Source organism: Choloepus didactylus, chromosome 7 (assembly GCF_015220235.1).
Source record: "Choloepus didactylus isolate mChoDid1 chromosome 7, mChoDid1.pri, whole genome shotgun sequence".
Lineage (NCBI taxonomy): Eukaryota > Metazoa > Chordata > Mammalia > Pilosa > Megalonychidae > Choloepus > Choloepus didactylus.
Window position 1 is genome coordinate 25,463,282 of NC_051313.1, and position 288,358 is coordinate 25,751,639.

Here is a 288,358-nt window from a genome sequence, read left to right on the forward strand (position 1 = left end):
AAGCTGTTTTTAGTGAAGCTAATTATGCACAGTCCTCTCGATGCACTATTACAGTCTGGTACTTAGGGCCAAGTTGCAAGAAATGGCACTATGTAAAAAGGGGGAGTTGACATGCAGCACTAACGTACCAGTCCATTTGCTTTAGGAATACGGTTCTAACAGGTCAAGACATAGGAGCTTAAACTTATTTGCTTTTAATGTTAAAAAAAGGTTGAAGCCACATGTAGACTGGATTATTAGGTCTGTTTAATCAAAGTTTTGGGAAAAAAAATAGAATTCTGTCAGATAATCCGAAAAAAGCATGGACCTTGTTACCGGTGAAAGAACTCGACACATCTGTACAAGTCTTAAAAGCCTCTTTGTGTTTTCATAGAACTTGAATAAGTTTTCTCAAGCACTCACTGCCTTTCTACAATGTATGGGTACATCTCTGTTTGATCCTCTACTGCCTGGAAATTTTGTCCTGCTTTCCTTATGTTCTCTCCTCTTTCCACATACCCATGCTTTGTACACCACAATGAAGTTTTTATTACTTTGACTCTTTGGCATATAAGGGATTCAATTGAAACTATTGAGTCTTATGTTTCCTTTGATATCTACTGTTTTTTACAGTATATTTGGCCAGTGCAAATTAGCTGTAAATGGTATTAAAAGATCTTAATATTCAATCTTTGGTCATTGCTATCAATTTCCATTTAATGTTGGATGTAACTCCTAATTGAATAGAGTAGTAATTCCCATGATCTTTCAAAAACTATTAACATTTGTAACAGAATTGTTCTCATGTCTATTGGGAGCTCATGTTAAGGCTGAAAAGCCACCAAGTTCAAAGTACCACAAAGTAGCTATTTATATTTATTCCACAAATGGGGCCCAATATATATGTTTTTCCTCTCCAAATCAAATGGGACCCCCTGTTCTATTAATATTACAGGTGATTTTAATAATTCTTAGCATAGGAGCCTTTTAATCAACCAAATGTTTGTCAGATCTTGGCTAACCTCTGACTCCAAAGTATCTGTTTTACTCAGCAGGAATTAACTCTTATCATTTTCCGGTGTCAACAGAACCCACAGCAATTAAGCAGGACAGTTTTAAGACTATTACCACAACACATTTATTGTAAATCACTAATATTCTCTATTTTGGCAAAGATGTGGAAGGAAGAAGGTAAGTGATCCTTTTAAAGTATATTATCCCTAAATTAATTTTAATATTCCATTATAAATGCACAATTTGTATGAAGTCAATATGGTAAATGAATTAATAAATACTGTATAACCTTTGATCTTTTTGAATAAATATGTAACTGATAGCCACTTAGTACTGTAATTGTAAATAACATTATAAGTGCTACCACCCAAATGTGAAGAAAAGAACTCTAGAGAGAAAGCCAGAATCCCAGCTGCAAAACTCAGCTCTGACACTAATCACTTTTTTTTTTAACTGGGCCTCTTAGAGCCTCTACTTCTGTACCTATAATTCTGGGGGATGAACTTAATGGTCTCTAAAGTCCCTCTCAGCTTTTACAACCAAAGTGATCAAGCTTATTTTCTCAGGCTAGTAGGTTGGCAATGAGCCACCTTAAGCACAGAGTGTAGACCCCATGGCTTTTCACAGTGGTGAAATAGCTACTATATTTGGTTAAGATATTGTCCTGGCCTCTACAGAGAAGTCAAATTTGTTGGGGAAACCAAGCACATCCCCATGTAATGGATAATACTATGAAGCATTATCTACTCATGTACAAAAGTGAGTTGTACAGATCATAAAGGCTTGGAGGAATATGAGATTTGAGAGAAGCAAGTCTATTCAGGGAAAACACTCAAGACTTGCATTGGATCATAAAGAATAAGTTGATAGGAATAGTATAGATAGAAGGAGAAAAGGGCATTATATGAAATTACTGTAAGATAATTTCTTACCACAGGATGCATCTGAGGACAGTGTTCTACAGGAGCTAGTAATGTTTTATTTACAATTCTATTAAACCAAGAATTTTATCACCTTAGCTCTTCAGTGAGGTATATTCTGAGAAGCAAATAACATAGAGTAATAAAATAGAAATTTGGCCGCAGTTCTTATTCTATTAACTCCATGACACAATAGATTTTATTGGACTTTGGGCCATATAATATTTTTCTTTGTTTTGTGGCAAAATAAACTCATGTATTTCAGTGATTTTTAATGGGATTGACCTTTAGTTATAAATTTTTATAAATTTGATGACCCAAACTAGTTTTAGTACCTATTTAACTTAGAAAGTTGCTAAGAGGACTAAATGAAAATAATGAATGTAGCAACTTAGCACATTTTCTAGCACAGTTAGGTACTCAAGCATTAGCTGCTAGTATTAGCTGCTAGTATTATTATTATCATTATCATTTTTATTTCAGAGAATATCTGTTATATGTATAATGTAATCATACATTATATTATGTATACATTAATTTTTGTGATAGCTTACATTGTTATCTACGGAAGACAATAAGGTAATTGCACTTATGATATTGGTCAGTATGCATGAAACACCAATATAATTTCTTTATATGGGGCTTCGACCATATCCTGAAGGGATTTTTGACATCTCTGTAGAGGCCAGGACAATATCTTAACCAAATATATTAGCTATTTCACCACTGTGCAAAGCCATGGGGTCTACACTCCATGCTTAAGGTGGCTCATTGCCACCCTACCAGCCTGTTAGTTTTTCTTTATAAAGCTTTTATTTGTGATTTATGCCATCTAAAACCTAAATGTTTCTTCTTATTACATACAGTTTTTTTTGCAATTCCAAATGACAATATTCTTCCCCTCTAGAACCAATTAGAAAGTAGCTATGTCTTTAAAGTCAGGTTTGCCTTAGGTAAATGGTTTAAAGAGTCTTTGTTCATATAGTAAAGACTGAGTGATGCTTTCTTCAATTAGGTGAAGATTTTGTGTAAGAACATTTTTAATCTACTAGAACAGACCTTATATTAAGATGGAAAAGTTGTGAAGATCTGTTATTAGTTTAGTATAATCCATAAAAGATGATGAAGTTAATTTAGTCCATCATTAAAATAAACCTGAATTCAATATATTAAAAAAATTACAGCTTGAAAAGCTGTACATTTTAATTGGACATTTGTTTCCTTTTAAAATTAATTTATATTATGAATATTTTTTAATTAAAAAGTCTCAATTGAGAATCAGACTTACACATTTGCCCAGTTTACCTGTAACTTTTGGTAATTTTAAAGCCAAATCATACTTGAAAATAACAGTACAGTCTTTCTAATTTAGTTTAGTAAATAAAGCTCTAAATTCTCAAGGGTCTATAATAAAAATAGCAGTATCTTTGAAATAGTACTTTAAAGTAATATGTATTTTGATTTTGAATCACAACCAACTCTTTCTCTAGACACAGATACTTTGTCACGAGAAGCAAAAGCTCAATTTTCTCATGTTTCTAGGCGTTCTTGACATTTTAAATGTAATGAAGCAATTTTACAATCTATTTCCAACTACAGACAATGTCAACCTGTTAGGAGAAAAAGCATAAAAATGAAAATAGGGAAGAGTAATCTTATGTAAATAACATGATGTTGAAAATGAAAAACACAAATTTAAAGAATTTTAAATTTGTGTTTTCCTTGTAGAGAGACACATTGGCAAAGTTTATAATAAAAGATCTTGTGAACATAGTGATTTTGTATAAAAGCAAAACTTTACAAAGATTGAAAAATTTTTCGAAAATCTCCACATGGAGCTGCAACAAAAAAATAAAAACAACGAAACAGAGTGAAATAAAAGCAATTGCATTTTGTGGAGTTATTCAAGAGACAAGTGCCTATGGATTGATAATTTCTCACCTCAGTACAGGTCAACAAACTTTAATTGAACACTTGCTATATGATGATGGAAAATAAGCTCTCTGATTACTTCTGGAAATGTGAAAGCACTGAATGAAAAAAATAAAAAATAAAGTCTCTCTTCTCTTTCACATCCACACAAACACAAACACTTTGCTCTTTCACTTCTAAATGTGAAAAAGAACATATGTGGCAACATTCATCAATATTCATCTATTAAAAACCAATCACTTATCTAAAAAGTTTGTCTCATTTTTGAAAGGTTTGGGGAAAAATCAACTTTATCAATTTAAAATTTCAAGTTAATTAAAATGGAAACTTTATCATATGAATTGGAATGCATCAAATCGTCTTTCTCTTTGTATTCTATTCTGCATACTAAATTTAGAAACTGTGGTGATGAGAGATCTGAAAGATAAGTTTGACAATCATGAGGTAGAACTTGGCACTTTTGTTCCATCCACACCTCTGTTAGTTTGCAAGGTTATAAGCAGGCTGAGTCTGCCTCAAATTCCATTTTCCATATTGCAGGGAGAAGACAGGGCTTGGGTTGTCTCTAAATCTGAATTCTTGTTCTGCCACTTACATGTTTTGTGCATTTGGGCTATTTACCCATCCTTCCTGAGACTGTTTCCTCACAGATTATAACATGTTTCTAATTTTACCTGGGGACCAAATATCCCTAATGAAAGAAAGAATTTGTGTTTTTTTTTTTTTCTATAAGTATTATTTCCCATCTCCTTGAAATTATTGTTGTTACCACCAAAACTGAATGCCTTTTTTTTTTTTTTTTGCTTGTTTTGGGCTTAGCTCTAGCCATATAAGATCATATATCATTGAGATTCCTTTTCTAATACCTTTTTGAGGCTTAAGATAGATAATACGGTACTCTGAAAAAGTTAGGATTTCGAATGATAAGACCTGGAGACCTTTGGTACATTTACTTCATGAATGGTATTATAATTAGAAAAGTTTACAGTTTATATCTTCAGGACATGAACAATCACTCTGCACCTAATTCTTTCAGGAGCATCGATAGTAACACTTGCCACACTCAGTCTGTAGTTGAGCCTCATGCACTACTTTAGACTCCGTTTGTGCATTACTTCCCCAGTTTCCCATGTTCACTCAGTCCTGGATTTGGTCCTCTCTGCTGGCTCCCTCAGACCCACCCTTAATCTCTCTCAAAGTCCTTAGTGTAATTGTGAACTTTCTTACTTCTTCATCTCTCACCTGGAGTTCCCAGAAGGAAACTTGTAAACGCCAGTCCTTAGCAAGGGGTTTGACGTAAGGTTAAACAAACATTTGTTGATTAAATGAATAAATGGTAGATATAAATGCCTCTGTGTAGTCATTGAAATGTGCTTTAGAATTGCTGGCTGTTGGTTGTTTGTTGTTAGTAACTGATGAGGAGCAAAGCTGACTTCTAAGAAAAATTCAGCCATCACCAAAGGAAAAGGCAAGGTAAAGACAATGGTTTCAGATCCCAAAAGGATTAGAAAGTGCTGCTCTCATAGTAAAGTGAGGCCCTCCTACCATATTTCTGTAATGTTCCATTACTTCGAGAATCCCAAATAAACTTTGGGGAACTTTTAGAAAAAAGAAAAGAAAAAAAATTGTACTGAATTCTTTAGCTGTCAGTCTACTTCCTTAAAATGTGGTCACAAAATCCAGTGGCATATTAAACACCATCCAGCAATTAATCTCATTTCTCTTGCTAATTTACTTTCTTGCCTGATTTTCACAAAAATGTCACCATTTATTCGCTCTTCAAAAAATTCAGAGCCTCCCATCTCCTCATTCTCTTCCTACTCTCTACATATGTATAGTTTATAAGGAAAATATGAGACCAGTCCAGAGCTCTTTCAGTTTTCCACCAGTCTGCAGGCTACCAAATCTCTCTCGTTTCCCTTCAATCAGGTATTGCGTGCTTTTATTATCTTGTGTCGAACCTCTTTCTTTTGGTTACTGTCTTTTTCTTTTTCAGCATTTATCTGTGTTCTGGGATCTAACATCCTAAAATGTCCTCTCTTTACTCCATAGCGCTCTTCAGCTATTGCTTTGTTGCTCTTCTCTTGATGACTAAGCTTCTTGAGAGAGTTATATACCAATATAGTTTTCAGTAATCATCTCCCATTCATTCTTTTGAAAAATTGAGATATAATTCACAAACCATAAAATTAACCCTTTTTAAGTGTGTAATTCAGTGTTTTTAGTATATTCACAAAGTTGTGTAACCATCAATCACCATAATTTAATTCCGGAACATTTTTGCCACTCCAGAAAAATAAAACAAAACAACCATATCCTTTAGCAGTCACCTACTCTTTCCTTCTCCCCAATCCCCTGCAAGCACTAATCCACTTTCTTTGTCTATGGATTTGCCTATTCTGAACATTTCGTACAAATGGAATCCTACAATATGTGGCCTTTGTGGTCTGGCTTCTTTCATTTAGAGTAGTTTTCAAGGTTCATCCATGTTGACACATATATCAATAATGCAATCCATTTTATGATTGAATAATATACTCCATTGCATGCATATACTACATTTGTTTATTCATTCATAAATTGATGGACATTTGGGTTGTTTCCACTTTTTGGTATTAAAAATAATGCTGTTATGAACATTTACATACAAGTTTTTGCATGGATATGTGTTTTCAATTTTCTTGAGCACCTACATAGAAGTAGAACTGCTGGGTTATATGGTAACTCTGTGTTTAACTTTTTGAGGATATGCCACAATGTTTTTCAAAGCAGCAACACAATTTTACATTCTCACCAGAAATATGTATGAGAGTTCTAATTTCTCCACATTATGGACAACAGTCATTATTGTCCATCTTTTTTTAATGATTGCCATCCTAATGGGTATGAAATAGTATGTCATTGTGGTTTTGATTTGCATTTCCCTAATAATTTGAGATGTTGAGCAAATTTTCATGTGCTTTTCTACCATTTATATATCTTATGTGGCAAAATGTCTATTCAGACCCTTTGCAAATTTTAAAATTGGTTGGTTGTCTTTTCTTGTTGAGTTTTAAGTGTTCTTTATATATTCTGCATACTAGATCATAGTCATATATGTAATTTGGAAATATTTTCTGTCATTCTGTGGCTTTGTATTTTCATTTTCTTGATGTCCATCAAAGCACAGAAGTTTTAAATTTCAATAAAATATGATTTATCCATTTATTCTTTTGTTGCTTGTGCTTTTGGTGTCCTATCTAATAAACCATTGCCAAGATTATGAAGTTTTATCCCTGTGTTTTCTTCTAAGAGTTTTATAGGTCTAGCTCTTACATATGGGTCTTTCACTCATATTGAGTTCGTTTTTGTATAGGATGTGAATATTTATTTTCACTCTTTTGCATGTGCTTATCAAGTTTTCCCAGCACTGTTTGTGGAAAAGTCTTCTTTTCTCAATGAATTATCTTGGCATCCTTGGCAAAAATCAATTGACATTAAATGTTTGGATGTATTTCTGGAATCCCAATTTTATTAATTGATCTACATGACTATTCTTATGCCAGTATCACACAGTATCCACCACTCCAAATAGGAACCCTTTATATTTTAACCCATTCCCTATCCCCACCCCATCTCCTGTTAGCTTATATTCTAGATTCTAACTGTAAGAATTTGCTTATTCAAATTATTTCAAATCAGTGAGATCATATAATATTTGTTCTTTTGTGTCTGGCTCATTTTACTAGTCGTGATGTCTTCAAGGTTCATCCATGTTGTTACATGTGTCAGTACTTCATTCCTTTTTGTGACTGGATACAGTTTTTAAATATAAATCCTGTATTCTGCAACCTTGCTGAACTTGTTTATTAACTCTAACAGATCGTGTGTGTGTGTGTGTGTGTTTTCCTTAGGTTTTTCTACATACCAGATCATGATATCTGTAAATAGAAATAGTTTCATTTCTTCCTTTACAATTTCTATGCTTTTTGTTTCTTTCTCTTCCATAATTGCCCTGGCTAGAACCTATAGTACAGTGTTGAATAGAAGTGGCAAGAGCAGATATCCTTGTCTTTTTCCTGATCGTTAGGAAGAAGTTTTCAATCTTTCACCATTTAATATTACATTACTTTCAGGTTTTCACAGATGCCTTTCATCAGGTTGAGGAGGTTCCCCTCTCATCTGGGTTTATTGAGTGTTTTTCGCCTGAAAAATATTGGATTTTTTTCAAATGATTTTTCTGTATTTATTGAGATGATCATGTGATTCTTTTTTCATTATATTGATATGGTGATTATATTAATTTATTTTCAGAAGTTAAAACAATCTTGCATTACTGGGAGAAATGCCAGGTGGTCATGCTGTATATATCTTTTTATATGTTGCTGGATTTAGTTTGCTAGTATTTTGATGAGGATGTCTGCATCAATATTCACAAGATATATTACTCTGTAGTTCTCTTTTCTTGTGATATCATTGCTTGGTTTTGGTATCAGTGTATAAGCAGCTTCATAGAATGAGTTGGAAAGTGTTTCCCTTCTGTTTTTTTTTTTGAAAAAAATTTTAAGAAGGATTGGTGTTAATTCTTCTTTAAATGCTTGGCCAAATTCACCAATGGAACCATCTGGTCTTGGGCTTTTCTTTGTGGAAAGTTTTTGATTACTAATTCAATCTATTATTATTATAGATCTGTTCAGGTTTTCTATTTCTTCTTGAGTCACTTTTGGCAGTTTCTGTCTTTCTAGAAATTTTTCCGTTTTATCTAGGTTGTCTGATTGGTATACAACTGTTCATAGTATTTCCTTTACAACTTTGTAAATATACTAAAACACCAAATTACACACTTTGAAAGGGTTAATTTTGTGGTTTGTGATTTATATCTTAATTTTTCAAAAGAATGAATGGGAGATGATTACTGAAAAGTATCTTGGTGTACAACTCTCTCAAACAAATGCTCCCCAAATTGCTGTGAGCCTTTGTTTAATTTCCAGAGTTTTGAAAATGTTGATTATGATAATGTTTGCTTTCCAGTGTTCTGGTATTTGAAGTAGGAAAATGTTTTTGAGGCCCTCACCCAACTATTCTTGCTGATGTTACCTTCCGTTCATTCTTTAACGCAAACCTGGCTTTTGTCCTTATAACTCCATCAGTATAGCTCTTGCTTATTGTATCTAATAACTTCCATGTTCCCATGACTTTTTCAGTTTTCCACTTACTTCATCTTTAGGCAACATTTAACAATTGATGACTCTCTCCTTTCAACATTTTACCTCTTGCTTTTGGAAACAGCTTTCTCCTAGTTTGCCCCCTGCCTTTCAAGACACTCATTCTCAGTCTTTATTATCAGCTTCTGCTCTTCTCCTGCTTGACCTCTAAATGCTGGAGTACTTCAAATATTGGTCTTGATCCCTCTTCTCTTCTCACTCTTAATTTTCTTCCTAAGCAATATCATCTATTTATTATGGCTTAAATATTACCTATTCTTGTAGTTAATGGCCCCTTACTTCCTATTACCAGGAATATGCCTCTTTTTATCATCTACAGCTAATATTTTCCGTAAGTGATAATTAAGGCTTTAACTTGGTCTAGCAAACTTTAAATACTATAGGAATAGTCATATGATTTAAGTTATAAATTTGGGTGGGATAATTCACTGGAGAAAATGGGGGCTTGTGATCAACTAGACAGTGAACACCTCATTCAGAACATTCACATGCCTTTTAGTTAACACTGTTTGGGCCAAACAAAACATTTGGATTTGGCCTGCTTTTAAATCTTTGCTGTGGTGCTTCTAAAACCTAGAAAGGTAGAGAAACTTTGTTCTAAGGTGGAGAATTCTTTAATTTTTTTGGTAGGACCATGTACCTTTAAAGCTTCTAATGTTTGGCTGATGATTTTGCTGCTTATTTTAATTGGAAGTTAGAAGCAATCAGAAGGTAACTTGTCACTTGTCCCACCCACATTTAGCACCCTGCTTGCATTCATATGCCTCCCAGAAGCTGCTGCCATTTCAAGGCATGTCAGTAATTTCATTCACAATCTTCATCCTCTGACTAGAGGTAAGTAGGGATTTTCATTACTTCCCATCACGGCTTCCAAATAGTTGCCTTCCCCTATTTTCTATGCCAGCACCTCCTTTGAAGCTCCAGTCTTCAGCAGATTCCACAGGGTACTCTCCCTTGTTGCAATCACCTGCAGACCCCCAGCGACTCTTCCTCATTACATGAATATTGTACCACCTAACAACTCACTGTCTCTCTCTCTCTCTTTCCAACAGCCATCTTGCCATAATTCTTGATGATTTTTATATCATTTACTTAATCTGGCCGGTCAGTTCCTTGACCTCTACTTTGACAAAGATGGTCTCCTCCACTTTGCTCAGTCACTGCTATGCTAATAGCCAAGGGCATAAATCCAGTCATTCTTATAACTGCCCATACCCATAATTCTACTCCCACCGTAATCTCTAATCTTTCCAGGCCATTCACTCTATCCCATAACTGTAATAATTCCTTTCCTTCAAAGTACTTCTAATTCCTTTACACTAATATTTGTTTATATTTCTCTATTAATATTTTACTAAGCTTAGCTGCAATAACTCTTCATTATAATCATTCACTTGAATGTACTGTCAACTTCTATCCATTTCCTCTATCACACTTATTTGACAAGATCCCAACCTTGGTTGCATCCTATTATCCCTATTCCATGGGTGAAGAACCTTAGTAGCTACAGAAAAACACACAATTTTGTTAACTGATGTCACCATAAATTCATGACCCTTAACTTCATATGGGCAGCCCATCTATCCCTTCAATTTACCCACTTAATTTATTCCTCCCTATCTCCTAGGGATTTGGCCTGCTTTTAAATCTTTGCTGTGGTGCTTCTAAAACCTAAAAAGGTAGAGAAACTTTGTTTCTTTTTTTCTTTCCTCAAACTTCCAACACTGTTTCTTCCCTCCTCAATTACAGCTAGTGACCTTGCTTCTTACTTTACTAAGAAATAGGAGTAATCACAAGAGACATTTCAGAAACTTCAAGTTATCTCCACTAATCAACCTAGATCCATGTCCATATACATTGTATCCCTCCTAATAGAATGGAGTATGATGCTAAGGTTAACATGTTTTTTTCAGTTGTGTAATGGATACAATTTCCTCTTACCTAAGCAAGAATATGATTCTGAAATTTCTTCCTTTCTCTGCCACATTATTAATTTTTCCCCTTTCTCCCAGTTCATCTCCATCCATACACAAACATGTAGTAATGTCTCTCATCCTAAAAAATAGATAAATAAATAAATGAAATCTCTTGACTCCACATTTCCCTGCAATCTATTCATGTCTTTGCTAAGCTTGTCAAAAGATTTATATAGTAACTACATGCTCTTCTTTTTCTCTGTTCTAAAACACTCTCCAATCATGATTTTTCTACCCTTCAACCAAAAACCTCAAGGTCATTGGCTGTAAAAGTCAATGATCGATTCTCAGCACTTACCTTTACCAATCTGTTAACAACTTTTGAGAAATTTTAATTTCCTCCTTTTTGAAACACTTTCTTCAATTGGCATTTAAGACCCCATCCTCACTTGGTTCTTTTTCTCAATCTCTTTTACTTGTTTCTTCTGTTCATGATCTCCAAAAATTGGCATGGAATGTCCCATTAATCTGTCTTGGAATCATCTATTCTTCAAATATACTCACTCCTTAGATTATCTCATCTAGTCTAGTAGATTTAAATACCAATAATATGCTTATCATCCCAAATATATATCGCCAGCCTGGAACTCTTCCCTGAACTCCAGACTTACATCTCATACTGCCCAATTACGTTTGCACTTATGCATCTTCAAGCAATGGGAAGTTAATATGTCTAAAAATTTAGTATTTTATTTTCCAACCTGCTCCTTCCCCAGTCTTTGAGAAATGGCAATTCCTTTCTTCTAGTCATTCCAACAGATGGGCATAGCTCTTTCTCGCCTACCTCATATCAACCCATCAGCAAATCCTATTAGCCCCTCCTTAGAACATACTCAGAGATGACCATTTCTCAATGCCTCAGCCACTGTTCACCATTACTTCTTGAATGGATTATTGGGATTACCTTCTGTTTGGTCTTCTGGCTTCAATCTTTGCTCCCTATAGTTTTATTTTGTGATAGCCAATGTGATCTTAAAACAAGGTTCAGAATTAGGTAATATCTCAGTTTAAACCCTCTCAGTCACCTCCTGTCTTACTCACAGTAAAGTGTAAAATCCATACCATGAACAACAAGGTCCTGCTACATCTCTAGCCTCATCTCCTACCATTCTCCTTGTTCTCTCTACTCCAGCTAATGGGTCCCCATAGCCTTTGTTTTTTTTTGTTTTCTTTTCCCACATACCTCAAGCAAGCTCCTGTTTCAGGATCTCTTGGAAGGTATTCTTCTTCTGCCTGAGAAATCTTCTCCCCAAAAGCCTAAAGCTTTTTTACTCTTTCAGGTATCTTCTCAAATTTACCCATTCAGGTATCAGATTTACCCTAGATCTACCTTAAAAAAAGCAGTGCCCCCCCATCATGCTCTAAACCTGTAAACCAAGCTCTAGTTATCCTTAAAACACTTATCACCATCTGATACATATTCATTCTTCTTAAGCCTTCAAAAAGAATTTTTATCTTTGTTTTAAATTTAAGTCAAATCAAAGCCAGAAAATATGTAACAATGATCTGCAGCTCCAAAGCTTTTTAAGTCATCTGTTACCAGCAAAACTAGGAAATATATGCATAATGATGTGTTGTAGGCAATCAATAAATATTTTGGGGGATAAAGGAATGGATAGATAAAGATAAAGAGATAAAGAGGGACTTAAGAACACTCTAGCCATTCCCCTGCCTTTCATGGTTGAAGACAGAGGTTTTATGACTTATCTACAGTTGTATAAACCAGAGACTGTGATTTATAGCAAACCTTAGATTCTGATCTACTTTTCTTTCATCCTTGGACAATAGTCTTTCATAATTATGATACTAATTCCTCTGTCTGTACAATTCTTTCAGAAGTTGTTCAATTTAAAATATTCCAGGCATAGCCTTCCTGCATACAGAAAAAATCGTGAATGTTTGTATTTACTGAAATAGTTCTGCTAATATCACACCTAGAAAAATTACTGAAGACTGTATATGGTCAGATTTGTATTGTTTATAAAATATAGTAATAGTTGTTCATTACCTAAAATTATTTTTTGGACAGTCACTTTGTGTCAGGCACTTTAGTTATCTCCATTTTTCACAACAAACCAGCAATGTAGGTTTTATTAGTCTTGTTTTTCAAATGAGGAAAATGACATTCAGTGTGTCAAACCATGTTGCTCAACATCACACAACCAGAAAGGGTCAGATGTGGAATTTAAATCAAAGTCACCGATGCCCAGCCTCGTGCTTTCTCCCATGCCCTATGGCCTGCTATAGATAACAATGGGAGAATGCTAATAATGGCTCATGTAATTGAACTTATCTGCTTTTGTGAAAGTTTCCATGACCATACTGTGAGCTGGGTTCCAAGCCAATCTCTGCCTCTTTAAAGAAACAAGGTGACAGTATGTTGAAATTCATTGTTATGAAAGAAACACGTCTTTATTTATTCGACTGGAACCAAAAATTTGTCAATCTTAGCCTTAAAGTTTTAGAAGATAAAAGACCCATCTGACATGTTGAATTTGGATAATCTCTACACTAAAAAGGCAAAGAGGGTGACACAAAACATGGCAAAAATGAAACATTTTACATTTGTTTCCTAGTTTTGCTAGGAACATACACCTTAAAAGCTTTACACTTGTAATTGATTATTGTGTGTTCTCTGGCTTTGAGATGGCATAAAACATTTAAAAGCAAGAGAAAAATCAACTGTAAGGACTTAGGAAGTGAAAAGTACATCATTTAATTTTTTTCATTTGATATTAATTTATGCTAAAACTAATAATATATTTGTGCCTCAGAACTACTTATTTTAGAGAAAATTTTTCTAAGTCCATCATTTCAGGAATTATGATAGTTTTTGCCAAAGAAAGGCAGTATACTGATAAGTTCACATCCTATGGACACTCTTAATTTCTAGCCCTCTGAAAACTGATGGTACTGAATGTTCTAAGTCTTCTCCAGAAATTGGAGGAGAGGATGAAGAGGACATTGGATATCTGGGTGTGAAGTCAGGCAGAAAGAGAAGAGCAGTTATTGTTAACTGTTGAAGGAGGAAAAACAAGTCAGAGGAAAGAGTTTTCAGAAAAGAAATGTGGGTTACTTTTATATCCAAGTAGGATATAATTAAGTTGTGTGTCTTATAAATGAAAAGCCTAATTCCACTGCTACCAAATCACCTATAGAATAGAGACAATAGTGCTTGAAGAAATACAGAATCTTCAGAAGCTGATGTTCTAAATGAAATTTTCCATAATAAAGTAAGTCCTGTAATGACAGCTTAAAGGTCTAATTCATAAAAAGGTTATTAAAGCACATTATTTATACTGGCTTTTTGTGGAATTCTGCTCTTATTCATGACTGTCTCAGTATATGGCTGTAATCACAGCCAATGTGTATAATGGAAACATTAATTCAGTCTGGACTAAGGCAAGAATACTGTCTCACCACAATAAAATCTCAGTTATATTAATTTAAGGGTTGAATTTATTGCATGAGAGCATTCTCTTAAACAAGAGAAAAGAAAAGAATGTCTTCCATTCTGTGGCCTCAAATATCTACTTTCATTCTGAAATTCAATGTAAGATTGACTAGTTGGCATGACTTTTAAATGGGATATTTAGTCATCGACACTATGAAATTTAGAGACTGGGATACAGAGTTGTGATCTTATTTTAGCTATGGTATTGATTTTGGTATGGGTTTAGAAATTACAAATAATCTGTGTTTTACTTAACCCCTTTTCTGGAGCATGGTATCAGAGTGATGTCTAGCATATGCATTTAGATAAAATGGAAAATGCCCTGCTACATAAAATTTCCCCTGGAAGCAGAATGTAATGATCCTTAATCACATGTATCCTTATTCAGAATTTAAAACATTATTTGCATATTTAATATGCATACACTATTAGGGAAAGGCAAAGTGAAATTCAATTGGCTTATTCCTGACATTGAAACTATCATAATTTGACTTCTTGACTTTCTACTTCTGTTTGGATGAGCTGTAATAGTACATTGAGACACTTTTAGACAAAGTGTTAATATATTTCTCTCTCTGATGCTAGATTATCTCTAGGACTCATGAAAAGGGGATCTTTATAAATTATACTTGTAACACTGAAAGAACACATTGACTTTGATCTGTATGTAAAAAAGCTCTGCACCTAGGGGAATGAATTAATTCCTATATTTAATTAGATGCAGTCATTAGTAGACAACTTAAGCATTCACACCAGGACTATTCATCGAATTTCTTCAGCATAGTAACAATTTTATAATAGTTCTTTGAATGTTTGACATCTGTACCTGAGATAAGAGATAAATAGCAAAGAGAGAGAGGTACTTGAAATATATGGTAAGTAGTGCTACTAATTCAAAGATGAAAACTGGTCAACTTCCAACTTTTGCTCTACTAATAGATGCCCAATTCCTAAAAGCACCAAACATTCCATTTCAACCAACTATGCACTTCTACATGACTTTGCTACTTGAAGTGACTCCACTTACCGGAAATGAGTTCAGGGATGTCCAGATGTTACAGGGGTGTGGCTGGGCAGCACTCGAGATTCTTGCTTTCCCCTCAGACCAGGACTTCCCCAGATCTCTGAAATGTGGGTATTTCATGAAGAGTTCTCCAGGCACCACCGACTGTTCTAGAAGGCATCCGGCCTTATTACAACCACTGGCAAAGATTGTCTGAGCACCCTCGTTGATACAATCACTTGGAAAGGGCAGTGGAGTTATGTCCCCACCACATTGCCAGACAAATGTCACCAGGCTCTAAATGCTGTTGACAAGAGGCAGATATGAAATACTGTCAAATCCAAATAGATATAATTAGTGGACTGGTCTATTACTTCTAATGAAAGTGAACATATGAAAAAGAAAGAAAAAGAATTATTTTAGCCCACTACTAGAGTATTTCCTAAGAAAATTATATTTTAATTTTATATATTAATATCTTACTTTAGGCATAGGACAGACAATCGTATGCTTTAGCAAGCTCAAACTAGCTTGTTCATTACTTGTAAACAATAATAGGAGTTTGCAGTTTATGCATTTGCTGTGAGCCAGGCACTGTGCTGAGTGCTTTGTAAACATTTTCTAACTCTGAGGGGGGTACTATGATTTTACAAACGAGGAAAATAAGACTTAGAGAAATCAAATCACTTGCTGAAAGCCAAAAATCTATCTGGAGACTGACCTACCTTAACACAAATCCTCATTCCAGCCTTGGGTTACCTTTTGTACTAAATTTCCCAATTTAAAATATTTTAAATTTCTTCTCTAGAAAAAGAAGAGGAAAAGAAGAAAACTGAGAAGAAAGTGATTTCTGAAACAAGAAAGAAAGGTAAGGAATTTGAATGCTATCTAAAACATTTATAATGCTACTGGGGAAGCTGTGTTTGTTAGAAAGAAATCCCTTTAATAATTCTATTATTATTAATGAACACTCTTGAATTTTCTAAATATTCCAAATTATGTGGAAATTGAGAAATTTTAAAAAAGAGTATACTGGCCTAAACCCTTCTAGTAATTATTACTGTTTGATTAATTTTTTCTTTTCTATGGGCTGCTGCTCAATTCACTACTTTGCTTCACTAGGTATGTGGATTTGAAAAAATTACTATTCAGCTCATTAGTTTAATAAAAATAGCCCATCAAAATAGCAAAGGGAAGAAATAGTTGATTGATTTGCTTTATTTTGTTATTTTTAGATGGTTATTTTTTAATTGTTCACTCCAAGCCCCAACTTTGCACCAGAGATTTCTTAACTTTAGACATGCTTCCATTGACCTGATAGCCCAAGAAATATTCGATATATTCCTTCCAATAACCTTTAAAAAATATTGAATTCTACCATAATTAATAATGCCACTTAACATTTTTAGTGGCAACAAAGAATTTTTGACCTTAGCAAAAATGTGTCCTTTCTGTAGAGAAAGCACAACTCAGCATTGGTTCTTCATTATTGAAGTGCCAGTCACTCATATTTGATATGACATATGACTCTGATTTAGGATTTCTTATACAAGATGATTTGGATACCCTAATGGCAGTCATGTGTGCCCCAAAATATACAAGAACTGATTTTTTTTTAATTTGTTGAGACTTAAAATTTTCTTGTTTTACTACCAGAAAAAGAAGATGTCAAGAAGAAAACAGAGAAGGAAACGACCATTGAAGTGACAAAAAAAGGTATTGCTTTTTTTCTCTTAGTCAGATTATGTTCAGGATGTTTGTTTCATGGAAGACTCTTGGGGAAATGTCCATAACTTGGATATGGATCCTTAAATCTGTCCATGTTTAGACAAAATGAAATTGAGGAGAGCTACAATTGTACTAAAGCACCACTTTGCAAAGGTAAGAACCTGAGAAAATAATATGTCCTATTAAAGAGGCATTCATATTTTTGTTTTAAATGTAAGGTTCTGTTTTATTCTTGTTCAAACATGAATATTGGCTTCCATTCAGGTTAGTTTTAAGTCTAGAAGAAATAAGATAGTTGTCTCAAGTATTAGGGTTTGCTAATAAGTATTATCAGTCCAAATATGTCCTTCAGCAGTATGACTGATGCTTGAAATTCCACCATTCCATTTATTTTTTGGGGTTATGATAGAATTAAAATGCAAATCTTGCAGAGCATTATCACTAATGCACTGTCACTAATGCATTATCACTGAACCCTTCCCTACCCAGCAAGTAATTTCTCAGGAGAGAAAAGGTGGCGGTCAGTAACACTGAAAAAAGAGAGCAGAGGCTGCCATGCTGACAGTGGTTACTCTTAGTAGTCAATAGAAATTACGGGAAATATATAATCATGCTGTAAATGGAGTCCAAAAAACACAAAATATGAAGAATTGTGCTTCTGTATAATTCATGAAATGATCAAGAAGAGGCAACTGGATATTTGATGGATCTGGGAGTTGATTAACAGTTGCTTTGTATCAAATTTTTATTGTTAAGGGATATAGTATTATAAGCTTCCATTGCATTGTTGAACGTTCATTCATTCATTTTGTTTATTTTAAAACTCACAAGTACTTCTCTGAAGAAATATATATATATAAAATCATAAGGCAGGCCAAACACTGAACACCATTCTGGCTATTTGAAGATACTGAGAAACTGGTTGCTTGGGTCAGTGGATTTGTGGCAATTACATGATTGGACACCAAAGATAAACAAGGTGCTCCTTCCTGGGTCATCAGTTTTACTAAAGGTTTTGGGGAAGAAAGTTTTTTAAGATTTTGTAATGCTCATAATTTTGATCTTAAAAACATTTGATATATGCATGCAAATGCAAAATCAGAAAAAACTGTTGGTAAAGCTCAACGTCTCTGTGTATGCATTTGTTGTTTGGCTTTAGCTTTTCTTTTGGGAAAGGCAAGCTGTGTTTATTTCCAATGAGCAATGGGAAAATTTATACTTCTGTGCTACTGGGAATCCTGGTATTATTAGATACAGGCATGTCAAAGTGAGGTTGTGAGCTGCTGGCGAAAGAACTGATTATGCTAACATCTCTTTCTGCAAGGCAGTGCTCATCCACCAAAGCAGAGACCAAACTGGGTGATTGCTCAGTACATCCGTGAAAGGCTGCTCAGCTAGTGTAGAAAAGCAAGTTTGTCCCTCTTGGAATCAGTTTTTGTTTGTCATTTTTATGGTTTTTTACGGCCAGTTCGACTCTCTGTTGGATTCAAAATTTAAATTATTTGCTTACAAGCACTTAACCCCCAAATACTCAAGACTTTGGAAGTGTGTGTGTGTCTGTGCACTCATGAGAGAGAGTGAGAGTGAGAGATTCTTTTAGTGTCATTGTCAACCCATGTTTCTTTTTACAGTTTAATAATTTCCAACTATATTTTAATGTGAGAATATTATGGTTTAAAAAACAGCTAGCTTAAACGTTATTATGAAATCCATAAACATTTATAGAGATAATGGGAGAAATTAAGAATAATCTGAAATCTTGAAGAGCTTGAAGCACGTATGTTGCTTCTTCCTAAAACTGGGGACTACAGCAGAGTGTATGATATCATTACACTAGCCACAAATAGTAGTGAATTGACAAGATATAAATATTCCTTGTTTATTTAATATGAGTTTTATCATATTTTGTTATGTTTATATTCACATCTATATTATTTGTATAATATAATATATAGATTTATTTATGTTTTATATTTTTTATTGCTTTTGTATTTTATTATTTTAGAGAGGCAAATGAACCTAAGGCTTCTGTTTTATTATATGTAAATGAGCCTTCATTACACTAATCTCATAAATCACACTTGACTAATAGGTGAGTTGGGGCAATGCAGCTGGGGATTTATATGAAACAAAATTACCAGCCCTTTAATTAATAAATGGTTGAAACTTGGCAATGGATACTTTGGAGTTCATATAATAACCTCTAGTTTTGTATATATTTGAAATTGTCTGTGGTAAAAAATTAACAAATAAATATCTGCCACTTAAAAAATCAATGTAAGATTAAAAAAAAAAACACAGGATATTTTTGCAACTTTATAAGTTAAGTTTTGACTTGAGGAAATACCACATGAAAACATAAACAAGAAAGGGAATAAAATTTTGGTTTAATGTCTCCCTAGGTTTGTATCAGACTTTTGTGCTGGGTATATAAACTACTCTATTTACTACAAACAGAAGGGATTTTATACAGAGATTAGGTACATAAAAATTATTAGAAGGACTGGACAAGTTGAAATCAAGGGCCTTCTCCTGGATTATTGAGCACCAGCGCACATCAATAGATCAGCAATTGGCTTCTTTCGTCACAACTGCCACAGCTGCCTCGCAGCATGAAGACTAGAGACTGGAGAGGTTGAGTTCAGACACAGAAACTTCCCCCAAACACCCACATTTATGTGGCCTTGTTTGCCAACTCACTTCTGTTTTTTCAGTCTCATGTAGGTGCATCTAACTGATGGAACTTAATTTGCCACTAGAACTCTAGCTGCAAGAGAACCTGGAAAGTGCAAATTTTCCAACTAAAAGGAGGGTAGAATGGAAGCTAGAAAAGGCTATCCATGGTATCTACAAAATAGATGCTATCAGAAATGTAGAAGATCAAATTCATATAATAAGAAATGGTTTTTGAAAGCCTGAATTGTACAGTGACTAAACCTATTTTTAAGTTCTCCCAAAGTTGAAAGATTGCTCAGTCAAGCAATATGATAAAATTGACAAGTTAAAGTGTTCACAAGATGCACTTAAATGTAGTTCACATGGTTAGTAACCGAAATTCCTGTAGATAAAAGAAGCATGAATTTTCTTCATCTCTTAAATTACACCAGGTGATTTTTGAATAAATGTGAATCTTCTAAGAGCTGGATGAAACTATGATGACTGAAAATGTACAAGTTTCTTAGTTTTATAATGAAACAATTATAATCTGGGGAAAACATATAGGCCAGCATAGAAACAATACCCAAAGTAATAAGATAGTCAATTAGGGGCATGGTAGCTTCATTAAGGATACCATGAATCTTTAATGAATAAATAATGCAACTTTTGCATTATTTACTGATATCTACTGTTTTTCTCAATATATTCACCAGGATGGCAAGTTTTGGTTACAAAAAACAAAAACAAAAAACAAAAAACAAACGAGTGAGAATTAGTGACTAGAATAATTGTATTTGTAGATAAATTTGTAATTGAACAGGAAATGATTTGGAAAGTGTGTTCAGCTACAGTACAAAGATATACCTGGCTTAGTGAGAGGAAAAGTATTCATGAGAAGTTTTTAACTCAGAGCTAACTTATTTCTTCATTTAGAGAAAACAGATACCAAGAAGCGGCAGAATTTGGATACATGATTATTTATTTTAATGATAATAATTTATGAATATTTATGAATACTGGCTTTTAAAAACTGCATGTAAGAACTGTGCATTTAAAATAAAAGTTGATATTTGAATATAGTCATGGGGACTATGAATTGTTTGAAACTTAGTTCATTGTATGGTATTATTTCTTTTCACTGTGAATGTGTATTGATAAATATTTTTCTGAGGCACCCAGTGGCTCACTCCAACATGTAAAAAAAAGTAGTTGTGCATTAAGCAAAAAATTAGAGCTCAGAAATTTTCACCAATGGTAGATTTGACCTTACCAAAGCACGATCGCTCATCTGACAGTGTCCCATGCAAATCAGAGAGAAAACAAACAAAAGATAAACAAAATTCAACCAAACCTGTGACATGTGTATCTCATCCTTTATGTGACTATGGATTTTGAGTTGGTACTATATTGAGACTTGCAGAAGAGACTGCCCACTTTCTTCAATTCTGCTTCTTTTTTGAAATTCATTCATTTAGCATTGTAGCATTAACCAATAAATCATGAAGAAAAGCTTCTATTTTGCTTTTCTGTGATAAGTAATTTAAATAATTATTTTCAAAAATATGTATTTGAAATAGACTAATTATCTTGATTTCCTAAGATTAAAATATAAGGTTTCAAAGAAATTTTCAGCATACTGCAAACCTTTTATTCCCAAAGTTCCCCTTAACTGAAATCCATCTTCTCTTTGGGTAGATATATTTTGGTGGACAACATTAAGAAATATCATTGATGATTCATTTCTCTCAAGATGGTCTTCTTGGAGTTATATTTATTACCAGCTTGTATGTTTACAAACCTAGTAATTATGGAGATAATTTTAATGTAACAGTTGAAAGAAGATAATGGCATAAAGTGATATTTCATGATTACGATTTGCAACATGATTTTTTTCCAAGAATTATCTGAATAGGAGAAGTATAAATGACAATGAAAGATTCTAAAAAAACAAAAAAAAACACCAAACATTCTTCTGAAATAAGCTGTAAGAAAAGGACAAAATCAGTAGTCCATTCATCCATTTATTTGTGCAGAAGACATTTATTAAGTGCCTATTATATGCCAAGGATTGTACTAAGCTCTAAATACACAGTGGTGGACAAACAGAAATGAGCCCTGCCCCCATGGAGCAAACAGTTCGATGAGGGAGAAGCACATTGAATAAGTAGGCAAAAAGCTGTAAGTACAACTTGGTGTAGGGGCTATGATGGAAACAAATTTGGAGCCATGATTTTGTTTTAATGCTGCTATCACAAATGCCACACAATGGGTTAGCTGAAATGACAAGAATTTATTGGCACATGTTTTGAGGCGAGAAGAAGTCCAAAATCAAGTTTGCTTTCTCCCCAGAGACTGTGGCCTTCTGGTGTTGGCTGCCAGTAATCCTTCAGGTTACTTGGTTTGTGTTTTGCCTCCTGTTGTATGGCATTGTCCTCTCCTTTCTGACTTCTATGACTTCTGGGTTTTCTTTATAAGGCCTCCAGTCATCCAGATCAAGGCCCAGCTTTGTTCAGTTTGCCTTAATTTAACTAAAAATAACGTCTTCAAAAGATCCTATTACAGTAGGTTCACACTCACAGGGATGTGGATTAAGATTAAGAACATGTTTTTGTCAGGGTTTATAATTCATTGTACCATAAAGAGAAAACAGTCGGGGGCCATTTGTATAATGTTTTTAGAGGAAGCCTCTCTGAGAGACAAAGTTTAAATCATGGTCTCAGATCTGATGTATGGGAAGGTCCAGCTATCAAGATGTGCGTCTTTGTGTGCTATGTGAGTATGGTATGTGTGAATGTGTGCGTGTGTGTGTGTATGTGTGTTTTGTGTGAGAGGAAGTACTACTGGCCAAAATATACAGGGGTAAACTTAGGTGTTTGGTTTCATTAATAGCTTAGTAGGAAATATTAGAGGGGTTAACAATAGAAAAGAAATTCAGATTTATGTTTAATACAAGATAATGGGCTAGAGGGAGATAAGGGAAGTAGAAAGCCAATAAGAATAAACAGTGTCCCTTTTTGAGATCCAGATGCCTACATGGAGAACATTTGTGGTGGAAACAATCTAGGGTTTCCTTTGGAATATGGGAAATTTCACACGTATGTGATGTAACATCCAAACTTTGTCTCAGGAACTCTTTTAAATGTTTTATAAAACATTCGTTCAATCTTTATACTGGAACAAGAAATATACTATCATAACCTTCATTATAAAATATAGTAAACTAGGACCCAGAGAGGTTAAGTAATCTGGCCAAGGTCACACAAGGTTAGTAAATGTCAGGGCCAGGATTTTAAGCCAGGCAGTCTGGCCTCACAGCTCTATACTCTGAATAGCCAGTTCAATATGTGGGTCTGGAACTCAGAGGAGATTCTGAGCCAAAGATAGTAGAATTTCTGAAGATTATGTTAAAGCCCTGGGAATAGCTAAGGTTACCCAGAGAGACGGGCTCAAAAGAAAAAAGTATATAAAATACAGAATTGAGATATGGGGAACTCCAACATCTAGAGATTAGATCATGGAAAATAAAACAAGAGAGGCTGAAAGGAATTTCCAGAGAGGTTAAAGAAAAAGCAAAAAAATTTGGTATTAGAGATGATTCAAGAAGTGTTTTAAGAAACAAGGAGTTATCAACTTTGTGAATGTTATTTAGATGTTGTGACGTGAGCACAGTAGAGATGAGAGCAGTTTCAGTGGAGGGAAGAAGAAAAGCACAACTGGAATGGGAGGTGAGAAAGTGGAAGAGAAAGTGTAGGAAAAAAATTTCTGAGAACTGCAACAGTATAAAGAGAAAAGAGCCTCTTTTTTTTTTGTCTCGTTTTGGAAGGAGCATTCATAGACAGATTGATGCTCAAAGGGATGGGGATAAGTGGAAATTAAAGAGAAAATTAAAAATTATTATTTGATGGCAGAAAAAATTCTGATTTTTTATAATTTAATATCACAGACAGTGTAATAATAAAGAGGTTTTGTTGTTTTCAGCTTAGGAACAAAGATCTATCCAGATCACCTTATAAAGAGAGGCATGCATTTGTAAGATATATGATATAATACTAGACATATGCAGTGATAAAATAAAACTCCAATAGTAAATACATTCTAACTTGAAAGCCTAAATTTCAGAAAAAGATGTATCCAAAGTGTCTGTTTGCTTACTGAATGGCAAAAGATAAGTTTGTAAAATGTGTTTTAGCAATCTTCTTTAAGAATCATTTATTTGGTTAAAATATCCTATTATAACTTTATATTAAAATATTTATATAAAAATAAGAAGACCAGATAAGAATAACCCAGTGTACAACTCATAAAGCTTGAGCTGTTTTAGGTATACAATGATATGTATTTCCATAGAGTATTTTCAATTACTGAATCAAAAATAAGAAACTCTGGAGTAAATACTATTAAATTCTGCACAAACTAAAGCTATTGGCTAGTTCATTTCTCTAGATGAGATTTGTTTTTTGCCATTGAGAAATTGCAAAGAAGCCTTTGGAAGCTTGTGGCTTTGACAATATCACTGAATTTTATGGATATCAGATTTGTGATATCTTCTGTTTCACTTTAGGAATCTTTTGTAACAGGATCTAGTTACTAGCTCTTAAAATAATTTGCATTTCAGTTTACATACTGCTAACACATGTTAAATTTTACTTTGTCCTTAATAAAATACTTTTACATGCTATTAAAAGTAACGTCCTTGAAATATTTACATGTGCAAATATAATTGGGCAAGATAATATACAGTCTCTTTAATATGTATTTACTGTAAAATTGCAATTGAAAAGAACACTTTCTATTTTCCAGATTTATATTTTGGGAAGATTATAGTTTTTCTGCTCATCCCATTTTTCTCTCTATTCACAAAGCATTTAGACAGTTGTTTTTTATTTGAATTTGTATTTTGCACATATATATTTGAGTGAATATTGACAAATGTATCAGATCAGTGTTATTTCTTAGTTACTTTGAAATCTGAATTATTTTTTTCAGGACTCAAGCTATGTTGTTGTAATTTACCAGTCAATCAAAATTATAGTATGTAGATACTTCCCACACTTTTAGGTGATATTAGGGCAGTATTTAAACGATGTTCCAGACTTAAAAAAATAAATTTGTTCAGACAGGTGAAGAGTTGTAAATCTGGCACAAATAAGAGCTGATCTAATTAATAATCCCCAGCTTTGATTTAGTGCTGCTCCTTGACTACATGACAGTAGTCGATTCCTTTCAAGCTAGCTTTTTGTTCACAGATTAGGTTCAGATAATGGCAGCTTGACTGTATTAAAAACATTTACAATGCTTAAATTGCTTTGAAGATGAGAATTATTTTTGATGTGTTTGGTAATCATAGAAATTTTGTAAGAGCATGGTTCTTTATTCTCTTGAGGGGCTTTGTAATAGAATCATGCAAGAAAATCTTCTGATTTGTTCCTTAATACTCGGATGCCACATGTGGATTTGCCAGATGTAAGCCCCACGACTTTGGAGAAGGTGATATGGAATTAACATCATGACATGCTGTGGTTCTGCTGAGATGATTGTCCCGTGTATTCCATGTTGGTTTGAACAATACAAAAGTATATTTGGGCCCAATGTACAAAGTGAGGTAAAGGCACTTTGGTTTGAAAAAGAGTTCTAAAATAAATTTTAAAATTCAGAAGGGGGAAAGTTTCATATTAAAAATTGTTTAGACTTGGAAATAAAAGGGCTAGCATAAAAGTGAAGGTCTTTAAGCATTTAGTGCTTATTATGCAGAATCAGCACTTCCCTCCCAGTAAGGATAAATACAGAAAATCATCCCTAAACTTGAGCATAAGAGAGTACTGTTATATTTTGTGAAGGACTTTCAAGAGGGAGGATTAATAAATGTACAAAGAAGTATCATGAGGTAGATTATGAATATTTCTTCTCTGTGTGTATTGATGTATCAATATTTTGAGTTTATCCTGCATCCATAATTGGTGAATTATTTTTAATCACAGTTTATATTTCAAAGAGATAATTTACCTGAAAAAAGTAAGAAACAAAATATTTAATTAAGTATTAAAGTAAAGTATTTGGTTTCTTGCAGATAGCACAAATTATATTTTCATTTGAAAGATCACACAGAGAGGTATAGAAAGTAAGATATCTTTTTGCACCAAGTTATTTTTTATCCCAATTTGAAATTATGGGGAGATTTTGATAAATATATTGGGGAACCATTTGACTTGAGTTTTCCTTGTTATCTGGGACACACATTTAAGAAAATAGGTGTGAAATACGCAGTCAAAATTTATTATTATATATCCCAAAAGTATATAACATTTTTTTACAGTGAAAATAAGGTTTAAGAAACACCAAAGTGATTGTTTTAGCTTCCTGAATGCCAAAGAAAATATCATGCAATAGCTTGGCTTAAAAAATGGGTCTTTATTGGCCCATGGTTTTGAAGTTAGGAGAAGTCCAAAATCAAGCCATCATTAAGGCAATGCATTTTCCCAGAAGATTTTGATGTCTTGGGGCTGGCTGCTGGTGATCCTTGATCCTTGGCTGTTCTGTCACGTGGCAATGCACATGGCTTCCTTTCCTGGCTTCTTCTTCTTCTTCCAGGTTCTGCTGACTTTCAGCTTCTGGCTGCTCCTTGGGGCTTTCTTTCTCTCTGTAACATTCCTCATAAGGCCTTGAGTAAGTAATCGGACTAAAACCGATCCTGATTCAGCAGGGCCACACCTTAACTGAAGCAGCCTCATCAACAGGGACTATTTACAAGGAATCACACCCACAGGAGAGGATTCAGTTTAAGAACATGTTTTTTGGGGGGTACATAGCTCCAAGCCACCACAGTGATATCTCTCTTAATTCCTCCCTCTTGAGGGACACCAAAAGTAGATTTTGAAAATAGCAGATTCTACCAATATGTATGCCTTTAATCAAGAGTATTTTCAAGTCATAACAAGAGCAAGAATTAAAATGTATTAAATGTTTTCTCATTTAATCCCAATAATAACTCTGTGAGACAGGCACTATAATCCCCATTTTATAGAAAGGGAAACCTAAGATTGGCTAACAATTAAGTGATGAAGCAAAATCAGTAGGAAGTTAAAACTCCAATGTTTTTGCAATTGCAAAATTTTGAGTGGTTTTTTTTTTTTTTTTTTTTAATGCTAGGGAATACTGGTTGTAGATTGCTTTAGTGCTGTTATCTTCTTTTTATTTCTAACTGCCTTTAGATCATATTTCAGATGTGCATAATCATGGAGGAAAGAAATAAGGATTTCTTATTAGTCTGGTTCTCATTTTTTAGAAATTATGCTTTCACATTCATTCATTCACTAAACAAACATTTAATGAGTGCATATTATAAGCAAGAAAATCTATTAAATATGGGAGGTATATCTGTGTAAAAGACATGGTACTATCTTCAAAGACCTTAGAAAACAGGCAAGAAAACAATCATAACATACTGTGAGCACTAACACAATAGGAGCAAATTCAAGAGTTCACAACTAAGATCAAGGCCTAAGTATAGAAATTGTGTTTCTTTGCTGGCAATTTAGAACAGAGATGCCACAGACTTAAGTAATAATGAATTTCCAAGACACATATGACATCATTTAAGCAGGATGGAGACTGGAAAACATAGAATTTTAACAGTGGTTCATCAATAAGGATTTTGTTCTTGAAAGTGGCAAAAAAATCAAATATGAGGAATTTATTGTTTCTGCAGCTGCAGTTCAAGAGTCAACTTGCTTCAAGTTCAGATCGACTCTGTGGTTGAATGAAATCATCAGATTGAGATTTATCTCCCTCCATTTTCAGTCTTATTGGCCCATGTTGTTGAGAAATGGTGTATTAGGTGCTGTTCTACATCCTCTCTTGTTCACATCCTGTGGAGTAAAGAATAGCTCTGCTTCCTGAGAGCTCAAGCATAAAATCTGAATTTAGTCACTGAGGTGGGTTAGAGTTATGTACCATGGGGTTGGGGGTTTGGGGAAACATGTTCTTAATCTTAATCCCTTCCTGTGAGTGTGAACCTTTTGTAAATAAGACCTTTTGATGAGGTTACTTCAGTTAAAATGTGGCCCAGCTGAAACAGAATGGGTCTTAATCCTATTCCTGGAGACCTTATAGGGAAGGCCACAGAGGAAGAAAGCCACAGGACAAGCAGGAAGCTGGAAATCAACAGAACCTGGAAGAGAAAGGAGAAGACTTTGCCATTGGACAGGAAAGCCAAGAACCCAAGGATCTCTGGCCACCAGTGGCAGAATGCCAGAGTCTTCTGGGAGAAAGCATCACCTCTGATTAAGGCTAATTTTGGACTTCTCCTAGCCTCAAAACAATGATCTAATAAATTCCTATTGTTAAAAGAACCCATTCCTAGTATGGTATTTATTTTAGTAGCTGGGAAATCAAAACAGTCATTGACCTTGATGGTGCATTCCTGAACTAATGATTGTGATGAGGGTGAACGATGGTCTTATTTATCTTACCTTAGGTCTTGGGTCTTATTTCTTGAGCAGAACAATTATATGAGCTTTGTCTAAGATATCTGGACTGAAATTGGGTGGGGAAGTCGATTTCCCAAAGCTAAATTGGGTAATAAAACCACAATAAAATGGAATAGCTACCACATGAAGGAAAAAAATGAGTTCCTTTCAAGCAGTTATTTCTATGTAGTGGGAATATGGGTGATTTTAGTTTTAGTTTTATTTACAGGATAGAATAGGAGAGAACTTTTTACCTGTTTTCTGTGGAGTGAATGCGTAAGAATTTTAGAAAATGTAGCACAACCCAGGACAACTTAGGGTGGCTGACAAAAGTAAATGAAATTACAGTTTACACCAATTAAAATATTATATCTATAGAAAACAGTGAAATCATTCCATTGCACTTTGTGGTGTTAGGTTCTCACCTGGAGAATGATCTTTAATTTTAGCGAAGATCTTTTGAAACAAATCAGATTGTATTCAGCGATAATAAGGTACTTAGGAATACTGATGTTTGCTTTGGAGAAGAGAAAAGAGGGATTATATCAAAGACATCTTCAGATCCTTGATGAACTCTTCTATTTGGGTGCATATTTACTCTTTATTACCCCTGAGGATTAGGATTCAATGGTAGAAGTTAGAAGAAGACAATGCAGGATGTACAAGATTATATAGTGATTCTTTGAAGTTAGTGAAGTCTTAATTTGAAGTGTTCAAACAGAGGAAGAGGCTATTTCTCTGAGAACTTGTGGAAGTAAATTCTGTAAGAAGTATGACTAAATTAAAGTTAAGGATACTTTAATACTAGTTTTTCCAAAATGAAACATCTGGCTAAATGAAATTGGTCTGTATATTACTTAACCTTGGAAATAAATGCTTTTATTATCATTGTTTTAAATTTGGTCATTTGTCAAATTCTCCTAGATTGTTAGTGAGGAAAAAAAATCTGCTGAAGAGTTGCTTAGTAGAAGTGATATTGACTGAATATAACCTGAATTCATAGCATTTCTCCTGACAGTCTGCTACATCACAGAACATTGCTGCAGATCTCAGATCATGTTTTGTTGATGCTTACATAAACCAAGGATTCTATGAAAAAATGAAATAATATATATTACATATATGGAATAAAGATTGTCTTTGGTGAAGAAATAGCTTAAGACACCTCAGGAGGAAAACCCCAATGACATTAAGCTTCAAATAGGAGGGACTGTACATGAATTGCTTTTGAAGCAAAAGACAGAAAAGAACTGCATTTAAACAAAGGATTTCAGGTTAGAAAATAAGAATTGTGAATATATTTTAGGAAGTTTGCCTGTTGTAAGTAATTGGAAAGCATGAAAGAATACATATAATATTTCTGTAATGAAAAGTGATTTTTTTTCCACAAAATAATTTTGTTGCAGGAAAAAATGTGCCAATTATGTTAATCACTTTCCTTGTCCTTTTAGCTGTATTAGTTCTAGGATACAAGGTCCAAAAAGTAAACCAATGAAGAGACTAATGCTAAAATGCATACAAAGTGTAGGCCGATAAAATAATTGTCATGAAAGACACTACGCTGACGTAGATGTAAGAACATAATCAGATTACACAAATCAAATGACAGAGAAAAAAAAATAAACCCATGGCATTGAGCATGTGAAACAAGTCCGTTAGTAGATACAATGAAATGCTTGGGCCCTCTTCCCATTAAAAAATATGCATGTACATCAAGTTCCTGGGAATGTATACTCTTTCTTATTATTTCCACAGTATTTCTCACATTCAGCAGGGGATCAGTGGACATATGTGGAGTAAATGCTAATTGAGTCTTTTGACATGATGCTGCCTGGGGACTCCATGACCTTTTCCTAATTAGTTCACTTTCCCTTCTCTGAGATGACTGCTTCCAAACTGTTCCCTTTTATTCACCTTCACCACCTTTCACCCCTCTTCTCTCTCAGCTGAATATCTTGATTCATGCTTCCCAAAGAAAATAAAATTAGAAGAGAGTGCCCATGGACTTCAACCACCAAAGCTATTAACATACCAAATCTGCACACTTGTATGCTCTGCCTTCTTGGCTGTTTCTGTAGTTAAAATGTCCATAACTATAGGAACAATCTTTCCATCCGAGCACAAAATGATACCCCATATGCTAACTCAGGAGCGTTGCTCCAACATTTCCTTCTTTTGCAAATTCAGTGTTGACTTCTACTGATCATTTCCTGCTGTGTACAAGATAAAACATCTCGTGTGTGTGTGTGTGTGTGTGTGTGTGTGTGTGTGTGTGAGAATACCCTTCTGTTGGCTGCATATCCCTCTTAGGTTGCTATTTGCTATCCCGTTTCCTAGATTTCCTTTAAATGGAAATTCTGGATTAGAGTTGTCTACACTCTTGCCGAGCTTTTCATGTTTCCCCTGACTGAGGCTCTTAGTCACTCCCTCAGTATCACTACTTCCACTCTTGCCCCCATATCAGTTAGGAGAGGCATACTTATTCTGTCACAACAAGAACAAGAGCAACAGAACTTTGACAGGTTCAGAAGCTTTTTAAAATGAAGAAGTTTATTTTTTATTCTTACTACATGTTAGAAAGGAAGCTCTACTCATCATAGCCCCTCAGATATACAGGCTGATGGAGATTCCACTGCCATCTGCATCCACCTTTACAAAGGCATCTCATTGCACTCAGTAAAATCTAAAGTCTCCACAGTGGTGCAAAAGGCTTTTCAAGAACTGATGGCAGAAGATAATGCCAGGGGAGCACTTTTCGTGCAGCAAGTTCATTAACTGAGGTTCTAATCACATATCGTTGACATTTCTAGTCATTTATTTGAACAAATTTTTGATAGAATCCATGGTTTCAGAGTTTGTTCAGAACTATGCACAAATTTCAATTTGCTTTTTCAAAGTGAAAGATAGCTTCACTCTGATATTACCAAAATGACAGCTGTGATCAATGTGTGAGGTCTTTAGCTAGCAAGTAGGTTTAATGAAATCATAAGCAGAAAGCTAATTAATTAATGCATTATTCTTCCCTGTTCATAGAGAGTCTGTAAAATATAATGCATATGAAAAATGTCATGATTTCAACTTTTTTCTAAAATGTTATTTATGAAAGGATTTAGCATTGGTAAGAAGGTATGCATGTGGAAAGTCAGCACAAAAGAAGAATTAGAACAGAAAACCAATTAGGAATGGAAAGGGGACGTGGAACAGGAAGGAGTTGAAGACTGCAGATTGGAAGACATTTTTCACTCAGCTTGATGCATTTGTTATCTAGATAGGTAGTAAATATGACCAATTAAAAGCTCTTATATTCTTGCCTAATGAAAGACTGTATCAGTAAAAACTAGTGTTCAAGAATTATAATTTTTCCTTCTGCTACTTTTCTTTTCTTCTTATCCTGCTCATTTGGTGAGTAGGTTTGCCCCTTTACTCCAACCACATGGTTCAAATGGTCTAGTCAGGGTTCTCAAGGAAACAGAGAATGTAAATACTATATGTTATAAGAATTGGCTCACATGGCTGTGACGATGGGCAAGTCCAAATTCCACAGAACAGGCGGCAAGCTGGGAACCCCAAAGAAGGTTTCTGATGAATTCCCCACAAGAAGCCGGCTGGCTGAAGTAGAGATGGAAATTCTCTCTTCTGACTGCTGAAATTATCAATTCTCCCTTTAAGGTCTTCAAATGATTGGATGAGACTTCTCTCATGTTGAAGGCCATCTCCTAAATTGATGATAGATGTAATCAGCCAAAGATTGAATCAACTTGCTGATGATTTAAATCCACAAAATATCTTCACAGTAACAATCAGGCCAGTGCTTGCTTAACCAAACAACTGGGCACTATAATCTAGCCAAGTTGACACATGAACTTAACCATCACAAATGAGGTTGACAATCGTCACCTCCAGTCCACCTGCCACTGTGGACACGTGACCCAAGTTGAGCCCCAGTACCTTCCCTGGATTTTTCTAAGGGGATAGAAGGAAGAAGGCCTGTTCTTCTAAGGTGGTGAGTCTACCCTTGTTGTGATAAGCAATCTTGAAAATAAAGCTGACACTTAGAAGCTGAGAAAAAGAAGAAGGGGACATTTAAAGGTACTTTAAATCTATAATGCAGGATCCCTGGAAACTGCCATCTCCTTTACCTCCTGCCATTAAATTACATGATTTAATTAATTCATCTGTTTGTCTATGCTAGTTTATATTAGAATTCTGTCATTTTCAGCCTAAGTGGTCTCTACCAAAACAAATCTCCATACAGGTTTAGGATAGTTATAACAATTTAAAAACTATTAAATCATAGGAGGTAGATTACAAGTTATATCAAGGAAAATTTTTGTTTGCCTTGCTAAATGACTTACTATAGGAAGAAAAATAATTTTCCTCTGATATTTGTTCATAGATGCTTGCTTATGTGGTAGAGAGTGAACAAATAGATATTTATTTAAGCAGATTTAGAAAGGAAATATATTTATCAATTCAGGACTTGCTTGTCAGAAAACATTATGTCAATGTAATTTTAAAACATTATGACTAAAATCAGGAGTGACTCTTGTTTGTTTTATTTTACAAATAAAGTTTAAAAAAAGCCCAAATCCAAATGATCCTTGCAATTTTATTCTAGGTTTAAACTTGCCTTTCCTTTTGACTTTCAATTTTAAAAGATGGCATTTTATTGCTGAAGTATAAAATTAACAACATGTTTACCTCTCCAAACTATTAATAAACACAGCGAGTCATCTCAAGACAAATTAGACATAACACAACATCCCACAATACTGTTACAGTTATTAGCTTTTCTAGTAATTGTAGATAGAAAGAACCCCGTGTCCTTTGTATTACATGACAATCCATAATTTATTCCTGTTACGCCTTTATGTTATTTCTTTTTCTAACTGCCCCTTGAAAACTCATGTTCTATTATAATTCTTCAGTATCTATTCAAGGTTATTTGATAATTTTTATTATTGAAATGAACAGAGCATAATCAGAGGGGCTTGTAATCTGGAATTTAGCTTTAAGTAGTAAGTACCGAATATATTAAATGCTTTCTAAAAATTATCTTCTTAAATCTAAATCTTGTTACATAGCCTTGCTCAATTTTATTCCAGTATTTATTCTAAATTACTCCTTGTGTAAACTATGGGCAATAATGGGAAGCAGTCTAGCTAAAATCTCATATAAATTCCCTACACCTTCTAGTATGGTGACTTCTGTAAGCTTCAGGCTTACACAGTCTTTAAAACACTAGATCCCAAGGAAAATCATGTAACAAAATTCTCAGGTAATGCTCTGAATGGCCAGCCTTGGGTCACATGCTAATAATGCAGGTAGAACTGAGTAATGAGTTCACATGGAATGAATTCACCACAAGGGTGATGAGTTTTCTTCTAAGAACAACAGGAAATGGTTGTTGGAGAATCCTGATATATCAGACCTGGATTCTGTTTTGAACAGCCTCATATTACTATTGTAATCGAAACTCTTACTAAAAATGTAGTTGAAAGGACACATATTTAAATGGGTATACATGGGATAGAAATTCAAAGAGGTAATATAGATTTTTTAAAATTGTATTAAAACTACTAAGAGAATTCTGTGAGGGAGGATGCCACAGAGAAGCAAATGAATGACGAAAGCTTTTTGGAAAAAGAAGCACTTTCACCAGATTTCATAGACAGGTAGGATATAAATATTTGGAGATGAAAGTTTAAATGAGCATATATGCAATTTGTATCTCAGTGCCTTTGCTTAAGTTCTTCCCTCTGCTTACGTCACCCTTTACTCTGTATTTGTCTGACAAAAATCTACTCCCTCTGGAAAAGAACTATGTCTTATTCATGTTAAATCCCCTCCACTAATGTTCTGGAACATGGGAAATACATGTAAATACAGGTATATAAATGCTTAGTAGTTACTGGATATAGGAATAACCAACTTAGGAGAGATGTCTGAGCTAGAAATGTAGAATTTTGTATCTTCAACATAAAGATAATAATTGAAAGGAAGAAGGTTGATTGGAGTCTTTGAAGAGTTGGTAGAATGAAAAATTAAAAGACAAAAAGACAAAACTCTGGTTAGCACCCATATTTGAGGAATACGTTAAGAAAGAACAGTAAAAGACAAAGAGACTGATGAAGGCAAACGCCAGATAACAAAGACACAATAAACCTGCAGTAGTACTCAGGAAGATGTTTTCATTCAGGGAGTTATCAGAGTAAAATCTGCAAAAACCAGCTAGAAAGAGGATGGCAGCAAGGCCAGGAAAAAGCTGGGGAGAAAGTAGCACAAGGAAGAGTGAGAGATGAAGTTAGCAAGACAGGTCTTTATTGTAAAGGATCATGGTTATGATTATGATCAAGGTTAGTGCTGAGGGCAAGCCTAGGTCACATCCACTTCAGTTGGAGCTATGAGGAGCCACTGAAGGGTTAAAAACAAGAGATTAATATAGTCATAGCTTAAGCATTTTTATGCTCAAGAAATTAATTTGCCAGTGTTTGGTCAGGGAGATTGCAGAGCAGAGGGACCAAGAGAAAAACTAGTTAAAAAGCCATTTTAATAAATAGTTTACAGTTCAAATCTATTAAAATAGTGCTGGTGTGAGGAGTGGCGGCTCTGATCCAGGGCATATTGGGCGGAGTTAGCTGAGTAAAATATTAGAGAGATCCTGACACAGGGTGGCAACCGCAGTTCAGAGCAAGGGAGAGAGAACTTAATATTAGTATTCAATTGAATATTCAATTGAATATTAGTATTCAATTAAGCTGTATTGTCACAGATAAAGTTCCCAAGAGTTTTTGGAGATCTCTGTTGTTTCCTCACATTATCATTATCATTATTATTTATTATAATTATTATTATATTATTTATCATTATCATTGCTGATAAATGAGTAAAAAAAAAATCAGAGGAAAATGGATTTCTGCCTGTCAGGCGACTTTTAAAACACACTAGCTTTGATGTCAGCATTTAAGTCGCACGGTTAAGTCTAGATTGTTAAAAAATATTTTGGGGAACTAAAAGAACATTTCTCTCTTCTCATTTGTCTAACAGTGACCCAAAGGAAAAAGTCATTAATTTTGCCATCCAAATTGTCTCTAGGCTAAATGTAGGAGATACCATACCTGTTTGTCCACCACTGAATACCTAGCACCTAGCACAGTGAGAGGTGTAAAGCAGGTACTGAATATGTTCGTTGAATAAAGGAAGCAACTTCAGTCAAAGGAGACGTGTGCTTTCCGTTTTACTTCCATTAAAAAAGGATTTGTCTCTTGTCTGTAAAGTTTCCACATTGACTTTTCGTTCTCTATTCCCTTTGCTTGCTGTGGTTATGTAGAGAAAAAGTAAATATTGTATTCCCAATCTCCTTTGCTGTATGTGGCTTCTTAATGAGCTTTTCAAATACATGGTAGATAAAACTTATTAATCCTCTGACCTTCACTGAATTCAAAAGTTTTTGTGTTAATTGTTTTGAGAAAATAATAGACAGTTTTGCTGTTATAAAAGTTGTGGCATCTCTTCCAGGAAAACATTAGAAACAGGATGAGGACTTGAAAGGATGCTTGTGTTAGAGCTGTCATCGTTTGCTATTATTACATGACAGAAGGAAAGGCACTTCTAAAGTTGTAGAAACCATTTGTTTTCTTACAATAGACTTAAATAGTCTTAAAATAGACTTTTAAAAATGAATTCTATCCCAAAGTGGTAAAGACAGAAATGAAGTCACTTGAGATAATTGTGATTTTGCTTATTAAAGTCATAAGGGGACCTGTTAGGTTTTAGCACTTTGCTCACTATATCTCCTTAAAACTTCAGGATTCCTCTTTAAGCGAGATTTGACCATTCACATCAACATTCATTTCTGCTTCCAATGTTTCAATAGTTAGATACTGAAGATAAACTGATAAAAATTATCACCCACCCACCTTTCACAGATGAGCAAACGGTTTTTTACTCTTGTTTTCAAGCTTATACAGCTTATATGGGAAGGAATCAATATTTGCACTCAGTTTGTTCTGACTCCCAAACCTGGGCCAACACTTCAGTGATCATCAGCAACTGGGAGGCTGGGGGTGCTTCAGGATCACTCAAGGTCAATGTGACGTACACACCAGTTTGTACCAGTTGTACTAGTATAATTAGTAATCACACTCCCTTTAGTTCCCAAAGGCGTCCCAGTATGGACAGTTGTTCTGCATCTAGGCAGCTTTAAAAACCATTTGAGAATTTATCTTCATCTCAGAGATTAAGATTCTTATGGGCTTCATATGGTCTCTAGAGATCTGCATTTAAACAATATTCCTCAGGTTAGTCTAATATTTGGAAACACTGATCCAGGTCCAGTCAAGGAAGTGGCCGTGAACAATGAGAAAGGAAAATCCTGGGCATCAGGGACCTGGACAGGGGTCTAATCCCCCAGTTTCTGCTTTTCCCTTACAAACTAAGTGGTGGCCGAGGATCAGAAAGTCTGTTGGGATTGGAGGTTGGGCCTGGAGCAGGAGTACTTTGGGAGAGGAAATTTTGTCAAACTACACGAGAGATTCCCCTGGGCACTTCCACGGAGGAGCAAGAAGAGCTATTTGTTTTGATAACCACTGCTTTTAGAGTGCCACTGATTTTGATGGAAGTATGTCCTTTTCATTGCTTACACTGGGAATTGGGAAAAGAAAGATAGAAAACTTGGATAGATGATTCTTAACTTCTCTATCTCTCTCCATACATATATATACATATATATACACATATATATATACACACACATATACACATACATATATATATTTATGATTGGATATAGCAGACTTCCTGATTGAATAACTTGTCTTTCAGCTGCTTAGTTTAACCACACGCATGTACAGTACATGTGAAACAACAGCTGAAGACATATTTGATGATGTGAGCACAAACTGATTTTTCAGTCTTTTTCTTCCTGAGTTGCTGGAGGACAATGGTGTGAACACCACCTTCTCTTGCCAGCTGGCTTGTGTTCCTAAGCCAGGGAAATAACTCTTACACTTGTCCTACCCATTATGACAAGCTGCCTCTGGTCAAAATTATTACCACATGTCCTTATTTGTGTCTGTATCCTGCTTCCATTTGTGCATTACACCTACCCAGTCTTGGATGAGCAATTTTCCTTGTGAAATCCAAATGAGCAAGATGTAGAATTAGCCCTGCACAAAAATAGCCTCCGCTGCAAATGTGATTGAAGGGTTGAAATTGTTCAGCTCATCATCCCTGGTGTCGTTGCTTAACAAAGGCAGCTAGGAGGGGCTATTGGTCTTGGAGGTGGAATATAGCTTTTGCTCTTTTGGAAGGAAAGAGCCCCTTTGGATTATTAGACTGCAGGGTGATGCTACAGTAGAGAAACAGGAGAGGTGGGATATGCAGTTGGCAGCTTGGCAGTGGAGGCATTAGGGCAGTGGTTTTCTCTTCCTGCCCCTTCCAGATGTCTTTTTGCTCAGGTTGAATGTAAGTGCTTTGCCTTTGACATTGTACATTTAAATGCCAGTTCATGCAATTTACAGTACAAAAGGGCAAAGATACATGGGGGAATGAGGAAAAAAAGTCTTCTTTCTCCTTATTGGTTGACCTTTTTGGTCCTGCTTTATATAGACATTAAAGAAACCCTGCTGAGCGTATTACAAATTCCTGATAATCAGAATCTTCAGAACAATAAAAAATAAATCCCCCATGCAAAGTTCTTTATATGCTGTTCTCCCATCATTCGTGCATTAGAATGTGGAGAATAATTTGCACCCCTGGGCTTGAACATTAAAAGCTATTTCTGTCACAGGTAGTTGAAGGTAAAATCAAACTGCATTCTGTAATTTTGGTGATAGGGAGGGGTTAGGAAAAAATTAATATCTGAAAGAATGTGTAAAAATAAAATGACCGTTTCATAAAGTGGAATTTAGGCTAACAATGCTTGAATCTGAAAAGTTTGTTTTTAGGGATTGTTCCGGTTTGCTAAGGCTGCCGAAATGCAATATATCAGAAATGGATTGGCTTTTAAAATGGGGGTTTATCTGTACACAAATTTACAATTCTAAGGTGATGAAAATGTTCAAATTAAGGCATTAAGAGGTAGATACCTTCTCTGAGGAAAGGCTGATGGCATCTGGGGTTCCTCTGTCACATGGGAAGGTACATGGCTGTCTCTGCTGAACCGTCTTTCCAAGGTTTATCTTCTGGTTTCAGTGGCTTTCTCCACAGCATCTCTGGGCTTCTGTTTCAGGTTCTGTGGGTCCTTGCTTACTTCTCCTGGGGACAAACTCGGGATTACATATTTTAGCTTCTCTGCAAACTCTCTCCAAAATGTCTCTGCCTTTCATCCTCTCATAAAGGACTCCAGTAAAGATAATTAAGACCCATCTTGAATGGGCAGGGTCACATCTCCATGGAAACAGCCTAATCAAAAGTTCCCACCAGCAAGAAGTCTGCCTCTACAAGATTGTATTAAAGAACATGGCTTTTATGAAGTACATAATAGATTCAAGCCAGCACAGGAACTGAATCATGTCCCCCACAAAAGGCATGTTCAGGTCCCAACCCCTGGGCCTGTAGGTGTGAACCCATTTGTAAATAGGACCTTTGAAGATGTTATTAGTTAAGGTGTGCCCAAACTGAATGAGGGTGAGTTTTAATCCAATATGGTTGAAGTCCTTAAAAGCAGAGGAAATTGGACATGGAAAGAGAAGCTATGGGATAAGCAAAAAGCCAGTGGGAGCAGCTTGAAGCTGGAAATGGACAGAACCCGGAAGAGAAAGAAGACTCCACCATGTGCAATGCCATGTGATAGAAAAACCAAGGAACCTCCAAGATTGCCTTCCAGCCAGAAGATACTGACTCATATTAAAAGCAAGCTTTCTTTGCCTCTGAAACCATGATTCAAGCATGTGCTGTGGTTAAGCTAACCCAGTATATGGTGTTTGTTTTAGCAGCCAAGAAACTATAACATATGTTTAAAATACTTATCTCAAATTAATTTTGAACATTTCAAATTTTAAGAGATCATAATATAATAATCTCATGAAACAGATAGAAAAGGAAATGCACAACAAAATGGTTTTGGTGGTATGCAAATCCACAGTCTTGACAAATGATTTGTGCTGATTTAATGATTCATTCTCCTTAGATGTGCTTTCATTCACTCATTCAGTTATTGAATGAATGCATGTCTCTAGTTGCTAAGGAAAAATGGTAACCAAGATAAAGTTCTTGCCTTTATAGAACTTATGGACTAGTAAAGGAAAGACCCAGTAAAGAGTTTGTGATATCATATCTGGTAGTGATAAGGGCTATGAAGAATTAGGAGGGTAAAGAAATGGAGAGTGAGGAGGATGCTGTTTTCCACAGGATGGTCTGGGAAGGCCTCTCTGAGCAGACTTCAGTGAAGTGAGGCCATGAGCTGTGCACATATCTGTGAAAAGGATCCTAAAAAAAGGAAAGAATGAGGGCAAATGACCCAAAGATTCAAAGAGCAATAAAAAGAGCAGTGTGGCTGAAATGGCACAAGAAAGGGAGGGAGAGTTAAGAGGTGAGGTCATAGAGTTTCTTGATCTGTATCTGAAAGGGTTTTATCCCAAGTGGGATGGGGATTCTTCAGAAGGTCTTAGTATGACTCATTTTAAGCAATTAAAAAAATGAAAAAAGTAAAAGTAATAACATAAATATTTCTCATGTCCTTTGTGGCTAGAGAAGTTTGGTTTGTTTTTTAATTTGCCTCTGACTCTGTCCCCTTACATCTAGTGACACTGTAGGTATCGATTAAGCTGCTAAAATTCTTCTCGTCATAAAAAGAAAGGCTAGTGCCATCTTGTGGCTGAACTTGTGAACCTCATTCTCCGTCTTTCAGAATATTCACAAAGATGAAGTCTTTAGGCCTGATGCTAAAGAAGTTTTCAATAATATTTATCATTCTAAGTAAATACGTCCAAGTACAAAGGAAAAGTGAATGCATTTAGAAACTCTGCTAACACACTGATTGATGCTGTTCTGTGCTTTGAGCAATCTTTTAGTTTAGTCCAACACATAGTTAATTTTGTTTATAAGCACAATGCCATTTGTATAGTTGGTATTAAAGAAATACTTGTTCAGTTGAAATGATTAGAATGTTCAGCACTGAGGTGCCATTTGCTTTGCTTAATTATGATACTATTCTGAGACTAAACTATGTTTTAATGTTACATAGATGTTTATCGCAAATGCTATGGACACTGACCGCCCTGCTTTGAGTCTTGGCTCCTTTGCCAATGAGCTGTGTGGCTGCACCTCAGTTTCCTCATCTGGAGACACTAACAATCCTAACCTTGTGAGTGCTGAGGGGTTGTGAAGACCAAATGAGAACATGTGTAGGTGTGATGCTCGGCACAGCCCATAGCACGTACAAGAGTCAATAAATGCCAACTATTATTATCATTATCATGTGCTTTGGATAAACTTATTTAAATACACTGAAGCTCAAATCATGTCGCTTGGAAAAATTACACCTGCAAAAATAAGTATCTTATGAGAATGTTTTAGTCTGATCATCCAATAAGCATTTTATTGAATATCTTCCTTACAGTAAGCACAGTTCTGGCATATCCAGCAAACATTTATATTACTAAACGATATGGAAAGCTCCACAAGTTCAAACCCCTTGGAGTTCATTGCCTTTCCAGAGCCAAGAGCTGCATCTGGCATGGTGTGGGTGCAGAATAAACACTTGTTAAATAAATGAATGAATGAAAATGATCTGTAAGTATAAAAATTATCCACAAAGCCATGTACTTGTTTTTAATGGAACTTGATACGATTTAAAATATCTGTATGGAGATGTATGCAAAACTGGAGTGATATTCAAAATTATATTATTATCCATACATTTTTACCTAAAATAATGCTGTCAATAATACTGCTATCTTAAGGAACTAATTTCTCAGCAATACTCAAAGGATTTTGTATTACTGATTGTGAGCAAGATCCTTAAAGGGAGGAATTTTGGTAGAATTATCATGAAATAATTAAATTTGACATAATTACTGTAAATGAAAAAGTGTCACTACCCAAAGCAGGAAATGATCAACTTTGAAAATAATCTAAAATGATCAACTTTGAAAATAATCTTATATATACATAAAACTGCAAATCCAGAATATATATTTTTAGTCTTGTGATAAGATCTATATTATCAAACTTTTAAGGCATAAGTATTAAATTTTTTCTTCTCAGGATTGTGTGTGTGTGGTGTGGTGGTGGTGATGGTGGTAGTAGGGTGTGCATGTGTGTGTGTTCATGTACGTGGTGTAGCAATAAAGCAGTTGGTTTAATTTTCATCTACCTTAAGAGTAAATTTATCCCACATGAAAACATTAATAAGGCAGATGGGTGTCTTCTGGGGAAGGCAGGCTCTCCATGCAGACAGATCTTTGAAGTAGTTAGTCCTTGCTGTCATCATCAGGTTCTAGGATCCCATCCTCCATTTGATTGAGATTACAAAGGTGATTGATTCACAAAGTCTTGATTCATTCCAACTATAATACAACAGAAATCCCATTTGCAAATTAGCATCAATGACATATATCCATTTAACAGACCAGATGTTCATGTGCATAGATCTGCAGGGTTCTTTGGAAGCTAAATTATAATCAGAAGGTAGGTAGGGAGCATGAGATCAGAGAAGAGGCAATGAGGCTGAACTTCACATCCAGTCACCAAACCATGATTGTCTGATGCCTACATGTCTGCTGTAAGGACAGATCTGGTCTACTTTTCAGAGTCTGTGTTTAGGGTCTTAGGGTGCCTTGTCCTCTAGAAGAAGGAAACACAAAGTTGATCACTGGGATTCATTGTTTTTTCCAAGCTTTATTTTATCCCTTTTGCAATTGGCACAATCATTCATTCATTTAGCAAATGTTAACCAAACTCATACTCAGTGCCAGACACTGCTCTATGGGCTCAGGTCTCAAAAGTTAACAATGCAGATATGTTCCATGTTCTTGTGGGGCTTGCAATCTAGTGGGAAGAGAGAAGATGCAAAAGTGAAGAAATAAGTAAACAATAGAATTGAAGATAGTGAAAAATGCTACATAGAAAATAAAAAAAGGCTAACTGCAAACATGAGTGGTTGAAGATGAGTATAGCATTACTTTTTATTGGGAACACCTCTGTGAGGACAGAACATTTGAGATAAATCCTCAAAGATGAGAAGAATTCAAATATGCAAAGACGGATGGAGAGCTTTCCAGGCAGAGGGAACAGCAAGCATGCAGCCCCAGAGGGAGCCAGTCTGATGTGGCTGAGGTTTGAGAAACTGAGGTCTGGTGCTGATAAAGTATGGAGTGAGAAGAAATGGGTATTAGATGAATCCAAAAGGTAGCCACAGGCTGTCACATCAGGTGGGGCCTTGTAGAGCTTTGTAAAAAGGCTGGAACTTTATGACAGAAAACTATTAGATGGTTTAAAGTAGTAGTTAGACATGGTCAGACTTACCTTCCTTAAAATATATCACTGCTGCATTAGGGAGCATGTGTTGTCAGCAGGGCAAGAGTGGTGGCAGAAGAGCCCCCAATTAGGAACCACAGAAGTAATCTGGGTATGAGACTATGGTGGATTGCTAGAGTCACAGCAATTATTGGGAGGCAATTTGCCATGTATGTCTCATGTTCCTGCATATTTTGTGAGCATACTGCCTTTATTCCAGAATATCTTTTCAATAATATTAACACGGCAAACAGCTTTGGAAAATAGAGATGCTGTTTCCCTTTGGAGCAAAGGTAGGTTTGCTTATGGATTTGGAAGATAGAAATATTTGTTTTCTCTCAAGCAAAACAGTAGGCTTACCTCCGAGAATAATAATGTCTTCCTGCTCACTATAAAAGATTCAGGTGATCTAAGCAGTGTTACTCTCCTGTTATGAAACTTGCTGCATGTGTAGGTATCACCTGACCCTTTTCACATCACCTTGTGGGAATTCGACTTCAGGCAACAGACCTAAGAAAATGCTGTTACTCTGGATACCACTACTGCTTTGTCTCTGACCCAGGAGTCTCTAGTCTTTGGATAGCATCCAGGAAACAGTAACAGGCTAACACTTTCGTTTGCAAATATGATAAAGTATCAGACCCTACATGGATCTTGGAGTGTTTCTATTTTTTAACGGTGGAGATTATATCTATATGTCTATGTCTATATCTATATCTATATATCTATATCTATATCTTTCTATCTATATCCATATCCAGATATATATATATAATCTATCTAGTTACATCACCTATGTATCTATGGTATCTATTGTATCTATCTATCTATCTATCTATCTGTCTCTATATTTACATAACTCATTTTTCCCCTAATATGTAGTGTTTGTTTCAAAATTTAACTCTCAGAAGAGCGAGTTTATTATTTTATTTCTAAGTTCTTGGTTGGGAGCTCTTTATTTCTTCCCACATATACTTCCCTATTTCCTATTAAGCAAAAACTCTCCCCACAAGATACAGACTTAAGCATTTAATTTTCCGTGAGTTGAAGGGAACCTGGTGCTTGTATATATACATTTAGTGTCTATGAAATGAACTCAAGGACAATGTCAATTGCTTGCTAATATTCGATATATATCCATGGAAGCCCTCCCTCAAACAATACATTTCAGAATGTCAGGGAAAGGTGGTAAACCACGTTCTCTTTAACTCACACTTTTTCTCCAACCATACTCTATACTTCTTGCATAGTAAATTCTTACTAAGCATAAGGTAATGCTTATTCTATGTTTTAATAATATTTCAGTGGCCTCTAGAATTTTTCACTGTAAATAAAAAGGATTTTGTAGCCTTAATGTTGTCTTTGATCAAAATTTCAGCAAGTACTATTAAAGTATTATTTATTGGTACCTAGAAGAAATGCTAATCATAAAGACCCAGCATGAATTTGCCAAAATCAAATAAGTCACATGAAATTAACTTAATTCTTTATTACAGAGTCAACTGGAAGATCAGAGAAATTGTAAAGAGTTGGCATATGAGTAGCAAAGGTTTTGAAAATGTGCCTTGTGAAATGTGGCTAAAAGGGGAAAGAATGGACTGAATGCGAGGGGTAACTAGTATTCCCTCAAACCACTCTATCTATCAACACTTAATAATGTACAAGTCTCAGTGTGACAGAAGTGTCTAAAGGTACGTGGAGGGCTTCAACATTTACTGAGAGGCTCTGGATTTATCCATCCCAGAAAAGAATTACCTGTGGCACTATTGAATATTTCTTTATTTGTGGTCCATTCATGATTCATTAATGGTTTGTGACATCTGTGATCATAATAGGCAAGCACATCTTCAAAGCGTATTCCATTTATAACACTTTTATGTGGAAAAACACATCAAGAGTGCTTGCAGTGCCCTATATTCACTTGCCAACTGATTACGTTAAACACCACTCTTTCAGTTGTTGAGAGCTTTTCCCCACAATGTCCTGGTTGTTCCTTCTGAATTCTTTTTTTTTTTTTTTTTTTTTTTTTAAGGCTCTTAAGGTATCCATTCAGTCTCACCAGGAAGAATTAATGCTTCTCCCTGAGTGCTTAAGTTACAAATTTGAGCCATAGTCCTATACTCTAAAAAATACTCCTTAATTTTTTAATGACTAGAATTGTCTGAGATTTCAACTAATTGTGATTTGATGTCAGAAAATCTGGGCATATGCAGGTCTCTACACTTGATGAATTTTTGAGCATCCCTTTGGGAGCAACCACAGGATGATATGTTCAAACCTCTGCTCAAGACGTTGCACTCTTCTCAGCTAGAAGTCCGCCTTCCTAAGAGGCCTCTTAGTTGGGATGCTGATGCTGAAGTAATTGGCATTACTGTCGCCATGGCCCCTGACACTGAGAATTTGTTGAAAACCATGTAGTGTAACCTTTTAAGTAATGTCTTCACAGATCCTCATTGCACAGGTTTTTAATTTTCTGAAGGTTTTATTTTTTAATTCAATTTCTACCACGAGATACTATTCTCTCTTAATTTCTTGTTTCTCTTTTTTCTAAGTTGTATTTTATATAATGTGATTACATTACATTCCCTATTTCCTACCCAAGTAAGCAAATTTGATGCTATGTTTGAACACAGATAATTATTGAAAATTGTGTACATTTATTTTCATTTCATCCTACTGGAGACTGTCAAATTCTAAAATAGCTAGGTACTAATTTCCCAATCTTTCTCCTTATTTATTTTTCTTGATATTTTTCCACTTGAGATGAGTTATTTTCTTCTTTGTCTGATTTATTATTATTTTAAAAATAACCAATTTTGTTTTCTTTAACATTAAAAAATTACTTCAAAATATATTCATGAAAATTATTAAAAGTTATGTGTCTTAGTTTGGCAGAGCTTGTCTGAGCCTTCCTAAGACCTGCATACAATCTTGTGTAAAGAGATTTAATCCATAATTATCAGGCATATTGCTTAAAGAATATTAAGAAGAGACCAAGAAGGATACTCATTAGGTGGCTAAACCATAGTAACAGGGGTCTCTGAAATCAGAAAGGAAAACAAAATGTTTTCCTAAAATTAGAAGGCTTACTAGCATTGTCCACTACAACTTTCTCTGTTGGTGGAAATGTTCCTTATGTATGGTGCCCAAGATGGTAACCACTCACCGTAAGTGGTTCTTTGGCTCTTGAGGTATGACTTGTGCTATTGAGGAACAGCATTTTTAGTTTTATTTTATTTTACATTTATATGACCAAATGTGACTAGTGGCTACCCTATGGGACTGTGTAGCCTACACTTTACATTCACCACATCCTCCCCTTGCTCCCACCCAACTCCCTTGTTTATCTAAGAACATAGGCTCAGGTTTAGTTAATGCAGAGTTCAGTTAGAGTTCCTGAACTCCCTAAGAGCTCTCTGAGAGCTGGCTAAGATCCCATGGTATGGTGGTAATCTGGCTGTCAGGGGACAACATATAACAATGAGTTATTGCATTTGCTGATTTCCAAGGTGTAAATCATCTCACCATCACTGGTTTTACACAACCAACTTGAAATTGATAAAATTTCTGAAAATTTAACTATTGGCTCTCCTGAGCAGGTACAAGCTAGCTGTAACACACCAAATGCCTTGTGAGATTCCAAAGCCCTTCCCACATTTTCTGTAGTCACAGATGTTTATATGCCTAATATGATCCTTGGCTGTGAATGCTACCCTTATTTTACTTGTTCATTTACTAGACAGGCTTGTTAATCCTCATCATGCTATCCTTTTGTCTCATACCAATACTTTTTTTTTTTACTATACACAAAATCCATTCATACAAACCATTGGTATGAAGAGTCAAATTTTAAAGTGGCATCTGTGGATGGCAGGATTGTGCGTTGGAGCGCTCGCTGTGCAGCATTGCTAGCCAATGCAGATTAAATGTTGGGCTTCTCTGCTCTTTAATGTCCTCTGGCATCTCCACCACTGCCTTTTCCCAGGTAGCCTCCAGCTGCATGTCATCTCTCAGAACCTTCCTGCTTTTCTCCTCCCATCACTTGTCCTCACCCTCTCACTTTTGGATTGCCCCAGCAACTCCAACATTTTTCACTAAGACATTAAAAGCAAGTCATTTCTCTCCAATTCCTACCCCCAGACTCACCTTGATGCTTCAACACCCTCTGTTTACCAGCATCAGCCTTCCTTAAGTTATTCATAAATTCAGCAATATTTATTGAATAGCAACTATGTGCCAAGCACTATTCTGGTTGTAAATATCAAATTTCGCCCATCATTGTATTAGTATTGAGTGTAATAATTGTTAAAATGCCTAGCACAGTGCTGAAATATGTTTGCAGCCAATAGAGGTCAATTTATTACACATTTTAGCAGCAAAATTTAGAAATGTGTTAACATATTAGAAGAAAGGATGTGACCTTCGGAAAGATTAAACTTTTCATCTTTTTTAAAATCTATTCCTGTTAATTACATGTCCTATTCAACCCCCAAAATGGCCTCTTCAATCTTGATATTTATACCCTCAGATATGTGTGAACAATGATATAATCCACTATCAAGTCAGCAAAATTATTCATAAATCATTGTATTTATGATTAACACAAGCAAATCTTTCCATTGACCCTGCAAATTTTTATTGCTGTCATAAATTCCTTAGCTGTATATGGTGGGTACACAGTAAACAAGCACTTAAAACACTTTTTGATACCAGTGACTGAACAGAAAATAAAATGAGTGTTATAGTTGTGGGTAAAGATATATTTTGGACCATTTTGTTTCATTGCTGATCATCCCTTTAGTTTTTCCTGTAAATTCATTGGTCATATTTGTGAGTACATTGTGGAAGGTTTTCCTGCCCTGGGGTGAAGTGCTTGGGGTAGAATGGTGAATACCTGGTCTTCTCTCTTATTTTCCACACTTGGACATAGAGTTATGTCTTCTCCATTCTACCTCTCCTACCTGCCTGCTGCTCTTTTTCTCTATGGCCACTGTTCTTTCCAAACCACCACTATCTCTAATCTGGGACACTGACATAGCCTAACAATGTGGTTCTCCACAATCCTTATTTTGTACCATGTGTTTCAGACCTTGTGGTTTCATAGAATGCATATCTGATTTTTATTTTTCCAAAGTAAAGTATACATCCTCTCTAATGGCACATAATACACTATATGAAGTATTTAATGTTCTGTATCATTAGACCCTGAGATTGCTGTTTTCATCACCTCTGTTTCAACTGCCAGAGCTAGGTACAATGCATAGTGAGTATTAGTGCTATGTTCAAAATTAAAGTGAATTAATGAATGCTATGCATAACTTGGAGAATTTGTTTCTCTGCTGGCATTCAAAAATTATTGGGGAAAGTGCATACATTTGCGAGTACCGATTATGTTCAAAGCAATATGCTTGGTACTTTGCATTTGTCACCTCATTTAATCCTCACAGCAATTTGAAACTTTGAAAAGCTAAGTGTGCTAAAGGATATAAAATAGTAAGTGGCAAAGCTAGGATTCAAAGCTTAGCCTTTTTTACTGTAACATTTGTGTTCTTTTCCCCAATGTACATGGCTTTCAAGAGTCTATGAAAGCTGTATTACTGACTGCTATCAATCTTAATTGGTTGAACTGAAAAATATGTATCAAAGAGCCTTGTAAACTGTAAACATTCTACATAGGTTCAGTTAAATATATAGGCACTGAATTCATATCTATTGATTGAAGAGCTAAGTGACTAATTTACTATTTTTACTGCAACTAATATTAGATAGAAGAGAAGAATACTTATTTTTTTCACCCATAGGTGTAACATTACACAGTGTGTATTTTTTATTGATGGATGTTATATTAAAGGAGGATTCGCTTATCGACTATGTTTAGTAAATAATGAGTTAACTTGGATTGGGTAGCAGAGATTAGAGTCAGAAAAATGTTTCTTGATTGGCCCAAGAGTAACCTGGGGTCGGTGCCATCTGTTTGTGTCAAATATCCAAAAATGATCTCTCTTGGAGCACTGCTTTGGATTCTTGGCAATCCCTGGACTGGGGGAACCCGACTGCTGTTCCCCGGTTGTGTGAGGCCTCTTGTAGCAGGTGGCGTAAGAAACCCTCAGCCTCATCAGCTCTCCTTTGCGGCTATGTACCACTCAGAGGACAAGTTCTCACTGTAGACTCTTCCGGGTATGAGACAAGTATCAGCACAGGAATCCCTTCCCTAATTTTGGGAGTCATATGTTCAGTTTTCTGGTGGCTTCTTTGACTCTCTCCAACTCTCCATGTAACATAAAAGAGAAATGTCACCCTCCTTTCTCTCTCGTTCCCTTCCTCCCCGCCCTCACCTCCCTGTATTAGTGTGTAAGAAAAATGAGAACTCCAAACAAATGCTGTCATATTTCTGGTGAAGGCTTCATTTATAACACTGACTTGGGTGATAGTCGCATGACTGTGTAGTGGTAAATATGGTACTGTAGAATCTTGAATGCAGTGCCTAGGAATGTCATAAGTCCATATATAAGCAATATGGTATGTGTTATATATACTTGTTCATGCTATTAATCATAGTGTCACCTCTGATCAGGATGGCACATTTCTTGAACATGAACCCATCTACTGTGACCACCTAATATCTACATGTTTCTCATGCAAATCTGCTTTTGAATGTGTATCCCTGCTATCTTATCTATTAAGATTTATAAATATAAATTATATATTTTTATACCAAAACTTGAGTTTTTAAAATAAATACTTGTTATGGAACATGTAATAATGTAAAGTCATCAAGGAAAAGAAAATTTACTAAAATAATACTGAATTATCTTAATGACTAAAATCTATAAATTGATAAATCTATAGATCACTTCTTGCCTGCTAGATTAAAATAATGAAAAGTTAAGAGTCTATTTACTGTGTATCCTATAATAAACCATTTTTTATATCATTAGCCTGTCTTATTTAATTAAAAATGCATATATTCTTGACTTATTTGTTATTAATTAGGTATATAAAAAGTTACATGCATTAATTTTGTGCTCATTTCTTTAGTGAAGGAGCTGCATACCCTTCTGTCTAAATAGGTTACATATTGTACTTCAAATATGTTAGTGAGTTTGAAATTATATTGTTATCTATAAATTTAGAAAATTTAGACAAATTAGAAATTCTTATGTGAATTATAAAAATGGGTTGTTTCATTATTTTCACTTTTGTTTATTTAAATTATGTATTAGAAGATCTCTTACAATTTTATCTCTGCCCAAAATTCTAAATTTGGCTTATTTGGAAAAATAAAAGCTCTAGTTCACTTCTCAATGGAACAAAGAAAGTAAAAAAGGGAGGAAAAAGGTATAAATTATTACTTTACATAGTATATTTGAGCTTCTCAGTAAGCCAAGATTTTGTACTTTGATCCCAGAGTAATTGTAGAAAGTTACCCTTGGATTTCACATTGATAATACCACTGTCCTTTATTTAGTGTATGTAAGTAAAACAGCAGGAGAATGTACATCCGGGGCAGTAGAACATTAAGAGTGGTAGTAGTAGCAGTGGTAATAGTAGTAGTAGCAGTACTAGTAGTAGTTGTTGTTATATTTGTAGTAGTAGTAATAGATTTTGGCCCTAGGTTCCAATTTCTGGAACTGAGACATTATTGATTTTAATCATTAGAATCACAATACCTCTATGTAGATCACTTTGTATTTTTTCAAAATGCCATCAAGTACATTACATATTCATATGTGAAAATTTAAATATTTGGTTTGCACACTAACAATGAGTGATACAGTTGAGAATTTATCCAGTTAATTAAGGAATTCCAACTCTGTGACTCTTGGTGTAAATTTTCCAGGTAATTGCAACAAAGCATTTCGTTTTTTTAAATATTTATTTTTCATTTCATTTTTTATGTATAAAGGAGTATAGGGATTTTAGCTTTAGGGGTAATCAAGGACACAGGGGTTCACTTATTCAAACCTATCATGTAACAGAATTTGTAGAGAAGAATGCCAATGCCTGTTTGAATGGGATTGGAGTACACCACAGTTTAAATCCTCCAAACATCGAATATTTAAATTACTACCTTTATGTCTGTTTAATATCTAAACTACATGCTTCTTTAAGCTCTTAATTTAAAGTCAATTATATGTCCCTGATTGTAGGGCAACTTGTGAATATTTGAGTGCCTATCCTGCTGTGTTTTCCTTAAGTTTCTTTGTTACTTGCCATTCATTGGATTAAAAGATATCATTTTCCTTATCAGTCCATGAGAGAAACCTATGCTCTCATTTCAGGTATGTCTTAAACATTAGACCTCAGGAGATTCTAAAAGATTGTGCACCAGTGCTTGAGCCTGGCAAGTTCCTTTTAGCTGAGAAAGTGGTTTGTAACACCGAATGTCATTTACGTGAAATGATTTCCTTAGACCAAATTGGTTTGTGAAACTACTCTGACAATATTCTAACATGTATTAAAACAAAATCAAGAATTTTTTGCCATTTTCCTTTAATGATACAATTCCAAAATTTCCAAAATATGTTATAGACTTTAAAGGATAATCTGTTTTTCTTGTAAAAATTTAAAAATCAAATTCATCTAAAAGCAGCCAAACGCAATAAAAGTAAACAAGTTAGAATGTGTTCAGTTAATTAAAGGAAGAGTAGATCTAGATTTTTCTCTATTTTTGCTTAATACACTCGTTGATGTTATTTGCATATTATTACCAGTGATAATATTTCAAACATTTAAAGAACTTTTTGACAAGTATATTTCTCCTGTATTAATGTCATGGTTTTTAATATATAATTAATATTATTTTCAATAGAACACAACTAATTTATGATGATACTGTGATATTAGTGCTACTTCTATGCCTAATGAAATAAGTATTTAAAGGTAAGATTACACATAAATTATGAGGCAACTATGCACTTCCTTTATTGAATTTTTTAGTTTCAAAAGGTGTTTGCAACAATTTGAGGATATGATGATGCATCTCTATTTTGGAATTCTTCAATTCATTCACTAGTTCAGCAAACGTAAAATGAATTTTCTCAATGTGCTGTGTACAATAGATGTAACAGTCAACAAGCCCCAGAACTTGTTCTTTAGCAGCTAAAGTTCTGCTTTAGGGAACCAAAAAGTAAACAGGCACTACAATCAGAGAGATAAGGGGTATCATACGGAAAACCTAAGGAGTTAGGCAAGCATGGAAAGAAACATCTATCTTAGGTCTTGGAGGTCCTGAAAAGCTTTCTAGAAGTGGTGACATCAAAGCAAGGTACTTTATTTTCTGATGATGACTAGGTTGATAAGAGTTGGCAGCACACATAAAGGTAGAGAGGTCAGATTCTGGACCCAGGCTGTTACCTACTAGTTGTGTGACTGCATTAGTTATTTAAATTCTCTTTTCTCCATTTTCCACATTTGTAAAATATGGATAATAATAGTGGCCATGATGGTTGCTTCCCTAACATGCTGTTAGAAGGATCTAAGGAAAGTTTTCCTCCAAATTAAAAACAAACAAAAAAACAGATGTCCCACTTCTTCCTCTGACTGTTTCCATGTTTGATGATGTTGCCTGGAATTGCTGCAAATAGCTGCAGCCATGAAGGAAAAGCCGATTCTTTGCAGTTGTAGGGCAGAAAGTTGGAAAGAACTGGGGACCCTGGAAGATAGTGTTTGTCCATGAAATCAATCAGTCTTGGGACCCTTCTCCCTTGGACTTTTTGTTATGCAAAATACTATATTTCCATCTTCTTTAAGTCAAACAATATGGGGTTTTCTATAAATTTTCTGTAGAGAAATTAACTGTTATTATTACCATTGTTATTTTTTTAAGCCATTTATGTTAGAAAATCTGCCTTTTTTATAAATTGCTGTCAAAATGATTCCCAGAAAGTCTGTTAGAAATGATATCTGTTGTTCATTATGTATCTATATAATATAATAAAATTAATATGTTCTATAACATAATGTTTTAGACTTTATATTAAAATTTTTGGTTTAAAACTGTAAGAAAAAAATGCCGTTAGTTTGAAAAGAGGCTTACTAAATTAGAAACATACTGGAGCAGGAGTCAGAATACTTGTGGTTTAGCCCAGGTCTGGTGGCCCATCTTATCAGGTTATGATTGAAATCAAGTAAAATAATTGATACAAAAGGATATTGGAAACTGTTGATGCATAAAAATTTAAAATTTTATGCAAAGACAGAATATTTTAGAGTAAGCCTTTCGGTATATTGGAGAATCCTTTCTAGAAGTTAATGTGCTATATAAACATGATGTTTTTGTGGGATCCATTTTTGCTGAATGTAATATTCAGAATCTTCATTGGTTTTCATTGTTTTTCAACCCTATGTTGTTCTGCTTGGGCATTTTAAATTGGATTAAAATATTTGTGATTAAACTTCTAATCTGTATATTGGTGTTTGGTTTTCTAGAGAATTCAGTAAGTGAAGGGTGAGAAATCACAGCAGTTGTCTTTAGAAATTGATTGGTGAGAGTCAATTTTGCTTTCAAGATAAATCAAATATGAACTATAAAACATTTCAGTACAAAATACTGAGGGATAGATATCACATTTCTGCTTACTTTTCAGGTGGTGAGATATCCTTCTTGGTATAAGTAATCTATTGAATGCTTTCTAGAGGTAGTGTTCAAAATTCTGGAGATCATATGAGGATCACAATTAGTATGGAGCCACTGGTGAAAAGTGTATTTCTATTATGATGACGAGTGTTTTACAGTTTGCCTGTCACAGATGAGATTTTACATCTTCTGAGCATGGTTGAGAGATACAGAATGATTTTTAAGACTTCAGTCTGAGGATTTATCATGGTTATTCTCACTGCATCCTTGCCTTCAGCCTTCTCTAGCTCTGACACACAGAATGGAAACTCTTTTTGCTTTTTAGATTTATTGTCAATGATAAATAAAATTCACAAAAATATTTCACAATCCACAGGAGAGTCGATCGTAACATTATATTCCTAACAGGAATTTTCAAAACTCTTCTTTAATTTCGAAATGGAGATATATAGTTCACATTTGTAAAATTTCCACCACCTTCAAATGGATCATTTGGCACCCAGATTATCTGTGAGAGGCTGGGACTGGGCTACTTGGCAGCCTCATAGAGTAGTAGATTTCAGTTAAGCCATTTGTCAAAAGAAGACTAAAACCTAGCCTTCTACCAAAGTATGTGGGAAATTGTTTTCATGCATTAGCATTCATTCACTCACTCTCAGAAGCTTCTGTGCACATTGCTCCTGTAATTGAATGTTAACTCCCTTATTTGTGCTTATAAGCGTGCATTTGGAATATTCAAAATTAGAGGCCGGTTGTTAAAATAACCCATTATGCTTCATTGGATGGTCCTCCAGGGAAAGTGGTACATTGGCTGCAATATGTGAAAATGTGGACTCCAGAAGCAATGCCAATACTCAGTAACCTCAGCTTGTCACTTTGATATTAAGAGAACCATGAGGCTGCCAGTTAAATACCAAGTTAAGTTTAAATCCGCTTCCCTGACATTGCACGCTGCTGCTTGAGACAGGAATACACAATACCCGCTGACCTGATGGAAAGGAGGGAAGGAAGTGATGAGAAGCCCTTACAGGGCAACCAGTGTTGTGAAGCCCATTTATTTATCTAGTTCATTAGTGTGTGTGCTGGCATTTAGATCTGAGCTCTCAGAGCCACGGCACAAATATGTGCCAAAAAATAGAGTTCTTTACCCACTTTTAAAAGTCTGCCATCTCTAAAATTAAGAATATATATAGACTGTTATCTGAATGACTCAGTCACTTAAAGGCATTTCATCTTAAATGCAAAGTGCATATTTCCCCACATATTCCCAGACCCAGAGATAATGTATAAACTTGCCTCCATATTTAAAGAATTTATTAATTGCATACTTTATATATTAAGTTGGAGGAAGAACCTCAAATATGTGTCATTTAGCAGAGCACATAGCTGCAAAAATTAGTTGTCATTTCATCTAAGTAATTTGCTTTGAAAGAGTGTTGACCGAAGGAGAAGATTGAGATTCAGATATCAGCAAGAAGGAAATAATCAGATATTCCTTTTATGTCGTTGCTAGAGATTTGTTAACTATTTGCCAAATGGTCCTCTTTAGTTTGAAACAGTAAGACTGACTTATAACCCTCATGTATTAGAATATCCACAGGTACTACAATGTTATGTATTACAAAACCTGAATCATTTAGTAATAATTTGAAGGACACTTTTTCCCATTTTTCTCTCAACTACCATTTTTATCTATTTTCTGCTTTTATTTCATACATTTTCCATTTCCTTTTATCTCCAGTATTTTATTCTCTTTTTCACTTTCTCAAGATTTTCCTTGATTTAGTAAAATATCAGATTAATCTAAATTGAATGTATTTTTGATTTGGACCTCTTTCTTGTGTCTGCATATTGGGTCATCATACATCATAATACTGTTCTTACAGGAAATAGCTACATATTCCTAATGCTTCAATCAAGGAAATTTTCATTTCCATAGGAAGAAGTGCCTTTTTCCTATTTCCAAGCAAATCCCTCCACCTGAGCACTCTTTCCTATTCTCTCCCATATATTCTGGGGTCTTACTATCTTAATTGCTTCTCTACTCCCCCAACTTTTCAATGTTTTCCACTCTGATAGGTACTTCTTTACTCCTTCAAACAAAACAGGTGTCCTATTTTGAAATGCACTTTTGCTTGATGTTCCTGCTCCCTCACACCACTTAGTTTTAAATTTATTTTCTGAGTGCTTTCTGAGTGCCACACTTACCAAGTGAGTGTACTTCCATTTTATCATCACTTACCATAAATCAATAAAAATAGATTTCCTTCTCTTCTCTTCCCCATTCCAAAACCATGTTCCCAAAGGTTGCCAGGGTACTCTAGATATCAAATCAAATTCTCCTTTCAGTTAATCCTGAGGATTCAACCTGCAGTAGGTTGAATTATGTATACCAGGAAATAAAAAACATTCTTAACTTATACCATTCCTGTGGGTGTGAACCCATTGTAAATAGGACTTTTTAAGGTATTATTTTGGGCAAGATGTGGCCAAAGAAATTGGGTTGGGTCTTAATCCTATTACTGGTGAGTTTATAAGAGAGGAAGTCATAGGAAATATCTGGAAGCAGGAAGCCAGCAGTCAACAGAATCTGAAGAGAAAGGAGAGGCATTGCCATGTGACCTGAGGCACGAATACAAGCCAAGGAAACCCAAGGATCCCCAGCTGCTAGCAACAGAATATTGCAGACTTTGGAGAGTAAACATTGCCTTGCTATAACCTCGATTTTGGATTTCTCCTAGACTCAATCCATGAGCCAATAATTCCCATTGTTTAAGTCAATCCATGGTATGGCTTGGAAACTAAGACACTACCATTCTTTTATAAACTTCTTTCTTGATCTTGTTGAAACCAACCTACCTGGAGAGTCCTTGTATCTTATTATCCAATACTTTTTCTCAATGGAATGGCAACTTGAGGCTTTCTGTTTCCTTGACCCTTGGAAGCATTGCTCATCTCAAACCTCCATGTGGATGACTTTCCAATTTCCATGTCTTTTCAAGTACCATCCTTCTCTCCAAATGTCTACTCAACATTTTCACTTGAAATTCCATCATTGTCTCAAACTCAACATGTCATGTAAAATTCAGTTAAATTAGGTTAAAACCAAGTCTGCTTAAACATTTCCAACACTTTAAGCCAAAGGTCCACAATCTGTCTTTTTAGAATAAATACCTTTCTTCTCTCCTCTGTACATGCTAAATCAATCTCCATATTTTGTTATTTTCCTCATTTAAATGTCTAATTTGCTATTTTCTATTCATTTCCATCAATGGTTTCCCAGTCCAAAGCATGGTTATCCTACATTCGAGTATTGCAATGGTGCTTTACCTGGTTTCTCTGCTACCAGGATAAGTCTTTTCCCCTGACAATCATTGAAAGTGTTATTTTTTTCAAGACTTTGTTCTGTATATGCAACTCTTCTGCTCAAAAAGGCAGTGGTTTTCAAAGTCCCAAAGACTAAAACGAAACAAAATTCTTCTGCCTCAGCCAGATTGATCCATAATCCCATGAGGAGAATATTTTATCAGGAATCTTCTGCAGCTTTCTTTCCCTCATCCCTTTGTGGCTCCACAATGTATCGCATCCCCAAAGCTTATCTATATCTTATTACTTTAAAAAATGCCAACCTCTAAAACTCAGATTACTATGCCCTTTATTTGGCATTTTTCATGTACTTCCTCTAACTATATTGAGGTCAGAACTGGTTTTTATATTTAGGTAATGTGGTACCTTGTTCCAGTAAGCACACATGTGGAGAAAAGACTGAGTGATGGACCACAATAATTATTTGGAAAACTATTTTCTTATTTAACACCAAATTGCATGTCTTCAATTCCTATACTCTCTGTTCAGTCTGAGGACTTAGTTTAGCAGGAATTGTTTGCTTAAAAAACACCTCTAAATGTGTCCTCAGATTTATTTTTTAATATATATGTTTTTATATAAAATACCTTATTTTCTCATATAAATTCTTGACCCCAAATCAGCCTTTGCCAAAGAAAGATATCACTCTTGGGTGTAGTGTGATAATTTTCCCAAACATAATATTTATTTCACTAAAAGAGTTAAATTTTACTTGTGCCCTGATTGAAATAGGAAGTATATCCTCCTCCTAAGAAATTCAGTCCATTTTGCTGGTAGGAATGTTCACTTTTAAAATATTATTAACGGAAAGGGAAAAATTATTTTATGATAAGGGAAGACTACCAAGGTAATCCCAATAATAAAAAAATCAACAAGAAATTTGCCATCAAAGTAAAATATAGGTAAATTCTTCAAATAGTTTTCTCTGTGTTCTTTGCCATTGATTTTTAAAAGTTGCTAGCAAAAAAATAAAAAGGGACCTTGGATGACCAGCTGGTGCTGGTGATTGGCTTTAGGCAGATGCATCTAGGAACCCTGTAGGAAAAACACATATTTCTCTGTCTGCCATCTCCAGGGATGGACCTCATTTTTCCTCAAGGTGTTGCCTTCCATTGCTTTCATATCCAAATGAAATCATAGTCCAAATAAAAGGCAAAATGATGTGCATCTTATTCATCACTTCACTTTTTATTTTTAAGTTTCCTTCTTTTAATCATTTAAATAAATTGATACCCTAGTCCTTGACTCTACATTCTAAATTGTTAAATGCTTAAGAAACCTGCCATTCTTACACATTCTATCCAAAGGGCTGGATAATGCCCTTAGGGGGAAATTTATTCCAATTATGAATATTCTCATCGATGTTCCCAATCCTTTTCTGTTGTCCTATGTGTAATTATTTCCAACTAATAGAAGAAATGACTGATTCCATTTATAGAAACTATGGGTAGAATTAACTTACATTTAATTAAAAGATCAGAATGTTTATTTTTTTTCAACCTAAGCAATCCTTAGAATATTGTTTTTCTTAAGGTTAAGAAAAAATAGAGAATATTTTAGCAGATGTTGAATTTTTCTGAATTAAATTCTATGATGCTAAGATTAAATTAAAGCCTACTTGGATTCTAAAGTACAATGCTTTGCTTGATGAGATGGAGATTTTCTGGAATAAAAAGACTAGCTAAATGGTGCTGTCTATTGTAAATGATGCTGCCATCTTATTTAGATTTTTTTAACCTCTAGCAATAACAGATTATTTTGATACATTATTCAAATTTCTGCATTGTACACCTTTTGCAATTTGCATATCTGGCAGCAAATAGTCTCTCCTCCCCGGCTTCAGTTTCCTTGGTCAGACAGGATGGCCATAGGCTGCTTCATGATTAATTTCATATCAATAGGGTAATTATCATCCTGAAATGAAGGAATGCCCCTGAAATATGCTTTCTTGGAGCTATAAGTACAAGAGACTTAGCTTAAGAGCATTAAAGCATATAGTAACTTTAAGCTTAAATGTTACCTTTTCTCTATTTTGGGAATATCTATATCTGAATATAATTGTGTTTGAATAAATAGCAATAATTTACAGCTTAAATTAGTAGCTCATTGCATTGCCAGATAATCTTTTCTTAGCTTCTTGTATTCTTACTCAAAGAAGAGTGTATACATTTTGGGGAATCAAAGAAGTTTTAGATCTCTGTTCAAATTTATTGGCTGAACCAATAAACATGAATTTCTTTCCTGATTTTTGAAAACGTCATTCAACTTTTAAGTTAATTTTCTCACTTAAGAATAGTGTAAACATTTTGCAGTAACGCAGAATGAGTAGGAGTTGACCTATCAAAATGTTTCTTCATCTTTTCTGGAAAATTAATAGAAGATGTTTGATTCATATTTGGATCTTGAAGGAATGTTAAGTTTGTGGCATGCCTTTAAATAGAATTCCTATATATTCTAACTCATGAAAATGAATTGGAATTTTGTTTGAAATAATGAAATTCTCCAAAGATCCTAAATGCCATCTGGGTCACCATATAATTCTACTGAAAATCAAGTTCTGATAATTAAAATTAAACTCTTTCTGAATAATACATAACCAATGATCAAAGAGGAAAATATAGTTCAAATGACTTTTGTATGATTTAAAAATGAAAGAGATTCCTGAATTTAATGTCTCGTCTCAAACTGGCAATTGGATTTTTTTTCCCACTTATATAATGTGATTTTTTTAATGCAGTGCTTTCCTTACATATTTATTAACAATTTTCCCAGCATTTTGTTAGATGCTAGGGTTACAGTGTTGGGAATTGATAGGCTAAGGGGAAGGGGGACTTGCTTAAGTAAATAATTAAAATATGATCACACATTTAGCTAGAAATCTGTACTGTGGCTAGGTATTGATAAATGACTTAGATGAAGACTGGGCCATCAGAACCTGTTACCTGCTTTAGCACCTGCTGTTACTCAGTCTCCTGCCCCTGTCAGGTTGCTCCTCTCTCTAATGAGCAGCTGCTTTAATTCAACTGGGGAGCATCCTTATTTTTTATTTTCCTGTTATTTGCTGAAGTGAAAGTGCTTATATGTTATTCAGGGATTGCTCATCTTTGTTTTTTAAAGAGAAAATGGTCTTTCTTAACTTTACTCTAAAAAAAATAAAGACATAAATGTAATGAGTCACCCCCCCACACACACACACACACACCCTGCTCAGGAGAGATTGTTTAGAAAATATTTCAGTTGTATACATGATCCTCAAAAATATTATTTTTTTATCTGCTGTCCATCACTTAAAGACCAATACTGGGGACTCAAAGTATAGCAGTCCAAGCTATGTGAGATGTACATTTGAAAACGCAATGGATTTACACATTGCATTAAATAAAGTCACAGTATAAACAGTGTCCTATAGAGGAAAAGTTTATACTTATTTTAGTTTCCTGGTTGTGATCACAAATACCACAGTATGGGTTGGCTTATATAATGGTAATTTATTGGCCTGCAGTTTTGAGCTAAAAGTCCACTCCACAACTGAGGTGTCAGCAAGTCAATGCTTTCTCCCAAAGACTGAAGCGTTCTGGGGCGGGCTGCTGGAAATAATTGGTCCTTGGCTTTTCTGTCACGTGGCAATGCACATGGCAATGTCTTCTTTTTCTTCCGAGTTCTATTGACTTCCAGCTGCTTCTCCTTTATGTGGCTTTGTTTTTGTAAAGTCTCCAGTAATAGGATTAAAGTCCAACTTCATTCAGTTGGGTCACACCTTAACTAAAAGTAGCATCTTCAAAAGATCCTGTTTACAAGGGGTTCACACCCACAGGAATAGATAAAGAGTAAGAACATATCTTTTTCTGGGGTACATAATTCAACCTACCACAATATTAAAATAATACTTAAAACTGTATGCAGAAATTGATTCCTTAATAAAATTTTGGCAGACTTAAACAATGTTTTCCAAATTTTGTAAATCAGAGCATTCCATGCTCATGGAATTAGAAGAGTCTGAAACATTGGCTTATCTGACTCAAACAATTTGTTTATATAAATGTAGTTGGTTTCAGGACTCTAGGAATACTAACTCCTCTGATAAATTCCTATTAAAACACCCTCAAGTCATTTTAATCTAGTTTTAACCTGTCTCTGATTTTGTAGTCCAGAGAATTATTATTAATTTTAGACTTACTATAATCTTTAGCTGAATTTTCTTATTGTCATGTGCTTTCATTTAAGTCACTGTACTTTATTTCAAAAATGTAACTATAAATTATTTTATAAAGATAGGAAAAAGATAAAAATAATTTGATATATTAAAAATTTTTATTTGAGTTATGTATAGTGGGGTTCATGAAGAACACTAATGAAACAAGACAATCTATTGATAATTGTTGAAATAGGGGATTGGGACATCATGGTTTATTCTGCTATTTTCTTTGTATTTGTATATGTTATACAATTTTACATTTTCCCTGATAAAAATTAGTTTCATTTGCATTTGGCAAAAATTAAAAAGGAGACCAATGAAGTATGTATAATGAAAAATATGTCAGTTTTGGATTTGGTGTGTTATCACATATAATTTTCAGTGTGGCCTTCTTAACATTGTGCATTTATGGTCCCTGAGTTGAATCCACCCTAAAGCCTTGCAGTTTTGAAAACTTAAGTGCTGTACATAAGCAGATGTTGAGTCTGATCGTCTCTGATTAGTCTCTGGTAGTTTTGAGCCTGATATTGTTGGGTGGATGCAGGTTGGCAGATTTATTGAAAAGACATTTGGTTTGAAACTGTTAATTTAAACTGAGATATATACTTTGCATAATTATTTGTGAATTAATGTAAATTGACTTAAAGACTTGAGATCAGAGATGGGATAGATGTAATTATGAGAGACAAACAACATCTTAGCTGCAATGATTAGTTTACTTCCCATACAGTCATTTCTTTAGGGATTGGACATTGACTGTAAAAAGTCCCCTTTAGCTGGAACAGAAACCTCAATGCATCAGAGTGCATTAGTGGATTCATTCTGAGATTTGAGGGATTGTGGGTAGAGATACTTAAAGGATAGCAGAATGAAGAGCCCATAAGATGTGATTATTGAGGATGTGACGTTGTTGAGGGATGACCAGCCTGAGAGAGGGACACTTGTGCTGAGCAGTCTGGACTATGATCTGAAAGTGGGTGGCAGGGAAGCCTAATAGTCAATGGGAGATGCAACAAGTAAGGCCTGAAGGAAAGCTCTCCATAATTTACGATTGTGTATACCAGGTGGTCCGATAGAATCTTACAAAGGTGGGATTGTTTAGGATAAATGATCTAAGAGGACATAAAGAAAGAAAAGAGAAGAGGAAAATCAGCTGTAAAAATTGCAGGTTATTTCACTGACAAAGATTTTAGAATACATATTTTTTATTCTTATTATCAGAAACCGCTCTACTCTTCTTGGAAGCATTAGGATCTCTCTGGAGCAAAACACCTGAGAAGTCTAGATTTCTTTGGTGACTCTTTGAATGTATTTCTTTCATCCTTTCATCTATTTATTCACTCACCAATTATTTATTAAGGGCCCACTAAAAGCCAATTACATAGGTGTAAGGCTAGAGCAATAGTTTAGAAATATATTGGTTAAGACGTCAATAGGTATGTGGTTAATTGGGGCCATGTAATCTAGATGCACAGGTAGTAACAGCATGCTACTTGGCATGGACTTTTCCTCTACACACATAAAAATAAAATTAATTATGAAGAGTCCATGTATAGAATGGAGTCTGAATTAAATCTTGGCAAAAAGGTATTATTCCTGAAGAAATCAATAATGGGATTCTCATATAAATCAAACTACTTTTCTTTTGTATAATGGAATAATGAAAATTAGCATTTGATAATTGTGATATGATATAAATGATTAATAATCTCGCTGATTAGAGGTCAAGTGTAGATTCAAAATTGAAATTCTTTTGTGTGCCCATTGAAACTTTTCTTACAATTCTTTGCCAAAAGTCTGACATAATCTAATCTTGATATTTTTATAACTCTTACTAGAGTTGCAGTATTAAACAAACTGTAATCAATTTTTGATGGTAATTAAATGAAAAAATGAAGACTTACATCTATCAACTACTGAATTTTAACCTAGATTAGCACCTACACATTATAGGTACTGAAATTTGATGAATGAATGAAGAAAGATGAATATCTAAAAGAAATGACCAAATCCTCCTTCCCCATACCTTTACATGACAAGTCAATTATTTAAAATGTATTCAAGACAATCATGGGGCATGCTTAGTGAAATGTGAAATGAGCCACTGGCTATTTTGAAATATTTATTTCTCCTTTATTGTTAATGCTAATTAATTAAGTAATACACTTAAACGTTTAGCATATAAATTTTCTTTTTTAAATCCCGTTTCTTTAAAGAGAAATTCTGAAAAAAGGAAAAAAAATAACCACACCTAAGACAAGGGGGAAACGTTCAAAATGAAATTTGCTCCTTCTCTCACAGCATATATGGTTGCCCAGGGCCACATTAACAGTGATGGACACCACACAGGTGGCCTAGGACACGGCACCTTAGAGACAAAGGCTGGAGCCCGAAGCAGGTTGTATTGGGTTCTATTCTCTTCAGAGCTGCTCAGTGAACTTCAGGGAGCCACTTTCTTTGTGAAGGAGTGCCTCATTTATTTCAAAGTTGATAATACAGAAATGATTTTAAATAATTCTGAGATTTTCAAATTCACATGCTAAACAAATGCTAGGTATTATTCCATGATCGGTTAATATTGAGCCAAAACAGATTTTGGAATCTTTATTTTATGCATTTATTTGGTTCATTTCTTTCTTTCTTTCTTTTTTTTTTTTTTTTTGCTTAGCAAAACTAATCCCCAGCAATTTCCCTAATAAATGTGTTTGTTTCTTAACAAAAATTCCGGGGGGCCAAAGACAATGTTTTTTGTTATTTTCCTTCTCTTTGCAATATACTTTTTTTGTGAAATAGTACTTAATGGTAATTTGTGTATTTTTCTTTTTAAGAGCCAAGGAAAGCTCCTGAACCTAAACAAGAGACTGTAAAAGTTGCAGCACAAGGTAAGCTATAAAACACTTTAAAAATGCCATTCCTTTTTTTCCCCCAGTGCATAGCATTTTATTGACAAAAGTCAAATCTGTTTATTGCAAAATAGCACCATCTGCTGGGTTATTGCAGAAGATGTTATGTTGTTCCATTAAGATATAAGTATCAAGTGTTTATTTAGTAATTGTAGAAAATATGACTGAGAGTAATGCCACATTTACAGAGGAACCCAAGAATTAGCATGTTGGCCCCATGTTTTGGTCACTGAAGTTTTTCATATCTTTCCAGAAATATGCTGTAGACAGATAGATGGTAGATGATAGACAATATATAAAATAGATAGAACATACTAGTTTTTCAGTGTTTTCATTTATACCATGCAATTTACTGTTGTATAAAAAAATCAGTCAATTGGAATGCTATTAAATTAATATGAGTTCATCAGTATGAAGACTGAACGAAGTAGGTTACAGATGTGACTAAAAGACTATTAGTTTTTTTATGACCCACCTAAGAAAAATCTGTTTTATCACTTCCTCATGGCTTTGGGGCATATTCTTTAACAGACATTAAGAAAAAAATATTTATTCTTCAAGGCAGTTTGGGAAACAATTTTCCCGTGAAGTTATTTTTTAGCCACGATCTCAAATTACATCCTTTGAGAGAGCTATTCTACACCAGTAGGCTAAAGTCGACAGGATGGAATATAATGAGTTATTGTATTGTACCTGTATTCTCAAACCATGAGGAGTAATCTGATGAAAGTACAAGAGAAGGACACAAGTGTTCTGCCTTTGTCATCTATGAAAACTTCACAGAACACACTTAAAAAGAAAAGTTTAAATTTTTTACTGGAGAAAAACTTTATGTTCTCCACTAGCTAGATCACACAATATCAAGCAATAAAGGTGATCCAGGTAGGTGGTGGTGCATTTGTTTCTGGACAGAAGGCCCTTACAGCAGATTCCTCAGCAGATGGCCTGATACAGGAGTGAATGCTCTGTATCTATCCAAAAAAATTCTGTCATATTTTTCTCATTGTATTTAACTCAACTGGATGCAGAATCATCCTAAGAAATATTGGTAAAATGGGTTGACTAAATGCTGTTCGATGCAACCTTCTTTGTTTATAAATAGTATATGCTAAAATGATTAAGAGCTATGATACCAGTTTTTAGTTTTCATGTTGAGTATCTGGTTGTTCAATAAAATTGGTTCTAATTTTGGAAAATTCGGATAGGGAATATAGTAAATATTGTGGGAGGTACTGAGGCAGGGACAATATTATTAGTAATTTGTCTTTTTAAATATGAAAATGCAGCTTAGAGTGAGGTCCTCAAATGGCTACTAGTTCAAGGAACCATTGTTGTTAATAGTTGCTCTTACAACCACACCCACCCCCCCCTCCTATACCCTCCTTCTAGGACCATTCTGTTTTGACTAAGGCATCTGAGGTCAGTGCTGTAGATTTAGAACTACCACTTGCAGAAGCATTTAGTGTTGCTTCAGCCTCATATTAGAGGAATTCAAGAGGAGAAAAGTGATATTTCTGGGAACTTGCTTCAAATTTGAGCTTGGGGATATGGGTTCTTTGTTTTTACATTCCAATCACATTGGACAAGGCAGCCTTAGAATTAAGTATTTGGAATTAAGTATTTATTGTTGAGTGAATAGTAACCTAGAGTTTCAGTCTTGTTAATATTATCCTTCTAAGGAAATTAGCTGAAAGTGCCCAGTATACAAGGCAAGAGTAAGGCACTGTATGTACATATCCACTAAAATGGTAATAACATGCCAAAGCAGGGATGACTGTCAGTTATGGCTTACAGATCCTCCATAGATCTTTGTAGAAACTTTTTATAACACAACAGGCCTAGAATTCAATTCTGCATAGTAATACTAAATACTGGCCAGTGCTTAATGTGGAGATGGAACTTAAACATGATTGGCAATAATGCTATAGTGGAGAATGAAATTTTGTGGTATAAATTAGCAAAATTGAAGATGTTTGCAGTGTGGTAGAAGGCTATAGTATATATGTTCACTTTTTTTTTAGTTTGATAACAAAGGAAATGCTTAAACCATGGTTTTATATAAATATATAATATATGATAATTATAATTATTAGAAGGGAATAACATTTCTTTGACAGTGGATATGTTAATTTATTTTAACAAAGAGTTTTGAAGCACTAGGAGACTGTAAAGGAAATATCTGAACATTGCAGGAGAGTACCATTTGGAGATACAAGAAATTTAAAGAATAATATAAATAAAATACCATATAATATTAAAGTAAATTGTAGTATAATGAATGACATACAAGTTGAGACAAAGTGGCATGTGTCAGAGCTGGCAGTTGAAAGATAACCCATGGATGAGGGGTGACTCAAAGGGCTTGGGTCATGACTGGGATATGGAATGACAGAGGAAACAAGCATTACCAGTGTGGAAATGGGTAAAGAAAGAGCATTAGAGACAACGAGGAAAAAGCTGTCATTATTATTAAAACATTAGACAAGTGTATTAGTCAGGGTTCTCTAGGGAAATAGAACCAACAAGAGATATTCATAAATATAAGATTTTATAAAAGTGTCTCATGCAACTATGGGGATGTATGAGTCCAAATTCCGTAGGGCAGCAAACTAGCAACTCTGATGAAGGTGTTTGGTGAACACCTCAGGAGACACTAGCTAGCCGGAAGAAGTGAAGGTCCTCTCTTTCTCCCTTAAAAGTCTTCAACTGATTGGATTAAATCCAGCTGACTGAATTCTCATTGTGGAAGACTCACCCTTCTTTGATGTCATCAGTCACTGGTGCAGTCAATTGACTGATGATTTAATAAACCAGCCTTCTGGTTTATTAACCAGCCACAAATGTCCTTGCAGTAATGATTAGACCAGTGCTTCCTTGATCAGACACCTGGGCACCATCACCTGGCCAAGTTGACACATGAACCTAACCATCACACAAGGTGTCAATGACCTGAAAAAAAGTGCAAATATGAGAAACATTTTGAAATAATACTTTGTGGAATATATGGAATAAAACAGAGGAAAGTAAAAATGGTACTGAGCTCTTCAGCCTGGATGAATAGGATGATGGTAATTTGCATAGATAGTAAATCCCTGGAGAAGGAACTAGTTTAAAGAAAGAGATGACTCATTTGGGGGCAGGTTGGTGTTGAGCAGATGGAGAGCCATCCAGGAATTGACTTTTCTGTACCAAGTAAGAACTTAGATGGGATATCAATGTACTTCATATGCATTATGTAATAAAATGTTTGGAAGAAATAGAATATAGACCAAGTTGGGGAAGGAGAAAGAGAAATAAGAAGTTATTTTTGAATAGTTAAGAGCAATGGCTGGGCCGATGCCTACTGAGATTGAAATGACCAAGAAAAAACAGAAGCCATAATGAAACTTGGAATCTCAAAAACATTGGTCCACATGTATTCTGTGTTAGTGTATTTCCACTGACTTTTTTTTTCTGGATTCCCAAAGAAAACGTTTTTTAAAACCTCCCCATACAAATACAGAAATAAGACAAAAACAGAACAGAATAATTAATAATCTTGCCATTGCAGGCTTGTTAGAACGTGTAAATGGGGGGCCCAGTAATTGAGATCCATGTCTGCTCAACAGATTGACAAATCACCCACCCACATAAATCGAACATAATCTGTGTGAATATTTGTTGAATAATGTGTCGAGTATAAAGAGCTGGGTGGCCAAAAGTTACCAAATCATTCTGCAAAGAGTTGAACCCTGAAACCCTGGTTTTCACTAGTTTTGGGAATGGAATCCAGCTTGATGGACCACATGCTCTCCAGATGGCAGTTAATAAAAGCAATCCCCCTTCAAGAGACTCAGGGCCACAGGCAAAGCTGGAATTGGTCATCCCCTTAATGGAGCTCTCCTCCTTTGCTGTAAAGTTGAAAATGAAAAGTATTGAAGAATATAATCTTGGGAAAGAAGAAGATATGTGTATGTACATGCACACCTACTCCTGCACCTGCATAATTGCACATTTCTACTCTTGATTATTTTAGAAATGAAAAAAATAGATATAACTGCAAAATATTTTGCCAATCCTTGCAGTGATTTAAGTTTCAGTCTTTCTTCTCTGAAGGATTTGTAACAGATAATGGTTTTTCAAAACTTATTCACATTGACAGTCTTTTTTGTGGCATTGGTCAGGGCTTTAATGACAATGCCCTTCAGGAGGAGTGGGTTTACCATAAAGCTAATGAAGCTTAGGCTTCAGGGCCACTGGCTTGGCGGGACCCTTTCAGGTCCCTGGGAGGAGGCACAGCAACCTCTGATTTGTAATTTTGAGTTGCTTTATTTTGTTTTCCTTTAAAGTTCCCCACCCCCATCCCCACCAAGATCCTCCAATCCAACATGTAATTGTGGGGATAATTACATGAAAACAAACAAACAAGCAAACACACAAAGCAAACCACTTTTTCCCCTTCAGTATCTAAAAGGTCAGTACCATTTGTGGTAGGTTTAATTAAGTACCCTGGGAAACAAAAAGCATGTTCTTAATTTTAATCCTTTCCTGTGGGCAAGAATCCACTGTAAATGGGACCTTTTGATGATGCTCTTTTTAGTTAAAGTGTGGCCCAACTGAATGAGGTTGGGCCTTAAACCTATTACTGGAGGTTTTATGAAAAGAAATCCACATAGAGGAGAAGCTAAAAGTCAAAGAAACCCAGAAGAGAAAGGAGAAGACATTGCCATGTGACAGGAGAGCCAAGGAACCCAAGGATACCCAAAATGTTGGGTATATCCGCTACAAAAAAAATGTTCAGGTCCCAAACTGAGGTCCTTGTAGTTATGAACCCATTTGTAAAGAGGATTTTTGAAGTTGTATTTAATTAAGTTGTGCCCAAACTGAATGAGCAAAGGAAAGTCCTTCTGAGCAAAGGAAATTGGATGTGGAAGGGAAACCATGGGAAAAGTAAGTCACAGGGAATAGTCAAAAGCTTGAAGCCAACAGAACTTATAAGAGAAAGGTGAAGATGCCACCATGAACATTGCCATGTGACATCAAAACCAAGAAACCCCAAAGATTGCCTGCCAGCCAGAAATGCTTACCCTTGGACGAAACAAGTCGTCTAGACTCTGAAACCAAATTCTTGATGTTAAGCAGGCCTATTATATGGATTTGTTTAGCATCTAGGAAACTAATACAAAAAGTAATAGGATACTAATAACATTTGGAAAACAAAATAAGAAACTACCTTTAATAAATTAAAATAAAATGTTTAAATATATTCCCTTTCAATCATTTGCTCCTGGTTTTTAGACCCAGTTCTGCCACTTTTTCTGTGTGAGCATGTGTGAATCATTTAGTTTCTCTGAGGCGTAGTTTCTTGCTCTGGGCTGCATTTCTTATAAGGCTGATGTGAAAATCAAATGAGGGAATGTACTGGTAAGTGCTTTTGAAAGTTCTTGCACAGAGTAAACACCCAAAGCAGTCCCGGGTATTGGTTCTAAGTGATCCCCATAGTTCTAATCCACTACGGTGGAGTTACCGTAAGGGGAGGTGCAATATCTCAGATTGAACTAAAGTTGCCCAAGACTTCCCTGAATGGGTTTGTCTCCTGAATGAACTTTACACAGACTTGAGAGCCATGTGTCTTGGAACAAACCCAAACTATCTGAGCACCTCTCCTAAATGCTTCTAATGATACAAAAAAGCTACAACCTCAATGCAGATTTAGATTCATGATCTACTTGTGCTCTACATGGATCCCATAACAGTGGAAGTCAGAATTCAAAGGTATTTCAAGTGTCCTGTGCTTTTTCCCTGTATAAATGATGATATATATATTCTAAAAGGAGGGTAGTACATTCATTCCCACTTACTGAAATGTGACATTTTATATGCTGTCATTATAATTGTAAATGTAGACTGCATACCAGCTTATAATTCCTCAGTTACTAGGCACAGATACATTTTTACGGCCTGTCACCTGCATTTTTATACCTGGAAATGGTCATAGTCTGTGTTTTAATGCCATTCTAGAAGTGATTCTGGTTTTCTTAGATAAAACAATATAACACCTAAAATGGAATTATACTGGACTCATATTTAATAAATTTTGACTTTTTGTCAATGTAACAATATGTATTGTGTTTATTTTCTTACTATATGATTATTTCTGGGTTTTAAAATATTCATATGAAGTAATATCAGTTTATATTGTTATTATTTATTTGGTGGATTAATTAGTGGATTGCTGTCCTCTGAATTTATGAATACGTGGAATACATTCTCATTTTCTGAGAAGTTGTCTGAGGAATGGTCATTTATTATGTTTTAACACATCTTTTTCCCCCCTTATTTCAGCAGCAACTAAAAAGGATGAAAAGAAAGAAGGTATGCTTTATGTAAAATCCCACCACGCCTCTTGTAAGAACAATTTATCAATATTCAGAGTTGTTTTTAAAATATTTTATTGTAGTAGCATGTATTATAGTAACACATATAACAGTAACATATATACAACTCAAACCACCTTGCCCTGTATATTTCTGACACTGACAAGCAACTGATGTTATTTTGCTCTATTAAGCTGCAAATAATTTATAGTTCATCCCCTACACACCATCTCCCTTTGTCAGGATGGTCTAATACGTGAAGTAAAATATCCCCTGCTTCTCTTTAGAGAGATGTTTCTTTGGCAAAATTTGACAACACTTGGACAGGATCTCTAGGTACTTCCACTGTCAATTAATCTAAGCTTATTTTCTCAGTAGAAAATAGCATGTGAATAGAAGAAATAACTTCTTATTTTGAAAATGACAACTATATTCTTAGTGTTTATATGATTTGAGGAAACTTAACAAAACAAGTATTCTATTTTATATTTAATATTGTCATAAAGTACACAAAATTGTAATAGCTTCAGAGTCACAGTCTGCTTCTTTTAAGCAGGAAAATAAAAGTCAGTAGATAGATATAATATTTTAATTGGTTATTATTTGTTCAGAGAAATCCAATCCATAGTATAATAATAAAGACAATTAAGACACTTTAATAGGTTTCTTATTAAGAGATGGAAATCGGTACTAAATGCATGTGCAAATACACATAGCAAATCTTTTCAATATTTTAGAAATTAAACCATTTATATTATCAGTGATGTGGTGAGTAGAAAGAGATGTTACAAGAATAAGGTGGTAAGTTTCTAACACAGTTTCTGACAGTCCACCACTCCTTCTTAGTAAATTTATCATTAGATTTAAATAAAGGAGTGATGTGAACCATCATTTTTCCATTCACTGGTATTCAAACCAAAGTGTTAAAAGAATTTTGGTTATATGAAACAACAGCTAAATTACAATTACACAGCTTTAAGCTTTATATCTTTTTTCCCTATTGCTATGTTCCATGTGTTCTTTTGTTCTATTTTTCCTGGCTGATGTTCCCCATTTCATTTTTTCTATTTTTTGAGAAATTTTCCATATCAATATACATTATTTGAAAAATTCAGGCAGAGCTTTGCCCACTGAAATTCCAGTGATCCAGTGTAAAACTTATAAAACATGTACAGCGACTATTTGGCAAATTTTTTGAAATTGCAATTACGATATTGAAGAAAAAAGATAGCTATCTAAAATGATTGTCTTTGTTCCAAATTTGCAATAAAAGAATAGACTTGATATCCAGCTTATATCCTAGGCAACCGTTTGATTTTAGGATTCATGAGTTTCTGTTTCTGTATTTTTTGCCAATCAGAGCAGAGAGGTAAACAGATATAAACTCGTTCCTTATTTTCTATGACCTTTTAAATCATGGAAATCTTTTTAATAGGCATAGAAAGCATATGCTACTTCAAATGAGGCAAGTTTAACACAAGTCACCAATGGCCACCCATTTCTGGATTTTCATCCTTTTATTTTACACAAAATTTATTTCTGTTCTTATCCAAACTTTTTGGGCATAGTTCAAAGATACTAAATGTTGACAACTTTACTGGAGAAAAAGAATCAACATTAATTAGAATTCCTTTGAGAGGTTCTTTCTTTTTTTGGTGAAGTTTAAAATACAGAAACAAAAGTCTGTACTAGTCTTCCTTATTATGAAAGATGATCTGTGCCTCAGGGTTCAAAGGGCTTCTTGCATTAGTGAACTCTGAAGATTTGCTGTTCGTATTTTGATCTGACCATTTCAGTGCATCCCATCACATCTTCTCCAGGGACCTGAACAGGGGTGACTCTAGTTTCCACTGAGCTTTGCCCATCAGTCTTGCTCTACCTGGGAGTGTCAACCTCAGAGGAACCATATCCTAGACTAAGTGGATTAATTTCTTTGAGTTAACAGTTCAACTGAGGTCCTACTTTGACAAATCTCTTTTACTGAAAGTTTCCATGTATCCCACTCTCTTTCCCCCAAAGGCACTTTGCTTCATGATCTATTAATACATACTCTCTCATTTTCTACAAGCTTCTCAAAGTCAAATTCTCAACCAAATTATATTTTTCTCTAGAAAATGTAGTTATTTTCTTATTTCCTCTTATGTATTTTCCTCACTACCCTCCCAAGCATCAAGACTGCAAATCACTATAGTTCAACCCATCCTTTTTCTTCATCCTCAACTTTTAGCACTCCAGAAATGATAATTTGACTGAATGCCCTTTTGCTTAATCTAATCTAAAATAATTAGGAAAACTAATCTTCACTCAGCCTCCAGTCCTCAGTCTGTGATCTCATGTTGGTTTTACTAACTGGTGAAATCAGATGTTCTCAACATGTGGCCAAGAGATCCTGGAGGTCCCAGATCTCCTTTCAGGGGGACTGCCAAGTCGAAAATATGAAGACACTACCTACCTTTTTGACTCTCTTTCTTTCATGTGTGTACACTGGAGTTTCTCAGAGACTGAGAAACTGTATGATACTGCAACAGATTGAGTATCTAGGCAGGTATGTGAATCCAACTGTCTTCTAATTAAGCCAGACATTAACAAGATTCATAAAAGTCTAAAATAAAATTACTCATCTCCCAATTTTTTTGAAAATGTATTTGTTATAAAAATATTTATGCTAATATATGACAGTTTATTAACTATAATGAATAAATAAATACATATTTTAATTTTTTCATTTAAACTTTTAAAATCATAAACATCAAGAGATAGATCCCACATAAACAAAAGCTGTTTGGGATCCTCAGTAATTTTTAAGAGTTTAAAGAGGCCATGAGATGAAGAAGTTGAGAACCTCTGATCTAAGTAATTATTCTGCCTAAATTCATTTTTTTTCCAAAATATCCAATTGACTTAATAAAACTTTTCATATCATTATCTGTTTAAAAATATTCAGAGACTCCATACTGACCCCAGAATATAGTCCATAGTGCTTACACATCCTGTTTTTGACTTATGTTTCCTGACTGGCCGTCAAGCACCCAGCAAGGCAAGGTCAAGATCAAGACCTGACAAATTCAAGGTCAAGATCAAGGCCTGGCAAATTCACCCAGTAAAAATGCAAACCTTTTTCAGATTTAAACAATTTATTACTTACATAAATTGCAAAAGTAGGAGTAGCTAAACATGTCAGCTTTCCAGGATCAATTCAATTGCAGTCATGGTCCACCCCATTGCTGAGGAGCCAATTCTCGACTGCAGCTAAGCAGACTCTATTCTGAGTGGTGCTGTGCAGGAAGCCTCCAACCTCATCAGATCCCAGGAGGCTGTGAGAAACTGCCTCACAATAGCCTCCCAGGGGAGACAGGGAGGATAGTGGGACATGGCCATGCAGCAGCTCCTCTTATGTTCTGGGGGGATCATACTGTACTCTGCCGAGACTCAGATTAGCTGTGGTGCAAATCTCTGCCTGCGTGGCTGTTTGGATTGCTGAAGCTGCTGGAAATGGAACATACCAAAAATTGACTGACTTTTTATAAAGGGGATTTATTAGGTTACAAATTTACATTTCTAAGGCCACAAAAAGTGTCCAAACTAAGGCATCAACAAGAGGATACCTTCACTGAAGAAAGGTCAATGGCATCTTGAATACATCTTTCAGCTGGGAAGGCACATGGCTGGCATCTGCTGGTCCTTTGCTCCCGGGTTGCATTTCAAAATGGCTTTCTCCAAAATGTCTCTAGGCTTCTGACTCTCTTAACTTCTCTCACCTCTCTACTTGGTTCCCCTGGGGTGTTTCTCTCTAAGCATCTGGGATTCCTCTCTTAGCTTTTCTGGGGCAAACTCTGGGCTTCATCTCTTAGCTTAGCATCTCCAAACATCTTTCTGTCTGCATCTCCAATCGTCTCTTAGTGTCTGGGTCTGTGTGGGCACTCAGTTCTCTTAAGGACTCCAGTGATCTAATTAAGACCCACCTTGAATGGGTGGGATCACATCTCCATGAAAATAATACAATCAAAAGGTCCCATCTACAATTGGGTGGGTCACATCTCCATGGAAACAATCTAATCTAAAGGTCCCTCCACATTGGGCCTGCCCCTACAAGACTGGATTAAAAGAACATGGCTTTTTGGGGGTCCATAACAGCTCCAAACCAGCACAATGGCCTTTGAGAATATGTATCAGGTCACCAGGGCACCATGAGGGAGCCGTTACTTTATACCTCCCACCCACTTCCTTCCTTTATGCATCATATACTTCATCTATGCTAGGCCACTCTCTATTTTATATATGTACTGTGCCATCTTGCCTTGATCCTGATGTTATCCTAACAGCGGTGCCCTTTTCCCTTATTTTCCTCCTAGGAATATTCTTTTTTAGTTCTTTTTTTTTTTTTTTTTTTTTTTTTTTTTTGTTTAGGGCTCAGGATAAACTCTCCTTCCTTCAAGAAATCTGTCTGATCCTCGCAATTAAAAATACTTTCTCTCTCATTTATAATCTTCCCTCAAACTTTAGCTGTATCTTCCTACTACAATTATTTTTGCCGCTTTGTTTTTTTTTTTTTGTTTGTTTTTTTTTTAACTTTAAAGAAATTTTTATTACGCAAAGCTTTGTCACATAATTGGGTATTTCTCTTTGTACACAATTATTCTTACTCTCCTCAGAAAGGCTACTTCTTAACTTCTCATCTAGTGATGGCAAGCACTAAAATCCTGATTTTAACAGAATCAGTAAAAATGCCTCAGTGATTTAAGTGGAAAGCAGTACACCGGTACATGGCTCTTGTACCCAGTTATCAGGAATGTACAAATGTCTTTTTATTCAAAAATACAAAATAAATTATCTGTCGGCATGGAGAATGACAGCAGTAAACCATTATATATTGTCAACTGAAACCAGTAACTGATGGTTATAGTGATTTTCTTACACTGGCCAGCCTTCCGCCATTTTCTTCAAATGACTAAGTTATTGTTGAGAAACACTGCCTTGAGCTTCCCACAGTTCATTAATTATGGTAACCACTATTCTAGGAATTAGAACATGCCACCTCCCATACCACCCATTCCACCCATTCCACCCATTCGCCCCATTGCAGGGTCCTTCTCTTCTTTAGGAATTTCTGTGACTACAACTTCTGCTGTGGTTAACAGAGAGGCCACCCCAGCAGCATCCAATAAAGCAGTTCTTACAACCTTAGTTGGATCAATAATTCCCTTTTCTACCATATTCACAAAATCTCCAAGCATAGCATCATAGCCAACTTCTGAAGAACTCTGCATAATTTTCTCAACTATCAACGATCCTTCAACACCTGCATTCTTAGCAATGGTCATTGCAGGAATTTTGAGTGTTCTTTTAATAATTTCTATACCAATTTTTTGATCTTCATTAGCTGGAGTTAGTGAGTCCAAGGCTGGAATGCATCGAAGCAGAGCACAACCACCTCCAAGAACAATGCCTTCTTCAACAGCAGCTCGTGTAGCATTGAGTGCATCTGTAACTCTGTCTTTCTTTTCATTCACTTCCATATCACTTGTTCCACCAACCTTCAGCACAGCTACTCCATCTGAAAGTTTTGCTAGACGTTCATTTAGTTTTTCCTTTTCATATTCACTAGTTGTGACATCTAACTGCTCAATGATTTCTTGAATACGTTTTTCAATTTGAGTCTTGTCACCTTTTCCTTTCAAGAGCATGGCATCATCTTTGGTCACTATGACCTCTCCAACTTTTCCCAAATCATGAGACTGAACATCTTCAAGGTTTAGAGTCAATCCTTCTTCTCCAAACACTGCCCCACCAGTAGCAATAGCCATGTCTTTAAGCTGGTTCTTTCTATTGTCACCAAAACCTGGAGCTTTGACTGCTACAACCTGAAGACCAACTTTCAGCCTATTCAAAACAAGTGTACTTAGAGCTTCTCCATCAACATCTTCAGCAATTATCACCAAGGGCTTTCGGTGAGCATTGGCAATTTCAAAAGCAGGTACAATGGATTGGACGCTAGAAATTTTCTTTTCACTCAACAGAACATAGGCATCCTGGAATTCACATTTCTGACCTTTTGATGTATTAATAAAATATGGAGAAATATAACCCCGATCAAACTTCATGCCTTCAATAATTTCTAATTCATCATTCAATGTTTTTCCATCCTTTACTGTGATGACACCCTTTCTTCCAACCTTTTTCATTGCATCAGATATGATGTTGCCAATTTCTTTATCTCCGTTTGCAGAAATTGTAGCAACCTGAGCAATTTCTTCAGGGGTTGTCACAGGTTTCGACTGTTTCTTAAGTTCAGCAATTACAGCATCAACAGCTAACATCACACCTCTCCTGATTTCCACTGGATTAGCACCTTTGCTAATCTTCTCAAACCCTTCCTTGGCAATAGAGCGTGCCAGTACAGTAGCAGTGGTGGTACCATCCCCAGCCTCTTCATTTGTGTTATTGGCAACATCTTGAACAAGTTTAGCGCCAATATTCTTATATTTATCCTTCAAGTCAATTGATTTTGCAACAGTCACACCATCTTTTGTTACTTTGGGACTTCCCCAACTCTGTTCAATAATCACTGTTCTTCCCTTTGGCCCCATAGTAACGGCTACAGCATCGGCTAAGAGGTCTACACCTTGAAGCATTAAGGCTCGGGCATCTGCACCGAATTTTACATCTTTGGCATAAGCCCGAGTGAGATGAGGTGCCAATGCCCTGGACACTGGCCTCATCTGCCGAAGGACTGTGGGTAATCGAAGCATTTCTGCGGCGGCCGAGCGTGCGGACGAAGAGGCAAGCCGTCAGCGGCGAGTGAGGGACACCTTACAGGGCGCACACGGCAATCCGCTTTGTTTTTTGTATTCATTTCCTTTCTGCTCCAGTTAACTTTAAGGCTTTTGACAGAAGAGACTGTGACCAATTCACTTTTATCTCCTACAAAGCCTAACACATTTCCTTAATTTGCACATTGCTCAATTAGTAATTATTCAGTGACTGAATCAGTAATATCTATGTTTGTTATGATAAACATAGTGGTCACAAGAAATATTAGTAGACCCCATTTTGCAAAATGTCAGGCAAGGAAGAATTCTTTATAATTGGGAGACATACTTGAATGAGTTCAGTATGTCTAGGGAAGTCAGAGCCAACAATTGACTATTTTGTCTTTGATGTGTATGGATCACTAGCTGTTTCTTGGGTGGCACCATCAGACCTATTTAGATATTGTGGCACCATTAGATCTACTAGATCTAAACTGGACTCAAGTGATGAGATTTTAGGGGTTGGAAAGTCTGTGGCCTTTCCAGGCCAGGTTATCTTCTGAAGGGTGGAATTCTACAGAGGACTAGCCGTAGGAGAATTACTGTTTCCTCTAAAAAGGGAATAGAATTAAATGTATGTGAAAATTAGTCCCAAGTTCTAGGGACTTCAGAATTGAGATCTGAAGAGAAATCATATTGAGAAACAAAGCAAAATGTCATCTGGCATGTAATTGAGTGAAGATGTTAACCAGGCAGTTTCCACAAGGAAATGGGGAATTAATTACCTGTATTAGTAGACTACAACAGAGTTAATTTTTCTGTTTTATAGACTTGGTATTTCATTTTCCTCTGGCATCAGTTATGAACATAATAGGCCATACCTGATGATGAATGAGTGATGGATTGGACAGATTGTGAACACATCACTGCTTTTAAATCACAGCTGCTTTGGGCCTCAGTGTTCTTAATAAAAGACTTTTTCAGTTTGCTGAGCAGATGGTATTTAGTAAAGTATATAAGCTGAATAAGACTTTAATAATGTATTTTTAAACCATGTCAGCAAATAGTACTGAGAGGGCATAATGAAGTTTAATAGTGTGCGTATTAATGGCTGGTACTAACAGCTCTTCATGGTCAGTATGTGATCTTTCAATTCTTAGCATTATATTTTTCCATTGCTCAGATACTTAAGTTGTGTAATTTTGTGCTCTGTTGACTCCCAACCAAAAGACAAGATTTTATGATGACATTTTAAGTAAATTTCTCTATAGATTTTAGCTCTAATAACAAATATATTGAATTTTTAAAAGACCTACTTGGTTGGATAGTGGCTTGTTACATTTCACATTTCTATCTGTATTAGTTTTCTAGGGCTTCAATAACAAATTATCCCAAACTTGGTGGCTGAAAACCACAGAAATTTATTCTCTCACAATTCTAAGGAACAGATTCTACAGTTAAAGTATAGGAGAGTTTGTTCCTTCTGGAGGCTCTGAGAAAATAATTATCCCCTCCTCTCTCCTAGTTTCTGGTAGCTACTGGCAACATTTGGAGTTCCTAGGCTTTGGAGACGTATCTCCAGCCTTTCCTTCCATCTTCATGTGTCCTTCTCTGTGTGTCTCAGGGTCTCATCTCCTCTTCTGTCTCTTATAAGGACACTTGTCTTTGGAATTGGTGCCCCCCCCCCTCCAGGATTCTCTCATCTTGAGACCCTTACCTTAATTACATTTTCAAATATGCCAATCCAAATAAGTTCATATTTTGAGGTTTCTGATAGACACATCTTTCGGAGGGCCATTCTTCAACCCACTACATTCATGAAATGTAGCCAAAACATTAAAAAATGTTTTACTTTGTCTCAATAAGGGCTGTCATTTATCTGACTCTGGACTTCATATTAAGCTTTATTCTTTTATTTCAGTTCAAATACTATTTACAACATATTATTAATTCTTCTTACTAAAGGAGCAGGAAAGCAGATTGAAAACAACAGGCACTTCACAGATATACATATTGTATTTATCTTTCCTTGCTTACCCCATGCCAGCATCTGGTCAGTAGGATGGGGGTTGGAAATGATCTTGTTCTAATCTGCCCCATTCTACTCTGTTCCAGCATTCTTCCCCAAATTTATCCTCAGTTGTATTCCTGAATGACCAGGTGCTCTCCATAATCTTCCTTTGCTTTCCATGTTGGTTGTATTATGGACTCAACAGATTGCTCAGTGAAGGTGACATAACCCCTTGGGCGGGCAGAAATTCTCTCCAGGCTCTGTCCTACGGTGAAACTAATTGATAACTTGTAACAACTATTGAACTGTCCATGTTATACTTTTGTGTGTCTTCTTTATACTTTTGTCTATCCATCAGTCTTCAAATAGAAATGACCACTTTATATTAGTAACGTATAGTGAGACATATGACAAAGATGATAATTATAGTGTTCCTATATGAATCTGTTTTATACAGTATTTTTCTACATGTTTGATATTGCTAGCTTACCTGATTAGAAGAATTTCTCCTGAAGGAAATTAATGAGAAATTACTTGCAAAACACTTATGATTTAGGTATCAAGTTTAGGCTACTCAAGTTACAGCTCCTGATGGAAAACTGAATAGCAAGAAAAAGATTCTTAGATCAGTGTTGGAGGGACAATGTTAATAAATATCTAGTTTTAAATTATTTTTATTTATCCATGCAGGAACACAATTGTGTTTAATACATATTTACTGAGTGTTCTGGATTGCTGATGCTGCCGTTTCGCAAAACACCAGAAATGGATTGGCTTTTAATAAGGGGGGTTATTTGGTTACAAACTTACAGTCTTAAGGCCATAAAGTGTCCAAGGTAAGGCATCAACAACAGGTCCCTTCACTGAAGGATGGCCACTGGCGTCTGGCAAACCTCTGTTAGCTTGGAAGGCACGTGACTGGTGTCTGCTTGTTCCAGGGTTGTGTTTCAAAATGGCATTCTCCAAAATGTTGCTCTTAGGGTGTTTTGTTCTCTTAGCTGCAGCTGCTCTCCAAAATGTCACTCTCACTTGCTCTGCTCTTTCTGTTGTCAGCTCATTTATATGGCTCCAGTGTTTTAATTCAGACCCACCCTGAATGGGTGGGGTAACACCTCCATGGAAATTACCCAATCAAAGTCATCACCCAGTTGTGTGGGTCATATCTCCATGGAAACATCCAATCAAAAGGTTTCAACCCAATCAACACTAATACATCGGCCCCCACAAGACTGCATCAGTAGTGGTGTTTTGGGGGACATAATACACCCAAATCGGCACACTGAGTAAACAAATATTTTGTTCCAGGAACATTTTATTTTTAAAATCAAGGATTCCCCCCCCCCTTATACATGAGTCATATCCATATAACAGAAAAATTACAAAATTTAGAAAAGGAGGAATTGAAGCCTCATCCAATTTCTCAATCTGCATGCAAATACTATTATCATACTGGCCTATCTTCTTCTACTCTTTGTTCACATATATACACACATGCATACAAATAAGTCATTTTTGTTATGTTATGCTCATAGTTTTGTTTTATTCAGTTTATATTGAATAGCTAACAATTTCCCAGATTATGACATACTTTTCAAATTATAATTACATGATTGTAATGGCTGTTCTACTATTAAATAGATATATCATGAATTCTTTAGCAGTTCCCCTGCTGTTGAGAGAAGACTGTTTAATACTTCCACTAGTTAGAAGTATAACAGCCATGAAGAGAAAATTCCTTCACATATTTTTATCACAATTTCACATTTTTCTTTTAGAATTTCTAGAAATGAATTACTAGATCAGAGTATGTTCACTTTTAAGAGTTTCTAGACACTTTCTCAAGTTATTTTCCTAAAGTTACACTCCTTTCGAGTGGTTCACCATACTCATACCAACATTGGTTATCATTTTTGCATAAAATAGTGTAATTTTCTTTTGTGTAATAGATTCCCACACATTCTCAACCTTACACATTTTAAGGCCATTGCTTCATTTTGGAAGCAACATTGTATTCTGTCTCTGTAAGACACGCAGTTTATTAACTTGTAAATTATTCGTGAATATCTATTGTTCTAGGTTCCTAGCCAGATAATTGTCAGCCAGAAAATAGTATATCCACTTTTTACAGGTATCAATTTATAGTTCAGTATTATGATTCTAATTTCCATAATATTTAGAGAATTTCAAAATGTGTTACAAAAGAGATAAAAGAAAGAACACAGCAGGTAAGAAAAAAAAGCATTCTAAGCAAAAGTTAATATTCCTCCATCCTAAAATGAAAGAGGTAAAAAACCTCTCGATTTTATTTTCAAGTGATAGAAACAGACAATTTCATGACTTAAATACTGGTGAATAATAAATGTCTTGATCTAGGCTGAATGCTCAAAAGACCCAAAATAAAATAGTCTGTTGATCACTGAATACACATTACTACATGGCAGTTACTAAGTATAATGAGGTGGTCATCAGTAATCCATAAACTGGCATTGGCCTGTTTCATTTCCATTACAATAGAATGTATTGTTTTGGAAATATATTGATTGTTCAAAGGAAGGACAATGCAGTTGACCTGGACTGCTTTAGATTGAACAAAAGAAGAAACTACATGCCAAATTCATGAACTCCAACCCATCTTTACAGAAACAGACCATACATTTGCTCAGTTTGACTTTCTATTAAAAGGTGATTAGCTTTCATAGGCACAATGTAATCTCTATGCAAATTATATGTAGATATTTTCTTTTATATTATTTCTATATTTTACACTTCAAAAAGTTTCTTACCTCCTGCTGCACTCTACTACTGACCCTCTCAGAACAATTTCTCCTTTAGCCCCATATTCTAGAAATATATCATGCATTCAATCTGTTTTGCTGAAAGTTACTTTAGTTGTTCATGGACATTTTGTTATAACCTAATCAGTCACTGATTTATCATATCTGTTTAAAATAATTTATCTTTGTGTTTTCAGAGATGAAGAAAACAAAAAAACCCACAGAAGGTACTGGAAGTGTTTCCTTTTCTTTTTTATGTTTGTTGAACTCTAAAGTAGCATTCTTTCTTTTTAAAGGATTAATATAACAAAAAAATGTATATGTGGGAGAGAGGAGAGAGAAAATTATTGAAAGACAGAGAGAGAATCAAACCCTTTCTTACTTGTTGCTGTTATGAGATATATTTTTCAGTAATAAACAAATAAATACTGCCTATATTTAACTTTCACATGAATTATTGTCAAAGAAATATTTGCTTGGAGAGAAAATATGCACTATTCCCTTTCAAGCATTTACTTTGCTATGAAGCAAAAATTCAATTAATTTTGTACATACTACCATCAATTAAGACCTGAATTGTCCCTTTAAATCTTGAATAGAGTCATAGCTCATTTGGCAGGTATACCTATGTCTTCAGTATTTGCTCATATGTGGAGATTTAAAAGGATTTAAAAGGATTTATGTGTGGATTTCAAAGGACCACAAGGTGTAAATCATCAAAAATTGTTAAATAGTGTAATCTTAGTGCAATTCATTGTCAAGTAATGTTTCTCTCAATCAAATTACGGAAAGATCTACCCTAATTGGCAATGCCTGAAGACAACATTCACTGTGAAATTTCAGAGAAAGAGCAGGGAGAATTGGAAAAATTACAGTCTAATCAATATTTTAGGGTAGTAAATTTTATCTTAAAAGGTTTTAAGGACAATGATTTTGTTTATATTTCTTTCAACAGAACAAACCAAGGGAAAAAGTAAGGAAATGCACGTGAATTGTATATGTATGCATTTTTCCTCTCTACTACTATCACTGACCTGCTGGTATATTTTATATTTGTGATTTTCTGTCTGTCCTCTCTATATCTTATACATGTGAACTTCATTTGTTTTTCATTGTCAGAAAGAAAGAATAAACAGCTTGTGGGGGGCAGGCAGAATTATTGAATACAGTCGCTAGACAGATAAACATGGCATCGGTCTTAGATTCCTTTGTTCAAATTCATGCAGTTAACCAATAAAGCTATCCACAGACTCATAACCAAAGATAGAACTGCATTCCGTTAACTAAAACTGGTTTACGTTTGTGTAAATTTAGTTCCTATAATCTGGTTAGTTCTCAGTCACTAGAAAAGATGGAATTAAAATTCTCCTCTAGGCTAGTTTCAGAACTTCTTTCCTATTTTTCTTTTACTCCATAACTATTTTGGCAGGTCCACATATATGTGACATTTTGTACCCAGTGGATAACTTCCCCCCTTAGGCACTAGGAGCCCCATGCAATAACATTGCTTTACATCCATTGTCTTAGGCATCATCTGTTGTTGCTTTACCACATAGTATTACATTATTAAAACTATTTGCTAACAATTCAGTAAGACCCCCTGCCCTGAGGTTGCCTTTTGCAAGTATATTCTCTCCTCTGAAAAACGTAAGATCTATGTAACAAAAGGCAATAAAACAAAATAAGACTATTAAAGTGTACTCAATTAGCCATTAAAAATCAGTACATTTTCTGGAATGTAGAATCTTTAAGATCTTAGTAATATTTAAAACATCTGTTTTTAAATTTCTACTACTTGGGAAAAAAAAAATATATATATATATGTTTGCCCTGAAAAAATTAGGACTCTGAGACATTCTATGTTATAAAAATGCCATAAAATGTTCTGTGGGAGAATTAAGGAATTATACTACAACTCAGCCAGAGGGTGCAATCTATCTGTCGAGAAGTGTGTGTTTGTTCGGTTCCAGATTTGTGTGGATACAGCTACTGATGAGTGTTGGCATGCAAACAAAGATCCTGCTCTATAAACCACTGCACCAGCAAGAAAATGGAGGAGAACTGGAGATTTAAAAAATAGTATCACATATTATGTAAAACCTTAAGGCTTTTACTCTATTGCTGTCTATATGATATAAAAGTTTCTGCAGAGGCACTGCAGATCCTTGCCAATCTTCCAGCCATGAGTACATTTAATAAGTAAGCATGCTTTCCTAAGCATGCATCTATATTCCAACTCCTTTCCTCTTTAGAAAAACCTGTGCATTATGACTTCGCAGTAACAGGGAGGGGAAATATAGTTTTCTTCTAAATGACTATTAATTCCCTTTAAAGTAACTTATTTGCCTTGGTTTATGGTTTACAATTGCTTTTATTGTTGCTATTGTTGTTTCCTTGAATCTGTTTGATCTTTTTTTTTTATCCTCACGCTTCTTTCATTTTGAATAGTGATCTTTCTTTGTCTTCCACTACACATATTCAACTCAACATTCTTATTTGCTTCTCATCTTATAGTTGCCACAACTTAAAATATTGTTCTTTTCTCAGTTTAAAAATAAATCATGGTGGGAGAAACAGGATGAAGGGTACATATGACCTTCTTGTACATTTTTTTTTACAAGTTCCTGTGAATCTATAGTTATTTAAAAATAGAAATAAAAAAAAACTCAAAAATTAATCATGGACGTGAGTTATGGAAGGTGCTCTAGATTTGAAGGGAAAATTATTTTATATTTGGGAAGGATAATTCAAAAATTATATCCTGAACTATCCCAATAAAATAAACATTCTTGACAACCTTGTCTCGCATATTGTTCAAATTTAGCACAGAAACATTTCCACTTACATGATAGCTCTCTGACAAGATTGGAAGGACAATATTTTAATTTTGAAATCTCAGATGTAGCTTGTGTTCAAATGTGCTGCTTGCCAAAATTTGCTTCTAGTATTTCTCTGACTTTCTTCACTTTATAAATTTCTTAAAAAATATTTTTGTAATTGGGACTTCAGTTCAGCAATAAATTAACAATATGTTTAATTATACTAAGTTTTCCAAACAACTTTTGGTAATGTTCTGACTGTGTTTAATTTTGGCTAAGCTTCATCTAAGCTTTTTCCTTGTAACCTGTAACAGTCAGGCAATTTGTTTTATCTGTTTTATTGCCTGTGTGTTATCTTGGGGGTGGGTAGGATATTCCTTATACTTACTAAACTCAAGCCTGATAGGCAAAATTGTATACCTGAGAGACTGATGAGATGGCCATAGAAAATTCTATGATATTCTGTGTTTCTAAAGCTTTAAGAAATCCCTCCATTGTTTATCTTATAAAAGTCAGGTAATAATGTGTCTATATTAAAGCGGTTATTAAAAATCTTTTAAATTAATTGGACAAGTGTATCAAGGCAAACAAAATAATAATAGGCAGGTAGACAACAGCACTTCATATAAAATTTGTGGTTACTATAATGTAAATGTCAGCTTAATCTTGAGGCCAAAATAATACTTTGTCTCTTACAATATTGATGAAAATGTGGTCTTAAGGACTCCAAAAGAAGTATTTGTCCTAAAAAGCAAGGGAAGCATGTTTTGCTTCCCCATGAACTTTTTTTAGTCCATTTTAGTATCTTAAATCTACTGCAGAAAAATCTTTGTCTTAGCTGAATAAACATCTCCTTAATATTGGAAGACAATTTGACAATTTCATTTCAGAAGAGGAAGCCCCTGTGAAAACTGTCTCTACCTTTCTGAAAATTATTTTACAACAATTGCAATAGTTATCCTTTGTGCTTATTTTTATCCCTAATTTATTTGATGTTGATCTAATATGATAGCAAATTTAAAGTTTTTCCAACCTTATGGGCCGTATTTTATTTTTCTAATTTTCTACTGATGAATAATTTGAATTAGCCTAATAGAATTTAGGGGTTTAATTTTCAGAATATTTTGATGCTATTTGTGAGGGAACTCCTAGGAGAAATGAGAGGGAAGTGTTGTTTTGTGTACCCAATCTTAGTCTTTTCATGGCAGTTACTATTCAATGCTGCAATCCAGCATTATTATGTAATATTTCTTCCTGTTAAAATAATTAAGTTGTGACAAATTAAGCTTTGACAAATCATACTGTGCTATTAATAACAATATTAATGTGTTTCAGAAGAGGAAAAGAAAGAGAAACATGTGGAACCAGGTATCTGATTTTAAATCCCTCTCTTCTCTTATTTCACAATTTTATTTAATTTTAATTGCCTGCTGAATTGCATTTGAATGACACTGAATGTTAAATTTTTCTTTTCTTGTTGGAAACAGCAAAGGCACCAAAGAAGGAACATGCAGGTAAGACTGATGTTGCTGGGCTCTTTGTAACTAATGTCCGATGTTTGTCAACGTTGCAGCCTCGGGTAGGTGATAGGACTGGAAACTCTCCCATCTCTCTAGTCTCTTGTCCAAGTTCCTGACATAGAATTAACACCTTTTAGAAAATGAACGTCAAATAATGTGTTACACCCTTGCTACTCAAAGAGAGGTTTGGCAACTACCAGCATCAGCATCATCTGAAAGGTTGTCAAAAATGCAAAATCTCAGGACCCTTCTCAGACCCGTTGAATCAGAATCTGCAATTTCACAAGATTCCCCAGTGTTTTCATCTGCACAGTGTTTGACAATCACTTTTTTACAGTGAAGTATAAAATAACAAAAGCAAAACAAGAATAAAACACATTCTGTAAATGCACCTTCAATTGCTTTGCTTTTAAAATGCGCAGTCTTCACTTCCAGCAAGTATTCTCTCCCTAGCTATAATGTTACGCGATGACATTTCTTGAGTACTAAAGAGGAGTTGCAATGAAGGTACATTTTGTCCTCAATATGCTTGTATTTCTTACATGGGAAAAAAAAACTGAATTGAGAATCAGATGGACAAATAAAGCTACCCAATTTTTCATTTCAAAAAATAAAACAAATGAAAAAGTTTTCCCCAGACTTTTCCTCATTAACCTCCTTTTAAAGCATTGTCTATTTTGCGTACTTAACGGGCTTCATTGAGGGTGTTTGTGTTTGTAAATGATGGGGAGGAGATTCTGGCCTCATTTAATATCCATGAGGCCCTCCTTTCATCTCACTGATTTGAATGGAAATAGCATTCACTCAATTTTACGTACAGAAGCGTGCAAACAGAGCCCAGTGATACTCCTCTCCCTACAAACCTCAGAACCAAAGGCACTTCTCTTATTTTTCCAAGTTTCTCAAACATCCTTAGGCCACCCCAGTCACATTAGATGTCTCCAACAAGTTCCCACACTATCATTTCTTTCCTTTATAACAGCACGTAATATATTGTTACCAACATCTTACCTTTTCTTTTTTTTTTCTTTAAAGAGTCAGAAACTAGAGGATGGAGATCATGTCTTTTAAATCTTTATACCCATAGTACCCATGACAATGCCAGGCCCACATTGAAAATATTTTACTGGATGAAAGGTGAAACACCAAATAGAATAACCACATTTAAAAAACTTTTATATCTGAATAATTTACAAGATGAAATAATTGTACACGTCACCACTTCACAATAACAGTGCTGTTATTTATTGTTTGAGAAGAAATGTTTTCTCTACTTTACAAAAAACAGCCTGTTTGTTCATGGGTGTATTTCCACATGTGGCCATAACACATATTCTCATTTATGCACATGTGCAGAAAGGTAAATAGAGCATATGTCATGGAAACATAGGAGTACAGAATGACTATCGATAGAACTACTTGTAAGAGTTTTAATAGATAAATATTATTGCCTAATATTGAACATGACAAAATATAGTAATTTAGAATTTTTTTACTTTTTATGTTCATTTCAGGGTGTGATTACATATAGAAATTTAGTAGCAGTTAGCTGTATTTTTAAATGGAATCTATTAATTTATCAAGTCATTTCACTTTTTAAATACCATTTTATACAATTTTAGGAATTTTATTGGACTGTAAAAACAATCAGATCATCAGATTATTTGAAATGGAAAACAAAATTGAATGAGTTCATGAATGAGCATTCTGTGTTGGGAAAAGATATATGAAAAATAGCAAAGAAAAATCTCTACCTCATGGCATATATATAAAGGATATTAGAGAAAATGGCACTGAGTTGTAGTTTCCATTTATCAGATTTTTTTCTTCAGTTTCCAAAGTTATAAGTATAGTTTTATAAACAATTAAAATAATACAATTAATGCAGTCCTTATTATTTCTATATCCTTATCAGCTCCAAGTGAAAAACAAGTAAAAGCAAGTATGTTGAATAAAACTCATTTTTTTTAATGAGCATATTTTAGCAGCTTACTTACTGAAGTTTTATGTGTTGGATGACACTAATGCTGATTTTTGAGGCTGGCTTACCAAATGTTTCTCATTGTGATTTGTTGTTGTTGTGTTTTAATAATGTGCAAAATTACTCATTTTGTCTTCTCTATGAATACACTCATTAAAATTATCTAAAGAGCTTTCATTTGTAAAAAGTTAATTTGTTTAAATCATAAACCCTTTTTAGTTGTTTGTATTTTGTTCCCTGTTTTGAAGAATGATAAGCAGTATCTTCAGTTTCTTAAAATCATCAAACTTAATTTTCCTAATGCTTAACCACTTAATCAAACCATTAGGCAACATAATATGTTCACCTTAAAGGTCACTGTGAATTTTACAAAATGGAGTTCCCAACAATTTTATTAGCTATCATTCTTATAATGTTATAATTTCCTGTTACAGTTTATAGCCTCAGGTTATGAAATATTGATTTATAACTAGAGCATACCATAGGATTGGAATTAATAGTAGCTTTGACAATATGCTGAGGGAAAAATGCTGATTTCTCTGTTAGAATTTCCCGAGTCGTTGAATTAACTGACACACTGCCATAAATGAAAATTATTTTAGGCATAATGGCAAGAATTTGACTTTAGGAAAAAAACAAACATACTTTTTACTTCTCTAAGCTTTGCATATTAGATTTATGGTCAAATCTCAGTTCTATTCATGATGTAAATATGTTTATATTTTTCTTTGAGATTAGAGCTACATAAGTATTAATTACAGTACTAATGCATAAAACAAATGCATGTTGAATTTAGTTCCTGCTTTTTGAGACAGAGTATATCATTGCTGGATATATTAGAGAATTATCAGAAAATAAAATACTGAGAAACTTAGTGGGAATGTCTTTTCTTTAAAAACATTACTGTTAGATGTGTTCACACTGATGTTGTAGACTTTGAAAGAGAGGTTTAACATGTATGTAAAATTGTGTACATATTTTCCTGAGAATTTTTAGTTGAATGTAAAGCTGATTGGAACTCTATATTATGAAGTTTCAGTATGCTAATCCTTAGAATGTAGAAGTGCATGATCAAGAAAATATACAAAACAAAACTTAATTTTGCAACATTGCTAGAGAACTTTAGATTAAAGATCAGTCTGAAAATGAACATTTTCCTCTGAGAAAAATGTAACATATGGATAAAAATATTCATTTGTAATAACAATCTGTAAGTTCTGCTATCTATGAAACCCACCATCCAATTAGGTTTTGAAGAGATCAGCATCTTTTCCAGGAAATTAGCTAGCAAATTAGGTTGCCAAATCTTAAACCCAAGAAGAAAGTTTCAGAGTTAAAATTCAACTCCCTATATGGTTAAGTGATTTGGACTTGGCATGGACATTATTCTTCAACAAAAAATGCTAAAGATAATTAGTTGGCAAAACTATGTGACCGGCCATTTTCCCAACTAAGAAATCAGACAACAGAACTTCTACACAGCTGCTATATATTGTGGGCTACTTGTGACGTTAATGCCAAAGGTGAAAACTGCGTATCTTTACAAAACTCTTGAAATTCCCATAAGTTTTCCATGTAGTGCAGCTAGTTTTGTATACATAATCCACACATTCAGGATATGATTTTTATCTTAAATTATGAGTGCAAATGAGAGATTTACAGGTGAATATACATAAGTTAAATGTAGTCGTGCTGCAATTCCATGGTATTGAATTTAAAAGGTGATTTATCATTAGCACTGAATGAAGGAAATAACTAGAAGGTGGGTTGAGCTGGTGGCTTGGAACTGTTTACTCTAGGTCCTAAGGAAACAGCCGAAGTCATTGTAGGAAAAATGCTAGAGGTACATCAGTTCAGGAAGGGAACAATTCAGTTCTCAAGGTATCCATGAACTTGATGAAAAGGAAGGCCTTTCAAGCTCAATGATGTACTGCCAAGAAGGGGCACTTAATGCCTCTACATTTAAAGTTATAGCAGCCTGGAGGGAGGAAGAGTACCCTGGACCAAATAGGGTTGTCAAACCCAGATTTACAATTTCTGCATCTGCACACAGATTCCTTTTCCTATCATGGTACACGCAAAAATTTCTCTGACTTCTCAGTTTCCATCCCTACAGTCCTGGCACCTTCATCCCTGCATATTGGGGGGAGACATAGGGGCTGCCATTATGATTAGCCATTTCCAAGCAGGAAGAGGACAAAATGAGTCTCTTGGTGAGGCAAGGCAAAAATTCCACACCTTCAGGTATTGGGGTTTCTAAGCTGTTCCTTTAGACGAACATTTTCCAAATTTTATTAGTTCTAACAGCAAGAAAAATTCTTTGGCCAAATAAGATTGAGACATTATAATATACAAAGTTCACTATCTTCTCCTAGACTGTAGGCCACTTCATGGTGACTCTTCAGAAGCGGGTATAGTAGGCAATGTTCACCAAATGTATTTGACTACATCACCCTCCTTTTTTTTTTTTTTAAAGAAGATTTCAAGGACTAGTGTGCCTCAAGACCTTGGGAAGCACTGCTGTAGATCACTACACTCCACATCAAAAACCGCAGGGCTCTGATCATGTATTCTATGAGCATGTTCAGCCAGTCGGTGGTCAGTTTGGAGTTTGAACAGTAAAGTCAACTGGAGACTAGCTCAGGGCCAAAGTTTAGTGACTCTAAATCTATATGAAATGGCAATAATTAGGCATTTTTCATCCCTTGGTTTTAGCACTGCATTATATTTTGTGATATACTCAGCCATCAAGCCTGTTCTTCCCTACAATTAAAAAGAATATGTTTATGACCTTAAACACATCTCAGTGTCTAAATGTGTAGGTCAGATGCCAATCAGCTGATCTACTAATACACATGAGGATTATTTAGGAGAAGCTTGCATGAAGAATTTCAAAATAAATCTCTTTGAATTTATGTAGATAGATAACAACAGAAATATATTTGGGGACAACTTGCACATGTTAGCTTTTTGGTTTCAATCTAAGCACTCTGGCAGGGAAATTATTGGGAGAAGATGTCTATGAGCCTGAACTAGCATAACTGATATCAAATGGGGTGTGCCTGGCTCCAAACAGCATGCCGGGTAACACTGTGAGTCTTCATGGGTTAGTACTGTCTTGGGTTATACATGTTATCCCAGAATAATTATTACTAGGACCTCCTTTCACTCTCTGTTTGGATAATAAAGTGTATGATCACTGCCCAAGCCATAGGGGATGCTGTCGGAATGCACTCAAAGCAGTACTGATTTAGTCACAAGGTAATGGTTTCGGGAGATTTAAGAACTAGGATTTAAAACTAGGATATGAGAGACCTGGTACAGCTTTAAGCAGTAGAGGAAAAACTTGTTTCATGTTTAATCCTGTTTGTGATCCAAATTCTGGGCATCAACCCCATATTGGAAAACATGTTCACAGTTCAGAGTCCGAGAATGTTTATCAGGCTAGGTTAAAAAAGATCCAAGCTAGATTGATGCATGCTAGCAGAAGTAAAGTCTGAGTTCAATTTAGATAAAGGAACCAGGAGGGAGGGATAGAGGATTTCAAGTGGGAAACCAGGAATAAGTCTCAGTTTTAGGAAAGCATGACATTGAGCATAGCAAAATAACCCTATGAAGTATAATTTTGAGACCAATACTATGTGCCTCAAGCCTTAATAAAACAGCCTCTTGATATCTTGTTATAAGGGGTAGTGTGGTACTAGTGCCTATCCATACAAATTTGGTAACTGAAAGAACAAAGAGACATAAAACAAATCCTACTTGCACAGAAATATGATATAAGAAAGAACAGTCATTTCAGAAGGTAGAAAATGGACCAGTTTTTCAAAAATGTTGCTGATTTAGTTGATGATCCATTATGAAAACATGTGCATCCTTACCTCATACAGTTCTAAAATATCAATTCCAGATGGTTCAGGGACTTAAATAGCAAAGGCAAAAGTTGACATTTTTTCAATAGAAAACATATGAAAATGTATTTATATGTTTCCTTGAAGGATGGAAAGATTTTAAAATCTATATATGGAAAATGGAAGCCATAAATTAAAAGTTTGTACATTTTATTATATTAAAATCAAGAACTTCAGTTTATAAATAGACATCATAGGCTTAAAAGACAAGTCACAAACTTGAAAAAGGTGTTTGAAACACATAGAAGTAACAAGAGATTAGTAGTAAGAATTATAGCTATAAGTCTAAAAATCAAAAAGAACAAGATGAAGAATTTGATAGAACAGTAGGCAGAGAAATTGGGCAAAAAATATAAGCAAGCATTAAAAATAAAAGAAAATGCAGATGGCCTATAAACATATCAGTCTTTCAGTAATAATGGAATTGTATTTAAAACCACAATAAAAAAGTATTTTACACCCACCAGATTGACAAAAAATGGGGAAAAATGGTCATACTGATGGCGGTGGTGAAATGGAGCAAAGGAATTTGGTATGAATATAAAAGTTTTGGGAAAGCAATGAGATATTACTTAAAGAAGTTCAACATGAACATAGGCTGTGCCCCAGCAATTTCAGTTCTAAGAAAATTCTTGCATGTGTACTCCAGGAGACATGTACAAGAATGTACATAGCAGCATTAATTATGATAGCACAAAATTGGACATAGTCCAGTGCCCCTTAGCAGTAGAATGGATACACAATGCATGGGATGTTTATAGAGTAGAATACTAGACAGCAGTTAAAATTAATCAACTAAAGCCTTGCTTCTCAAAAACATAATATTTGAAAAGAAGCAAATTACAAGAATATAAAAAATATAATTCAATTTATATAAAATTCTGTTTAGAGATAAGTACATTGTTGAAAAACTGTAAAGAAAAAATAAGGAAATGATTAATATAAGATTCAGGATAACAACTCTGAATGAATGGAAAGCCATGCAACACAGTAGGACACGTAAGAGGTTTCAGAGGCCTTGCTGATATTCTATTTCTTGAATTTGCAGGGAATTACACAGGTGTGCATTTTTTATCATTCATTAAAATGTACAGGGGGTGGGGGCAAGATGGCAGGGGGTGGGGGCATGATAGTGGGGGTGGGGGCAAGACAGGGGGTCAGGGTAAGATGGCAGCATAGAGATGTGTGGAATTTAGTTAGTCCTCTAGAGCAACTAGTAAATAGTCAGGAGCAACTAGTAAAGAGTCTAGAACAACTGTGGGGGGGGCAGCCATGACTGAACAAACATCATACAATGGGTGGAACAACTGAGATTGCAGCATATAACTGGAAATATGATACTAATTACACCTTCTCCCTGAGATCTGGGCCCATCTGGTCTGGGAAAATCTGATTGGGGTAATCAAGGAAGCCAGATACCTAGACAACAAAAAATTATGTTTCACATTAGGAAAAACAAAGATATGGTCAAGTCAAAGGAACAAACTTACACTTCAACTGAGATACAGGAATTAAAATGACTAATTATTAATCAAGCAAATCTCCTAAATCAATCCAAAAATCAAATCAATGAGTGGAGGGAAGCTATGGCAAAAGAGATAAAAGATATAAAGAAGACATTGGGCAAACATAAGGAAGAACTTGGAAGTTTGAAAAAACAATTGGCAGAATTTATGGGAATGAAAGGCACAATACAAGAGATGAAGACACAACGGAGACATACAACAGCAGATTTGAAGAGGCATAAGAAAAGATTCATGAACTGGAGGACAGGGCATCTGAAATCATATATAAAGAAGAAAAGATAGGGAAAAGAATGGAAAAATATGAGCAGCAACTTGGGGAAATGAATGACAACATGAAGCACAGGAATGTATGTGTCATGGGTGTCCCAGAAGGAGAAGAGAAGGAAAAAGGGGCAGAAAGAATAATGGAGGAAATAATCACTGAAAATTTCCCATCTCTTACGAAAGACATAAAATTACAGGTCCAAGAAGCACAGCATAGCCCAAACAGAATAGATCCAAATAGATCAACTCTAAAACACTTAATAATCAGATTTTCAAATGTCAAAAATAAAGAGAGAATTCTGAAAGCAGCAAGAGAAAAGTGATCTATCACATACAAGGGAAACTTGAAAAGACTATGTGTGAATTTCTCAGTAGAAACCATGGAGGAGAGTAAGCAATGGTGTGATATATTTAAGACATTGAAAGAGAAAAACTGCCAACCAAGAATTCTATATCTGGCAAAACTGCCCTTCAAAAAATGAGGGAGATTTTAAAATATTCGTAGACAAACAGACACTGAGAGAGTTTGTGAACAAGAGACCTGCTCTACAGGAAATACTAAAGGGAGCACTATAGACAGATAGGAAAAGACAGGAAAGAGAGGTTTGGAGCACCATATTGGGTGACGGTAGCATAATAATGTAAGTACACAGAACAAAGATGACTGTGAGTGCAGTTGAAAGAGGAAGATTAGGAGCATGTAGGACACCAGAAGGAAAGATAGAAGATAAAGACTGGGACTGTATAACTTAGTGAAACCTAGTGTGATCAAGGATTGTGATTAAATGTACAAATATGTTTTTACATGAGGGAGAACAAATGAATGTCTACTTTTCAAGCTGTTATAAATGGGGTGGTATTGGAGAAAATACCATCAATGCAAACTAGAGTCTATAGTTAATGTGTTTCCATTAATTGTAACAAAGGCAATATTCTAAAACTGGATGTGTATAAGAGGAGGATATAAGGGAAAGGTATGGGATTCTTGGCATTGGTGGTGGTGTCTGACTTTTTTATTGTATTTTATTTTAATCTTTTTTCTTTTGTTGATTTTTAGTTTTCATTTTTTTTTCTTTTTCTTTTGTCTTTTTACTTTTTTTTTTTTGCCTTTTCCTCTTTCATTGTGAAAGAAATTGAAATGTCTTTATATAGATAGTGTTGGCAAATGCATAACTATGTGATTATACAGGGAACCACTGATTTTTTACTTAGGATGGAATGTATGGTGTGTGAATAAAACCATCTAAAACATAAACAGAGGGATACAAGTGCTGGAGAAGATGTGGAGAAAGGGATTTACCTAATCACTGTTGGTGGGGAAGTAGAATGGTGTAGCCCATCTGGAGGGCAGTGTGGTGGTTACACAGGAAGATAAGCATGGAGTTGCCATGCTCCTGCAAATTGGTTATTGGGTATATACTTGGAAGAACTGGGATTAAGAAAGCCTTCTTGGACCAAAAAGGGAATAAAAATGAAACAAAATAAAGTTTCAGTGGCTGAGAGATCACAAATAGAGTTAAGAGGCATTCTGGGGGCTATTCTTATGCATTATATAGATATCCCTTTTTAGTTTAGCATATTGGAATAGCTAGAAGGAAATACCTGAAACTGCTGAACTGCAATCCAGTAGCTTTGATTCTTGAAGACGATTGTATAACTGTATAGCTTACACTGTGTGACTGTGTGATTGTGAAAACCTTGTGGCTCCCACTTCCTTTATCCGGTATATTGACAGATGGATAGAAAAATGAGGACAAAAATAAATGAATAATAGGGAGGGATTGGGGTGTGTGGGATGTTTTGGACATTCTTTTTTACTTTAACTTTTATTCTTATTCATTTTTGTGTGTGGTAATGAAAATGTTCAAAACTTGATTGTGGTGATGAACGCACAACTATATAATGTGAACAACTGATTGTACATTGTGGATGATTGTATGGTATGTGAATAAATCTCAATAAAATTGAATTTAAAATAAAGTACATGTATACTAGCTATTTATATGCTTTTTATAATTTTTAAAAGCAAAGAATGGGAAGATTGGAAATGGTGACACTGAGTGTAGCATCTCTTTGGAGGCTTTGAGGAGACACAGAAAGACAAGGTAGTGGGGGTGGGTTTAGAATTCAGATATGTGGCTGTCTGCAGTTATAAAGAGTGACATACCATATTTCTGCATTGATGTGAATGCATCTGTACAGGTGAAATTGGCAATTTAACAGAGATAAGAAATGATTCCAAGAATAGGCCTTGAATAGGCAAAAGGTGTTGGGATCCAAGGACTGATGGTTCTTTGGACCTGAAAGGAAGGAGATGGTGTGGGATGTGCAGGTAGGTGATGGAAAGATCAGGTAGTCTAATCTGCTTCTATTTTCTCTATAATTTCTCAATATCAGCTTGCCTATTTGTTGTGGGATGTTGGAAGATTGAGGAGGGAACAGAATACATGGATCAGTTGTCTAGAAGAATGGGAAAATGTCATTGGCTTGTGAGAGTATTTCTGTCCAGCACTGAGTGTTCTCTTACATATCGTGAAAGGAAAATGAAAGAGAGATCTGTAATAAGGTTGGGACCTTCCTCCAGTTCTGATGGCTGCTCAGGTGCAGGCATAAAGTAGGTTTGGTGTTTGGGCAACTGACTGTGAAATTGGGACAGAAGGAAAGGTTTTACCTATGGCCCATGAAGCATAAGCTTGGTTAGCAGAGAAGGCAGGACAGGATAAGAATTTTGAACAGTGAGAAAGTGGTAAGATCAAAATAATGGAAGTATTGATCAGGTTAGAGACTATTTAGAAGATAACTAATGTGAACTGGAAAGAGAGCAAATGGTGCCAGAGAATGGGATTTTTGAAATCAAAGTGTTGGTAGTAAAGGAAAAGTCTAATGGTATGTTGGTAGTTATCAAAGAGGTGGACGTCTCTGGTTTTCATAAATGAGGAAGTCAAGGAAATGAGAAATCACACAGTGGTATGGATTGTGTATAACTGTGACTGCCAATCCTGGTTAAATATTAGAATCTCTTGGGAAGCTTACACATCTACTAATGCTAATAATGGCCAGGCCTCACCCCAGACTCAACTCAGAATATCAAAGGCCAACTCTAGATATCTGAATCCCATAGCCTTATTAAAAAAACTCCCCCACTTGTTCTAATGTGCAGTCAGGGTTGAGATCAGTTCTTGATGTAATATCACAGTGGTAGTGGAGAGGATGACAATTAGATGCAAAAATATTCAATGACTGATGAGGCCCGAGCAAGGGTTGGTTGATGACAACAATAAAGAGGGATGGGCTCTCATGTGAGCTCTTGAAACAAACAAGAATTTGGAGGAAGCAAGGACATAAATGATCTGTGAGAAGTAATAAGGAGCAAAGAGGACATATGCATCACTTCTAGACCCTCTGCTATGAACTGGATAGAAGAACAAACAGCCTCCATTTTAGAAGGCTGCCTGTAGATTATACGGTATCCCAGGGAGCTAGAGGTTAAAGGAAAAAAGTAAAGTGAATGTTCTGAGAAGAGACTAAGGATATAAAGACATGTACTGTTAATGCACAGGAACACAGTGAAAGAGTTTTGGAGAGGGGTCGGTTTTTCAGGGAAATGCAGAGCCATGTAGACTCTGGTTTTATGGAAGGCTAGACTCACAGTACTAACCAGAGGTGGTGGTGGTCGGGGGGAGGGGGACAGAGATAGGGATCATGATGTGGTTAGTTTCACTTGGCTCTTAGGGGAAGTTAGGCAGTTTCCAAAGTGTGGGTCCAGACCAGCAGCAGAAGCAACACCTGGGAACTAGTTAGAAATGCAAATTCTCAGAACCCACCTCAGACCTACTGAATCTGTTGCACTGGGGATGGGTGATTCTGTTGTATGCTAACGTTAAGTCTGAAATCTTTAGGTCTTTACCTGGAAAGAGTAAAGTATAAAGCCTGCAGGGCTCTATTGAGATCTGGAGCACAGGCAAGAGGATACATACATCGCATCTTGCCTGGCCTCAGGTTGTGAAGCCTCTAAATCTAAATCTGCAATTCCAAAACCTAAAAGTGATGTGTAGGCCTCCTGCTGAAGTCTGATCTCCCCCACAGTCCAAGGTCCTGTTGTCCTGTGAGCACATGGGGATGTGAAGGCGTCCATTGTCTGCTTAGTCTCAGAGTCTCAGCTGCTGAGTGTATGTGGTTAAGGGGAGATGTGTACAAATGCCAATAAATAAGAATACCAGTACACATGACAAAGGGCATACCCTTGACTAATAAAAGAAATTAATAAAAGAAGTAAATAAAGCTTTGCAAAAACTCACCAGCTTGTTATTTTTCTTATTTTCCCATGGGCTAGAGAAAACTTCAATTTTTAACTAGTCTTGATTTGAGGTCCAATATTTTGTACTAGGACCAGCATTTCAGATTATGTCCTCAGGGCAGCTCTCTTATCTTCTATGCTAGATATCAAGAGAAACTCTAAGAAGCCACTTTTGGGGGACTGTCTTATTCTCTATCCCTCTCTCTTGAAGCAACATTCAAATGGAATTTTGTGTAATATTATGGGTAATCTTTTACTAATCAAAGCTAATTGAGCAAAGTCAAATACTGTTTTTCAATCCCCATAATACAGGCTAACAAATCAAGGAAAGCCTTTCAGGTCCTATTCCTGATTATTGATATATCATTAAGATTTTACTGTAAAGTAATTAATTAGCATTCCAATGTATTTTCTGGAATAAGTGCCCTTCCCTATGATCATAATGTTTATAAATGTATAATTTTAAGATCACAGAATTATATCTTGAATGCAAATGTCTGTATTGTTTTTAAAGAAAGATCATTAGTTAAAAAAAAGAAAGAAAGAGGATGAGCACTTTATAGCTTGCTTGTTTGTTTTCCTGTTGCTTGCTTTGCTCTCAGAAGCCACATATATTTGTCTTTTGGGCAGTTTTAGTCCAGATGGACTTACAATACTAAAAGATATTGATCTGGCATCTCTGATAACCATTTCTCATTTCTTTTAAAATCTGAATTTGCAGAGACTGAACCAGCCAAAGATGAGGTTGGTACTGCCTCAACTAAGAAAGGTAAGTGCAGCTTAAAGAAAAAGTTGTGATGACTTTAACTTATTTCTGCTAAGGTTTCTAACTTAATGTATTGTTTAGTGCTTACAGAAGAGCTCTTATCTATCGATTTTGTTATTTCATTCAGTATGGAAACAAAACTACTTTGCAAAAGATTTATTCCGCCTATGTTAATAAATCTTTGCCTTTACTGTTTTAATACCAATGGTTTTATTCCATTAGGGCCATAAATTAAAACTAGAAATTATAGTCAAATTGCAAACTTGTTTTTGAAAAATTGAAAGAATACAGCTCAATAGGATCCTGACCATCTGTAGAGCCTTCAAATTCAAGATACAGCCTTAGGAGGTTATGACCTGAACAAATGAGACTTTGATTAATAGAACTTACATAAATAATGCTCACCTTATGCAAGAATAATATCCACTTAGAAAAAGGACTCCATAAAATGCTGCCTTGGGGACATTTTGCTTTAAGAAGCATATTGGCAAGTCTGGACATTACGTTTCTAAGCTATTTCTCTTCTCATGTCTAGTCAGAAGCAACTACTTATGTGAATATTGATTCCTTTTAGGAGACATTTTTAAGAATATTTTTAAAAATACTAATATGTGTTAAAAACAATCATCTTGATAGAAAGTTTTAAATATTACCCATTTGAAATAAAATTGTATGATTCTGATATTTGTGATCCTTTTTACAGAGAGACAGAAATGAAATCAGTAATATATCCAAAGTCTTCTGAAGAATCTCAGGAGAAATTTTAACAATCATATTGTCAACACACATACTGACATAATCTTACACGTATACTCCACTAACAGCAAATAACATTTCCCCTAAGAAACATTTTTATTTCATATGCTGTATAAGGAGAACATATTAGGATGGTCAGTAGACTGAAAAAAATGTGACATAGGTCCACATTCTCAATTCCAAACAATCTATGTATATTTCTATATAAATGAATATTTTAATATGAAGGAATATCTAATATAAAACAATATATTAATTTATTATTTAGTATATAAATTATAATATTTATCAATGTATAAATTAATATGCAAACATACTATAAATTGATATAAATGTATAAATTAATATGTAAACATACTATAAATTGGTTGGAGGATACTTGAAGAAAAAATATAAACTTTTGTAGGATAATTTTTAATTTGCAGTGCTTGAGTTATAGAAGTTAATACATGCCCTCTCACATGCAGCTCTATTATTCTGAATTTACAGCAAACAGGAATAAACCTGTTTCCTATTCAGTCCTTTTCCTAACAATCTAAATTTGTGATGCTGCCTTTTGCTATGTGATCACAGCATCATGTTTCATGGATACCTTTTGCTGGATGCAAATGAGACATAAGTGGCAGAGTCATAAAGTCTATATTAAAATAATGCATTCTTTTTTGATATGTTATTCTGAAATTGACCTTGCTTGTTGGTGTTAAGTTGATGGTGGGTAAAACTGCTGCTTCAGGTTGGGTAATATTATGCAGACTGAATATAGATTCAGAGAAATTCATTAGTCTCAGGATGGATACAAGGGATAAGTAGATGTAAGAGATTAACATGTGTTAAAAGCAAAAGAGGAACAAAAAAGGGGCAAGTTGTGTTCACAATCTATAGTCAAGGGTGAGCTCAGTGGGAGTCCAATAGCTATAGATGGGTTTCATCTGGTACTAGATTTCAGGTTCTCAGCCTTAGAGAGTCCATGATTGTGGAAGACAGTCTGGAGAGAGAGAGTCAAAAGGAAAAATTCAGTTCCTGGTAGATGAATCATGCACAGACCCTGAATCACTTGGAGTCAGGGAATTTAGGATACAATCCATGCACTCATCATATGGGTCTATCAGGTCAAAAATGGAGTAAGCAGAGTGACTGTATTAAAATCAAATCATCATTACTGAACTAGTCAGGGTGTTCAACAAAGAATGGTCCCTGAGTTTAGAGCAAGGCCACACATTTTGGTTGGGGTTAAATATACTTGCTTTCAAGTCTTAGAATGAAATGAAGAGAGAGAAAGAATCTGTTTATAAAAACCAACTATTTTGCTTCTAGTTGATTTTAAACTCTTATCTCAATTCAAGCATGATTCTGAGCATTGAGTTTTCCTACAAATGTAGTATGAACAGAAGGACAGTGTTCTGACCAAAATTATAAATATTTTGAAACTCAGGGAGGGTTTTGTTAATTTCACAAATTAAACAAAATTAAAGGAGCCTTTTGTCATTTGTCAGGTAATTTGTACTTCCTCTGCTTCCCTATTGACAGTCAACCACACATGCAAATATATATTGCCTTCATCTTGTATTTTATAGCCCCCAAACGTCACAGCACATGTTTTGCAACATGACCAACTCCTAGTCTTTCGCAAGTGAAAGAAAAGAAAAGAAAGAGATTTTGGAGTTATTTTGTTTTTAAAACATTTGAAAATTATTCTCTAAATTGAGGCTTGAACTGGGAACTTGTACAGTTTTAAGTGGAAATTACTGATCTTGTGATTGTTCTAAATTTTTCAGAGTTAAAGCTTAATTTTGTCATTTAAGTTAATTAGAATGTATCAATTTATATCTAGTATAAATATTTTAATCTTAAAAATGCTTTTAATACACATTTTCTTGAGATATATATAGTATTTAATCATCCATATATCATCTTACTAATATATATTATATATATTTATTTTGCATTTTGCAGCTTTCCTTCATTTTCACTTTCATTCAAAATATATTTATGAACCATATACTGTGTGCAAAATTAAGGAAAAATTTAGATAGTAATGTTGCTCTCGAGCACTTTAAAATACTGAAAGGGTTGTCTGGCCCTCAATTTTCTCCATAATGAGAATTTTCCTTATAAACATAGTTCAAGGTGAAAGCAGTCAGGGTAAAGAGAGAGATAAGAAAAGTACCATCCTATAATTTCCAAAAATTATTCTTACCTATGAAAATCAAAAAGGTTTACTATGCAAAGTAGCTTTAGAGTTAGGCCTTAAATAATAGGAAGGATTGTGTTAGGTAGCAATGAATTGGAAAGACATTTGGGCATAAGTAACAAGATTAAGGCAAGACAGTGGGAAATTGTTGGAGGTGTATGAAGAACTGCAAGTCTCTGTTTCATAGGAACACTGTAGGAGTTAACATGAGTTCTGCCAATAATGCTGTAAAAGGTACCTGATCAGATATTGTACTCTATTCTATGGGCAGTATGGAGCCAAGGAAATTTTTCCCAAATTTTTCCTTTGGAGCCAAGGAAAATTCTAAGTATAGGAACAACTTTTAGTCCCTTTTAAGGAAGATCAGTCCCAGATGCAATGACTAAAAGAGATTAGAGCTGGAAGGATGAGAAACAGATAGGCTAGTTAGGAAGCTTTTGTAACAAATCAATTGACAAGCATGAAGACCTGGATTTGGGTATTAGCTATGAGTTTGGAAGGGAGGGAACTTATGTGTGGACTATGATAGAAGTAAATTCAACAGGATTTAACAACTCATCAGCTTTGGGATGGCAAAAGAGAAGATGGATTTAATGACATAAATTGTTCAGACTGAGTGCTAAAATAATGTTGCTTATATTGTTAATAAAATTTAAGGCAATAGGTGAAAAACAGTTCAGAGAGATTAATTCTGGAAATATTTAAGTTACAGTGCTAGTATCACATGTGGTGATATTGCGTAGGTGGCTGTGAATGTAAAACTAGAGCTCCAGATGGTGGAGATTTACATGTGGGAGCTATCTGCCTGGTGGGAATAGTAAGAGTCAATGAGCTTGCAACTAGTAGATGGCCTGAAAAAGACAGGCTGGGGTTGAATGCTAGGAGTGTCACAGGAAAAAAGGCAGAGAAAAATTGACCAGACAAATACGGCATTAAAATCGTTTAAAAAATTATATGGTTTCCTATGTCATAGTAGAAAAAGAAAACATTTCATTGACAAGTTGGTGGTCATTAGCTCAGTGTCTTTATCAACTAGTTAATTATAGACCCTTTTCAGAAGAGAATTTTCAGGGGAATTGCAGAAGTCAAATTTAAATGGTAACAAATTGAAGGAGAGGGAAGTGAAACGTGGGTGATGATGCCTAAGAAAGTTGTCTGGGAGCAAAAGGAGAAGGGATAATAGCTTAGAGTGGTGGATTGAATTGTGTAACCCAGTTTGGACATGTTCTTGGTCTTGGTTCATATTCTGGTGAGTGTGGACCCATTGTATATAAGATCTCTTCAATGATGTTACTTCAGTTAAGGTGTGGACCAGCTGACTACAATTGGGCTTTAACCCAGAATACTGGAGTCCTTTATAAAGAGAGTGAAAATAAGATGTAGAGAGGAGCCACAGGGAGCAGCCAGAAATCAAAAGTCATTGGAACCCAGAGGAGAAAGGAGAAGACAACTCCATGTGCATTACTATGTGATGGAAAAGCCAAGGAACTCCAGAGATTGCTGACCAGCAACAAGATACTGACCCTAGGAGGAAGCAAGCCTTTTAGACTCAAAAATTGTGAGGCAATAAATTCCTGTTGCTAAGCCAACCAATTGTATGGTACTTTGTTTTTTAACAGATGAGAAACTAAAATAGTATTTAGTATCAGAAAGTGTGGTGCTACTATGACAAATACCTAAAAATGTGGAAACAGCTTTGGAATTTGGCAATGTATAGAGGCTAGAAGAATTGTGAGATGTTTGATAGTAAAACCTTTGATTGCTTTGAACAGACTGTTGGTAGAAATGTGGACATTAAAGCTACCTGTGATTATGCCTTAGAAGGAAATGAGGAAGAAAGGTGATCCTTGCTTTAAAGCAGCAGAGAACTTGGTGAAATTGTGTTCTGATGTTGGATGGTAGGCAGAATTTGAAAGTGATGAACTTGGATATTTAGCCAAACCAAGGAGTTTTCCAAACTAAGTGTAAAAGGTGCAACCTGGTTTCTCCTTACAGCTTACCGTAAAATGCTAGAGGAAAGGTATATGCCTGGGATTAAACTTTTAAACACAAAGGAACCAGAAATTGATGATTTTGAAAATTAGCCTATCCAGGTAGTATGCTGATACTATGACCGGTAGCAACTGTAGCAGGGACCTCCCTGAACTTTCAGGCAGAGAGTCCCCAGAGAGCAGGGTTCCAGGTGAGGGTTTAACTGAACAGCCCTTTGCTAAAGAAGGTGTGGCTGCATGTTGCATTGGAAGTCAGGATTAGAAATGCAGTTATCCAGGAGAATCTGTTGTGTAAGTTCTAGTGTCTGATGGTTTGGACCCTGTGAACTGCACATAAAGCTGACATGCTTTTTTTTTTTTGAGATTCCTGGATCCAATTCACTTTTTTTTTTTTTATTAAATTAAGTTTTATTGAAGTACATTCACACACCATACAATCATCCATGGTATACAATCCACTGTCCACAGTATAATAACATAGTTATGCGTTCATCACCACAATCTATTTCTGAACATTTTCCTTACATCAGAAAGAACCAGAGCAAGAATAAAAAATAAAAGTGAAAAAAGAACACCCAAACACCCAAATCATCCCCACATCCCACCCCATTTGTCCTTTAGTTTTTATCCCCATTCCTCCACTCATCCATACACTAGATAAAGGGGGTGTGATCTACAAGGTCTTCACAATCACACTGTCACCCCTTGTAATCTACATTATTATATAATTGTCTTCAGGAGTCCAGACTGCTGGGTTGGAGTTTGGTAGTTTTAGGTATTTACTTCTAGCTATTCCAGTACATTAAAACCTAAGAGGCGTTATCTATATAGTGCATAAGAATGTCCACCAGAGTGACCTCTCGACTCCATTTGAAATCTCAAAGCTGACATGCTTTTTTGCAAACTTTGTATCAGGAGAACCACTGGCAGCCTGAACTGAGAGGCTCAGAGAAGGGATGAACTGCAGGAAGAATGGCTTCAAAGGCAGAACCATGAAAGCAAATGTCTGGACCATAAAGGTCTCCTTGGGCCAAGGGAGGGGACCCACCTATGTGTATGGAAAGGGCTGGTCTGTACTTGGAGGTGATGGGCCTTGAGCTCCATTACTCAGGGAGAGTGCTACCAGCCCAATGCTCAGAGAGTGGCGAGCCTATGCCCCAGTATCCATTGTGAGCATGACCACAGGGCAAGCACTTGGAAAGGGTGGAGCTGCTGTGCCAGCAAACCCAGAGGACAAAATATAGATCCACAGGTAACTGCTAGACCTTGAAATCTAATTGAGTTAGCCCTGCTGGATTTGGGGCTTGCTTGGAAACTATGACCCATTTCTCTTCCAATTTCTCCTTTTTGGGATGGAAATGCTTGCCCTATGCCTGTCCACCACTGTATATTGGAAGCAGATAACTTATTTTTTAGGTTTCACAGGTCCATCAGAGGAATTTTCCCTAGGATAGCCCACACCCAAAGCTAATTTTGATAAGACTTAGTAATTAGCATTGTTTTAAAATGACTTAAGGCTTTGGGGATGACTGTAATGTAATGAAGGTATTTTGCAAGTTAGAAGAACATGTCTTTGGGGGGACCTGTGGTGGATGTGTTAGATTGAATTGTGCACCCCAGTTTGGACATGTTCTTGTCTTGGTTCATTTCTGGTGGGTATGTACCCATTATAAGTAAGATCTCTTCAAGATGTTACTTCGCTTAAGATGTGGACCAGATGGATAAGGTTGGGATTTAATCCAGATTACTAGAGTCCTTTATAAACAGCCTGAATATTATATGGAGAGAAAAGCCACATGGAATACCCAGAAGCTGAAAGTCAATGGGACTCAGAGGAGAAAGATAAAGACATTGCCAGGTGTATTGTCATGTGATAGAAAAGTCAAAGAACTCCAGAGATTGCTGGCCAGCCAGAAGACACAGACCCAGAAGGAAACAAGCCTTTTAGCCACTGATATCATAAGTCTATAAATTTCTGTTGCTAAAACAACCCACTTGTGCCAGTTTGGATATATTATGTCCCCCAAAACCTCATGTTCTTCAATACAATCTGTGGAGGCAACGTTTAGTCTTGGTTAGGTTGGAACCTTTGGATTGGGTTATTTCCATGGAAATGTGATCCACCCAACTGTAGGTGATAACTCCGAATGGATTATTTCCATGGAGGTGTGGCCTCATCCATTCAGCATGGGTCTCAATTAAATCACTGGAGCCCTATAAGAGCTCAGACAGAAGGAGCTCGGTGCTGCAGCCAAGAGAGATATTTTGAAGATGGCCATTGAAAGTAGACTTTTGCTACTCCAGAGTTTGCCTGGGAGAAACTGAAAGAATACCCCCAGATACCTAGAGAGAAACATCCTGGGAGAAAGCCATTTTGAAATGCAGCCTGGGAGCAAGCAGACACCAGCCACATGCCTTCTCAACTAACAGAGGTTTTCCGGATGCCAATGGCCTTTCTCCAGTGAGGGTACCCTATTGTTGATGCCTCACCTTGGACACTTTATGGCCTTAAGACTGTAGCTTTATAAACAAATAAACCCCCTTTATAGAAGCCAATCCATTTCTGGTATTTTTACATAACAGCAGCACTAGCAAACCGGAACTCCATTGTATGGCATTTATTTTAGCAGGTGGGAAACTAAAACAGTGCTCTTTTTTAAGCTCTCTTTCAATCTAAGAGGTAAGGTTTCTCCTTTTCAAGACCAGTGACTTCATTTTCTGGAGTCCTCCATTTTCTGTTTTGGGATAGCATCTTCTTTCTCAATACTTTCTTTGTTCATCATCTGGGAGGTAATCTCTCCCAGCTCAGAACTATATTTTCTTGACAACTGTCTCTCTCTCAACCATTTTATCTCCTCTCATTTCTTGGTCAGGCTTCTGGATAAAGCCAGTAATCTGTGCTAACACCACTTCTAACCTTCTCCTCTGCTGTGGCTTCTGTCCTTATCACAGAACAGATGCTCTAGCTAACACTCAAGACATTATTGTTGTTAAACCAGGGGAACCATTCCAGGCCTCACATTTTTAGATTTCTCAGATGCATTTAACACTTAGTCTCTCCTCTAAAATTCTCTTCTGTTGAGTAACCATGACAGCACAGTGCCATTATATGGAGAGAAAACCACATGGAATAGCCAGAAGTATTACTGTGGTCATTACCATATTCTCTGATTCTCTGACCTTATTTCTCTCTGCTTTCTTTTTGTTTTGTTTAGTTTTTTTAAATCCTTTGCTGCCGTTTAATTGTTGGTGTTCTCCAGAGTCGATTCCTTTCAAGTTCTCATTACATGCCCTCTCCTTGTGAGATAATTCCATTCAAGAATGAAACTCTGGCCCATGTGTTGAAGATATCTAATTCCATGTCTGTATTGCAGAGTTATTTTCTATACATTTCAGGCTTGTATGTTCAATGCCCAGGAAAAACCTTTATCTGAAAGCCATTTCAAATTCAATCTGTTTTAACCTAAACTGCTTATTCTCTCCCCAGCCGGCTTTTCTTTATCGCTGGTTAAACCACCATCCACCCTCTGCCTCTTTAGAAATCTAGAGGTGATCTTCACTCTTTTCTCTCTCTCTTCTCCATCTTCTTTGAGTTCTGCTGATTACATCCCTTAAATAGTTCTTGAATATATTTTTCCAATTCATAACTGTGACTGCTATCTTAGTTCAAGCTTTTATTATCTCACAGTTGAACCACTGCAGTGACTTCACTATTGTCTCCTTTATTGGTCCCCCTGTCTTTATTTTTATCCCCCTTATATTAGTCCACCATCAACCTCCCAATAGCAATAGTGAACTATCAAAGTCATAAAACTGAATAAACCACTCTTAATTTTAAACTCACTTTCCCAATTGCCCATAAGGAAAAGTCCAAGCTCATTTAAATGGCATATAGTGTCCCCCAATATCACTTTCCCACTTCATCTTCTGACATGCCTTTTTTTTTTTTAAGTTACAGCAATACCATAGTGTCTATAGTTTCAACTGTATAATAAAGAGGATTCAGGAAAATGGCAGCAAGAAAGGAAAGGCTGTGAACAGACTGAGTAGTCAGCATGATCTGAGAAGTGATGAGTTGCCTCCTTTCCCTGCCTCTCCACCATAATATATCCATGGACCCAACAGACATAAGCTCCCCCCACCCCACACACACACCTTTAGTGATTTGACAGTAACTGACAACTCCAGTACCTTTGAAATCTGAATAACCCTTGGGTAGGTAAAATTAAATTCTTAGATTCTGGGAAAGAATAGTCTGTTGTGCCAAGACTGTAGGTTTACATGCCAGAAGTAACAAGCATCATATGGGAAACTTTTGAAACTGCACAATACTTGCTTAGCACTCAACACTTCCTTGCCAGGATTACAACATACCCTACCTCCAAGTAAGCTTCACTCCGCCAGGGGTCAGCCCCTGCTGCTAATGGATATGCATCAGAGCCTGCAAGGATGATAAGAGGCAGTGGAGGAAAGATGAGAATTGTATGGAAGAACTAGGTCCCTACAGAAAGTAAAGGGAAGAAGAGTGCGATAAAAGCCTGAAACGACAAAAAAACACACAAACAAACAAAAACAACTTTTATCCACCTAACAGTTTAGCTCAGGCCTAGCCCTAACCACATCATACAATTCTAATGGTGGTAGCTGCTTTATTTCCTTTGTCTTAGTCAGGGTCTCTGAAGAAGGGCAATCCAAATCTACATTTTTTTTGGTAAATTAAACCCTTACCAATATAGGAAAAAGATGATTTCTTCTCTCAGCAACAAAATGGGGTTCAGATACCTGGTGGTATAGAAGAAGAAACTGATGAAGTTCTTCAGATTCCAGGCAGTTAGGAAATTCTCTTATTTGGATGAGCTGTTTATTCCTAAAGTTTACTCCTATGGAATAAAGCTTAATGAATTTTACATCAGAACCAGAAATGAAAGGATCACCACCTCATGCAAAATGTCATCTCTTCCAGGTAGACAGTTACATTCTCAGTAATCCTTTCTGAGTAACAAGAAAAACAACAAAAGTCTGCTTTAGGGGACCAGCTTTCTCTATTTAATATAAGTGCTAGGAATTCTGCTAAAGCCATCTGTTGAAAAGAAAACTTAGTCTTTGTTTGCTAGTCACATCCCCAATTGTTTTCTGAGACATTTACTCTTCAGAGGATTAAAAAGTAATTAAAAAATGTGTATTTCCTACATTTATATTGAGCCTGCATTTATATTTATAATTAGCCTTCTGAACAAAATAATGAATAAGAATCTAAACCCATGCGGCCTTATTGCAATTACAATTTGTCAGTGTTCTAGTCCCATGTTGATTTGAGAGAAAGCATTCATAGAAGAGAGTAATGTATGCACATCATGCTAGTTACTTATAATATAAACAATAAAGTCTAACAACCTAGTTTGGCACTTAAGGCCTTCGGCAATTGGCACCATGTTTTGTTTTTAGGCTATCCCATATCACCATTGTGGGAAACCTCTGCTCCAGCTAGACCATTACACACCTGTTATCAAGATAAACAATAAGTAGGTAGTAGTCAAGTAAGAGGAAGCACCTTTGTCACCATTTATCCTATAGGAGTTAGGATCTTATCCTCCCAGGAAACTGGGATGCTGATTACATTTTTTTTAAGCCCTTTTTATCTCAAAAAGGCAGAGGAAAAATGCACAATTTCAACTTTTCTAAAGAAAATGCTCTAATAAAATGGAAGGGAGCCTCTTTCCCATTTTTGTGCAAAAAAATTAATATTTTTAAATTTGTGTCTACTTTCATGCATACACACATTGAGCATAAATTCTACCAAGGGAGATGTTCATTAAAATAATCAGAAAAAGTACAATAAATGCTGTAAAGAAAAGGTTCTTATGAAAGAGAAAAATTGCAGGGTTTAGATTGGGGAGAGGGGTGTCATATAGGATTTTTTATGAAGAAGTGATAGTAGTAAAGAATTCCATACAACTTTCTTACTTATGTCTTATAATATTCCATTCATTTTGTTCTAGTCCCCAAAATGACAAGTATTAACAAATTTCAGAGGATGAAACTTATATAAGTACTCTGATCATAATGGAATTAAACTAGAAATAAAGAATATAAAGACAATTTTTAAAATCCCAAATATAAACATATTTCTAAATATCCCATGGATCAAAGAAGTCACAGAGAATTTTCAAAATATGTTGAATTAATTTATGATCTTATCCTCCCAGGGCAGCCTATGAACAGATTGAGTAGTTAGTTTGATCTGAGAAGTAACGAGTTTCCTCCTTTCCCTGCCTCTCTACCACATCCATGGACCCAAGACACAATCCACCCCAACCCCCCTTAGTGATTTGACAGTAACTGACAGCTCCAGTAGCTTTAAAATCTTAATAATCCTTGGGTAGGTAACATTAAATTCTTAGATTCTTGGAAAGTATGATATTCAAACTTGGGATGAAGATAAACAGTGTTTAGAAGGAAATTTATACTTTTAGAAATATTTATTAGAAAAGAAAAATATCTGAAAATCAAATATCTGACTTTACTTCAAGAAGATAAGATATAAAAAACAAACTAATTCCAAAGAATGAAAAGGAAGGGAATAAAAAAATACAAGAGCAGAAGCTTATGATGTACAAAACAATTTGTATAACAAAGAAAACAAAGTAAAATTTTATTCTCTAAAAAATAATAAAATTGATAGACCCTTATGAAGACTTATTTTAAAAAAGAGAGAAGATACAAACTGCCAGTATCAGAAAAGGAAAATGGGACATCATTGCAAATTCCTCAGATAATAAGAGAACATTATAAATTTTTCCCAGTAAAATTCAAAACTTAATAAAATGAAAATTTTAAATACAAGATTGTAATTCTTCATACAAAAAAATTCTAGACAGAGGCCTTCACTGGTGTATACTTCCAAACATTTAGGAAGAAATGACACCGATCTTCAACCATACATTCCAGAGAATAGGAAAAGAGGAAATACTCATTTTATGTAGATAGGATAACTTTGATACCAAAATCTGATAAGAACCTAACAAGAAAGCACAGATACAAGCCAACCTCTCTCATGGACATAGAGCACAGACATAAACATAATATTAGCAAATGGAATCTGATAATATAGATGAAAGATAAAATGCTATTGTTTCTTTATTTCAAGAATGCAAGTTCATACAAACATTAAAAAATAAACTAGTGTAATTGATGAGATTAATATAATAATTAATGCAACAGTAGAGGCATTTTATGTAATTCACTAATAAAAGTAGAAGGAAAATTCCTTAGTCTCATAAGCATATACAAAAACCATTAGTAAACATCATATTCAATGGACAAATATTAGAAGCTTTCTCCCCGAGAATCGGAACAAGGCAAGGATGTCTGCTAACAACACTGGTATCACACAAATTAATGGGGAGCCTAGCCAACACAATAAAGCAAGACAAAGAAATGATAGATGCAAGAATAGAAAATAAGAAAGAAAATTCATTATTTTCAAATGACATGATTATCCCTTGCAAAATTAAAAAGACTCTGCAGATGAAGTATATAGTTAAGAAGTGAATTTAGCAAATTTCTTGTATAAAAAGGTCAATATAAAAAGTAGTTTTATTTTAGAAAGAAACAACAAATCTTTAGAAATAAAGTGAAAGATTAATAAAATAATGTTCTAATTTCAATACCATCTAAATCTATAAAGTAAATCCAGGAATAAGAAATCATAGAAATAAACCCAACAAAAGTTTTACACAAGCATCCTAAACAGTACACACCAACATATTGGTGAAATAAACTAAAGAATAGTTAAATAAATGGAATGATATTAAATGTTTACCTATCAGAAGATTCAACTGTGTAAAGATAATCTCCTCCAATTATTCTGTAGATTCATTATAAATTAAATCCTTATAATTAATCCAGATAAAAATCATAACAGGATATTTGTTTTTGCTGTGGGACTAAATTGATAAGCTGATCTAATTTTATGTAAAATCAAATGCCCAAGAGTATCCAAGACAATCTTCACTGGGATCAAACTGAATGGTTCATACTACCAGATATTAATAATTATTTTAAAGCTACAGAAATTAAAATGATGTGGTATTGACCAAAGGTAGATAAGTAGACCAATAAATTAAAGAGAAATTTGAGCAGACCCACTAATGTACAGTGTTCTGATTTATGACAAGGAATGCAGTGAAGAAATCATGCTCTCTTCAATAAACAGTACAAGATCAATTGATAGCTATATGGGAAAAAGAAACTTTATAACCTATCTCACACCATACATAAATATTAATTCAAATTGGAGTGTGTATACTTACATTTAAAAGGATAAGTTATATAATGCTACTTGAAAAAAATGTAGATAATATCTTTATACTCTTGAAATAGGCAAATATTTCTTAAAAAGAGCATAAACAAAATTAACCTAAAGGAAAATACTGATAAACTGGATTGCATTAAAATAAAAAACTTTTGTTAATTATAACACATTACAAAGAGAGTAAAATTGTAAGTGGAAAGAGATATTTGCAATACATGTATCTTTACAAATACTCATATTCAGAATATATTATGAATGCATACAAATCAATGAAATAAAATAGAGCACATAAAGAAATGAGGTGAAAGCTTTGAACATGGACTTCATGGAAGAGGATATTCAAAAGCCAAGAGCATATGAAAATGCATGTAACATCATTAAATATCACAAATTCAAATAAAATCCACAATGTGACACTAATATACACCTATGAGTAAGAATAATGGTTTTCAATAATATTATGATTTGTGCCCTTTGATATGGAAAAGTTTATTTTAATTTTTTGTTACAATGTGAAGGAGAGATCTGGTTTTATATTTTTAAATCTGGATATTCAATTATTTAATCAGTCCATCCTTTCCATATTTAGGATTTCTCATGCTTCCTGAATTAAAAATTAGTGTCCTGAATTCTAGAAAAGTTTTAATCTCTTAAAACATTGCTTCTCCCTCATACTTTCTATTCTTTTATTTTAAAACTCCAATTAGATTTATGTTCAACTTTTTTATTCTATCCTCTATGTCTGTTAAACTCTTACTTATTTTCCACCTTTCTGTCTTTCTGGGTTGAATCCCTAGTTATTTTTTCAAATATATTTTCCAGTTTACTACTTTGGCTGTATCTAACTCATCCAGTGAAATATCCAAATGCAATCTATTATTTTCTAAATATTCTTTTTTACTTTTAAAATTTAATCTTTTAAATGTGTTTAGTTCCTAAATTAAAATTGAAAAAAATATACAGGAGTATAAATAAGATTCTCCAGAGAAACATATATAATCAAATATCAATTCACCACATCTCCTTCCTTCCCTCCCTCCCTTCTTCCCTCCTTCCTTTCCTTTATTCTCTCTCTTCCTTTCTTCTTTTCTTCCTTTCTTTATTTGCTTCTTGTTCATGACACTGACTTTTGGAAAGATCAGGCCTGTTACCTTGTAAACATTTTAAATTGGTCTGATTGTTTCTTTGGAATATTGTTTAATATGTTCTCTATCCCCTGTTTTGTTTAAACCAAAAGCTAAATCTATGGCTTGATTGGATTCCACTTGGATGTGCTTTCACAAGATTAGTTCAGCAGTGATACTGTATGCATCATATTGCATCCCATCAGGAGGCACAAAATGTCTGGATGTCCCAGTATGAATGGCTCTTAGTCATATCATTGGGTTAAGGTGGTGACTTAATTCTTCACCTCAAAGTCACATTTCACCCTTGCAATTCTCTGTGGGATGACATTTTGATGTGATAGCAATATCCAGTTCCCCATCAACCTTTCATCTAATGTTTTTTTTTTTTCTTTTTTTTTTTCTTGTGTCCCCACTATGTCCCTTTGAGCCTCCTCTCCTCCATCCTCAGATCCCATCCAGGATCATCCTTGGCATTTAATTGTCATTGCCTGTTTAGACTGTCTTTTTCTTTTCTTTTTTTTCCTCAATTGTGGAAACATTTATACAGCCAATCCCTCCCTAGCATTCTGTTAGTGGGATTAATCACATTTAAAATGTTGTAATGTTATCACCTTCCCACCATCCGCTACTAGAAATTTCCCTGCACCCCAAACAGCAACCCTATACTCATTTCTTAACTCCCCATTGCCCCTTCCCCCACTTCTCATAACCCATACTCTACTTTTCATCTCTATGGTCATAATCTCTGATACTTTCTTTGTGTTTACTGTGAGGCTTAAATTTAACCTCTTAAATCTATAACAATCTTGTTTTTCTTTGATACCAACTTAACTTCAATAGGGCATGTAAACTATGTTCCTATACTCCTCCATTCCCCCACCTTTATGTAGTTCTTGTCAGAAATTACATGTTATACATTGAGTCCAAAGCCACTGATTTGTCATTCAAGTTTATGTATTTTATATCCTGTAGGAAATAAATAGTGGAGTTACATATCAAAAATTATTGACTTCTGTTTGTATTCCATTGTGGTCAGAGAATGTGCTTTGAATATATTCAATTTTTTTTTTTTTTTTTTTTTAATTTATTGAGGCTTGTTTTATGTCCCAGCATATGGTCTATTCTGGAGAAAGATCCGTGATCACTAGAGAAAAATGTGTGTCCTGGTGATTTGGGATGTAATGTTCTATATATGTCTGTTAAATTTTTCTATATCCCTCTCTCCTTTGTTTCTCTGTTGGTAGGGCTCCCTTTAGTCTCTGAAGTTGGGCAGGTCTTTTATTAGCAAGATCTCTCAAGCACTTGTTTGTCTGTGAAAAATTTAAGCTCTCCCTCAAATTTGAAGGAGAGTTTTGCTGGATAAAGTCTTCTTCGTTGGAAATTTTTCTCTCTCAGAATTTTAAATATGTCATGCCACTGCCTTCTTGCCTCCATGGTGGCCGCTGAGTAGTCACTACTAAGTCTTATGTTGTTTCCTTTGTATGTGGTGAATTGCTTTTCTCTTGCTGCTTTCAGGACTTGCTCCTTCTCTTCAGTATTTGCCAGTCTGATCAGAAAATGTCTTGGAGTAGGTTTATTTGGATTTATTCTATTTGGAGTTTGCTGGGCATATTTCAATTTTTTCAATTTTTTTCCCCATTCTTTCTTTTGTTCTTTCATTTTCCATTCTGTGGTCATCGAGGATGCTGAGTCATTGTTCAGCTTCCTCTACTCTTGTATTATGAGTATCCAGAGTCTTTTTAATTTGTCCAACAGTTTCTTTTATTTCCATAAGATCTTCTATTTTTTTATTTACTCTTGCAATTTCTTCTTTATGCTCTTCTAGGGTCTTCTTTATGTCCTTTATATCCTGTGCCATCCTCTTCTTCATGTCCTTTATGTCCTGTGCCATGCTCTCATTGTTTGATTTTAGGTCTTTGATTAATTGTGCCAAGTACTGTGTCTCTTCTGATCTTTTGATTTGGGTGTTTGGGTTTGGGTTCTCCATATCATCTGGTTTTATCATAAGCTTTAAGATTTTCTGTTGTTTTTGGCCTCTAGGCATTTGCTTTACTTGATAGGGTGCTTTCTGGATATAATACCAATATCTAATTTTTCAGATCTACAGCTTGGTGGCATATACTTTCTCTAACTAGCCAGCAGTTGGCGTCCGTGAGTCACTTATTCCCCTCAAGTCAGTTCTCCCTGACTTTGTGTTTGTAGTGTGTGGGGATCTGATTCTTGTGGGGTTCAATTGGTGCACTAAGTTTGGGTATGTTGTTGGTGCTGTCTGCCCTGAATGTGGGACATGTGTCTGGGTGGTTAGAGAGGTAGAGCAGCTTTAATAATCAAACCTCCCAGTTGTTCCCGGAGACTTAAGGCTGTTACAAGAGTCTAAGCCTTCATTTCAGTCTTGCCACAGATTGTCTCTGCCACTGACCCACAAGCCCACAAGTATTGGTGTAGGGTCCCCGGGACTTCTGAGCGGGTCCCCCTTCTCAGCTGTGCTCTTTCAGGACCTCTGCTGAGGGAAGGCTGTGCCACGTCACAAGTGCACGCTGGCCTCCAGGGAAGCCCTGGGCCACTGGGTCGTGCAGGGATGTTCCCAGCCTGCTTTAAAGATGGTTGAATGGGGCCTGTTAATTTCCCCCTTTTCGCACAGCTTTGCCTTCCAAGCTCCGGGACAATTAGCTGTGTGTGCACTAAAGGCCACTGTCCATTGCTGATATTGTGGTGTGTGTGTGGCACTGTGGGAAACACTCTTGGTGCGGCTCTGGGCTATGGCTCCATCCTCAGGCAGGAGTGTCTCCAGTCCACCGGGGAGATGTCTGCAACCTGCATGGTTTCTTTCTCCTTTTGGCTCCCCTCTTTCCCCTGGCCCTGAGACAATCAGTAGTGGGTGTGGGGAAGGCTATCCTCCACGCCAGACACCGAGGCTTTGCCTACAGTCTGCTCCTGCCGTGCTTCACTGCGCAGTTCTCACTGCTATATCTGCAGCTGCTCCTGGGTTTTTTGTTTTTTGTTTTTAAAAGAACTAGTCCATCTCCAAATGCCAACCTGCGGTTTCTCCACACCACAGCCCGGCTGCTGGACATTCAGCCAGCTTACTCACTCGTTTCAGAATGCAGACTCCCGGTTTCACCAAATGCAAGGTCCCTGTGGACTTAGCAGACCTTGTCCGGCTGGTGCATCGCTGGAACTGGTTCTCTGGGTCACTTTCTGGCTTTTATCTAGTATTTTTCACGGAGGTATTTTTTTTGCCCTGTCTCACCTAGCTGCCATCTTAGGTTCCTCTAATGCTTTTTTTTGCATACTCCAATGATCCTTACTTGAATCAATTATTTCATTGAAGTGTACTCAATATTTGTGCATAAGTTTTATTGTTTAGATGTACCAATAGGTAAACAAGAACTACTCCACCGAGAGCAATAAATCTTAGAGAAAACAGTGCAGGGGATGTAGCACTGGAACGATACTTATTCCTCTTTTGGTTACTTGTGATATGGGATGACTTCATTTAATATTTAAATGGTGCTCAAGCATGACTACACTATCCTTTCAACTGGTTAAGCTATGATAAGCTTGAATTTAAAGGAGCATCTAGTTGACATTTTCCAGCTATGAAGGGGCTCTAGCAGTAACTTGGAATGTAAGTCAGTTAATCATAGTCTTGTCAAATGGAGTTGTTTGTAGGGCTTATTTATCAATGCAGAATATAAAAGAATAAAGCAGAAAAGAGTGTGGAAAAATTACTCAGAAGAAGCCTAATTCTTTAAGATTAGATTTAAAATTATTTTCATTAGGCTTTTTGAGCAGAAGTTGCATTTCTGTGTGGAACTCTATTACTTAAACCTTATCTTTGCTTTGCAGCTGTACCTGGAAAGAAGGAAGAGAAAACAACCAAGGCAGTGGAGCAAGGTAAAAAAAAATGAAGGAGATTGACATTATCTTCTTTAGAAAGAACTCAACCTGAGGAGGAGAGCATGGAGTCAGACAGGCGGAAGAAAATAACCTTTAATCTATTGCTCCATATCACTGCCCCTGCATGTTTTCCTGTACCAGGGAGAATATGAGGTGGGAATCCGGGTCTGTTTTTCTTTTGTGTAACCAAAACTTTGTGTGTAAGTTCAGAACATGAACCAGACTGCTCAATTGGGAGAACTGCTGAAGATTGTGGAGAATGAGGGAATGATCTTGAGCAACTGGCAGGCATGTTTGTTTGATATGAGTTTTAACACCACCTGACTAAACATAATTTGAATAGTAAAATTGACCCAATCCTATTTACACAAAACAATCTCTTTTGCTGGGAAAATATATAAAAGTTAAAACAAAGGACAGGAACAACAAAAATAAGTTATTTGAGATTATATTGTGACTTCAGCTATTGACATTCCCAAGAGGTCTGAAATTTCAACATTATAAATCAAAATACTACAAAATAATCACGTATTTTATTTTTGTTTGTGTAGTTATATAGCAAATATAACACTCCAAAATATACTTGAATAAATGCTACAGTACACTAGACATAAAACCATTGTCATGATGTTAAACCACTGGTCAAAGTTCAGAGTGGTAAAATTTTAATTTCTGTCTTCCCCCAAACTCTTTGCTTTTATTTATTATAAGGTGGGGAAAATCAGAACTACCAATAATTTTGGCAAGAATAAATTCAAAATAATTTATTCTCCTAAATTTGAGATGCATTAAACTCCTGTATGAGAAATATAGAATTTATGATATAAATATATCAAAATCCTTCAATGCCTCATATTTCAGCTAAATATAGTAAAATTAAAGATTCAGGTAAAGAGATAAAGGATTTCTTTGCTTGATATTTTCAAAATAAATTCACATTATAACCATATTGATAAATTTTGTAAATTGATTTTGATTCAGTGTACTACCTGAAAATTGGGAATTTAATACATTTCTATCAACTTCTTTTTCAAAAAATGTGAGCATTTTAGTTTCTGAAATATAAAGTATAAACGTAGGGGCCCTGGATCTGAATTTTAGCGTGTGCAATTAAGCAAGGCTCTGAGCCTAAATTTCCTCTTAAAAATGAAAATATTTAAACTTCTCTTTCCTATTTGACAAGGTATTATGGAGTACAAGCAAGAAACGCATGTGAAAGGATTTGAAAAATGATATAGTCCTAGATAAGCATGTGGTATTACTTGGATGCTCTTTCTTATAAGTTAGTTTTGATGCAGATGAGATCAATTATGAAAACCACTTTGATTTCACTAAGCTAGAGTATTTTTTTCTCTCTAGTATAAAGGTGTTGACTGCTTATCTGATGACATTAGTAGATTACTTTTATAGCCCCAACATGTTAAGAGATGACTGAGAAGAATATCAAATACCCACACTAATAATAACACCTAACAGACAAATGATTTGAGCACACATTGTTTCTTTCTTCTTGCATGGAAGTGTCAGTTTCTTACATTATAATGTTTTCTGCAGAAGTCAGAAGAATGGAAATGGCTCATAAAGAGTGAACTTACTTCCTCAGATGATTTTATAGTTCATTTTTATTAAGAATATCTTTTATCTTTTGAAAGCTCATATGCTTGGGTTGTGAATAAAAAGACATTCTTCCAATAGTTCTTTTCATATAGATTTAGTAAATCCTTTCAGTTTTAAGTATTGTAAAGCAATGCCCTCCTGTTCTTCAATTATAACATCACAGGAAATAGGATATTCAGATACTTTGCATATTTTTGTGATGGTATATCTATGATTATTCTGGAATTTGATAACTAATAACTGATTTGAAAAGTAGAAATTATATTTTAATAAAGCAGGGAGTAAAATTGAGAATAACTAATAAAAAATGGCATTCTACAGATTTTCTTGTAGTATTCTAATACTTATTCGATGAAGCTTTAAGACTATCATGCACTGCTCTTCCTTAATTATGTAGTTTTTAGTTAAGTTTTTTTCAAAAGTGTCTATAATCCAACACTAGTAAGTAATGCATGAAATATAATTAAATGATCTTTAAAGAGTTATTTTCTTTCATTTAAGTTTTAATTTGTGGCCATGTGTTAGGGAAATACTTTATGATTTTCATAACCCTTAATAGATTTCAAATGTACTTTCTGATCTAGGTATAATTATGTATTTGGACCTTTTGATTCAGAATACATTATAATTATACTTGGAGAATACTGATTAAGCTAAACTTTACAAAGATGAAATTCAGATAGTGAGAGAATGAATTCTATGTTATTGCTATTCAGTAAACTAGATCTCACATCATGTAGGAAGTGAGAAATTTTGTTAATCTAAGTTCTGAGAAAGTCTAAAAATGTCGCTCTATTTTTATCTACTATATTTGATGAATCATGTATTCTATTATACTTAGCACTTGATTTTCAGTACTAAGAAATCCTTTACAGCCTCCCCTACCTTAAAGGAACATGTGCCTACACACATACATACTTGTACATACACACAATTACCTAGAATTACCAGGAGACACCTAAATCTCTGCAATAAATGTTTCCCTCAGTAAATGTTATCTTCACATTTAGAACCAAGGAATGCCAAAGATAAAAAAAAATTATAAAATGAGCTACCCTATGAGATTTCTTATTACACACTTGTATATTATATTTAGAAACGATAAGTTGCATCTAATAAATCTTGTTTACTTTGTTGCAATCTAATTTCTCATATTTTTTGTGTATTTTCCTCTTCAGTTTTTTTTTAAACTGACCTGCCTTCCTAAATCCCACTTTTACATCTCTCTCCCTCTCTCTCTCTCTCTTTCTCTCTCCCTCTCTCTGTCGCCCTCTGTCTTTCTCTCTCTCCCTTCTTAGCAAAAAATCTTTTATAAGTTATTCATGTTACTAGCCAGGGGAAATAAAATAGTCACTCTGAAGAATCAGACAGTGGCTTGTCATTTTTCCGGGCAGAGAGGGAGACCAGTTCAGAAAATTACCCTTAAAGATGTGAGTTCTAGTAAGAGCTTCCAGGATCTTCCTGTTTTTAATTTCTTTCTTTCTAAGTGGCATAAGACCAATAGTAAAAAGGTAAAGAAAATAGTTATAAATTAAATCACTTGCAAATAATCCTTCCTTTTCTTTCTTTCATTTACACCTGTACATGACATCACATAGCGCCTTCTTTGAGAGCCTGTTCTAAGAGCCTTTCACAAATGCTTGGCATAGAGCAAGTGTTCAATAAAGATCTCTGGGATGAATGAAAGCATAGAGGACTTGCTGAATAAAGGAATATTGAGCTATCCAGATTTCTATAAACTGTGCCTTTAAATACTGCATATCTAAGAGAGTATTTTAGTAAATGAAAAGTAGATTTTAATAGTGAAGCCTGTCAAAGATTTCAGAAACCAAAATTTAAATGATTAAATCCTTCCTTTAACTCCAATTAAAATGGAAATATGATAGGAAAAATTATAATTAATTATGCATTATTCGTTAGCTGCATCATTTTTATAATGATTCTCTTAATTTAAACAAAGATGCATATGGCGGCCTAAACAGTAACCATATGGACGGTCAACGATATTGAAAACTTAAATTTTCTGAATGGCAGCTATTAGATCATGATTGAAAAAACCTGAAATTGAAAAAGTTCAACAGTTTTCAAATTAGGCTGTTGTTTGTGTCTAAATAAAGAAAGTTAGGCCCTTTCCCGGTTTTGTTTCCTTTAAAATTTGGGAACTGAGTTAGATGATTTGTAATATTCTTCCCAAGTATAAAAAATTTTCAGTTTAGCAGGGTTTTAAAATAGTGGGTTCCTCATGCCAGAACATAGAGGTTATTTATTTTTTTAGAGGAAGGCAGGTCTAGAAAGACTTTCATTTCTAAGATTCTAAGAGTCACATGCGAAGGAAAAAAGCACACTTTAAAAATAGTTAAATAGCATAGTTACGGTTATTTAAGCATCCCCAAATTAAATGGACATTTGCATTGTAGAAATATTAACCATCCTTTGCCACACTCTTAACAACTAAAAATCACTTCAGAATCCAGTTAAGGAGCTCTCAGGAAATGGAGACTGGCATGATGTATTGTATATGTGTAAACATGGTCTCAACATATTGGCAGAAAAATATCCATGAAAAAAGATTAAATAGAATTTGAGTGTCTATTAACCATCCAGAATAAATCTCAACAAAATTAGCAGTCATTTCACTAAGGGTAAAATTGGGTCACGTCAATCATAAATGTATCAAATACAGTTAATGTTGTGTAATAAAAAATATTCCATTTTTCTTTCATCTAGGAAATGTTTTAAATTCGAAAACAAGCTAATTTGTGTCCACCTGTAGAGTTTGTCTTTCTTTGTCTTAATGTTATTCTGTAAACAGTGATGCCCAACATAATTGTACTAGTGTTTGAAATTGTCACAACAGCAGGTGAAACCCAAATACTATTACATGCTTTGTATATTTCTTGCTATCCTCCTTCATCTGATCAGGTTCCTCTATTCTTTCTGCATGCTCCATGGTGTATCTGGAATCTGTGATGTGTATTTCTTGCAGATTTATCACATACTTTCAAGTGAATGTTAATAATATCTCAGAGTAATGATTTCCCTGAGAGAAGCTTACTTATTTGAATAGTAAATGTTTATATTCCTTTGTGTATCCATTATTTTAAAAAAGAAAGAGAAAAATTTGACTTTTAAAAATCAATGGAGTAAAACTGAAGGTTTAGTTAACATAAATTGTATTTAAATATTTGCTAAATATGTGATTATAAAATAACTTATTTGCACGTGTTGACTAAGTCATGCTGTTGACCCTCAATAAATGTTAAATGATAATAACAATATGATTGATTCCTGTGAATTGCAAACTTTTTGCCAATGATTTGTGCTTCGGTTGTTTAATATTTATTGAGCGCCCACAACAGGCTAGGCGCTGGGGAACCAGAATGAGGGACTTAGAGTGGCCCTGACGAAAGGAGACCTTGCAACATCTGTGAAAATGGGCATACTTTGCTGGTTTATGTCATTTCAAAAGAAATTTTGACAATTCTCCACTGTCTCACTGCCCGATATAACACATTTCACTTCTTATTCATTTATCAATTAATATTTTTTAGAATGATTTATTCTTGCAATTAGGTTATTTCATTTATGGGAAATTCCTTTTTTGTTCCTCCCTTCTTACCTTCTTTCTTGCCTCCCCAACTTCCCCATTCCTTTAATAAACAGGCAGCTCTAAATACTACCCATTGCAGCAGAACAATACTTATTCAAGGGAAATTTGTATTGTTATGCTGATTTCCAACAGGTTGGAAATCAGCCACACACCATTTGGTTCATGTGATTCCAACTTTTCTTGGTCCGTACGCCATTTAGCACTAAAATGGATTTTAGCTCAGGAAAGGGGCAATGCATGTTGATGATGCTGGTGAGATTTAGAGGTGATGCTGGGAGACTACATTAATGCCACACCTTTCTCCTAAAAGCTGAAGGGTCTTTGTTATTAATGATATGTCCTCTCTGATAAGCTAGTGTGCAACTTGTTCACCCTTATTTTAGGCATAATATACTAGAGGTACATGCACGTCACACAGAGAGGTATTTGTAATGTACAAATTTCTGTTTCCATTTAAATATTCTGCCTTTGAACCATCATAATATGGACCACTCCTCTGTCCACTGTGGCCTCTGTTCCCATCTTTTTCCTCCCTTTTCTTAGAAACTGGGCATTTTATAGAAAAGCACACTGAAACCATAATAAGATTACCCTCAGGAATCTCCCCTGCACTTCACACTGGGATTATCAGACTTCTCAAGAAACAGACTTAGCAACTCTCAGGTCCAAAGAACTGGTGAAGAGATAGGTTAAATTAAGTCACCCGATGTTACCAGAACAGACAACATACTTAGAAGCAATGTGTCACTCCTACATTGCCTGTATTCCACCTCTTCATCAATATAATTTCTTGATGGAATGTCTATCATTCTTTTCAGTTCTTAAAAGTACCCAACTTTTGACATCAAATGATTGTTCTTACCTCACCTACCTTATAATTCTCAAGGACATTGAGTTGCCAATATGTCTGTTTCCTATTAATATTTACTTTTACTCCTGCTACTATCCTGAAGCTATGTCAAGTTCAGATTTCTTTTCCCCTTTCGTATCTTTAGTAGAAAGCATATTACAAGCTCCTACGTTATAAAGCTGATTGACCACAAGCAAAGATTGTTTTCTAAGAGGTTTTTATTTTCCTTTTTATTGGCGTTTTTGGGGGGCTATTTCTAAATCTATTTTCTTCTAAAGGCCTGTTTGGAAAAAAGAAAAACAGAATTGTCATACACTATCTTGAACAAAATAGATTAAATTTAATTGGTGTGCCACATTCTGGAACAGAGTTTAAACTCCATACTCTAGAAATCAAATTGCAGAGATCAGGTGAAATTATCCATCTAACCTCAGGATGTTGTTACTTTCTTCTCACTGTAAATGAAATTACATAATTTAGGTCAGATCATTTCAGAAATGAACATGAAAATTTTATCAAAATTCAAACTAAAATTTACTTGTACTTTATTAGCTATTACCACTCAATTTTTTCATGGAATGACAATAAGCCAATTGAAAAGCAATTATTAAAAGACAAAGTTTAATCCAGATCTTTCTTTGGAATTTTGGAATGGTAAAACACAGGATTAAAGAAATTTCTTTATCATCAAACTTCTTAAAAAGTTTGGATTTTCTCTAACTTGATTTTCTTTAATACAAGTAAAGAGAGGTAATACTCAGAAAATACTCATATAAAACATCCATGTTTCCAGCAAAGACCTTGACAATAAAATAATGGTGAACAGTTCTTAATTTGGGGTGAGTGCATTGTAATGCTAACTTGAAGAAGAATGAACTGATGAAAGTCAGTGATGTTTAGGAAACCTGTTTGAGCAATAGAGTACAGAGCCATCTCAAAATGTAACTTGGGGCTAGGCTTATCCCTATAAGTAATTTGTTCTGTGTCATTGGGATAGTCACTTTCCCTGTGCATTCCTCTTTCATAAACTTAAATTATTTTACTGAACAATTCTTAGAGGCTCTTCTAGCTCTGATATTGTAAAATTCTCATTTGTAAGAAATGTCTCTCATGCCAGAGACTTTTCCACTTTGTCCCAGGCTCTGCAGAATGGTCTCAGTCTTCTGACTGCAAGCACGATCTGCATAAGACAAGAAAGTTAGATTCAGATTCTAAAATGAAAAGATTTTAAAATATGGAGCAAACAGATGATAACACTGAAAATATTTGCTAGTACGTTGAATTTCATTTCAACCTCAAATAGTACATCTCAGGAGAAAAGTAAGCTATTGGCTGTGCAGTTAAATGACATGACGATTCTCTGAATATGAATTTAATTATGAGAAATGGTAATGATGGTGCACCAGATATAGAAGGAATGTCCATGACATCCAAAAATAGCCACTATAAAAATTGGTACAAAAGAAAATACAGTCTTTGGAGACAGAAGAATGTGGATCACACAACTGTGGGCGACTGGTGTTTTCAGTTATAGACTGTTTGAAAACAAAATGGCAATAGTGGCTTTCTACGAATTGCCAGTTCTCCCATACATATAAAAGATTCTGTTCTAAGCAAAAACTTTGTTGATTACATTAACACAAGGTCAGAAGAAAAATTTGAACTAGGATCTTTAAAGACTCCCCATCACTGGAAGGATGCTGTTTTAAATTCATAGCAGGGCATTATGGGTTCTACACCAGCAAACCTCAGTGATCTTTCAGCCTTGGCTCATTGCATCTGCTCCAACTTCTATACCCAGTGATTCAGGCACATGAGGTCTCACATGCCATGGTTTGCTCATACTGTTTCTTATGTCAAGGATGTGGCTTCTCTGATGGCAAACTTTGTCACCAATTTCAGAATCCGATGTCAATGCCAGCGTATCTGTGAAGCCTTCTTTCTTTCCCTCAGGTAGAGTTTGTCATTTCTTCTGCTGAGAATCTAGAACCTTGAGTTTGTACCTCATTCATTGTACTCAGTCTGTCTATACGGGTGTGTCCCTGCATAGATTGAACTCCATGCAAGCACTGCTGCCCATAAAAGACACTCAATAAATATTTATTCAATTGATCAAGTCTATCCTTTAAAATATGAAAGTGGAAATTCCTTTCAAAGTCAAGGCACTTTAAGAGACCTGGGGTTCTTGTTTTGCATGGTATCACTGTCCCACTGGTAAACACTGAAGAAAGGACAGGTTCTGGTTTGCTGAAATTGTATTCACTTTTTTTTTTGTTGTTTTTGGAGTCAAATCCAACAGAAGGTTAAAAGCACTGTTAAAACAAAGATTTTTTTAAGTGCATGAAGGAAATATAAAAATAGGCCACTAAGTATATTTTAAAATACTCTTTTTGAGATTCCATACCTTGAATAACAGATGGATATATATATATAAAACACCACTTAGAGCTAATTGTATTAATATTCTTAAGATAACATTTTCCTTATATTCAATTTAATTTCTTCAAATTTTCTATTTGTATCATCTCATAAAATAAGTTTCATGATTGAAAACTTAGACTATAATGAGAATGATTCCCAAGATCCCACATAAATTGTTGTAGAAGAGGATTTCAAATTAAGAAAAGAAGTACAAAGATAATATAGCATATGCGTAATGAATAAGATTATCATAAAAATAAAAACATACACTATGTATAAAATAAATAGATGATTTGAGATTAGTACAGGAAAACTAATTGAAATATGTATATGAATGTAGGAGTGTGAGATTATTCAGCATTGGAAATTTCCCATCTGACATTTCTTATATAATAAAAAGTAAAATACTAAGTAAATATTAGTTTGAAATATACAGAATTGTCATTTTTTGCCTGTCAAAACTGTTGAATCTTGGCAATTTCATATCATTCAAACTAATCCTTGATATTAATTATAATGAAAATTGTGGAAATAATACACTAACATTTGAAAAAATTAGATGAGTCATTTTTATCAAATATTGGGGATATTCACCAAATTTGGGATTATGTTGACTAGCAAATTTCCTATTTGTAGAGGAATAAATGTTCATGTAATTTATTATTACATCATATCTCAAAGGAAACAAAATAATAATTATTGAATACCATTTATTTGAATTTTTATGGATAAAATCCTCAAATATCAAATCTCATTTATGAGGTGATTGTCCAAGGTCAAATTGGTGATTCTGAGACAGAGGCTAAGAGTTAAGAAAAAATGATGCATTTGGTCCTCTCTCCACACTAACTTTTTCTACAATATTATCTTTACTTATTCCCCATAACCTATTACTTAAATCTTTGAGCATAATGCTCCAGGTCTGTGCAAGTCCAAGTCTGTAATAACTCCTAGAATTTGAGATCCCTCAACATAAGTGAGAAATATCTTCGGATATAATTGGGTCCACTGATTATTCTAAGGCATAGACAATCATAAGAAGTCAGAAGAAGAAGGAAAGTAAAACTATCATATGTTTGGGGATCATGGATTATTTTATAAAACTCTTTTACCTTGATTATCAAATTTCATTTTTCATAGCTTCTAACTATCCCATGAATGTCAATACTTGCATGACAAAAAGGCATAAGATGAACTAAATGCACCAATATTAGTTATTGTAATTACAGATACTGGTTTATGTAGATACTATCTGTAATGTTGTTATTTAAACACCTTAGCTATGTTGATTTTACAGAGTTGGGAACTAACTAACCATGAAAGTTGACCAAATTGATGATTAGGCTTCTCTGTAAAGACTAGAGGGTTAAGTTTCTTGAAATTTGGTCATCAGGAAATTTGGCAAATTTATAAATTCACTTAATAAATAATTATGGAGTTACTAGTATGTGCCAGAGGACATGGTCTCTGCTTCAGAAATAGTATTTAAAGATGCCTGTGTCAGGCTGGCAATAATGAAGCTTGATGTGATTTGGTGATGCAAATATGTTCAGTCTTCACTTTTAGGGACCATTCGTGGTGCCACCTGCTTTATAATCTACTTTCTCCCTATGAGAAGAGCATAGGGTAGTGTCTTAGCCTTAAAGTCTGACTCCCATGGTCTGGGTTTAAATTTAACACTGACCTTGGGCTAAGCTATTTATGTCTTTTGGCTTTAACTATCACATGTATAAAACCTAGATAAAAACTACCTCCTTGGAGAGAGGTTAGGATTAAAAGAGATGTTATGTAAAAGTGGTTATCCATGCAAAGCACCAGCTTTATCAACATGTTTATATAGGAATGACCAAGACCCAGCCCTGCCCTCAAGGAAATGATAATGTTACAGTAAAGTTCCTTTCTTGATTCAAACATGTGAACAAGAACATGTTAGGTTGAACATGAGTACATGAGTAGAATTTCATAGCTAATAAAATTTTCTTTGACAAACAAAATCTTTTGTAGTGGATTTAGGGCTCAATAGCTCATTCTGTCACTAGGTTTGTATTAGCTCTCAAACATAGAAGTTAAAACCATATGCATCTAATGCCTTATCAAGTAAAGAAGTGCTAATTTTATAATTTAAAATCATCACATATTACTGATCTTTTGGAAAGAGATGGGCACAAACAAACTAAAATTCACCTGACAGAGGTTCCCTCCAGAATTCTTATTCTGATTATTAAAGTGTAATGAAGACCCTAGTATCATAGCATGTTGCAAAGTCCACTCCTTGCAACCAGGCTAAAGTATCATTATTATAAAATTTGAGCAGAATTTAGTCAAAGCAGAAGGAACTTAGAGAACTTTTTGGAGAGCTTCCTCAACAAAGATAATTTGAAGAGATACCCTACTATAGGGAAGAGCTTTCCAAAAGGACTAAGAAACTGAATCCACTGGGCATGACTTCCTCTCTCATGGAGATCACTGTAAACACATTAAACAAGTTCTGTGTATGTTGGTGGTTTTAAATTTCATAGCATGATCCATGATGCGATTTTAACATGCTGACACAGCCTAGTTTGCCATCACATCCACAGTGCTTGAGTAATTGGAGGAAGCTCTTCAGAGGTGAATTTACAAAGTGTAATATATGTAGGTGCTTTCAGGCCTCACTATTTCTCCTTACTAAATATTGATCATATAGCATAACTTTGGAGAACAATCTCATCTGAAACTTATTTACAGCTTTTTAAGGAATGCTTCACCATAGTATCCGAGTACTGACAACACTCTTCATATGCTGTTCAAGCAAATTTAAAATTAGGCTTTTTAGATTGTCTAATCAGACAATTGCCAAAATTTTCTTCTTTTATTTTATAAAACATAAACCCCAAGAAATAAATACAATGGAAACTCTAAGATTAAAAAAAGACACTGACATACAAATATTATTGAACTTTAAGTACTAGAAAAAATTATATTGTAAGAAGTTAAAAATATGTGTATTAAGTTCTTTATCCTATGGAGTAGAGAACAGTTACATGTATCATTAGGACAAAGAGAAGGTCAAAAATGGCTTCCCAACCAAATCATATTTAATTACAAAGTTAATGTACAGTGTCCTGAATAAAATTAATCCCTGGTTACATCTTTTCAGGATCATTCAAAATTAGTATTACTTAAAACACTGATGCATTCTATTTTCTCTCATGGTAAGTATAAGCATATTGTTTAAAACTATTTAGACATGAGAATTTTTGATGTATTTATTTATAAATTTTCTGAGTTTAGAATAGATAGAAGACTCTTCTGAAACAGCTTTTCTAAACTATCCCTGGTTATCAAAAATTAGGTTCAAAAAACATAAAATGACAGCTGCATGTAAGGTATTTATGTAGTAAATATTAAAGCAGTATCACTAGGAAGCAACATCGAGATATTATGGGAAAATTTTAATATTTTTTAGTGCTGCATGATGACCATTATTATTTACACTCTGAGAAATTATCAGGAATAATTAAACTAAGAGATAGAGCTCTCTCTATGGTTCATTGAAATGTTTGTTTCCATTAGAAAAAAAGTCCAAAAAGTTTGGACATTCATCTTATTCATTATGCACATCCAAAAAAAAAAAAAATCTCAAATTACCAGGCATATCTACAAAAGAAGTGAATGATGACAATTTTCAGTTTTGAAATGGTATATTTGAGCATTTCAGTAGAGCTGAGTAAGACAGGTTAAGAATTTTGAGTTTGGTTCTTTGCACAGCGAGGAGGCCTGAACTTGTTGATGTCTCTGTTAGGATTTTCTAAGCCTTTAAATTTCAATTGTTTTTTTTGTTTGTTTGTTTTTGTTTTCAATCTAGCCATTCTTTTTTTTTTTTTTTAAGTTAAATTCAGTTTTATTGAGAATCTAGACATTCTTGGCATTCACATCCTCCAGAATCATTTTTATTAGTCATCAAAAAATGTCACTAATAATAAAATGATACTGAACTTGATCATTAAGAACAATGAATAATAAAAAATAGCCAGATCAAAGGTATTATTAATTATGCTTATTTCCTTTAAACACACTTGAGTACTCATTGAATGGGATTCAAAATATTTGACCTTTGTGCTGGGAAAGCACTCTAGCACTGATTTCTTCTGTGATAAGATTGTTTTATTATTTTAGTCTTTTTTTCTTTTTAGTTTCATGGTTTAATTTTTTTTATTATTCTTATAGAAAGAAACATTTCCATGTATACATGTTATCATCTACAGAGTTGTGTTAGAAGAAAAAGCAAAAACTTTTCTATTTATTTTTCATGTTTTATAATCTTAACTTTAAAAAAATTATTGGATTCATTGCTATTGATCATCTTTTCTCTCCCAAAAGGAATAGTTGCTGTCTAGTTATTATTAAAACTTAACTTGTGTAGCTGTTTTGATCACAGTATACATCATCTATTTTTAAATATCTGGCCATCAGTCATCAAAATTTTTAAATTTAGGGTTATTACCAGTACAAGAATGATGTATAAAGAGAGGGGAATTATATGGAGATCAGATTTGAAACATGCAGATAAAAAGTGATGATCTAGGACATCAGTCTTTTTAATTTTTCACTTTGTATGTATTGTTAAGAAAATGATGTTTATTAATAAAAACAATGTCTAACTTTCTGGCTTATATTGCCTTTTGTAGACTTAGTTTATTCCCCAAGTCAAGTCAATCTGTGTAAATAAAGCAAATAATATTTGTTTGCAAGCATTAAAAAATGTTACCGGTGATATTGATAGTCTCTCTTTATAAATGAGACTACAGATTGCTTTATTTCTGCAACACCTGCATATAATCTGTACTTCCCCTCTGTTTCCAAATACTTAATTGGATATTTCCTTTTTGGGTGTCTTGTTGACACCTCAAACAAAATACATTCAAAACAAAATAAAAGCTCTACATCCTACATTTCATATCTCAGTTAATGGCAAGTTATCCTTCTGTAAACCAAGAAAGAACTGCAGGAGCCACCCCTAGGTCTTTTACCTGATTTATATCCCACATCCAATTAAAGAGCTAAATGGGCATTCCCTGACCAGTGAAATCTACTCAATTTACAAGCCTAAACCAAAATGGCATCTCTGTAAAAACTTTCCCCATTTTTAAAAGTACAGTTAATCTTTTCTCTATTATCTACATAAATGTACTGGTGAACTTATCATGTGGAACAATATTTTATTTGTTAGCTGTTTGTTCCATGTATTATTTCTGTGTATAGACTGCTCCAAAACTTGTAAGTGTAAAACAACAGCTGATTGTACTTTGCTTTTCATTTATTGGATCTGGAATTCAAGCAGTATCAGTTTGTCCATGCTTGCTTAGGTATTTCATGCAATTGCCATCAGTCAGATGTTGGCTTGGTCATAGTCAACTAAAGTCATCAACCTCTGGATGCCCAAGATGACTTACTGAGGTGGATGACAGTTGAAGTTAGCTGTTGGCTAGGAGCTCACCTTGGGCTGTTGACTGGATGGCCTTTATGTAGCCTCTGCAGCGTGGTGGTCTCAGTTGGACTACTGCCTTCCCAGGTGGCTCCCCCAGAGCAAGTGTCTCTTGAGAAGCAGGAGGAAGCTGCATGGCCTTTTCTGAGTTACCCTTGCAAGTCACAGCTTCACTTCCAATGTTTTCTGATGGTTATGATGACTCATGCAGCCAAGCTGACTCACCTTCCAAGCCAGGTGTCCTTATGCGCTCTTCTCTCCTTCTAAAAGAAGCCCTTCTTTTCATTTCACCTCTGTTGGTCTAAGTCCTTTTCATCTTTCAAGGCTTGTCTCAGTACCACACACATAAAGGCTTTTTTGATCCCATTATTCAGTGATGGGAGCCAATACCTTTGTGGCTGAGTTCAAAGAGACATCTGTTCAAATACCAGGTCTCCTACGTAAGAGCTACATATCCTGAGATAGTTATTTAATCCCTCTATGTGAAAAGTAGGAATAATGGCAACCTACCTACTTCATAAGGTTGCTTTAAGGGTTAAATAACAAAGCAGTACAGAAAATTGCCTAACACAGCATAAGCATACCATAAATATTACCTATTTATGTTATAAATTCTTTATCTGAAGGCGATAGTATTGTATTTATACCTTTCATAACAGTGTCTATCAAAGTTTGCCCTTTGTGATAATAAGCTGTGGGTGTATTTTCTATGTTCTGTGTATTTAGTTCTGATGCCTTCCATGCAAGTGATCCCAGTAGACAACTGTACTTTGAATACAAACTCAATACCCCTCTTTTCCTTTAAGCCTCAGTAAAATAGAAAAAAAAAAAACAAAAAAAACACAAAGATACTCACACTTTGTTCTCTGTTATTTCTCATAACCTTTCCTCCCCATAATTTCTCTTGCAGAAATTAGAAAAGAAAACTCTGGGAAGACTTCTTCAGTTCCAAAGGATAAAGGTAATATGGTCAATTTAACATACTATTAGAAATTTGTCAGCAAAAATTTATGCACTTAAATGTATCTGAGTGCATGGTACATTAGAGGAGTCTCTCTTGAATAATTTGTGGGTCGAATTTACACAGATTGCATCATATTTTTAAGAACACATTTATTTTCCTGTCCATTAAAGATTTTCATCTTGTTCACTATGACAAAAAATTGCTTTGATTACAATGTCAGGGAATAAAATGAAAGAAAAGAAAAAGTATTTTCTTTAAAGAATTTAAAAGAAATTGTTATAGAAGAGAAGGAATATTATAAAGGACTTTCTTCCATGCCTCAGGCGCCCTTCCTTTGATCCACTTATAGATAAATATTTAGTGCATATTACCTTCCAAACATTTGCTAATCGTTAGAGAAATAAAGATGGTGAAGCTGGTAGTGAGGAGGGGGCTGGGGAATTGGAGTTCTGAACCCCATTATTTTCAAGTACTCTTAGGCATGTTCTGTTTGTCTTTGTCAGGCCAGGTTCCTTATTGCTGTGGAAACTATCGCCTTCTTTTTCAGTTTTATGACTTCAGCCTCCTCAATGGTCTCTGTCCTTTCCTTTTTGTCTTTCCAAATCCCAATCACCCTTCTAAAAATAACATCCCATAAACGATTAATGTTTTTCTATCTACTTCAGCCTTCACTGAATCCCCTCTCTTCTGAATTCATACACTTATAACATTGATAATACACTCTGCAGAATTTATATATATAATACATATATGTGTATATGTTGTTACCTTTTATTAATCAATTGAAATGCCATCTATCAAAAATAAAAGAATGCGAAGCACCAAGTCGTGGTGTTAATCACCTTAATTTTATGTGGACTGATAAGTATCACCTTCAGTAATTATTGCGCACCTAATATGTATTCTTCAGTACAGCTACTCACTAGAAACCAGGAATATGAGAAGGACATGGTCTATGCCCTCATGGAATTTACAGTGTTAGTTACATAATTAAGTAAAATTATTAGAACCATAGAGGAGATACATAGGGCACTATGAGAGGGTATAATAGAAAAATCTAATCAAGTCTGAGATGTCAGGGAAGGCTTTCTTTTAGAAGTTAAAAATTCAAGCAAGAAGTATAAGGAGCTAGCCAGGCAAAGGTGCGGGCAATGATTTGGGAGAAGTCCAGGAGCAGGGCATCTGCTCTTTGCCAGGCTCACTGATATGGATTTTATATATTTTGTCTCAGCACATGGCATTTGCTAACACAATTATAAGTGATGAAGCTGAGATTTAGATAATCTAAGTTACCAGAGTAACAATTGCTAAGGGGTGAAGGTAAAATTCAAAGCCAAATCTGTTTGACTTTAAGGTCCGTTTTTTTTTGTTTTTTTTTTTTTTTTTCCCATTTTAACATTGACACTGCTTGCTCCTTAGAATAGGGTTCTGTATTTGTGTTCTTCAAAGCCCTTGTGAGGGTAGAGCTCATCACTTAAGTTTGGAAAATATTTTTGACCTAGATGCATTGGATATGAGATATGGAAAAAGAGTTTGGGTCTTTTTGCTAATGGGGTGGCTCCACTTAATTCCCACAGAGGATTATCTATATTTCCCCAGTGATTATCTGTACTTTGGAAAGGAATCGTTTCCATTTTATCTAACATTTAACATAAACAGTGTCCTTGATTATATGCAAATCAAATGAGTCTTTGAAACAAACTACCGTGAAAATCCCCTTATGTATATTCTGTGAAATTCACAATTTGCTAAATATAAACCTCCACTCCTTCCAATAATATATTTTGTTAATGAACAATAAGTACTGTAGCACTTAATATCACAGCACTATTTGTACCATATATTATTGCTTACTCTAAAAGCAGCTAAAAGAAATAGCGGGGCTCACCTCCAAAGCTACCCTTCAACCAATGAAGACTTAAAAGACTTTGCTTGTGCTGAAGCCTAAACTAGTTGGAAAGGGTAGTTGTGATAATCCGTCCTGGAAAGGGTTACCTGGAGGATTTAAATCCACACTGACCACTGACCAAGTAGGCTCCTATAATTTCTACTAGAGTTGTTATTGTTATTAATGTACAGTTGCAGGCAGTTTCCCAGTGTCCACTTTTCTCTCAATGTAGAACTTTCATCTGTTTTCAAGATATCACTACAATCATTAGAATATCATGTATATAAAGTCTATTGTATATGGTTAATGATTTAGGACAATTTAAAATGTACCTCTTTTTTTTTTTTCAAGCTGCCTTAATGCCAAAAATATCTCTGTTATATATATGGAATAATGTTTTATAAGAACTCTGTTATGCTCTTTGTTGTATGAATATAACTAATCATTACTAAAAATCAAAGTGAAAAAATTAAATTACTACCTAGAAGATTTGAGAGACTTTTTAAAGCTTCTGCATTGTTACTGTTTCTGGAGTCTCTTTGGAGCCTGCTGCCATGCAGTGGCAGAACCTGAATGCAGCAATTTCAGTTGCTTACAAGGCACATATTTTTTAGAGTCATTGTGTTTTACAAGTTATTTCTATCAAGCATCTAAGAATTGCCTTCATTTATTGGTCTTTCACAGATTCCACCTGCATGCACACATCCAAACCCATGCTGAAGCAATTTGGTACAATTCTAAAAACAGCTTTATTGCAGAGAAATCATTTGGGGCCACATTTACCTGTTGATAAGCAATAACCATGAGTAAATTAGGCATTTGGAGAAACATCAGTAAGTTTGCAACTAATTTAAAGAGATACAGAGAGCCTTAAGCATGATTGTTCCAAAACAGAACAGAGAAAAGACAAGTCTTGGTTACTTTTGCTGCTGGTTCAGCTGCTGACCTGCCTGGACTAAAGGATTCACGTAAGCCCTGTAATTCACCCGAAGGGGAGTAGCACTGCTCTGGTCTCGACCACTGTTCCGGTTTGCTAATGCTGCCATTTTGCAGAATACCAGCAATGGATTGGCTTTTATAAAGGGGGTTTATTTGCTTACAAACTTACAGCCTTAAGGCCATAAAGTGTCCAAGGTAAGACATCACCAATAGGGTACCTTCACTAAAGAAAGGCCATTGGCATCCGGAAAGCCTCTGTTAGCTGGGAAGGCATGTGGCTGGTGTCTTCTTGCTCCCAGGTTGTGTTTCAAGATGGCATTCTCCAAAATGTCAGCATCAGCTTTCAAAGGCTGTTTTCAAAATGTGTCTCTCAGCTGCAGCAAGTGTCTGGGCCTGTGTGGCTCTTTTTAAAGTACTCCAATAATTTAATTAAGCCCCATGCTGAATGGGTGGGGCCATACCTCCATGGATATAATGTAATCAGAGGTATCACCTACAGTTGGGTGGGTCACATCTCCATGGAAACAACATAATCCAAAGGTTCTAACCTAATCAAGAGTAAATACTTCTGCATCCACAAGATTGCATTAAAGAACATGGCATTTTGGGGGCCATAATACATCCAAACCAGCACAACCACCCAGGAACCAGAATACCCTAATCTTCACCCCTGTAACTGGTTTCTATTCTTTGTAGACTCATCTCTATTTCATTGCCACTTGCTTTGAACAGACGGTCTGACCTATATGAGTGTGGAAGTTATACCCATGGAGACCAAGGAACTTCAAACTAAACCCAAACACTGCAACAAAGAGATTAATTTCTGTTTCTCTGAGAATGCAGTATTAGCACCTTTGGGTTCCTCTGTTACTGGAGCAGTATGGTGGGCCCTTAGAATTGCTGTCTAGTGACCCAGACCTGTGTATGCTTGGATCTAATGCCAGAGAATTTTCAACAGGGCTTCACTTGCTCCATATCCTGATAAGCCATCTAACTAGCTCCATGTCCTGATACTCAGGACTAGGAAATTGATGGTTCCCTAAATTCTATTTGTCTTCAACATACTCTTCCTTGGCCTTCCCACTCATCGAAACAACATTATAGCTAAAGATGAGTAGGTAGTCTGAGGACTCTGGAACTGGTTCCCAGCGATGCTATACTTCATCTGGACATCATCCCAGGTCGTTCCTGTCTTTGTCTCTGTAGGCATCGTAAGGGGAATGGAAAACCTGAGACCATTTATCTGTTCTTTTGTGAAATTTTCCTCTATCACAGCCCCCTTGCCCAGATTATTTTGACAGATTTCTGGTTTATATGCCAGCACCAGTAAAAATTTTCTAGACCCTCATAATCAAGAGTCATAGCCTACCTGTAGACTCCCTTAGACAAACGCAAAGAACCTACTCTATTTGTAAAAAGTGAGCCCCTATATTATGCTCCTGACAAACAAGACAGAAGAATGGAAGAGGGTCTTAAAAGCTGACCCAAATCACTGATATAATAGTGCCTCCTTCCTACAATAGATGTGCAGGATTTTCATATCACACTGGTTCTATTATTTTGTCAGATTTATTACCCCAATCACTTCCTTGGGTTGGAACTAGCCAGACTGACCTGCAGACTTTGTCTATCAGGCCAAACCTCTTGAGATCTAAAAGGACATTTAGAGGAAATGAGCTGTAGGAAATGAGCTGTGGTACAAGAGATGAGCCAACCTGGGAGTGAAAGGCATGTTTCCATTAGCAAACCTGTAAATAAAACAAAATAAAACTTGCCAATAAGAATCACTTGTTTTTTCTGGGAACTTCTCCAAAGTTTAAGGTGATGAGTATATGGCTTTTAAATTCCCCATAAAAGTGTAATTTCACCCCTTCCTTTGCTTCTCCACAAAAATGAAAGTAGTGCTGGGTGCAGCTAGGTCTTATATTTTGTGAGTACTTTTGATCTCACACAGACATATTTAAGTCAACATGCTGAATCTTGAGTTCTGAGACTCCAGGCATTGCACTCTCCCAACCCACTGGGAATCCGTCCCCACCACCACTCCTCATTTCACAGCACATTGATTCTTTTGGTTGAGCCAAAAAATGCTGAGGCAGTAAATGACCCCCATTAGCTTGAAAAAAGCTAATGAAGCTTCCCAGTGTTTATGTTCAATCTATGGCTCATGATTTCATTTTTGCATGCTGAATTTAGAAAAAAAAACTGTCCTATTTATATTTAACACTATAAATAACAATGCTGACATTTCTTTGCCACCAAGCCCATTTTTAAAAAGAAAATCTGCCTGCATATGGATGTCTAAGGCTGTAGTTATCTACCACGAGGAAGGATTGAAGTAGAAACTCCATTTTAATAGAACCCCTAAATCCATTCTTAACAAATCTAGAACCACCTAGACTCACTTAATTCTAAGTATGGCACTAAAGTGGCATCTTCATGTACAAGTGCCACTGTCATGTTCTCCATATTTCCATTCAGTACAGTAAGTTGGGAATAGAAAAAACAGATGAGAAGGAGAGATCACTTTCTTTCCTTCCTTTCCCACTGCATGAAAACTGATTTTCATCAGTGAAATGGATACTGAGTTCTAATATTGCAGAGGAGACAAGAAACTTTTATTTTTTAATAGGCTGCCTGTTGAGGACAGATGATGATGTCCAAGTCACTGTGCATATACTTGTCTGGAGCCCATAGGATCAGAATCACATCTGTACTGAAGCAGATAGAAGAAATGAAGTTTTATTTCACTTTAACTAGGGACATTTGTTAAATTTTGGGAGTTCGTAGATGAAATTGTCTCAAATTTTATTTTATTTTAGTCTTGTTCTTGAAATTTGTTTGACTTAAATCAGATGACTAAAACATCTCATTTAGCATGGTTATGCAGGGCTTTGCATTTGATTGCTTAGTTTTTGAATAAATGTCACTGGAAATAGAGTTAGTGCTGATTATAACTGTTTGGGGGGAGACTTCCAGATGCTGAAATCATATATATATTTAGATTAGAGATAAAATAAATTCCCATCAATCCAAATGCCCATCCTCTTAAATGGACAAACAGATCATAACTTTTTCAACAATTTAGATTTACGCTAAATAAAAATGATCAGGGATGGGTTTTTGAATTCTAAACTGTTGTTTCTTTGTCTCTATATACTTAAAATCATTTTTGAAATAAAGCATCATGCCATTTCCTCCCAAGTTCATCCTAATGATAGCTTACTGACTCCATTATATACCTGTTCTCAATTCTTTTTATCTTGGCTTCAAATATATGCTCAATGTTTCTTTCCAGAGCCAATCAAGGGGAAAGAAGTGAAGGTCCCAGCTTCCCTAAAGCAGAAAGGTAATATTGTAAAACGAAATGTGGAACTGCATTGACCTACCTATTGCATATTCAGTTATTTGCAGCAAAGTAATGTATCATTTCTTTCTCAGGCTCTTGAAACTACAGCTTTCATAGGCTCTGATATGTTTTTCAGCAGTGAAAAAAGAATTATTTCCCATCATCAAATTCTAAAGTGTACTATGAAACAACAAAGGAAACAGTAGCTGTGTCAGAAATACTGAGAAAAGCTTTTAGAAATACATATTCTGTTCTGATAGCAGAATGAGGGAATCTATATTTTATAACTTTCACAGAGAGAATCTTAGGAATAGCCAGGGAAATCACAGATTTAAGATAAATGAAATGAATTCCTCAGTGATAGGAATTCCTCAGTGCTAGCTTGCTATTCTGTGAGTTCAGATATAGTAGAATCCTAAGCAAATTTTACAGTCAGAGGGAATTTAGAGATAAACTATAGTTCAATCCCTTCATTTTGTAGATGAATACAAACTGAAAAATCAAGAAACTTTTCAAAATTATTGTTTGTGGCAGAGTCACCATTAGAACTCGTATCTGAAAGAAGCACTGTTCTTTCTGATGTGCCTTGTTGTACTTCTGGCTTTTCCATTATAAAAGGCTTGGAGTAATGTGAATTCTGATATGCAATGCATCAAGTTGTGTTCCCTGAAACATAAGTAATTATGCTAAGTTCTGATGTATCACATTTCATTTCTAAATAAGCCAAGTAATTCTGTGGGTGTGGCATTGTGTCACCATTGTCTAATATTTCTAATTTTCAAAATTAGCTTTATAAATTTGTCATTGTATCCATAGCAGTGAATCATTAATACCATAGAAACCATGAAATATGCTTGCTATACTGAATGTTAGAAATAGAGCCTGTTTCTTCATTTACCTGGAAGAGACTTGGATGAACAATTGAGCAATGCAGGGGGATTTAATGGGTTAAAAAAATCCCAATCTGTTCGCCTTTTTCATTAAAAAGAAAAAGACTGCTGGTGAACTTGTATAAGCATAAGTTGGAGTTGGCAGAGAGATGGGAAAACAGTGGGAGGAGAGCATTGCCAGAAGAATCAGTCAGAGAAATGAAGGATGCATGGAGAACCCCATTAGTCAGTGTAGCAATGTACAAAAACTACCCTTAAGTCATATTTTTCTGACTTTGCAAGTAACTTTAAAGTAAACAAAATTGTTTTATGAAACATAAGGACACAACATGTTTTTCTTCTTTTTTCTAAGCCCTTATATATTCTTGATTAAAAAATATTTAAAGCAACATGGGGTCAAAATCTATTAAAACATTTATTTTTCATTTTAGAAATTTATTATCATGCTTAAAACTTTATCATAATTATTCCCTATGAGAGCAGTTAGATACCGAATACCTTTGGTGACATATCCAATTTTATCTTAATTTGGCAAAATATATAAATTGGGACATTTTGCTTTGCAGAAGAATTAGAGCATGATACAATAAATGTATGAAAAGCAGATAAATCTTGCTACCTTTTATCATTCAAAGATTGAATAAATTGTGAAAACTAATGGGCTCTCCTGAATTTACTTAAATGCTAATGTATTTTAAGTACATGCTAGATTTCTTTAAAATGATCTGATTGTTGATTTACTTGGGATGTTTGGCCAACAATCTAATCTGAAACGATTCAGTGCATTAAGTGATTTAATCACAGAATGATGTTTTAATTCCTTGCCAATGTAAATGAGAAATATCAAAAATTGAAGATGAGACAGGAATATTATACATTTCCACATTTTAATTAAGGAATATCTGTTCATAAAAATGTTTTCCCCCCAGAAGAAACACATGTGGAATACATACATGAATGATAAATAGTTCAAGTTTCCACTAAAACACTTCGTGTTTATTTTAGTCTTCCATCACTGGAAATGTCTAATCAAGAAGCTCCACTATTTTCTTCTACCCTTCCATGCATTCCCTTTCCACCATCACACACCAGATGGTCAGTGTAGCACCAGTCAGCTCCTGGTCAGATAGTAGTGGTGATGGTGAGGGAAACATATATTCTCTTGGTGAATATGCATTACTTTAGTTAAATCCTCATTTCATTAACATTGACTGTTAATATTTTCACACTGTTTTCTTCCTAATTTGTAATGATCTGCATTGCTAAGTGTTTGTATAAAAAGATTTCAGTGAAATGTAATTACCAAAATTATTATTTTAAACCCTATTCTATTATAGTTTTAGAAATTGAGGCTTCAAATATTGATTGCATCAGGATATTTCACTAGTCATAATATTTTTTAAAATTTTCCTATTTAAAGGGACAATGATCTCTCTTAGTAATGTGCAAGACTATTAATGGTGCTTTGAAATGTTGTGCATTGGATTTCTTCTTCATTTTTCTTTCAAACTAACAACAAAAATTCAGGTCTGTGTTGCTGAATGTGAATGTCAGCACTTTGACATATTTTTCTTCAGAAAAGTGTAATCATAACAGGCAAAGTGACTTTCACTGTCCCTGTGAGAGCTGATGAGTGCTATCTCATGCAAATCAGAACAGTCATGTTTCAAATAATTCCTTGCTAACAAGAAGTCAATTTTAAGAGAAAGTTTGTTAGGCTTTTGACTCATGCAAATCTGTAACAAACAGTTCTACATTTCTTTTAGCAAATAGAGAGCTTCTTCAAAGGCTTAATTGAATTTCTACTGCAAGAGTGTAGACATAATAAAACTATTACCATGCTTGAGTGAGGACTTGATCTATTTTGTATTAATCTTACAGGATTTAAATAACTATGATATTCTTCAGAATAAAGCTGAAGACATATTTTAAGTTAAGCACTTAAATCTGGGTATCCACCACAATCTCCTATTGAGTTAAAATAAAATATTTGGTCAGGATCCCTTGCCCCCAGATTCTGATTCAGTAGTTATGTGCTGGAGATAAGAAATCTCTCATTTAAAATTCCACAGTGGACTTCCGGGGGAAATGGCACCAAAAGTTCAAGCTCTGATGTCTCTTCTTGGCTCCAAATCCTTAGAATGATAGCTAAAATATAAATAAATTAAAAATACATACCCACATATAAATCAAGGGGGAAAAGTAGATGGATAAAAAACAGAGAAGAAATACAAAGCAGTGAGCCAGAGTGTGTCTGTGAGTGCTGTGCTCTGGTTTCTAAAGCAGCAGAGCTGACCGGAAACTGTGCTACTGTAGGGTGAAAACAGCAAAGTGCATTGCCATAAGGACGGGTTTGAAGCAAGTATCACTGCATTTAACCAGGGGCCGAAAGGGGGCCCTCATTCAAGAAAAGAGGCCAAAAAAAAGTTGCTGCTAACAGTTCTCGGGGTCTACAGTTTATATGAAAGGAGGAAATAGACTCAGTCTCTTATCCAGGCCCTAAGGTCAGTCACCTGCTGCTGGATGGGTGGCTGATTCAGGGATACCCCTGAGCAGGCATCTCGAGTGATCCAAGTAAAAACTGGACTAAAGGGAAAGAACCACACAAGCACAATCCAAAGGACAAAAAAAGAAAGAAAATAAAAAGCAAATAGACAGAAAACAGCAACAATCACAAATTGCAAACCAAATTGTCAAGTCATGTGAAAAAAAAAGTAATTCTAAGATAGGCACCTAGATTGGGTGTTGGCGTTGGTTGTGGTTATGTGGTCGTTCTGAGGCAGGGTCGTGAGGAGAATGTGTAACAGCAGCATACAGCACTCCCATTCCCCGTGCCACTCGGGAAGACTTGACTTCCACCCTTATCCTGAAAAACAATGGATTTTGGGGGGCAGTTGGTGCTTTCTGCCACAATATGTATATAAGTTTGAAGATGGTTCCAAGAGCATGAAGAAAATATGGAATAATACAGACCAGGTTGGTAAAATGGTTTATGGGAGGGGTGACAAGGGAGGAGAGGGATCCAAACATTAAAGGAAAATAAAACATTATGACTAAACAAAACAACAACATAAAACAGATATGCATGACATGATAACAAGTATGCATTTATATAATATTATGTGCTTGTGTATAAGTATGCCTTGAAATAAAATAAAATTAGAACAGGAATTTTGTGGAGGAATTGACAAAAATCTCAATAATGTTGATAGATTTTAACAACCTTGATAAGAAAATTGTATGTAAGCTTGCCAATACTACTGATTGTTTGTTTTTTGAAAGATTAATGAAATGTACAAACTTCTGGCAAGATTGACCGCAGAAGGGGAGAAAAAGAGAAGGAGAAAAGAAGGAGAAAGGGATGGAGAGAGAGTACAGAAAGAGAAAGAGAAAAGAGAGAGAACACAGATAAATATTAGGATGTAAAAGGGCATGAGAATGTTACAGATGTTAAATCATAGGTTAATGTTGTAGCCAACTTCATGCCAAAATGTTACAATTTAGATGGAATAGGCAATTTCTAAAATAAATTTCTAAGGACCCAAATTTACTCATAACATAGAAAATTTGAATGGATTAATAATCATTATCAAACTTTAATCCAAAGTCAAATACTTTGTCTCCCAAAGTGTCATAAGGTCCTTTCACAGATATTTATTCCCAAACTGCCAATAACAAATAATTGTATCTGAGGCAAATGACTTCAGATAACAAAACAAACAGGAAATTTACTTAAATCTTTGTATGATGATAATCCAATCTGGATAAAGTAAAAGATACTTTAAGAAAAATTAAAAAATTCTAAATAAAATACTAGTGGATCCAGCTCTCCATAAAGCATTGATCCCAGAAATGCAAGGATTATTAACTTCACAAAATCTATCAGGGATATCCACCTCAATAATAGGTTACAAGAAAAATTTAAGCCATCTCAATAAATAAAGAAAAAAGCATTCAATAAAATCCAGCATTCATTCATTATGCATTTCATAGCAAACAAGATAATAAAGGAATTTCTTAAGCTGAAAACACAGTTCTAACATTATGAACATTGCTATAAAATCAGGAACACAAGAAAAATGTGGTGAAAAATTGCTATAAAATCAGGAACACAAGAAAAATGTGGTTCATACTTTTCAACATTGTATCCAAGGGAAAATGTATAGAATTGAAGAGGCCAAGTCAAAGCTGTTGTATTTGCAGTTGTATTGTCTCTATAGCAATCGCAAGTTTATCTACAAACAAAATTTTATGAATGAGACAATTTAGCAAGACTTTTAGATACAAGATCCATCTACAAAAATTAGTAAAGTTTCTGAACACCAACAATGACTAAATAGAAAATATATTAGACAAATGACCCTATTTTTAACAGAAACAAAGAATTCATTTAACTGAAGAATACATTTAACTAAAGATGTGCAAGACTTTCAGGTATAAAATTATGAAATATTTTTGAAACACATAAAAGAAGATCTGGGCAAGTGAAAAGCCATTTCCTTTCCATATCTAGAAGATAGCACTTCCCTTTAGGTTAATAAATAGATTCCAGTTGAAAAGTCAACATTTTTGAAGTAGTACGTGGTAAATTGATACAAAAATTTATTTTGAAATGTAAAGGCCAAAGATTAAAAAGTAAAAAAAAAAAAAAAAAAAAAAAAAAATTTGAAGAAGAATAAGGTGGGGATTTGCTTAATCAGATATAATTATTTATCATAGAATTACTTTAATTAAAACACTTCAGAGGGTTGTGGAAATATCAGAGAGTAGGGAGCTCCAGGACTCAGTCCTCCCACCAAAACAACAAACAGGCAGGAAGTGTCGGAAACAATTATTTTGAAACAATGGAGATCAGAAGATCACTGTACATCATTAGGGAAGAGCAGAATAATTGCTCAGTAAAGATCATAAAGATCAGTAAATTGCTCTCTGCGAGGCAGCAACCAGTGTCCACTCCCCTACTCCCATGGCGGGCCACTGTGAAGTCCAGCCCCGGACCAGCTGCTCATGACAAAAAGGGACATAAAAATCTTCCCCAAGTAAAGGGGTGGGCACAGCTGATCACTGCTCATGGCTTTTGATTTGTGAATTCAGGTCGCTGACGTCTCAGCTTTCTGTTTTAACCCACCCTGGAAAGGGGTGGTGGTAGCGGTGACTTAAAGACTCCGTGCTTCTTCAGGGCTGCAAGTTATAGTTAGCTGAAGGCCTGAATTTGCTGGCAGGGCTCAGGAAATCTCAGCCTGGGAAGAGCTGTTGGAGAAGATCTTGGCACCTTTCCTGATCCCCTCTGCAGGGCATTTTGGGGTCGGTGTGGGCTCTCTTCCTGGGCTTTGGCCCTATTTTGGCTGAGAAAGACTCACTTGGGAAAGGTCTCTCCATCGTGCCGCCCTTCCAGAATTCACCTGCCAGGCAAAAGCAGTTTGGGACAACAAAAGGAGTGTAGAAAACTGTAGAGGTGAACAGGCTGGGCATGGTCTCACTGGTTTGAAACAGTTAGAACAAGCAAACTCATCATGTCAGAATCTAGAACACAGGATGTCACCGGGTGGGGTGAGGATAAGGAATGGGAAGTTAAGACTCAAAATTACAAGGTTCCTATCTGGAATGATGGAAATGTTTAGGTAATGGATTGTGGTAACGGAAGTACAACACTGTGAGTGCCAGTAACAGCACTGAAATATAAATCTGAATACTATTAAAAGGAGAATTGTTAGATTATATATATGGTTACAGAATAACAATAAAAAAATCCACAGAACTACGCTACGCAAACAGGGAACCCGAAGTGAAACCATGGAGTTTAATTTATAGTACAATTATAAAAATGTGTTACCATCAATTGTAACAAATGTCCCACACCAATGTAGGTGTTGGTGGTGGGGCAATGTGTAGGAATCCTGTATTTTATGCATGATTGTTCTGTAAACCCACAACTTCTCCAAAAAAAAAATTAAAAAAAAAACAACATTATGTAATTAGGTCAGGTATAGGAAAATACACTGAGGTAGCAGAACAGTGATCCTAGAAATGGATCCCTGCATAAGAAAATTTATTATCTGACAGATGTATCATTGCTATTATTGGGAAAACAAATGGAAAAACCATTCCAGTCTTCTCTGTAGAAAATAAAGATTAGATTGCTTTCATGCATTTGCCCAGAAATGAAGAAATATCCCAGAGTTTATGGCAAAGACAACTTCAAACAATCAGGAAAATAGGGGCAAATATATATATTTCTAACTTTTGGTTAGGGTAGCAGTTCTTAAGATACAAAGGGAACAAATCCAAATGGGAACCACAGGCCACTTACTGGAGAAATATATTCTCTATGCATATGATGACAAAAGATAAATAGCCAGATTATTTCTGAAACATCTACAAATTAATAAAAAGTAAAACAAACAACTATAATTTCAAGTTTATAAATTTATATGTATTTACAAAATGGCTAATTGAAAAACCAAATATATTTATGAACAGTAAAAGTATAAGTGATTTTATGTAATGAGTATTGCTTTGTCAAATTAAATTCTGGCCAAAGAAATTTTTTTCCATCATACAATACAAATCAAATGGACAAGAGAGAAACAATAGCTGGAATCTATCTGAAATATGTTGTTTTTTTTTTAAACATGGCATTTATATAAGCCTTATATTAATATTAGGAGGATATATGTAAAGTACTTTTGAATAACCTTTAAAGAATAATGATTGCAGTCAGAATTCAGTATCATGGGCTTGATACTATTTTAAAAGGAATACAATTCAAAATTACTTCAATATTTTAAGAACCAGTTTCAATAAGAATGAATGTAAAGAAGAGTATACTGCACTTTTACTTACAAAAACCCTCAAGGTAAATACCAGTAAAGAACTTGCTGCTAGAATTAACAAAAATAAAAACTGAGTTATACTGTTAGTGGTGACAATAATAACTCACATTACCATTGCTAATTATTCTTTATTTCAATTGATTTTGATCCTCATGACTTAGGTATTCCAGGTAATGCTGTTCCCATTTTAAATGAGACTTTACAAAATTAAGGAGACTTTCAAACAAAATGATTTTTGTTTTGGTTATTTTAGATGAAAATATACACTAATTAAGTGCTTGTGGAATGAGTGAACAAGTAAAGTTTGTTATTTTTTTCCTATATGCTCATTAGTGCTTCTAGGTTTTTAGCTTTCTGATTCTTCTCCAACCCTTTCAATTTCTCCTGTTGTACTTTTTCCATCAAGTGCAAAGTGATTGTCCATATTTCCATATATCACATTTGATAAAAAATATTTTTCCTAGCATCTAAGACTCTTTGATGAAATAAAGCAGATTCTCATAAAGGCATGTTAATGCTTTCTTTATGACAGCTTAGTAGTGACAAGGAATGACCAGCAAGTAATGGGAGATTTTGTGCAAATCTAATTTTGTTCATGCACAGCTTAATGAAGGAACTGATATATAACAATTGTGTTAAATCTGGATTAGCCTTTTGGGAAAGGATACTCCAAATCAAATATGTAGTCAGCAGACATCAGCGATTAGTTTCCCAATCTTTCTGTACTCTGATTTTGTGTCCAGCTAAGATTTATTACATATGTTTGATCTAAACATAGCAGAATAAAACAGCAAACACTACCTTGGTTTTATCAGGCATAGTCAGAAAATTTTAGGATGTTCATCCATCTCTTTCACTTGAGCTTCCAACACATCATTAAATTGACCATCAAAAGAACAGCTGAAAACACTGGTTTTCTTTATTTTTACACTTATTTTTTAGATTAAGAATTAATAACCATTAATTGTATATTTGCATGACAAGTTATAGCTTTCAATGACTTTTGCCTTGTAACATTTGGAAGGAAGCTTCATGTGACATCTAAAGATCGGTATTAGTCATTGAATTTGATGTGAAAAAGCAAAATCTTTTTGAGTTATAAAAACTGTTCAAATGTCACATCACACTCATAAAATCAAGTGATTCAGCTATTTAGTTCCAGATTCTGGCCTATAAAATTAAGTTGAGTTCATACTGTTGCCCTCCTTTCTCTATAATCATTCTCTTCTGGAAGAAATGTATAGAACATATTAAATAAACTTACCTATGCAGATTGAAACATAATGACATTTTAAGTATAATAAATAAGGTTAGAGTTATAGGATTTAGAAAGCTTAAACTGTCAAAGGTTCATATTTTATCATGTACATTCATCTAAGTAAGTTTTCTTTAACAAATATCAAGAACATTTTGATAAGTAAATAGTGAACAGCAAGAAAAAAAAAAGGAAATCTGTAAATAATTTTACTCCACAACAAGTTTATTTAATCGTAGAGGAAACTATAGAAACAAGAAAACCTTGATGCATTTTCCAAGCCTATATATGCGATATTCACATTTATTACCATTTCTTTAATTGGTGTTTACTATGTACAAGTTTAGCAGTTTTAACTTTGTTAACTGTTCTAGTAAATTTTGTCAGTAGCTTTTTCAAATTAATATTGCAAAAAATAAATAAGCTTAAGGAAATGATCCCAGGATAATTTCCCAAGTAAGACTTTGAACATTTATTTTTTTACTGACACATTTTTTTTTTAATCACTTCTTGGAATGGAATAGAATGCTGGGAGGACTCTTTCAGAAAACTTCGTCTCACCTGCCTTTTTCTCTGGTTCTTTAACTCAACTAAGGACTCTTCAAAATATATCTGAAAACATTTCTTGAATCCCTAGAAGCGTTTTGTTTCTGGTTTCATTTTGCTAAATTCTGTGCTTGGTGCTTTAAATTCCAAAAATGCAGGTCTCCAATTATAGAAATAGCTTAGAGAGAGACATAAAAATAAAAAATTAAAATCAAAAGGGATGAATAAATTAAGAATTTTGTACTCAGTGCTTTAAGAATATAGAAAAAAGTAACTAGAACCAAAGAATGTGCATCTCATACTGAAAGGAGATACATTGGGATGTAAAAGAGAAAAAAATATGTCATGGCTTTTAGTGTCTCAGGACCCAATTTTTTTTGAAAGAAAGAACAATGTGTACAAACGATGGTTTATAGTGTTTCCTGGTATGTACATAAGCAAAGAACAGTCAACTAGTTAGTATGCAAAAACAACCCTACAATTTGAGGATGTCTTAAGGTGCTGGCTCTAGCTCTTTTAGGGAAGGCACAAGCAGTCTCATTATATAAGGTAACGAGGCCCGTTTTCTCCTTAGTGCCTCTATATCTACTTTCTTTTTGTAAAATGAATTTTTAGTCATATAGGTGAATCTGATGTGTGGTGTGTTTTCCCCTTTGGGGACTAGAAAATCTGACAAGAGTGATTTTCACCAATAAGGGGTTGTTTCAGTCAACAAGGTGCCCCAGGGGAGGTAGACTAGGGCTCAAGGACATCAGGAACCCAGGTGCCTCCTCCCTTCCCACTCCACTGTCCTTGGCTTATGGCTTTGGTCCCACTGGTGGCAGGTTGACTGTTGAACTTCTGGATATTGTGCCTGTGTTCTAGCCAGGATGAGGCAGACACCCAAAACCTTCTCACAAGCCTTTATGAAGGAAGGACAGGGACTTCTGCCCACATCTTACTGGCCATAACTGTGTCACAAGAGATCCTGGGAATCCTCGTATTTCATTTATCTGCCTCTACAATACAGAGTAGAAAGGGAAGGCTGGATTGCAGTATGTGCTAGTGAAGCAATTTACATTCTCAGCCACAGCAGGCAATGAATGAATGCAGTCTCTTTTTAAAATACATGGGCATTATGTTCAAGCTAAAGTCTCCTTTGAGCACCATCAACCATGTTCTGTAACTTTTTTCTCCACTCAGGAATATATCTTAGATTTTTTTTCATGATAGTACAAAGGAAATTCAATGAAAAGACAAAATTGGTTTTTAGCTCTCATAGAAATCTAAAAGAAGGTGATGAATATTAGGAAAAACTCACACAATAAATGAATACCTTTAAAACTGAGAGAAATGCTCTGACAGAAAGGAACAAAGTACTAGGAGTGTATGTGTAGAAGGCTCAGACTGAGGCTGGGCAATCAAGAAAAGCCTTCCTAAGGAATGACATTTGTTCTGAGTTCTGAAGGATAAGTAGGAATCTTAACCTGCAAAGAAATTGGGGAAGAGGGGTGGGTGGGAGGAGCATGGAGAAAATAGCATGGTTCAACACATTCAAATTCCTTCTGAAATAGGGCAGTGTTTCAAAGGGGCAGAAAGGGCTAGGGAGATGGTACAAGATAAAGATAAGAGGCAAGCAAAACCTTGTAGGCCAGGAGTAGACAAACTCTGACTTGTCGGCCAAATCCAGCTGGTGAGCTCAAAATAGTTTATACATTTTTATACATTTTTAAGTGATTTGACAAAATCAAAAGATGAATGCTATTTTGAGACACTTAAAATATTTATGAAGTTCAATTTCAGGATCCATAAATAACATTTTATTGGAACACAGCCATGCTTATTCGTTTACATAGCGTCTGTAACAGTTTTTGCACCACGATGGCAGAAGTGAGTAGTTGCAATAGAAACCGTTTGGTTTCCAACATGTTGAGTTGAGTTACTTTTAGGATATTCTATAATCACTGTTTAAATACTGATTTATCCAGATACAAACATGGCAAGGAAAGGTCAATGGTTGGCTGAAGGAGTGGTATTACTCAGTTTGCTTTTATGAGAGAAAAGCAAAGACAGTTGATCTCAAATATTTATCCCAAAGAGCACCTTTCAGAAAATGTAAATGTGTCAGTTTAAACACAAGAAAATTTCCTGCACCTGCTACATCTACAGTGTCCATAAATATCCTCATAACAATGATTAAAATAAAAAAGATCAAGATTTATTCCAAGTTCCAGATTTCATGTTATTTTGTGTTCTAATTCTGTTTAAACTGATACTGCATTCTTCTGTAACTGATAATTCTAGTAAGCAAACTCAAACTATTATTTGATTCAATCATTCTGAATTTAATGTTTTTTAAATAATGTTGTAATTAGCACATATCATCTTTGTTTATGGTAGTGTCCCCCTTTAGGAAATATTAGGACTTGTTCTGTTATTGCTTTAAGAATCTAATTTTTGATCTAGAATACCTTGATTTAATAGGCAATATTAGCATTTTAATTTTGTGCAATTGTTTTCTGTTTTTTGTGCCCTGTTTCTTATTTAATTACTTGTTTACATAGTTAATTCTGCTTTGAGATATTTTAAGGAGAAAATATTATGACTACTATACTAGTAATGAATAAATTGCTGCAAAAATATTAAACAATTATCCAAAAATTATATGTTGGATTAGCTACTTAGTATTGCCTGCAAATATGAATCTAGTCAAAGAGTGTGCATCTCTTGTTATGGGAAAAAACAAAGAATGTCTGCCTATTTACCATGGCAAGTAATTTTTGCACAACTCTCTGAACCCACTGAATAGTTTAGAGTCAACTGGCTCATTACCTGAAATATATCCAACCAGCTATCCTATCATGTTTAAATAATATCACAGGGCACTGTTCTCACTGACTATTCTTTACCTGACCTACAGTATTTGTCTCCTCCTCCACTGTTTCTTGTTTTAATGCATACTCTTCATGTTAGGGAGCTTTAGGGAAAGAAGGAATGAAGAGGCACACATTGGTGGGCATAACAGAAAGAGTAGATACTGTCAGAAATGCAGTACATTGTATTTAGGATTTATGAAAGACAAAGGATCATGAAAATGAAATGATGAGACAGAATGAGGCAAGAAAAACATATGCATTTATTCTGTGCTGTCAAGAGAGAATGCCCTCTGGCCCATTTTGTGTTTTTAGTGTCCACTCAGCAAAGTTTCCTTTTTCTTGTGAGCATCAAACTCCTAAGGGAATCTTGCCAAGGCAGGATTGCAGAATCAGGACTTTTGCATAAAACATTTGAGTCATACATTAAGCACTTGTATTATGAACTAGAACCATTTTCAGTCCATACTCACAGAAGCTTTTAAAGCATAATTGCTTTTTCTTATTGACCTAATGGGGATAAGAGTTGGGAGAGGAAAAGGTATGTGTGTGTGTGAGTGTGTAATGATGTCTGTGTGCACGTATGTGTTATGGAAGAAGCACTGTGCTCATTAACTTGGGACACGGGCTTCAGCTTTGAAATAACCAGCTATAAACCAGGTAATTCACATAGCCTCTCTGCATATTTTTTAACTGACTGGCACAAATTAAACACTACAATCTGAAGATGATATGCAGATGTATTCAAACTATCAAACTGCAATCCAGTAGCCTGGACTCTTGAAGACGATTGTATAACGATGTAGATTACAAGGGGTGACAGTGTGATTGTGAAAAGCTTGTGGATCACACTCCCTTTATCCAGTGTATGGATGGAAGAGTAGAAAAATGGGGCCAAAAACTAAATGAAAAATAGGGTGGGATGGGGGAGATGATTTGGGTGTTCTTTTTCTTCTTTTATTTTTTATTCTTATTCTGATTCTTTCTGGTGTAAGGAAAATGTTCAAAAATAGATTGGGGTGATGAATGCACAACTTATGATGGTGCTGTGAACAGCTGATTGTACACCATGAATGACTGTATAGTATGTGAATATATCTTAATAAAACTGCATTAAAAAATATATATGCACCTTATATACTAGCTGGGGCAAATCAAGGCCCATTTCCACCACATATAAAATTAGAGCCTAGCCTTGGATCTTTAATCTCCCTGTCAATTCTGACATTTTGTGATAAGCCTAATTTGAATAATTCAAGTAGACTGTGATAAGATTATGTGAAAAGCACCAGATTTAAAGAAAGATCTGTTTTTAGTGTTACCTCTTTTGCCTTGTTACTGGTTGAATGATATTGGGGCAGTGATACCCCCTTGGGTCACAGTATTTTCATCTGTAAAATGAGAACACTTCTAACTCAGTTATTGTGAAGATTAAATGTAATAATGGATATTAGAATGTTTTGTATATAGAAAAAGATTACAAGTTTCCTTATTAATAAAGGAACGCCTACTACCCCCTAAATATATGTGGAGAAATAACTTAAAATATCAATAAAATGTCTAACATGTAAGATGTGTTTGATTTGTATCTGTCACTGTTGTAAACTCTTTGCATATGGTGTTAAATTTAATTTCCACAATAATCCTTTTTTATTTATGTGAAAACCTAAGCACTGAAAATGACTTGCTCAGGTCATACAGATCCCATGAGCTGGATTTGGGACTCCAGGTTGGCAGGAGTTCTTAGCCACGATGCTTTCCAAACTCCCTCACACCAAAATTCACATGGAATCTGCCAGGGATTACACTCCTAATGGACCATTGTGTATTCTACAAAAGTTGATTGCATGACTTGCTTTTTTGATGTAAAGTCTTCTTAAGTTATTAAATATTGAATATTACTCCAGAAGTATGTGAAGTAGCTATCAATTTTCTAGCAGTTGTAAAGTCTGTTAACTTAACTTAACTGGCTTAATTTAGGAAACAAATTAATATGATTCATGACTTAATGACTGGCTTGAAAAAATAGAGACCTCAGTGGCTATATAGTATATGCTCAATCATAATGATTCTGTTAGTCTAAGTAATATAACCTGGGTAATATAACCTACCTATAAGAAGTAGAATGTGATTTGCTATATAGTTTTTAGGTATGAATTGCTCAAAAGCTTCTAGCTGTAGCAGCAGTGTTTATAGCGTTGTGTTTAAGAGTGGTTAAAGCTTTGGAGATGGAAAAAAATATCAGTATTCATATCTCAGGTTTACCACTTTCTAGGGAGTGGTCACTTAAATTATTTTGCCTCAGTTTGTTATCTGTAAAGTGGATCTAAAAATTTTACTTACCACATAGGAATGTTGTGAGGATTAAAAGAGATAACTTATTCATTTTTTCAACAAGTCTTTATTGAGCCCTGCTATGTGCCAAGCACTGATCAGGCATTATCATACAGAGAAAATAAAGTACCAGGACTCATGAAGTTTATATACTACTGGAGGTTAGGTAGCTCATGAGCAAATGAGTATTTAATATTATATAAATAAAATATAGATAATGCATAATGCATTTCATACACTTAGCTGAGTGACTACCATGTAGCAAATATAAAACATAAAAAATATGATGGTAATTATTACTGTTATTTTTTATATATAAAATGCCAGTTCATTCTATGTGCTGGAAAGCAAATGTGATAATGACAACAAAATAAAGCGGGAAAGCAAAAATCAATGGTGCTCAGCTTCTACTTTGCAAAGTATTTAAAATAGCAGTTATGGGAGGCATTCGGAATAGAATACAGATTCTTGGGGTTTATATGTTCAGTAGATTTCTATCTTCTCTCTTTACAAAGACAGGGCAGAGATTCCTAAACATCTGGTCTACACACCTGCCCTTCTCTGATTTTATTTGAGAACGGCGTTGATGACATTGAAAAATCATTAATGAAGCTCCCATCACCAGGCCCATCAGAAAATTACATTTCATAAATGAAATCAGCAGCCTGGAAAAGTCAGTGCTGCATATGAAATGGCAAGCTGTCTGCCTCAACAATTCAGCTCAGGGAATTTCTTGATTCCATTTTTCTGCAATGCTTATCTGTGGAGTCCAAAATGAAGGGCTCTGGCAGCAAGTGTTTACAGATAACATTTTATTATTATACAAGTGATATATGCCAACGGTTAGAAAAAAAAAAAAAAAAGATTTTAACAGTAAAGAAGGGATACAGAGTGAAAAATAAAAGTTCCTGTTGCCTCTCTCCAGTTTCTAAGTTCCAATCTCCAGCATTAACCACTGTCCTAAGTTCTCCAAGGGTTCTCAATGCAGCCCTTTGAATAAATTTAATGACCAGGAACAAGCCCTAGTTAGGAACTGCAACTTTAAATGAGTAAAAAATTAAAGACTTAAGCTTTGCTAGAATGTTATCCATAAAATGAGTTCTTTATGACCAAGTAGCCTAATATAACAGCTGCTCACCTTAGAAAATCTGTCGATAATGTCTCACATATCGATTTCTGCTTTGCATATTCTAGGATGGAGTCCCAATTCAGCAAGAACAAAAAGAAAATAATCTTGGAAAAATATGCAATTTAAGTTTATGACCATAATTTAAAAAATAGCTGAACTCTTTAACATGTCACTTACAATTCTCGTTAATTTTGCATGATTTTCTCCATTTTATTGATAACAAAATGAAGACTTGAGGTTTTAATGCCCAAGGTTACAAAACTTAGTGAGCTTGCCTTGAAAGCCAAATTATCTGGCCCCAAAGCCTACTCTTCACACACTGTAAGAATCATAACTTGCCGTAAGGTCGTCTTGTTGGTATTGCTTTCCTAACATTAAAAGCCAGTAGTTGTATCATAGTAAGAGGGCTCACAGTCAGATGCCTTTAGATGGAGCATGTTTATAAAATACTTAGAAGATTCTATATTCAAGACAGAAGTTGGTTCCAGTTGTACTGTACTCAGGGCTGATAAAAATATTCACAACTTTTGTTTTAAAAGATCTTTTGGACAATCATTGAGGTTAAGGTTCCATTTCACGTTGACAATGTGTATGGCAAGGCTGGGAAACATGTGCAGAGTGGGAAGAAAGGCTCCTTCAAATAGACATCTCTACTTCCTGAGCAAAATGCCAGTACAACCCAACCTGGGATGGAAAGATTCAGACTTGCGGAAACTGGCTTCTGAAAAATTGCATATTTAAAACAGCCAGACATCAGAAACTGAGAACTGAAAAGGAGACCAGGGTCAGTTGCTCCGGACCTCCCTTGATGAGGGGACAGGCTGTGGTTCGGTCACTTACCAGCTGCATGAGTGTCGACAGATTACTTAACTGTTTAAGCCTCAATTGTCTCGACTGTAAAATGGGGATAAAAACAGAACCTCCTTCACAGAATAACAGCATACTGAAGGTCTACAGTTGACCAGTATTTGATCCATAATATCACTTTGGAAACATCCACTCATGATTATATTTTTACTAAGTTCAAACTAAACCACTGGCTTTAGCATAGAAATAATAAAGCACTCAAGAAGAAAGGTTTTTTTTTTTTTTTTCCTTTTCAATGAAGCCAAAAACTCATCAAAATTTATCACAAAAAGGGAGAATTGCTTTATAGTGGGTATATGATTTAGCTTTAGCTTAAACTGGATGAGTCAAAGTCTGTAGTAGTAGACAACCCAAGAATTGAAGGAATTAATTATTAATGAAGTCTTATTTGGTGTGTTAGGACACACAAAGATACAACTTAATTGAAGAAAAGTCTATAAGATAAAATACAAATACAAAAGCTATGTGACAACATTGAATTTCTACCTATAGTTCTAGAAGTACAAAATGAATCCTAAGTTCTTCCACTATTATAGATGCTTAAGAGGGAGCATTTGGTCCTTCTATACTCACCATTTCACTCTCTCACTCATTCATTCCTTCAAAAATATTTTTTAATCACATACCATGTGTCAGATGTTGGACCAAATGCTGGGGATTGAGCAGTTAACAAGACAGTTCTTGATCTCATGGAACCTAAAATCAAAAGAGGGGATGCAAACCATTTACAAATTCGAATAACAAAATTTTACCTAATGCTCATTAAGGCACATAGAAGACATTACAACTGGGAATTTGTTGCCCAGTTAAGTGACTGTTCCAGCTGAGGGAGGAATAGATGCCAGAGATTGCTGAAGTGCAAGAATAGTGCTGAAATCACTCTTTATAGGATGCACATTCAAGTATATAGTAAGTAGGGTGTGAATGGTTATGCAACTCTCTATTATATATAAAATCCAGAAGTTAAACAAATGAGTTTCTTTTGTTTGTTTAATTATAACTCCAGAAAACAATTGGTAAAAACCTGAATTAAGCTGCCGAGCATCATCCCTGATACATGGACTATACTCAATAAATATTCCAGTGATAAAGCCAGTTTTTCTGCTGTTTAAAGGGTGAAAAAGCTGTAGAATACCAAAACCTTTCCATAATTAAAACAAGAATTTATGCCAAGAAGAGAGAACTGTAAAACTTGGGCAAAATGGATTAAATAAGAAGGGAAACTGGAGAACATGAAAATTTAGTCAACTATCACAATGATTAGGATGGTGTCACAAATATTGCTTGGATATTTTATAAAACTTTGTGTTCATCCTATGCTGATATTAATTTAAAAAGCAAAATTTCTGGGCAAAAGTCATTGTTCTAGGAAATGTGTTTCTAGATAATGAGAGCTTTAATTTGTACATTAAAATAAAAGATACTTTATTTAAGTGTTATACTGAATTTAAGCCAATTTAATTTGGTTCATAAAATTAATCATAACAGAAACACTAGCAGTAATTATATCACTTTGAAATTATTAAATTAGCCACCAGGTGGTGCTCCATGAATTCAATGTATGGTAGTAAAAAACAGAAAATTGTTTAAATTAGTCAAATTAAGAAATATCACCACACTTTTTTTTCTGGGCAGTTTTTATTAATTTCTGTATTTGCAATATGTAGAGAACTCTTGGGAATCATAAGAGATCAGCTTTTATTAAAAAAAGATGTCAAATTACTTGATTAGTATGAAACTTTTTTTTTTTAGCAAACTGGTTTCTAAAATTGAAGTACATTTCTTGTTACTTAATTATTTACCAAGAATACATGTTCAACAAATATATTTATGAAAGTATGTAACTATAAGTGAAACTGAGAAGGCAGGAGAAAAATCTATTAAACTTGCCTATCAGTTTACTTAATAGGACTGATTATTTTAAATTTTTTCCCCTTCGCTTGTTTGTGTGTATGTGTATGTTTTACTGCAGAACCTGAAATTAAAAACGATGAAAAGACGTGCAAAGCAGGTAAGAAATTCTGTAAGATTTTCATATGAATGGAAAAATATTGGTCCACCCTTTCCATATATTTTAAATTTAATAAACAACAAACATAAGTGTATGATAGAATTAAAATAGTTTCTTTGTTTCCTGAGAGCAGATTCTGGATAAGTTCATCAAACTTGTGAACTGACCCCATTAGCTCATGCTATGCCTTATTTGTCTACTGAGCAATCCAATACTGTAAAACTTTAAGGGGGTGACTTGAATTTCAGAGGCTCCAGCCAGGTGGTCATAAATGTCTAAAATGTATCCTTAGAGTTGGTTGAACCATGTGAAATCACCTGTAGTCACCCATTTTTGATGTACAAAACAGTATTTTCGTATGGTTCAATCAATCAGATGCAACCTTTTTTTTTTTTTTTCAAACCACTAATTAAATATCTAAATATTCCTTGGAAAGGTAGCCCATTGCCTTACTGGCCATAAATTTGTTAACTGGACTACTTTGACAATAGACTGTCTGTAAACAGTTTTGCAAGGGAGGAAGTCAAAAGATCAGGTGGGCATTCTTGAGGCAGGTGTTGAAAATGAGGAGAAGTGACATCATAGACTAGCAGAAAGTGAAGGAAAAGGAGACAGTGACTCCTGATGAAAATTCCAGTTAATTTCAATCTTTCTAGGGCTCACACCATTCCAAGTATTATATGTCTATATAAAGAGATTTATATATCTATATCTATGTCTATATATGCAAAAGATGCTTATATCTATATCTCTTTATACTGGGAAAGTGATACTACAAACATACAGACCCTCATATTATTGATGTTCAAATATTTGATTATACTCACTTTTACAAATTTTAACCAATATTTAAGTAATTGGTTTTTTATCTTTCTATGTACATGTTACGTATTAAGTTGAATTACTGTCACTTCTCTTGCAAGTAATACCAACATATCAAAAGGAATTGGTTAGAGCTGTTTTCTTATTTTTAGTGTATAAACATAACCATTTAAGTGAATTTATACAATCTGAAACTGGGCATTCTCTGGATGATCAATGAAAAATGAGTGATTTTTCAACTGGAAGAAAGAAAATGCATAACAGATACAAAATGATAGAGCAACAGTTATATCTGAACTTTAGATCATCTACAGAAAAAAAAATAGCTGCTTATAGAAACACTCCATTACTGTTAGCACACTTACTGGCAGAGCTTGCTAATAAGATGAAAGGTGCATTGGGTCACCCCTTCCTGTAAGCATAACATTGTATTTTATGCTTTATTTTATTGTTGGTATAAAGAGATATGGTAATATATGCAATATAAATTTCCTATTATTACTTAACATTAAATATGTATATCCATTTCATGAGATTTATTTTTAACTTCCTATGAGGAAAGAGAAATCAGCATTATTGACATAATTTATTGTAAAATATAATCAATCAACACTTTACTGAAAACATAAATTATGCTAACATGATATGTCCTGAATTGTGCTTGGTAATACAACATTTACAAACAAGTGATAATATATTGATTTCATCTAGGTATTATTGTAAAAAAACTGGGAAAAATAAGTAAGGAGAGAAAGCAAGAACCACATTATATTTATCTTTAATTATTAATTTTGTTTAATTCCAGACTTACTTTCAGCCATAACCAGTGTTTGAGGTGACATTATTAGGTATTTAAATTAAAAAAACACACAACTTCGCAACCTATTGTAAAATGTTAATCACATGTTGGCATATATTCTTTCAGGCATATGAATCCTTATGAATTAAAAACAAAATTATACTCTCTGTACAGTGGTGTAACTGCTTTTGTAGTTTTCAAGCTGTTTCAGAGCAAAAGAAGGATAGTGATAACTCCACGGTATTAAGCATGAGAGAGGCTGGAGAAAGTGATAAGATATAGAATTTGCAAAAAGAATCCAGGTGGGGGTGGATGCTGATGGGATAGAGATAAACCATAGACTCTTGGAATTGGAACATTCTCTTTGTATCTTCAGATTCAGTCATATTCCAAAGGAGTGTAATCCCAAAAGAGTGGGATTCATGAAAAGGCTTTTTCCTGAAAAAATGTGCATAGTGAGAGGAGTAGAGAACTGGGGTGGCTTTGTGGAAACTTGAAAGAATTGGTAAAGAAAAGTAAAAGGCATTGCCAGAATCAGGAAATACAGTGCATCAGCATCCCAAAGCAGAGACCGTTTTGAGAAGTAAGAAATCAGCAGTATCAATGCCTCAGAAAGGTCAAGGGGCATGATGCCTGAGAAAAAGCTGTTATATATGATGAAAACCCATCATTTTGTGACATTTTGGAGAGGATTTTTAGTAGAATAGTAGAAGCAGAAGCCAGTTTACAAGGATAATGAAGAGGGTGAATCATTAACAATGGGGCACAATAAAAAGCATTTTTTTTTCAGGACTTTGCTGTTGAAATGAAGAAAAAGACAAAAAAATTCTATTCCAGAGGGTAAAAATCAATGAAATATTTTTTGTTGTTTTCATTTTCAACATCAGGTGGAGTATTCTGGAGATGGGGGGTTACAAGATATTCATGGAGAATGATATTAATTAGGAGAGAACTATCCCCAATACAAGAAGTGTTGGGACTCACAATATAGATGAAGAGAATTAGCTTAGTTAAAAGGAAGAAAAACTCCCCCTGCACTTTGAGGGAACAATGAAAGGGGGGATTAAGTTGAAGCTGAGTGTATATGAGGGTGCTACTTCCAGTGAACTTCTCTCTTAAGACCATTCCTGCCAAGGTTAACTATGACATGTTTGTTGCCAAATCCAAGGATTGGGTTCTTGCTTGATATTATGGTGACCACCAATATTTCACGGTTTCCCACCTCTTAATTCTCAAAAACAAACAAATTAAAAAAACAAAACAAAGCTCCTTTCTTTGGCAAAAACAACCATTAAACCCACATTGTTAAAAATAAAACAGAAACAAAAGTTGACTAAGTTTTTAAATACTGGAGCATTTGATTATTTTTAAAAGAACATATTGTCAGCCACTGAATTCCTATCCGTTCCTCAATAAAAATGATGCAAATAAGACATGCATTTCATTAGGTAATTGGGGGATAGCTAAGTATTCTTTTCAAGAAGAAATGGGCATTAAATTATTCCTGGAAATATAATTAAAAACAAAAGAGGCATGTTACCAGTTATAAACAACAACGATCTATTTTTTCCTTATTTATCATGACTTAATATTCACAATGTCTTCAGAGTTCTCTAACTCCATTTCTAACTGCCACATAAAAAGCTTTACCTTTTTTTGTTTTTACCTTAACTTCATTCAAAATTGAACTCAACATTTCTTCCATTGGTGTTTTTTCTTTTGTTCCTTATCTCAAAAATGGCAACTCATGACTCATCATTCAGACACATTGACTTAAACTTATGAGTCATTTACAGCTTCTCCTTTTCCTTCAGAACATGGCATCCAAGTAGGTACCACATTTATCTGATTTTCATCATCTCTTGCCTGGATAAATATATAAACCAACTAATTGATCATCTTGCTCCGATCTGCTCTTCAAAGATCCACCCCAAATTTATGCCAGCTGCATGTTCTAAAGGGATATTATAATTTCAGACCACAGCACAAATCACGATGAGTCAACATTGCCTGCAGAACACAGTCCACATTTTTTAGCATGGATCTCCACAGTCTGCTCACTACTTTCCTGTTTCAAACACAACCACGCCCCATTGAGAAGTCTGTATTTAGCCAGAAAGACCATCTGCCTTTCCTAAACCTGCCAAGTTTCTTTCATACCCCATGCTTTCATTCAGAATGCTTCCTTTTCATTCTTCAAGGGTCAACTTAAATACCATCTTCACCATAAAAACTTTTGCAATTACCTATCCAAAATCAATTTCAATTTCTCCAGTATTTCTATCCTTATCTTTTTACTCTAAGACACCTATATATTTCCATGTGTTATAGCTATGTATGTAAACTTGACATATATACTGAAATCATGTATCAGTTGCATTTGTATCAATAGAAACGACTTACACGTATCTTTTCCATAGATGTAAAAAATAATTCTTATTAAATGAATGCGTGAATGTATAACAAAGAGTTGAAGTAGATGTGCATTAGTCTACATTTGCAAAGTAGAATAATTAAACTTTCAAAGACTAAGGGATTTTTCTCAAACTTCAAAGCACAGAATTTTTAATATTAGATGGTCTGTCTTCACTAGGTAGACATAGCACTTGCTTATTCATTTAATTTTTTGATAGTACCAGCTTTTGAATTCAAGGAATTTATCATTTGAAAGGCTAAGATACATGCACAAATAATCCTAATATTTAGGATTATTTTTTATATATTTGGAATGAATGAAAATGACTTTATAGAAAATGAAGTATTTGAGTTGTGTTTTGAGGATTGGAAAAAATTTAGGTACAAATAGTAACAAGTTTTATAGGTACTAATCAAGAGAAATACTGGTATAAACAAAGTGGAATTCAAAATGTAATATTTCATATTTGAATTATTCCTGACATTGTCTATAACAAGGCTGCTTGTTGACTTCATAGGAGGGACTTGTTATTCTTTCCCTAAAGCATATGGTCTCAATAATTAATTTGAAAAGTCTTTGAAAATAATTTTCAAAACTTTTAATTTTAAACACCTTAGAGACAACATCTTTTTTTTTGTACAGGGAAACATATTTTCTTCACCAAGGTGCTGAATTGCTAGTTATTGTTCAAGATAGATTAATGTTAGAGTTTACCATTAAGGTTAATGATAATTAATTAAGGTTAGAGTTTCCTATCAAAGGACCCAACATCATGGTTTAATTTTTTTTTTTTTTTGTCCTTATTGAGCCAATCTTTTCAAAGTCACAGATAACCCCAGAGTTAGGAGGATTTACTTTTTGTCCCAAGGGATGTGGCTAAGACAGTACAGATTTAATCAGTTCATCTGGATATTTTTAATCACTTAATATCTGTAAGACATAGCACTATCGTACACTTGTTCACTGTCACTACATTAAACGTCCCCCAACATATTTCTTCCCTTGGTTTCCATTTGTCTAAACCCTCCAACCCCCAAACCCTCCTCCAGAGAATTTAAGTGAGATCATCATTTCTTTCTTTCTTTCTTTTTTACATTTTAAATATGCTTTTATTAATAAAAGATTTCTACTTACACCAACTTTTCCATTTAATTCAATACTGAATTTCTACTGTGAACCAGACAGGATCACCATTTCTACTGATTTTCATATCTTCAGTATGTTTGGAATCTCTCCCTTTTTACTTCAGGCCCAGGTCAAAAGGATCCTTCCTAGTCCCTTTGCCTCCAATCTTGTCAACAAAGTTCCCAAGCTGTCCTCTAGCTGTAGACGCACACCATGAGTTCTCCAGCCTTGTTATGTTTGTCCATGTTTCCCTCTAGCACGCTATGTGGTATGCTTTTTGTTTGCTGCATGGATTTCTTCTTACTTTCTATCCCAGCTCCTATACTGTCCCTCTGCTGTGAGCTGCATAGCCTTCTCTAATTTCTGAGGCAGAGGATAACTCAAAAGCCACCCAAGGTCACCAATATTATCTTTATGGAAAGGAGAACATTGTGCTAATAATCGCAAAAAAAAAAAAAAGATCTGTTTTGACATGCATCTTGGCGCCATGATATAGTGTGCAGAGGCAGGTTCTTGATGTGAAGCCAGTGAAGGCAGGATAGTAGTGAGGGAGGAGCTCTAGGCCAATAAATACACAGTGATTTCACCATCACTTAATTTGAGTCTTGTTTCTGTATTCATAATGTAGAGTTACAAACAATATATTCTATGCAAATCTCAAAGGCTTATTATGAGAACCAAGTGATATATGCAAAAATGCTTTAAAGAGCTGTAAAATATAATGTAAAATGTTATTATCTACACACTTGCTAGTCATAGTGTGGTCGACAGCCACAGCATCAATAACATTTGGTTGCTTGATCGAAATGCAGTATCTTACATCCCATTCACAACTGCTGAATCAGAATCTCTAGCTCATATGAGATCTCTGGGTGCTTTAAGCATTCAATTTTGAAAAGCACTGTCAGAGAATTCACAGTCACCAATTATTCCCTTATCTTCAGGGGAAAAATAAAAACAACAAGTTTCTCTCATGTCACAAACTTGCCTCATTTAAATTGGACACACGTATGGTCTTATGTTTGTTGAATTTTCTGCTTTTTATTTACTCTGTACTTTGCCCCTAATGGTCGGTTGACCATGTACCAGGGCATTGCTTAGTTGCTGTCTAACCAGGAGTGAGGGTCTACACTTATTGAGCACTGGTTAGCATTGCCCATCCACTGTCTCACTTGATGGGTGAATTCTGGACTTTAAATCCTCAAACACAACTGAAGAAAAATAGGCTGTTCCTTTCTTCTTCCAGAGTGTATTCACTGACCTTGCCTGTGCATTCATTTGAGCTTAAAATAAATAATACTACATTTTGCAAGAAGAGCATACATGTCAAGAGTAAAATGTCTTTATATCTTACCAGCTGGCTAAAAATTAACACCAGTGAATGGCTTATCCAAAGAATAAGTATGCACTGATACCTATCAGTCACCAAAATATCTTTGGCTCATATGGCTTATGGACCTTCTAATTGTTTATTCTATTCAATTTAAATCTGCCATGACATAGAATAAAAAAAATCAATGCATATTAAAAGTTACCACAGTGATCCTTCAAGAGAAAAAAAATCTATAAATGTTATTAATCAGATATTTTGGAAGGGTAGATAAATAAATAAATAGAAGAGAAAGAATGCAATCAACATCACTCTATCTTTTTCCCTCTCTCTCAAATACTCACGCACTAGCACACACACACATGTACAGAAAAAACACCAATTAAATTATATATATAGTATGTATATCTTTAAGTTAACCAGAAATCATTGGATATCCACAGTTCCTAAAAGTAGAAATATTTCCTAGAAATAATTAAAGCTGAAGCTCAAACTTCTTAACTCAAATAAGCTATGGGGGATCAATGGCTAAATTTAAATTAATACATATTGATTGAATTTGTTCCATGTATTAGGCTCTCTGCTAGGTAATGGGGATATAAATATGAATAACAAATTCTCAAGAAATTTCTTGTATCAAAGGAGAGACTATTAAACAATGGATATCAAAAAGAATAAATAATTAAAAACATGCAAACAAAAACTGTGCAGAATGTATACATGAACAAGATGAAAAGATACTCATCTATCTTAGATGTTCAGGGAAAAATTTCCAAAGGAGAGGATATAAGAACTTTATCAAAGGATGGCTATAAATTAGCCTGGTCAAGAAAACCTTCCAGACAAAACATTTTGCACAAACCGTAGTTAGAAATGAGAAACAGTGAGGTGCACTGGTAGCTACGAGGCTCTCAGCTTCCCTGGAGCACACAGTAAGAGGTGGAGGATAAGAGCATGTAGGGCCAGAGAGTAACAGCAACAGAAATCCAAGGCTTCCCTAGTAAGGGTCATGCCTTTTGCCTAATGGAAATTGGGTGCAATTAAAAGTCTTTAAGAAAAATGAGAAACAAGCATAAATTAGAATTTCAAATTGCTCATTCTGGCTGAACATGGATATTGGAAATGAAGAGGGTGCCAGTGGATCCAAGAAGATCATTGGAGGTGAACTATTGCACTGATACCTGTACAGATTTTGGAAGATCTTTATAGAACAGTAGTAGGAAGAATAAAAAAGAGAAAGATCATGGAAATATTTAGGAAGAAAAGTTGCCAAGACTTAGGGGGAGGGGGCAAGAAGACCCTGAAATGACTTCCAGGTTTATATCTTGGAAAATAGGTGGAGAGCCATGTCTTGTACTAAGATCTGAATTTTCAAAAGAAGGAGCAGATTGAGATGAATGAAGATATATTCATTATATACATTTTTGGTATATTCATTTTGTTGAACAATTATTGCATATACTAGGCAATATAGTAAGTGCACATGTATATTTATAAACACAGCCAAGTTCCTGCCCTCCTGGAGGGGAGTAAGGTTTAGGGAGGGGCATGTTGAGTTAGAGGTACCTATGGAACAAGCATTTAGGTATCTTTATCATGCAGCTGGATAAAATATTGATAGTTATTGATATCTACCCACCCCCACCCCCAAAGCATGAAATGGGAGAAAGACCAAAGACGGAGAAACCAAGTCTTGAAGAACACTAATATTTAAGGGGTAGAGAGAAGAGAAGGAGGCTATTAGAGACTGAATCATACCCCCATAAAGACAAGTTCTAACCCAAGTTCTTTGTATGAACTGCTTTGTAAATAGGATTTTGAAGACCCTATTGAGATGAGGCTAAATTTAACTAGGGTGGGCCCTAATCCTATATGACTGGCATCCTTATGAGCAAAGGGAATTTGGACATTGGAAGTATGAGCCTCAGGAGGGGATGGAAGGAAACAGATCACCAGGTGACTGAGGCTGAGATTATTGCCAGCAAGCCACCTCTAGAACACAGCAGAATTTGGAGAAGTCATGGCCTGCCGAAACCTTAATTTTGGACTTCTTGCTCCAGACTGTGAAATAGTAAATTTCTGTTGTTTAAGCCAACCAGTCTGTGGCATTTGTCATAGCAGATCTAGAAAACTAAGATAATGGCATTGTCTTGGAAGCCATGGATATTGGCTCAGTATATAAGGAGGAAAGTTTCAAAAAGAGGAATCTGGCGAAAAGTGTCAAATATGGCAGACATTCACAGTAAGATAAAGACTGAAAAGTATTCATTGGAAGGTATAGCATGGAGATCACTGATGACCTTATTATTAGAAGTTTCAATGGAGCTGAGGGGGAATAAAACCAAATTACTATATTTTGAGGCATTTAGTTTGATGTTAGGGATTGGAGGCAGGAAGTATACATTGTAGGCTATTTCAAAATCTTGTCTGAAAAAGGAAAAGAGAGGGCATTTAGTTAGGAAAACACCATGGAAGAATTTAAAAAAAAAAGAAAGAGGGAGATGTGATATCAGAGAAGCTGTGATTTATATGGTTCCTAATCTATCAGAGACGTAATAACAAATGTCCTCTCAACTCTTGAGGGTTACAGTGTCTACAAAAGACAATCACACACGGAAAAATGCTACAACTAAGGCATCTACCAATTCCACTTCTAAACAATGGAGAGATAAGGGATTTATGATTACAGCATCTAAAAATATTTTATTTTGTTTGAGATCAAACAATTTCCTTTTCAATATGGATCTCTTTTTTTGATACTTAAATGTATTCATGTTAAGATTTCCCCAGTGGATCATATGACACTACTTTTAATTTTAAAACCTTTAATTAAATCCTTCATATTTATAAAAAAAGATGAATTTTATATAGTTCAGCTAAGCACATAAACCAATAGCATTATTGTCAGAGATTTTTCCAATCTAAATGTAAAGGGGGGAAAATGCCCTGCAGTAATAGTAAGCTACTTTTTGTGCTTTTATCTCACAAAATGTGTTGCACAGAAGATTAACTTTAAGAATGATACATAAAATAATTTTTTTCTTTTCTTATTTTTATTTTTTAATTTTTTAATTTTTTAATTGAGATTGTTCACATACCATACAATTATTCAAAGATCCAAAGTGCACAATCAGTTGCCCATGGTACCATCATATAGCTGTGTGTCCATCACCACAGTTACTTTTTTTTTTCAAGTTTTAGAACATTTTCATTATTCAAGAAAAGAAATAAAGACACATATGAAAAAGGAAGCTCAAATCCTCCCATACCCCTAACCACCCCCCCATTATTGAGTCATAGTATTGGTAATGTACATTTGTTACTGTTGCTGAAAGAATGTTAAAATACTACTAACTGTAGTATATAGTTTGCAATAGGTATATATATTTTTTCCTATATGCCCGTCTATTATTAACTTCTAGTTATAGTGTTATACATTTGTTCTAGTTCATGAGAGAGATTTCTAATATTTTTACAGTTCATCATGGTCATTGTCCACCACAAGATTCACTGTTTTATACATTCCCATCTTTTGACCTCCACTTTCCTTCTGGTGACATATGTGACTCTGAGCTTCCCCTTTCTACCACCTTCACACACCATTCAGCACTGTTAGTTATTCTCACAATGTTCTACCATCACCTCTGTCCATTTTCAAACATTTAAGTTCACCCTATTTGAACATTCTGCTCATAATAAGCAGCCACTCCCCATTCTTTAGCCTCGTTCTATATTCTAACTGACATTTCTTGTCTATGAGTTTACATATTATAATTAGTTCATATCAATGAGACCTTGCAATATTTGTCATTTTGTGTCTGTCTTATTTCACTCAATATAGTGCCTTCAAGATTTCTTCATCAACTCATTTTTTTTAAAGATGGTTTTGTTCACACACCATACATTCCATCATAAGTAAACAATTGATGGTTCCCTGTATAGTCATGTATTTATGTATTCACCACCATTACCTCTATCTGTATAAGGACATTTCCATTTCTTTCACAACAGAGGAGAAAGAGTCAAAGAAAGTAGAGAGACAGGAGAAAAAGAAAAAGAGGATGAGAGAAACAAAAAAAATGACATCTAGGAAGCAGCAAAAGGAAAGATAACATTAAACTAAAGTGGAATAAAGAGACAACATCACCAATGCCAAAAATCCCATACCCTTCTCCCATGTTTCTGTTAAATGTACTCTCTAGATTATATTGGTTGTATTTTTCCCTCAATCCCACCCCATTTTTAACACCTTGTAATGTTGACATTCATTTATTCTACCCCATGTAAAAACATATTTGTACCTTTTATCACAATCATTGAGCACCCTAGGTTTCACTGAGTTGCATAGTCCCAGTCTTTATCTTTCCTCTTTCCTTCTGGTGTCCCACATGCTCCTAACCTTCCTTTTTCAACCATACTCACAGTCATCTTTGTTCAGTGTACTTACATTGCTGTGCTACTGTCTCCCAAAATTGTGTTCCATATTTCTCACTCCTGTCTTTTCTTTTCTGTCTGTAGTGCTCCCTTTAGTGTTTCCTGTAGAGCTGGTATCTTGTTCACAAACTCTGTCATTGTCTGTTTGTCAGAGAATATTTTAAGGTCTCCCTCACATTTGAAGGATAGTTTTGCCAGATATAGGATTCTTGGTTAGTGTCTTTTCTCTTTCAGTATCTTAAATATATCACCCCCCTTCCTTCTTGCCTCCATATTTCTGTTGACAAATCTGCACATAGTATGATCAAGCTTCCTTTCTGTGTGATGGATTGCTTTTCTCTTGCTGCTTTTAGGATTCTCTTTTTATCTTTGATGTTTGAGAATCTGATTATTAAGTGTCTTGGTGTAGGCCTATTCAGATCTATTCTGTTTGGGGTACACTGTATTTCTTGGACCTGTAATTTTATGTCTTTCGTAAGAGATGGGAAATTTTCATTGATTATTTCCTCTATTATTGCTTCTGCCCCTTTTCCCTTCTCTTCTCCTTCTGGGACACAAGTGACACTTTCATTCCTGCATTTTTTTTTGTCCTTAAGTTCCCAGAGACATTGCTTATATTTTTCCATTCTTTTCTCTATCTGTTCTTTTGTGTGTAGGCTTTCTGGTGCCTTGTTCACCAGTTCCTGAGTGTTTTCCTCTGCCTCTTGAGATCTGCTGTTGTATGTCTCCACTGTGTCCTTCATTTTGTGTGTTGTGCCTTTCATTTCCATAGATGCTGTCAGTTGTTTTTCCAACTTTTGATTTCTACCTTATGTGCGCCCAGTGTTGTCATTATACGCTTCATCTCTTTTGCCATATCTTCCCTAAACTTTCTGAATTGATCCAGCACTAGTTGTTTAAACTCCTGTATCTCAGTTGAAGTATAAGTTTGTTCCTTTGACTGGGCCATAACTTTGCCCCTCCTAGTGTAGGTTGTAGTTTTCTGTTGTCTGGGCATCTGGCTTCCTTGGTTACCCCAATCAGGTTTTCCTAGACCGGAATGGACTCAGGTCTTGGAAGAAGGCAATAGTTTCAGGTCTCCCTGAGGGGGTGTCTTAGAAGATTGCTACACCCTGTGAGGCCTCAGGTCACTGTGCTTTTCTGCCTAGCAGGTGGTGCCTGTCAGCCTGTGTGGTGTCAGAGGTGTGGCCCATGGCTGTTTTCCCCTGGGCTCTAGGGTCTGGTTATGAATGGAAGGTGGAGTGTATAGCTTGGCACTGCCTCTTTCCTCTTAGGGAAGATATACCCCTTGGGGAGAGGTCATTTGCATTTGAATCATCCCTGACTCTGCTATCTCCACCCTTGTCTGGATCTGAGCCCTGGGAATTGAAAAATGACTGAGGCTTTCTCCACTGAGCTGAAAAAGGGACAGAAAGACCCCCTTCAGGGTCAGTCTGCAGCCCCCCTCAGTTTCCCCCATTGGCCAGAGACAGCACCCAGTCTTCTGGGATCCCCCTCCTTCCTAGAGAGGTCCTCTGGCTCTCCAAGGTCAGTCGTCACCAAAAGCCTCTGTCTGCTCATTGAGGATTTGTAGCTTGTATTGAGCAGTCAACATTTGTTAATTAAAACCCCAGATGGAGCTCAGCTGAGCTATATTTGCTTTCTCAGAGATTGCTGCTTTCTAGCACAGCAAAGCTTTGCAGTTTGGGAGAGTGCTGCTCTCTAGCATCGTGAGGCTTTCCAGTTCTGGCTCCAATCTGCAGTTTTTACTTACAGATTTTATGCTGCAATCTTGAGCATTCCTCCCAATTCAAGTTGGTGTATGATGAGTGGATGGTCACGTTTGTCCCTGTGAAATTATGCCAGATTATCTACTATTTGTTCCTGGTTGTTTATTGGTTGTTCCAGGAGGACTGACTAGCTTCCACTCCTCTCTGTGCTACCATCTTCTTCCTTCTCCTACATGAAAGAATTTTGAGGCTAAATAAATTTTGGAAAAGCTCATGTGGAGCCATCATATATATATATGAAAAGATTAGGGAAGTCCAATAGCAAAGAAATCTGCTAAACTCCATTTAATCCAATGTTTGTCAAATCTATTTGACCATGGTAACATTTTTGTAACATAATAGCAGTGTTCAGGTGAAGCCACCAGGAGAAATGATGTCTTACACTTATTTACCTAAAAGATTTGGGAAAGGTTAGAGCAAAGATAATACAATTAAAAAAAAAATAGTGGCAGTATATATTGAAAATAAAACCTAAATGAGAAAGACTGGAAATAAAGTTCAATTGCATTGCAATTAGAACAATAGAGATTTGTTAGCATGTACAATAAATGTAAACCCAGGAATTGTGGTCTTGAAATTTCAATTTATGGTTTTCCTCAGACAAGAGGGAAACCTCTACTGAAAATCCTTGCAGGAGGTGCAGGAGGGAGAGCTGAAAAATATAATAAAACTATGTTGAGATGGAAAATTGAGTAATTTCTGGAAAGTGACTGTGGTGGTAAAGATTATATAACTATATACAGCCTTGTAAATCTATTTATGAGGCAGCAGGTCAACCATTACTGGTATCAAAGACTAATGTTTCTTGAATAGCCACCAGATGTATGTCATTGCAATATTCTGAGAGGGTTTATTACTGCATGGACACTTATAATACATTAGGAAAATTTTAATGATTTGAGTATGTTAGTTAAAGGACATTTATTGTGTGCCTAATAAACCAAATCCTGAAAAATGGGGAAAATAATTAATATTGGTAGAGCAATTAATCAGATAATGAAAAGGTTTCATTCATATACATATATAATAAAATATGATATCTTAAGGATCCTGTGCTTTAGGTGATATTATTTCTCCCAAGTTACAGGTGAGGAAGCAGGCTTACAAAGACCAAAAGAATCACCAGGTTACACAGTCCATAGAAAGGATGACCTGGCTCTTTTAATGTGTCAATGATCTCATTAATATACTCAGCTTCTAAGGCTCTGGGGGAAAGGTTTATATTGTCACAAGTTGTCTTCTTTTACTTCAAGATAACTTCAAAATATGTACCTTTCTCTTGCCAAACAATTCTGAGTATTAGTTTACTGCCTAAAATAGAACCTCAAAAACACTGTTACCATTCTATTCTCAGGATAATCTAAATAGAGGTGATTTGGGGAGACATAAAGAACTCAGAAGTTTGGGTGATATATACACCTATTTGGAAGAAGAAGCCTAAAGTAACACTTAGTTAACAAATCTGGATGATATTTACAGGAAAGCAGGAAATAGTTCCTGGCACATAGTAAGAGCTCAAAAAAGGTTTTTTGAATTAATAAATACAATGAGAGTTCAATTCTGTTGTTAGATGAACCAGAAAGCCTGTTTCCTAATCTGTTAAATGAGGAAATTGACTTCATGGGTGTTATTATAAACTTTAAATGCACTATTCCACTAAATATGGTTCTGTACAAAAAATGAACATTTAATATGCTGGCTAAAAATGATCCTAATAACTGTAGAAGACAAACAACTTTCTAAACTGAAAATTTGATGCAGTCTTCCAAAACTCTAAATGGTTACAATTATTGACCATTGACTTACAAAAAATGAAAGTGATCTTTATTTTATGGAAAATAGAAATCTGTTCATGTTTGACCTTTGAATATTAACCACTTCTGTACTAAAAGCTTAATTTTTAAATTTTTATGGTGACCTGAGTACTATAGTCCTGGGTTTTTTAATTTGTTTTTTTTTTTTTTTTTCTGATTAAATTTATATTCTAGAAGTTAGGAGAAGAAATATTTCTTAGACAACTCAATGAAGCAAGCACAGCCCCATTAGTAGCTTCTGAATCAATTTATGACAGGCATAATTTTCCTCAGCTAGTTGAAAATATAGGAGGGATACAAGCCCTGTGGATCCTGAGGAAATATCCAAGTCTTCTTTGTTAAAAGACAGAGGAACAATAAAGGTAGCTTCACTAAAAAATGATTAGACTTTACTTATGTTTAATTGTAAATAAAGTGCTAGCTACTATTTAGATAGTTCATCTTGTTATTTCTTCAATATTATGTACATTAGTTTCCTTAAAAAGTCATAATTTTTAGTTTTCAGGTTTTCCTTAGAGTGATTTTTTTTCCTTGTATAGTTTATGGGAATGAAAACCACTCTTTCTTTTTCCAACTGAAAATTCTCTTTCCCAAGTTCAACCCAGTCAAAAAACTAATTGAGAAAGTTGGTAGTAATGAGATTTGAATTGAGATCTTTCAGGGAAAGCCTTATTACTTGGAAGAGAGGAAGTTGATGGTCTGGCTTTTCTAAATTAAAAGAAAATAATCAGAAATGTTTTAGACACTTGCCTATTTCCAGATTAACTTGTTAGTTACTCTGATAGGTATTACTAAATTTATAAGAATCTGGTTTTGCCCATGTAAACATACTGCTTAATTTATTCTATGCTAAAATATGCTCATTTCATTAATTATTTGAACCCATTCTTAACCTCCTTTTTATTTTTTTCTCATGACTAAACATGCTTTTTTCTATATGTAATGCTCAATTTATCATCTAGTCTTTGAAACAGTGCTCTTGGTTCAAATATTCTTTTTTTTCTCAGTTTAATGTGTCAACACAATGATATTCATATATGGAAGTATTTCTGAAACCTGTGATGAAGTGTTTTGCATTCCAGATTTAATAATTGAGTTCTTTTCCATCAAGATGCCTCTTGTTGGTAAACCTAAGGAATCTTCCCATCTCTCTCATATGTTACTCAAATTAAGCACTTAATAACACAAAACACTTTAAGAAAAGAAGTACCCAACTGTAACTATGTCCTTTATTCTCACTTCCTTGGTTTCAGAAAAGAATATTCTCAGTCTTGGGCACTGAGACAGTTATGACCAGTAACAAACATGACAGAAATAATGGTTCCTTTGGGGCCATACCTGGGCTACTTTAGGCCAGTCCAACTAGGCTCAGGCACTTTGCCGTGTTCTCCCTCTCACAACTCTCCATCCCTACCCCATGCCTTGACCTTTAAAACAAGGATTAAACATCACTAGTCTTAAATCATAGAGGAGGCTCATTTTACATTATAGAGGAGGCTCATTTCCTCATTTCTTATTGTCTCATTTTTTTTTCCTAAGACCCATTTAAAGGACCAGAATGTGAAGGGTATGCATTTAGAGTGATAGAGTTTAGTAAATTTGGGTAACTAAAATATGCTTGTGCTAGGTGGTGCTGATCAGTATCCTAATATCTCCAGCACACTTAACATTCCAGACCAAAACCACTCAAGAGTCACTGAACATGGTATAACTTTCTCCTTTTCTGAGGTAAAATAATCTTACAGAATCTCACACATGAGCTTTCACATCTTATTTCCACATATCCCAAATGAATGTGATCATATATAATCTTGAAAAATCTATTTGGGGGAAAAAAGAACAATACCCATCATTGGGATGAAGAGCCAGAGTTCAAGAAATCATCTTTTTTTTTGTAACCCCTCCCCAAATATTTTAGCAGCATCTTAGATGGGATGCTCCTGGGTGTGTGCTTAGTGCATGCAGTAATGAATAGAGCAACCCTCCATTTATACAAATTTGTCACTTGTTCATTAAAGTCACTTGTTGTCAACTATGTGTGAAACAATGCACAAGACTGAAGAATACAAAGATGATAGTTGTAGCCCCTGCCTGTTGAATTCTACAATATATTTGGGAAAGACAAATGAGTAAATAATTTTCAAATAACTGCAAATAATTAAAAAGTAGAGTGATGAGTTATTATAATACGGGCTTTCATAGGATGCTACAAGTGCAGATTGCAGGCCTAACCCATCCTGGAAGGAGGTCAGGAAAGACTTCCAGATGGAGAGGAAGATTGAGAGAAGTCATAACAAATGAGCATGGTATGGTAAGAGGTGGCAAGAAGGGGGAAAGGATATCAGGTGAGAAAGAAAACAAGAAAATGAGGGGATGGAAGTGAAATATTTGGGAACAGGATGAAGGCAAAAAGTGAGAGTGGAAATGGAGAGGTGGAGACACACTCAATATATATTAGGAAACAGACTCAAGAGTACTCTCAACAATTGAATAAGGATGACAGAGCATGGAGTGGTATCTTGGGTGGCTTCCATTATCCTGGTTTAGATAGTAGACGGAATATGGTATCATTTGCCATGATAGGGAATGTATTTGGAGGAGGGTGTAGTAGATCACGAGTTCCATTTTGGGTGCTAAGTTTTAACTTCTTGAGATACATCCACTTTTCTTTAGAAAGTTAGATATATAGGTCAGTAGTAGATAGAAGCTCATCTATCCCATCACACTTTATTCTTTCCTGTCTTTGCTAAGGATATATGTGATGGCTGCAATTGATATACTTTTGCATATCATTTTGAAGGAGATGTACTTAGCACAACATTTTAACCAAACCAGATATCATTTCTGTGGCTGTGACTAAAATTAAAATCAACTGAATGTTAAGCCTTGCAGTCTAAATAGTCTTGGGAGGCAGAAGTGTTTGCCATAGCCTGCTAGATGAGTGAATGAATAATTTCATGATGTGATGTCAATGCTATACCAAGTTTCAGGGCTTCAAAGGAAAGGTTCTGATTCTCCTCCAATCTCACTTGTCTGAACATGGTACAAATAAAACATATGGATGCTAAACAGTTTCATCAACATCATTTTAAACCCTTTTGAACATCAAGGGGCAGGACCCAAATGGTCTCTCAACACTCAGTTTAGCTGCAACTGTCTGAGGTAGATTATGAGAACAGAATGATTGACAGTAGGATGCCTGAATAACAACTACAGAGATTCAGTAAAGACTTAAATAGAGACTAGCACAGCCAAAAAAAGCTTAATAAAATAATAGGTACCTAGAAAACTTGGCACAACACAAAGCCAATGAGGATGAAAAAGTCACTTCTGAGTACAAGTTTCACTTAGTCCATGTATCCTGTACAAGAAAAAAAGACCAAAAAAAATTGTTCACTCAAGTTCCCATAAAGATCTGAAAGTCTTTCCTTTTACAGTTTTACATTTTATATAGTTAATGTTTATATTTCTTCCATCTTAATCCTGATGATACAAAGATTGGAGAATCTCATGAAACTTGTGGCTGAGTAGTAAAGGCTTATAGTATAATATAGTAATATTTCCGAATTGATTTGAGCATTCTGTATGATATTTTCTTGCTTCCCACTTGTACAATATATTTGATGCCAAGTTTAGATACTAATATTCAAGTTATTTAAATGGTAAAGAACCTGTTGATGGTTATTTCTGGCTAAGATGTATATCTATAGCAGAGCCAATTTCTGCTGTTTATTAAATAGCTGTGGATGTAGATATATCTGAAACAGACTCACTGCCCTTAGATTCAGCATAACATCTATTGGGAATTGAGTAAACAGACTTACTACAGTGCAATAAACCCAAGAGGAATTAATGCTGCAACGCGTCAGGTTGATTTTTATCTAAACAATGTCTCTTTACTAAATGATTTACTACTTAGAGTTAAATTAAGATTTCATATTAATGTATCATTTTAGACCTTGACAACAGCTTAGATATCATCTATACTAATTTTCTCTATATATTTTCTTTTTGAAAAAGGAGAACTGAGCCAGTCTAAAGGCCACATAAAAGGTCCATAGCAAAGATGTGTCAGAGTGAGGACCAGAGCACAAGCCTTAAGATCTATCTGTTGCTTGTCCCCACTTACTACACCATAAATACTTTATTATTGTACTAGGTCAAAATTTTATTTTGTCAGGATTTACTTTCAAGAATTCCTTAATACATGTAGAGAGGCTATTTTTTTTTATATTCCATAATTTCAAATTATTAGGACTTCTATCATTTATGTGTCTAAATCAAGAAATTGGAAAAATACAGAAAATATTAAAACTAAAAAAAATATAAAAATATATAAACTAAAGTCTCCATACTTAAAACAATGTAGTAATTGTTTACTACATGAAGAATATTCCATGGTCTAGAACCACTTTTCACCTCCATAAGCATATCAAAGTATCAATGATTTGGTGTCCTTTGTAAAAATAAACATTTCTTGTGTTATGTGTATTTGATTAAACATCACAACCTTTACAGATCTCAATCAAAAATGTCTGAATAGAAAATTACTGTCATTTAGATTGAAAAGTTGACACTATAATCAATGCAAGAATGCTGTTTTTAGCGTTATCCCTTTTTGTCTCAGTAGATTGAAAACTTTCTCTTTGACTCATTACATCTGGTTTGCTGAAATATGGCATACACAATTAGCTAGAACTCAAAATTGTGAAAAATAGCCATACTTGTATGTGAATGGTTAATGAATTCTGTTAACAAATGTAGCCACACTTATTAAATAGTGGTTCTCATGCTTCAACATGAGTCAGAATTGTCTGGAAGGCTTCTCCCAACCCTCCACTTCCCCCCCTTCTAATGCAGAGGTTTGCGAGGGGACTGAGAATTTATATTTCTAGTAATTTCCCAGGTGCTGCTGTTGTGTGAGAACCCCTGCCAAGCAGAATTCTCCTCCTCAAACAATCTGCCTTTGCCCTTACACCTACTGCTGCCTACACATGGACCATAGGGAATGTATCGGTTTAGATTACCTACAGGCAAACATACACAGGTGCTGCATTCATCCATGTATCTGTGTATATATTTCCCTTGGAAGTTTCCTCAGATTTTAAACTCATCCAATATCTACTCATAATTGGACTTATGAGATCACAAGACTGGAAATGTAAAAGAGCTAAAAATTATATTTAGATTTTATGTGTGAGATTTCACTATCAGAAACTCTTACCCTCTTGGGTTTCTTATCCATTCATTGTTAAGAGACCAACAGAAATCAGAATCACCTGGGAAGGTCCTTAAAACTCTGAGGCAATGGGTGTGGGTGAGGTCCTAAAATTTGCATTAGTAACAATTTCCCAGATGCTGCTCTGGAACTCTACTTTAAGAACCACTGCTGGGGCCTAGATTTACAAGGAGCTCCCAGTGGAAAAATACACACACACACAACACAACACACATTCACACACGACACACACATATACAACATCCTAGACTGTTCTGAAGTCTGGTGTCTTATTTTGGAAAATGAGAAAGCTATTCCAGATGATTTCCAAGATGCTCCAAGTTCTAAAATTCTGTCATCTGTTGTAAAATTGGTAAGGTCCTACTGCTCTTAGAGCAAATCTTTATTGCATAGGCAACTTTAACGGACTTATTTAACACTATCTCTGGAAAATTATCTAAGTAAAATTTTTGCAATGAAGCGCCTATATGCATGATATACCTAAAATAATTTTACATTTGTGAATTTTACCAAATTAAACTGTTATAACAATCATCTCAATTGTCTTGACAAAATTAAGTTATAAAAATTCCCTGTATGGAGGGAACTAATTTACCTATCAGATCCAGTACTGAGGCAGTTTCTGTAATACAGTCAACCATATTATAATTTTGTGAGTAAATTCATGAAAATCTAGTGTGCTACTTATGCTTGGAAATTTTACTTATTCTAGTTTTAAAATTTGAAGTCTAAAGAGCCTTATAATACACAGGCTTTCCACTGTGATTAGAATTTGGTACATATCTAACATACAGTAGAGGTGATTAGAGAGCTTAAGATAAATAAATATAGCACATGGAGAAAGTTACTTGATTAATGAATCAACACAGTAATTTGAAAAATATATATATTTTAATGATGTAAACGTGTGTTAAAGCTATGGATATGTGAATCAGAAAGATCATTAAGTGAAATTATTCCACTTGCTCTCTGTTAATTAATCATCTTAGAAAGAAGTTTGTTATGAGGCAAATTATTTAAAAACCTTTATCAACATTACTTACTTTAATGATTCCTAGACATGAATTGTTAATATGTTAAGCTATGTAGGCTAAGTTCTATAATAGACCTCTAGCTGTTGATACTTATGTAAAACCTGAAACTTAACATTACATTGAGAGTAAAAATGTGTGTGAATGATTCATTGGTAGATTAGATAATAATTTAACACTGTATCAGAAATAATTTGTTATTGAATTATTATTAAATTATTTAAAATTAAATAAAGTTATATTAAATAACTTATTATATACATCAGATAATAAAATAGCCAGAGATATGTACAGCTCTTTCTTCTTTGCTTTTAATTTATATTTTGCCTGTAGCTTAGTGAATTTATATCATTGAGTAAGGCACGCTTGATCCCCACTGTAGAAAACACAGAAAAACATCTGTTCCTGAATGAAAATGATAGTGGATGATAGTGTTCCATTGACGTGAATGAGAATTGTCTGTCAGAGACAATTAGAACATGTTGCAGGAATGATTTAAGACCTGTTATTCCAGATCTAATTCAGTGTTTAATAAGATTATATAATGGCCTATATTGAAATCAAATAAATCATTTAAAAGTAACAATCTCATCTTGAAGAGATTTTCCAAAAAATGTTTACTTAAAGTTAAAAACTCTATTTAGGCTTTATGAAATAGGTGAGCTTGGTTAGAACTACTTAATTTTTTTTCAGGTTTAGGGTTTGTCCGAGGAAGAATACCTCCGAGCCCTCATTTATTAAATTACCCATGCACTGCAGTAGAACAAGGATCACTTTCTGAGTAAAACATGGTCCGTCCTTAGGGCAAATTCTGATCTTGAAGCAACAACAATCTCATGGCCCTTTAGTGATCACGTTCCCAGGCAGAGTTCTCATGAGAAGCTTCCAGTCCAATTTGCCCTCAGCTTCTGGCATCACCTTCAGTTGCTTTTCCTCATATTTAGGTCAAAGATATTGCTTAGGATGTTATTTACTACATTTGACATCTTTTCTTTTTTTCTGAGCACCTCATGAGAGATATTTATTTATTTCAGGTATCATTACTGGGATTCACTGTGCCTCTCTTAAACAACTTACTTGTTTATATCTCAAGAACATTGTGGATCATGTAACTAATTATGCTTTTGATCTTTGCCTGACTTCCAGAAAGCTGAGAGGCTAATGGGCAAGCCAAGTGAAATAGAGTATGCAGTGATTTTAACATGCATTTTGTGTTCTAATGTTATCCCTGAAATTGTGTAATTCCCTCCCTTTTTTTTTCTTTGCTCAATCTCTCCACTTATTTATCTTCTCTTGTTTTTATTAATTCATTCATTGATTTACCTAATGAACAGACAGTAATCGATGCCTACTATGTGTTAGACATGGCACCAGTCTTCTGGATTCAGTGGTGGATGACATGTGATGCCTGTCCTCAAAAATCTCACAGTCTAGAAGGGAAAGCATTCACTTATTATTTTCAGTAGATCATGATTAATATAATGATAAAGAGTTGTACAAATAATGTTGGCTCATAAGGCAGGGGAGGGGCAAACCAACTACATCAGATGAGGATTACAAGGAAGAGATAACTAGCTGAGCCCTAAGTAGAAGTTAGCCACACAAAAAATGAAGGGTGAGTGAGAACTGTTGACAGAGTAACAGCGGCAAAAAATAGAACTGAGTCTGAGAAACCACAAGAATTTCAGTGTTCTTTATATGTGATGTTCACATGAACTTAAAGATAACTGGCTATGCTGGCATGGAAATATTGAAAATCCATCTATGCAGTGTTCCAGTGCTTTGATTTTCTCATAGAAAATGATAAACTGTTAAGGGGTGTAAGAATTAACAGCTATACAGCATCAAAATTTCATTTTAAGTCGATTCCCCTGGAGCTTCTGTGGGGGATGTTTCCTGAGGGGATAGAACTGGAGACAGAAAGAGACCCACCTGACAAGATAGTTACAGGAGTTCATGTAATAGAAGTTGGCAACCTGACACAGGACAATCATCCAATAATTTGTTAATGGAGAGAAAATATATCCAAGGCATATTTCCGAAATAAAAGTAAGACTTAGTTATTGTATGTGGAGGGTTGTAGAGATAGCTTCCAAATTTCTAGCACAGATGACTGAGGAGATCTGCAATACCTGCCACCTAGCAAAATCAAGACAAGAGAGGTAGTAGTATAGGGCCAAGGCTTGGGGCATATTAAGTTACAGCTGAGTGTAAAAAATCGAGGGAGTGCTATCTAATAGACAATTGAATATATGATTTTTAAAATTAGATGAGGCATCTAAGTTAGACCTGTAGATTTGGCAAACATAAGCTTTTAGGTAGGTGATAAACTGAAGAAATAAGAGGTAGACTACTTGGAGGTAACAATGTGTTGAAGATGAAAACTATGGAATTGCAATCTTTTCTAACAAGATAATCTAAGAGTAACGAGTATATAAGGAAGGAAAAATCAGAGAATATATTAAGAAATTTAAGAGTAGGGTATTACAAGAGTAGGTTAACTTACAAGGAGGGGGGAGCAAACCAACTACATCAGATGATGACCATTTTTCATCTTAACTAATGCAGCTTTTAAAAGAAGCTTTATTGAAGTGTAATGGATAAAAAATAGACTGAACATAATTTAACAAGTTTTGGCATTTGTATACAGCCATGAAGTTATCATCAGGATCAAGATCATAATTTATTTGTGTCTCTTTGTAATTTCTCCAGCCTGCTTCTCCCCATGCCCCCCATTCCCAGGCAACCACTGATCTACTTTCTGCCATTATAGATTAGTGTGCATTTTCTAGAATTTCATATAAATCATATGATTTGTATTTTTTGTAGGGCTTCTTTCACTCAGCATAACTATTTTGAGACTCATTCATGTTGCATATTTTCAAAAAGTTCATACCTTTTATACAGTGGAGTAGTATTAAATTGTGTGGCCATATCGCAATATTTTATCCATTCTCCTGTTGACAGGTATTTGTGTTGTTTCCAGGTTTTAGCTATTATGGGTAAAGGTGCTATGAACATCCATATTCAAGTCTTTGAGAGGTCCTAGGTAAATGCCTAGAGTAGAGTGGCTGGAACATAGGAAGGATGTAAGTTTAACTTTTTATGAAACTAGCTGTTTCCTGAAGTAGTTGTACCATTTTACATTCCCACAATGAAAGCTGTGTATGAGATTTCCAGTTGCTTCATATCCCAGCCACCAGTAGGTAAGGTCAGTCTTTTTAATTTTAGACATGCTGTTGGTTTGTAGTGACACCTCACTGTGGCTTTAATGTATATTATTTTAGGGACCAATTATGTTGAACATCTTCCGATGTGCTTTTTATATCAGCCTTATATCTTCTTTGGTCAAGTGTGTGTTCAAATTTTTTTCCCATTAAAAAAAATTGTGGCTTGTTTTCTTTTTAGAGTGTGTGTGTGTGTGTGTGTGTGTGTGCTGAGTATAAATACTTTATAAGATATGAGATTTGAAAATGTCTCCCAGTTCGTGACTTTTTCCATTCTCTTAATTTTTCTTTATTTTCAAAGAGCAAAAGTTCTCAATCCTGATTAAGTCCAATTGATCTTTTTTTCTTCTGGTGTTATATGGATCATGCTTTTGATATTATATCTAAGAATTCTTTCTCTAATCTAGTCACAAAGAATTTCTCCTGTGTTCCTTTCGAAGGTTGTACAGTTTTACATTTAAGCCCATGAGTCATTGATTCATTTTGGGTTAAGTTTTTGTATGTGTTATAAGGTATAGATGGAAGGTTTTGTTTTGTTTTGTTTTGTTTTGTTTTGTTTTGTTTTGCATATGGATATAGAAGGGATATCCAATTTTTGCAGGACCATTTACTTCTCCACTGAATTGCCTTTTTGCCTTTATACAAAATCAATTATATATATTCTGGTCCGTCAGTTTCTTTGCCGATCGTAACCTAAGTACTATCATATATTGGTTACTGTAGAACTATAATAAGTCTTGAAATCAGACAGTGCAAATTTTCTAACATTTTTTTCATTTCAAAGGTTGTTATGTCTAATCTAAGTTTTTTATATTTTCCTATGAGCCCCAGAATTAGCTTGTCAATTTCTACAAAAAGCCTGCTAGGATTTTAATAGAGATCATATTAAATAAGTTTTATTTGAGGAGAATTGGCTTCTTAAATATATTGAAATTTTCTAATCCAGGGTCACAGTATATTTTTCCATTTTTTAGATATAATAAATTTCTCTCAGCAAATTTTTGTAGTCTTCAAGTGTTCAAGTCTTGCAATGTTGAACTTACATCCTTGCCTTTTCCTGATCTGAGGGTGAAAGCATTCAGTATTGCAGCATTAAATATGATGTTAGGTAGTAGTTTTTTCATTGATTTCCCTCTATAGGTTGAGAAAGCTCCCTTCTCTCCTAGTTTTCTGACAGCTTACTTTTTATCGGGAAAGGATTTTACCTTTTGTCAAATGCTTTGTCTACATCTATTGAGATGGTCGTGTGTTTTTGTCTTTTTAATCTTATTAATATGGTGAGTTACATTGATTGATGCTCAAAGATAAAACCAAACTTGCATTTCTGTAGTAAACTCCAGTAGGTCATAATGTATATTTGTATATATTATTGGATTCAATTTTCTAATTTTTACAGAACTTTTACATATCTAGCCATTAATAATAATAATAATTTTTTGTAATATGTATGTTTTCAGTGTCAGGTAATACATATTTAGTAGAATGAACTTGGGAGTAGTCTCTCTTATTTAATTATCTGAAAAAGATTTTATAAAATTGGTGTTAATTTTTCCCTAAACATTTGATCAAGTTTACCAGCAGAGTCATCTACACTGGAATTTTCTTTGTGGAAAAATTTTGACTACAAATCTATTTCTTCTTTTCTCTAGTGTCTTGAACATGTAGAATACAGTTTTAATGCCCTTGTCTACTAATTCAAACATTTTGGGTCGGTTTCCATTGTTTGCTCTTCCTGCTCAGTATGGTTTATATTTTCTTGCTGCTTTGCTTGCCTACTAATTTTTGACTGAATACCAGACTTAATGAATTTTACCATGTTCAGTGCTGGATATTTTTGTGTTTCCTGGAAATATTTGAAAAGAATTTGATATTTTCAGGTCTGTCTTTTAAATAGACTAGAGCAAATTATTTTCTACTTCTGAGTCAGAATCCTTCTGAGTAGTCTACCTATGAATTATGAGGCTTTCCTGACCCTGTCTGAGTTTCAGGAATCATTCCCTTTAACTCTTTCATGTATTTTTTCCTCATATGCCTATGAGGATCAATGTTCAAATGGAGACTTAAGGAGCCTCTCAACCCATCTCTAAAATTGTAGCTCTTTCTCTTTCTCTCTCTGTCACTCTCTCCTTTCCAAGTCTCTTACCTATCATCTCTGACTTTCTTGGCTCCTCCAGACTCCCAGCTCCATCTTTTCAACTCAGAAATCTGTCTGGGTTCTCTATTTTGGCACTAAGACCTTGTAAAATCTTAAGCTGGGACATTTATAGGGTACACCTCATTAGTTTCCCATCACTCAACCATCACTGTCCTATGTTGCCTTATGTCCAATATGTTTGAACACATTGCTTTTCTATTTTATTTAGCTGTTTCAGGTGGGAGGATGAATCCAGACCCTGTTATTCCACCTTAGCTGGAAGTGACAGTCACCTGAGACTTTTGCGAATCAAAGGGGACCCTTTTATTAGTTATCTAAATACAATGGAGTATGTATGTTCATTTTTCACCAAAGTCAAGTGGATAGGGAGTTAAGGATTTAATGTGGTTGAATATGCCCATTGATCTTGGTAAGTAGGAGAGAATTGTTGACACGAGAGGCCTGGTAAATGGAGTGTTAGGGTAAGAATCTAGATTACAGTGAATTAAGATTAAATGGGAGTCATAAAGTGGAAGAAGTAAATAAAGATAATAGTCTTAAGAAGTCAAGCAATATGGAAAGGTATTCGGTGGCATTTAGAAGGGGATACAGAACAAAAGAAGGTGTTTTTGTTGACTGTCCAATATTTTTGAAGTATAAAAAAAAAAGAAGAAATTTGATAGGGCAGGAGTTGGCAAACTATGGCCTGTGGACCAACCAACTAGTTTGTAAATAAAGTTTTATTGGCATATAGCCATGGCTGTTAATTCGCATAATGTCTATGGCTGCTTTCTGTCCTGTAATAGCCAAGTTGAGTAGCCACAGCAGAGACTGTATAGCCCACAAAGCTGAAAATATATACCATCTGACCCTTTATATAAAAATCTGCCAGTCCCTGCAGTTGGAGGTCAATATTTAGGCATAAATTATTTCGAGATTAGACACATGCAATGAAAGCATGTATTTCCAGTCATCAAGAGCTACAAATGCAGCAGCAATAATTTTTAACGGATTATTATGGAACAGATAACGCATTGATAATCTTGATTTAAATATTAACAATAGTCTTGGATATTTCATCCTGGACTATGAAGGATTAAAAAGTAATATCCCAAAATAAAAATATGTATGTTTCTCCTTAAAATTAAGTGAAAATGAAAGTTTACATTGCACACAAGTTTATGTGAGCAAATTATTTTTCAGACAGTTCAATGAAATGAAACTAAGAGTTTTATTCATTAAAATAATTTTTCAGTTAGTAACTTGCCCATGGACATTAAATTACATATCTTATGCAATCACAATAAAGGATAGCTGGGGTTTATATTGTTTGATTTTGATTTTACCATTTAATGTTCTATCATCTTCAGTAATGTCAACTCAATGAGCATTGTATGACTCAGCCTTTAAGAATTTTTAAACTTTTTCTAGGCAAAGAAGTCAAATCTAAGCTTCCACGTATGTTATTTGCATGCCAAATAAATAAATAAAACTGAATTTTTAAACGCATGATTTTACTCGTCTTTTGATTCCATTGTTGAATATTTTTCTTAAAGCCAAAGTCTTAAATATTTTGTATAGACAGTGTACCTATTATCATAGTGTACTTCTGAGAATATGCTATGCTGGAACTTTCCTTCAACCTTTATTCAATGGAATTACAAACTAATACCTTTCATTAACTTCTCATTAAAAATCTTAGCTCACATTTCCGTTTGTGCTCCAGATAATTCTCATTGTGATTAATAATGCGGGACCTTTACTTGTCTGTTGGTTTAATTTGCCACAATTGGAAGAAGAAAATATTAATATTCTAGGTTAAGAAGTAATTAATACTATGTAAAAGAAATATGCATGAATGGAAGTACAGAAAATAGATCCCTTTATCTATATAATCATCACTAATGTTTACATATTTTTTAGAGCCACAAGGCAAAAAAGAAGAAAAGCCAGGTATGTATTTTATGTATAGATACATACATGCTTCCATATTTATAATGAAATAGCACATCTCTTTGCAAATATTATGTCCTCATACAAATGTTCACACTAAAATTTTATCTCTGACAAACTTTGAAAAAAACAACAAAAATTATATAAACTATTTTTATCTATGCTACTCTTCTATAGGAAATGCTGTTTACAAAGGTAGACCTTCTGAAAAATTTATATAGTTCAGAAGAAATAATTGAGGAATTGAGTTGAGTTGTCCCCAAACGACTATTTTTCCTGATTACTGTAAGACATAGACATTCCATACGAAAAGCAGCTGCTTTCACTCTTCTCCATTTGGGCTTCTGAGTAAAGATGAACATTTCCAATGGCTGAGGTAGACAGCAGAAACTTTTTTAGAACACATGGCACTCTTTGATCCTCAAAACAGTGAAATTTAATTAATATTTTCAAACCAATTGTTTAAATTTTTAAATCATACAAATATCCATTTATATGTATTTCAGAGTGTCTTTCAACTTTTCTCTCTCAAACCATTCATCTTATGTCAAGTTTAGAATTATTTCCCAGAAAAATCATCTTTTGAAAAGGTAGAAAATTCAGATTTAAATCAATTAGCTGTAGCAACAACTTAATGTCAGAAAAGTCCATTTCATGATTATAAATTATATGTGTTTAATAGTCATCACTGACAGAACTGCATAAAACTGGTATATTTTATTAAAATTTTGATTTTTAAATTATGGTAAGGAAAATAAAATAATTTGCAAAATTGTATTTGTGCTCTAGTTTTTTCAGATTTAAAAATTTCTCTCTCTCCCCTCCCCCCTTTTGCCCTTAGAACCACAAGTTAAAAAGGAAGCAAAACCAGGTATCAATATTTTCATTTTCAAGTAGATTCGAAGCTGACATTGCCTTCATTTTAGAACTAAAAGTCATTTACCTCCCAACAAAGAGTCCCCCAAATCTTCATTATTTTTTCCACTCCATTGTTCAATATGATTTTATTATATTGGATTAGGTGAGATTAGGCAAAAACATCTAGATTATGGTTTTAAATAGGCCTCAGCAGAGAATCCATGTTTCGTGAAGCATTTCTTAGTGTTCTTTGAAACCAAGTGTTATCATGTATAATTTATAGGTTTCTTTCCCAAAAAAAGCACACTAATTATAAAATCTCTAACTCATAGTCTGTTGGGGTTGAACGGGAAAAGAGCAAGAGTTTATTAAGCATCTGCTGTAAGAATCTCTGTGACTGAGGTAGAGTGTTTTACTTTCATTGTATCATTATGAGGGATGTACAACATAGCACTTATTATCCCCATTAAATATCTGTGAAGACATGTCAATAGATCAAGTTCAGAAAGTAAGTTACTTTCCCATGGTTTTCAAGCTGATGAATCTCGCAGCTAGAATTCTGCCCCATGATTGATTTACTCCAAACAGTGAGCGCTTCCATTTACAGATTGTCCCAGACTAACTTGACAGGTCAATATTACCTGAAAACAGGTGATCTTTCCAAGTTTACATTGCTATTTAGTATTTAAGTCCTAGCTCTGGTATCACTTAGCTATTGACTAGATCCATTTTTCTGACTTTATTTGCTGCCCTGAAGAGTATCTTACCAAATGTAGCATTTAACTTCTTTCTTTCTTTCCTCCCTTCCTTCCTTCCTTCCTTCCTTCCTTCCTTCCTTCGTTCCTTCTTTAAATCTTAAGCTAAATACAATTTAAAACTTCTAGTTAGGCCTAGAACCATTTTAAACTTCTATTTGTTATTGTTCAATACTAAAGTTTTGCAAATAATTAAGTTGAATATTATTCATTTTTATAAATAAATGTTTCTTTTTTAGCTGCATCTGGAAAAGCGCAAATGCACAGTATGTAGTTTCATATCTAATGCTTATATAGACTTTTTCCCATGAAAATTTTGAAATATTTTAAGAATTACATATTTTCAGTCTATGCTCTGGATTTATTACAATTTATGTTTGTGAAATTATGGCTGCAAAAAATGTAACTAAGATTTCTTGGCATATTATTTTCATGTAACAAAAACCTTAGGGCTTTTATACGAACTAGGATGATATGCAAATTTTGGAATATTTTTTCCCCATGGGAAGACTTGCTAAAATCTGTTGGTTACTTTTTACTTTAAAAAATCACTGGCCTACCTTACAGAGGACATTCTTTGTGTGCTGATTTATAAAAATTTTAAATATCTGAAGAGATATTATTATTATTATTATTATTATTATTATTATTATTATTATTATTATTTACAGAACAAGACACAGTGAAACCAGAAAAGACCATTTCTCATGATAAACCAGGTATTTTGCAGATGGCATCTGTAGTATAAAATTGTTTCTCAATATTCTAGTTTTAGCCCAAGAAGAATTCAGAGTCAAATTGAAAGTGATTTGGGATGATTGCAGTCTTATGTCATTTAGCTTCTAGAACACTTCAGTTTTAGTCATCTTTACAATGCTTTTTGTACTGAGGACTTGACCAGTCAGACTAAGTGGACAGCTGGCCATCCTTTCCCATCAGACAGTTTAGCACTAATCTAAGTATCATCTGACAACACTCAGGTGAATAGCCTCTATATTTTTTGTTTTGTTCTGTTTAGGGTAAGACATTCTTAGAAAACTTCTGATTCATATTGGCTCATTGAAGCATGATCATCTTAGTCTCCAAAAATTCTAAGAATACTCAGAAAATGTCCCTTCTCCCTTCTTCTGCCTTCCTTCTTTCCTCCATCTTCACATTCCTTCCTTTTGTATTTATTCCTAGTCTTGCGTTTTGGAGAGTCTGTATGCTCTGTTTTTGAAGAGAGATACAGAACTTACCAATTATTAATTAGTTTTTATGTAACAAGGTAATGGAATATGAATTTAATATTAAAGTTGCCCCAAACCTCAGTTATTTCATAGAATATTGCCTTTTTTTCCAGACTGAATTGTTTACCCAATTTTGTGAATATGGGTAGACCAGAATCATAAAATAGTAAGACCCATGCTTTCCCTAAACACGTCTTAGGAAATCTTTAGCATGTATATATTTTTAAATTATACTTTAGAAAATCTGTTTACAGGAGTTTTGAATCAGTTTGATTTGAAGGTTTCATGTCATTCCCATAATCCTAGGCTTTAAAAAACACAAGACACCAAAAACAAACTACAGAAAGAAAGAAAGAATGGGTGCAGAGTGGAGAGGAGGGAATTGCTATCTATACTGACATAAGCAAAACCATAGCAACTTTTAGATCCTCCTGATTTAATTTGTAATGTAACCCTATTATTTTCTTCACTGACCTAAATGAATGCCATTTTGAGGTGAAATACACAGAAAGTGTTTAATCTCTGAGGGTCTAACTAATGCTTAGTCCTCTAGTCACACCTCGCCTTTACTTCAGTTATAACATTCACTCCTTTTAGATTTTCTGTTTCCCAGTGACACTTTCTGATTAGTATATTTGACTGACTGACTTATTGCTGAATACTTGACAAGTTTAATTTTGTAACAGGATCATTGTAATAAGCTCTTAACTTGGATTCAGATCTATTTGACTATGTCTGTAAAAGCATGAGAGACAGAAGGCATCCTGAAAATATACTACCCTTGCCCTCCCCCTGAACTGCAGCATAAAAAACTTTGAATTCCAGTCTAATCCTGGATTCCCATGGAGGTACCTGCACCTTCCTTCCCTAATTCAATAATGAAGATTGGGTATAACTTTTATAAAACAATACTTCTAGGTAGAAACAGCAAAATACAGTACAGTGAAGGCAAGGGCCAGGAATTGTATTGGCAAGTTAGGGGACAATTTGAATTAGGAAAACCCTGAGAAGATGGCTACAAAAGATGATATATGCTGGACAATTTGTCTTTGCATTCTCATCCAATTTAGATATTAGATACTACTTGCCCTTTTATGAAGACAATAGCTAAGTTTTTTCTGCATTGGTGTTATTTCAAAAAGAATAAAAAATATAAAGGTTGAAATATGTCACTGTTTTATACTGATGCATTCAAATTTCCTATTTGTGTTAACAGTTTTTCCTATCACAGAAGAAAAAGTTGTCAAGCAGGTAAAAGATGCTGCAATTGAAAAAACAGGTAAATTGAGATGTAATTCATGGTTTTCTTCTATTTATACATTTTATGCTTGCTGGATACACATACACATACACATCTCTCTATATATATTTATAGTATTATGTATGTACACACACATACATATAAAATATCTTTACTGAAGCATGTAGACTATTAGCGCCATAAATTTTGATTCTAAATTCTAAATTAGTAAATAACTAAAGATTATACTCAATACTAAATTAACTGTGGAAACTAGAATGATATATCTTTATTTTTTTAATGTAACTAACCTAAACTTATGTATAATTCATGAGGAAAGTCCTGTCGTGGATTCCTTATCATGTACTCAACAGTGTTTCATCTTATTTTTAAAACAAATTTCCACAAATCCTAAAAGCACAAAAATTGGAAACATTCCACTATTTCAAATTAGCTGGAATAATTTCCATTCGTAAAAGCACCACACAGAGTCACGTGGTTATATGACATTTTAAAACTTTAAGGACTCAAACAATATTCAAATAAAATAGTCCATCTTTCATTATGTCATGTGAAAAAAAAATAGCATACACATGCTCTTGCAATTCTGGAGGTTTTTTCCTTTTGTAATGGGAAATAGAAGTTCTGAGTGTTTAACTCAACTAGCGTCTTAAGGCACAAAAGCCCTACATACCTTGTTCATTCATAGACTCACATCTCTTACCACTGCTCATTCCAAAGGAAAAAGATCATGAGGTAATTTCTTTCTTTTAACAGAAATAGTTATGGCAATAGGAATTTAAATGCAGTTGTTTCTTGGAGGAAAATAAAATAGAAAACAAGAGCAAACTATTTATAAAAAATACAGACTATTATTTTCTGAAAAAGAAATATCATGAGGCCATTTTCACATTCCCTCATATGACCATTGTACTCTATTCCAACCAATGCTTAATCTCATTGTTTAAATAAATGTTCCTGTCATTTGAAACCTAAAGTGTTTATTTGCCCCCTTCCCAAGTATCTCATTTAGTTATATGTATGTATGCAGAACTTAGTCCAATGTATTTGTACCCCAAGCATATAGATTGTTTTGCACTGTATTATAAATTGTACATGCATTTCTTGTGCCTTATCTATCAGGTTTTCAGTAAAGAATATGACTAATTATTAGCTGACAATGAAATTATAGTTCTCAGAGAGAATAGGCTAACCTTAAGCTGAAAGACGATAAAATAAAAAAAAAAAGAGTTGATACAAATGCTGATGGGTTATTTTCTCATATTTTTTTACGCATCAATGTAACATTTACTTTCCTCCAGTCTCCACAGTCAAGCCCAAACCAGCAAGTAAGACATGAAGAGAACAAAATCTGTAAAGTATTGCTTGACCATTCAACTTTAACTATTACTTGCTTTTTAAAAAATTGTTATATTTAATGTCACCTTGGGCTAAATTACCTGTGTAATTGATAAGCTAATCTTACTGCTATGGCTTTGATTTAACATGCTTGTCTTTCACTACTAATTTATGGTTCATTATAATTATGCAGAATTTATCTCTAGAAGTTGTATCAATATCATTAGTAATAGAGAAACAAGTCCATTTACATATAAAATAACACTAATAAGAATTTAGGGTAAGTGGGCAGTCTTTAAACAAACATAATGAATGGCAAAGGAAAATGATATGCAATTGTCTCTGTTAAAACATTTGTATTATGAACCACATTTTGTTTTTATTTTGGGTTTGTTTTAAGCTGCATTAATTACACTGCAGGAAGAAATCCATAAAATTATAAACACTTTGATATTTGTCTCTTAAAATCATGGAATTTTCTCATGAATGTGGACTTTAAAGATTATGCATTGCATTCTACAGGAGAGACACAGAGATTTGAGTGGTTTGACAAAGGAATTGCCCACTGTCACACACTAGTAAATATGTCTAAAACTGTCCCAAAATTGTGAATTTTCGCCTTTAAAATGATGTAAATTTTTGAAACACAGCTTAGAGGAAGGCACAGGTGGCTGTAAGTGAAATGTCCTCTGGCCATTGTATGATAAAAGAATTCACAAGGTCCAAAGATGAATGTGGGGAAGCCAGTTAGGAGGCTATATGTTATTCAGGAGATATGGTGTAAGTATATGGAGCTTAATAAAAACATTTGCACTCTAAGACCTGTTGCATATATTTTTGAACATATATTTTATGTTCTAAAATATGGATGTTGGTATTGCTCAAGACTACATAGTTGTTAATTTATAATACTTTTGTAGTACCATTTTTATGACAGTATAATAACTTGAATATTGGATTCTTCATGTTCTTGCATTCTGCATACTTGTTTATGCAAATTAAGTTTAATGGAAGTTTTTTGAATGCTGTCAATCTTATTTTACAAATACCCAACTTAATGTATGACAACATGGGTCCTGCAGTATTCCATACTTTACTCCTGGAATATGATGTTGGGAGAAAATAATCAAAATTTTAGGGAATCTCCAAATACAGTAAGGGTGGATATCAGGTATAGCTCAGAAGTACCAACTCTTGAGATCATCAGAAAGAACTAACACCTTGCCTGCTCCAGTGATCTACAATAATTCTGAATATTTTCTAACTCCACTCAAAATATCCTACCCTACATGGATTCACTTTAAATACCAATTTTGATGAAAAAGAGAGAATCTCTCATTAAAAAATAATTATAGTAACTTTCAGAAGACAAAGAAGGATGTTAATTACATATTTTTATTCCGTTTGTTCTGTGTTCCTCCTAGACTTAATTGAGAGTCAGCTGTGATAGTTCTCACTGAAACCAGAAAGGAAAAGTGGTAGAGGAAAATGAAAATTCAAATATGTGATACTTTCTGGAATAGAGCACGCCTAGGTTAAATTTTCAATAAAAAAAACTAAATCCATCACCAAATTGCTCTGATCTAGCAAGAAGGGAACTAAAAGGAACCAGAGACAGAAAAAGGGAGGGTTAGTAAAACTCTAAAGGCAAATGTCATCTACTTAAAAATATCCCCAGGGAATGATTTGATCTTCAGCAAAGAAAAAAGGAAAAAGAAAAAAGAAAAAAAAAAACAACAACAACTCTTGCTCTTGTCTTTGTCTTTTCTCCACCCTCTTCTTTGTGTACCACTTGGCCTCAAGAGAGCTAGGACCCTAGTACTCTCTTTCAGCTACAGGAGAGGAGACAGCCTTTTATAAGGTTTTCTGAGAATGAACCTGGCCATGTTTTAACATGTTTCTATGGCAATATGTTTTATGTGTTCCATGTTAAGTGCAAATGACTTTGGGGGCGTGTCTCCTGGGTAAACTGAGGATTGTCTGTGCATACACAAATAAGAAATGCTTGCCACACAAGGAACCCACAGATTGTGAGTTAACTTTGATTTATTTTCTAGAAAAAGCTGAACATCAAGAAAAAGAACTCCCAACTCTAAAAACAGGTATTTTTGCACTTTTCATTTTTTTTCTGCCTTTTAACTATTTTTATGAAATTTAAAAATTAAAGCAAAGTATGTAAGTGCTTTTCATGCTGTTTTCTGGTAATGTTTGGTTTTGTAACATAATTTTGTTGATCTGACATAAAAGCTATGGCATTGATTCCAGTAAAACATGTGACTAAATAACATAACCACTATTTTTGGTTTACTAAACATGCTTGTTCTAGTTTGCTAATGCCAGAATGCAAAACACCAGAAATGGATTGGCTTTTATAAAGGGGGTTTATTTGGTTACAAAATTACAGTCTTAAGGCCATCAAGTGTCCAAGGTAACACATCAAAAATCGGGTACCTTCACTGGAGGATGGCCAATGGTGTCCGGAAAACCTCTGTTAGCTGGGAAGGCACATGGCTGGCGTCTGCTCCAAGTTCTGGTTTCAAAATGGCTTTCTCCCAGGGCATTCCTCTCTAGGCTGCACTTCCTCAAAAATGTCACTCTTAGTTGCTCTTGGGGTGTTTTTCCTCTCTTAGCTTCTCTGGAGCAAAAGTCTGCTTTCAATGGCCGTCTTCAAACTGTCTCTCATCTGCAGCTCCTCTCCCAGTTCCTGTGCATTCTTCAGTGTCCCTCTTGGATGTACGAATCTCGCTCCTTCTGTCTGAGCTTATATAATGCCCCAGTAAACTCATGAAGGACCATGCTGAATGGGCGGGGCCACACCTTCACAGAAATTATCCAGAGTCATCACCCACAGTTGGGTGGGGCACATTTCCATGGAAACAGCCTAATCCAAACGTTCCAACTTAATCCCCACTAATATGTCTGCCCCACAAGATTGCATCAAAGAACATGATTTTTTCTGGGGGACATAATACATTCAGACTGGCACAATGCTATTATAATACAGTAATATTAACAGAATAGTATTTGTTTTCATGATTCATAAGGCCCTTCCAAAACACTAAGCATTTCATTGTTGTCAATATTAACATCATTGATCTTAGTGATGAAGCTGATTTTTGGTTGATAAGAATTTTAATATAACCTATTAAATTTCACATATTAATTTCACTACAAACTAATCCTGAATTTCAACTTGATTTCTTCTCTTAAAATCGAAGTTACACCATTCTATAATAGTTAGATTAATTCTTTGAAAATTGTTTTTCAGTATTCTAAATATGTAATCCTTCACATTGTTCAAAAACCAAGCCATATAGAAGGGTATATGCTCTGAAAGTATCTCTCTCACTCCTGTTCTCTATTCAACCAGTTCCCATTTTCAAAATATCCAATAATATACAATGGGTAATCACTGTTATTTCTTAATGTATCACTATAGCAAATATATGTAAATAAAAAATATATATCCCATTTTTGTTTTTTCTAGCACACATCATGACACACAGTACATAGCCCTGCCCTTGATTTTTCTGTTTAAGAATATATCTTAGAGAATTTTTTTCGTATCAGCATATAGTTTCCTTATTAATACTTTTCTACTGTATAGTGGTATACAGTTTATAAAATCAGTCTCCAACTGATATCTACCTAAGTGGTTTAACAAGCTTCTAAAAAGGTAAATGTATCTACCTGTTTAGATTGGGAATTTATCTATGAAGTGAAATTCCTTAAAGTAGATTGTGTATGTGTGTGAAAAGGCATAGTCAATGCAATTTTTGTAGGTATTACTAATCACTCTCTATAAAACTTGTATCAGTTTATATTCCCTAATTTTAGATGATTCAAATCTCTTACAATCATGTGCCTTTCAGAAACAGTATGGAGTTCAGATTATTGTGAACATGCATACCACATCAAATCAGAAATTAAGAAGAATCTGTACTTTCTAGCTTTACAATTTGTTCATTGGGGAACTCATTGGGAGATGACTTAAAAATTACTGAAAATAATTTGCCTATTGTTCATTTTAATATACATTTAGCTTTCTAGAAAAACCAGACATGGGAAATTTAAAAGGCTAATATTTTACCTATAGAAAGGAAAGTATCACTCATTTTCTTTCCTTTTCTTTTAGACAAATTGAAGCAAACTACAAGTAAGTTCACCACTTTAGAATTTTTAGAATATACTCTTTAATTGTTTTAACTTTATAATTTCTCTGAATTGTACATGCAGTAGCAAAACATATGCTGTTTATAAATGCAATAGCCATTATGCTAGGACCTACATAGGTGATTATGATTGACAAAGAACTTGCTCGAAAGTATTGCATCCATTAATCATTGAATATTAATTTATTGAACACCTATTAGATATATTACACTGTACCAGGATATGTGAGGTGATGCCTTAAATATTTTCTGTTGCCATATGTGTATAGTTAACACATTTACCATGATAACTAATATCTGTGTGTGCCAAATAAAAGTGCCTCTTTCTTTTCAGTTGTTTATTAGGATGTATTCAACAAACACAGAATGAAGATCTTTCTCATAGTCACAGGGTGGAGTAAGAAAAATTCAGAGCACATAATACCTGCTCTCAATTACCGAATTTTAACATATAAACAGCTTTTTATTTTCTTATTTTTTCAAAGCCTGGAGGTAGATTGTTTTTAGTAATTCAGAATCATTATTTCATTTTATTTGATGGCTCAAGCAATAATAAAAATGCAGAAGTGAGCAATGAAATTGTTTATATAATGCTGTTAAAATGTGACCCAGAAATTACCCTGGGGAGAAATATGTGCATTTCAGTCAAGAGTGCATCCAGAAGTTATATCTAAAGTTTTAAAATGTTATGGACTAAGCTGTTTCTTTAACAGTGTTATGACAGATTCTTTAAAAATGCAGCTACAGTTTTCTTCTGAATAGAGTAATGCCATTGTTAAAACACTAAATGTTTATCATGGTTTGGAGAAAATCCCTAGTAAATTTACTTTGTAGTATTGCTACCAAAATGAGGAATATTATTCAAAACTAGAATGCTAATTCCAAATATCAGCATAAAATAATTTGCAAATCCTGTTTTTATCATGGTTTGGAGAAAATCCCTAGTAAATTTACTTTGTAGTTTTGCTACCAAAATGAGGAATATTATTCAAAACTAGAATGCTAATTCCAAATATCAGCATAAAATAATTTGCAAATCCTGTTTTTATCATGGTATGGAGAAAATCCCTAGTAAATTTACTTTGTAGTATTGCTACCAAAATGAGGAATATATTCAAAACTAGAATGCTAATTCCAAATATCAGCATAAAATAATTTGCAAATCCTGTTTTGTTTTGGGAATATTATTCCTTTTTACCACCTTCACTATCATGGAATATTTTAATCAATTTAATTTGAATTTTGAAAATAGATTCCAAAAATTTATATAAGACTGTTAAATGTATCAAGTTTATAGAAAGCATTGATATGTTAAGCAATATATTTATTTTATTTTCAGAAAAGTATTGTTTTCTGCAAACATTATCATTTGAACTGATCTATAAAGGAAAATATGTTTTAAAAACTTGTAATTAGAGTTCCCTTGAAATTCCATATGAATTTGAAGATCAGATTTTCCATTTCTGAAAAAAGAGCTGGAATTTTTGATGGGTATTGCGTTGTATATCCAAAACAATCTTGAAAAATAAGAACCAAGTTGAAAGACTCACAATTTTGATTTCAAAATTAGTTACAAAGCTACAGTAATTAAAACTATGAGGTAATGACATTAAATAGACATATATTCAATGGAATACAATTGAGAAGTCCAGAGATAAAACCTCACATCTATGGATAGTTGATTTTGGACAATAGTGCTAAGTCCATTCATTCAATGGGGAAAGAATAGTGTCTTCAACAAATGGTGCAGGGACAACTGGAAATCCACATGCAAAAGAATGAATTTGGACCTCTCACCACATGAAAAAAATAAATAAATTCAAAATGGATCAACAACCTAAATATAAGAACTAATACCATAAAACTCTTACAGGAAAACAGTGACGTATCATCAGGACCATCTAGTAGGCAATGGAATTTTAGATTTTACAGAAAAGACACAAACAACAAAAGAAAAAAAATAGATAACAGGGACTTTATTAAAAGTAAAAACTTTTGTGCATCAAAAGGACATTATTGAGAAAGTGAAAAGGCAACCTTCAGAATAAGTGAAAATATTTGGAAACCATGTATCTGATAAGGGTTTAATATACAGAATATATAAAGAACTCCTTCAACTCACAACAAAAGACAAACAACCTATTAAAAAAAAAATGGGCCAAGGATTTGAAGGATTTGATAGACACTTCTCCAAAGACGTTCAAGACGACAATAGGTACATGAAACATCTTTAACATCATTAGCCATTGAAGAAATGCATATTAAAACTACAATGAGATACCACTTCAAAACCACTAGGATGGCTTTCATTAAAATAACATAAAATAACAAATGTTGGCAAGGATGTGGAGAAATAGGTACCCTCAAACATTGTTGGTGGGAATGTAAAATGGTGCAGTGACTGTAGAAAACATTGGCCATACCACAAAAAGTTAAACACAGATTTACCATACAACCTGGCAGCTCTACTATTAGATTTGAAATCAGGGACTCAAACAAATATTTGCACACCAATTCTTATCACAGCATTATTCACAACAGCCAGAAGGTGGAAATAACCCAAGTGTTCACTAACAGATGAATGGATTTAAAAATGTGGTCCATGCAATAGAATATTATTCAGCTGTAAAAAGCAGTGAAATGCTGGGACATGCTACTGCATGGATGAAACTTGAAGATGTCATGTTGAGTGAAAAAACCCAATACAAAAAAAGGCAAATATTGTATGATTTCTTTTATATGGAATACTAAAAATAAGCAAATTCAGAGGGACAGAAAGTAGAATAGTGTTTACCAAGGGTGAGGATAAAGGAAAATGGGGACTTTTTGCTAAATAAGTGTAAGTTTTGGTTTGGAATTAGGTAAATAGTCTGGAAATAGTGATGAAAGTTACAAAGTATTGTCAATATACTTAATATCAAAGAATTGTCCACTTGAAATTTTAAAAATTATTTTTATGTCTATTTTACCACAATTAAAAATTAATATTTTTTAAACTTGCCAGATTTTATTTAAAAAATTTATTGGTCTATAAATTTACTGAAAGAACAGATAGAAAGGCCAGTTCTGCATTATCACAAGCTGAGAATAAATGTAATTTTATGTCTTGTCTCTCTTACCAGACTGTAGTAGCCATGCGTTGAGTTTGATTCCATGATATCTTTTAACCTCTTCCCCACCACTCTACCCCATAACACTTAATAGAACATCTTATATATGTAGTTACTTTAATAAAAATTCACTGAATAAATGCATGCGGACATCCATGAAGATCAAGTTAAAAGTTCATGTAAGGGAGATTTATGAGTAAATTTGTAATTAAGAGGACCAATCAAAGGAGTTAAAATTGATTACTTCCACCATACTCGAATAAACGGTTTTAAATTAGTGTGTAGAGTGGTTTTATTTAAAGATGTCTAGTTACAGCTTTTAGAAATATTAGTTATCAGTACATTTCCTTATCATTTTTAATATATGAGTCTATAACCATTACTATTAGAATTTAATAGGAAATATCTAGAGATCAGGCTCAATTGTTTTTTTGTTGAAGTAAAAGCAACTTTTATCCTCTGTTCTAATTCTTCTTCCCTTTTTTTACTTTTATATTTTCTAAAGAAGGAACATCAGAAATGACAGAATCAGGTAAGTATTTACTTTCCCAGAGAAATTAACATAGTGACATGGGAAGAGTATGGACTCTGCAATCATTCTGGTAACCACTCAGATTCCCAGTTTCTTCTTTACAACAGACATAACTTTGATGAAAGTCTTGCTATGAAGATTAAATGAAATCACAAATCTGGTAGTTGCTCATTAAATATTGTTTCCCTTTCCTTTCTTTTCTGCAAAGTATAGACAAAATCAAATATCTCAACAAAACCCTGTTCTGAAAACCATGGGTCTCATGTTTTGCTTGGAGATATTATGTGATTCGTTCATTGTTTTCATTGGTTAATTTATTTAAGTGTCCACAATTGCCAGTTAAATCCTAGTTTGCTAAACATAACAGTTTAAAATTGAAATGTTTTTTTCCTATTGTTTTTATAACTATTCATAAGTTCATGGCCTACTCTATCCTCTTTCAAAGCATGATAAAAAGAAGGGGGGGTTGTGCTCTGTCATACAGATGACTGAATATAAGCAGCATAAGCAAACATAGCAAAAATACATGTTATCACACGTGGAATGGAGATTCTTGCCCCACATCTTAAAATGGTAGTGCTCTTGACCCTCCTCCAATCATGGAATTAAGTCAGTCTTATCTCCAACTGTTTACGTAACCAAGTCTTGAGTGAGAAAATCATGTTTTTGAAGATGATTTCTTGTTGCTTCCCCCCACCAGGGAAGAAAAAAATTGAAAAGCCTGAAAAGGAAATCAAAGGTAAAGATGACATTTTAAGACACACAGCATTATATTAGTGACAAAAATACAGGAATAAAAATACATTATTATTCAAACTGTATAATTTAAAATCATGTAGACACTGATTTTATCACACAAATAGGAAACTCAGGTAAAGCAAGAGGTGTAGGTATCACATTATTATTAGATATCTAAAGAGATTAGATGTTTAGATCCTGAAGCAAACTCTGCCTGGTATTGCTAAAAAAATTACCCCATAGAGTACTTTTCATATGACTCTTGAATTGTGAGTGTTGGCTCTTCAAAATTTTATTCCTAATCTTAGGAAAGCTTGTTAATGGATATGACATTTTACTCTGAATTGCTATTGTGTTTCTACAGGCAAAGCAGAAGTGAAACATCTTAAAGAAGAAAAAGGTAATTTTTTTAAAGACTGAAAAGACATAATGCAAAACCCTGAATTCATATTTTGAGTCAACATTTGTTTATATCAAGTGAAAATAGGGCTTTTATTAATATATGTGAGGAGTGTGGGTCTGATTACAAGAAGAAATGGGGCAAAAAATCAATGGCCTTGTAATGGTAGTGTCACAGGAGCAATGCATGGCAGGCCAAGCCATGCAAACATGGATCTATGAGTTGTTGCTATAGGTGAGTAATAAATTAGAAACTGCATCTCAGTGCTGCTTATTCTCTTAACATTGGGTTTATTTAGTTAACTACAAAATATAACACATTGATCATTGATTTTCAATCTAATTATATGTAAAATTTTTAAAAGTCTTTGATCATCAAAAAAAATTCTGTTGAATCAGGAAGAAATCATTATTAGATATATCAGAACAATTGTCAATAAAAAAATCCCATTTTGGGGTGGGGGTGGGGTAGAATTATTCTCAAATTTATTAATCACAATTGCCTGCTGTCTATGTATTTTAATTAATTTAAATACCTTTTAAACACTTCATTCATATTATATCTCTGTTTGTGTCGACAAAACAATCTCTATTGCAAACATTTATTTTAGTTAGGTGTTAATCAGATAGAGGAGAAATATTTTGAAAATCACCCCAAGAAAAGATTTATAACATATCATTTCTGCATTCTGAAAGCTTAAGGTTGAAGTGAACAAACATTTTTAAGAGAAGTTGCTTCCATAATTCATATTTTAACTCACATTTTCCTTTAAACAGTCCCAACAGGAAAAGAAAGCCTACAGTCACACAATGTGACAAAAGGTAAATTTGAACTTTCTACGTATTCTTGTCCTGGGGCTTCCAAGCAAGGGGTTTTAAAGAAAAAGGAGATTACATAAATTGCTTATAAAGACTTGTAATTGGTAGATATTTGGCGATCTCTCCAAATGTCCTTCCAGTTAGACAGTTTACTGATTTCTTTGTCATCTGGTTGGTTTATGGCATCCTGACATCCTTAGAAACGTTTTTGCTTTTGGTTTTGCACATCTTGGCAGCTTGTGATATCTGGCTGAGAGGTGCATAAGAGCAACTCCTGAAAGACTTCCCAATTCCATTTTAAATCTCTTAGCCATAGGAACTCCATTTTGTTTTTTTCTCTTTTCTCACATAAAACTATAAATGAAGGTTATAACTGAATTATGTAGTCTGGGTGACATAATTTTAGACAAATTAAATTATTTAACATGCACCTGAAATTTTAAGATCCTGAATAAACATGCCATACCCAAGTAAACAAATTTCATTTCATGCTAAATACACATACTTGCTTTTCACTGGCTTCCTCTTGAAGCTCACATTAATATTTATCCCTAAAATGGCAGGACATATTTAGACATGTAATTTGGACATATAATTATTAGTAACATTCAGGGATAAAATTTAGAATAAGAAAGAAATAATAATTTCACATTAAATTTGTGAAATGATATAGGGACACAATTTTTACACTGGAATTTTCTTCAAATTATTACTTAATGTCTTTGGAAGTAATCTGCAGAAGAATGAAAAGAGACCAATTACATAGAAAAGCAGTAGCCATATTCTTTCCCCTTATTAGTTCTTTTAATTCTTAGTACAGCCCAGTTATCACACCCAGTTCAAGGATAAGATAAGTGTTTAATGAAGGGGAGCCTAATATCTCATAATGTTTTTACTGGTAGAGACGGGATTAGCTCCAGGACTGCCTGACTCAAGAAACTATGGCCATTAACGCCATTTGGCCACATTTCACAATCCTATTACATTGTTGCAAATATAAGGGAAAGTTTTCTACTGTTAGAGCAGCCCAAAGATAAAATACATCCCACTCCTTCCCCAAGGGAGTGGGCAATAAGAGCTTTGGCTGGAAGACTCAGTAGCCAGGCTATTCAGGTATTCAGTCATTGGAATGAATTGTCCTTTCTTACTCTGTTCTGAGTCCATCATTTCTAAGGTCTTTACATTCTGAATACATAGTAAGGAAAAATAACTACATAGGAAAACATAAGACCAACCTAGAACTAGTTGAGAGTAAGCACATACTTATTCCTTCCTGCTTTCAACAGTTCATTGTATCTCGATAAATGTTTGTTTTATTCTTTCAAAATTCCCGTTTTCCTTGCCAGTGTTATTATTATCAAAGGAAAACTAATCACAGGTTAGCCTTTGTAAGGTAGTTTTAAGAATAATTTTACCTGTTTTTCAACTTTGTGTCAAGATATGATATTGTAATATCACTACAGAACAAAATTATCCCAATTGAAAATATTAAAGAAAAATCCTTTCTATTGGTGCTCACCTAATTTTTGTAAATTTTTAATTCTTAGGTTCATAACTCAAACCCCAAAAATCTCATAGCAAAATCATATGATGTAGATTCCTAAAAAAAAAAATTATATTTTGAAGCCTGGCCTTTAAATTAGATTAATATTGGTAGAGTGGAGATGTTACCAGCCTTCCTCTTTTCCAATATCTGCCATATTATCTGGAATGGCCATCACAACATATCTCTTTTGTCCTACAAACATGCAGTTTAATGGAAAAACATATTGAAGAAGAATCACTCATAAATGAATGATTGTGAAAAATCAAACTGATTTTGCATGTTTCTTTCTAAGATTTATATTTTATAATCTGAATGATAGCTGTTTTTATTCATGTTTGAAGGGAAAATAATTCTCAGTGATATATTTTAAGGAATTTGGAAACTTGGAAGCAAATATTTAATTACATAATACAAAGTAATTTTACTAAAATTCAGTATAATTATAGTTGACGCAAAACACGATTTGCAAAGATCCTCAAAAGCTGATTTTCGTAAGAGTGTTTAAAAAGCATAAAAAAGTTTTGAGACTTGCAGAGATAAATAGTTTTTTTGATAGCTCACATACTTCTTACATAAAAGAGATTAATTTAACTAAGACATTCAAAGACCCATGTTCACAGGCAATAGAAAATGTTATTTCTTCATTAACTCAAACAATAAGGAAGTCAAAAGATACTAGGTATTTTTATTATAGTTCATTGCTGTATAATTTCTTTGCATTGTATCTCAGTAAAATGAAGCTTACTTGTTTTCTTTTTTTTGTTACCAGAAAAACCTTCAAGAGTATCAAGTGAGTACTATTTGCAGTACAGCACTGATGATAATTTTGACACCCAATGTGAATTTGAAATTGAAATTCATTATGTATATATATATTTAATGGGTTCAGATATTGAGTGATTCTAAATCAAACCCTCTGACAGGAATTTGTGAACTTTTATTCTTGCTTATGTTGAAATTTTAAAATAATATTCTATCATTTGAAATGATAACCTGTAACAGAAATACCTTATCATGTTTTCCATACTGAAGATAAAAGTATTTCCATTCAAATGCATAAATCTTATCAATAATTGAAGTCAAATGAAACAGAACAATCCTGCTTTTAATCCTCCACCAGTAAAAAATTTTCCAGTAGAGCACATACAGTCAAACAATGTTTTATTTGCTGCTGTTTTCTAAAGTTCTTTAACTTGAGAAACACAGGGGAGTAATTATATAGGACACAACTTTAAATTTTCCTGTAAGTTCCTTAAATTCAGGGTAATAGCAATTTTCTTGTCCACGTTTCCAGATTAAAGATAAAATCATTCTAAATCAATGCTGTCCAACAGAAATATATGTGAACTACATATAACATTTAAAATTTTTACCAGTCATATTATTAAGAATTAGGTGACTATCTTTTTAATATGTTTAATTTAACCCAATATATAGATATTTTAATATGTAATCAAAATAGAAATTTGATAGTTTATATTTTTTATGCTAAGCCTTTGAAGTCCAGTGTGCATTTTACATTTACAGCACATTTCAGTTTATATTAGCCACATCACAATTCTCCAAAGCCCCAATTTGTTAGTGGCTATTGCTCTAGACAGAGCATTTCTAAAGATCTAGTGAGGGCTGTGGAGCAATTTGCCACAATGGTGCATTGTGAGAACACAGGTTCAGGTCTCAAAATAAACTTTAAGCAAATGATTCCTTTTTAACTTGCACAGAATAAAGAGTCCAGAAAGGGCAAGTAAGAGTCCAAAAGAGCAGGGGAAGGAGTCCCAACACAGCCTGTCCCCTGAGGAGTCCAAAAACTGCCCTGGGATGGGGTTGGTAGATGGCAGCTGTGCATGTCCCACATTGCCTCGGAGAGACAATTCTATTCTGTTTGAGTGTGGGTTTATCTGCCGTGCGGGGAGAGGGCCCTGCCTCTGAGAATTCCTGTTCTGGTAGGCATCTGGGACTGCGTGTTCCCAGTTTCCAGGTTTCGGCACTGGCTGGGTCTTTTTATTAGACTTAATATATTCCTCCAGGTTGTAGAGTAGCACATGATAGAAAAGGAGGTAGGGGTAGGGGAAGGCCTGAAGATGGCCGCTTAGTATGTATTTGTGACTTCCCCAGAGAAGAAGTTGGGGGAAGGTGAGGTCTGGGCAAGGGCTTCTTAACAGGTGCCTGTGACTTTCTCAACAAGTGCCTATTCTGTAAGCAACACTTACTGAATATTGAGGACAATACAAGAGAATCATTAAAATATGTTCATTGCCACATGTCTTATTGAAAGTTTTGACTGCAAGTAATAGTACCCCATATGAACTTGGTTCAGGAAGATAAAAAAGGAAAATTATTAAAAGGATACAAAACTGTCTTGCTGATGCAAGGGCAAAACATACAGTTGATCCTCAGAAAATGTCCAATGAAATTACCCCACTGACTCCCTCTTACCACTCGCCTACAGCCAAAGGTAGTCAGGGCAGGCTTCAAGAAGGAAGTAACTCAGAATTTTACTCTGAAGAATGGTTAGCGTTGTGATAACTGGAGAAAAAAAATAAAAATGAGAAACCAAGAAAGCACAGCACAAAAAGGCAATTAGAAGAGTTGGCTGGAATTGAGGGGAAGTATTAGAAAGAGTAGGAGGTTGAAACTATGAGGTGGAGAACATGTAGGCAAGAGGACGTTAGGCTTACTGCCACAGGAAGCTAGGGTTTATTTTATATAAGGCAATAAAAGTAAAGGAGTTGTTGGGAAGCCTAATCGCTCAGTAATCATAATGGTAGTAGTAGTAGCAGTAGCAGTAGCAGTAGCGGTAATAATAGCAATAGTGATAGTGATAGTAATAGTAGTAATAGTAATAGTACTGGCCATAGTAGTAGTAGTAGTAATAGTAACTGAAAGAGAAAGATAAGGGGAAGATAAAAATATATCTTTTCTTATTTTTATGGATCATGATGAAATAAATGTCCTGAGACATCATGGAATGAAACATTTTAATAATCTGGTTTTCTGAATATATGAAGATTATATCCTCCATAGCATATACTCTATTTAGGGCTTTAGAGTATAGGCATCAAAAAAAAAAATGCTTTAGATATTGCTCGAAGCAAGCATAGTTAAGCTACTATAAACTTTTAAAATTGGACTATTGTTCTTTCCCTGAAAGCTCCATTATGTCCATGTGTATTTTTTTTTTTTTTTTTTTTTGTCAGACTCATTTCTTTTTCAGTTATTTTGTCTTTCTCTAAAGGAGTTTCATGAAATACTTTCTACTTGGAGGACACTGCTCTCTTCCACGGACATTCTCTAGCTTCAGGGTACTGCCTGTATCTCTTTCTTCTGGAAGGCAATTAAGCCTTCTAAATCTAATAGGCCGTTTTTCCCCTTTGGTGCTGTATACAACAGAAACTGTCCTTCATTATATAATTTGTGGGAGGAGGGAGTGGCGGTGCTAATTCGTGGAAAAGGAGCACTATGAGAGAGAGGGGCTGTATATCTGAATTCATGGTGGTTCAGTCTGATTGAGAGGCCTGAAACCAACCCAGTGAATTGTATACTCAAATATGTGGGGTTTTATTAAAAGGATAGAAAAGATGTTTATAGGAATCAGCAGTGTACTAATGTCTCTCTGTTGTATCAGTGGAAGTAAGGTTGCAAAATCAGATTTCCCATGAATCACAGAGGGTTATGGTTTAATTCATGATCATATGTTTTGGGTGGATTTTGCATCTTTTCAAAAAGTGAGATTGATGATATATTTAAATCAGAACTAGAAGAGAGGAAAAAAATGAACTTTTCATTTCTAAAACATTTCTTTAAAAAATTAAAATTTAGAGAAAGATCATTATTTCTTCTCTCTATATTTTTTGTATACAAGCTAATGCTAAGAATCTAAATTTCTGTCCTACTCTACTGTTTTCTTTTCCTTGGCTACTCAAGCAAATACCATGCAAATGGGGAGACTTAAACAATGGAAATTTATTAGCTCACACTTTTGAGGCTGAAAGAAAATCCAAATCAAAGTGTTATCAAGGAAGTGCTTTCAACCTCATGACTGTGGAGTTCGGGGGCTGGCTGCTGGTGATTGCTGGTCCTCAGCTTGTCACATGGCAAGGCACATGGTGGCATCTCCTGGTCTCTCCCTTCTCTTCTGGATTCTGTTCATTTCAGCTTCTGACGGCTCCTTCTATAGCTTTTTATCTGTGTTTGAATTTCATTCCACTTATAAAGGACTCTAGTAATTGGATTAATAACCATCCTGGACCACATCTTAACTGAAATAACCTCATTAAAAGGTCCTACTTACAATAGGTTCACACCCACAGGAATAGAATAAGTTTAAAAACATGTTTTTCTGGGGTACATACAACTTTAAACCATCACACCCCACCCTCTGACCTCCAAAAAAACATGTTCTTTCCAAATACAAAATGCATTCATCCCATCATAATATCCAGAGACATTAAGTCATTTCAGAAATGATGCTAAGTACAGAGTCTCATTACAATTGGTGATGAGTGTGGTCTGTTCTGGGGCACAAGTCCTCTCTGTCTCTGGACTTATGAAACCTTGAGAACATGTTACCTGCTTCCAATATACCATGGAGGGACAGGCATAAGATAAACTTTCCCATTCCAGTAGGGAGAAATTGGAAGGAAAATAGGGGTCATGCTCCCCTAACAATTCCAAAACCCAGCAGGGCACACTCCATTAGATTTCAAGGTCTGAGAGTCATCTGTAGATTGATGCTTTATCCTCTGGGCCCGAAGGAGTGGCATCCATGCTGTCCTAGATCATTAGGGTGAAGCCTCTACCCTCTGAACATTGGAATGGTGGCCAGTCTTCCTGCAAACCTTGAGACACAGACCCCACCCTCTCCAAGCACTGTGGTAGTAGCACTCTCCCTGAACAACAGAGCAAAAAGTCCAGTATCTCCAACTGTCGGGGTACACTCACCCTTTCCACACACCTGGGTGGGCCACTCTCTTGGCTCAAGGAGATCTCTTTGGTCCAGACCTTGGCTTCCATGGTTCTGCCCTTGAAGTCATTCTTTCTTCAATATGTCCCTTTTCTGTTCCTTTCAGTCCAGGCTGGCAGCAGTTCCATTCATAGAAATTTCACAAGAAAAACTTGTCAGCTTTGCATGTAGTTCATAGGGGTTGAATCCAGACAGAAGGACTTTCCACAGAGCCTTCCAGGATAACTGCACCTCCAATCCTGACTGAAATGGCTGACTGGGTCCCTGTTCAGTTAAACTCTCAAATAGAGCCTTATTTTCTGAGGACTTGCTTTCTGGAAGCTCAGGGAGGTCCCTGAAAGAGCTGTTTCTGTCACTAGTCTCAGAGCTATCTGGATAGGCTCAGAATTTTCCAAAACATCAATTTTTGTTTCTTTGTACCCAGGAGTTCAGTTCTCAACTTATCCCTTTCCTCTGTCATTTCACTGTCAGCTGCAAGAAGAAACCAGGCTGCACTTTCCACATTTAGCTTGGAAATTTCCTGCTAAATATCCAAGTTCATCACTTTCAAGTTCTGCCTTCATCTGACATGAAAACTCAACTTCTGCCACTTTAAAATAAAAATCACCCTTCCTTCTGTTTCCAATAACACATTTATCATTTCCTTCTAAGGCCTCATCAGAAATACCTTTAGGATACATATTTCTACCAACAGTCTCTTCAAAGCTATCTAGGCTTGATCTATCAAGCACCTCATGATTCTTCTAGCCTCTACCCATTACCCGATTACAAAGCTGTTCCCACATTTTTGGTATTTGCAATAGCAGCACCCCACTCTCTTGGCACCAAAATCTGTTTCAGTTTCTTTGGCTGCTCAAGCAAATATCATGCAATGTGTCAGCTTAAGCAATGTGAATTTATTAGCTCACAATTTAAGACTAAAAGAAATTTCAAATCAAGTCATCATCAAGGTGATGCTTTCTTCCCAAAGACTCTGGTATTTTAGAGCTGGCTGCCAGCAATCCTTGGTCCTCAGCTTGTCACATGGCAAGGCACATACTGGCATCTCCTAGCCTCTCCCTTCTCTTGGGTTCCATTGATTTCAGCTTCTGGCTGCTCCCTCTATGGCTTCTTCTTTTTGCCTGAATTTTATTTCACTTATAAAAGACCCCAGCAATAGCATTAAGACCCATCCCGATTTAGAGGTGGGCCACACACACCTTAACTGAAGTAGCCTCATCCAAAGGTCCTACTTACAATGGGTTCACACCCGCAAGAATAGACTGAGTTTAAAAATATGTTTTTCTGTGGTACATACAGTTTCAGACCATCCCATCCATAGACAAAAATTATTCCAGTGGTTTTTATTCTTTTAAAATCCTTTATTAGGTAATATATTTTATATACAGTATAATGTGTGAAACATTATCTAAGGTCTAGACATTCCAAATTCTGTGGTTTCTACCTTTGGGCTCTATGCCTCCCCTCCCTTAATTCTCATCACAGGTAACTACAGCCCTCAATTTTATTTTTATGATTCTCTGAAAAACAAAAATTATCAGACGTGATTTCCTCTAAACTATACACACAAAAATTATCATATGTGATTCCCTCTAAACTATACACACACATACCGATATATATATATATATAACAATGAAAATATCAGAATACTTCCTACAATGTGCTACTTTTGTATAAAGCTAAAAAGAATATCATATATATATATATATATATATATATATATATATATATAAAAACATACATAGATTTTTTTTCTTTTCACTACCCTTTCTTCCTTTCCTATTGTATGCATTTAAGGCTATACATTTTCTTTTAAGTATACAATTTTACATACTAGTTTATATTTAATGTATAAAATACATATAAACATTTGTGTTTTATATGCATAACTATATAAATATATACAGATAAAGACTTTCAGCTTTATACAAACATAGCACATTGTAGGAAGCATTCTAAGATTTTTTTACTCATTGCCATGCTTCTCCGATTCATTGGTGTTTTTGAGTAGTTATAGTTCTTTCATTTTCATTGCTGCATAGTATATTATTCTGTGGATATACACTTTTTTAAGCTAATCTGTTGATGAATATTTGCAATGCGTCCAGTTTGTTTGAGACTTTTCTGTGTTCTTTCAAACACCTTAACAATATATGTTGAGTTTACTAATCTCTACTCTTTCTACCTTTCTACTCTCTGCATGCCAGTCTAAAAATGATCCTGTATTATTTCCATAGCATCCCACAAGGTTTTTGGAGTATTTTCATTATAATTTATTAAAATTTAGTTTCAAGTATTATTTTAATTTTCATTATAATTAATTCTTTAGAGTATATTGATATTTTAGAACTTATTTTAAAATTTCAAAACCAATGGGAATCCTAAAAATTTTCTTTGAATCTGCTTCTAGCTTAATTGTTTAGTGGTTAGAGAAAAAATGGTCTAATCTTTCAAATGCATTGTGCTCTTATATTTTGGCCTAGTATATTAATTGTCTTAGTGAATATTCCATCTATGTTTGAGAAGGATGTGCATTTTCTAATGGTTGGAAACACTGCTCTATATTTGTCCATTAAATCAAACTTAATTGGGTGTTTCAGTTAACCTGTATCTTTATTAAATTTTTTGTATTTTTGAAGTATCAATAATTGAGCAAGGTCTATTGAAATATCCTACTTTGATGGAGAATGATCAGTTTACCCCTGTAGTTCTATCAATTTTTGTTTTTTAAATTAGGAGCTATTTCATAAGTTGAATACAAGTTTACATTAATTGTATCTGTCTGATGAACTGTACATAGTGAACATTTCATAGTGAAATCTGTATATCTATTAAGGCTATTTTTTAAAGTATAGTGTGTGTGTAGGTGAAAAACACTCTCATTTTTAATTCATCTAACAATGTCTCTATATCATCATCATTTCCAAAAAGCAGTTTTGTTAGGCATGTAATCTAGGTCACCAAGTACACACTTTGAGCAATTTCAATACATTATTCTAATGTGTTGCTTTGTCTTCCATTCCTGAGGAATTCTGGATTCAGTTTGTCATTTCTTTTTTATCTTTTACCTCTGACTGTTTTAAATGTTTTCTCTTTGGTTTTGGTCTGCTAAAGTTTTCTGAAATGAAAATTTCCTTTTAATTGGGAATTGCTTCCAGGGTATGTGGATTTATTTTTTAACAGTTCTTGGGATTCATAGTTATTATTTCTTCAAATATTATCTCCTCTTTTTTCTCTATTCTTTCTTTTTGCTAATTAGGAATAAATTGAAAAGCACATTTAATTTTTTTCCTAACACCCCTTTCATTTTTTCCTTTTCATTTCTTTGTCCCTTTATACTGCATATAAGATATTTGTTAATCAATTTTGACATCCAATTCATTAATTATTTTTTGAGCTCATCTAATATGTTATTTAAGTCATCTGATGAGCTTTGATTTACAATAAATATTTTTCATTATATTGGTTATTTTTCAAATCTTCTTGGCCTTTTGCATAACCTCCTTTTGCTTGCCCTTAGTTATGAATTCATATTTTACTCCTTTAAATATTTCATACACTTTTTTTTAAATCTGAGAATTCCAGTGTCTGAATTTGTGGTATGTTATTTCTTCATACTCTCATTCACAGTAGATTTTTTCCATCTGCATTTGGTACTTTGTGAGTTTATATTTAATTCATCTTAGTATAGGGGCATCATAGGCACTCAAATTGAAAAAAAGCTTTTTTCCAAAAAATATTTGTATTTGTTTCTGCTTGGAGTCAGGGGATGCTATCAACTTGGAACAATGTTTTAACAATTTTTATAGTAAGATAAAATTCATATATAGAAAAAAGCACAAAATTCATCTTCTGACTTCCACTAGAGATAGCTGGATCAAATTGAAATTTATAGGAAACTTCATTTAACTTATGCATGACTCACATATTTTCAAATGCACATAAAATATTCACTAAGATAGACAAGATACCAGGTCATAAAACAAACTTTAACAAGTTTAAAAGAATTTAAATTATACAACATGTGTTCTCTGACCAAAAGAGAATTAAACTAGAAATTAACAACAGAAAGATAACAGGAAAATCAAATCTCTAGGCACTTGTATATTAAGTAAGTCACTTCTCAATAATCCATTTGCTAATTATGAGGTCTAAAAAAAGAGAATAATTTGAACTGTAAAAAAAGGAAATATGACATATCAAAATTTGTAAGATGTGATTAGAAAGAAAAATGTAGAGCATTAAATGCTTATTAGAAAAGAAAACAGACTGAAATCAATAATCCAAGTTTCCATTTTAGAAGTTAGAAAAAGAAGATCAAAATAGATACAGAGCAAAGAAAGGAAATAATAAAGATAAATGCATAAATCAATGAAATTGAAAACAGCATATCATAGAAATATTTTAAAAAGATCAGTAGAATTGCTGAACATCTAGAAAGACTGAGAAAGACAAAAGAGATAATACAAATTAATAATATCAGGAGTGATAGAGGGAATATTATAACAGTATCTGGAGACAGTGAAAGGATAATGCAAGTACATTTTTAAAAATCCAATACAAATAAATGTGCCAACTAAGATGAAATGGTCCAATTCCTTAAAAGCCACAAATTACCAATTTACCCAATTCAGCTGGTCCTATAACTAGTAATTGAATTCATAGTTAAAAATCCTCTGAAATGTTCAAGCCCAGATGGTTTCCCAGGAGAATTTTACCACTTAGAGAAGGAATAATACCAGTTCAACACAGTCTAACATAAAATATTAAAGGAAGGAATATTTTCCAATTCATATTTTATGAAGCCAGCATTGCCCTCATACCAAAATAACACAAAAACAATATTAAAAGAAGAAAACTACAAACCAATAGCTCCAATGAATATTGACAAAATTTAACAACAAAATATTAGCAAACTGAATCCAGCAATACATAAAAATTATAACACACAAAGTACAGGTGGGGTTTATCATGGGAATGAAAAACTGGTTTAATATTGGAAAACCACCATATTAATAGTTTAAGAAGAAAAAGCACATGATCATATCAACTTATGCAGCTAAAACATTTGACAAAACTCAACGTATATTTGTTATAAAAACTGAGCAAACTAGGAATAGAAAGAAACTTCCTTATCCTGATAAAGGTCACCTACACAAAAACATGCAGCTTGCATTATACTTAAAATTGAAAGACTGGATGCTTTTCCGCTGCTGTCAAAGCAAGAATGTCCACTCACAACATAACTATTCAACATAATATTGGATATCTTTGCCATTATGACAAGGCAAGGAAAAAGAAAAGAATACAGATCTGTTTTAGTTTCCTAGGCCACTTAAGCAAATACCATGAAATGGTTCTGTTTAAATAATGGGAATTTATTCACTCACAGTTAGTGTCTGGGAAAATGTCCAAATCAAGCCTCATCAAGGCGATGCTTTCTTCCTGAAGACTGGCTGCTGGTGATACTTGGCTCCTCTGCCACGTGGCAAGGCACATGGCAGCATCTGCTGAATTCTGCCTTCTCTTCCAGTTTTCTTTGATTTCAGCATCTTGCTTCTTTGGCTTTTCCTTTCTTTGTTTAAATTTCATTCTCTTATAAAGAGCCCTGGTAATAGGATTAAGACCATTATGATTTAGGTGGGTCACACTTTAGCTGAAGCAGCTTCATCAAAAGGTCCTACTTACAATGCATTCACAGCAACCAGAATGAATTAAATTGAAGAACATGTTTTTCTGGGGTACGTACAGCTTCAAACTACCACAAGACCTAAATAACCAACAACAGTAAAAGCGTCCTGGAACTAGTAAGTGAACTTAGCAAGGTCACAGGATACAAGGTCAACATACAAAAATCAGAATAGAGAGTCCAGAAAGACACCCACACAAATATAACCAATTCTATTTTTGATACAGTTTCCAAAGAAATGTAATGGGAATGTAGTCTTTTCAGCCAATAATGTTGGAAAAATCATGCATTTATATTAAAAAAACCTGACACTTTTTACAAAAATTAACTCAGAATTATAGCACTAAATGTAAAACATGATATTATAAAACTTTTAGAAGTAAACATAGTAGGAAACATCTTCAGGATATAGAGTTAGGCAGAGTTCTTAGACATGATAACAAAAGCATTATCCATAAAAGAAAAATTACTAAATTGTACTTCTTCATCAAAATTAAAAACTTTTCCTCTGTAGAAAAAAAAGCTATAGACTGGGCCAAAATACTGAGCTTGTATTTTTTAATTAGGCAAAATGAAAACAATTAAAAATTAATTTAAAAAAGTTTTAAATGAACAAAATTTTTCAACAGATACTTCACCAAAGAGGCTACGGAGGTGACAAATAATGTCAAGAAAAGATGTTCAACATCATTAGTCATTAGGGAAATGCAAATTAAGCCACCATTATATAACATTATCCACCTATTAGAATAGCTAAAATAAAAAAAATTCTGGAAAATTCAAAGTGCTTGTGAAGATTTGGAGCAGTTGGCATGCTCATGCATTGCTCTAGAGAATGCAAAATGGTACAGACACTCTAGAAAACAGTTTTAGTACTTCTTAAAAAATTAAACATGTACTTACAGTATGACCCAGTTATTCCACTCCTGTGGGATGGGAAAAAAATGAAAACTTATGTTCACACAAAAACCTGTGTAAGAATGTTTATAGCAGCTATACATAATAGCCCAAACTGGAAATAACAGAAATGTCCTTCAACATGAGTAAATAAGCTGCAGTATATCCATGTAATAGGATACTACTCAGGAATAAAAATTGATACATTCAACAATTGTATGAATTTCAAAGGCATTATGCTGAGTAAAATAAGCCAGTAACAAAAGGTTGTATATTGTATGTTGCTGTGTATATGGATTCTTGAAAAGACACAACTGTTCTGTTGCAGAACAGCTCACTGTTTGCCTAGGGTTAGGAATGGGGGAAAGTGTGAGTATAAAGGGAGAGCAATTTTGGTGGTTAATGGAGTTTTGGGGGGTCTTGTGGCTGTGTTTATGAACATCTATATATGGATTAAAATTCATAGAACTGTACACCAAAAAGTCAATTATACTGTATAGAAATTTAAAAATAAACTCAAAACAAAAAAAAGAAAAATATATACCAGAAAATGACAGGTTACATTCTGAGATTTTCTTCTGGCCTTCTCTTTGTCTTTGTCTCTGTCCTGCTCAGCATGTATTCCACTCCCAGCAGTTTCTTAACATTTGTGGGGTCCTTTTCTGGAAGAGCCCTGGCTGATCAGTTTCCTGGTTTCTCCAGGCCCTTGAACCTCATGCTGGGCCCCTTATGTCACGTGCTCCTAGGCTAGGCAAATTTCCTCCCAGTTTCAGCTGCTGAATTACTTTTCAGAAAATACCTATTGGCTATTTGGGGGTTCCCTATTCTCAGGTCTCTCAGAATCCCCCTTGCTTCCTCCTTCACAGGCACTGATATTTTGCAGGTTTTTAAACTATTCATTGGTCCTAATCCATCTGAATTTTAAGGTTCATCAAATTTTATTACAAATGTTGTCCATGGCTTTCACTATCTAGTGGTTGTTTTATGGGGTGCTGTGGGGGAGATTAAAACACTGCTGCCACCATTGTCTCAGAATCCACAAGGACAATTTTGTCTTCAGCCCATATTCCTGGCTTAATTCATTTCTACTAACAGATTACAAAACTTCAAGTTGATTAAACCATTTATTTGATAAACGTCAATTTATTTGGAATAATATAGAGCCTCAATGATTCAGTCCAAATTTGCATTTAAAATATTTTACTATCATCATTGTTCCAGTTGTTCCAAAAGGTTCCAATCTATCACATGTTCCAACTTAATTGAACTTTCCATATTCCTAATATTCCTGCATCCTAACATTTGACCCTGTCATTCCCTCTTCTACTCTCTGACTATCCAATTCCTTATGAGCTTTCAAAGCTCATCTCCAGTGGAATAGCCTCCATGAAAGAATCTTTGATTGCCATAGGAAGAAGTGACCGTTCCATCCTTGAAAACATCTAGCTCTTATTTTGAGAGTTTTCACATACTGCCTTGAAGTCCTACATATCTTATACTTTTCTACTGGTTTGGGTACTTGTCCATTTTCTCTGCTTGGTTGTAAATTACTTCCTGATCACATCTTGGTTCTTCCATGGCATGTAGCAATGTGCTTTGCAAATGGTGAGGAAATAGTTTAGTGGAAAGAGTGAGTCTGGAAATTGAGGAAAATTAGCTTCATTTCGTCTTCTAGCACTTTTAAAAATGTGTTGCTTGAGGGAAGTTCTTTTTCAACCCCCTAACACTCTCAATGTTCTCCTCTAAAATTGGAACTTTCTACTAGTTTCACAGGTGTATTGTGAGATTTATGTGGAAACATGTAAATACCAAGCAGTATATATTGCAAAGAAAAAGAGTTCAGTACATTATAGTTATTTTTATTATTATAGAATGAATAACTATTTCCTTAATAAATAAATTATAGGAAAGCCTCAAGGTAATCTTCACTTTGATAGTACACACCAGATGAAATTTTTAAAAATCTAATTTAATTTTGGTATTTTTATATTATAAGCACATGGGATATATCACAAAAAATACATGAGGCATTTCACCTTTTATATGAAGAAGAAACTGAGATTCCAGCCACCTTTGAAAACGACTGAATAGAATATAAGTATCTAATTAACTAATTTACACATATGTGATAATGGTGTTAAATGTATTCCAATTATCCAAATTTAGGAGGGATGGTTTTAATATGGCAAAAAAAAAAAAAATGGCTATTATCTCTAACGTCCAAAAATTTCACTTTTTTGTATATTTCAACTCATTTTAATGTTTTCTTCTAATGCAAAATAAGAATTAGTTAATCAGCAGATGGTTGATACTGCATATATTATTTTTCCATAAAATATATAAGTTGATATAGATCCAAGCTTTTCCTCTGCAATAATTCTTATTTTGACAAGTCCATTTTTGCTTATATTCTGCATTGTTTTATTTGTATTTCTACGGAAGAAAAACAAGATATGTTTCATATCTTGTTTGTGCAAGTAATTTGATCTGATACTGGTTTAAGTGCTCAGTGAAGTTATTTTTTTAATAATCATCTTTCCTTTTGATAAACTTATTTTAAATTATTTCCTTTTGTAATATGCCAGCTATTTCACAGAAAAAGAATTCTTCAACTGGACTAGCAGTTCTCAAAGTATGGTCTGCAGACCTCTAGAGTCCTCAAGATCCTTTCAAGAGGTCTCGAGGTCAAAACTCCTTATGTAATACTACACTGCCATTTGCCTTTTTCACACTCATTTTCTCATTAGTGTACAGTGAAATTCTCCAGAGGCTACCCAGAGAATGTGCAGGCAACATTGCTCTTATGACTAAGGAAATGCGTGCTTCTGTATTCTCATGTTTAAATGATGTCTGTTTTAATTTCTAATATGGTAAATTTTGATAGATATAAGCCATATAAGCAAAAGCTCTTTGGAGTCTTAAATATATTATTTAAAGATTTTAAAGGGTTTCTGTGACCAAAAAGCTTGAAATCTAGAGAATAAAAAGGGGAACCAAGATAAGAGTGCTTGCTGAGAATGAGAAATCTATTATAAGTGGCATGAAATGTGCTAATACATATACTTAAGATACAGACTTAAAAATGCATGTAATCAGAGGATCTAAGATGGCAGCATAGAGAGGAGTGGAAGCTAAGTAGTCCCCCTGGAACAACTAAAAAAAAACTGAAACAACTAGTAAATAATCGGGAATAACTGCAGGGGGACAAACGTGACCATCCACTCATCATATACCGACCTGAATTGGGAGGAATGCCTGAGATCACAGCATAAAATCTGTAAGTAAAACCTGTGGATCCAGATCTGGAGACTCCTCCCTGACAGCCCGAGCTACAAAGCCTCGTGGTGCCAGAGAGAAGCTTTCTCCCAGCAAGCAAATATAGCTCAGCTGAGCTCCAACTGGGGTTTTAACTAGCAAGTGTGAACTGCTCACTACGAGGTGCGAATCCCCAAAAAGTAGACAGAGGCTTTGGGTGACAACTGACCTTGGAGAGCCAGAGGGTCGCCTCGGACTATCTCTGTTCCTTCTTCGACTCGGTGGAGAAAGCTTCAGCCATTTTCAGTTCCCAGTTCTGTGACCCAGACAGGGGTATAGCACAGACAGAGAGAGACCATTGAAATGCTAATGACCTCCCCCTAGGGCATCTATCTTCTCTAAGAGGAAAGGGGTGGGGCCCAGCTCTACTACCTGCCTTTCATTCAGAATTTACACCAGTCAAGAATTATAGGCTAGAGGTTGGGCAAGATGGCGGCATAGAAAGGAGTGGAAGCTAAGTAGTCCCCCTGTAACAACTATAAAAAACCAGAAACAACTAGTAAATAATCCAGAATAACTGTGGGGGGACAAACGAGACCATCCACTCATCATACACCAACCTGAATTGGGAGGAATGCCCGACAACACAGCATAAAATCTGTAAGTAAAACCTGCGGATCCAAATTGGGAGACCCCCTTCCCCATAGCCTGAGTTGCAAAGCCTCGTGATGCCAGAGAGAAGCTCTCTCCCAGCAAGCTAATATAGCTCAGCTGAGCTCCAACTGGGGTTTTAACTAGCAAGTGTGAACTGCTCACTACGAGGTGCGAATCCCCAAAAAGTAGACAGAGGCTTTGGGTGACGACTGACCTTGGAGAGCCGGAGGGTCACCTTGGACTGGGTCTGAAGGGGACTATCTGTTTCTTTTCCTGCTCAGTGGATAAAGCCCCAGTCATTTTCAGTTTCCAGGGCTGTGACTCAGAGAAGGTTGGAGACAGCACAAGCAGAGAGAGAGACCATTGAAATGCTAATGACCCCCCAGGGGGTCTGTCTTCTCTAGGACTAAAGGGGTGGGGCCCTTTCCATTCAGAACCAGACCCCAGAGCCTGGGGGAACACGGCCATACCTCCTCACACCAGTCAAAAATTATAGGCTAACAGGCGTCACCTGCTGGGCAGAAAAGCACAGTGACCTGAGGCATCACAGGGTGGAGCAATTTTCTGCGACACACCCTCAGGGAAACCAGATACTGAATATTTCTTCCCTCTGGGACCTGAGCCTGTTCTGGTCTGGGAAAACCTGATTTGGATAACCAAGGAAACCATGCCTAGACAACAGAAAATTACAACCTACACTAAGAAAAACAAAGTTATGGCCCAGTCAAAGGAACAAATGTACACTTCAACTGAAATACAGGAATTTAAACAACTAATGCTAAATCAATTCAAAAAGTTTAGAGAAGATATTGCAAAAGAGAGAGAGGCTGTAAAGAAAACACTGGGCATACATAAGGCAGAAATCGAAAGTTCAAAAAAACAACTAGTAGAATCTATGGAAATGAAAGGCACAACACAAGAGATGAAAGACACAATGGAAACATACAACAGCAGATCTCAAGAGGCAGAAGAAAGCACTCAGGAACTGGAGAACAAAACACCTGAAAGCCTACACGCAAAGGAGCAGATGGAGAAAAGAATGAAGAAATATGAGCAACGTCTCCGGGAACTCAAGGATGAAACAAAGTACAATAATGTACACATCATTGGTGTCCCAGAAGGAGAAGAGAAGGGAAAGGGGGCAGAAGCAATAATAGAGGAAATAATTAATGAAAATTTCCCATCTCTTATGAAAGACATAAAATTACAGATCCAAGAAGCACAGCGTACTCCAAACAGAAGAGATCTGAATAGGCCTATGCCAAGACACTTAATAATCAGATTATCAAATGTCAAAGACAAAGAGGAAATCCTGAAAGCAGCAAGAGAAAAGTGATCTATTACATACAAAGGAAGCTTAATAAGACTATGTGCAGATCTCTCAGCAGAAACCATGGAGGCAAGAAGGAAGTGGTGTGATATATTTAAGATATTGAAAGAGAAAAATTGCCAACCAAGAATCCTATATCCAGCAAAGCTGTCCTTCAAATATGAGGGAGAGCTCAAAATATTTTCTGACAAACAGATAGTGAGAGACTTTGTGAACAAGACACCCACCCTACAGGAAATACTAAAGGGAGCACTACAGGGTGATAGAAGACAGGAGTGCGTGGTTTGGAACACAATTTTGGGAGATGGTAGCACAACAATGTAAGTACACTGAACAAAGGTAACTATGAATACAGTTGAGAGAGGAAGGTGGGGAGCATGTAAGACACCACAAGAAAGGAGGAAAGATAAAGACTGGGACTGTGTAACTTGGTGAAATCTAGAGTATTCAACAGTTGTGATAAAATGTACAAATATGTACTTTAACGAGGAGAACAAACAAATGTCAACCTTGCAAGGTGTTAAAAATGGGGAGGCATTGGGGGAGGGATGCAATCAGCATATACTAGAGACTGTAACTAATAGAATCATTGTATTATGCTTCCTTTAATGTAACAAAGGTGATATAACAAGGTAAATGCAGATAAGAGGGGGAGATAGGGGAGGCATGTTAGACACTTGACATTGGTGGTATTGTCTGATTCTTTATTCTACTTTGATTTAAGGTTATTTTTCCTTTTGCTGTTTCCTAGCTGTCATTTTTTTTTCCTTTCTTTTGCCTCTCTACCTTCTTTGACTCTCCCTCCTGCCTTGTGGAAGAAATGCAGATGCCCTTATATAGATAGTGGTGAAGGTGGTGAACACATAAATATATGACCATACAGAGAACCATCGATTATTTACTTAGGATGAAATGTATGGTGAGTGAACAAAATCATAATAAAAAAAAATGGGTTGATGTCAAAACCTCAAGGGCAATATACTGAGTGAAATAAGCCAGACACATAAGGACAATTATTGCAGGGTCTCACTGATAGGAACTAATTATAATATGTAAACTCATAGACATGAAATTTAAGGTACCAAGATATAGGATGAGGCTTAAGAATGGGGAGTGGTTGCTTAGTATGAGCAGACTGCTCAATTAGGATGAATTTAAATGTTTGGAAATGAACAGGGGTGTTGGTAGCAAGATGTGAGAATAACTAACAGCGCCGAATGGTGTGTGAATGAGGTGGAAAGGGGAAGCTCAGAGTTATATATGTCACCAGAAGGAAAGTTGGAGGTCAAAAGATGGGCATGTACAAAACTGAATCCTATGATGGGCAATGTCCATGATCAACTGTACAAATACTAGAAATTGCTTCATGAACCAGAACAAATGTATGACAATACAACTAGAAGTTAATAATAGAGGGGCATATAGGGAAGAAATATATACCTATTGCAAACTATATACTACAATTAGTAGTATTCCAACATTTTTTTCATAAACAGTAACAAATGTACTATACCAGTACTACAAGTCAACAATTGAGGGGGTTGGTTAGGGATAGGGGGGTATTAGAGTTTCCTTTTCTTTTTTTCTTTTTTCATCTTTCACTTTATTTCTTGTCTGGAATAATGAAAAGTTTCTAAAAATTGAACAAAAATTAAGTGTGGTGATGGATGCACAGCTGTATGAGGGTACCCAGGGGCAAGTGATTGTACACTTTGGATCTTTGGATAATTGTATTGTATCTGAACAATCTCAATAAAAATGAAAAAAAAAAAAAAAAAAAAGAATTATAGGCTAACAGATGCCACCTGCCGGGCAGAAAAGCACAGTGACCAGAGGCATCAGAGGATGTACCAATTTTCTAAGACACACCCTCAGGGAAACCGGATACTGAATATTTCTTCCTTCTGGAACCTTAGCCCATTCTGGTCTGAGGAGGCCTGATTGGGATAACCAAAGAAACCATGCCCAGGCAACAAAAAACTAATACCTATACCAAGAAAAATGAGGTTATGGCCCAGTCAGGAGAACAAACTTGCACTTCAACTGTGATGCTGGAATTGAAACAACTAATAATAAGCGAATTCAAAAAGTTTTGGGAAGATATGGCAAAAGAGATGAACCTCCATATAATGAAAACACAGGACTTACATAGGTAGAAATTAAAAGTTCAAAAAACCAACTGGCGAAATCTGTGGAAATGAAAGGCACAACACAAGAGATGAAAGACATACTGGAAACATACAACAGCAGATCTCAAGAGGCAGAAGAAAACACTCAGGAACTGGAGAACAAGGCACCTGAAAGCCTACACACAAAAGAACAGATTGAGAAAAGTATGGAAAAATACGAGCAACATCTCTGGGAACTTAAAGACAAAACAAAAAGCAAGAATTTACATGTCATTGGTGTCCCAGAAGGAGAAGAGAAGGGAAAAGGGGCAGAAGCAAAATAGAGGAAATAATCAATGAAAATTTCCCATCTCTTATGAAAGACATGAAATTACGCATCCAAGAAGCGCAGCGTACCCCAAACAGAATAGATCTGAATAGGCCTATGCCAAGACACTTAATAATCAGATTATCAAACATCAAAGATAAAGAGAGAATCTTGAAAGCAGCAAGAGAGAAACCATCTATCACATACAAAGGAAGCTTGATAAGACTGTGTGTGGATTTCTCAATAGAAACCATGGAGGCAAGAAGGAAGTAGGGTGATATGTTTAAGATACTGAAAGAGAAAAACCACCAACCAAGAATCTTATATCCAGCAAAACTATCCTTCAGATATGAGGGAAAGCTTAAAATATTCTCTGACAAACAGACAATGACAGAGTTTGTGAACAAGAAACCTGCTCTACAGGAAACACTAAAGGAAGCACTGCAGACAGAAAGGAAAAGACAGGAATGAGAGGTTTGGAAAACAATTTTGGGAGATAGTAGCACAGCAATGAAGTACACTGAACAAAGATGACTGTGAATATGGTTGAAAGAGGAAGGCTGGGATCATGTGGGACACCAGAACAAAAGACGAATGATAAAGACTGGGACTGTGTAACTCAGGGAAACATAGGATGCTCAGTGATGGTAATAAAAAGGTACCAATTTGTTTTTTACATGAAGTAGAACAAATGAATGTCAGCATTGCAAGGTGTTGAAAATAGGGTGGGATTGGGGGGAAAATACAATCAATGCAAACTAGAGGCTAGAATTAACAGAAACATTGTATTATGCTTTCTTTAATGTAACAAAAGCAATATACCAAAGCTAAATGTGTATGGGGGGGTGGGGAATAGGGGAAAGGTATGGGAATCCAGGCATTGGTGATGTTGTCTGACTCTTTATTCTACTTTAGGTTAGTGCTATCTTTTCCTTTTGTCACCTTCTAGCTATCAAGTTTTTTTGTTTGTTTTTCTCTCTTTCTCTTTTCTTTTTCTTTTGCCTCTCTGCCTTCTTTGACTCTTCCTCTGTCTTTGTGGAAGAAATGTCCTTATATGGAGAGTGGCGATGGTGCTCAATACATAAATAGGTGACTATACAGGGAACCAATGATTGTTTACTTAGAACGGAATATATAGTGTTTGAACAACACCATCTTAAAAGAAACAGGTTGATGAAGAAACCTTAAGGGCACTATATTGAGTGAAATAAGACAAAAACATAAAGGAAAATATTGCATTGTCTCAATGATATGAACTAATTATAATACGTAAACTCATAGACATGAAATATAAGTTACCAGGATATAGAATGAGGAGGCTAAAGAATGGGGAGCAGTTGCTTATTGTGAGCAGAATGTTCAACTAGGGTGAACTTAAATATTTGGAACTGGACAGGGGTGATGGTAGCATGTAATGAGAAAAACTAACAGTGCTAAAAGGTGTGTGAAGGTGGTGGAAAGGGTAAGCTCAGAGTCACGCATGTCACCAGAAGGAAAGTTGGAGGTTAAAAGACGGGACTGTATAAAACAGTGAATCTTGTGGTGGACAATGTCTGTGATTAACTATACAAATATTAGAAATCTCTCTCACGAACTAGAACAAATGTATGTCACTATAACTAGAAGTTAATAATAGAGAGGCATATAGGGAAAAAATATATACCTATTGCAAACTATATACTACAGTTAGTAGTATTTTAACTTTCTTTCATCAACTGCAACAAATGTACTAAACCAAAACTATGAATCGATAATGGAGGGGTGGGGCGTGGTTAGGGGTATGGGAGGATGTGAGTTTCCTTTTTTTTGTCTTTGTTTCTTTTCTGGAGTAGTGAAAATGTTCTAAAAATTCAAAAAAAAATAATTGTGTTGATGGATGCACAGCTGTATAGTGGTGCTGTGGGCAATTGATTGTACACTTTGGATCTTTGGACAGTTGTATGGTATCTGAACAATCTTAATAAAACAATTAATTAATTAAAAAAAAAGAAAAGCCAAAAAAAAATGCATGTAAGCATATACCTTATCTATTATTGGTAGTGAGGCTAGACAGCATATTCCCTCATGTCCTTGGAATTCCTCTCAGCCGAATACTAATTAGAATCCATATTTATGCTATAGGTTCAGCCTCCTTAATGCCAACATATTGGCTGTTTAATTCGTCTCTGTTTCCAATCTCATAGAACCAAGGCTACTCTTGGCTCCGACTAAATGAAGGTTTAACACCTGAACCTTCCTAAAGAGCCCACCCTACTTTGACTTTCTTTTTTCACCTATGGCAGGAGATTGGTCTTAGAAATAAGTGAATACTTTCAGTCAAAGAGCAGAGAGAATTAATTGTTTTTTGTTTTTTTTTTTCAGTATGTTACATTTGCCCCAGAATAGCATAGGTTTTCTTTGTTGTTTATTTTTGTTTTTGTTTTCACAGACAATTATGTGAGATAAGGGGTGGAAGGAAGAGATTGTGGAATTGGGACAAAGGAGGAATTACTTCTGTTAGTGAAGAGATAAACGCCTGGAAAAAAAATTCCAGGCCTCTCTATTATGATCATTTCATTGTTTTCATAAACCAATAGTACTTTAAGAAAACCAATGTACTTATATAACTCAATAAGTCCAAAAGCATTTTATAAAACTCAGTCTTGGACTTCATGTTTTAAAAGATTGAAATGGTGGCCACAGCCCTGTTCATGACTGTAATAATGGGCACGTCTGCTTTAGATGGGAAGTTGGACTCATTGACATCTATAGTTCTTTGGAATCTAAGTTTCTGTATGGGTGAAGGAAAGACAGTACATTCTGAAGGTCAAGATAATGCATTTTTAGTCTTCATTGTTTCTAATGTTTGCCTGAATTACTTACAGTGGTGAGGAATGTTTCAACTAAGTAACCCTTCTATTCATCCTCAAAAGGCAGCAGATTGTTTGAAGCATCCAGGGACACATATTTAGGGTCCCTTGTCATCCTAAGAGGTTGTGGGAATGCATCCTTCTTCTCTGCTCTGCAGAAGTGTGCAGCTCACATATAACTCTATCTACCAGAGCCTTGCAGCAAATATGTTTTAGGCAACATAATGCACAGATTCTTTAGTCAAAGAGGACTGGTTTTAGAAGGCCATCCTCAAGAGATAGAATGGCATAGTGGTTACTAGCATAGCCTCTAGAACCAGTATGCCTGAGTCTAAATCCCAGTTGCACCATGTTACTAGCTAAGGAAAATGGAACTTCTCTGTGCTTTGATTGCCCTACTGGAAAATGACAATGGCAGATAGTACCCTCATCACAGATTTGCTGAGGAGGCAGATGTGTTAATTTTTGTAAAGTTCCCATTACAATGGCTGGCATATGTAGGTGTGCAGGTTGGGAAATAAATGTAAATCCTCGTTCAAGTGGCCCTGACCTGGATAGACTTGGTTTCATGCTCTGGTTCTGCCACTCACTGGCTCTTTGGCCTTGGGAATCACTCCACCCATTTCTGCCCCATCTGTACAAGAAATTTAAAATAAGAGCACCTTCCTTGTAGAATTGTTGACAGGACTGATTGTGCTAGCATGTGTGAAATAACTTAATAGTGACACTGTTAAAAAACATGAATTGTTATTGTCCTCATTAAAAGTGATCTCCCAACCCACTGCTACTTCAATGCATGTCACTTCTAAACTTTCCCAGACACCTTGCCTTCTCTTTCTTGCTGCCTGCTGAACATTTGCAACAGTTTGACCTACCCAATACTACAATTCAATTCATAAGGTCTAAACTTTTCACCATCCCCAGCCAGTCTGTGCCTCCCGGATTTTCTTGTTGCTGAGAATGGCACCATACTCCTCCTCCACACTCAAATAATGTCTTATACTACCCCCTATTGAAACTAATCTCCTTTTCCCTCCTGTTACATAATTGTTTAACTCTATCCATAAAGCCTCTTTTACACTCAACTCTTTCAGTGACTCCTAGATGCAGAAATCATTACTTTCTATCTTGACTATTAAAATGCCTTCCCAGTTTCTTTCTCTGAATCATTGTCTTATGTTCCAGGGTGGACTGATTTTTATAAAGTAAATCTTACTATATTATTTCTCCCTTGATCAACTTTCACTGGCTATGAAATTGAGTGGAGACTTCTCAGCCTGAAAGTCCACATGATATTCTTATCCAGCCTTTCTGGACTCGGTTTCACTCCTTCCTCAACATTCCCTGAGCTCCCTGAATATCCTCTGTCCTTCACTAGCCCCCCTGCTTTGCTTCATGTGGTTGCCTTTACTTTGAACTTGACGTCTCCTTCTGTCAAAATTCCCTCTCTATTACAAGGCCCATTTCAAATTTGACTTTCCTTACAAAATATTTTCTTGACTGTCTCTCACAAAAAGCAGGCCACCTTTAAAATCACATTAGCACATTTTTACACTTCTTTCAACTAATGATTGTAAACTACCTTTTCAGATCAAGTATTCGTTTTATCCAAACTACTACTCACCCAACCAATTTTCAGGTTATAAGAGTAAAAGGACAATAAGTGCCTTATTCATTTTTTTTCTCTATTTTGAGCAGCAATAATCACAGTGATTTATGCCTATGCCAGTAAATTTGTGTTGCTATAATATTGCTTACACAGAGATTGTGTCTCTGTAGCAACTGACCCAGGCTTGCAGTTTACTTTCTTATGCTTCTGTTCTACTTCCAGATAACCGGAGCAATTGACTTGTTACTCAGACACATTACCCTGTTCCTGCCCTCTGTAATCACTAGTAGCCAGTTGATGTTGGGTCAGAATAGACAATTTGGGAAAAAGGAGAAGCTAAGATTTTTTCAGTACATCTTTATTTCTCCAGGTTACCAAATGAATCCAGAGAAATAAGTGTCTTTGTTTTAAGTGTACAGAAATTTCATAGAAATTAGCGGACTCATACTACATAATTAGAAATATATTTATTATTTGATTTGTTCAGGAACTCTGACATCACTTTTATATAAATATATAGTCATTTCAAAATTGTAGACAGCCATTTATACCTTTCCTTTACTTATGTTTGTTGACTGGATAGTTTAATGCCATGGCCATTTAATTTACTATTTTATTTAGATAAGCCTGTATTTGAATATTCCTTAAAGCTAATCAGTTAAAATCTTTAATAATCCTCTGCAAAAAGTTAATAATTTTGTTTCTTTTTCCCCTTTAGTTCTTTTAACATAATAGCATTTCTTCTTAAAGGCCACATTTCCTTCCTATCAGAGGAAATTTGCATACTGACTTCCTTTATCTATTTTCCATTTATTAGCAGACAGCTGGTACATACAATATAAATGAATAACACACAATTGACCCTCCTTCAGATCATCCCAAGTGCTAAAAAGTTGATGTGAATATTAAGATCATTTAATTACATTGTGTTAGAATTATCTCAGACTTAAAATTACCTACAGCCTCTTTCTTAGGGATTTATCATTCCTAATATATGCCAGTAAGTTGAATGCACAGAAGACCAAGTAGTTTATGTAACACAATTTAGACTCATGGTTTATATACTTGGGCTTTGGTTCAAAAACTTTAATGTCTCTTCCTTGCTTTTGGAATTGTCAAAAATATCAAAATCCCCTAACCAACCTAATAATATCACATTTCCAAAGCTGTAGTGGTTACTAGGGGGAGTTTTCAGAGTCAGAGGAGAGGCCCTTTCAGGAGCAGACCCTTCTCCCCATAGCCTGCCTTTCCTGGCTCCTGTCCTCAGCCCTGATGTGACATACATCCTCTCCCCACCCTCTCTCCAACTCAGAGAAGTTGCCTCTAGCTCAGCAAATTCTTGTTTGTAGAAACACTAGATTCTGAGTTTATAAGTAAGGGATTTCAAATCATTAAATACAATATTTCTTCTTTGGGAAAACTGGAAAATAAACCTTGATTTTCCTATTTTTCTCTTCTCTAGAAGAAGATTCTAAAGACGCACCTGCTACAAAGAAAGCCAAAGGTGAGTTGGTAGTCTTTGGTTCACTTAAATGTTTTCTCTCAAGGCTGTAATGTTTTTATCTATCTGTTTTACTTAATTATTCTTGATCTAGTCCTCAGCTTTCCCAAGCAACATTTACGTGATAGACTTACTTTTAAACTGTTTTCTTTACATTATTTGTCAGAAAATATTTATCTCATCACAGATTGAAGACACCAGTTAGGCATTGATTCATTTACAAGTAATTATTAGGTACATTTGTGGGCCATTCTGCTTATAGGAGCAATATTTCAAAATTACCATTTCAGCAAGGATTACAGGTTGCCAGCTGACAGCAGGAGGACCACATAAATTTTCAGACATGAGGCTAGCAGAAAGGAGGGAAGAATGACTTTAAATGACAGGCTGTCAAGAACACAATCAGATGTATCACCATGAGCAAGACTTTCCAAAACTAGATTCACCATCTGTAATATAAGGATTTGAACTAACTCTATGGGTTTTTTTCAGGGTTTCCTATATAATAGATATGTCCTATTACACTTTCAAATTAGCCTATGGACAATGAGAGTTTGGCCAAGAGTTGTTCTCACCATCAAAGAATGGTTCCATGGCAGTGCCTATAATTAATTCAGGTGAAAATAATGCTGTGGGTAAGGACTCAAGAGAATGGGTACCTAATGCTTGTTAAATGAAAGTTGGGATTTACACTTTTCTCAAGAAACATTTTGAATATTGGATTTTTAGATTTTAAAAAATTGAATTATTAAGAAGAGTAACTTAATATATTTTTGACTTCTAGACCAGTATTTCTCAAACTTTAACGTATATACAGATCACCTGTTGATCTTGTTGAAATTCAATATGTCTGGGTTGGCCCTAGATATTTGCACTTACAATAATCTCCCAAGTGATGCTGATACAGCATCACACTTTGTAGGGCAAGCTTCTAAAACTCATTGAGAATTTAATGAAAGCTATAACCTAACTTACTGTGACACACAAACCCACACACACACCCCCACACACATCCATGCACACACACACTTATGTCTTCTGACTAGTTTGGAGTTTTACAGGCAATGCCCAAAAAATCCATCAGTGCATCTCAGTTAAGCACTTCTGTCTCAGAGAAAGGCTTCAAGCAAATAATTTCAAATTCTCCTTATCACCGGATAAACACATGGTATGTATCACTATTGCAAAACAAAGAAAATAGCAAAAGCATTGGGTTAGAAGGTGAAGGAAAGATCCCAGAATATCAGTCTGCTTCTATGCTGCTGTGACAATAATGATTACTACAAAGTTATGTCCTCAGAAATTTAGAAATCTTTTGAGAAAATTTTCATCTCTTAGCAAGATCCCACATGACATAGTGTAACTGTAAGCCTCATAGACCCTTTCTCAAGAAAGGAATGTGTGCCAGCTGGCCCTTATCCATCAGTCTCCACCGTATTGGGGCAGTTCTCCTATTTGACAATTGCCTGTGCCAGGCTTCATTCTTTTCTTTGAATGGCCCCTCTTCTATCCTTGGCTCTTACACATCAAATGTGGTAGTGAAAGACTGAATGAAATCTAAATAAGAACCTTAAGAGTAATTATAGGAAGGGCAAGTAACACCTGTTTCTTTCATATTGTGCTCTTGTTTAGACATTCTCAGTCCTATACATATTTTTATAATGGCTGTGAGGGTACAAACTATTTACTTTTGTATTTTTGTATCTGCCAGAAGAAATTAAAGATGTGTCTTCCACAAAGAAGCAAACAAGTAAGTTTACAAATAAGATTAAAACTTTAAAATCATTCTATATGAAAGATTTAGATATGAATTTATACTTTGGACTCTTTTAAGAAGGCCAGAATTAGAAGAAAAGATTTTTAGCACAGATGTGAAGAATAACATTAAAGTAGGCCATTTATATTTCAAAGAGAAGTTCATCACTTTTTGTGTTAGGGAAGAGGCACTTTTTTGGAGGAATTGCAATGTAATGACTGAAGTGGTATTTAACGCAAACCATCCTACCCAACTCTGATCCTGAGGACTCTAGGGGAATCGGTGTTTAAATGTGTCACTGTCTGCTTTATAATTGGACAGATAAAGTGATATGCTGATTTTTTATGCCAAATAGGAAAAAGAAGTTCTAGAAATAGGTATCAGCAATTCAATTGCTCAGAAACTTCCTTCTAAGTTTTAAAGTACTTTCTGATTTTTTGAGATATATGGCAAGCTCTTAGAGTTCAATCTTCAGGATTGTTGATTTTAGAATGCACTCATTTTTCACATACAGTTACAAAATTCGATGTTCAAGATATCTCTTTATTCCAGTACTTCCAAATTAGATATTTCTCTTCAAATAGTAAAGTGATAAATTCTGCATTCATATATGCTTTAAATAGAGTCATTGCTGGACAGGCTAAAGGAAGTAATTTTTGAAATAGGCATCACCAAAATTTTTTTTCTTGTAATGCTTGTAAACTAAAGAACTGCATATTTATCTGAGGAAATGGTATCAATAATATACTCTGGTTCTACAAAGCTCCTGAAACATAGATCTGCTAGAAATTACTAAAATGTCCTCTATAATAGCCAATGCCTCCTACTCGGTATTAATCCATTGATTCACTTAACAAATATTTATTGATTTCCTACTATGTTCCAACCATTCTCCTAGATGCTGAGGCAACTTCAGCAGATAATAAAACCATTATATCCATTTTAACCCTCATATAATCAGGTTGCCAGAAACAGAGGGAAATAAACAGCCTTAGGATACTTCTACATATTGTTGAAAAATCCATAAGAAAAAGAATTATAAGTCATTATGGACATGTTTCTGATTTATGCAGCAACACTTTCCAAATTTTCTTTTTATAACATTACATTATTTATCAAATAAAAAAATTTCCAAACCAAACAAAGCAAAGCAATGGGCAAAACAAACTTTCCAAGTTGTTAACCTACTGGGAACAATTTATGGCTATGTTGCATAAACACTCAATATCTCTTATTTCATAAATAATCATTAAAACATAATTCTGTATTTTTAGTAAAAACACATCAAATATTTCACATTTGTTTAGGGCTTTATTGTATTAAAACAATTATTTCTATTTTTATCTTGGAATAAGGTAATTCTATAGCCTGGTATTTGTGAGCCTTTTATATAAGCTCTAAAATTTCCAGCTAGAATGGTATACAGTTATTAATAGCCTGTTCAACTTCAATTAAGTGATTGTATCAGAACAGTGCCCACTTCTAGTAAGGTCCAGCGAGAAGATTTCCTGTAGTTGACAGATCCTCCTATTTTTGACTCTAGTGCTGCCATTCCACATCGATGCAGGCCCAGCTTCAGCACCATTATGTTTTAGATTTCCCTGTCTGCAGTCTGTTCAACAATCCCCATAATCTTTGGTGTTGTGCTATCTCACCTCTGTTTGATGCTACAGCAAACTGGAAAATAATGCTAGATGAGAAGTGTAGAGAACAACTAAATTGTTAGGCAAGTGGAAAACCTCAAGACTTTAGGAACTGCACAGCATTCTGTTGCATGATTACAAAACTAAGCGAAATCTGTTACTTTGCAAATTGATGAGCTCATGTTTTAAAAATTGTTACTGTATAACAGTCACTGAATGCTATCCACATCAGTAGATTCCTCTATACCAAGCACTTTGACTTTCTATACCAGGCCATTGTTTACTGTCATTTATTATGGGTGTAATATGTACCAGGAAATATTTTAAGTGCTTCTCATGTATTAATTCATTTAATTTTCACAACTCTCTATGAGGCTGTGGTTTTGATTTTTCACGTGAGGAATCCAAGACACAGAGAGGTGTAGTTTCTTGCCAGTAGTTGCGGAGACTATCTAGCTGCAGAACCCACGTCCACATCTACTGAATCAACTGCCTCCCTGTGCTTTAACTCTGCTCCTGCTTGTGTTCTGCTTGTTTCACAAACCTTCATGCTCTATTCCATAGCTCCCATCAGCTTCTTCCAGTGTGTCTACTTGGATGGATACAATGGCTATGGATTTCAGTTTCCTGTCACTCCTGCTCACCGCCCTGGTGAGAGCACCAGCAACCCAGGTTCTCCAGGACAGAAGCAACGAGGACAATAGACACATGTGCACAGCCCTTACAACTGCTTAAGATTTTGGAAATGGGTACTTCCGATTTGCCTATAGTAGTACAGACAATTAATATGATGTGATCCAGGGAATTTATCTGAAAACATTTTGTTCTTCTGCCTGGTGTAGAGAGAATGGGTAGGCAAAGAGATTGAAAGCAAAATAGTAGAGTTGAAGGGTCTGAGGCTCAGAATCTATTATTTGTGTTTGTTCCTTGGAGATAGTGCTTATATTTCTCTATTTCTGCTTACTGTATGGTTGTACACAATTTAAAGTTTCCTTAATAATGCTCTTTTAATTGTTATTGACACATTCACAAAATGAAATCCCTGGTATCAGATGTTTATTTTTAAATAATGACATAGGTTGGGCTTTAGGTTTAAAGTGTACTCTAGCTTATATGGAAGTGGCTCTTTTGCACCATTTTGGTATCTTAATTTGAATTATCCAATAATTAATGTTTAATTAGTTTAATTTTACATGTGCCAATTTCTATTTTAGTTGCAGCTGGGCTCTAAGAATGAGTAACAGTTGTACCAAAGGTTATTATAAGTTCTCCAGGATGCTCTTTTAGAGCTCAGAATATCTCTGAACTTTAGACATGATAAGATAGAGAAGAAAAGCTTGATGAATCTTATCTCTAAGATTTGTCTTAAATTTCATTTAGGACTTTCATTCCAATGGAAATACACCATCCAATTAGATATGTCTGGGCAATCATTTGTTTAAAATATAAGCAAATGAAATGCATAATTTTCAGATGTGTCTAGATAGCGACCTAATGAAAATGTCACCTGGGTGAAATTTTAGATAAGCCACTAACTTTAGGTGACAAGTGCAAACATATTTTCATTTCATTTCAATAGTTTATTACTGAGGAGTTAAATGAGTTTTCTTTCTCAAAACGGAAAACCAAAAGTTAATGTCATCAATGTTTAAGGAAACCATTTTAACATAACTGCCTTCATGAAATGTCTTACATGTTTTTTAGATAATTGGTCATCAGTGCCAATGAAATGGATGACAACTTTTAACCTACTTGAAGATGTGTCACTGGGGATGACTATGATTGTTTTGTTATCCTTTTACCTCCCCAGTGATAACAGCACTCAATTTCTTTACCACATTTTTCTGTCCACTCTAAAAGTCATGCCACTGTGACCTTTATAATGTTTACAGTTGAAACTTAACTTAGAACAAATTAACTCAGGAAATACATTGAGTTATCCTTGCTGCTGTTTATACTTACCTTCAGCAAGGTCTGATATAGCCAGAGCTGCTACTAGCCAAATGATTTATTTTTAAGGACTGCAACTAACCATGGTTCTGAAGGTCCAACATATAGAACACTGTATTACTAAAAATCATTAGGCCAGGGCATCAGTGATACATTCATTATTATTAAAGGATTTTCAGTGACTTTTGTTGGTTTCAGGCCAGATACCTGTGGACCTGATTCATGCCACAAAAGTCAATATTACTATGAATCAAGACTAATAACGCTCTTTATGGGGGGACCCGGTGATAAGAAGAACTGTCTTGCAAGTTCTTTCATTCAGCAATGAACATATGTGGATAGGAGACTGAACAAAGTTGATTCCTCCAGCCTGTCCCACTGAATGAGTAAAGGAAGAGAGAGCAAATATGATGACTATTTTAGTTTTCATAGAATAGAATGGCTTACCCATTCATTTTTTTTTTCACTCAATGACTATTTTTGAGCATTTACTCTTTCTAGGGCTCTGTGTTAAGCACTGGGCTCTATAAGAAAAAAGCGAAGAGATAAATCCTATTCCCACTGCTACCTTGACACAGTATGTGACCATTTATTAAAAATACTCTGAGTGTTTTCCTATGAATAAAATAAGAATTTCAAGAAAAGCAACCACATACCTCAGAGAGGTGCAATGGAGACTATGAGAAAATATCTTAAGATGGATATACCATTGAACTCAGTTTTTAAAATAGAACTTTTGGATATGGCACTAAGTTTCCCTGTGAGTGCTTTTCTATATTATTTTTGATTCTTCCTCTCTCATTATGAAAACTATTTAATAAAAATAAAACATCATATAATTTATTTTATTAGATTTTAAACAAATCAAGTGTAAAATAAACAAAATAAATAATGATTGTTAAAGTTTATCTGATTCAAGTACAGTGATTGTAGCACTTAAAAAACTGAAATTTGTTGTATGGTTCCATCAAATAAAGTATGTTTAGACCTTTCAAATTTGGTGATTTGGTAATCTCTTACATTTTAAAGTGAAAAGTTAAATGGTTGGTTAAGAGTTTTGGTCTTTCAGAGTTCATTAATAATTTATGTCATATTGGTCATGAATATGAAAGCATTTAATAATTGTTTTAGTTCTCCATTTTGTTCTGTTGCTATGAGCTACCCATCCTACCCTTCTATTTCCTCCCATCTTTCACTCCCACTTAATAGATGGAGACCTATTGAAAATAAGACATAATTTCACCTGAGATTTTAAAATTTACGTTTAATTATTATAAAACCTGATAAATCATCATTCAAATGGGCCAAGGATTTTAATAAACTCCAAGAAAATTTCCTATATATTGACTAATTCTGAGATATCCCTCTCAAAACTCCTCCCCAAATATTTCAGAAACTGAAGCTATTTAGGGACTCCGAATATTTCCTTGAGTTATTGCACCAGGAAAAAAAAGCAAAAATAATAACAAATATTATTTGCTGTTGGAAAACTCAGAGACCATTTAGCCTAACTGGCACATACAGAAAATGCACCTAAGCCCTAGAGAAATGCAGAAATTTGCCCACACTCACGACTGTGTCAAAGCCCAACCTAGAAACTTGATCTGCCAACTCCCAAATGGCTCTGTCTACTTCCCCAGGATGTGATTACAAATGTTGGTTAATTTTCCCAGCATCTCCAAATCCATTTTTAAAGTTATCGTCCGTATTAGAAATGTAACCCTACATATAAAGACTCAATTTTTTCTGAGAGCTTTAAGGACCTTGAGACTGAGTCACATTCCCTTGCTTTGAGATAAAGAAAAGAAATCTCAGTGGGGTTGTGTGACATTCCCAGGGTTACATTGCTAGCTAGTAGCAGAATTAGATTGAGAACTCAAATTTATGTTCTAATCCCCTACACATCCTACTGCCCCATACGATTCCAAATGATGTCTCCACTAACACAAGCTTCATTGTGTTATTTGCAGATTGATTAAGCCATGGAAACTTAGCACTCCTTCCCAGGAACTGGCTTCCATACAACACTCTTTGCCCTTTTCTTCCCTTCCCTTCCCTCCCCTCCCCTCCCCTTCCCTCCCCTCCCCTCCCATCCCCTCCCTTCCCTTCCCTTCCTTCCTTTCCTTTCCTTTCCAGGCCTATACCACCACTCCCCTGTACCTTTTCTGATATCAGTCATATATATGCCTAAAGCATTTAGATAGCCCTGTGGATACTTTCCTTTGTTTGTAAACATAAAGATTTTTTTTTTTTTTTTACAAATTATTCAACTGTAAAAATGCTGCTGGTCACTGGAAAACCCCAAATAACCCCCTTCCACCCCCTCCCCCCCCAAAAAAAGAAAACAAAAATGACTCTTTGTTTAAAATCACAACTCATCCAAAGATTCAGGTTAATAAAACCAGTAAAACAAATGATTACAAAACACATTTGGGCTCTAAAGTTCTACTAAAAAGCTCAGAATAAAAAGCTCAGAATAAATGATGAAGTGAATGAATGCATATTAAGATTTAAGAGCTGTACAAATTTCAGTAAGAAACCCATTTTAGCAAAGTGGTGTGAATGAGAAAGGAAGTTCTTGGTCACACACACAGCCACCTGCAGCTCCCGGGCTGTGTCCTGTAAGAGAATACCAACTCCCTTATCTACACTCCTTGTTGAACTATTAGGAAGAACTAACTGTGCATTACATCATTAGCATTATTCTACATATTTCCCCTGCCACATATAAAGCTCTTTAATAGCTTAGTAGAGGTCACTAGTATACTGTCATGTCTGAGTAAAACTGCCAGCTCACGTGTACTTTCAGTGAGCTGTGGTGGAAAGCTCGCTGGACCAAGAGCCATCAAACCCGAGTTCAGACTCTAATTCTAGGATGAACTCTGGCCGTTTAACTTCTCTGGACCCCAATTCTTCATCTCTAAATGAAAACAAAAGTTTCCACAGCACAAAGATGTTCATCTTTGGTGAGGAAAGATATGGGAAACATCACCTTGTAAAGTGATGTTATTGTTAGGTCCTTTCAAACTCCCTTCCAGTTTTGTTATTAAATGATCCCAGTATGTTCTGCACTGAAGACCTGGTGCTGCTAAGTGGCATGAGTCAAAACGGCGAATGAAAATCAAAACAGCCGGAGCCAAACACAAAATTAGGAACATCGCCATTGGCAAAAACAAACCATTTTGCTTTAAAAAAATCTGCTTTGTGTCGTTTTCATGGTGTTGCTAGAAATCAATAACAGCAGAATACCCCTCAAATTACTGAATCAGAACACAAAGAGCTTGTGAGATAGCCACAGAAAAGTGGTGCTCTGAGTGAGAAGCTGAAAGGGAAATGCAAGTGCCTCTTTTTTCCCCAGACGTGGTCATAAAATTGAACTTTCATTATAAAGTTTGAAGTGTTCCAGCAGCCCAGACTCTCTCCTCTCTCTCTCTCTCTCTCTCTCTCTCTCTCTCTCTCTCTCTCTCTCTCTCTCTCTCCCCCCCGCCTCCTCTCTCTCTGCTATGTATAGAATACCATGACAAACCATTTGTATATAGTTCATGCAAACATGCACAATGTTGGGACAATCTGAATGGAAGAAGTACTATTTTACAATGGAGGCAAAGTTTTGTAGAAAGAAACAGACAACGATGAATTCCAACCATTTCGTGGAACAATGTTGCAAGCAAGCAATCGGTTAAATTATTTTCATCTTTGGAACATATGTATGAAAAATTATTTTTTTAAAATCGGGAATAAATTAATGTCATTCAAAAGCAAAATGCTATTAAAATGTGTACATAGAAAATATCCTCTCACCCCATCCCTGCTGCCTCAGTTCCCATCCACACCTCCACCTCCTATAGCTAATCATGTTTACAGTTTCTTATCTATCCTATGTGAATGCAAACAAAAATAAACATATGTTTTTACTCTGTTACTTTTCTTAAACAACTTGTTAAATACTACGCAGATCATTCTTTGCATTCTTCACTTAGCAGTTTATCCTGGATTATTTGTTTATACCAGATAGCTATAGCTACCTATGTATCTCTTATACTCTCAGTATAGTGTATACATTTCAATGCAGAGCTAGATACATCTATGAACCCATCACCAAGGTCAAGATACAGAATATTAACAGCTCCCTGGAAGCCTCGCCTACATCTCACTTAGTATCCCCTGGGTAACCACTGTTCTGACTTCTATCACCAAATAATTGTTTTGACTCTTTTTTGACCTTCATGTGAATGGTATCATCATCTTAGTTTGCCAGAGCTGCTTTCACAAGTACCACAAACTGGTTTTGGTTTAACAACAGGAATTTATTGGCTCATGCTTTGAAGCTAGGGGGGTCCAAAAATCAAGACATCGGCAAGGCTTGCTTTCTCCCAGATCCTGTAGTCTTCTGGTGCTGGATGCTCGCAGTCCTCAGGGTTTGTTGGCTTGTATCTCTGCCTCCCCTCACATGAAGTTCTCTGTCTCTCTCTCCTTGTGTTTGCTCTGCCAGTTTTCACTTACTTTTGGCTTCTCCCTGTAGCCTTATCCAATTTCTGGCTGCCAGTTTTCTTCTTTTTAAAAGTCTTTAGTCACATAGATACAGTACCACTTTCATTCAGTTGGCCCAGGTCTTAATTAAAAATAACATCTTCAAAAAGTTCTGTTTACAATGTGTAGTAGCTTGAAGCTGTTGTGTACCCCAGAAAGGGTCATATTTTTTTTTTTTTTTCTTGTAACGGCTCTTGTGAGCTATTTTATTTATTAATTTTTATTTTAGATTCAGTTTTATTGAGATATATTCACGTATCATACAGTCATCTGTGGTCTCCCATTGCGTAGGCTGCCTTTTTACTTTTCTGACAAAGTCCTTTGGTATACAAAAGTGTATAATTTTGAGGAGATCCCATTTGTCTATTTGTTCTTTTGTTGCTCGCGCTTTGGGTATAAGGTCTAGGAAGCCACCTCCTATCACAAGATCTTTAAGAAATTGCCCTAATTTTCTTCTGAGTCTTATGGTCTTAGTGCTAACATTTAAGTCTTTGATCCATTTTGAATTAATTTTTGTATAAGGTGTGAGGAGCCCTCTTTCATTCATTTGGAAATGGATGTCCAATTCTCCAAACGCCATTTATTGAAGAGGCTGCTCTGTCTCAGTTGCTTTAGCTTGACTGCCTTATCAAAGATCAACTGTCGGTAGATGCAAGGGTCTATTTCTGAACACTCAATTCAATTCCATTGGTTGTTATATCTATCCTTATGCCAGTACCATGCTGTTTTGACCACTGTAGCTTTGTGATATGTTTCAAAGTCAGGTAGTGTGAGATCTCCCACTTTGTTCCTCTTTCTCAAGATATTTTTGGCTATTTGGGGCACCTGGTCCTTCCAAATAAATTGGGTTATTGGTTTTTCTATTTCTGCAAAGTAAGTTGTTGGGATTTTAATTAGTATTGTATTTAATCTCTAAGCCAGTTTGGGTAGAATTGACTTCTTAACTATGTTTAGTCTTCCAATCCATGAACACAGTATGCTCTTCCATTTTTTTAGGTCCTATTCGACTTCTTTTGGCTTTTCTTGTAGAATGCTCTGTATAGGTCTTTTGTGGCCTTGGTTAAGGTTATTCCTAAATACTTGATTCTCCTGGTTGCTATTGTAAATGGAATTTTTTCTTTCTTTCTTCCTCTTGTTGCACATTACTTATGTATAGGAAAACTATGGATTTTTGTGTGTTGATCTTGTAGCCTCCCACTTTGTTGTATTCATTGATTAGTTCTAGTAGTTTTACTGTAGATTTTTCTGGATTTTCTACATATAGAATCATGTCATCTGCAAAGAATGAAAGTTTTACTTCTTCCTCTCCAATTTGGATGCCTTTTATTTCTTTTTCTTGCCCAACTGCTTTAGCTAGATCTTCCAGCACAATGTTGAATAACAGTGGTGAAAGTTGGCATCCCTGTCTTGTTCCTGATATTAGAGAGAAAGCTTTCAGTATTTCCCCATTGAGTATGGTGTTAGCTGTGTTTTTTTCATATATTGCCTTTATCATATTCAGAACTTTCCCTTCTATTCCTATCCTTTGAATTGTTTTCATTGAGAAAGGATGTCGAATGCCTTTTCATCATCTATTGAGATGATCATGTGGTTCTTCCACTTTGATTTATTGATTGATTGTCTTGTGCTGAACCAGCCTTGCATAGCTGGAATAAATCCCACCTGGCCGTGGTGTATAATTCTCTTAATGTGCTGCTGGATTCAACTTGCAAGTATTTTCTTGAGGATTTTTGAATCTATATTCATTAAAGAGATTGGTCTATAATTTTCTTTTTTTTTTGTAGCATCTTGGTCTGATTTTGGTATTAGGGTGATGTTGGCTTCACAGAATGAGTTAGGAGCTTTCCCTCCCCTTCAATTTTTTTGAAGAGTTTGAGCATGATTGGTACTAATTCTTTCTTGAATGCTTGGTAGAATGCACATGTGAAGCCATCTGGTCCTGGACCCTTCTTTCTTGGGAGCCTTTTGATGACACTCTCAATCTCTTTACTTGTGATTGGCTTGTTGAGGTCATCTGTTTCTTCTCAAGTCAATGTTGGTTGTTTATGCTTTTCTAAGAAGTATCTTCTCATTATCTCCTTTATTTCTGCAGGGTCAGTAGTTATGTCTCCTTTCCCATTTCTGATTGTATTTATCTGCATCCTCTCTCCCTCTCTCTCTCCCTCTCTCTCTCTCTCTCTCTCTCTCTCTCTGTCTCTCTCTCTCTCTCTCTCTTTTGTTAACCTAGTGTTCTGGTTTATAATGCTGCCATTTTTCAAAACACCAGAAATCAATTGGCTTTTATAAAGGGGTTTACTTGGTTACTAAGTTACAGTCCTAGGGCCACAAAGTGTCCAAGGTAAGGCATCAACAATAGGGTACCTTCACTGAAGAATGGCTACTGGTGTCTGGAAAACCTCTCTTAGCTCGGAAGACATGTGATTAGCATCCACTTGCTCCCAGGCTGGGTTTCAAAATGGCATTCTCCAAAATGTTGCTCTTGGGGCATTTTGCCCTCTCTTAGTTGCAACTCCTTTTCAAAATATCACTCTCAGTTGCTCTGAGATCCTTCTGTCTGTGAACTCCTTTATGCGACTCACTCCAGTGATCCAGTTAACACCTACCCTGAATGGGGTAACACCTCTATGGAAATTACCCAATCATACACTTCATTCAAAGTTGATTGAGTCACATTGCCATGGAAACACTCGTCAAAGGATTCTGATCTAATCAACACTAATACGTCTGCCCCTACAAGATTGCATCAAAGATAATGGCATTTTGGGGGACATAATACATCCAAACTGGCAAACCTAGTTAAGGGTCCATTAATTTTATTGATTTTCTCCAAGAACCAACTTCTGGTTTTGTTGATTCTCTCTATTGTTTTCCTGTTTTCAATTTCATTTATTTCTTCTCTAATCTTTGTTATTTGTTTCCTTCTGTTTGCTTTGGGGTTAGCTTGCTGTTCTTTCTCTAGTTTCTCCAGGTGAACAGTTAATTCCTCAGTTTTTACTCTCTCTTCTCTTTTAATATAGGCACTTAGGGCAATCAATTTCCCTCTCAGTACTGCCTTTGCTGCATCCCATAAGTTTTCATTGAATTAGGTATTTACTAATTTCTCTTGTAATTTCTTTATTTACCTACTGTTTTCTAAGAGTGTGTTGTTTAACCTCCATATATTTGTGAATTTTATGGTCTTCTGCCCATTATTTATTTCCAACTTCATTCCATTATGAGCCAAGAGTGTTTTGTATAATATCAGTATTTTTAAATTTATTGAGACTTGCTTTGTGACCCAACATGTGGTCTATCCTAGACAATGTTCCATGAGCACTTGAGAAAAATACATATCCTGCTTTTGTGGGGTGTAGCATTGTATAAATGTCTGTCAAGGCTATTTCATTTATCATACAACTCAACATCTCCATTTCGTTACTGATCCTCTGTCTATATGTTCTTTCCATTGATGACAGCAGTGTATTGAAGTCTCCGACTATTATTGTAGAGGTATCTATTTCTCCTTTCAGTGTTCTCAGTGTTTGCCTCATGAATTTTGGGGCACTCTGGCTTGGTTGCATGATTGTTATGTTTTCTTGATGAATTGACCCATTTATTAATATATAGTGTCCTTCTTTGTCTCTTTTAATTGTTTTACTTTTGAAGTCTACTTTGTCCAATATTAATATAGCTACTCCTGCTTTTTTCTGGTTGTTGTTTTCAGGAAATAATCATTTTCCAACTTTTCACTTTCAGCCTATTTTTGTCCTTGTGTCTAAATTGGGTTTCTTGTAGACAGCATATAAATGCATCCTATTTTTTAATCCATTCTTCCTGTCTATGTCTTTTTATTGTGGAGTTTAACCCATTAACATTTAGTGTTATTACTGTAAGAGCAGTACTTTCTTCTACAATTTTGTCTTTTGGATTTTACAGGTCATATGTTATTTTTTTTCCTCTCTCTCCTTTTACCCTTCCTGATAATCTTCATTTCTACACTCTTCTCCAAACCTCCTTCCTGTATTTTCCTATCAGCCTGTAGCACTCCCTTTAGTATTTCTTGTAGCACTGGTCTCTTATTCACAAATCTCAGTGTCTGTTTGTTTGAAAATATTTTAATCTCTCCCTCATTTTTGAAGGGCAGTTTTGCCACATATAGAATTCTTGGTTGGCAGTTTTTCTCTTTCCATATCTTAAATATATCAAACCACTAGCTTCTCACCTCCATGGTTTCTGTGGAGAAATCTATACATAGTCTTGTCAAGCCTCCCTTGTATACAATGGATTGCTTTTCTCTTGCTGCTTTCAGAATTCTCTCTTTGTCTTTGACATTGGACAATCTGATCAGTAAGTTTCTTGGAGTAGGTCTGTTGGGGTCTATTCTGTTTGGGTTCTGCTGTACTTTTTGAATCTGTAATTTTCAGTCTTTCATAAGATTTGGGAAATTTTCAGTGAACATTTCTTCTTTTATTCTGTCTGCCCCTTTTCCCCTTTCTTCTCCTTCTGGGATACCCATAACACATATATTCATGCATTTCATGTTGTCCCTCAGCTCCCTAAGACCCTCCTTGTATTTTTCCATTCTTTTCACCTTCTGTTCTTTTGTGTGTATGAATTCAAATGTCTTGTTTTCCAGTTCACTTATCCTTTCTTCTGCCTGTTCAGATCTACTGTTGTATCCCTCCCTTGTGTTTTTCATCTCCTCCATTATGCCCTTCATTCCCATAAGTTCTGCCATTTGTTTTTTCAAGTTTATGAATTCTTATTTATGATCATCCAGTGTCTTCTTCATATCTTTCATCTCTTTTGCCATATCTTCCCTGAAATCATTGAATTGATTTAGGATTAGTTGTCTCAACTCCTGTATCTCAGTTCAACTATTAGTTTGTTCCTTTCCTGGTCCATATTTTTGTGTTTCCTGGTATGGCTCATTACCTTAAGCTGTCTAGACATCTGATTTTCTTGATTGGTTTATTCTGGAGCTCATTTTCCCTCTTTTACCTGGGGTTTTCTTGTTGGTTGGCTTTGTTCTCTAACTTTTTTTGTTCAGTTCATCTTATTCTAGACCTCTAACTTAGGTTCTACTTAGTTGCTCAGAATTTTTCACCTCTTGTTTTTCTGTTTCTTGCCCTGCCTCTAAGTAGCCTTTTGTGAGAGGGTCTCCTCAGATATGGTCAACCCCAGTCAAGTTTTCCCAGTCCAGGGAGGCCCAGGTCTCAAGAGGAGGGTATGGAGTTTCTCTGAGAATAAGACCCTCCTGTGAGCCTTTAGACTCTGTGCTTTTCCTATCCTGTCCAGCAGGTGATGCTTGCTAGCCCGCAGCTCCCCCAACAGTGTTAGGAGTTATGGAGCCTTTAATTCTCCCAGTGACCCTGACCCTGTCGAGTGCATGACTGACTGAACCTGGTTTCTGAATTCTAGCCCATAAGGTCTGAGTTCTTTGAAGGAGAGCTGCCAGTTGAGCTGGACATTCCCCACTTTTCTTGGGGGTGTTACCTCCCTTAGGGTATTGTCTCCCCCACTAGATTCATTGCTTTGACTATCAGACCTATCTCAGCTCTCTGTTGCATGGGTACAGAAGCCAGTTGCAAATATCTGAGGCTTTCTGTAAAGAGCTACTTGGAATAGTTATTTTTAAAAAAAGGAAGAAGAAAAAAGAGAAATCCCTTTTTAAGGCATTTCCCCAGTGTCAGTATGGAGTATTTAATAATATGCACTTTAGGGTATTTCCCTTTCACCTGGATAGTTACTTTCCAACAGCTTTAATTCTGCCCTTGCCAGGGGATTGTTGATGTGTAAAAAGATAAGGAGTCAGAGAGCAAGAAATGAAAAGGGATTAAATGTAGGAAAAAAAAACAACAAGCCTTTTTGGAGCCCTGGAATGGGTGCCCACTTCTATGTGCCCCCCTTTCCCAGAGTTCAGCCCTTCTCTAGCAATCTGGACACCCCCAACTCCAAAAGTTAATTAATTAATTTGTTAATTAATTCTGCAGTTGAGGCTGGGTTGAGCTCCCTTTCTTGTCCCCAACAAATTGTTTTTCCCTCCTCAGGGAGCCAGCTGTAAGTCTCTCCAACAGCTTTATTTCCACCCTTGTCAGGGGGCTATTGAAGTGTAAAAAGGTAAGGAGTCAGAGAGCAAGGAAAGAAAAGGGACAAAATGTAGAAAAAATACCAGACCTTTCTGGAGTCCCCGAATGGTGCCTGCTTCTATGTGCCCCCCCCCACTTCCTGGAATCTAGCCCTTCTCTAGCACCCTGGACATTTCCAACTCCAAAAGTTAATAAATTAATTTGTTAATTAATTCTGCATTTGAGGCTGGGTTGAGCCCTCTTTCTTGCTCCCAGCAGATTCTTTTATTCCCTTCAGGGAGCCAGCTGTAAGATAGTCCGCAGGGTCTGGGCAGGAGGGGTTCCAGACCACTGGTCAAGGGAACTTATTAATTTCTCTTCAAACTCAGCTATTCCACCCATTCCAGACTAGTGTCTAATGTGTGACTGGTCACTGGAGACTCCAAAAATGTTCCATATAGTTCCTAGATAATTGTCAGCTGCCCTAGAGGAGTGACTAAATTCCACACCTCACCACTCCACTATCTTGCCCCACCTTCCTTGGTCATGTTCTTTTAATCCATTCCTGTGTATGCAGAACTATTGTGGGTGGGACCTTTTGATTAGGTTATTTCAATTGAGATGTGACCCACCTCATTCAAGCTGGGTCTTAATCTTCTTACTGGAGTCCTTTATAAGAGGAAAAAAGACAGAAGAATCCCAGAGAAGTTTATAAAAAAGCCCCAGGGAAGCTCAAAGAGGACCCACATAAGCTAAGAGGGGAAGTTGCTGTAGCCAGAAGCTGAAAGCAATAAAACCCAGTAGAGAAGGACCAGCAGACACCGGCCATGTGCTTTCCCATGTGACAGAGGTGTCCCAGATGCTGGCAGCCTGTCTTCAAAGTCCAAATATCATTCTGTTGATGCCTTGAGTTGGAATTTTCATGGCTTAAGAACCGTAAATTGTAAGATAATAAATCACCATTGTACACGCCAACACATTTCTGGTATATTGCATTCCAGCACCTTTAGCAAACCAGACCACAATGGGTTCACACTTGCAGAGACACATATTAAGATTAAGAACATGTCTTTGTTGAAGTACATATTTCAATCTAACACAATCATAATTTGCTTGCCTTTCATGTCCAGTTTCTTTTCTCAACAATCTTTTTGTTGCATGTAGAAGTACTTTATTCTTTTTCATTGTCTTAGAGTACTTGTTTTTGTAAATACAAAAGAATTAATTTATGCATTCTGTTATGGGTGTAATGTATTATTATGTCTAATTTAAGAAATTTTAAACTTATACTGGGGCAATGAGGATAGAATCTTTAATTGTTTTACCTTTCACATAGAATTCAGATTTTTGTATGTAATGTGAAAAAGTTAGAACTTATTTATTCTTACATGAATATATAAATAACCCAGCACCATTTATTGAAAAGACTACCCTTTCTCCACTATATTACAAGGGTTCCTGCATTATAAAATAGGGGATATGCATATGTGGGTCTGTTTCTAAACTATCTGGTCAGTTCCGTTGACCTATTCAACTATCCTCTACCAATACCACATTGTTAATTATGGTAACATTTTAATAAGCACTGGCACATGGTTGTGTCAGCCATCCTAATTGTGTTTATCATTGTGCTGGTTTGGATGTATTGTGTCCCCCAAAATGCTATTATCTTTGATGCAGTCTTGTGTGGAGTTGGGGGTGTTTGGGGTGCTAGAGAAAGGCTGGACTCCTGGAAGGGGGGGAACATAGAAGCAGGCACCCATTCCAGGGCTCCACATAATGGGAAATTATCCAGTGGAAGATCTTGCCCACAGTTGAGTGATCACATCTCCATGGAAACATCCAATCAAAGTCTCCAACCCAATCAACACCAATACGTTTCCTAATCAGCTTGGGCCTTGATTGGTTTACTGGAGCACTATATAAGCTCAGACAGAAGGAGCAAGCTTGCCACAGCCAAGAGGGAGACTTTGAAGAATGCACAGGAGCTGAGAGAGTAATTGCAGTTTACAAAGACATTTTGGAGATGGCCTTTGAAAGCAGACTTTTGCTCTGGAGAAGCTAAGAAAGGACAAATACCCCCAAAAGAAACTGAGAGTGACATTTTGGAGAGAAGCTGAAGCCTAGAGAGGAATATCCTGGGAGAAAGACATTTTGAAACCAGAACACTGGAGCAGACACCAGCCACATGCCTTCCCAGCTAACAGGTTTTCCAGACACCACTGGCCATCCTCCATTGAAGGTACCCAATTGTTGATGCATTACCTTGGACACTTTATGGCCTTAAGACTGTAACTGTGTAACCAAATAAACCCCCTTTATAAAAGCCAATCATTTCTGGTGTTTTGCATTCCAGCAGCATTAGCAAACTAGAACAATCATCTTCATAATAGTCTTCACTGTTCTTCACTCTTTTTAAATTTTCTCTATTGGACATTGTTTTCTTTTTCATTGATTTCTGCTCTTATATTGAAAATCAACTCAATATTTCACCTGTTTTTTTGACTTCTTGAAATAGAGTATAGATGATTGATTTCCCCCTTTATTCACTGCATTATATACATTTAAGTGTTTATGTGTGTGCATGGATACAAGTGTGTGTATGTATGTGTACGGATATTCACACACACATACATTTCACTCCAAGAACTGCTTTCACAGCATTCCATAAGTTTGTGAGTTTAGATTATTGATTTTCCCCTTTATTCATTGAAGTATATACATTTAAGTGTTTGTGTGTGTGCATGGATACATGCATATGTATGTGCGTGTATATATATATATATATATATATATATATATATATACACACACACACGTATTTCACTACAAGGACTGCTTTCACAGCATTCAATAAGTTTATGTCATGTTTCATTACCATTAAGTTCAAAATATTTTCTTATTTCTCTTTCATTGAATTTTTCTTGAATCCATATGCTACTTAAAATGTATTGCTTAATTAAAAACAATTACACATTTTCTAGTTATTTTTCTCTGTCTATTTCTAGCTTAATTCTACTTGGTGATTTCAAACCTTGGGAAGCTGTAGCATTCTTTGTGGCTTTAGCATATGATTAATTTGAGAATAGTTATTGTACAGTGCCTAACTGATAAATACATTATCTGCATTGTAAGGGACCTCTTTCTATTTGGTTTTGCTCCTATTTTTCTTTCACTTTGTTTTTTATTACATTACCTCTTTTTGAAATCTGGAAAATGGTAGAGACTCCAGACATAGAGGGTTTCAATTTTCTTCTATCAGGCAAATAGAGCACTAGTAGATATCCTAATTCCAGTTGAGCCTGGGATATCAGCTTTATGCAGGCTGGTCTATTTCCCAGACTTATTAACAATTATTCTTACAGTATTGACTTTCTCTATTCTCAGTGAAAACCTGCGGTATGAGTAATGCCCCTTCTCTTTGATAGGCCTTGAACTTCATCCTCTGTCATCAAAGATTGCTGAAATCTCTACTCAAATCTTTTGCTTCCTAGCTGCTCCTTTCGTCTTGAATTTCTTGAAATCTAACCCTACTCATGGCAGAATGAATTGGCAGATACCTAGAGGGGAACTTGCATATAGAATATGCAGCTTAATTCTATTCTTTGTCATCTTGGCCCCTCAAATTTTGGACATCCTGCTTGACAGAACTCCAATCTCTGTCTCGTCATCCAAGAGAGACCACTGCAAACTCCAGTTTGGCCTCTATTCCTTGTGATGTGAATTTTCAAATCCCTACTATGGTTAAAAACAGAGGGGGATATGGAATACATATCCTTGTGTACCTCTCTTTTCTCTAGGATTTTGGTCCCTTGAACCCTGGCTGCTTAGTACGATTTTTTTTTTTTTTTGCTGTTGCTGTTTTTATGTTTTTAAACAATTCATTTATTCATCTAGCTTTTATAGTTCTCAGCAAAAGGATTAGTTGATAAAATTTCTGCATCATGGTTAGAAGTGAAAACTCTCCTCATAACTTTCTACAGTTATACAGTATTTCAGTGGATATACCATCATTTATTGAACTCATCCTCTATGATGGAGACACTTAGGCCATTTCAAATTTTTTATTATTTATTATTAACAACCCTGCAATGACCAATGGAGGACATACTTTATACAGCATGTATTAAAAGTATGTGTATTTGTGATTTTGCTAGATATTTTGAAATTTCCTTCTGTAAAGGTTATACTATTTTCCATTCCCACTAGCAATGTAAGAGAATTTATTTTCCCATAACCTTGCCCCCAATAGTCACTCCCTCTGAATTGCTAACAGCAGTTAAGATTCAGGGTAAGGTCTTCTCTTTTTGGGGAGTGAATGTTCCTCTATACTCCATGATTCACATCACTCTTTGCAGCAGCCCATGCAGGTTTCATTGGTATCAGCTATTTTGACCACATTTAAACATATAGATTTGAGTTTTAGATATTATCTGTTTCCAAGTTTCTTTGAAGATACATGATTTCATTTCTTTGTTTATTTGTTTGGTTTCTTGGGTTTTTTTATTTTTATTTTTTTGTTGTTGTTCCTTTTTTTGTTGTTGCAGGAAGTTCCAGGATTTGGAATTCAGCAGCTACCCTCTTTCTATTAGAACCAGGATAACATTCATTTTGAAGGAAATACAATATTTTAAAGCTAGAAAGCAATGTGTGGTTAAATTGACCATTGTAAGTAGAAGTACTTATTGCTAACATCAGTTTAGTGGTTAACTTTGTGCTTGACTGAAATGTAATATATTGCACAGTCATTTGTTTCATTTCAAATAATCAGCATTTTGAAGCAAGTGAAGAAGTTACCCATAAGTTTTTGAAAGATGGGGAAAAAATGTAATGTGTAACTTCTTACTTCCAGAAAGTGAAAATATTTGAGAAAGATTTGCTAATTGGTCATTTTGAGTAACAAAAATTTGATGCCCACATTTCAGATCTTTGGTAATAATTCCAATATTTAATCTCTTAGTGAGCCAAATTAAAAAGTCTTTAAAGAAATCAAAGGGTCACAATTTACACATTAGCACCCTTAGCTTTACAACTGAACCTTAGATGTGTCAAAAACTTAGCTCTTCTTAGTTCAAAGGGTATTTTTCCCAAAAGCTATGATAAATCTCATTCACATTTCATTTAATTCAGTATTTTAGAGTCTGTAATCTCTTGTCTAGTGAGAAGGGAATGTATCATATGTATGTTTAAAATAACCTAGCAAGACTGCCCAGCTCTCCTAAAGGCTATCAAAAATGAAAAGGCTTAAAGTGATTTCAGTTCACACTGTTGTACTCCATCCTACTGAAATTTGCTATTACAAGTCCAGCAACAGATTTTTTTTTATCACCACCTACAACCCCTTAGGTTGTTGCTTGGGAAGGGAACCTGTCATTGGCCCATTGGTGATTTCCTGTCATTTTTTTCCTAGAACATGATGTGAAAAGTGAGTAAAAATAAAGCAAATTTCATATAATGACTATTTAAAGCACATTTTCAGGATTGACATAGAAATCATAGTTTATATTTTATGTGAAATTGTAAAAATAACACATTTTATGTGAAATGGAAAATCTATTATGGAAAATGGAGCCATGACATAGTTACATTTTCTGTTAATTTCAACAGTATTACCTTCAGTCAAGAATTGGGCAGTCTTTTGAAATAGTGTAATTTTGAAACAGATGGTAAGATTTTTTCTTTGGTTACCAGACTAATTCCTAGATACATAAAGACATTTTTAGAGTAATTAATAGGATAAAACCCAACCAAGATTGGACAATGTCAGAATCTTCCTGTAGCAAATTAACTACTAGAGTATATTAGTTATCAAATAAATAATCAGAAGATCAAGCACTAGCTTATAGTAAATGTAGGAAGTAGTTTCTTCTGTATGTGGAACATTAATTGACGATGGCAGGAATGACTAAATTTGGTTTTCTTTCAGGAATGATTGGTCATATTATATAAAAAGCTGAATGTTTAAGAAATTGTCTATATTGAGTATTTCCTATTTATATTATAGTATTTATTTTAAAATAGCAAACTAATTAGCTATAAATGAAATTCATAGAGAAAAACCTATACAATGTAAAATATTGTAATCACAGAAATTTTGAAGTAGGAGAAACCACCCTATAATTTGATAAATATGATAACTAAAGCCCACAGTGGTTCATTGACTTACTGACTTACCAATGATCCCAAACTTGTTAAAAGTGGAATTGAATAAGTTATGCTTTTGAGGCAGTATATAGTTAGAAAAAAGAAAACAAGGTAATCTATCTAATTTCATTTTCTATGACAACATTGATTTAATAGCATGATACTAATTAAAGAACATTTGCTGTATTTCACGGCTTTGACACTCAGTAACCATGTGTCCTTATGAGTGGTCAGTCATCTTTCCTGGCTACACAATGAAAAATAATAACAAGTGAATCATAAGGTGTTTTGACTATTTAGAGTTAACATATGTAAAGTACTGAAAACTGCTCTTGGCACATAGAAAGTAGCCAATATCATTTTATTACACTCACTGTATTTTCTGAGCCTTGTTTAGTTGAACTAACTGACTCAGATACTTTGCAACCAAGAGTTTTATTAAACATTGACTAGTGTCTATGAAAGCATTCTAGTTTCAAGGAAAAGTGTGCCTCATATACAACCATTTATCATTTCTTCATTTTAACTATTTTATTTTAAACAGATTTTATATTCTCATTTGCTGAGTCAAAAGGTTAAAAACAAGAACTAACAGAAACCAAATACCTCCTTTTTTAATGCAAATTTATTGACATATATTTACATACAATACAATCATCCAAAGTGTACAATAAATTCTTCACAGTATCATCAAATAGTTGTACATTCATCACACAATCAACTTTAGAACATTTTCATTACTCCAAAAAATAAAAATAAAAGTAAAAAAGAACACCCAAAACATCTCATATCCCCCCTTACCCCCTATTTTTCATTTACTTTTTGTTCCCATTTTTTTACACATCTATCCATACACTGGATAAAGGGAGTGTGAGCCACAAGGTTTTCATAATCACACGGTTACACCATATGAGCTGTATAGAAGATGATCATCTTCAAGAATCAATGACACTGAATTACAGTTCAGCAGTTTCAGGTATTTTTCTTTTAGCTATTTGAATACACTAGAAACTAAAAAGGAGTATCTATATAATGCTTAAGAATAACCTCCAGAATGACCTCTCAACTCCATTTGAAATCTCTCAGCCACTGAAGCTTTATTTTGCTTCATTTCTCTTTCTCCTTTTGGTCCAGAAGTCTTTCTCAATCCTATGATGACAAGCCCAGGCTTGTTCCTGGGAGTCATGTCCCACATTGCCAGGAAATTTTATACCCCTGAGAGTCATGTCCAACATAGGGGAAAGGGCAGTGAGTTTACCTGCAGAGTTGGCTTAGAGAGAGAGTCCACATCTGAGCAACAAAAGAGGTTCTCTGGGGGTAATGCTAGGCACAATTATAAGTAGGCTTAGCCTTTCCTTTGCAGTAACAAGTTTCATAGGGGCAAGCCCCAAGATCAAGGGCTCAGCCTACTAAACTGGTAGTCCCCAATGATTGGGAGAATATAAGGAGTTCCCCAGGTGTGGAATTCCATTTCAACATTTTCCCCCAGTCCTTCCAAAGAGATTTACAAATACTTTTTTACTCTCTGCCTAAATTACTCTGGGATGTATTGGGGCCTCACACTACCTGTACAAACCAACGAACCAGATCTCACTCCCTGTTCAAGGTTCCATGTAATTATGGTATTTGAATAAACCAATCATACAAGTTAAATTATATACTGTGCTACAGAAAATATAGATTTTGCACAAAATAAACATCTCTTCCTTTGGTCTCACACAGAAGTCAAAGTTTTAAAACACAGTGAATATCATCCTTTCCCCTTTAGTCTGATTTACATTAGGCCTAATAAGGTTCATTTCATTCATATCTCTAACTGAAGTCTGATCTCTTTTTCAGCTTCTTTAACAGTTGCTGTATGCAGTAATGCTGACATTCATAGCTGTTGAACTCTGGCTCTGACTCTCAGGTGTCACACAGATACCTGAAGTTCCAGAGACTGACCAGGTCATACACAAACCAACTAAGCTTCTCAGAATTTAGAAATAACTGTTAGAATACATGAATAGATGTGACTGCTATAAGATCTTACAATCTAGGGACCTTTGCAATAAGACTTTCCCTGATAACCTATACTCTTAGATTCAGATTATCGTCAGTCCATATTAGTGAGGCATTATAATGTATGTCTTTTTTGTTTCTGGCTTATTTCATTCAAAATACTGTTCTCAAATTTGATTCACCTAGTTGCATGCCTCATAATTTCATTCCTTCTTGCAGCAACTCAATATCCCATTGTATGCATACACCTCAGTTTACCATTTCATTCCTTAGTCAATGTACCCTTAGGCCACATCCATTCATTGAAAATAATGAATACCACCACCATAAACATCAGTGTACAAATGCCCATTCATATCCCTGCTCTCAGTTATTCCAAGTATATACCCAATAATAGGGTTGCAGGACCATATGGCAACCCCATTCTTATCTTCCTGTGGAAGCACCACACTGCCCTCCATATGGGTTGTACCATTCTACTTCCTCACCAACAGGGAATAAGCACATTTTCTCCAGCACTTGTATCCCTCTCTTTATTTTTTACACAGTTTTATTCACACACCATACAATCCATCCTAAGTAAACAATCGATGATTCCCAGTATAATCACTTAGTTATGGATTCACACCACAATCTATATGAAGACATTTCCATTTCTATCACAAATGAAGAGAAAGAGGAGGAAAAGAAAAGAAGAATAAAACATTAAAGATAGAAGAAAAAATAAAATAAAATAAAATGTTTCTGGCTTATTTCATTCAAAATACAACACCACCACCACCAAGAATCCCATACCACTCCCTTATATCCTCCTCCTATAGACATTTAGCTTTGGTATTATTGCCTTTGTCACAGTTAATGGAAACATGATACAAAGTTACTGTTAACTAAAGACTCTAGTTTGCATTGATTGTATTTCCCCTATACAATCCAATTTGCAATAACTTGCGATGTTGACATTCATTTGCTCTCCCTCATGTAAAAACAGTCTTATATTTGTAAATTTAATCACTGTCATTGACTACTCTAGGTTTCACTAAGTTATACAATCCCAGTCTTTATCTTCTGTCATTCCTTCTGGTGTCATACATGACCCTATCCTTCCTCTTTCAACCATATTCACAATCATCTTTGTTTAGAATACTTACAATATTGTGCTACCATCATACATTATTGTGCTATCCATTTCTGGATCTATACAATGAAACCTGTTGAACTTTCTGTACTCTTTTAGCATCAAATGCCCAATCTCTAACTTTTTCTATCTCATGATAAACTGTGTTCTCAACTTTGACTCTTAAAGTTTGCTCATCACTGTCAGTTCATATTAGTGAGACCATACAATATCTGTCCTTTTGTTTCTGGCTAATTTCACCCAATGTGATGTCTACTGTCTACCATTTTGCCTTTTGGATTTTTTATGTCATATCTTATTTTATTCATATTTTTTCTCTCTCTTTTTACCCTTGTTGATAGTCTTCATTTCTACACTTTTTTCAAAACCCTTTTCTCCTTGCTTTTCCTGTCTGCCTGTAGTTCTCCCTTTAGTGTTTCTTGTAAATGAGGTATCTTGTTCACAAACTCTCTCAGTGTCTGTTTGTCTGAAAATATTTTAAACTCTCCCTCATTTTTGAAGGACAGTTTTGCTGGGTATAGAATTCTTGGTTGGCTGTTTTTCTCTTTCAGTATCTTAAATATATCATGCCACTGTTTTCTCACCTCCATGGTTTGTACTGAGAAATCTGTACACAGTATTATCATGGTTCCCCTGTATATGATGGATCACTTTTCTCTTGCTGCTTTCAGAATTCTCTCTTTTTCTTTGACATTTGATAATCTGATTATTAAGTGTCTTGGAGTAGGTTTATTTGCATCTATTCTGTTTTGGGTACTCTGGGCTTCTTGGATCTGTAATTTTATGTCTTTCTTAAGAGATAAGAAATTTTCTGTGATTATGTCTTCCATTATTCTACCTGCCCCTTTTCCTTTCTCTTCTCCTTCTGAGACAACCATGACATGTATATTCATGTGCTTCATATTGTCATTCAATTCCCCAAGACACTGCTCATATTTTTCCACTCTTTCTGTTATCTGTTCTTTTGTGTGTAGGATTTCAGATGTCCTGCCCTCTAGTTTCTGAATCCTTTCTTCTACATCTTCAAATCTGCTGTTGTAGTTCTCCAATGTGTTTTTTATTTCTTCTATTGTGTGTTTCATTCCCATAAGTTCTGTCAATTGTTTTTTTTTTTTACAGACTTTTGAGTTCTTCCTTATGTTTGCCCAATATCCTTCTTTATAGCCTTCATCTCTTTTGCCATATCTCCCCTCAACTCATTGATTTGACTTTTGATTTGATTTAGAAAATTTGTTTGAATGTCCTTAATTAGTTGTTTCAACTCCTGTATCACATTTGAAGTGTAAGTTTGTTCCTTTGACTGGGTCATATCTTCATTTTTCCTAGTGTGATACATATTTTTTTGTCTAGGCATCTGGTTTTCTTGATTACCCCAATCAGATTTTCCCAGGCCTCAGGATGAGTGTGTAAGAGCATCAAGTGTCCCTGAGGATGAGACCCAGAAGATTATCAGACTTTCCTGTGAGCCCTCTAGAATCTGTGCTTTTCCTATCCTGCCCAGCAGTTGGCACTTGTCAGCCTGCAACTCTCCACTGGTGTAAAGATGTGCCATGCCTTTAATTCTCAGCAGACCCTGTCCTTGCCAGGGACTGAGGGCTAATCAGAAACCAAGCTTAAGCTGCTTCTGTGTTATTTTGTTGTTTTTTTTACCCCAGGCCCAGGATCTGAATTCTCTGAGGGAGGGCAGCCACTTGAGCTGGGCCCCACTTCCCCTTTTCTTAGGGAAGATAAGTCCTTCAGGGAATTATCTTCTTCACTTGACTTCTTCCTTTGTCTCTCTCTCTGTCTTAACTCTACCCTTGCCTGGGTCAATGCTGACAACTGAAAATGCCTGAGGCTTTCTCTAATGAGTGACTTAGAATGGGAGAAGAAAAAAGAAAAAAAGACAGAAATCCCCCTTTCAGAGCCAGTCCCCAGACCCCAGTTTTGCCAGTCAAAAGCCAGCATTGGTACCCAGTTCTATGTGTCCCTCTTCTTGGGACACAGCCCTTTTCCAGTATTCTGAGCTCAGTTGGCTCCAAAAACCTCTGTTTTTATTTACTTATTATTGTTATTTTTCCATCAGCCCCACTTCCTCTCTGTCAGGAGAGACCTCAGTGTTCCTTTTCTGCTTGCTCTGAGTTTATCTGTGCTTGTAGCTTGTATTTAATAGTCCAAATTTGTTAATTAAAACCAAAATTGGAGCTTGATTGAGCTACCTTCCCTTGCTCCTAGTAGATACTGCTTCTTTTTCCCACAAGGAAGTGTTCTGACTCACCCTGCCATGCCAGTGGGGGTGGGAAACCAGCTCCTCAGTTTGGGAAGTTTTACTCACAATTCTATGCTGTGATCTCAGCCATTTCACCCATTCCAGACTTGTGTACAATATGTGATTGGACACAGATGTGCCCCAGACAGTTGTTCAAGAATATTTACTAGTTGTTCCTGGCTATTTAATAGTTACTCTTGAGGACTAACTAAATTCCATATCTCCCTATGCTGCCATCTTGCCCCATCTACAAATACCTCTTTTAATAAGTACAATAAAACCATACTTATTTAAAAGTCAGTCTTTAGAAAAACTAGACCATCTTGTATATTTAATGAAAAGAAATCTGCTGTAATTCTTGTCTTTCCTCTGTTGTGTGTAATGTGACTTTTTTCTTTTGCTGCTTTTGAGATTTTCTGTATTTTTGGTTTCCAGCAGTTTATATATGATGTGTCTAGGTTTATTTTGGAATTTATTCTAATTGCTGTTCTCCAAGTTTTTTGGGTTTTTTGAAATATTTCCTCCACCCCATTCTTTCTTTCTTCTTCTGGAATTCCAATTACATATGTGTTAATCTTTTTAATATTGTATTTACCCCTTAATGCTCTGCTCCAGATTTTGTTTTTTTTTCACTGTTTTTCTCCTTGTTTTGGACTTTGGATAATTTCTATTGTCCTGTCTTCAGGTACAAGAATTATTTCTTTAGCTGTGTTGATTTTATTAATCAACCCTTCAGTGGCATTCTTCATTTCTATCACCATTCATTTTCTTTATATAAATCATTACATTTGACTCTTTCTTATGGTTTCCTTGTCACTGTTGAAATTTGCACCTTTCTGCTACTCATTCATGCTACGTTTTCCATGAACGTCTATATCAAATCATATTTCTCATATTTATTTTAAATTCCCCATCTGATGTTCCCAACATCTGGCTCATCTTTTAGTCTGATTCTGCTAATTTCTTTGTTAACAGTGAGTTTTCCCCTTGGTTTCTTGGGTGTCCTGTAATTTTTGTTGATTGTTAATGTAGTGTGTAGAATATTAAGGACTTAGTTAAGTAGTAGTTATGCCTGCAAATAGATGTGTCTTTTTCTCTCACATGAGGGATTGAATCAATCTAGCTAGCAGTTGAACTGGATTTGGGTTTGTTGTTGTCATGGCTACCTTCAGTGCATCCTTGGTTACATATTTCTCTGGTGTTATATTGCTTAATTTAAGGGCTAATTTTCCATAAGGTTTTTCTCAATGTTTGCTTCACCCTCATATGTAGGCTTTCTTATGTTTCTCTGCTATTTTCATGCCTTTATCCCTCCTCCAGTTAAAGATAACTGTTGCTCAATTACATGGTGCTGGCTAGCATAGATGAGGGAAAAGGGGAATCAGGATTTCTCTTCCTGGCTTAACTCTATACCTGGTCATCAGGTTGGGGACTCATCAGTAATCTTTCCTTCCCCTGGAGCTAGAATGACTGTTTTCCTTTTACATTTTCACCGGCCAAATTATGTCTTCATCTTCGCCCTGGGAAACACAGGGTTTGCTGTGCTTTCTGCAGTGTGTTAAGGCATTTTTTTCTTAGTAGAGAGAAGACCAAATGGAGCTCTTTGCTTCTTCTGCCTTGCCTCCTCCACACCTGCACCACTGAGAGATACTGTGTCCAGTTTCTTGCCTTTCACCCAACCTCTCAAGAGTATAAGATGAGGCCCATGAAAAAGATCTTGGTTGGAGGTGTGAACTTTCTTTGTGTTTGTGTCTCTTAGGTTTTCTATACTCTTATTCTAGCCCGCACTCAGTCTTTAGAAAGTCATTAAAGTTTTACCAGAATTTTTCTTTCAGGCTGGAATTGTGACTCTGTATTTATCCTGCTGCCCCAAGTGAGCCAGGGCTTGAACCCTTCTCTACTTGGAGGTATCCATTTTTCTTTAGGTCACAGCTAGTTTTTGCAGGTGAGTGACAACTCTCTGATGGGTTCAAGGAAAGTTATGATTTTGCAGATTTTTTTTTGTTTTATTTTCATTGTTAGCATGGGAGCAACATTATTCCTAGCTTTCTATGTTCTAGGCAGAAAATTGCATGTATTCCTTACATGAATGCTGGCCAGAATTTGTTAAATCTTAGAAGAAAATCATTCAGTTTCTCTGGAAGCAGATTCTGTGATCTTGTACCTGATAATAGAACACAATTTTAATAATTCAGCCATTATTGCAGACTGTCAAGACTATTGAGAGTTAAATGGTCTTGAAGTTCTTACTTTTCAAATCAAGAAAAGTATATTTACAATAAATACCCCTGAAAAAATAGAAGAATTTAAGATTAATTATTTCAACTTTTGTACTTGGTTCCAGCTTTTCTTTTTTCTAAAAAAAGGGCCAGAGAAGAAGCTAGATGAAGTCATATCTAGATGCTAATTATCACATCTCACAAGAAGGGAAATAGTTCATTATCATTAATTATAATTCCCCTTAAATTAGTGTAACCCTTTCTCCAGCCTGTGAAATTATTCATGTGACTCCATGTGGAGAAAAGATTCTAGCAAATAAATTTAGACTTAAAAAAACCCCTCTATACTCAAGTTCAAACTCTGCATGTCTGACCTCTATTTTCATTTTCTCCTGGGGTTTTCTCTTTTTTCATCTTTTTCCAAATAGCTGCAGTCTTCAAATTTGTTGGCAACAAATTCTCTCAGGTTTTGCCTTAAAAATTCTTCACTCAGCCTTCATTTTTAAATTATTTATTTACTGAATACAGAATTATATTTGATAATTTTTAAAGTATTTCAAATATGTGCTCTTACTGTCTTTTGTCTTCTGTTTCTGAGAAAGCAGCACAATTTCTTATATTTGTTTTTTGTATGCAATGTGTCTTTTCTTCTTTGATGACATTTAAGATTTTCTTGCTACAAGTTGTTTCACTAATTTGATTACTATATACCTTGATGTTATAGGTTGAATTATGTACCCCCAACAAATGCACGTTCTTAATCCTAATCTGCATTTCTATGGATGTGAACCCATTGTAAATAGGACTACTTGAAAATGCTATTTTTGTTGAGGTGGGGCAAACTGAACCAGGATGGACCTTAAGCCTGATTACTGGAGGCCTTATAAAGAGAAACTGGGAGTCACAGAAGTGAGAATGGAGACAATATCACCATGTCTCAGGAGGCAGAAATACAAGCCAAGGAACCCCAAGGATTGCTGGCTACCAGCATGAGAACGTTACAGTCTTTGGGAAGAAATCAAGCCCTGCTGATATCTTCATTTTGGACTACTTGCTTCAAAACCATGAAGTGATAAATTCCCATTGTTTAAGCCAAAACCAGTTACTGGTATCTGTGATAGAAGCTCAAGCAAACTAAGACCCTTGGTATGATTTTCTTTGTTTTTGTACTGCTGTGTTTTGTACTGCTTCTTTGTTTTTGTACTGCTTCAAAATCAAGCCCTACTGATATCTTCATTTTGGACTTCTTGCTTCAAAACCATGAGCTGATAAATTCCCATTGTTTAAGCCAAAACCAGTTTGTGGTATCTGTGATAGAAGCTCAAGCAAACTAAGACTCTTGGTATGATTTTCTTTGTTTTTGTACTGCTTCAAAATCTAGCTATGGATGTATAGTTTTCATTATTTTTGAAAATTTTAGTCATTGGTTCTTCAAATATTTATTTATCTTCATCCTTCCAGAACATGATTTACAGGTATATTAGACCACTTAATATTGTCCCACACATTAGTGTGGCTCTGATCACATCATCTCATACTTTTTCTCACTATGCTTCAGTTTCGATATTTTCTATTACTATGTTTACAAGCCCACTGTTCATTTCTCCTACAATATATAATCTGTTATTAAGCACATACAGTGAATTTTTCTTTCCAGATATCTTATATTTCTATCCTAAATATTCGTTTTTTGTTATTGCTGTCTTTTCCATTTTGATGCTCATTATTTTCATGTGTTTAAAAATATTTTAATGTATTTATAATAGTTACTTTACTTTAAGGTCCTTTCCTGATAATTCCGTCATCTATCATTTCTGGACCTATTTCTATTTACTAATTTTTCTTATATGAAACACATTTTTCTGACTCCTTGATTGTCTAGTAATATTGGATTCAATACTGGATTTTTTTACATTGTGAATAACAGGGTTTTGTTTTTTTTTTTTTCCCTCTTCCTTTATAAACTGTTTTACTTTTTTCTGGCAATCAATCAAGTTATTTGTGGATCAGCTTTTTCTTTAAGGCTAATTCTTTACCTTCATTATTTTATTCTATTACTATTTGTAGTCTCCACTGAATGCACCAAGTGTTTAGTGAAGAGTTTCCATTCTGGCTGGTCAGAATGCTCCTGAAGAACTCAGGCAATTGTTAGGTTACTGTGTCCCAGCTGCCATTAGACTCATGGAATTTCTGCATAGGTAAGCATGTCTTACTATTCAGAAACAGACTCCATGCTTACTTCTTGTTCTGGTTTGCTAATGCTGCTATTATGCAAAATTCCAGAAATGGATTAGCTTTTATAAAGGGGGGTTATTTGGTTACAAATTTACAGTCAGAAGGCCATGAAAATGTCTAAATTAAGGCTTCAACACAAGTATACCTTCACTGAAGGAAGGCCAATGGCATCCAGAAAATCTATGTTAGCTTGGAAGGCATGTGGCCGGTGTCTGCTGATCCCAGGTTGTGTTCCAGCTCCTCTTTCAGCTCCTGTGCATTCTCCAAACTGTTGCTCTTGGGGCATTTTGTCCTCTCTTATCTTCTCTGGGGAAAACTCTGGGCTAGCATTTCCAAAGTGTCAGCAAAAGTCTGCTTTCAGAGGCTGTCACCAAAATGTTTCTCTCAGCTGCTCTCCAAAATGTCACTCTTAGCTGCTCTGAGGTCTTTCTGTTTTTGACCTCTTTTATAGGATTCCAGTGATTAAATCAAGACCCATACTGAATGGGTGGGGTCCAAATCTCCATGGAAATAATTTAATCAAATTGTTCACTCACAGTTGATTGAGTCACATCTTCATGAAAACATTCAATCAAAGGATTCCAAACTAATCAACACTAATATGTCTGCCCACATAAGATTGCATCAAAGAACATGGCATTTTGGGGGGCATAAAACAACCAGACCAGCACACTTCTGAAATTCTTTGTCTTTGTACCCCCCTCCTCTCTGATACTCAGCTGTGCAAATTCTTGTCACTTTAACCTCTCTGAATTTGTTCTCTGTCTTCACAACTCAACAAGCCTGCCATGTTCTGCTTAGGTGCCCCCTTTATGTACCATGTTTTGAAAATCCCTCCCGCCAAGTAAAATGCCATGGTTATCATTGCTCTTAGGTCATTTGTTTCCTGTCTTTCCATGTACCACAGTTCTGCTTTTCCTGTTGTCCAATTTTTGAAGACAATTATGCCATATACTTTGAACAGATTTCTAGTTGTTTATGATGCAACATCAGGTAAAGAACCAGTTATTCCTTCAAGGTAAGAAGTGGAAATTCCAAAATTCTTTTTGCTTTTTTTAAATAGGGAGTGTTTATCTATCAGCATTACCAGCCTCTCTGGACCTTGATTTCTTTTGTCATAACCCTATGAAGCCATCTCATAAAAGAATTGGAGATGTGGACAGGGTCACAAAAAGAAAGTGGCATGAGAGCCAATTATAAGTAGGCATGAGGGCCAAGTAAGTAGCCAAGATACCATGTTTTTCAGGCTGACATATGCAAATTATGAAGGCATGACAGTGAAAGAAGAGGTAAAAAAAAGGATCCTTATTTACACAAACTCCAGAGTTTTATTCTGGGGTAATAGTAGGGCTAGACGCTAAAATCAAAAGAAACACTAATATATGTGGAATATGTGAAACATATGTCTTAGAGAAAAAAAAAGAAATTTAGAGATAAAATCATTTGGGGGTAACTATCTATCCCCTGAGATAAATTTATTGTTTGTAATAAGCACATGCATTTAATGGGACTAGCCTAATTATCAAGAGTGTACAGCAATTAGAATGAAGAAGCAAATTATAATGGCTCTTGTTATAATTTGATGTGTAATAGAAATTAAATTATAATTGGTTTGAATATGAAATTTTGTAGAACATCTTTTGAAGTGGTGTTAATTTTTTTCAATGCAATTATAACTCAGAGACAATAAATTCAGTAATAAAACATTTTTATGGTTGCTCACTAAACAGAAGTTACCCAGCAGGGAAAATGATTTGATCACTTATCCAGAAGTGTGTGTACTGGATCAGGACCAAAACATCACCATGGGGCAGCATTCCCAGGATGAATGAATCTGTGAGTCGCAATGCACAGTATATTTACCGAGGAAAACAGCCAACCTCATTATGGCTCATGGGGGAGCATCAGCCCAGAATTCCTGAGGAAACACACAGATTGATGCTCCTTACTCAGCAAATAAGATAGCTGCTAGGGAGCTCTACACCCACATCCCTCCAAGGCCCATCATTGTCTGGTTTGTTTGTTTTGGTTTTAACTATCTACCTCATTAAACCGAACAAAGTGCTTTATAAAATTACTCTTCTAGAAGTCACATAGAAAGAAGTTCCACAGCAGAAAGAAGTTCCTTTATTTTCTAAAGGAACTCCCAAATTATTTTATTCAAAGTAAAAAATGATTAGGTTTTCATATTTAAATTTTGAACCAGACATTTCTGGATCCGTACTTGCAATAAGGCTATGGTCACTTCTAATTTTTCAATCATTTTTTTGGGGTAAGTGGGAATTTGCTTCAAATCAGCTTCCTGTGTTTCTTTTACCCCCTTCCCCACCTCACTTCTTCAATGTATTCATGCTGTTCTATCTGCTGTCAGCACCTGATCTAATGAGCTGAAGCATCAATCATTCACACCATAGGAGTAATTGAAAGAAGGATACGCTTACCCCTTTCTTTTCCTCTTGCAGGCCTAAGATGAACCATGACTCATCACTGGCTTCTTTCCCTCTTGGAAATATGTGCCCCAATTACTTCAGAAAATTTATAAAGAAAATCACTTTGTTTAAAGCCAGGCAGACTTAAATTTGAATCCTGATTCTGAGACTTAATAGCTTTCTGACTTTGGGAAATTTGCTTAGCCTCTTTGAAGAGCAATTTTGTTATGTAACATTTACTTCATTGATATGGGGAAGATTAAATAAGAAAATACATGCAAGGCAATTAGCACATCATAGTGACTCAATAAATGTTAGTTTCCATTATCCCTACCCTCCGCTTCTCCTTATTGGTCTTAACTCCATGCCCAGCCTGCCTTGCTTTTCAATGTCAGAGTCCAGCAATTGCTACTTGATCCATTGGTACTTTTTGGCCATATAGTACTCATGTGCACCCCAAACTTATTTTGACACCAGAGACCCAAAGTCCAGCATCACCTCCCAGATTTTCTTGGGGACTGGTCGGTGTCTAGGCCTGCCCACTCTGCAGCTCTCACAGCCTCACTTTCATGTACCCCAGCCCATATACTCCCTTTCCTGTCTCTGCCCTCCACTGTTACCCTCTTAACTTTGAGGGACTTAAAAAAAATGCTAAAGGCCTTTCATTTCTTGGATATTATTATCTCCAGAGATAAGGAATTAAGAGCTCTGCCAAGAATCAAGCCCAGGAAGGATGAATGATTTTGATGAAGGCAACTTATATATGTCCAAGAAATCATACGCCAAAGGCACTGCCTGCTCTGTTTCCTCCTGAGTGGCCTGGTCAGGGGGAGGCACGAAAGAGAAACACCTTTTCCCAATGATGTTCTCAAGAGACTTTAAACTTTGGCCGACCAAAGGGATGTGGTGGGGAAGCAGTGTAACCATATCCTTATTGGGCCTTGGAGATTATATTCCAAGAGATTAAGTAGTCTAAAATATTTTCCTCTAATGCTTTCTAACTGGACTTTCCCTTCCTTGGAAACATGTAATAATCAATTTTACTTTGGAGGTCAAGGCTCAGGGTCTGCTCAAAGTATCCCTGAGGAAATCAATTCATTTCCATCAAACTATCGTTCAATCTTACAGTTCCTGTCCTTGCTCCTTAACTCTTTTTCTTTTAACTCCTGGAGAGACTACATTCTCTTGTCTGTGCTGCCCTTTCTAACAAGCAGGTGCCACCACAGAACATTTTACCTACTGGTGTTTTCAAGAAAAGGTAATTTTTTAATCAACATGTGTAATTTTCTGCTCCCTTGCAATTCATTGTCTGTGATGCCATCACCTGAAAACACCTTTTTTTTTTCCCATTTAGTTCAATTTCTACAGAGCTGTGGGGAAACTCTATTACGCTAATGATGAAGCAGATAAATGGTTTACTCAAATTAAATTAACAAACATATCCAATTACCCTGCAACCATTCTGAAATCAACAAGAAAAATCATTATCAGCACAGAAGTGATATCGCCTGTTTTGTTTTGTTTTATAATTTTTAATTTACCCTTCTTTGGAGAAAAACTCATTTTTGCCAAAAAGATCCCATAAAAAGTTGTAATTGTTGACTGGTTAAACTCAACTTCCTTAAACTGAAAGCTGGCACAATGACAAGAGCTGGTGATTCAGCCTGACTCTCAATTAGAGGCCGATAAAGTTACAACTCTAAGCTGGTGGCTTTGACTATGAGAATTATATCCCAAAATAACTACTCAGATTTATCCTTAAAAGCTAAGCATTGTCTCTTTTTTAAAATTTACCACTGCACATTTCTTATATTATTTTAGTTGTCTTAGAAATAAAATTCAGAGATTATGCATTTTAATATTGTCTTCCAATAAGAATCCTAGACAACACTTTCACATTAATTCATTTTATAAACATTTGAAGAGTATCGTTTGAATGCCAGATTCCTAGCAGGACCAGTAGGGGCTGAAGATACCACAATAAGTAAGACTTAGTTCCTACCCTCAATCTTACCTGAAGTCAAGGAGGAGAAACAGATCTGTCAACAAACGTAAAACAAGAATGGTTATGCACACCCTTTTATGGAACCTGGAGGAGGATATGCTCAATTCTGACCTGTGTGATACAAAAGGAAGGATTGGGAATGTGTTTAAACCTGATAGCAGTAAAGCAGATGGCAAGGCAATAGAAAGAAATTTGACAGAAATGGAAAAGAATCAGCCAAGGCCAGAGTAGAGAAAATGCATAGTCTAATGACATTTTTAAGGAAGAACTAAAAGCCCTCATGTGGTTGAAGTACAGGACGAGTGTTGAGGAATTGAGGCGTGTGAGATAGTCAATCAAAGACGGCCCCGAGGTTTCTGTCCTTGGTGAGCAATATATATATTATATATATAATATATAATATTATTATATTATATTTTTGCCATGTAAATTTCATTAAATGTCTACATATTATCATTCAGAATGTTTAACCAACGAATCAAAGACGTATATTGCCTGATTACTCAAACCATGAACTGAATTGAGAGTTAACATCACACTTTGGCCCACTGAAACAGACACGAATTAGCTGTTGTTGATTCTAGGTGATATTTTTTTCCATAATTCCTGTCTGTTGAAGACAATAACCTTTTCATTTATTTCTTTCAAACAATATCTCATGGGAATTTATCCTGAGGATGCAAACATTCTCCTATCCTAACAACCAGAGCTAACCTCTAATTTATATAATTGCTACCTTCTGACACATATTTATGGAAATCCTGTTATCTTACACTATTGGGCTAATTAATTATTGTTTCTTTTTCATTGTCAGTTTTTTATTAGAGAAGTTATGGGTTTACAGAACAATCAGGGATAAAATACATGACTCCCATATACCACCCTATTAAACTTTGCATAGGGGTGGAACATTTGTTACAATTGATGAAAGTACATTTTTATAATTGTACTGTTAGCTGTAGCCCATGAACTTAGGGTTCACTATTTGTGCAGTGAATTTCCATGGATTTTTTAAAAATTTTCATTCTGTTACCATGTGTACAACCTAACATTTTCTCTTTTAACCACATTCAGTTACACATCTTAGTGCTGTTCATTATGTTCACAATGCTGTGCCACCATCACCACCATCCATCATGAAAACATTTCCATTGTTCCAAATAGGAATCTTGTACATTTAAAGCATTAACTTTCCATTCCATATCCCCATCCTGTCCCTGGGAAACATATATTCTAGACTCTGACTCTATGAGTTTGCTTATTCTAATTATTTCATACCAGTGACAACCTACAATAATTAATCCTTTCGTGTTTGACTTATTTCACTTGACATGATGTCTTCAAGATTCATCCATTTTGTCACACATATCAGAGTTTCATTCCTTTTACAGCTGAATAATACTCCATTGTATGGCTATACCACTTATTGTATATCCATTCATCAGTTGATGGACACTTGGGTTGCTGCCATTTTTGGCAATTGTGAATAATACTGCTATGATCATCAGTATGCAAATAACTGTTTGAGTTCCTGTTTTCAATTATTTGGGGTTTATATCTAGTAATGGGATTTCCAGATCCAATGGTAATTCTATACTTAACTTTCTGAGATACTACCAAAGTGTCTTCTATAGCAGCTGCACCATTTTACATTGCCACCAGCAATGAATGAGTGTCCCTGTTTCTCCATGTCCTTTCTAACACTTGTAATTTTCCATTTTTGTAATAACAGCATTCTAATGGATGTGAAATGGTATCTCACTGTGGTTTTGATTTGCATTTCCCTGATGGCTAATTATGTTGAGCATCTTTTCATGTACTTCCATTTCTCTATCTTCTTTGGAGAGGTGTGTGTTCACATATTTTGCCCATTTTTTTAATTCGGTTGTTTGTCTTTTTGTAGTTAAGTTGAAGAATTTCTTTATATATTCTGGATATGTTTCGGTTTGCTAATGCTGCCATCATGCAAAATACCAGAAATGGATTGGCTTTTATAAAGGGGCTTTATTTGGTTACAAGTTTACAGTCTGAAGACCATAAAAATGTCCAAATTAAGGCATCAATTTGAGTATCCCTTCACCAAAGGAAGGCCAATGGCATCCAGAAAAACCTGTTAGCTGAGGAGGGATGTGGATGGCATTTGCTGATCCTGGGTTGTATTCCAGCTCCTCTCTCAGCCCCTGATTTCTTCAAAATGTTGCTCTTGGTGCATTTTGTCCTCTCTTGGCTTCTTTAGAGCAAACACTGGGCTATCATTTCCAAAGCGTCAGCAAAAGTCTGCTTTCAACAGCCATCTCCAAAATGTCTTTCTGAGTTGCTCCGAGGTCCTTCTGTTTGTGAGCTGTTATAGGATTCCAGTAAACTAATCAAGACTCATGCTGAATGGGTGGAGCCACACCTCCATGGAAATAATCTAATCAAAGGTAGTACCCACAGTTGTGTGGGTCACATCTCCATGGAAACAGTGTAATCCAAAGATTCCACTCTAATCAACACTAATAATCTGCCCCCACAAGATTGCATTGAAGAACATGGCATTTTGGGGGACATCACACATCCAAACCAGCACAGGATACTAAACCTTTATCAGATATGTAATTTCCGAATATGTTTTCCCATTGCATAGGTTGTGGTTTTACTTTCACGATAAAGTACATCAAGGAACAAAAGTTTTTTTTTTTTTTTTTTTTTTAATGAGGTCTCATTTATGTTTCATTTCTTTGCTTTCTTTTTTTAGTTTAATAACACAAAGCCTTGAGTTTTCCACTATTGTGTTTAACCTAGTCTTAAGAAGAAAATTCTTTTCACAGATTGACTCTCAAGCCATGAATCTGTCTGTGTCCACATGCTCTTTCTTACCATCTTTCCCCTTGAGACACTGCCATACCAATTTTTAGGGATTCTATCTTCTCAGCATCCTTTTACTCCATCTATCTCCCTCCACCTCCACTTCTGCTCCTTTACTTCAAACCACCTGAATCAATCACCTGGTAACTATAACAATACTCTAGATGATCTCTCTGCCTCCAGTCTTGTTCCCTCAATCCATTTCCCACACTGTCTTCAAGGTTAAGATATTCATGTGAAAAATCTAATTATGTCATTCTACTGCTGTTTCCCATTAGTGGCTGCCCATTGATGCTGGAATATAGTTTAAACTCATCATGGAATACACCACTTTGCACCATCTGTGTTCAGCTTTTTTCTCCAGACTCATCTGTTACAGCTTCTTATAGCCATCCCTCTTACTCTGTGTTTTTGCAATGCTGGAACACTTAAAATTACTCATACTCCAACCAGCGTAAACTGGTTCCTCAACCTATAATATATTCCCCAGATCTTCCCTTGCTTATCTCCCACTTATCCTTCAGGAATCAATTTCATTGTTAAAGCCTCAAGGAATCCTCCCATTACTACCTTGAATAAGTAAATTGACTCACTGCTTTAGTTTCCTGGCTGCTAAAACAAAATACCATGTAAAGGTTTGGCTTAAGCAATGGTAATTTATTGGTTCACAGTTTTGACTCTAAGAAGTCCAAAATCAAGTCATCATCAAGGCAAAGTTTTCTCCCAGAAGTCTATGGCATTCAGGGGTTGGCTGCTGCTGATTCTTGATCCTTGGATTTTCTGCCACATGGCAGTGCACATGGTAGCCTCTCCTGGCTTCTCTTGGTTGCATTGACTTCTGTTTTCTTCCTATGGTTTCCATTCTGCTTGTAAAGGACCCCAGTACTAAGATCAAGACCCATTCTGATTCAGTTGGGTCACATCTTAATGGAAGTAACTTCCTCCCAAGTTTCTATTTATAATGGGTTTACACCCACAGGAATGGATTAAGATTAAGACCATGTTTTTTTTCAGGGGCACCAGCTCCAAGCCACCATACTTCCCTTTATAATTCTGTAGCAAACTACGGCATCAGTCCCTGATTTGCTGCTCTCCCTGGACTGAGTTTCTGAGGATTGGGGCTGTTTCTTGTTCATAAAAGTATACCCCTAAGTATCTAGTGCAGATCCAGAATATAAGTGCATCCACTGCATGAAATAATTAACTAATTATTAATAAACTCTTTTAAACAGTGGACTTGGGAATCCTTATCTTTTACACACAGGCACAACACAGAGGTTCTTATGTTTTTTGTCTCTCCCTTAGACCAAGGTTGCCCAGCATATCCTGATTTTTTGAAAAGTTTGAGAAAGATTTTTAGATGCTTAGGAAATCAATAAAATACTAGGCATGTTCAATTTTCAAATCTTTTTAGTTCTCAAATATATGAGCCTTTAATAATGTCTTATCACAGGTCTTGCTGCCCTGAATTACTCTCATAGTTCTCTCATGCCTTCCGAGCAGTTATCCCTTTTCTCAGTCGTAAAAAATGCAGTTTCCAATTTTTGGCAGTCAGTTACATGTCTCTTTATAGCCTGGCTTAAATTCAAACCTTCTCCCTTTGCCTGATGGTTTCTCTCCTGTTTTCCAAGGTCACCAATTGCCAGCTTTCCTCCTCTAGGCCCAGGTGCTGGTCTTTGAAGTTTAGCTACTGATGAAAAATAAGTATGTTTTCCCTATAAATTTACTTTATAGTTAAATAACTTTGAAGCCCTTAGGTAACTTCACCATCCCAAACACGAAGTTAAAACTGCAGTTAGAAAGTAGAGAGAGAATTTTCTTACAGTTCCAACTGACTGCTCCCAGCCTGATAAGAGAAAGGCAGTGCCAACAAATTATGTTGGGATCTATTGCATTCTAGATTTAACCTACCCACCTAGAAAGGCTTTGCTAATTCTCTTGGATCATCAGGCCACCCCATGGAGGTTTAGGCCAGTAGCAATGTACTTCTCGGTATCTCAGAGACCTGAAGGAGAGCCTACACAATCCAGGGAATCCCTAACCCCTTCCTAATTGAAGTGTGGTCTGCAAATCAGTAGTGTTCCCTTACCTGGGGACTTGTTAGAAAAGTAGAATCTCAGACCCACAGCAGATCGACTGGATTATAATCTGTCTTTTAAATGAGACCCTGGGCTATATGTGCATATTAAAATTTGAGAACTTAAGGTTCTCTCGCAGGTTATTCACTGGATGATCCTCGTGGACTGGGAGCTTCCAGGCTGCCTTGTTAGTGGGAAATATGATGAGCATCTCGAGTTTTCCTGTCCCTGATCATGGTCAGCTCAGCAAAATGACTCCATTACAAGATGAAAAACCTTAAGTCACAGGAATTTAGATGTCTATTTAATATTGCAGAAGATTGTGAAAACTTGCAAAGAGTGAGAAAAAAGGAGTCACATTTAGGGGAAAAAAAAACAGCATCAGAGGAGCCAGATATGAAGCACTGAATTAATCTTCACTGCACTCTGCAAAAAGAAATTCTGTTCATGTCCTAAATCAGTCACATGTATTTTCACTATTTGAGTCAGAAGATGTGAGAAAAGAGCATGTGATCAGCACAAAATTCAGTTAATTTCTTCATACATAGAATGTAATTTTAAAGCTGGAAAAAAAATCAAATCCAAGATGATATTAATTTAGAAAGGTACTTTTCTTTATAAATGGCTTTGGGGATATGAAATGAAATGAGAGAAAATGGCCAATCAAATTGTCTCTTCAGAAATTCCTGCAGATGAGATATCTTATGTCTAAGAACTAAACAATAAAAAGTAAATATACAACTGCTCCACATATGCAGAATATTATCCAATTTTGGATACTGATAGACAGAAAACCAGAATTTCTTGGCCATTTCCTTAAACCAAAGTGGACATTCTAGCCCTGCGTGATCAATTACTAGCTAATTCCTCACTTTAATTTTATTTTCTTTTTCTACACATTTCGTATTACATCCCAACAAAAAATATGTTTGGATTTTTCTAAACTGTATGTATCTTGAAATCAATTACATTTGTTCAAATTGGATTTTAAAATGTGAGTAAAAATATACATTAGCTGAAATCTCTGCCCAGAATTTGCCTTTTGTTCTATCTTACAGGTGTGGACTCAGGCCTAAGGTACTGATAGAGCTCAGTATTTGGAGCTATTGTGGGGAGAGGGTGAAATCTAGGCCAGGTAAGGATGGGATATGAGGTGTCAGTGTCCATGGCCAAAACAAGATTGGTGATTCTGAGTACCTGTAGTTGAGGCTACCCAGTCAGTTGGGAGGGCTGTGTCCACAGCAATCCTGGTGGCCAGAGTTACTGGGCATCAGGAAGTCAGTATCAATACAGAGATCTGAATCCCTTCACTGTAAGAGCTCTAGACAGCATCACTGATACAGAAAACGGAATTCACACCCCCAGAAGAAAGCTACTAAGTGAGTGCCAAGAATGACATCCGGTAACCCTAAGGGGCTGGTTTTCTTGACAGTGTCGTATCTCAGAAGGTACATGGAATACGCAGGCAGGGAAAGTAGTGAGAAAAGGCTCCAAAGGCCTGGAGCAATGACAGTAATTTCAGATTTCAACCCTTGGGAGGACCTGAAATCGCAAGCTAAGATTCACAATAAACCATTGCTTCAGTTCACTTTTAAACTGATTCAAGCCCTGGTGGAACTGAGCCTACAGGGAAAGGGCATCTCATCTTTAAAAGTTCATCTTATTTTTGGATGTCATGTATTATAAAAATAAATCACTTGCCTGGCAAGACTTCTTATTCTGAGGCATTCACTTATTTAAACAAGTAATTACTTATCAGATTACCTTTTAGGTGATATTCAGCATCTTCCAATACTCTGGGTTTATCTTTATCCTGTTTTTGCTTTTGATGGCAGTTACCAGCATTCACCTTCTGTTTGCTGTCTGTTCTCTCCCCTAGAGCGCAAGCTTCCTGATAATAAGATCTTTGTTTTCTTCAGGGAGCAGTGTGGAAAGCCGCCTCCCGAATCGGGCCTAGCGTATGCGCTGCAGCCTGCTCTAGAGTTACCCCCGCCCATCGAGTGAGCCAAGATGGCGCCTGCATCCTGTTTCCGCATAGTGACGCATGTATCCGCCACCCGCTCCTACCAATCGAAATCCTGTATACGCGATACTAGCCTAGAAGCTTATTGGTTGTTAATTGTGTATAAAAGGTCTTACCCGGACGGGGTAGGGTGAGACAGCCCACAAGGAGCCGTGCCTGACGGCCACATCGAGGCTGCTCTCCCACGAGGCGCCGTGCCCCGTGTGGGAACCAGTAACACAGAATGTTCATCTAGCTGTAGTAAAGGGCTTGCTTTCACAACTGCCGTGTGGTTCGAGTCGTGATTCATGACCAGGTTAGTTCGCGCAGTCTGCATCTCTCTCTCTCCTTCCCTGTTTCCCCTCGCCGGCCGGGAACCGGGGACCGAGCGGGGCAGCGCCGGACAAGTGGTGGCCCGTACGGGGAAGCTCCTCCTCCTGCCTCGCTCTCGACGGTCCCTCTGTGAGGAGAGCAGCGCTGCGCGTCGAGCTTACGGCGGACTTCCCGCGCCTGATCAACGCGAGAAGGTGAGTGCGTCTTATTACATGATAGTTAGGGCCCGTGGGTTTTCAGGTGACCCCGGGGGACTCGGAAGAGCTCTCCGAGTGACTGAAGTATAGTGCCGACTGCAATCATGGGGCAGTCCGGAAGTTCACCTCTCTTAGCTCCCTTAAAGAACCTTTTGAAACAACGGGGTATCTCGGTCAGGAAAAGCTCCCTTCAGCGTTTTCTTGATGATGTTGATACTTTTGCCCCTTGGTTTGCCGGCACCGGCAGCCTTAGCCTACCCTCTTGGATGAAGCTCGGTCGCGACATAGACCGAGCGCGCCAGACGGGCGTGTGTATGGACCCGATTCTAGTACCCATATGGGAGACCGTCCGTGCGGTCCTTGAACTAGAATCGGCTACCGGCCTAAGCCCGTCCTCTGTCTTGCAAGAAGCACGGTGCGCGCTCCAAGAAACCCAGTCAGTTTCGTCAGCGGACGGCTCCTGTAAGGGCAAACCGCCGGAGTCCAGTGACTCTGACTCAGAGTCAGATAGCGATACTGACGAGAAGGCGGAAGCATCCCCGCTAATTGAGTGGGAGGAGCCTCCCGCCACACCCGTGCGGCCTTCCGCCCCGCCAATGTCTACCGCTGCACCCCCAGGGACACCCCAGCTCCCAACTGACGCCTTGGGCGGTCCCACCAAAGGACCTTGCCGAGAGCTCCCTCTAGTGGCCATGCCCAGTAAATGTAATTATCCTTTGCTGCCAGACCCGGAAACCCCGATGGGTCGGTCAGGGGAGGGGCAACCTTTGCCGTACCCCCCGCCCGAGTATACAGGCCCTCAGGACCCTTTGCCATTAGGTAGTGGTGGGAGACATTTCTGGAGATGGAACCCTTTCACAACATTTAGACCTTTTGGCATGCTGGGTGGCTACCAGCCACTTGAGCCGCAGCCAGTCTCAGAAATGTACCCGGTTATTATCAATCCCCAAGGTGGCAATCGGCACGAATCATATGATTACAAACTATTGAGGGAATTGAGGCAGGCCGTCCATCAGTATGGCCCCAATGCCCCTTATACCTTGAACATGATCGAGAACCTCTCTGCTCTAAATCATACACCCGCAGATATTTTTCAGCTAGCCCGTGCTTGCTTGCCGTCAGGCCGATTCATAGATTGGAAAGCATGGTTTGAGGAGTTAGCTGAAGAGCAGGCCGCAAGGAATGCGGCGGGGAGACGTGGCGGGTGGAATGCTGACATGCTGTTGGGGAGAGGCGCCCATGCCCAGAACCAAACGGGTTTCCCACAAGAGGTCTATGCCCAGATCTTCCGCTGTTTTGTGGGTGCCTGGAAAAAGCTAACAGGTGAGGGAGAGGCTCAGGCCTCACTCAGCAATATACACCAAGGCCCCACAGAACCATTTGCGGATTTTGTAGCCAGGATGCAAACCGCAGCTGAGAGAATCTTCTCAGATCCAGGAGTAGCAGAGACTGTGGTTAAGCAAATGATTTTTGAGCAGTGCAACAAGGAGTGCAAAGTTATCCTGGCACAAAACAGAGCAAAAAATTTGACAGAGTGGGTCAGGCTCTGTAGAGATGCTGGCAGCCCTTTAACTAATGCAGGTCTAGCTGCCATGCTAGCCAGCTCCCTACAGGTGGCTACAAAAAGCCCGAGAACCTTAGGGGCAAAGTCTAACGGGTGCTATGGCTGTGGCCAATCAGGGCACTTTAAGAGAGATTGTCCCAATAGACGTCAGCCCCCTGCCACTCAACGGTTTGGCGAACCAGGTGCAGCAACCAGGCCGTGTGGCCGTTGCCACAAAGGCCCCCACCGCGCAGAAGACTGTAAATCGGTTTTCGATGCGCAGGGTAGACGCCTCTCTGGCCGCCCCGAGCAGATTCCAAAAAACGGGAAGAGGGGGTCCGCCCTTTCGACGGACCCCCTTGCATGCCATTCGACAACACAGGATCCGATCAAATTCGTGCGTCCCCCGGCTCAGCAGGACTGGACCTCTGTGCCACCTCCAGACTCGTACTAACCCCCTCCATGGGTGTCCAGTTAGTAGGGACCTCCTTCAAGGGGCCCTTACCGGCTGGTACTGTAGGGCTCATATTGGGAAGAGCATCCACGGCCCTGAAAGGATTAACAGTTATACCAGGACTTGTAGATTCAGATTTCACAGGCCGTGCCCAAGTTATGGTTCAATCTCAGCGGGGCACCTTAGTCATTGCAGAAGGTGATAAGCTGGCGCAGCTCCTGCTCTTACCCAGCTTACATGCAGTCTTTCCAAGCAGAATCAGACAGAGAGGGGAAAAAGGGTTCGGATCCAGTGGAGCGATTTTTGAGGGACTCCATATGTCCCTGGAGTCTCGACCTATGCTAACCATTAAGGTGCAAGGCAGATCTTTCTTGGGCCTGCTCGATACAGGGGCCGATCGGTCTATCATAAGACAACAAGAATGGCCCCCCACCTGGCCAACGAGCAGGGCGGAAGAGCCCATTAGAGGAATAGGCCAAATTTCAGCGCCCATGCTCAGTGCAGCTGCCCTTCATTGGGCCGATGAAGAAGGACACCAAGGCAGTTTCCAGCCTTATGTATTAGCCCTGCCTGTGTCTTTGTGGGGAAGAGACATTCTGACCCAAATGGACGTTACTTTAATTAGCGGCTACTCCCCAACCTCTAAGCGACTGCTAAAAGAAATGGGGTATACCCCCGGCAAGGGTTTAGGAGCTTCACTGCACGGACGTGCGGAGCCTATACAAGCTGCCCCCAAGTCTGACAGACGAGGCTTGGGTTTTTCATAGGGGCCACTGAGGAGAGATTCCCACCCACACCTATAAAACTAAAATGGAAAACCGAGGCTCCGGTGTGGGTGCCTCAGTGGCCCTTGCCACAGGAAAAACTTGCAGCGTTGCACGCCCTAGTATCAGAACAACTAGAAAAGGGCCATATCGCCCCTTCCACGTCACCGTGGAACACCCCTATATTCGTAATAAAAAAGAAATCTGGTAAATGGAGACTGCTACATGATCTAAGAGCTATTAACGATTGCATGGAGCCTTTAGGGCCCGTTCAGATGGGACTGCCCCTCCTCTCGGCATTACCGGAGCACTGGTCGATTTTCATCATAGATCTGAAAGATTGCTTCTTTTCTATTCCGCTCCACCCTGAAGACACCCCTAAGTTTGCCTTTACTGTGCCCTCTAGTAATCAAGAGGAGCCCTGTCAACGCTTTGAATGGACAGTCCTGCCCCAAGGCATGGCTAATAGTCCTACCATGTGCCAGCTGTATGTCGCTGCGAAGCTAGCTAGCACTCGGCAGCAGTTCCCTCAAGTGAAAATCATCCATTATATGGATGACATTCTCTTAGCCCATAGAGACACAGATCTTCTTAAAACAGTTTTGTCACATTTAGTCCTTAGTCTTAGAGAAGCTAACCTAGAGATTGCCCCTGAAAAAATCCAAATGACTGACATTACCACTTTCCTGGGGGCGAAAGTCGCACCCACTCATGTTTCCCCCCAAAAGGTGTCTCTCAGGCTAGACAATATACACACTCTCAATGATCTACAAAAACTCATGGGGGATATCAATTGGATCCGTCCATACCTAAAAATACCCAATGTCAAACTAACACCTTTGTTCGACCTGTTGAAGGGGGATTCTAATATAAACTCACCTCGAAGCTTCACTCCAGAGGCAAGGCGAGCACTATGCCAGGTGGAACAGGCGCTCAGTGGCGCTGCATTGAAGAGAATAGACCCTGATGAGCCTTTTGAAGCCTGCGTGCTGCCGACAGAATTACAGCCCACTGCGGCACTGTGGCAGCGGGGGCCGCTGCTCTGGGTCCACCCTGGAGTTTCCCCCAAAAAAGTCCTAGAGCACTATCCTACAGCGGTTGCAGACTTGGCCCTAGAATGCATTAAAAGGGCTGTGCAGCATTTCGGTCAGCAGCCCAAAAATCTCAGGGTGCCTTATTCTTCCCAGCAGCTTGAGATACTCACCGGATGCATAGATCAATGGGCCATTCTCCGGTGTACATTTCTTGGTCCCATTAACAATCAGTTCCCTAAGGCTCCTCTCTTGCAGTTTGTCACCCGGCACCCAGTGATTTTTCCCAAAGTAACCTCTCCTAGGCCACTAGCAGGCGCCCCCACCGTATACACGGACGGCTCCAGCTCTGGAACAGGGGCGTATTGTGTGGAGGGGGACACTCCTAAAACAGTGCTCTTCCAACCACAAAAGCCTCAATGGGTAGAACTGCAGGTTATCATTGCAGTCCTGGAAAGCCTTTCCGAGCCCTTAAATGTCGTCTCGGATTCTGCTTATGTTGTGAACTCTGTACAAATTTTAGAAACGGTGGGCATTGTTAAACATTCCTCTACAGTAAGGACGTTCTTTGCCAAACTACAGGAGGTTATATGGACCAGGCAACACCCTTTTTACATAACCCATATTAGAGCCCACACAGGTTTGCCTGGCCCTATGGCCCAGGGGAACCATAGCGCAGATGTAGCCACTCGACAGCTGCACATCTTTCCGACGCTGGTACCGTATCAACAAGCCCGAGAATTCCATGCCAAGTTTCACATCAACGCAGGTACCCTAGCTAAGCGGTTCAGCATACCACGTGCAGCTGCTCGAGATATTGTCCGAGCCTGCAACAATTGTGCAGAGCAGAGAGCAGTCCCCTCGGTTGGGGTCAACCCTAGGGGTCTCACCCCAGGGGATACTTGGCAGATGGATGTCACTCATCATTCAGAGTATGGTAAGATCAAGTACTTACATGTGTCGGTGGACACATGCTCCCAAGTTTTATTTGCCTCTGCTGAACCAGGAGAAAGAGTCTCCCACGTCATTGCACACTGCCTTGCTGCATGGGCAGCTTGGGGTAAGCCAAAGACGTTAAAGACGGATAACGGGCCTGCCTACACTAGTAAATCCTTCCAAAAATTTTGTGACAACATGGATGTCCAATTAAAACATGGCATCCCCTATAACCCTCAGGGGCAAGGAATCATTGAAAGAGCGCACAGATCTCTCAAAGACTTGCTTAAAAAACAGAAAGAGGGTATAGGCCACGGCCTGTCCCCAAAAGCTCGACTGTCTGTAGCCTTGCTCACATATAATTTTTTAAACGAAAATTCACAAGGAATGACACCTGCCCTGCAACACACCACCCCGAGTCCTCCGCATAGAGGTCTAGTCCGTTGGAAGGATGTCCTGTCGGGGCAGTGGAAAGGCCCTGACCCGGTGCTCAGCTGGGCCAGAGGCTCTGTTTGTGTTTTTCCCCAGGAACCAGGACGTCAACCAGTGTGGGTTCCGGAAAGACTGGTGAGAACCGTGACATCACCTGAAGAAGCCAAGGAACAGCTGTCAGAAACGCCAACGAATATACAACCTGAACCATTAGACCAAGCCTCCGACCCTGCTGATGATGGCGACGACCGACAAGACGATAATAGTAGGACTGACCACCCCGCGGTTGCCCAAAAAGAGGATCGGTAACTCTGTTCTTTGCTCTCCTATAGCAATCCTTCTAATCTGCCTTTTTCTTTTTAGTGGAACTATATTTCCTCCACAAGCTTCAACGAGTCCTTCCCCCTCACCAATGACACACTGATCCTCTCTTTTGCTAACCTCTCTGTCAAGGTTGTCAACACCACAGTTGCGGCGAATGCTACTTGTGAAACTGGTAATGGCGAGTTAAGTAAGGGAGTCTTGCTTGAATTTCTTAACGTTACAGGGAAGAGCCGCCAGTCTTGTGAAGGGATCTTGAGTAAAAAGGAGACTCAAAGGTGCCTTTTCCTTCCAGGGCTTGCTCCTACAGTCTGCAAACCGTTCCAAAGACCCGGATGCCTCGCCGCCCCGCTATCCTAGTGTATCGCCCAAGTTATGTCTGGCTCCCCGTCAAGGCAACCGACTGGGTTGGCCCTGTTTCTCAAGTTGTTTCACTTAACAATATCCCCTTCTCTAAGTCTAGGCGTCCAAGAGGCATAAAAGAATGGCTATCGAATGCTGCCAGTGTAGCTTCCTCTTTGTTTGTCCCAACGATCGGGCAGGCTGTGCTACAAGCATGGACAGATCGGCAGCTCGCCATAACGATGGAAACGGTAAATGGCTTGGTCAACCTTACCCGAGACGTGCTACGCCGCCACAATCAGATGCTGAACTTAAATTTCCAGGCCATTCAGAAACTCCAAGCGGAGATAGATGAACTTGGACTGGAAATAGATGGACTCTGGAGAGTGCTTCAGCAAACATGTGACACCCGGTGGCTTACGGTTAAACTCTGTGTCACTCCTGTCAGGGCCAACGTGACCGGAAGCATTTCCAGAGTCTCTGATTGGCTGAAAAGGTCATATTTTCCTGAATTTGTTAATCTCTCCCAACAGGTGGAATCTAGTTTAGACACAATTGGGGGGATCAAGTTAAAACCCGTTAAAGTCGATCTCTCCGGGTTAGGCGAGGTTCTACAGAAACTATTGCACAGTGTTTCTTCCTGGTTCTCTTGGCCCAATTTAACTAATTGGATCCTCATTGCAGTGGGATTATTGGTGGGATTAGTCGTTGTTAAATGTTTGCTAGAACGCCTGTTTCAAGCGCAGCAGCAATTGCGTGTTACCACTATGATGGCTATGACTCCCACCTCTGTTACCCCCGATAGTGACCGATTTATTAACCATACCCCTTCCTGGTCGCCTCAGGTGGGGCGCTTTGGAGCAAAATTTGTAGCGAATCGCATGGCTGTTTCTCGGGTGTAAAAGGCGACACCAGTAGTCATAATTTTGTCTCAGGTGGGTCTCTAGGGCAGAGTCCTAGTTGTGGCCAGACTGGACCCTAGCCATTGCACAGAGACACCTAGTGACACCCCCGGCTCTGGTTACTGCTGTTCCTGCCCCCGTCGTTGTTCCCCAGTTGCCAGGCAAAGCACTGCAGGGAGAGTCACGTTGCTTCCAGCTTACGGACTCTCCGGTCTCCATATGACGTGAGCATTCTGGTTGGTGCTAGAGGCTCCGCCGCTGGATGGCTGAGGCCTAGTCCAGACTCCCCAAAGCACCAAAGAGGTTGTGAACCATTTGGGTTCACGGGAGCACGCTCATCACTGGAGACACTGGGTCAAAAATAAATAAGAAAGGGGGAGATGTGGAAAGCCGCCTCCCGAATCGGGCCTAGCGTATGCGCTGCAGCCTGCTCTAGAGTTACCCCCGCCCATCGAGTGAGCCAAGATGGCGCCTGCATCCTGTTTCCGCATAGTGACGCATGTATCCGCCACCCGCTCCTACCAATCGAAATCCTGTATACGCGATACTAGCCTAGAAGCTTATTGGTTGTTAATTGTGTATAAAAGGTCTTACCCGGACGGGGTAGGGTGAGACAGCCCACAAGGAGCCGTGCCTGACGGCCACATCGAGGCTGCTCTCCCACGAGGCGCCGTGCCCCGTGTGGGAACCAGTAACACAGAATGTTTATCTAGCTGTAGTAAAGGGCTTGCTTTCACAACTGCCGTGTGGTTCGAGTCGTGATTCATGACCAGGTTAGTTCGCGCAGTCTGCATCTCTCTCTCTCCTTCCCTGTTTCCCCTCGCCGGCCGGGAACCGGGGACCGAGCGGGGCAGCGCCGGACAGAGCAGCATATAGTAGGTGCTCAATAAACATTTGAATAAATACATTTAAGATTGTATCACTGACTTATGAATGCACTGGTCCATTACTATTAAGTCAGACTTATACCAAAGCTTTGTCCCGGGGATCTATGGAAACAGGCAAATTCATGGGTTTCCCATTGAAAATAGGGGCAATAAGTGACATTTTATATACTGAATGCTGTGTGCTGGTTTGCCATCCCCCTTTCAAGTCCCACAATACTGGCAGCCAGAACTTCCAGACAAGAGATTAAAGAATAGTCTCAGAAAATCTGATAGCCCCAGAAGAAATACTTACAGATACTGACCCTATGCACATCGTCACAAATATTTTCAGACATGCAAGTTCCAAAAACAGTATCTGCAGTGCGCCCTTTCCCTGTCAACTACCAGAATATATCATCCAACAAAATAAGAGAATAAACTAAGTGAAAGAATCCACAGAAACAGGAGCTCCAACAGAACAGTGTCGCCCCAGGATGTAACAGTGGAGCAAGTTGCTGCAATGGCGTGTTGTGGTAACACAGGTTCAGGACACAACAGAAATTCTCAGCAGATGATCCCTTTACTGCACGCAATATATAAAGAGTTCAGAAAGGGCAAATAATGTCTATGTCACTTACACAGCACAGAGTACAAAAGAGCATGGGAAGAAGGTCCATCACAATCAGTTTACTGGGGTGTCAGAAAACTGCTCCAGGTTAGAGGCAGTAAAAGGCAGTTCTGCAGGACACACCTCCCGCAGGAGAAGAGAGACAAATCATATTGTTTGAGTGTGGTTTTTATCTACCTCGGGGGCTGGGAGGCCCTGCCACTGAGAACTCCTGTTCTGATAAGCATTTGGGGCTTCTTGTTCCCAGTTGCCAGATTTTAAGGTCTGACCTGGCCTTTTCATTAGACTTAGTATCTCCCCCAGTTTGTGCAACAGCAAACAGCAGAAAAGGAGGTGGGGGTAGTGGAGGGCCAGAGGACGGCCACTCGCCATGTTTTTGTGACTTCCCCAGAGAAGGAGATGAGAGTAGGTGAGGTCTGGGTAATGGTTGACATTAAGTCAGTCAGTTATTAAAAACACCTTCATAGATACAACAATGCAGACACTGAATAGTGATTTGAACAAACAAAAAAATAATATTATATTGGTAAGATGTGGGAGGGGAAGACGATAGATGAAAATTTCATAAAACCTATAATGAATACAATGGGTATTTAAATATCCTTGCTATTACAGGGGAATGGCAAACCAGCACACTGCATTCAGTATATAAAAAGTCACAATGGCTCTATTTTCAATGGCAAACCCATGGCCTTGACAGTTTCCATAGATCCCCAGGATAAAAATTTTATGTTGTCTCCTATTCAGAAACTAACATTGCATTATTCTGCTAGGGTGGTAGAGGGGCATGGAGGCATGAAGTCCGGTAGGGATCTAAGGTACTAATACTTTCCCAGACAGCTTTCACTCAAATCTTCCTTATACTAGTAAGCTTACTGCCGAAAGTTTGAGAAGTTGTATTTGGGGTTGCCATTTTTCTGAGCTTTTTGAAAAGTCTTCAGAAAAAAAAAAATCTATCTATCATATATATATAGTTTTTAAGCTTTTCTCTCAGATTACTTAGAATTTTTCTCCTCAATTAATTCAGTTTTTTTCCCATCTGCTTTCTAGCTTCTAAAATTCTGTTATTCTTTCTCCTCCTCTTTCTCTATTTTTGTATTAATATAATTAAAAATTTTTAAAGAATATGCTGTAGTTTGGGTGCAGGTTTGAGACCTCAATTAGATGTATATGACCAATACACTCCTAACCTGCAATTACTGCATCTCCTTTCTCTTAATTTAACATCTGATGTTTAAAACTTGTGTTACTAACACTGACACATTCCAGCTTTCCTTGGTAAGGTGCCGTGTTCATGGTTATGATTACACATTGAGGTACATCCAGAGGAAAATAAAAACTCATTATTTTTCCATAATGCTATATGGCCTGAATGATGCTGACAACACAACTCAATGACCAATTGAACATTTCATTTTTCCCGGATATTTTGATCTAAATGAAATGCAGTGTTCTGAGAGCTCTTTTACCTTCAGAAAAACAAAAGTGATGTTATCAGCTCCTAAAGCTTCTATCTCCTCACCCCCTGAAACCTGATGTTTTCATCTCTCTACTGTTAAACTCTTAATACTTTACTATAGAAATAAATGACTGATAAGAGATTAAAGTGCTACTTTACCCATTAAGATTTGCATTTAGAATAAACTTATCACAAAAGCTTAAAAACAAAAAGGAGTAAGGGTTGGGGACAAGTAGGGGTATGGTATTTGAAGTATCTTCTCTGCCTCTGTATTTGTTACATGGATCAGTCTTAAAAATCGAACATCTTTCTGTAAAACTGACAGAAAGTGTTAATCATTAGGATAATTCTACCTCTGAGTGGCAGTGCTCCTATTCTGGACTTTTGAAAAAATGTAGATGGTTTTGAGGAGTTCCCAATACAAGAACTCCCAAGAAAGCTTAGGTGAGAAATCTGAAGTTAGGGTCTAAGTCTTTACTTTTGTCAGGAGCTGCATTTGATAAATAATGACTTGCTACTTTCCACCTATCTAAAGAAAAATATCTGTGGAAATTTGTTCATGAAAAAGGGAGTTTATCATTGAATGGTCCAATATACCTTGCCCATACATAGAAAATAATTTGGGACAATTCCAAACCATTATTGCTTATCTTCTGCTTCCACTAGACATGTGAAAGATGTTCCAGATATCAACAAATACGGACCAAACTTTATTTTGTTCCATTGCCAGACAATACTCCATTGAAATTTTCAGCCTCTCTAAGCTAATATGTAAATAGCTAAACTGAGATTTTAATGATTTGCTCCAGCTTTCACTTTCTGTTTGTAATCTTTTCTTCTCTTTCTCTCTCTCTCTTTTTTGTTTTTTGCCCTATAGTCTTATTTTTGTCTTGGATTCATTATTTCAATTACCAACTCCTTTTAAAATTACTTGTATTTCTGAATTTTTTTCATCATCCAGTAAGCTGTATGCATATATTACAAATATAGTCAAAATGAATGAATTTAACATGCTTTTCCGGCGCTGCCCCGCTCGGCCCCCGGTTCCCGGCCGGCGAGGGGAAACAGGGAAGGAGAGAGAGAGATGCAGACTGCGCGAACTAACCTGGTCATGAATCACGACTCGAACCACACGGCAGTTGTGAAAGCAAGCCCTTTACTACAGCTAGATGAACATTCTGTGTTACTGGTTCCCACACGGGGCACGGCGCCTCGTGGGAGAGCAGCCTCGATGTGGCCGTCAGCCACGGCTCCTTGTGGGCTGTCTCACCCTACCCCGTCCGGGTAAGACCTTTTATACACAATTAACAACCAATAAGCTTCTAGGCTAGTATCGCGTATACAGGATTTCGATTGGTAGGAGCGGGTGGCGGATACATGCGTCACTATGCGGAAACAGGATGCAGGCGCCATCTTGGCTCACTCGATGGGCGGGGGTAACTCTAGAGCAGGCTGCAGCGCATACGCTAGGCCCGATTCGGGAGGCGGCTTTCCACATCTCCCCCTTTCTTATTTATTTTTGACCCAGTGTCTCCAGTGATGAGCGTGCTCCCGTGAACCCAAATGGTTCACAACCTCTTTGGTGCTTTGGGGAGTCTGGACTAGGCCTCAGCCATCCAGCGGCGGAGCCTCTAGCACCAACCAGAATGCTCACGTCATATGGAGACCGGAGAGTCCGTAAGCTGGAAGCAACGTGACTCTCCCTGCAGTGCTTTGCCTGGCAACTGGGGAACAACGACGGGGGCAGGAACAGCAGTAACCAGAGTCGGGGGTGTCACTAGGTGTCTCTGTGCAATGGCTAGGGTCCAGTCTGGCCACAACTAGGACTCTGCCCTAGAGACCCACCTGAGACAAAATTATGACTACTGGTGTCGCCTTTTACACCCGAGAAACAGCCATGCGATTCGCTACAAATTTTGCTCCAAAGCGCCCCACCTGAGGCGACCAGGAAGGGGTATGGTTAATAAATCGGTCACTATCGGGGGTAACAGAGGTGGGAGTCATAGCCATCATAGTGGTAACACGCAATTGCTGCTGCGCTTGAAACAGGCGTTCTAGCAAACATTTAACAACGACTAATCCCACCAATAATCCCACTGCAATGAGGATCCAATTAGTTAAATTGGGCCAAGAGAACCAGGAAGAAACACTGTGCAATAGTTTCTGTAGAACCTCGCCTAACCCGGAGAGATCGACTTTAACGGGTTTTAACTTGATCCCCCCAATTGTGTCTAAACTAGATTCCACCTGTTGGGAGAGATTAACAAATTCAGGAAAATATGACCTTTTCAGCCAATCAGAGACTCTGGAAATGCTTCCGGTCACGTTGGCCCTGACAGGAGTGACACAGAGTTTAACCGTAAGCCACCGGGTGTCACATGTTTGCTGAAGCACTCTCCAGAGTCCATCTATTTCCAGTCCAAGTTCATCTATCTCCGCTTGGAGTTTCTGAATGGCCTGGAAATTTAAGTTCAGCATCTGATTGTGGCGGCGTAGCACGTCTCGGGTAAGGTTGACCAAGCCATTTACCGTTTCCATCGTTATGGCGAGCTGCCGATCTGTCCATGCTTGTAGCACAGCCTGCCCGATCGTTGGGACAAACAAAGAGGAAGCTACACTGGCAGCATTCGATAGCCATTCTTTTATGCCTCTTGGACGCCTAGACTTAGAGAAGGGGATATTGTTAAGTGAAACAACTTGAGAAACAGGGCCAACCCAGTCGGTTGCCTTGACGGGGAGCCAGACATAACTTGGGCGATACACTAGGATAGCGGGGCGGCGAGGCATCCGGGTCTTTGGAACGGTTGCAGACTGTAGGAGCAAGCCCTGGAAGGAAAAGGCACCTTTGAGTCTCCTTTTTACTCAAGATCCCTTCACAAGACTGGCGGCTCTTCCCTGTAACGTTAAGAAATTCAAGCAAGACTCCCTTACTTAACTCGCCATTACCAGTTTCACAAGTAGCATTCGCCGCAACTGTGGTGTTGACAACCTTGACAGAGAGGTTAGCAAAAGAGAGGATCAGTGTGTCATTGGTGAGGGGGAAGGACTCGTTGAAGCTTGTGGAGGAAATATAGTTCCACTAAAAAGAAAAAGGCAGATTAGAAGGATTGCTATAGGAGAGCAAAGAACAGAGTTACCGATCCTCTTTTTGGGCAACCGCGGGGTGGTCAGTCCTACTATTATCGTCTTGTCGGTCGTCGCCATCATCAGCAGGGTCGGAGGCTTGGTCTAATGGTTCAGGTTGTATATTCGTTGGCGTTTCTGACAGCTGTTCCTTGGCTTCTTCAGGTGATGTCACGGTTCTCACCAGTCTTTCCGGAACCCACACTGGTTGACGTCCTGGTTCCTGGGGAAAAACACAAACAGAGCCTCTGGCCCAGCTGAGCACCGGGTCAGGGCCTTTCCACTGCCCCGACAGGACATCCTTCCAACGGACTAGACCTCTATGCGGAGGACTCGGGGTGGTGTGTTGCAGGGCAGGTGTCATTCCTTGTGAATTTTCGTTTAAAAAATTATATGTGAGCAAGGCTACAGACAGTCGAGCTTTTGGGGACAGGCCGTGGCCTATACCCTCTTTCTGTTTTTTAAGCAAGTCTTTGAGAGATCTGTGCGCTCTTTCAATGATTCCTTGCCCCTGAGGGTTATAGGGGATGCCATGTTTTAATTGGACATCCATGTTGTCACAAAATTTTTGGAAGGATTTACTAGTGTAGGCAGGCCCGTTATCCGTCTTTAACGTCTTTGGCTTACCCCAAGCTGCCCATGCAGCAAGGCAGTGTGCAATGACGTGGGAGACTCTTTCTCCTGGTTCAGCAGAGGCAAATAAAACTTGGGAGCATGTGTCCACCGACACATGTAAGTACTTGATCTTACCATACTCTGAATGATGAGTGACATCCATCTGCCAAGTATCCCCTGGGGTGAGACCCCTAGGGTTGACCCCAACCGAGGGGACTGCTCTCTGCTCTGCACAATTGTTGCAGGCTCGGACAATATCTCGAGCAGCTGCACGTGGTATGCTGAACCGCTTAGCTAGGGTACCTGCGTTGATGTGAAACTTGGCATGGAATTCTCGGGCTTGTTGATACGGTACCAGCGTCGGAAAGATGTGCAGCTGTCGAGTGGCTACATCTGCGCTATGGTTCCCCTGGGCCATAGGGCCAGGCAAACCTGTGTGGGCTCTAATATGGGTTATGTAAAAAGGGTGTTGCCTGGTCCATATAACCTCCTGTAGTTTGGCAAAGAACGTCCTTACTGTAGAGGAATGTTTAACAATGCCCACCGTTTCTAAAATTTGTACAGAGTTCACAACATAAGCAGAATCCGAGACGACATTTAAGGGCTCGGAAAGGCTTTCCAGGACTGCAATGATAACCTGCAGTTCTACCCATTGAGGCTTTTGTGGTTGGAAGAGCACTGTTTTAGGAGTGTCCCCCTCCACACAATACGCCCCTGTTCCAGAGCTGGAGCCGTCCGTGTATACGGTGGGGGCGCCTGCTAGTGGCCTAGGAGAGGTTACTTTGGGAAAAATCACTGGGTGCCGGGTGACAAACTGCAAGAGAGGAGCCTTAGGGAACTGATTGTTAATGGGACCAAGAAATGTACACCGGAGAATGGCCCATTGATCTATGCATCCGGTGAGTATCTCAAGCTGCTGGGAAGAATAAGGCACCCTGAGATTTTTGGGCTGCTGACCGAAATGCTGCACAGCCCTTTTAATGCATTCTAGGGCCAAGTCTGCAACCGCTGTAGGATAGTGCTCTAGGACTTTTTTGGGGGAAACTCCAGGGTGGACCCAGAGCAGCGGCCCCCGCTGCCACAGTGCCGCAGTGGGCTGTAATTCTGTCGGCAGCACGCAGGCTTCAAAAGGCTCATCAGGGTCTATTCTCTTCAATGCAGCGCCACTGAGCGCCTGTTCCACCTGGCATAGTGCTCGCCTTGCCTCTGGAGTGAAGCTTCGAGGTGAGTTTATATTAGAATCCCCCTTCAACAGGTCGAACAAAGGTGTTAGTTTGACATTGGGTATTTTTAGGTATGGACGGATCCAATTGATATCCCCCATGAGTTTTTGTAGATCATTGAGAGTGTGTATATTGTCTAGCCTGAGAGACACCTTTTGGGGGGAAACATGAGTGGGTGCGACTTTCGCCCCCAGGAAAGTGGTAATGTCAGTCATTTGGATTTTTTCAGGGGCAATCTCTAGGTTAGCTTCTCTAAGACTAAGGACTAAATGTGACAAAACTGTTTTAAGAAGATCTGTGTCTCTATGGGCTAAGAGAATGTCATCCATATAATGGATGATTTTCACTTGAGGGAACTGCTGCCGAGTGCTAGCTAGCTTCGCAGCGACATACAGCTGGCACATGGTAGGACTATTAGCCATGCCTTGGGGCAGGACTGTCCATTCAAAGCGTTGACAGGGCTCCTCTTGATTACTAGAGGGCACAGTAAAGGCAAACTTAGGGGTGTCTTCAGGGTGGAGCGGAATAGAAAAGAAGCAATCTTTCAGATCTATGATGAAAATCGACCAGTGCTCCGGTAATGCCGAGAGGAGGGGCAGTCCCATCTGAACGGGCCCTAAAGGCTCCATGCAATCGTTAATAGCTCTTAGATCATGTAGCAGTCTCCATTTACCAGATTTCTTTTTATTACGAATATAGGGGTGTTCCACGGTGACGTGGAAGGGGCGATATGGCCCTTTTCTAGTTGTTCTGATACTAGGGCGTGCAACGCTGCAAGTTTTTCCTGTGGCAAGGGCCACTGAGGCACCCACACCGGAGCCTCGGTTTTCCATTTTAGTTTTATAGGTGTGGGTGGGAATCTCTCCTCAGTGGCCCCTATGAAAAACCCAAGCCTCGTCTGTCAGACTTGGGGGCAGCTTGTATAGGCTCCGCACGTCCGTGCAGTGAAGCTCCTAAACCCTTGCCGGGGGTATACCCCATTTCTTTTAGCAGTCGCTTAGAGGTTGGGGAGTAGCCGCTAATTAAAGTAACGTCCATTTGGGTCAGAATGTCTCTTCCCCACAAAGACACAGGCAGGGCTAATACATAAGGCTGGAAACTGCCTTGGTGTCCTTCTTCATCGGCCCAATGAAGGGCAGCTGCACTGAGCATGGGCGCTGAAATTTGGCCTATTCCTCTAATGGGCTCTTCCGCCCTGCTCGTTGGCCAGGTGGGGGGCCATTCTTGTTGTCTTATGATAGACCGATCGGCCCCTGTATCGAGCAGGCCCAAGAAAGATCTGCCTTGCACCTTAATGGTTAGCATAGGTCGAGACTCCAGGGACATATGGAGTCCCTCAAAAATCGCTCCACTGGATCCGAACCCTTTTTCCCCTCTCTGTCTGATTCTGCTTGGAAAGACTGCATGTAAGCTGGGTAAGAGCAGGAGCTGCGCCAGCTTATCACCTTCTGCAATGACTAAGGTGCCCCGCTGAGATTGAACCATAACTTGGGCACGGCCTGTGAAATCTGAATCTACAAGTCCTGGTATAACTGTTAATCCTTTCAGGGCCGTGGATGCTCTTCCCAATATGAGCCCTACAGTACCAGCCGGTAAGGGCCCCTTGAAGGAGGTCCCTACTAACTGGACACCCATGGAGGGGGTTAGTACGAGTCTGGAGGTGGCACAGAGGTCCAGTCCTGCTGAGCCGGGGGACGCACGAATTTGATCGGATCCTGTGTTGTCGAATGGCATGCAAGGGGGTCCGTCGAAAGGGCGGACCCACTCTTCCCGTTTTTTGGAATCTGCTCGGGGCGGCCAGAGAGGCGTCTACCCTGCGCATCGAAAACCGATTTACAGTCTTCTGCGCGGTGGGGGCCTTTGTGGCAACGGCCACACGGCCTGGTTGCTGCACCTGGTTCGCCAAACCGTTGAGTGGCAGGGGGCTGACGTCTATTGGGACAATCTCTCTTAAAGTGCCCTGATTGGCCACAGCCATAGCACCCGTTAGACTTTGCCCCTAAGGTTCTCGGGCTTTTTGTAGCCACCTGTAGGGAGCTGGCTAGCATGGCAGCTAGACCTGCATTAGTTAAAGGGCTGCCAGCATCTCTACAGAGCCTGACCCACTCTGTCAAATTTTTTGCTCTGTTTTGTGCCAGGATAACTTTGCACTCCTTGTTGCACTGCTCAAAAATCATTTGCTTAACCACAGTCTCTGCTACTCCTGGATCTGAGAAGATTCTCTCAGCTGCGGTTTGCATCCTGGCTACAAAATCCGCAAATGGTTCTGTGGGGCCTTGGTGTATATTGCTGAGTGAGGCCTGAGCCTCTCCCTCACCTGTTAGCTTTTTCCAGGCACCCACAAAACAGCGGAAGATCTGGGCATAGACCTCTTGTGGGAAACCCGTTTGGTTCTGGGCATGGGCGCCTCTCCCCAACAGCATGTCAGCATTCCACCCGCCACGTCTCCCCGCCGCATTCCTTGCGGCCTGCTCTTCAGCTAACTCCTCAAACCATGCTTTCCAATCTATGAATCGGCCTGACGGCAAGCAAGCACGGGCTAGCTGAAAAATATCTGCGGGTGTATGATTTAGAGCAGAGAGGTTCTCGATCATGTTCAAGGTATAAGGGGCATTGGGGCCATACTGATGGACGGCCTGCCTCAATTCCCTCAATAGTTTGTAATCATATGATTCGTGCCGATTGCCACCTTGGGGATTGATAATAACCGGGTACATTTCTGAGACTGGCTGCGGCTCAAGTGGCTGGTAGCCACCCAGCATGCCAAAAGGTCTAAATGTTGTGAAAGGGTTCCATCTCCAGAAATGTCTCCCACCACTACCTAATGGCAAAGGGTCCTGAGGGCCTGTATACTCGGGCGGGGGGTACGGCAAAGGTTGCCCCTCCCCTGACCGACCCATCGGGGTTTCCGGGTCTGGCAGCAAAGGATAATTACATTTACTGGGCATGGCCACTAGAGGGAGCTCTCGGCAA

At 36.0% G+C, this 288,358-nt stretch overlaps 2 protein-coding genes across 2 annotated transcripts; one reads left to right on the forward strand and one right to left on the reverse strand.

Moving 5' to 3' along the window:
• Positions 1-74,759: 74,759 nt before the first annotated feature.
• LOC119540063 (60 kDa heat shock protein, mitochondrial-like) lies at positions 74,760-77,014 on the reverse strand. Its single transcript, XM_037844069.1, has one exon. It carries the CDS (start codon positions 76,939-76,941, stop codon positions 75,214-75,216), a length of 1,728 nt encoding a protein of 575 aa, XP_037699997.1. The 5' UTR covers positions 76,942-77,014; the 3' UTR covers positions 74,760-75,213.
• A 4,911-nt stretch (positions 77,015-81,925) lies between these two features.
• Positions 81,926-233,215, forward strand: LOC119540500 (triadin-like). The gene is made up of 23 exons (XM_037844621.1): positions 81,926-81,953; positions 85,881-85,913; positions 86,033-86,059; positions 87,981-88,007; positions 98,766-98,813; positions 117,039-117,086; positions 131,965-132,015; positions 138,144-138,194; positions 156,873-156,911; positions 184,483-184,509; positions 184,975-185,004; positions 189,063-189,125; positions 190,409-190,435; positions 192,503-192,547; positions 194,581-194,601; positions 198,233-198,259; positions 198,960-198,998; positions 199,362-199,397; positions 200,174-200,218; positions 202,531-202,551; positions 226,909-226,950; positions 228,659-228,697; positions 230,911-233,215. The coding sequence occupies exons 1-23, from the start codon at positions 81,926-81,928 to the stop codon at positions 231,048-231,050; spliced, it is 954 nt and encodes a 317-aa protein (XP_037700549.1). The 3' UTR covers positions 231,051-233,215.
• Positions 233,216-288,358: the final 55,143 nt, after the last annotated feature.

Excerpts from the sequence above, each read along its gene's own strand:
- LOC119540063 (XM_037844069.1), bottom strand. The coding sequence starts at position 76,941 with ATGCTTCGATTACCCACAGTCCTTCGGCAGATGAGGCCAGTGTCCAGG.
- LOC119540500 (XM_037844621.1), top strand. The coding sequence starts at position 81,926 with ATGAAGAAAACAAAAAAACCCACAGAAG. Across the intron at positions 132,016-138,143 it reads TTCAGTTCCAAAGGATAAAG|AGCCAATCAAGGGGAAAGAA; the intron begins GTAATATGGTCA and ends GTTTCTTTCCAG. Across the intron at positions 194,602-198,232 it reads CAAATTGAAGCAAACTACAA|AAGGAACATCAGAAATGACA; the intron begins GTAAGTTCACCA and ends TATTTTCTAAAG.